The sequence below is a fragment of the Phoca vitulina genome, unplaced genomic scaffold, assembly GCF_004348235.1.
Source record: "Phoca vitulina isolate PV1807 unplaced genomic scaffold, GSC_HSeal_1.0 scaffold16, whole genome shotgun sequence".
Classification (NCBI taxonomy): Eukaryota; Metazoa; Chordata; class Mammalia; order Carnivora; family Phocidae; genus Phoca; species Phoca vitulina.
In genome coordinates, this window is record NW_022589719.1 from 15,073,458 (window position 1) to 15,360,385 (window position 286,928).

Below are 286,928 nucleotides of genomic sequence, written 5' to 3' on the forward strand. Positions count from 1 at the left end.
GAGAGGGCCTGCTTTCAGAGACAAATGAGACTGTTAAGATTTCCAGTCATTTCATATTCCATTCATTTTAAAGCGCTCCCTCTTGTGTTCTTAAAACTTCAAGTGGTTACACAGAAGTCAGGGTTTTAAAATCTCTGGGCCTGTTTGTTTTCCAGAGGAAAATCCACCGGCTTTCATTTTCTAGGAGACACAGCTCTCTAAAAAGGAACTCACTCCATCCTTACTCCCTCCTCCATCCTGCCCCCTGCAAAGGGGACTCTCCCCGCCTCTGCCTCTGAGAAGTTGGTATGAGGATAATGGAAAGAATGTGACCACTCAGAATTAGCATGAGCCAGTTTGGGATGATGAAAAGTTCCATGAATGTACTCAGTGCCACTCAACCAAACCCTTAAAAATGGTGAGAATGGTAAATTTTATGTTATGTATATATTTTACCACAATAAAAAAGCAAAAAAGAACGAGCACTGACCGAGGGCAAACCTTTGCCAGGCACTGTGCATATATATTGTATTTTACCCTCCCAAGGACTTGGCTACCGTGGTTTACCCACCACCGCCACCACCATTTTAAAGCTTTTTTTTTCTTTTTTTTTTTTTTTAAAGATTTTGTATTTATTTATTTGACAGAGAGGGAGACAGCAAGAGAGGGAACACAAGCAGGGGGAGTGGGAGAGGGAGAAGCAGTCTTCCCGCCAAGTAGGGAGCCCGATGCGGGGCTCGATCCCAGGACCCTGGGACCATGACCTGAGCCCAAGGCAGATGCTTAACGACTGAGCCACCCAGGCACCCCACGCCACCACCATTTTAAACTTGGAGGCACCCGAGGCTCCTAAGAGTGCAGTCACTTGCTTGAGCAACAGCTAGAAGTGATGGCCCCAGGATTCGACCCCTCAGCTCTGCGCTGGAGATCACAAAATAAAGAGGATATTTTCTTTTAAGCCTGAGCTCTGAAACATACACGCACACACATGAGCTCCCACCCGCTTTTTAGTTAGCTAAACTGAGAGCAGACAGAACACCAGCAACCCCCCGAGTGCCACAGCTAATTGTCTCGGGAAAAATCCCAAACTGCTTCCGTCCCTCCACTGTCTGCCGCATGCTCTGCATTTTGTTGAAGAGCTTACTGTACAGTTAATCCTTGAAACGGTGGCCTGCCAGAACATCGAAGCTTTTCACTCCTGGTTGAGTGTGACTGGAAAGAAAATGAACACAAAGCCTGGAGCTTGAGGGGGGAAGATCTTCATTTGTCGCAGATTCGGATTGTTTTGGGAATCAAGAGATGCTTATATCAGGAAAGGGGAAGAGATAGAGTGTTTCCCATTGTGTGGTTTTTTTGACTAGAGACCTATCGGTTAATTTACCTCTGAGTCAGTTTGCCATCTGGAAAATAGGAATATTATAATAATAATAATAATAATAGTGATAGCGCTTACCTTCCCAGAGTGTGCGAATACACAGATAATTTTCCCACTGAGTTGAGGCATGTAGTGAGGGCCTGCACCATCCTGCAGACCGATTGGGGATACTGTGACGAACAGAACAGGTGCACGTCTAGTAACGAGGGATTAGTAAAGCTTAGCACACGGCGGTCCCTGCTCTTGCTGTTGCATCACGGCTACGTTTTTCCTGTGGATCCATGAAAACCTCAGTGCTGCAGAGGTGGGACGGGTACGGGGGTGGCCACCAGATTTGCTCACTTGGGCTGTATTCTGATTTTTCTTCCAGCTGGGCCACAGCAGTGGGTGGTTGTGGTTCCGTCTGCAGAGACAAGGGGTCCCTAGCTCTTGACGGGGAGGGGCTACGCTGGTTTCCTGGGCCAGCCTGCACCGGGTCTTGGTTGCCAGGCATGTCCCACTGACTGGAAAGCCCCTCCCTTACCTGGGTGTTTGAAGCACGGCTTGTTAGTACACTGGGAGAGGGGGGTGTTGGCAACCTGTGGGGGTTGGACGTGTCCCAGACTTTTGCCTGAGGGCCCTGAGGAAATGCTTGCAGATTGCCTAGCGGGTCTGGTCAGGGGGTGCAGGACACAGTGTGAGGGGCAAGGCGCTGGTGTCAGACCAGTCTTTACCTCCTAACCCTGGGACCCTCACCAGGGGGCTTGGACCCTCTGAGATGCACTTTGCTCCCCTTAAAAAGAAGGTGGCAGTTACCGCACCCGATGCACGGAGTTGCTGTGAGGCAAGTAGAGGGGATAAAGCGTGTGTCTGTCTGGAACAGTACCTGCCTGGCGGGGTCCGCTGTTGTTGGAAGCGCTCTGTCACAATTCACCCACTTCATGCTCACCACAGCCCAGCGATGTGGGCACCACGACTCTCCCCGCTTTACAGATGAGGAGATTACAGCACGGAGAGGCTACCACGTTACAAGGGGCGCCTAGTACGTTCCAGACGGCACAGAGGCAGCGATCGGAACCTAGTCTGGTTCCGGAGTCCCCGATGTTCTCCTGTGCTCCGCTGGCTCTTTATCTTGGAAGCTTGGCTAGGGCCGGGCGTAAAGTAAGCACACTGCAGACATAAGGAACCTCAGACGTGTACCGACCAGTGTTCTTCACTTCTGTACACATTTCTGGTGAATTTCCAGCCCTAGGCAACCACTGACCCATTTTCCGTCTCTATAAATTTGCCTTTCCTGAACATTTCATGTAATAAGGGAATCACACAGTAGGTGGCCTTTTGTGCGTGGCTTATCTGGCTTGGCATGATGTTTTTGAGGTTCGTCCATGTTGTAACACGTATCAGTACTTTTTATGGCCAAATAATACTCCGTCGTGTGGCTGTCCCCCGTTTTGTTTAGCCATTCGCCAGTTCCTGGACCGGGGGTGGTTTTGGGCTCTCTGGCTGCTGGGAATCGGGTCGCTCCCAACACTTGCATGCACTTGCTGGGACTGAGTCTGAAGCAGGAGGATGAGCCAAAGCGGTAAGCTCTGTCCCCTTCTCTCCCCCCACCCCCGCCCGGGGTTTCTCAGAGCCAGGCAGCGGGCAGGTGTTCGTGACGTCGGAGAACCAGCTCGTGTACTACCCCAGCATCACCTACGCCATCATCGGCAGCTCGGTCATCTTCGTGCTGGTGGTGGCGCTGCTGGCGCTCGTCTTGCATCACCAGCGCAAGAGGAACAACCTCATGACGCTGCCCGTGCACCGGCTGCAGCACCCCGTGCTGCTGTCCCGCCTGGTGGTCCTGGACCACCCCCACCACTGCAACGTCACCTACAACGTCAACAACGGCATCCAGTACGTGGCCAGCCAGGCCGAGCAGAACGCCTCGGAAGTGGGCTCCCCGCCCTCCTACTCAGAGGCCCTCCTGGACCAGAGGTGCGTGCTGGACGGCGGAGGTTTGGGGCGGGGGAGGAGGTCATCGTTGGGGAAAGCGGGATGCGGGCACCCAGCTGCTGGCGGTGGCAGCAGGGCCCTGCGTGTCTTGGGTCCTGGCAGGACAATTCACACGCAACCTCTCTCTCTTTTTTTTTTTTCTTAAGATTTTTATTTATTTATTTGAGAGAGAGTGAGAGAGAGAGAGAGCGATCACGAGCAGGGGTGAGCAGCAGAGGGAGAAGGAGAAGCAGCCTCCTCGCTGAGCAGGGAGCCCGATGCAGGACTCGATCCCAGGACCCTGGGATCATGACCTGAGCTGAAGGCAGACGCTTAACCCACTGAGCCACCCAGGCACCCGTATCATCTCATTTAATCCTCTCTGCAGGTCGCTGGGGGAGTGCCTCAGTTTTTACAGATGAGGAAACTGACTCTGGGATTTTAAGCGACTTGTCCAAGGACATAGAGCTAGGATCCTGGCCACCTCAGAGCCCTGTTCCTGCCTGGTGATGCCATGCTGACCCATGTCCAGGCTGCTGGCTAGCCCAGCGCCTCACCTGCTACCACAGAACAGTGGCCAGGCTGTATTAGAGGGTTGGTTTGAATGAATGAATGAATGAATGATGGGTTCCTTGCTTGGCTCCATTTATAAAATAAAGGAGGTAGCATAGAGCACTCTCAAGCTTTTTAAAACAGTAAGACCCTCATTTCAAATGGGATTGTACCAGAAAGCGCAACAGAGAGTCAAAAGGCAGAATTCTATAGTGGAAGCAGCTGGTGGACCTGAATCCTGCCGGCTCAGCCTCCTCCTCCCTTCTTTGGTGACCTCCAGGGTATCCCAGAGAACCCATGTTGGAAGTTCGATTGGCTCTAGGTCCCCTGTGCTCTCCTCCTCTGAGCCCGGGGCTCAGCGTGTGTGGCGAGAGGCATTTTGTGGGTCATGCACCCGGGCTGACTGGGCAGCTCTTGGACCCTCTCCTGTGGCAGCTCTTGTGTTATTGAATCTTTGTTTTTCCTCCTCATAAAAGGTGGAGGTAACATTGGAGGGCAGTGTTTAAGGACATCTTTGCAAATAAGGGGAAGAGCCCAGGACCTCCCTCACCACTCAGCCTCTTCATTTGGACCAGCCAGTGTAGAGTCAAGTTAAAATTGCCGAATCCGAAGACAGAACACCTGGGTTTCGATCCCAGAGCAGCTGCTTGCTAGTTTTTTGTGATCCTACACAAGTCATTTCACGCCCCCTTACCTCCGTTCACTCCCCTGTACGATGGGCATAAAAGTAACGCGCACCGCTTAGTGTTCTCGTGAGCGTTAAGTAAGGTGGTGCAGGTAAAGCAGGTAGCGTGTGCTCGGCTCGCAGGAAGCCTGCAGGAAGGGCTGCAAAATAAACTGTCTTTTCTGCGAAGTTCCTGCACGGCAAGCCAGTGTCCCTACTATCCCCTTCGACAGAGGGGACAGGCAATCGGAAGATCCCCGCTCCCCCAAGCCCAGCCAGCCAGGAAAAGTTGGCTTTCAGTAAGAACCCCAAATTCTGTGGACCATCAGAGGTTCAGCCCGATCAGCCGGCCAGCCACTCGGCCCCAGGGCCCCTCCCTGGCTGGTGCTGTGCATCCTCCGCCCCTGGGCCGACCCGGAGGACATGGCTTGGGCACTGCCCATTCGGCACGCGCCAGCCACAGCACCCCGACCTTTCCCCGCTCCCTTGGTCTTGTTGTAGGGGTCACCCTAGTCCGCGGATAGCCGTCCTCCTCGGGGGGCACATCAGCATCCCGCGGCAGGGGCGGAGGGGGGTTTGGCTCCTAACGCGTTGTCTTCCCTCTGCTCTCCCCTGCCTCTCCCGCCCCATCCTGCTCTCTCCCTTGCAGACCCGCGTGGTACGACCTTCCGCCGCCGCCCTACTCGTCGGACACCGAGTCTCTGAACGAAGCCGCCCTGCCCCCTTACCGCTCGCGCTCCGGGAGCACCGACAGTGCGGGCTCCCAGGCGGCCAGCAGCCTGCTGAGCGCCGAAGACGGCGGCCGCAGCCCCGGGCAGGCCGGCCCTCCTCCCGAGAGCGCCGCGGGGCCCAGGGACTCCGTGCCAGGCCAGGGCGCCGCAGAAGTCTAAATCCGCCGCTTCCACGGTCCATGTGGGTCCATCTGCTCTGACTTGTTACCATCCTAACAACTTTCGCTCGTGGGAAGCTCCTCAGGGTGCCTCAAGGAGGGTGTCTCTCCGTTCCCCCTCCCACCCCCCCATCCCCGCCCCAGATTTCAGGGATGTCCTTTCGAGGGAGACCTGGCATTTTGCTGGCCTCTCGGGTGACCTGATGTATTGTGCATCTTGTCTGGGAGGTCACTCGGCCTTTGGGGCCCAGGATCATGACCTCACTTGTCATATTGTTCTTCTGTGACTGGTGGCATCTTGCTGAATAGGCAGCCTCAGTGTGCAGGCAGCAGGGTAAGGCAGGAGTTGGGGAGCCCTCGAGAACGCAGTGCTTCCATGCCATGGTGGATGTTCAGAAGGGCAGGAGACCCTGGACCACATTCTCTGTGGGCCTCTGCCTTGCAGCTCCGTGGGAGACGGGGGTTGGATGACCCTCCCAGGAGGCCGGCATGGATGGCCACCCTCGAAGAATCCGGGTGAGCGTCAAACCCCGCCTTGCACGCTCGTGCATGTTGTCCTCAGTTTGGCAGAGCAGTGGCCAGAGGAGACGTTGGCCAAGAGTTATGCCCTTTAGCTATCAGCAGGGCCATTTTGGTTCTCTGAACGACTCTGAAACTTGCCCGAGAATTCTCGTTTTGAGGGTTTTCTCTGGCAGCATCTGTCCTCAGCCTCATCCCAGGATAGGCAGGGAGCCCCTGCCATACATTCATCTGAGTTCTCAGCTCCTAAAATGCAGGCTATCTAGAGCCTGGGCCTGCCTTAGGTCCACAGTCCTTCCCTGGCTTCTGGATTGTCACCCCTCCAGCTGTGACCTGCCGGGAGCCAAGGAAGGAGGACCCAACTTGAATTGGCCAAAAATCGGATCTGGTCCTCTGTCCCTGGAAAGCACTCCCAGCCTGTCTTGCCCATTCATGCAGCTTTCCGCACTAGCTTCCCAGGTTACCTTAACCTCCAGAAGTCATTGTACCTGTGCATTTGGACTTGAGGACACTGTGGTTCCTGACACGCATGAGAACCATATTCAGTACCTCCCACCAGAGCCCCTGGCTCCCTGTGCTGCACGCGCTTCCTGCCCAAGGCCCAGAAACCAGCACCCTGATTCAGCATTCATGTCAGGGTTAGAGTCAGGCTCAGGCTTCTTCTGACCTGCCATAGTTTCTCCTCCAAAAGACTTGGTCAGTAGATAATTTGGAGTCGATATTTGCCATTCGGACTTTTTTTTTTTTTTTAATCTCTTAGAAATGCATTTGAAACAGTGTGTTTGGTTTTTCCCTTCTAGTTAAGGGATTATTTATATGTGTATAGGAAAGCTGTCTTCTTTGTTTGTTTCTCCTTGAGTGAGGTCCAAAGAAAGATGCGAAGGGAGATCACACCTTTGTCCCGCTGAGCCTCGATACCGAGTCACTCCAGACTGACCTGTGTGCCGGGCCTTTGTGCATTGTTGCACTTTGAGTTGCTATTTATCGAGTTCTTGAAGGATGCAGAAAGAGGGATGCCTTTCTCCCTCGGTTCGTAGTCTCTGTGTTTATGCCAGCTTTCCTCTTTCTCTGTGCCCAGCCAGCCACAGGGCCCACTCCCTGGAGAAATAGTGGGGAGAAATGTGGGCGTTCGTTGGCAAGAACCCACACTGATGGGGGACAAAACTGGAACCAGGTGGAGCCACTCCAGGCAGCGGTCACCCATTCAGGACTTCCTTACGTAGCAGAAGAAATGTTCAGTGACCTCGCTGATGCGAATTTCAGTGCAGCCTGCACGAGTGGGGGGACGACGTGGCATTTAATGATCCTGTTCTCGGGACTTTTTTTTTTTTTTAAACCAAATCCAAACTGTGTTACAGGAAAGCTAGCCACTTGGTGATTTCTTTCTGTCTTTTTTAAGTTAAAGAAAAGGAGCCTAGTTGCTTGCATCTTTCATTTTTTAAAATAACACGAGTTATTTTCTGCGTAAGCCAATAAAGAAAGAACTTTCAATGGGAGCCGGAGTGTGTTAGGAACTCTGGCTGAGCTTTTCATCTCCTGTGAGTCAGAATGGCTTTATTTCTTCTCCCTTTGATCGGCCTGTGCTTCTTTCTGGTATTTTGGAAGTTGTTTAGAGAAAGGGATTCTAATTTTAATTAATTGCGCAGTGAATTAATCTCACTCGCTTTTCTGCTTCCAGGCATCTTAGGAAAAACAAATGGTCTTAGTAGATAAGAAAGCCTATTAATGTTGTTGTTTTTTTTAAATACAGGGACATTTTTATTATAGATGTGATTTTTTTAATGAATCTTTTTAAAAATCTATAAATAAGACACCAAAGCTGCAGGGTTTTTTTCCTGTTTTTTTTCCCCCTACTCAAGATGGCAAATAAGTGGCCAGCAATATTTTTTAACTCATTCCATCCAGGCTATTTTTTTATACATTGCCTAATTCTACAGCCGCCTGAAAACCATCTCTGCTCTTTTTTTCTCAAATGAGACCAGCAAGTTCTTTTTATTTTCATGTTCAAATTCGCATCCCTGTAACCTATAGCTTATCCCCTGACTCAGCCCCCGCCCTCCAAAATTGACTTTTTAAAAAAAATGCAACAAAGTGGTTGACAAGTAGTGTGCGATGTTCAAAGTTGACGTAAACTGGAAAGTTTGTTGTGTGGTTGCTTTTTGTGTTTTGGTTAGGTTTTGGTTTGGGTTTTTTTTTTTTTTTTTTTTTTTTTTTAATTTTTATACTTTCAAATAAACTTGCAGTTTCATTCTTTCTATTGGTGTGAATAGTTCTTAACCCATGTTTCTCCTCTATGGCAATATGAAGAGTGAACAGTCACTCCTCGTGGCTTCTGCAGTGAATTTACACCATAATAAAATGAGAAAAAGGAAGAGTGTAGTGATGGGACCTCAAAATGTGATGGGCGTTAAGGATTCCATAGCTCGTGGGGTTGAAATACAGAAGTGAAGTCATGGACACCAGTGAGGATCATGGGACCCAGAGTGTCGGTTCAGAAGATGAACACTAATTGCCGTCACTAGCGTGCCATTTGAGGGAACAGGACAAGTGACTGTGACAGCTGAAACAGATTCTGACCACAGATTCAGGGGCACACCCCAGCTCCTGAACAGGTAGCTGATCATTAGTTTTGAACCCCACTGGCTCAGACTGGGGCTCATCACTGGCCCCACCAGTGATGGTAACATCTTTGTGCTTTCCTCAGTCTCATTTTGGAACTATATATTAATTGACGCTGCACGGATAGTTTCCACAGAAAGTCAGGATGCCCAAGAGATCACCTACGAGCCAGAGCAATAACCCTGGCCTTGGCCAAGACTGAAGTCCATATGGATTTCTAAACACAGAATGTACGGAACCAAGATTTAGGTCATGTATTTGTCCCCAGGTGTCTCAAAAAGAAGACTGGGCTATCAGAGGTGTCCCAAGTATATACCAGGCCATGTCCTGCCTCAGGTGTTCTAGAGGAGACCTTCCCAAGCAGTATCCTCCAGAGGTTTGTCAAGATATTAACTCCTTCATCTCTCTAAGTACCATTATTTACTGGGTGCCAGGATGAAGAAATGGTTGAGAAGCAGAAATCAGTAAACATTTTCTGTAAAGAGTCAGATATTAAATATTTTTGGCTCTGCAGCCATATGGTCTCTGTAGCCATGACCAAAGCGGCTGTAGACAGTAAATAAATGGGTGTGGGTGTGTGCCAATAAAACTATACGAAAATAGGCAGCTGACTGGATTTTAGCCCGTGGGCTGGGATCCCCCAACCCTTGATATAAAAGAGCATTCCTACATTGGGGTCATGAATCCATGGCTAGAGGCATTATAGAAGAGAAAGAGTATGTTAATAATGGCCTGGAATATTAGAACCCTTAAAATGGCACCAGTCTCCAAAAAAATAAAAATAAAAATAGGAGAACTTATGAGGCAAGCAATTCAAGGACCTGTGAAATTAATTTTAATTGACCCTATAAGCTCTTTTCCAGTGAATAAGAAAATACAGGATTAAGATGAGTGGAGGCTTTCCCAATGAGGTCCTAAACAGTTGTTTTGAACGCAGAGGTCCTAGTCAAAAAATTACTCTCGCTAGGGATTCTCTAACATGATAAACTGACACAACAGTCTGTCTTTCAGAGAAAGGTCCGTGGCAATGAGTGCTCTGAGAAGTATTGTCCATATTCTCCATTTAGCTTGCCACCCTGAGGCAAGGCAGTAGATTCAAAGAGAGAACTATAAAAAAGGAAGGGGCTTCAGATGACTACAGTGGAGGTGTGATAAGTGCACCCAGTGAGACCCTCAGGAAAAACGTCAGTGAGAAAATAAACTGACTCCCTTGACATCTTATAGTTAGGTAAGATCATGGGATCACCCCCAATTACCCCCAAGTGATAGAATTCCAGTTCATAACATGCTTAATTGTATTAAATTTTAGAAAAGATATATTGGCTAATGCAACTAAGACCAAGGTTGTGGAACTGTTGGTTTCAGGTTGGGCTGGATCTAGTTGCTCAATAGCTGTCATTAGGAATCTGTTTCTCCCTCTCAACTTCAGAGCCCTGCTTTGCTCAGCATTGGTGTCATGGCCTTACGTTAGGTGAAAAAGAGGGTCCCAGAAGATCTAAGTTTGCAATCTCAGAAAAAGAGATACTATTTCTTCTCCTAGAGTCTGTAGAAACTCCCTTAAATGGAGTTATGACTGATCATCCTGGGTCATACGGCCACTACCGTGGGTGGGAATCAGTCTCTTGATTTACCGTCCTGCCAGAATTACATGAAATGGGAAAGGGGTGATTCCCATATGGGAGGGGCTGGTAGTAGACAAAATACCAATATGTCTACTGTAGAGCCTCACCAAGGAATGGGACCCACAACTGGCTGGCACAATTTCTGGTACACATAAGAAAACGCATGTAACTTCAAGCTTCAGGCAGCGTAGGTCTGAAAAGAGCAGAGGCAGTGTTAACAGTGAAAATTTCAGGAGACCAGAGCCTTTCTCTAGCCTGCCTCTAGGAGGTAGGTCAGTTTCAGGCCACAGGTACATTGGGCCTGGGTTAGGTATGCTTTTATGAGATCTTCATCTGGTGTAGGTCACATGGATAAAGCCATATAGGAGGAATTCCGCCCTAAGGAAGCCTGAACTGTCTTGTGGGCTTCAGGACTGTCCCCAGACCCCTGGAAGCATAGAAATGGTGCAGTTATCCCACCAAGAGTCATCCCCAACTTGCACAGGATTTTTAAGTTGTTGGATCAAAAATACAGTCCCATTTTTCACCCTTGTTACACTATGCAAAGACTTAGACTTGATTATGCACGCTGTTAACTAAGCTTTCCAAATTAACCCTTTTATCTGCCCCCCGCCCACCTAGAACTAGGATGCATCAATATCCAGAGAACCACAGCTTGGAAATTCTGGGACAGCTGGTGTCACAGGAGCTGAGAGGTTGAATCCCCATCACAGTGGGGGCTTGAAGGCATGACCATGGGGGACTGGGATGCAGTATTGGGCAAGCTTGTTTATTTTAACATGACTGATGCTTCAGACCCAGTGTGGGTCTGTGGACTGAGCAAGGATGATTCTTGCTAAGTTCCAGTACCAGGCAGTATTTGCCATTGCTGGGCTTTTAAGTTCATCCTGATAAATCGTCCCAGTGGGCCAGCAGAGGAAAAGGTACATGGAGAAATCCTATGGACTTTTCTCTAAAATGGAGCACACACAGGCAGCATTTATGGGCCAGACCTGGAAGTGGTCACACCCTTCCATTCACATCCTTGCCCAGGGTCTGGTCAGTCTCACGGCCACACCTACTACAGGGAGGCTGGGAGGGTAGATTGGATATGTGTCCTGGAAGAACCAGAAGTGGGTTTTGGCACCAGCGACCAAATATATGTTCGTACACTTCTTTCCTCCCATAAAATACACTCGTCCCTTCCCCAAAGAAGAAACCCAACCAGATTCTGAATCTAACCAGATTCAGTGTCCAGGATCGTGAAAATTTCTGTCCAAAGCAAATGTGGCTCCCCTATTAGGACAATTTCTCAACCCCACATATCTTTTATCATTTGTCTTCTTAGATTGCCTTCCCTCAACCTAATTCTCAAAATACTTGAATAACTTTCAAGTCACTCGGAATAAAAGTCAAAATTGTGGTCTGCTAGACATTTACACCATCAGCCACCATTACCTATCCAACTTCATTTTCTACTGTTCTCCTCCCCCATCTCACTGCTCCAGCTGCCTTGGCCCCTTTGCTAGTTCTGGAACCCACCAGGCACACTCCCCACTCAGGCCCTTTGCTCCTGCTATTCCTATTACCTGGAACATCCATCTCCAGACACGTGGGATACTCTTCTCCATCAGAGAACCATCATGACCCACGTCCCTTTAGAATCTTCATATTGCCATCTTGGCGGCCTCAGCTATGGCCACTTGGAGACTCTTGGAAGAGAGAAATATCAGAGCTCACTCTTGACTAAGATCTAGTTACCACTTATATGATTTGGGGGGATTCCTAGACCAAAGTGGTACATGGGAACTTGGGAAGGAGCTTTGGGGAGTGTGTTCGAAAAGTATGGTCTGGAAATGTAATTTGGACCAATGCTAATATTATCCAAGGGTCAAGAGGTGAGCCAACTTAAGAAATACCTTGACTTTAGAGATAATACACTGGACTGTGCAGGAGAGGACCTAGGGATGGAGGTGGTACTTGAAGACAAGTCCACAGGGGGCCTGCATGACACGGGACTCTTTTGCAGAAGAACTTGAACCAGACCTTCATCCTGGAGTACGTTCTGGTGTATCAGTCTGTGAATCAGCTAAAGGGCACACTGACATGCCTGGAAACTTCCTAGGATCACCAGTCCCTGTTCGGAAATGGTGGCATCCTGGGGTCAGGGATGAGGCGCGGGCATCTAGCTCCAACAGGGAGGAGTTACAGAGTTATCATAGAAAGAAAAGAAGGAGATGGCTTCCTTCTAAGTGAAAAGGAAGCTGCTTAAATAACTCACCCCTCCCGTTGGAATCAGTTGCTGGGAAATGACTGAAAGTGAGTGTCTTGACCCCACTTGCTGGCTCGGCTTAAATCTAGTGAGTGGCTCGTTCGTGAAGATGACGTTCATGTTTGCCCGGTGTGTATCCGCCGGGATCTGTTAGAGCCCCCGCAAGCATTACAGAAATAAGGGATTGAATGTGGAAATGAGGGCTTACGCGGATGTGGCAAGAGCTGTCCGAGTGATGGCCTTACCAATGTCGCCGGCCTCATGCAGGGACGGGGAGAAACCAGAGCTTACAAGGCAGTGGAGAAGCCACGTTAACTCCAAAATGGCGCATGGCGGGAGAGCTCACAGGACTGTAAAGCCATGAGCCAGATCTCACCCCCAAAGCCCCAAGAAGAACGATGCCGTTGCCCTTCTGCCTTCCATGCCTCACACGAGCTCCCTTCATGGGCACACTGGCCCTGGAGCCGTTCGGGGAAGGGGATTCCGGGAAGCACGGTTCCCAACCTCAGGTGAGAATGGAGCCAACGGGCCCTCAGCCCACTGGGGGGACCAGGATGTCGGGCCAAGCAGTCGTTTCCAGAACAGACCCTCCATCCTCCAGGTGAGATTTCTTATTATGTAGCAAATTGGTCCAACGAGGGTTGGACCTTAAGTTCTTTGTAATTCATGAGGAAAGGGAATTTCATTTTTGACCCTTAATTTTTCTAGGTATACCCAATCGTTGGAGTCCATCGTTTTCAATGCTGGGATGATTCCATTATATTATTTGGTATAATTTCTGGTAAGCTGTTTGGACAATTTGTGTCAGGAAATAGGAAAGGCTTTGCTTTGGAGTTACTTTTACTAATAATCTGTTTTGACCCTGAACAGAACTTCCTACTGCCCACGGAGGGTCCCAAGGAAACTCAAAATGGGATAGTTGTGGGTGTTGCGTGAGCGGCTTCCTGCAGATGAGAGTAAGATCCATGCCTCCCCTGAGAGAAATGGCCGGTGGGTTGACCCTAGGTTTGGCTGTCAAGTCAAATAAGTTGGAAGCCAAAAAACGTTGGAAAGTGTAAGGCTTCTGGCCCCTTCCCCTGCTCACTAACACCTCCCAGAAGCAAATTTACTAGGTAAGAGTCAATCAGGTAAACATATCAATCGGGCCATGTCAACCAGAGAACAGATCGCTCGAAGCAGGAACAAGAGTTTAGAGATTCCAGAAGAGTCAGCCTTGAAAGGGGAATGCACATCCACTCTCTCCCACCCTTCCGCTCCTGTCCTACTTGTCCGCCTCTCTCTCTCCTCCCCTCTCCTTCCTGTCCTCCCTCCCAAGCTCCGTTCCTTGCTTACTGAGATTTAAAGATAGGTCTCTTCATGCTCCTTGGAGCAAGCGGGGTGACTCAGAGCCCTCCGAGTGTAATCTGCAGTCCTAATCCTCCCCTGGAAGATCCAAAGTTTTACATTTGGGAGATAGAATGTAACAGAAGGCTCTCCTTTGGGTCTTAGTTAATAGCCATGTTTTACTTATTGACCTTTACTGGGGAGCCTATACTTTGAAAAATTACCAGGCACTTGCATTTATTATCAAAACTTTTATCTTGGGTCCTTGCCTCTGTACCCATCACTGAGTTTGCAAACCAGAAACCCAAGGGTAGTATTCAATCCATACATATATTTTCATCGGCTTGTTGACTATTTTTTTTGTTTGAATCTGTTGCCAATGATTAAGGTTCAGGCAAATTCACATACATATCTGGATGTCTGGCTTCTTTGGAAGAACTATAAGCTAGAGCACATGGGCTCCCTTCCAACACGTCGGGCTTGCCAGCGCTGAGGAGCCCCTGGCCTGTTCGCATGGAACGTTTGCTCATCATGGCCACCGTGTCTCCCTCCCGTCTCCCATCCAGTCCACTTCACTTATTTAATTGCTTGCCTGGCCCCTGTCCAACTTGTTAGAACCTGGAGGGAGCAAGGCTGAGGAGCCGGCATCCAAATTTCCACCAGCAGTGTCTTTCTGGAAAGAGCAAGTACCGGGGACGGAGACAGTTGCCAACTTTGGCACTAATTAGTCCTGTCACTTTCTGGGCCTCCATTTCCCCTTCTGGAAAATGCAAACCTAAGTTCTGGCAATGGACGTTTGTCATGCCCAGCACCTTTACTTGTGTGTGTGGTAAGAGAATACATACCGTGTAATTTACCGTTGTAACCACTTTCATGTGTACAGTTGAGTGGCGCTCAGCACATTCACGTTGTCGTGCCACCATCACCACCATCCATCTCCAGAAAATGTCCATTACCCCAAACTGAACCTCTGTCCCCACTGAACCGTAACGCCCCCCCCCCCCCCCGTTTTCTCCGCCCTGGCACGCACTGTTCTACTTTCTGTCTCCACGAAGAGTCCAGGGACCTCATATGAGCGGAAGTGCTTTTCTGGGTCTAGTTTATTTCACTCAGCACAATGGCCTCAAGGGTCACCCGTGTGGCAGCACGTGGCAGGGTTTCCGACTTTTTAAGGCTGAATAAGATTCCGTTGTAGGTATCTCCCACAATTAGCTTATCCATTCATCCTCAGACGGGCGTGATGACTTGTTGCCACCTTTTGGCGCGTGTTTGAGGGTGTGCAGGTGGATCTTTGAGTCCATGCATTCACTTCTTCGGGGTGTATACCCACAAGGGGAGCTGGCCCCGCACCTTGGGGGGTAAGTCCCCTCCTAGGAGTCCTGCCTCCCCAAGGAAGAAGTGACTCACTTGTGCAAGCTCCTTGGGACCTAGGGCCCTGACACGTGACCGAGGCTCCGCTCCTAGGACCCTCACTTGAAGACTCCCCTTTGAAAGAGAATGAGGTGAAGAAGGAGGCACCAGGCAGATGGAATAATTGGTTCTGAGGTGGCAGAGGCACGTCCGGTTCCAGGCCGCAGCAGGGGCAAGCACCCAAAGGTGCCCAGCGTCTCTGGGGTGGCTGTGGTTCCCGTGTCAGGAGCCGCCCCACCCCCCAGCAAATATCGCTGGGGTGGTGTTCTCCTACCCAGCCCCAACCCTGATTCTCTGTTCCTCCCACAGATTCTCCAAGCCACTGACTCAGTGAATTCCTTTCCTGCTTAAACCAGCAAATTTGCATGGTAGCAGGGACGGAGCCCTGGATTTCGAGTCCACAGACCTGAGACCAAATTTCAGCCCAGTTCCCGCCCCTCCGCGTGACTTCACACACTCAGTCTAACCAAAGCTCAGTTCTTTGTCCACAAAATGGTTGTAATCGTCTCTACTTCCTCAAGCAACAGTGGGAACTCCGTGCCATCTTGCAAATGAGGTCCCTGGTGAAGGGCAATAGAAACCCTGAATGGGAGGTCTTATCAGTGTGACTTCAGCGGGGATTCAAGCTGCCTGGTTTTTGTTTGTTTGTTTGTTTTTAATCTCTGGATAGTGGATTTATTGATATTTTTGCTTTCTTTTTTTTTTTCTTTTTCCAGGGTTTTTTAAATTCAAGTAATTAACATATCATGTATTATTAGTTTCAGAGGTAGAGGTCAGTGATTCGTTAGTCGCATATAACACCCAGTGCTCATTACATCACATGCCCTCCTTAATGCCTGTCATCCCGTTACCCCATCCCCCCATTCCCCTCCACTCCAGCAACCCTCAGTGGGTTCCCTATGATTAAGAGTCTTATGGTTTGTCTCCCTTCTCTGATCTCGTCTTACTTTATTCTCCCTCCCTTTCCCCTGTGCTCCTCTGTTTTGTTTCTCAAATTCCACATATCAGTGAGATCATATGATACATGTCTTTCTCTGATTGACTTATTTCACTTAGCATAATACCCTGTAGTTCCATCCACATCATTGCAAATGGCAAGATTTCATTTTTTGATGGCTGAGTAATATTCCGTCATATATATATACCACATCTTCTTTATCCATTCATCTGTCGATGGACATCTGGGCTCTTTCCTTAGTTTGGCTATTGTGGACATGGCTGCTATAAACATCGGGGTGCACGTGCCCCTTCGGATCCCTACATTTGTATCTTTGGGGTAAATACCCAGTAGTGCAATTGCTGGGTCGTACGGTAGCTCTATTTTCAACTTTTTGAGGAACCTCCATACTGTTTTCCAGAGTGGCTGCACCAGCTTGCATTCCCACCAACAGTGTAGGAGGGTTCCCCTTTCTCCACATCCTCACCAACATCTGTCTTTTCCTGACTTGTTAATTTTAGCCATTCTGACTGGGGTGAGGTGGTATCTCATTGTGGCTTTGATTTGTATTTCCCTGATGCCGAGTGATGTTGCACATTTTTTCGTGTGTCTGTTGGCCATTTGTATGTCTTCTTTGGAGAAACGTCCTGCTAAGAGATTTGGGAAACCGCATTAAGCAGACCACTTCAGGGCAAAATCCTGAATGCATTTGCACCCAGGAGTCTGAATTAATCCACTTAAGTACCCTTTTGGAAATTGATTTAACAAGTTGGTAAAGGCAGGGAGAGGAGACAGAGATAATTAGTAGGCAGCACCTGATGATCCAAATGGCCAAATGCAGAGCAATAATGCCGATGATGATGATGATAGCAACATTTACTGGTCAGCAATTTTGTGCCAAGCACTTTTGCTATCATTTGCACTGGCTCATATAATCTCTTAATCAGGGGTTAGCACACTGTAACTCACAGGCCGAGTCTGGCCCACCATTTATTTTTGTAAATAAAGTTTTATTGGGACACACCTATGTCCATTCATTTACTATTCTTTATTATTTCTATGGCTGCTTTCAAAGCACAGTGGCAGCGTAGAGTAGCTGCAACAGTGTCCATTTGGCCCAAAAGCCTTAAAATATTCGCCATCTGGCCCTTAATGGAAAAACTTGCTGATCTTTGCTCCGAATGAAGCCTGAGAGTTGGATATTATTATTCCACCCACTTTCCAGATTGGGAAACTGAGGGCCTGAGACATAAAAGAGCTTGTTCTAAGACCTAAACATAGAAAGGCCTCAATGTCAGATTTGAGTTCAAAGGCCAGGCTGCAACCACTAAGTTTTAGACTTCCAGTCATTTTGTGGCAGTGTCCCCTCCTCTCCATTCCCCATTCCTCCAAGGAAACTGGTACGTGATAGTCACTGCCTGCCTCCTTCAAAGGATGGCAGCAGGCCTGGATCGAAATGTCCACTTCCCACCTCCGGGCTCTCAGTCAGAACTGGATGTTGCTTCTCTAGAGATCGTTTGTTGCCTTACTGCCCTCAAAATCAATCCACTCCCCAAAGGCGCGGTGCTGTCTGCTAAATGGTAGGAAGTCGGTGTTGCTTCGGGAGCTGACCCCAGGAACCCAGAGAAACACAGCTTTGTCAGCCAGGGCTGGCTGGCTGCAAAGTCTTCCTTCCAGAACGCACATAATCTGGGTTTCAGCACACGTCACTCTGGTGTCCCTACACCAACCCCGCACAGTAGGGACCCCTGAACCCCAAAGGGTGTTTGGGCATGTTGCTCTAATTCTCATCTGAATGCAAAGCTTTCCTGGGAGGAATTTGTCTCTGGCTGCAAACTGTTGATGTCCGTCACAGGCTGCTGCCCCAGAGGCGGGCTCTCAGGGCCCGGCACCCCCCACCTGCCTGTCAGCGCAGAACTGAACGAGGAAAGAGCCAGAGTGCAGCCCCGTGTGCGCACGAGCCGTCCCCACCAGGTACCTACTCATTTCAGGGGCTTCCTCACCTCTGTGCTTTCCCATCAACTTTGTCATCTCCATTCTGGGGTCTGTGTGACTCATGAAACCTTCCGGGGGGGAATAGGTGCTAGGCACGGGTCCGGAAGCCCTGGCAGGTGGATCTGCCCGGAAGGGGGTGGCCCATCAGTCTGAAGCCTGAGCTCTGCTCAGAAGCCTCTTTCAGGCAAATGAATGCTGACGGACTGATTGGGTTTTCCAAGTGAGATTCCCACGGCCCTTACTACCGCTCACAATTAGCTCATTTGTCATCCTCAGGGTGTGCCAGACAGATACTTCATCATGCACAATTCCCAAAGACCGACCAGCCCATGCTGGCGCTGGCCTCCGTGTTCCCAGGACGGTTTCCATGTTCAAGATCCTTCTCTGTGCCTCAGCAGCCCCATCTGTAACATGGGAAAGCAGCTGGCCAGCAGCCCAGGGAGAATCCCCCTTCTGGAGGGCCTCGGTCCCAGGAGACCAGGATGGGCTGTGGCAGCCCGGGCAGCAGGACGTCTGCCTCCGAGCGGGAGGGCCGGGCAGTCTGCAGACAGTCTCTCGATGGGCCTTACATCTTGAATAAATTGCACGTTGGAATTTAATTTGGAATCCCTGCTGTTTCCTTGATGAAAGCAAACCACACGGCAGTTAGGGCGATGGAGCTGGCCGCTGCCCCTCCTGCCAGACTCAGCTGTCTGCGGTGGGGGGGTACGGCCTGTTGGTGGCCCAGTGCTGGGCATGGTCTGTGCACCCCCCCCCCAAGAGAGAGGCCCTCGGGACAAGTGCTGTCTCCTCAGCTCTAGGGACAGGGTAGATGGAGAGGTTTGGGGGGACTTTCTTGGTTTGCACCCCATGGCTCATGACCCCACCGCGGTCCCCCCGGTCCCCTGTTAACGGCGGTACTGCAAACTCAGCTCGTAACCCAGGCTTCTGACTGTCCTCCCATCCCAGTATGGAGATGCCACCCAAGGCAGAGTGAGAAAGTGAACTGCTATGGCTTTTCCCCTCTTCGTACCTTCTGTCAGTGCTGCCCATTGGCCAAAACTAGCTGGAAGCCATTTGCCAGGAGGTTCTCAAAAATGTAGTTCTCTGCAGTGTGGAGCTGAGCGAGGGAAGGTGGTGGATAGATCAGAGCACAAACAGGTGTACGCAGACTAGTGCAGGGCCAGAAACACCCATGGGACAGGCCTTAGAGTGTATTATTGGAAAATTGTATTTTCTCCAGGCTAGAACTAATTAATATAAAAAAGTGTGTTTTGATTTTTATGGAATAAAATAGAAGCTGGAGTCCTGATTTCAGAGAAGGATAAAGCTAGACTAGAGGCCCTTGTATTAGTTTCTTAATGCTGTTGGGCTTAGTGGCTTATTAAGTTATACTTCTGGAGATCAGAGTCTCAGTCTCACTGAAGTGGTCTTACTAGGCTAAAATCAAGGTGATGGCAGGGCTGCATTTCTGCTCAGGGCTCTAGAGGCGGATCCATTCCTGGCCTTTTCTAGCTTCTAGAGGTTGCCACATCATCTCATGGCTACCTCACTCTGACCTCTGCTTCCATTGCCTTTGGAAGCGCCCATAACCTCTCTGTCCATCCCTGGTGAAACCAGGGGCCTGACGGGCCAGGACTGGACACGGGGAGCTCCCTAGAGACTCAAAGCATGATGGTAATGATGGCTGGGGGTGGTGATGGTGGTGATAAAAGTAATCATAGGAAGGAAGTTCTGTTATTAGCCCCATTTTACAGAGGAGGAGAATGGGACTTGGAGAAGGTGCGTGGCCTATCTCAAAGTCATAGCACTGCGAAGAGCCTAAGTTTTGCGTCCCTCTGCCTTACCACCTCCCGGAATTCACTTTCCAAGACAAGAACACCAAAAGTCAGCATGTCTCCAGGGACTGCAAAAGCCAGAGGAGGAATGTTCCAAGATCATCGATCCAAGTAATGCCACCCACGTCCAGAGTCTGCAGCAGCAACAGCCTCAGTAGGTGTTAGAATGTGCTCTGGGGAGTCAACGGGCGCACCACACACTTAGCTTTGCCTCATAGCTCATTACTCATCCCGCAATTCAAAAGCATTTATCTTGATTAGATCTAGCCCTGCCCCTGTGGTAATGGAGTTTTTAAAAAATCATGCAAATAGAGAACTACATCCTCCCTGTGGCTTCAACAGGTCAAGATCTGGAGGTCAGGGCCACTCATTCATTTAACAGATACTTATTGCGTGCGTACCGTGTGCCGGGTACTATTCTAGCGGCTGGAAATCAGCAGGGATCCAAAAAAAAAAATCCTTGTTCTCATGGACTGTATATTTATGGGAAACAAGATGTCATAATTCTAAACAAAAACAGGACCTGCTCCATAAATGGTTGTGAACGGTGGCAGCCTTTGAGAAATGCTCCCGGAAGAATGGGGAAGTGGGTCATAGCCACATGAAGAGCCCTTGTTAGCCTGCTCAGGCCCAAGTTCACGTGCGCCATGCTGGTTCCCTCCCTCGAGCCATGGTTAACCATAGAGGCGTGGGGTCCCACAGACCCGGGTCTGAGTCCTGTCCTCACTGCGCATCCGCTCTGACAGCTTGGATCCATTTCCCTCACGTGTGACACGGGGATGATCATAAGCGTCTCCACCGAAGGGTTGTGTAATGCAGGACGCCTGACCCACAGGAAGCGCTCAGTCGTGGTTGTCATGGCATCATTAACAAACAACAGAATCACCGAGGAAAAGCCCCCCTGGCTGGCGGGGGGGCTGAGACATGCTGGCATTTTCGTGGCTGCCCCTGTCCTGCCTTCGTGAGCCTTCCACATAAGCCGGTGCCCGGCTCTCTGGTGAGCAAACACACAGCTGCCTGCCCGGGGCTGCCTCGCCCGCTGAGTCGGCTTCCAGCGGGATATGACAGGGGGCACGGAGCAGGGGCCCGCTGCCAAGGCGGGGACAGCTGGGGCGGAGGGCCGGGCCCGGGCTGCCACCTGTTTGCCGCGCCGTCGCTGGAGATGCCCAGGTTTGGGCTGGGAACCAAAGAGCGTCTCAGCATCCAGCCAGCCCCTCTCCGGCACCGGTTTTGACCGGTGAGCGGATCTGATGGCCGAGTTGTCCAGTCCGAGGAGAACCCAGTGCAGGTGCCCCAAGAGGATGAAGGAGGGCACTTCCATTGACGGTGCGGGGTTTCCTTCTGGTGCTTCTGACCTCAGGGACAGGAAGAAGGACTGTGAATGAGAGTTATGAGCGGGTGACAGCGCTCATTCATTCATCTAGTAAGCGGCCGGCGCTCCTCTGGGCTCCAGAAGGACGAATTGCAGGTGGAGGGGGGAGCACAAGTGCATAGTGAGGGGTTCTCGAACTTCAAGGCGTCCCAGAATCACCTGGAGAGCTCTGATTCTGCAGGTCTGAGGGGGGCCCAAGAATCTGCGTTTCTAACATATTCCCAGGTGCTGTGGCTGCTGGTCCAGGGACCACATCTTGAGAAGCACTGACACTGGTGGATAAGGGCCCTGGAGTCATGCCGCCTGGCTTTGAGTTGAAACCAACTTATCTACTTAGCAGCTCTGGGACCTTTGATGACTTAGTCTCTCCGTGAATCGGTTTCCTCATCTGCAAGACGTGACACCGGGATGATAACAACAGCAGCGCCTCACGGAATTCACGGGGGAACCCTGTGAAGATGGGGGAGTACAAGTCATGCATTCAGAGCACTCCGAGCTGCCTGGCCTGTAGGAAGCCATTAACACGTGAGCTGTTATGATCTGTGGTGTTTAACCATTTTACACCGAGAACTATCACATGTGTGCTTTTGTAAACAAAGAGAAGGTGAGGAAGGGAAGGTCCCTGTGTATTCATGCATATGCATGTTTGCATATGATTTCGAGGGGCTCACAGACCCCAGAAAGCTCCGCCTCCTTAGTGCCCCTAGTGTAATAGGTTATAATAGCTACCAGTTTTTGAATCGCACTATGTTACATGAAGTGTGGCAGGTAATTTATAGTCTAAATTACTTCATTTGGTCCCCCAGTCACTTTGTAAGGCAATCATCCTTCCTATTTTACAGGCAAAATAATTGAGGCTCAGAAAATGTGCCAAGGGAGTGTTGGAGACAGAATTTGCACCCAGACCTATCAGACCCTCCCGCCACACGGCCACTATGCAGAGCCATTTATCACCAATTTATCTAGAAGAATATATTAAGTAGTGTCCAAGTGCTCAGCCCTGTAGGGGAGAAATTCAAGGTTGCTCTTGACCTCAGAGAGTCCACATCTAACTGAGGAATCAAGAAGAACATACCAATATGCAACATAGAACATAATTAAAGGCTGAACAGTGGGTGTGGCAGGGGGTTCCGTGGTCCACCAGATAGTCATTTGCTCTTCACATTTCCCAGCCTCCCTTGCAGTTCTGGCCAATGAGTGTGGGTGGGCTTGGTATAAGTTACCTCCAGGCTTGGCCCTTTGAAACATGTCCCATGATCACTCCTTTCTTTCTCTTGCCTTACAGCAGTGATCTAGGAAGCCACGTGTTCCAGGTGGCATAGCTCAGGATGGGGGAGGACCAACCAACTGGTATCAGATTGAGGTGGGAGGGAGAAATGAACATCTGGGAATTAAGCCACTGAAGTTTCTGGTCACTGCTGTATAATCTAGTGTCCCCTAACTAGCTCAATGGGAGAGCCATAGTTGTCTGCGGAGGAGTTCTGGGAATATTAGTGAGTCCCGAAACATGCAGGTGTTAAATCAACTGAAGGTCTCATTCTAGACCCTACTGAGCCAAAATAGTTGGGGTAAGGTCCTGGGAGTCTTTATTTTTAATAAACTGGCACTGAGGACTGGCCAATTTGGGGAGCCTCATCTGCTCAACATCCCCCAGTAAATCTCCCACCACAGAAGCATCATTAGGTGTCCACCTAGAAGGCAAGTTTTCTGGGGAGAAGGGTGTGCCTGAGAAAAATCCTTCCTCCTCCTCCTTCTAGCTGTAAGCTTTGGGCGATTAAAGTGTCTACTTCATAGAGTTGTTGTGATGCTTCAATGAGTATTAGTTATTTATTGCTGCATAACAAATTACCCCAAAACTTAGTGGCGTGAAACAACCATTTATTATCTCTCACAGTTTCCATGAATCAGGAATTCAGGGGTGTTCCACTGGGCAATTCTGGATCAAGATCTCTCCTGAGGGTGCAGTCACATGTGAACTGGCACTGCAAAATTGGGAGACCTGAGTGGGGCTGGAGGATCCATTTCCAAGATGGCGCACTCATGCAGCCAATGGCCAGAGGCCTCAGCTCCTTTCCACATAGTGATCCAGGACACCAAAGAGGAAGCTGCAGTTCCTTCACAGGCTGTCACTTCCGTCATATAATTTCCTGGTCACACAGGTCAGCCCTGATTCGCTGCGGGAGGGGACTAAACTAGGGTAAGAATATCAGGAAGTGAGGATCACTGGGGGCCATCTGTAAGACAAACAGCATTAGCATTTCAGTTAATATCTGAAAGCCTCTAAATGATGCCTGCCCTGTGAGTAGTGGGAAATAAACATTAGCTATTTTTTATTACTAACAGAATGATAAATAAGCTATAATTTGTAGCTCCAGCTCCTCTATCTTATCGTTCTTCTCTCCTTCCTCAACAGCCCTCCTGAGTGGAACCCAACTGCCTACCCATCTGTGTGGCTATTGTACCAGGCTCAGTGTTGGGCTCTGGGCTCCCAGAGGGCGGGACTCCCATCTGGGTCCCTTGGTATCCATGGGGTTGAAGTCCTGTCATAGAGACACAGAGAGATATTGGAAGCCACAAGCAAAGGGTTTGCTTAATAATGAATTATTATATGGGGTTGTCACATTTCACAAGCCTTGTTCATGTTGATTATCTTGCTTGAGAGCCATGCAGGGTGGTGGGGAAGTGCACAGAGTCTGGAGTGAGATGGCCTGGAACAAACTCTAGTTCTCATTTTTATTAGCTGTGTGACTTGGGCAAGTTACTTCATTTCCCTGGATCTCAGTTTTCTTGTCTGTTCCAATTGAGAATAATAATATTTCTTCCTTCACAGGGTGGTTGTGTGATTCTAAGCATCTAAAAGGCTCAGAATAGTGTCTGGCTGATAGTAGATGCTCAAAATTGTGAGCTGTTATTCTTCCTTCTCAAATCATCCAGGGATGGGGGTCAAGGATGAGACAAAGAGACAAGGAAATCAAGAGATGGGTGACCTGCTCAGACCCCCATCCCTGACTCTTCAACAATTCCAAAGCAAAACTGGTGTTCAAATGTCCCTTTCCTCCTGGGACTTTGCCCTTGACTCTCTAGCTCAGTAGAGTGTGCCCACCCCCCAGGGGCAAGCTTGCCTGAGCGTGTGTCCACGATGCTGTGAGCCACCAGGCCAGGGCCAGGCGCCCTCAGAGATGCCTGGCACACTCTTGGCTGACTTCTTTCGTGGCTGGGCCTCTAGTAGTGCTGTTATCCCTCCCTCCACGTTCTCTGTCTTTGTCTCTCTTTCCTCACTCTTTTTGCTCATTTCCGACAAGCTCAGGGGTTCCCCGGTGGACCTTGCCTTCCTTTGATGGGGGAGCAGCAAGCAGGTGGGGCTGGGGCTGGGGGCAGGCTGCATGGGCTGGAAGGAGAGAGGCCGGCAGGTGGAGGAAATCAAAAGACTCCACATCAAAGGAGAGAGGGGCCGATCAGCTGGAGGATTCTCCATCCTCGGAGACTGGATCTGTGCTCTAATTTGTGAATTGTAGTTAGGTTTCAGAAACCAAAACTAAGGGGCTGCTGGACCTCCTGCCTCATGAAGGTGTTTGTTGAAAGGCTCCAGGGACGTGACAAAGATACAGCTTTTGTGGAGCTCTACGGAGAAGGTAGTGCAAGTTCTAGAAAGTGGGGACACCACCGTGAACTCGACACACAAGGTTCCTACTGTCCCGGAGCGTGCCTTCCATGGGAAGGAGACAGACGGCGCCACACCAGATCTTTTCAGTGAGCTGCCCCAGGACAAGGAGGTTGGGTGGGGCCGAGCTCTGTGAGCAGGTCATGTGGATCTCTGGGAGAATGTTCTGGAGAGGGAGGAGCTGGTGCAAAGGGGGAGCACCTCTCATCAGGACTCCTCAAGTTCCCCTAGCAGGTCTCCCTGCTTCTGCGGCTGCCCCTGAAGTCCACACCTTTCCTGGTAGCCAAGTGATCCCATTAAACCCATCGGGGGGCATCACTCCTGCACATAAACTGGCCGCGGGTCTCTCCCCAACAAGGCCTCACCCAAGCCTCCCTCCTGTCCCCCTCTCTGCTTGAGGAGTCCTGATGAGAGGTGCTCTTATCCCAACTTAGCATGGATGGTGGAACTGAGGGCGAGGGCAGGTGCAGCTGTATTGTGACCTGGGGACCCGGAGAACTTGCTGGGCCCTGCAAGGGTGGGGGGTGGGTTAAGGAAAAGGACAAGTCAGATTTTGAGGTTTGGGGCTTGAGACCAGGGGACTGTCCATTTGCACAGAGCCTGTGTCTGGGATGTTCTCCGCCTTGCAAGCTAAGCAAGCAGTTGGAGCCCCAGAACTAGAGACAAGAACCTCTGCTTACAGCTCTGGGGGCCAGACCACAGAGGCCCCTGGCTCGATGGTGGTGCAAGGTGGAGCTCTGAGGAGATGGGGCTTGTGACGGCCAATCCTGCACTGTCCAGACAGAAAAGGCTTTGGGGAGAGTCCCTGCTTCCAGCCCCTTCCCCAACGCGAGCGATCTCCTCCATCCTGGGACTCAGCAGACAGCAGGTTTGGGCAGCTGGTGGCTGGCCTTTCTGGCCGAGACTCCTCTCATTAGAGTGGAGCTTTGGAAGTGAGAAGCTTTGGGAGGATGGGAGAAAAGGCATTGGATCAAGCCAGGATCCAGTGTGTCGGGGGGAACTGGAGTTTTGTGCCATTGTAGCCCCTGGGCCCCAGCAGCCCCAGCCCGGGAGAGGGTTATCCATGTGGCCTCAGCTCTTGCTCTGGATGGAGACGTGAGATGCCTTGCAGAGCCTAGTGACCAGCAGCCACGTCCAGAGGGGACAGGAGGCTGGAGGAAGTCTGAAGGAAGTGCCAGTGACCGGGGATCACCCTCCTGGCAGACCTGCCTCCTGCAGGTGGAGCAGTGGGGCGTGGGGAGGGCGCCCAAGACCACAGGAAGGTGCTGGGGAGGCAAGGTACCACCGTCCTGGTGGAGAGGGCGAGGAAGGGAAGGAGAAGGGGCCGCAGGTCTGATGCTGAGACCTCCAGAGACTTGGTTCTCCCCGGGGCAACGGTCTCCAGACTGAACCCTCCCCTCCCAGACACAAGGCTATTCACTCACTCACTCAGCAGTCCTTGAGACGCCAGCACCATAGCCAGGAGGACAAATGAGGAAAGGAGGAAAAGAAGGAGGAGTGGGAAGGGGGTGGAAAAAGGAAAAGGGCACAGGCTACCGATGGAACGTTTGCGTCCCCCAAACTCCTCCCTTGAGCATGCAGGCCCAGGTGACGGCATTAGGAGGTGGGGCCTCCTCGAGCTGCTCCATTCATGAAGGTGGGGGCCCCATGACCGGGATCAGGGCCCTCGCAGAAGAGTCCCCTTCCACCGCGTGAGGACACAGCAAAAAGACGGTGGCCTGTGAGCCAGGAGGCAGACCCTCCCCGGACATGCAAGCGGCAGGTGTCCTGATCTCGGACGCCGGGACCCCTGGGCTGTGAGAGATACGTCCCCCCGGTGACACGCCAGCCAGTCCTCGGGGCGATGATGGGGCCCCGAGCAGGTGTCTGTAACAGCACCAGGGAGGTAACCGCCTAGCTGTCCGCCTGGACAGCAGAATCGCACGTGCCCTCAGAGACGCGTGAAGCAGCTCGGAGGGATACTGGTAGAAGGAGGGCTTCGGGGTAGACGATCGAGTGAATATAACAGCAGGGTGTATCCAGGATGCCATCTTTTGATTAAATTTTGACCAAACTTTCTGTAAAGGGCCAGAGAGTTCATGTTTTAGGCTTTGCAAACCACAAGCCACCTCTGTTGCTTATTTTTCTTTGGGTTTTCTTTGTTTGTTGGTTTGGTTTGGTTTCCTTATAATCTTTTAAAACTGTAAAAAACATAATTCCTTCTCAGGTTGAGGAAAAACATGCCGTGAGCCGACCTTGGCCTTGGTGGGGAGCTGAGCTGAAGTTTGCTGACCCCTGGATTAAGGGGCTGGACGTTTGTACAGGCAAAATTTATCTCTAGAAGGATACGCGGGGAACTGCTCCTATCCATGCCGCTGGGGGGGAGACCTGGGAACTGGGGTGTGGGAGTGGGTTTTCATTGTGCACACTTTTGTTTCTTTTGATAAATTTTTATTTTATTTTATATTTTATTTTATTTTGAGAGAGAGAGAGCATGGCAGGAGGGGGGATGGGCAGAGGGAGAGGGAGAGAGAGAGAGAATCTTAAGCAGCCTCCATGCCGGGCACAGAACCCGACGTGGGGCTTGATCTCACGACCCTGAGATCATGACCTGAGCTGAAACCAAGAGTCGAGTGCTTAACCAACTGTGCCACCCAGGCGCCCCTCCTTTTGATATTTTTGATCATGTGATGTAAAGATAAAATAAAATAAAATGAACTTTGACGTTAAAATGCAACCTGTTGTCTTCACCAAGGTCCCAAAAAGCCAAGCACAGAACAGTCAATGCCGAGTACCGCTGGATTCCATGCTAACACTGGGTTTGCAAAGAAGGTGCCGCAAATGTTTTCGGGACCTACGGCTTAAAATACAGACTCTTAAAAGAGTTGGAGGGATTGTGTCCAGGCAGTTAGGAAATGGAGACAATATTTGGAGAGAGTGGTTGGCAGGCTAAGGGAACGATGGGCTGTGCCTCTAGCCCCCTCCCCCAAGCCCCGTGAGAGGCTTCAAGAAGGCCATGCCGCCTTGACCCTAGGGTCCCAGAGTGAGTCAGAGGCAGATGTGGCCACACCTGGGAAGGCCTGGGTATGGGCGAGTGTGGCTGGGAGAGGAGACTGCACAGGGGACCCGGAACCTCTGAGTCCGTTGGGGCCGAGGATATACGAAGCTCCCCTACGTGTCTCATGTGGCTGAGAGAGGGAGAGCCAGCGGGACCAGCTACCTGGAGGCTGCTGTGCCCTCAGGAGTGAACCAGGACAGCCAGGGCTGGCAGGCGTCCTGAGTGGTTGCTGGAGGAGACGGGCGCCTACTAGGGCACTCAGATGGAGGCTTCCGAGAAACCCCCCAAAGCACCCCAAATGAAAGCACCAAGCTTCCACTATCCTCCCAGAGCCAGAGAACATCCCCGCAGAGCCAGCAGCATCTCTGGGCCCTTCCCACCCTCCGGCTGGCTCCAGCCTCGCCCTCAGCTGCCTGGAATCCCACGTATCCCCCTTCCAGGAGAGCACCTGGTGTTAGGGGTCCCCCATCCCACCTCCAGCTTTCTCCTTTGTTCCCATCCTCTGTTCCCACTGGCTCCTCATATCCCAAGGTCCCTCTGTCCGCAGATCCATCTTGGGGGGCTCCCTTCTCAGCAGAGGCAGCCTGGAGCTCAGAGCTTCGGATCGCCCGTACCCCCGGGGGTGTCCTCTCCTTGTTGACTTCTCTTCGGCCGGGGATGATGCTTCTCCACACCGTAACTTCCGGTGAGCCCCATTTTTTCCAGAAACAGGACACCACTTGCCTTGGGACCAGAAGGCACTTAGCTACGTGACCTCCAGCAGACTATGTCCCTCTCGGAGCCTCCGCTTCCTGATCTGGGGCAGACCCAGGGCACACGCCTGCCGCTGTGACAACTGCTGGTGCCCAGGGCGAGAGTGAAGATGCTCCGCCCTCTTGGTAGATGGATCGCAGGGGGTTGATCAGAGACACAGATCGGTTTCTGACCTTGCTATGGAGAAGCTCCTGCTGCTTGGAAGGACTGTGGTTGGTGGAAAGGCACAGAAGATACCCTCAGCTCCTTCTGGAAATTTCACTCCCTCCCCATGGCCCACTCCCCCCATGGAGGCTGGATTTAAAGCTGTGCTCAGGGCTGTACCCAGAGCCGCAGGCCCGGGGCCCATAGGCAGGGCTCCCTAGAGGGGCTGACCCCGAGACTCAGGAACGCCTTCTGCACCCCTGGCTCAGCGGAGGAGAAACCTCGGCCCGGAGCAACTCTGCAAGGAGCCGGCCGAGATGGGTTTGATCTGCCAGATGAATGTCTCCGCATGGGGAGGGGAACAGAAGCTGGGCCACCGGGACAGCTTCACCTGGGGTGGGGCGGGGATGGATGTGGGCAGGGAGCCCCCTCCCCTGCCATGTAGAGAGGCTTCTCGTTCAGAAGGACCGCTGCCCCTGAGGGCTTCCTGTGGTCTGGCTGCTCCCCAGTTGTGACATGAGTGGGATGGGCTTTTTGGCTCCCAGGACACAAGCTTTTACTCTTCTCTGAGGACACATGTTGGGCCGAGTACAGTGCTAAGCTCTGGGGCGAGAGCAGGAGCTAGATGGGGCTCGGTCCCTGCTTTCAGATCTGCTCATTCTGAGGGCTTGCTCTCTTAAGAATTCAGATGCAGCCCAGCCGGAACAGGCTCTGGGGAGTCCCAGACCCCCACCCACCGTGGCGAGAGCTGCCCCCTCTGATCTCCGGTTGCTCCCCTGGCCTCTTGGTCCAGAGTTTAATCCTTGCTATGGTTTAAAAAAAAACAAACCTCACAGGAGTGAAGCCCTGCTCAGGATCATGAAGATCATGTGTCCCATGTCCCCCCACACTTTTTTTTTTAAACCTCCCTTGCCCAGCGCTCTTGTTTGCACCATGGCACCTGTTCTGACTTAACCCTTTCCACTTGACTGTCTCCCTGTAGGCTGTCAGGGAAGCCAGAAAAGGTAAGTGCAAGCAGGTGGTGAAGAAAACATAATAGGGCCCTGGGGAGTTTGGGGAAGCGATGATGGACTAAAGCAGGGCAGTGACACGGTGGATCCGCCATTTGTTTATTACGTTCATTTAACAAATAGTCATTGAGCACATACTCTGCGCAGGCCTGTGGTGGGCTCTGGGGATATCGAGTTGAACAAGACAGACGAGCTTCTTGCCCTCATGGTACATTCTAGTGGGGAGACAGACAATGACTGGTTAAATAAGTAAGTATACAAATAAATTCGTTCAATGAATAAGACTTAAATTGGGGAGCAAGAAGGAAAGAAACAGGATTCTGGGATGGAGATTAAAAGGAGGAATCCTCTTTAGAGAGAGTAGCCCAGGAAAGTCTCTCTAAGGAAGTGACCTTCCAGCTGAGCCCTAAAAAGATGAGAAGAAGCTGGTCTCATGAAAACCAGGGGAAGGAGTGTTCCAGGAGGGGTTGGGGGGAGCTGCAAGGGCAAAGACCCTACAGCCAGAAGAGCTTAGAGGGCTCTTGGAACCGACGGGAGGTTGGTGTGATGAGGGAAGTGGCAGAGGCTGACAGATGTCCTCGTGGGCAAGGCCTTCTGCCCAGTGACCGTGCCATGAACTGAGTTGGTGCAGAGATGAAGAGAAATGGATCAGCATGAATGTATTTCGAGACAGAGCCAAGGGCTTGCCAACGGAGGGAATGGGGCGCGGATGCATGTGGGCAGCATGGGGGAGGGAGGAGGCAGTGACGTTGCCCACGTTCCTGGTTGGAGCTGTTATTTGCTAAGATGGAGAAGCCTGGGTAAAGGGGGATCGGGTTCGGAGGATGAAACAAGATCAAATGTACTTTCTAGAAAGCGCTATGGAGCCTGGATTAGGGGAAGACAGGCCTGGGGCAAGGGAGCCGAGTGAGGGGCCCATCCAGGGCTCCAGGTGACAGATGATGATGCCCGCCACATAGGACCAGGACTGTGGGGAGGATGGGCCACCCCAAGTCCCTGCTAAGCAAGCAAAGGGCTTCCTGCTTCTCCAAACGCTATGGATTCTGTCCGCGAGGAAGCTGAGCAAGCCAACCAGAGGGAGGAGTTCTTTCTGGAGAACACTGAAGGGAAGCCACCATATGGACAAGAGCCGAGGCGGGGGGCGCGGAGAGTGGGGTCGCGGGAGGCGCCGGGCCGAGGCCGCTGGGCAGGAGAGGAAGCACGGGCCGCGCACCTGCCGCGCCAGGGAGGAGGCCGCCCGGGGAACCAGGAGCCAGCAGCCGTGCTCAGGACCGTGGCTCACCGCGGGGCAGACGCCGGGCGACCCTTTGCTGCCAGGGTGCCCTCCCCGCGAGGTGTTGGACAGAGCGTTCCGAGAGGCTGCGGGCGGGCCAGGCCCTGGGCATTGCCACCGTTCCGGCACCCCGGACACACGCTCTCCCTGGCCTCGCCGTCCCGCAGCGCTGCCCCCTCCAGCCTCGGAGGTTAGCAGACGGCTGGGCACGGGGCCGGCCTGGCAGCGGTGGGGGGATGGAGGGTATCCTCTTGCAGGCGAAAGGCCGCGGCTGGTGGACTCTGAACGGGGCTAGTCGGCCCCGGACCCGGTCAGGATTCCCACTCACTCCCTCGATCATTCGTTCGTGCCTGCCCCCTCGGACAGATGCCGGCTGACCATCTCCAGCGGCAGCCGGCGCCCCGGTGCTGGGCACGAGATGGGGAGCACGAGCCAGGCTCTGTCCGCGAGAAGGCGCGGATGGAGACCAGGGCAGTGGCCGCCAACCCCTTCACTCCTTCCCTCTCGGCCTGTCCCCGCTTCCGTTGTCGCGGCTCAGACCCGTGCAGTCGTCCTGCAGGGCCCACTCCCTCCAGCCCCCCAACCTCACGCTGTCCATCTGGGCTAAGCCCCTTTCTTTAATCTTGCTTCGTGAGGCTGACACAGCACCAGAAATCAGTTGTAAAGAGCGCTGAGCGGCGCCTGGGGCTCAGTCGGTTAAGCAGCTGCCTTTGGCTCAGGTCATGATCCCGGGGCCCTGGGATGGAGCCCCGCATCGGGCTCCCTGCTCAGCAGGGAGTCTGCTTCTCCCTCTCCCTCTGCCCTTCCCTCCTGCTCGTGTGTGCTCTCTCTCTCAAATAAATAATAAAATCTTTTAAAAAAATAATAAGGAACGCTGAATGACATTTTTCTGAGTTTGGCTTTTATTCTGAGAGCGTTTGAAAAGCCATGTAAGTATTTTAGGCAAAGGGATGGTGTTCGATTTCTATATAGAAAACACCTGCAGGGAGGAGGCAGGACGGGAGGGAAGAAGAGAGGGTGGCAGGGCTGGAGGCAGGGAGAACACGGAGAGGGGGGCCTTCGGAATAATCCAGATGAGAGACAACAGGGGCTCCTGGCCAGCCCTGCCCTACGCATCCCACCTGACCCACTCCCAGAGAAGAACGGAGTCTCCTCACCTGGCTTCTCCCCACACACGCATCTGTGCGTGTTTGAAGTTTACACCTTCATGTATAATTAATCCCCTCCAAGCTGTGTTGTCAGGAAAGATTAAACTTCATCTCTCTTTCTTAGAGATGAAGAAACTGAGACTTGGCTTCAAGCCGCCCTGAATTTGAGTTGCTGCCACGGGCCCAAGGTGTGCAGCTAGAAAGGTCCAGCACGCAAGGCCCCTGGGGGCGAGCGCTGCACCTGTGCCGTTCCTCTAACAAAACCTCAGGGTCGTATCTAACAGGCCCCATGGTGGGATTTCCGGCATCCACCAGCCTGTGCTAGAAGCAATGAAGTGGGTGCTTCTGAAGCTGGGCCTGCGAGCGCTGTGAACGGGCTCCCTGCGTGTCTCTGCACGACCCCACGTTCCTTCCCTCTTTTGTGGCCCTAGGCCCGAGAGGGACTGTTCTGTAGGGGAGGGGGCCTGGAGGCTTCCTTTGGAGGAAGTTTCTCCCCTTGCCAGGGTCCTTGGAGAGGCCTGCCCACTAGCCCACCTTCCCCACTCTTTCCCCGTCTTTGTCGGTGAGCGGAGGCCAGGGAGAGAGGATAAGGAGGGCAACTGCGCCATCTGCTGGCCATCCGGGGAAGCTCCGGCCACGCCCAGGTGAGCCGGAGGCCGGAGCTCTCCTGCTGCTGGGGCTTTTGGGGTAAGAGAGTCTTGGGTCCCCACAGTGGGCGTGACAAGGGGCAAGGGACCTCTTCTGTAGGAGTAAGCCTGGGGACAGAAAGCTCTCGGTGCCATTCTCTGTGCACTCGGGGGACGGGGACACAATGGTGAACAGTGTGTGTTGGGGGGAATATAAAGACAATTATAATTGGGTAAGAGGAAGGTTGGGGAAAAATATAGGCAGAGAAGACAGACCAGTTGAGTTGCCTCCCTAGGTCCCTGTTAGGTGCTGCTCCTGAATCCAGAAGGACGAAGAGGACTTAAACCAGGGTTAAGGGAAGACATTCCAGAGAGAGGACCGAGCAGGACCTGGGAGTCCGCTGCTGCCCCTGCTCAGGCCCAGGGCTCCCTGCTGCTTTCCTGTCCCTGCAGCAGTTGGGCAGAACTCAGCACCCTTGCTCTGCTGGCCGCTCCAAAATGGGGGTCCCTGAAAACAGTGGCCGGAGCTCAGAGGGCCAGCGGATTTCCCCCTACCCTCACCCCAGGGCTATCCCTTCCCCCCAAACGAGGGTGCTTGGGAGACTGCCCCGAGGAGGCATCTGCACGCCCACCGACCTGAGGTGGGTCAAGGCTGGAAAGCATGGTGGGAGATGGGAGAATGATCCTAGTTGGTGACTTAGGACCCGGCCACCATAGGTCCCTCTGCAGAGGAAGGAACTGAAGTAAACGGGAGCACCTGCCGAGATAGATTTCGGAAGAGCGATTCAAGGCGGCATGAATTCCATCAGTCTGCCATTCGAATCAATTGGATATAACTCAACCATCACTTGCTGATACAGGTCAAATCCTGTGCGGGTTTGTGGAAGAAGGTGGGACCCTGATGAACATTGACGGGCAGCTTACTGTGTGCTAGCTACGATGGATCCCAAGGCAAGAAGACACGGCTCACCCTCAGGAGGGACCCTCCACCCCCACCACCAACCACCCTGCACGCCCACCTAGCCCTTCTCTTCCCTTCTCTTCCTCCATGAAACCTGCTCCCGGGAAAGCAACTGATACCTGAAGCCACACTGAGCAACTGGGCAGCTGTTTGGAACTGTGCCTTGGTTGTGTCTCGCTACCCTTTCTCTCCTCCTTGCTTCTAGGAATGAGCACCAGCCACCGCGTCCTGCCCCCTCCGCCCCCAGCTCTGCTCAGACCCGTGGCCAGAGGCTGTACTTCTCAACCTACCTGGAAGCCGGGTAAGGCCACGTGATTGTGACCAGCGAAATAGGAGTGGAAACGTGTTAACAGTTGGGGTACACCCTCCTCTTCCTCTTTCCCTGTTCCTGGGGGCTGGGAGGCAAGCATGGAGTGTAGGGGTGAGCAGCAGGCTTTGCACACGGGACGAGGGCCAACACCTGGTGACTGGTGAAGCAACAAGAAGCGGGGGGGGGGGACCCCCGTCTCTGGAATAGAATTATACTACCTCCTCAAGCCTCCACCAGCCCAGACTTTCACATGCAAGAGAGAAACTCAATTCTTTCATCCGTGGAAACAGCTTTTGTTGAAGCACTCCAAAATCCACATCTGAATACGGTGATTCGCACTCCCAGAAGTTGAATAAACCAGAGGAATGCCTTGAGGAGCTTTCGCAGAGTTCCCAAAATCCTCACCAGCGGCCATCTCCCGATCCAGTATGTTTCTAACAATGACCCCAGCACACTCTGGTATCCCCGAGAATCTCTCAGTTCATTCATCGTTCCACTTGTTGGGACAGTGTCGTATTTCATTGTGTGGCATGTGTCTAAGGTCGTATGGCTAGTGCAACATTGACACCAATAGCCAAAAGAGTCCCATTCTCCAGTCAACGGGTCCGCTTCATAGTTCACTGCCAATCTGAGATGTCCTCAAACTAAGAATGGTTCTCTCTCCTTAGAGATTAAGGTTCTTTGGCACAAGCCAGGGAATAATATTAAGAAATCTTTTTTCTTTTTTCCTTTCTTAGAGTAGTTGTAAAAAGGACAATTAAGCCACTGAAATGTGAGCACTAAAGAAAACAGGAAGTTGGACAAAAGGCAGCATCATGCAGGTCAGAGGATATTTAGTAATGATTAGCATTTGGAAGTCAGCGGTAACTGGTTCAAAATCGTTCTTGTAAATGTTCAACCACTGGAAAGTCTTCAAAATGCCAGGTAGCCAATGGTTTCTAGATGAAAGTATTTTTGAAAAGGAATAAAAACTCTTTCGCTTCTGAGAGCATCTCAGCTTACTGAGCGAAATAATGAAGAGCCTTATACACCACACTGGACTCACTTCCTAGAAATTCATAAATACCAGACCACAGAGCGTGACAAATCACTGCTGGACTCGGTGCCCACTCTGTGTGTTTAGAGAACTGGCTCGTGTGGGAAAGACCTAAATGTTTGGTCCTCACGTCAGTGTCTTTGGACCCGAAAATCACCAGAAAGGGAGGCAAAGGGGGGCCCAGGTTGAAGTCGTAAGGCAGGAGCAGAGAGGCCGAGAGTGGAGAGTCGCCAGATTAAGGGGGAAGGTCAGCCATCTGTGAAGGATCCAAGTGTTCTTCTCCCAAAGTCGAAGCAGAGATGGAGACACTACTGGCTTTGAAGTTGAAAGACCCAGACTCAAGTTCTAACTCAACCCTGGGCCTCGCAAGGTGACCTCTGAGTAGAACGCACAACTAACTCCCTGATGAGTAGATGCTCCACCGACCCCAGGAGGTTAAGGGGAAGGCACTAAGGCATTTGGGAAAATGTTTCCAGTGCCGCACAGGTGATGAGGTGTATCATGAGAAAAGATACTGAGATGGCACACATGGTCTTGCTCACCACTCTTTTGTTTATAAGTGCAAATCGGCTGGAGCAGAAAAGGCATCTTTTGGTTCAGGTGATGGTGGACAGTAGTCATCAGAGCTGATCACAAAGATCCCATTTCCCTTCCTTCCTGGAGTGTGGTAGCATTGAAGTTCTCTGCCCTCTTTAGTTAGGTGTGACCATGTGACTTGCTTGTCACTCCTGGGCAGAAGCTTTAAGAGCAAGCGTGCCATCTGCCACGTCCCCTCACCCCACCTCAGTGATTGTGGAGGCATGTACTGGGACGAAGTTTCCATTGTTCTTGGTGGCTATGGTGAGGAGAACACTTACTCTCTGTCCCCAGTCTCCATTGGTTGGGAGGAAAAGTAAACTGTGAAGCTAAAAGCCACTGCAACCTTGGGATTGTGTGTGATTTCTACATAATCTCACACTTAACACATTTTATTTTCTGTATTCTTGATGCTCTGGCATTTGGGACCTTGATCCTGGAGACTCTCTTCTGTGGGGCTAATTCCTAACTCCCCTGAGAACGTGGCTTTAATACCGAGATCAATCAATCTACAGCCACACCCCAACTATGTCTTTTTTTTTTTTTAGATTTTATTTGACAGAGAGAGACACAGTGAGAGAGGGAACATGAGCAGGGGGAGTGGGAGAGGGAGAAGCAGGCTTCACCCTGAGCAAGGAGCTCGATCCCAGGACCCTGGGATCATGACCTGAGCCAAAGGCAGACGCTTAGCCGACTGAGCCACCCAGGTGCGCCTCCCAGCTATGTCTTTTATCAAACTCTCACACACCAAACAATAGTCCCCCTGCCCCAAGTCACCCCAGGACCAGGTACTGCACAACTAGGGACCCCTCGTGTAGTCAAGAGCCTGCCCAAATCATTCCAACCGGCCAATCCTGAGCTTACTCAATGTACCTATTCTGCCTTGTCCATTGCTTCCTGTGAAAACCCCAATAAAGGCTCCAGGCCACGCTATCCCCTTGCCCTCCCTGCCTCCTGACCAACCCTGGTCTTTCCCCACATGGCCTTGTGTGATGTGCCTCCTGATTCTAGGGACCTGCGTGTATAAACTGCTTGTTCCTGACAATCGTTTTCGTGTGTATCTTACCATTCCCAATAAAAACAAATCCCAGGTACATTTTTACACTAGGAAAGACTACGAGGAAGATGGATTGGCATCAGGCACACTGGATTTCCTGATCCTCTTCCCAGCCTCTGGGTTCTGCCTTGCTCTGAGCTGGCCTCTCCCCCTGCAGATGGGCTTTCTCCATGTGGCAGGAAGAACCCAAGCATCCTGGCTTCATTACCAGAGCCCAGAGGCAGGAGACGGTTTTCACTGCAGATTCCGGCAGAAAAAGTCATAGGGAAAGACTCAGACTGGCCCAATCTGGGTCATATACAATCATGAGACAATCTATAGGACATGCACGTTGATTAGCATTGAGAAATATGCTCTCCACTGTGGCCTGGTGGGTGGGAAGTGCTGGGCAGCCAGAAGCACAGGCACCAATGAGAGATCTATCATTGCCCTTTTGTGGATGGAGTCTGGACATCCACACCTTGCCATGTGCTAAGGGAAGGGCAGTTTGCAGATGGCTGTTCATTACACGAAGTACTACTGGAAAACCAGACAAGCACTGCATGAGGGAACTGGCTTTGAGATCAATAGATAGAAACTAGGATGTTTTTCTGAGATAGGATCAGGCCAACTAGAAATATGGTATGCACAAACAATCCATCCTCCCTAACAGTAGAAAACAAACCCCTTAAGTGAGCACGTGGGGTGAAGGGTAGCAAACAGTCATTGAATTTTCCGATATTTATTGAATGCCTTCTATATGTCATGCACCCAGATGGTTCTGTTCAGGTCGATCTGGCTGAAGGAATGATGTCCAACAGCCCAGACACCTATGCTGCTTCGGGTTACTTTCTTATGGATGCCCCTGGGAGGCCCAGGGAACAGGGACTTGGAGATGGGACTGTGGGTCACAGGGACTAGAAGGAAAACAAAGGGGTTGAATTCACAAGGCTATACTCAACCTGACAGTAAGACCAGGGGCTCTCATTCTGGAAACAGTGGGCTGACTTCCGGGGTCCACGAACTCTTGTCACTGAATATAAAAAATGGAATGTTCATTTCCTACAGAAAGGATAGGCAGCTTTCATAGATTATCAGTGGACACAGCCCCCAAAACGTTAAGAACTGCCATGTTAACAGAAGGTTGCTCGGCTTCCAAGAAACAGCAAAGAGGAGCTTGGGATTTTTTTTCTCGACATTCCTAGTGTCTTAGGAGTACGTTTTCTCATCTCTACTTCAGTTCCAGTATTTTCCAAATGGAGCTAAAGTCACAGAACTCCACGTCCCTTGCAGAGTCCTGTGTGGTAGAGAGAAAGCGAGAGAAATCTGGGCCCACGTCCTAATGAGGCCATTTACCAGCAGGCGACTTAACCTCAATGAGCTGATTTCTTCATCGGTAAAGAGAGGATAATGCATTCACCGTCGCACCAACCCTGCGACAGTAAGTGAAACGGTGACTGCGGAGGGCTTTCCACCTTCCTTTCCTCTAAGAATCAGAGCAAACCCGATCGAGCCTTTCTTATCCGCCCTCACGGTGCTAATAAGTGCTTTCAGGGACGCGGCAGCATTTAATCCTCACAGAAGCCCTACAGAGGAGCTACTATTATTATCCCCATTTAATCTTAAAAGAAAGGGAGGGGGAGAATTGAGAGGCAGGGTCCAGCCCCTCACCACTGAGAGGCAGAGCTGGCTTCCAGCCCTGGCAGCCCGACTGGAGCCCATCCTCTGGCCCCAGGGCTCTGCCTCCTCCGCCCACCGTCCCCTCGTCCACACACACCGCCCAGAGCCGCCAAGACAAGCGCGGCCGGCCGGCTGCGCGCCGTGGCCCTGGGGTGACGTGGACCATGAGGCAGCGCGCACGTGACAGGGACGCTCAGCTCTGCGGAGCACTGTCCCTGCAGCCCCCGTGACAAGCACTCACTGCCTGTCAGCCTAGCTTTCTCCGGCTCCACATGACAGACGAACGCCTGGACGGCGGCGAGGCCCACAAGCCTGCTTTCAGGCCACATGGTGCTCACGAGCTCAGTGGGCAATGAGAAGCTGGGGTCACCTTTCCCAATGAGAGGCGGCGCTGGCGCAAAGCAACAACTCAGGTTAAGGACAGAAGCTTCGAAAAACGTGACTGGAGTCATGAAGTTTTTAGAATGATTATTTATTTCCATCACTCCCACTTGTTTCCCCTGGCATTATATCAAGGACGGGCCCTGTGGCTTCAGGAAGGAGGAAGTTAGCACCCATTCCAGACTCCCTACGCTGGAAGGAGGGCCCGCAGGGTTGAGGGGCTCAGGAAGGCTCTGGACTTGGGCCGGCGGGGGGCCCCAGGGCTCTACAGGCCCTGGCCGGCTTCTGTGACGGAGAAGCGCCAACTGCTGGCCTCAGCCCCGTGATTCCCTCCCTGTGCTCCAGGGCTGGAAACGGGCCAATCAGACCCAGTGCTGGAAAGGAACTTCCTAGATGAGCTCCACAACGTGGGCCTGAATCTTCCAGGCAGCCACACAGAGGCACCTGACGGTGCGGACGCCCCCTCACACTGCCACAGTGGTGAGGACGTCTTCCAGAGATGGGGGCTTCTGCTCACCAGCTTCAGAAGGACGAAAGATGACGAGGGAGGAGAACAGCGCGGGGCCAGGGCCGCTTCCTCCCGGTGCAGCTGTGCCTTCCGGACGGCAGCCCCATTGCCGTCCCCCCCGGCCTGCCTGCCGACCCTGCCGGCGGCCGCAGCTGCTGCACAGGGGCGACCCGGGGGCTGGGAGGTGCACACCGCTGGCCGGCAGCTGGGGCCCGGCCGTGGGCCCGGCAGCCGGCTGGGGTCATTTGTTGGCCACGGCGGAGAGCTGGTCGCGGATGCGGCCCAGGCCGTCTAGCATAGTGTCCAGAGTTTCCTTACTCAGCTCCACAGTGACCGCTGAGATGGAGGGTTTGTCTCCACACAGGCTAGGATCTTCTTGGATCTGAAAAGAGAACAGGGCCCAAACGTCAGAGCCGTCCCTCTTCCCACCGTCCTGGAGGTGAGCCCTGGAGCTGGGAGCCGTCCCCCGTTCCGGTGAACCTCTGAAGACAGGCTTTTTGCTCAGAGCTACACAGAGTCCTAGCCCTGGCGTCATTTAGCAAATGAGGAGACGGAAGGAGATTCCCAGAGGCTTGGGGGAGCAGTGCTCAGGGTGGGTACGGGAGAAGCCAAGGCTCACTCACCCCTCGGACCCGACTCTCAGCATCCGAGTGAGGAGATACTGCAGGGGCCCGTATGGGTACTTGACGGAGGGGGCTCTAGGGCTACTGAGGATCCACCGGGACGCAGAGAAGACACTACAGCTCCTAGTTATATTTGTTTCTTTAAAAACAAAAGTCAACTCTACTAGAGTTTAAAAACTTGTTAGAGGCACCCTTACTTTTTCATCTTCTTACAGGTGCTGAGTTTCTGGGTATGTGGCTACGTAAATACGGCATCACTAAACAAGCCCTCACCATAGACAATGTGGTTTAAAAAGATCCCTGAAAAGATGTGTAGGCTGAAGGTAACACCGGGGAGGCCAGAGTGGGCGAGCAAGGAAACGGACGGGCGCGTCCCCAGCCGGCACGGGAGCTCCGGCTCAGCCGCGTCACAAACTGTGGCGGCACAGTCACCCGGACAAGCAGCTGCCCCAGGGACACCAAGATTACCGCGAAGGCAGTCTGGAATCTGACGGCACGCCCGCACCGTGAAAGCTAAACTTTCCCGTTAGTGTAGAAGGTAAACTTCAGGGAGCAGCAAACCCTTTTTAAAACTTGTGTTTTGTGTTTGTCTTATCCTTTTAAAAGTTCTACTTCCGGTGTATGATTTATTATGTCTGTAACATGTTAGTACAGTAGTGACCATGTACTTGACAAACAGAGACCGCACCTGGGAGGTGCCAAATTTTTTTCTATGGGGTCAGAGGTCCCAGAGCTTTGGAGACTGGTATTTTCGACGGCGCGCGGGGGTGCCGCGTCATTGCGGCCCCTTCTTTCCTTCTCACGGGCCTGGCAGTGGACGCACCTTCATCTGCAGCAGGCAGGTGGGGACGGCCATGCGGCTGATGCTGTCGGAGGAGGTCTTGATGTCCACTCTCCAGTCCAGGTCGACCAGGCGCGGCAGAGAGACTGTGAAGGAGACGGGCCAGCTCAGAGCCCCTGCCGCTCACCTCACCAAGCCCTTACTCTGGGACAGGCAGCCCGGAGGGCTGGTCATGCTTCTGAGCCACAGGACAAGTCTCCGAGGGAGACGAAGTCAGGGGCCTTCCTCACCACGCTCCATGCCACCTGCACTTGGCACTGATTCATGGTGGGCGCACGGCCAGGCTTCTGCCTGCACACACGGGCCTCCAGATGCCGGCACAAAATGAGAGACGAATTTGGGATGAGGTTAATGCACATTGAGTTTCGGTTACAAAGTCTGGCCGCCTGGCAGAGTTCGAGCCGGGGCCAGGAAGGAAGGGTAGGGAGGAAGGCGGGTCCTTGGTACTCACTCTGATGTGCCTGGGCTTCCGTTCGCCAAGTAGAGCTGTTTAAGAGGGAAAGATGAGGAAAAAAGAATGGAAAAGGGATGAGAATTGATCATGAGAGAGGCCTGTGGACCTGGGCCTCTACCCCTTCTGGAATCCTCGAGCCTATCATCACTCCCTGACAGGAAAGGACCACAGAAACGTCCACTGTGTGGCAGAAGCACTTTCTTGTTTGTTCTACATAGCTCAGTGATGTTAAGGCCATAAGCGCTGTTAGTTTTCATAGCTTAGGGAGCAAAAAGAAAGAAGAGGCTTAATGCATTGTGTTTTTATTGTGTTACCGTTCTCAGAGATGAAGCAGGAAAAGTCAACCAATTCTCTTTTATTGAGCATCTACTCCACAAAGTACTGCCTTTTATGCAAAACACACCCAAATAGACCCATCTAATGCTACAGCAAAGAGCGTCACAGTGAGATGCTAAGCAGAGGCAGGATAAAATGTGGTCACGTGTGAGAGAAGTTTCTAAATAAACAATAAAATCCTTGACAAGCAGGGATCATCTCTTATTACTGCCCGAGAATTCTGGTCAAGCCTGCTGCTGACCAGTAGCTAATCAGTTCTGCTTAAATTGTATGTATTCAAAGGATTTTCCAAGAAAATATCTAGCTAATTCACAAAAGAAACAAAAATGACCAATTAAACATATGAAAAAGATATCTGACATCATAGTATCAAAGATAAATAAACTGAAGTGAGGTGCATTTGCCATTTGTGAACTGGGGGAAAATGTGAAACGACTCCCGCAGGGCCAGTGAAGGTGTGGGGGGAGGGGCACGCGCACGTCCTCCTCCTGGAACCAGCTGGTGCCATCTTTCTGATGGTCAACTTGAGAACAGAAAGCAGAAGCCTCACTCTCGTCTTTAACCAGTAAGCAGATAATTAAGCATGTGAGCAACCTTTCCACAGTAAACTGAAGTGAAAACTGCCAATAGCCTAAACATCTAACAGCAGGGAATTTCTTAACTAAATGTTATGTAATGTCTCCATATAAAGAATATATTTAGCCACTAAAAAGGACACTGAAAGTATTTATTGACCTAAAATATCATTATGTGAGCATTACAAGCAACTCTCAAGAAATGAGCACTTACACGTGTTCTAGGATGATTTTCGTCAGTAGGTTTTTGAGGTTCTGGTGGAAATTTTCAGGGAAGAGAGCCAGGATCGCCTCAGCAGAGGACAGGTCACGGAACACCGCCAGCCTGGTGAGGCGGTGCAGAGCCTGGAGCAGCTGCAGGACAGGCCCGCGGTGAGAAGCAGGGCGGGGGGCAGGGCTCTCTCCCCCCGCGGCGGGGGACACGGCCTGCCGCGCGCCGCCACGTCGTCCCAGCAGTCCCATGGGTCCTGAGGCCTCGGTCCCAGATGCTGATGCCCACGTGCCCCGGCCCACCTCTAAGTTCACCTGTTGCTTTAGAAGATAGGGGTAGCTGCCTGACACAGGAACCTGTCAACGTGCCAGAAACTTCTGCTTGGGAGCAAAGGGTTAATAAATCCCCTTTCCTTGTGCACAGAATCTAACCTTCAGTTCACTTTCTAGCCTGTTCCCTGGGAACACGAGGGAAGTGAAAAGTCAGCTGTGTTACTAGGCAACGCTGCACTGGCCACTGCGCCTGGACTGGGGGTTCTGCACGAACCCCCGGGGGCCCAGAGCCGGGGGCGGCTCCCCTGAGCGGGGCCGCATGCCACCTGCCAGAGCCCGAAGCTGAGCTCACGGACCTGCCACCAGAGGTACTGGCTCGGCGGGGTCGGGGCTCTAAATCCAGGGTGTCCTTGCCCCTAGGCTGTCCCCGAGGAGGGCGAAGAAAACAAACGGATCCCGGGGGAGCCGTGCTGACTGCCCTGGGGAGGAGGAGGGCCTGGCACTGCCCTGCCCACCCTACGTCCTTCCGACAGACAGTAGCCAAGGATGGCCCGCGGCCAGCTTGTGAAGGCAACAATGCTCAGCTGAAACTACCACGACTCTCTGGAGGGAACTGCTTTAGGGCTTCCTCTGATGCCCTGGGAGGCCGCTCAGCTGCAGAGGCACAAGGTGAGAGGCGAGGGGATGTCACCCCTCCACTGATGAGGGGTGAGGTCCCAGCCTCCCTGCCCTCCAGGGTGACAGTTCTGCGGTGTGTTCCCCAGGGTTTCTTACAGGATCCCAAGTTTGAGCCCCGCTGCCCACAGCGGTGCCCGGTCATCAACACATTCTTTCTTGGCTTTGTCTCTCCTCCCTGTTCGACTGTCCCTACTCCCTCCTTTGCGCTTTCTAGACTCAGCTCCCCAGGTAATTACTTGCAACCACTCTTAGCCTCAGGGTCTACTTTTGGGGAAGCCAAACTAAATCTTCAACTCACTTCCATAATCTGGATGCTGCCTTTTACTGTTCTACAGCTGATTTCAATGAACCGAGCTCTGGTTTAAAAATAGTAATAATAATAATAACGCAGGCCTGTTTGAATGAACTCCTATTTTAGAAACATATTTGCCCTAAAAAGAGAAGGCTGTGAGTACTGCATAAACTGAGTCACCTCACTCTTCCTCTTGGCCACCAGCTGAGGTCAGGTGGGGTCCAGCAGCATGTCCCCTGAATCAGACTCAGGCCTCAGAGCTTCTACCCAGTGCCCCCAAAGAAGTCTGTCTAAGCTATCTGGCTGACAATCTATCAGCAGCGGCAAGTTAGAGGGCAAGAAAATCGCAGAAAGGTTGGCTTTTGTCCACACTGTCTAGGGAACAAGTCTGAAAAGGAAATGGATGGGACCTCTGATTCTTGGTATAGTTCACCCATCCTTGCCTCATTTATCATAAGGAAGTGAAGGTTCAAAGACAATAGCTTTTAAGTTCACTAGCATTGAAACAAAAATCTATTTTAAGTTTGTTACAATGTCAACAGACATTTCAGGGGAAAAATTTCCTTGAAATGTGGCAATGATTGGAAAGTTAAGAAAGAGACTAATGAGCTGAGAAGCCAGTGGCCAAAGGTCACTTCTGACCACACTTACTTGCTCCGCTTCCTCCGGGGTCACAGACAAGCTGGAACACGTAATATCCAAGAGCCGTTCTGAGCCAAGGGCTGAGCTGGAGAAGCTCTCTTGGCACAGCTGTCTGACAACATCTTTTGAGGAGGCCTATGAATTAATTCACAGAGGGGGAGAAAAAAAACACTCAGACTCTGAAAATACATGTTTCAGAACATGGTACTGTCTCAGTCATGGTGTGATACCTTTGAGACTCAAGATTTAAAGGTGCACAGGACATCTGCATTTCCAGGGCAGTGAAATAGATGTCGTTTGTCTTATTTTCCCTTCTCAGCACAACTGAAAGCGCTGGGCACTATGTGGAAAACAAACGTAAGACCACTCTGAGACGCAATGGGGAGAAGACAGACCTGCTGTGGGCCTCCCCCTCCAGCCCAAGAAATGACATGGTGCTGAGTCTCCTGGATTTTCTTGTTGTTCATATATCCCGGACTTCGAGCTAAAGAACAGGGCAACCCAGAACGCCAATGGGTACACAGAAACAAAACAAACAACTCCCGACAAATACCTGCTCTCTCTAGCCAAAGGACCAAGAAAGCTTAGCAAGACAGAAAACTGTTACGTGAGAACTGCTCTACGGAGCCAAACACCACAGAAAAACCTGTAGCCCCACTCCCACCTATGTTAGCAAAGGCTGAGTGGGGAATGCGGACTTCCACCCTTTTGGGGCTACAACGAGGTATCCCAACACCCCACCCGGGTGGTATCAGAGAAGGCTAAGGAGGGAGCTGAGACCTCATCCCCACCGACGGGCAGCTAGGCCCACCACCCCTTGGTATTAATAGTAACTACATGGGGGCCAGAACTTCCACCCCTGCCCAGTAGTAATGAGGAACCCCCACTTTTGCATGTCAGTAGGAACCAAGGGCAGAACCTGGACTTTCATCGCCATCTGGTAGTAATGAGGCAGAAACCCTCCAGAATCTCAGACGATAACACAAGAATGCCCAGGTTTCAACTGAAAATCATTCAGCATACCAAGAGCCAGAATGATCTCAAACTGAATGAAAAAAGACAATCATTAGATGCCAACATCGAGATAACAGATGTTAAAATTACTGGACAAAGATTTTAAAGCAGCCATGGCAAAAATGCTTCAACACCTAAATACAAACATGTTTGAAACAAATAAAAAAACCAGAAAGTCCCAACAAAGGAACAGAAGATACAAAGAAGAACAAAATGGAAATTTTAGAACTGAAAAATACAATAACCCAAATTAAAAAGTTCGGTAGATGGGCTCAGCACCAGAATGAAAGGGACAGAGGAAAGAATCAGTAAACTGGAAGACAGAGCCACTAGAAATCACCCAGTTTGCACACAGAAAACAGACTGAAAATAATGAACAGAGCCTCGGGGATCTGTGGGACTATACCAAAGAATCTAACATTCATGTCATTGGAGTCCTAGAAAGGGAGGATAAAAGAGGGCAAGGCTGAAGAAGTACTTAAAGAAATAACGGCTGAAAACTTTCCAAGTTTAGCTACAGACATAACTGTATGCATTCAAGAACCTAAGCATATTCTCAACAGGATAAATCCAAAGAAATCCATACCAAGACACACCACAATTAAACTCCAGGAAACTAAAGGCAAAGAAAAAAATCTTGAAAGTAGTGAGAGAGAAACAATATCTTATCTATAAGGGATCATTAGAATAATAGCAGATTTCGAATCAGAACTCATGGAAGCAAGAAGGAAATGGCACAATATTTCTCTGGTGTTGGAAGAAAAGAACTGTCAACCAAGAATCCTACACCCAGCAAAAAATATCCTTCAGAAAATGAAGAAGAAATCAAGACATTCTCAGATGAAAGAACACTATGAAAATATGTCACAAGACAAAAGACGTTCTCTTAACAGAAAGGAAACAATAAAAGGAACCTTGGAACATCAGGAAGAAAGACAGAACACAACAAGCAAAAATATGGGTAAATACAATAGACTTTCTTTCTCTTGAATTTCTAAATTCTGTTTAAAGGATGAAGCAAAAATTATACCACTGTCCAATGCGGCTCTAAATGTATGTAGAGTAAATATTTAAGACAATTATATTACAAATGAGGGAAGGGACATAAAGGGAAGTAAGGTTTCTATACTTCGCTCTAACTGGTAAAATGATGACACTGATAGATTGTGATGTTACATATATAAATGTAATAACTAGAGCAACCACTAAAAACATTATAAAAAGAAATGCATTTTAAAATGCTACAGATAAATCAAAAGGGAATTCCAAAAATATGTTCAAATAACCCACAGGAAGGCAAGAAAAAGTAAAAAGAAACAAAAACATAAAAGAGCAAATAAAAAAAATTAAATGGCAGACTTAAGCTCTAATATTCAATAATTACATAAGCTGTAAGTGGGAAATTAAATATGAGCTGCAAATATGACTCAATTAAATGCTGCCTATAAGAAACACTCTTCAAATATAATGATAGAGACAAAAGTAAAAGGATGGAAAAAGATATGTCATGCAAATATTAATGAAATAAAATCAAGAGTGGCTACAATAATATCAGACAACATAGACTTCACAGCATATTACCAGAAGCAGAAAGGGACATTATATAACGATGAAAGGTTCTATCTCCTAAGGAGACATCCTAACTATGTATGCACCCAGCAAGAGAGCTAGAAAACATGAGAGGTAAAAAAGAGACAGAACTGAAAGAAGAGACAGACAAGCCCACAAACATACTTGGAGACTTCAACACTGTCCTTCAACAACTGATAGAACAACTAGACAGATATTCGACAAGAACACAGAAGATTTCAACAACAGCATTGATCAATCTAATCAACGCTTATGGAACACAACCCAGTAGCAACAGAATACACATTCTTTTCAAGTGCCCACTGAACATATACCAAGATAGATGATATTCTGAGCCATAAAACAAACCTCAACAAATTTGAAAGAACTGAAATCATATTGAGTGTGTTTTTGGTGACCACAATGGAATCAAACTAGAAATCACCCACAGAGAGATGACAAGAAAATATCCAAACACTTGGAAACTTAAACACACTTCTAAATAATCCACAGATCAAAGAGGAGCCTCAAGGGAAATTTTAAAAATTATACTATAAAAATTATACTAAATACATAAAAATGAAAAAAAACCCACAAAATTTTTGGGACACAGCCATGACAGTGTTGACAGGGAAATTTACAGCATAAAACACATATATTAGAAAAGACAAAAGTTCTCAAATCAATAATCTAAATTCCCACCTCAAGAACATAGAAAAAGAAAAGCTATATAATAAACCCAAAGGAAGAAGGAAGGAAACAACAAAGAGCAGAAACCAATGAAATTGAAGATAGGGGGGAAAAAAAAGAGAGAGAGAAATCAATGAAACAAAGAACTAGTTCTTTGAAAATATCAATGAAATTGACAAACTTTTAGTAAGACTGGCAAAGTTAAGCAGAGAGGAGACACAAATAACCAATATCAGGAATGAAACAGGGCATATCACTACAGACCCTAAAGATTTCAAAAGGAAAATAAGAATAACCACAAACAACTCTATACACATAAATTTGGCAGCTTGGACAAAATAGATAAATTCCTCAAAAAACACAAACTACCACAGTTCCCCCAATATGCAACTGATAATTTGAATAGCCCTATAATGATTAAGGAAATTGAATTCATAATTTAAAACTCCCCAAAAAGAAATCTCCAGGCCCAGATGCTTTTGCTGGAGAATTCTAACAAACGTTTAATGAAAGAATTAACTAATTCTACACAATCTTTTTTAGGAAACAAAAAATGATGGAACACTTTCCAATTCATTTCATAAAGCTAGTATTACCCTAACATCAAAGGCAGACAAAGACTGTATAAAAACATAAAAAAAAACAACTGTAGTCCAATATCCCTCATAAAAATAGGTGCAAAAGCCCTTTAAAAAACATTAGCAAATAGAGTTCAGCAACATATAAGAAGAATTATTCACTATAAGCAGGTGGGATTTACTCCAGGGACGTGAGGCTGGTTCAGTATTTAAAACAAACAAACAAACAAACCTATGTAATCTACCATATTAACAGGCTCAAGAAGAAAATCACATGATATCGATCAATGCAGAAAAAGCAGTTGACAAAATTCAACATCCGTTCTTGATGAAAACTCTCATAAAATTAGGAATAGATGGGACCTTCCATAATTTTATATACAGCATCTACAAAAAACCTAGAGATAGCATTTTACTTCATAGTGAAAATCTAAAGTTAGGAACGAGGCAAGATTGTCTGCTGTTACCACTCTTATTCAACATAGTGCTGAAAATTCTAGCCACTGAAATAAGTTAAGAAAAAGGAATAAAATATATACAGATCAGGAAGGTAGAAACAAAAGCTGTCCTTATTTGCAGATAACATGATTGTCTACACAGAAAGTCTCAAGGAATGTACAAAAAAACTACTAGAATAAGTGAGTTCACCATGTTTGCAGATATGAGATACATATAAAAATTAAGTTGTATTTCTATATACTAGGAATGAACATGTAAACACTGGAATTAAAAATACATTTGTCAGGGGCACCTGGCTACCTCAGTCTGAAGAGCATGCAACTCTTGATCTCAGGATTGTGAATTCGAACCCCATATTGGGTGTAGAGATTACTAAAAAATTAATAAACTTTTAAAAAAGATTTTATTTATTTATTTGAGAGAGAGACAGCACGCACAGGGGAACTCACAAGCAGGAGAGGGACAAGCAGACTCCCTGCTGAGCGTGGAGCCCGATGTACGGCTCCATTCGGCAACCATGAGATCATAATCCAAACCAAAACCAAGAGTAGTAGGACACTCAACCAACTGAGACACCCAGGTGCCCCCAAAATAAATAAACTTTAAAAGAATAAATAAAAATTAAAATATAGGGGCGCCTGGGTGGCTCAGTCGTTGGGCGTCTGCCTTCAGCTCAGGTCATGATCCCAGGGTCCTGGGATTGAGCCCCGCATCAGGCTCCCGGCTCTGCAGGAAGCCTGCTTCTCCCTCTCCCACTCCCCCTGCTTGTGTGCCCTCTCTCGCTATGTCTTTCTCTGTCAAATAAATAAAATCTTTAAAAAAAATTAAAATATAGTATCATTTGCAATTGCTCAAAAAAAGAAAAATACTATGGTATAAATCTAGCAAAACATGTACAGGACTTGTACGCTAAAAAATTACACAACATAGATGAAAGAAATCAAAGATCTAAATAAATGGGGAGATACATCATGGATTGGAAGAGTCAACACACTAAAGATGTCAATTCTCCCCTAATTGATATACAAGTTTAACACAACTCCTATAAAAATCTCAGCAGGTTTTTTTAAACATAGACAAAATCATTCTAAAATTATATAGGAAGCAAAGAAACTAGAATAGCTAAAACAATTCTGATAAAGAATGAAGTAGGAGAAATCAGCCAATCTGATTTCAAGACTTATTACATAGCTACAGTCCTCAAGACTGTGAGGTATTATCAGAGGAATAAACAAATAGATCAATGGGACAAAACGAAGAATCCTGAAATAGACCCACATAAATTTGCCCAACTGATTCTTGACAAAGTTACAAAAGCAATTCAATGGAGGAAAGACAGCATTTTCAACAAATGGTTCTGGAACAACTGGACATTCACAGGCAAAAAAAAAAAAAAAAGAACCCCTCAAACTGTCTTACATGCATTATACAAAATTGTATCATGTACTTAAATGTAAAATGTAATGTAAATGTAAACTATACAACTTTTAGAAAAAAGAGGAGAAAATTTGGAGATCTATGGCTTGGCAAAGAGCTCTTAGACATGACACCAAAAGTACAATTCATAAAAGGAAAAATTGTTAGTAAATTGTACTTCATCAAAATTAAAACTTTTGCTCTGCAAAAGCTCCTGTAATGAGTTGAATGGTGTCCCCCTAAAATTCATATATTAAAGTCCCAATTCCCAGTACCTCAAAATGTGATCTCATTTAGAAATAGAATTGTTGCAGATGTAATTAGTTAAGATGAAGTCATAGGGTGGACCCTATTCCGATAGGACCAGTGTCCTTATTAAAAAGGGAAATGTAGAGGGGCTCCAGGGTGGCTCAGTCAGTTGGGCATTGGACTCTTGATTTCAGCTCAGGCCGTGATCTTGGGGTCATGGGATTGAGCCCCATGCCAGGCTCTGCACTCATGGACCCTGCTTGTGATTCTCTCTCTCTCTCCCTCTACCTCTTCTCACCAGCCCCCCACCCCCCAGAGGGTAAGGAGAGGGTGAGGGCAGAGGGGAGGTGGATGTGGATATAAAAGGGCAAAAGGAAGGATCCTGTAGTGATGGCAACGTTCTGTATCTTGAGTGTATCAAAGTCAATATCCTGGTTGGGATATCATACTATAGTTTTGCAAGATGCTTCTATGGGGGGAACTGGGTAAAGGGTAAATGGGACCTTTCTGTATTACTTTTTACAACTGTATGTAAATCTATGATTACCTCAAAATAAAAACTTTAAGTAATTTTTTCAATATTTTATTTATTTATTTGAGAGAAACCGAGAAAGAGAGAGAGAGACAGCAAGAGTGGGGGGAGAGGCAGAAGCAGACTCCCTGCTGAGCAGGGAGCCTGATGCAGGGCTTGATCCCAGGACCCCAAGATCACGACCTGAGCTGAAGACAGATACTTAACTGACTGAGCACCCCTAAGTAATTTTTTTAAAAAAAGAAAATACATAGAATAGGAATGAGAATGAATTAACTATTGCTACATAATAGCAAGCAAAAAAAGCCTGGAATAAAAAAAGTATATGCTGTATTATTCCATTCATGTGAAGTTCAAACATGGGCAATATTAAATTGATTTTAAAAGCAAGGATAGTGGTTACTACTGGGATGAATGAGGGAAGTAACAAAGGAACAATAGAGAGACTTCCGCAGTACTGGTAATATTTTGGTTTTGACCATAGTGATGGTTAGTTACATGGGTATGTAATAAATCATTGAGCTGTGCATTTATGATTTCTGTGCTTTTATGTGTTACACATTAATAATACTTTTTTAAAGTATTAAAAAAGTCCATACCATGAATAGGCAGGCATTGGGTGGGGAGTGGGCAGAACGGATGAGGGTGGAAAGGCCCAGGGCTGTGAGCTGAGAGCCATAGGTTTCCAATCTCAGCTTTGTTACTTCATTCATTAATTCACATAACAGCTATGTACTGAGCACATGCTATGTGCCACAAGTTGAGACACACTTGTTGGGGATACATTTGTGAATATCATAGAGTAGCTGCTTTTAGGGATGGAGAATACAAGTGAACACGGCTGGGATTGTTAAAACAAAGGAGGGACCACTGCACGAAGCAATCAATGATGATGCCGTGCCATGAATTGCTTAGTGTTATGAACTCAAACCTTTTCATCTGGAGTTAAAACCAAAAAAAGAAAAGTCCCAACTGGATCTTACATTCTGCAAGAAAGGCAGAAAACAGGCAAATAGACGCATCACGTCTACAAAGGAAGATAAAGCCGCCCCTTCTTCCATAAGGGAAATCAGAAATTAAACAAGTAATTCCAGTCCATCGTTTCATTTGGTTTTAAGAAGCCTCACAATCTTTCAAATGATTATCAGGAGAGTGTTTGGGCCTTTACACAGGTCAAAGCAAGTACAGAAAACCCGGGACTCAGGAAACAGAACGCCCACTTCACTCACGGGGCCGAAAGGAAGCAGAGGAGGGAGATTCCTCAACCATGGAGCGAAGAGGGGCTGCGGGAGGAAATGGGGAACTGGCAACGTGGATCTAGCACTGACCACCTCAACACGCCAATCCTGAACACCAGCCCCAGAGCCCTTTAGTAGGGGGCATCTGTACAGCACCTTCACGTCCGTTATCTTATCTGTGCCCCCACCATCCTGTCAGGACGGTATTAATTTCGAGCCCGCTTTCTAAAAGCTCGGAAAGGCCCAACGACGCAGTCACCCAGAGAGGCAGTAGCAGGGTCACGGCTCCAAATCAGGGTCCATTTGGTCCCAATTCCCATTCCGTCTCAAGGCCTGGGGACAAAGGCCCGCCTCACGATGTCCCCACCCCTCCAATTTACCTTCAGCAGGCTCTGGAGCGCCGCGAAATTCTCCGCTGTCAACGCGGCCATCTTCCCCAAGTCACCTGACGGCGACACGCGGAGAAGATCGTCACGTGGCTCCGAGGCCGCCGCAGGGCATGCTGGGGGCTGTAGTCCTTCGGGATGGCGATGGCTGCCCGGGTTTTGGTGCTGCGGCATGGGGAGGGGTCCATAGGACGCGATCGCTGGATGATAGCTCAGCCTGGGGACTCTAGGACAGTGGAGTCTGGAGGACGCAGGTGTAGGATAGTTTTCCCGGGTGGAAATTGGCTTGGCTTGGCTGCTGTACTTACCAAGACCGGGAAAACTGATTTTCCTTCACCTGTGTGGGTGGGCTGGCTGATTTGGGGAATGCACCTGCAGGTGGTATTCACACCCTTATGTAGTCCCCTCCCACACTGTACCAGGATTGGTCTGTGTGGCCAATATCAGGTGGCAGAAGTGATGGTATGTCACTTCTGAATTATTTATAAAAGACTGCAGTTTTGGGGTATTCTCTTTTGTCTGCTCCTTTTTTTTGAATCTCTTGCTCTGGGGAAAGTAAGCTGTCATGTTGTGAGAAGCCCTCTGGAGAGGTCCATGTGGCAAAGAACTGAATGAAGCCTCTGGCCAATAGCCAGCAAGAAACTAAAGCCTGCCAACAACCTCACTACTGAGTTTAGAAGCAGATTCAGTAGCCTCCGCAGAGCTCTGAGATGACGGTAGCCTTGGCCAACACTTTGACTACCACCTCATGAGACTTTCAGAACCAGAACCACCCAGCTAAGCCACTCCCAGATTTCTGGTCTTCAAGAACTGTATGATTATAAATGTTTGTTGTTTTAAGCCATTAAGTTTGGTAATTTGTCCACAGCAATAATAACAAATACATGGAGGCAATACAGTATAGAGACTTTAGACTTCCACCTAAGTTTGAATCCCAACTCTACATGTTATTAACTGTATCTTGAGCAAGTTCTCAAACTTCTCTGAGCCTTGGTTTCCACATCTGTAAATTGATGTCGATCACACCTACTGCAGAGAGCAGAGCTGAGTGATAGGTGATGCCCCCGGGAGGTTATTCAGCTCTCCTGGCCCTGTGGGCAGGTAGGTTATGAGGGGATCCCCCAGGATCCAGTCAGTGATGGGTAGGGCTGTGACCCTGCACTATGTCATCCCATTTGGGTAGGGCTTCCCAGACTGCCACTACCATGATACATTTGAAGGTTTGTCTATGGTCTGGGGAGCTTACAGCAATTCCTAAACCATAAATGTTTTCACAGAAAGGAACAGAATAGAATAACGGAATTTATTTCCATAATTTGGTCCCACTACCTGGTTTTTGTTAGGCCTTATCTGATTTCTTTCCAATTCTGGGTCTATGAATTTGTGCTTACTTTCATTTATTTAATAAACTTGACATGAGCCAGGCTCCTTCCCTCCTTTCTAAGCTTCTCACACTAACTGATTTACTTACTTCCTATAATAATCCTATGTGATACACACACACACACACACACACACACACACACACAATACTATTATTTTTCCCATTTACATATGAGGAAACCGAAGTACAGAGAATACAGAGAAGTTAAGTAATTTGTCCAAGGTCACACAGCTAAGTAGGCAGAGCCCAGAATCGAACTCGAGCAGTTGGGCTCCAGAGTCTGAGCTGTTAATTGCCCAGCTGTATATGTCTCCTTGTCTTCCCGTAGCTGAAGACCATGAGCTGAAAACTCATGCTTCTTCTGTCTGGATGTCTGACTCCCTTCCCAACGGGGCAAGAACAATCTGAGGGTGTTCCTGGATAATCCGCCCAGTGGTGTGATGAGAGACAAGATAACGAATGGAGGGGGTACCTTTGGAAAAAGACTCAGGTTCAATTCCTGGCTCCTGTGTGCTTCTGGCAAGTTACTTCATCTCTCTGAACCTCAGTCTCCTCATCTGTAAAATGGAAACAACAATTAAAATACCTTTTGACGATTATGGGGAGCTCAAGGATGATTTATACCCCAGAGAGAGAAGGGTTACTTATTTGGAGACTCCATCTGAGCCATTGGCAGCTCTGAAGGGCAGAGCATTCCTGTGCTATGAGAAAGGGTTGCCACTAGGTTGATAGACCATCTCGGTTTGTCCAAGAAGGAGGGATTTCCTGGGACACAACACTTGCAGGGCTAACACTGGGACAGTCCTGGGCAAACCAGCCTCGCTAGTCACCCTTGTGTGAGGAAAATCATCTTTTTAGAACACTTGTCCTGTCTTCTCCAGTGGGGCTGATGTGAAGAGAGCAGCATGAATGCAGACTTTTTAAATAGAAGGTGATTAGGGGCAGAAATCTTAGTTTGAGAGTTCTTTTGTTGTTGTTGTAGTTGTTAATAGCTTTATAGAGAGGTAATTCACATATACAATTTACCCACTTAAAGTGTACAATTCAGTGGATTTTAGTATATTCACAGATTTGTGTAACCATCACCACAATGCAAGAACATACCACCAAAAAGAACAACCATACCCATTAGCTATCTTCCCCCCTTCTCTTTCCATCACACCCCAGCCCCAGGCCACCACGAATCTCCTCTTTCTCCTCTCAATTTACCTGTTCTGGACATGGCAGACACATGGAATCAGATGCGGTTGTTTTCATCAATATTTTCCCCTTAACCTGATGTCTTCAAGGGTCATCCACGTTGGGTATCATGTATCAGGACATCATTCCTTTTTTTTTTTTTTTAAGATTTTATTTATTTATTTGACACTAACTTGTTGACAGAACTAACAAGAGCAGGAGCACGAGCAGGGGGAGTGGGGGAGGGAGAAGCAGGCTTCCCACTGAGCAGGGAGCCCGATGCGGGGCTCGATCCCAGGACCCCGGGATCATGACCTGAGCGAAGGCCGACGCTTAACTACTGAGCCACCCAGACGCCCCAAGATGTCATTTCTTTTGATGGCTGAGTAATTTCGGTTGTATGTTTATCTGTTCACCAGATGATGGATACGTGGGTCATTTCTGCCTTCTGGCTGTCATGAGTAATGCTGTTGTAAACACTCTTGAACAAGCTTTTGTGTTGATTGATATTTTCATTTCTCTTGGGGTATATATCCAGGAGCCACAGGGTAGCTCTGTGTTTAACTTTCTCAGGAGCTGCCAGACTGTTTCCCAGAGTGGCTGCGCCATTTACCTTCCCATCAGCAATGTCTGAGGGTTCCAATTTCCCCACATCCTCACCGACACTTGTTATCATCCGTCTGTCAGGTGGGTAGGTGTGAGGTGGTGTCTCGTTGCGAGCAAGCTTGCCTCAGAGTTGAACTTTGCATAGCCAGCCCATGTTGTCATTTAGGCTACCGATGTTCGTTTGAGGTGACTGATGGAGATTATGGGGGCTTAAGCGCCCAGTCTGCCCTTGGGTCCCACCACCAAGTCTGGGCTGCCTTCTTTATCAGAAGAATGCCTGCAGGAAGTGGATGAGGCCAAGGGGCCTATGGTCCTTTTGGGAGAGTCCCCTCATTTCCCTGCTTTCCCCTTTCCTCACCCCCATTTCAGGGATGGAGGTGAGGGCGGGTGTCCACAGAGAAAGGGGCTGCTTCACTGTTTTGGTCTTATACCACGTGCTCTAAGTCAAAGACTGGTTTTGAAGTGGACTGATCAGCTCATTGGAAGACTGCAGGCAAATTAGGGACAGAAGACCTGAAAATGGCAGATGCATACTGGCTTGGACATGCTGTCTATGTCCAGATCAGGCAACACAAGCTGCATGATCTGGAGTTCCCTTTGTACTAACGTTTGTCTTAGTTAATGCCGCATTTCAAAATGGGGAAATGCCACCTAAAAATCCAGATTTCTGGCTTTTCTCTAAAAATTGACGGGCCTAGCCATGCTGCTCCCACCATGCAGCAGTTGGCTGGAGCTGAGTCCTGGCTGCCCCCCTGAAGACAGGCACAGGCTCTCCAAATTCCCCACTGCTTCCTGTTATGTCACAGTTGGCCATCCCCCCATGTCACCTGCCTTATCCCTGCAGGAGGGTATTCGTTAGTGCCCAGCTTCCCTCGGGGACCTAAGGAGGTAAAGTGAGGCCATAGTTGATGGCCAGGCCGAGTTTGTATTTGAGATCCTGGGTTTCCGGTTATCTGCATCTCGTCTCACCATGAGCCTAAGCAAGCTGCAGGTGGACATCTAATTTCCCATTCATGCTTCTTAAGTGATTTATATGGCCCAAACATGGTTCTAAGAGCTTTGCATGTTTAAGTTCATTCAGTCCTCACAGTGACCCATGAAAATTCCCAGTTTACAAGTGGGAAAACGAAGGGCCGGAAAATGAACTCATAATCCATGGGTAATTAGTGGCAGACCAAGGATGTGAAGGCAGGAGCAAATGAGGTCATTTTGCGAGCTTGCTCATGATAGAGTGCCTGGTCCATTGGGGGGGGGGGGTTCAGTGGAGGCTGCCACATAATGATTCACCTGGCTTGGTAACTGCTGCTGGCATGCTACACAGCCAGGCACTCGTCCTGGCCGGGTGCCCCTCACTAAAGCCAAGGGCTGGAGTGGAAGACACCCGTGTTTGGAGAGATGATGTCTGCCATTCTTTCCAGCTCTAACTTGTGGTAAGTCTCAGAGAGGTAGCAAGAGAAGAGGGGAGGGAGAGGAGAGGGGGCATTTGTCAATTCGTGATGCCTGGAAGACTAGCAGGTACCCAGCTGGTCCCTCCAAAGGGGGTGTCCCCTGTCCCCCCATTTCAGAACCCCATGAGCTGGGAGTCCAAATTTCCTCCCCCGGCTCTGGCTAGCCTGGAGGTTATGATTAGTGAAGTCCAGAGCGCATCAGGCTGGGAGGGCAATGTGGCCTCGTTTCTCACCCTCCCGTCCCCAGGAGTAACACAGAAGTGGCTGGTAACACACGGCATTGTCCTCACACACAGGGCCTCTTTGTTTCCCTGATTCACAGAGAGGAGGCAGTAACAATGGCCTTGAATGGCACTTTGCGCTCCTTTCTCCAATGTTATACTTGTGTTTTTCAGTTCTGGGATCAGCTAGACAATTATTTCCTGCGGGAGGTACCAGCTTTTCATCTTTTCCATCTGTTTCTCTGGCAGTCCTCAGGCCCAGGGTCAGTGGGAACTGATGGAGAGCTAGGCCCGGAGACAGCAGGGCCCATCAAAATGTCACCTTCTCAGGAGGCTGGAAGGCGGTGGCCCCTCACCTCTCCCCTGCAAGGTGGGACCTGCCCTGGAGGAAGGAATCAGACCAGGTAACATGGGAGACAGGCTGAGAGCTGTTGGCGGGGAGCGGGGCCAGAGGCAAAGGCTGAGCGTCCAGCCCGAGGAGGATGGGTTTCTGTTTTCTAGATATCCTGTTTGCTGGAGAGTCACTGTCTGCTGGCAAACAAAGGAAACTGAGGTCAAGTTCAGCAGCCTCCCAATTAGGGACACACTCTGCCTCTCTGACCCTTAGTCAGTGCCTCTGATGTCTTTGGGTAACAAGAAACTTCAGGGTCCATGTGGATTGATGGAAATGACTGTTCCCTTAATCACTGCTGCCATTATTACGCTCTTCTTGTACTTACTGTATTTGGGTATGTATCACTCTATGTATCTTACCGTATCGATAGCAATTATAGCAAACACTTATACAATGTGTTTTCCATTCTTGCTTGATCCCGGGCAGTCTGGTCCTAGAATCTGTGCTTTTCATCATAGGCTTCTTACATAATGTTTTGTACAATAAATCAAGGTCATTCCAAGGTCTCACCTTGAGAGGCAGTGATGTATAATGATAACTATGTGTCCTGAGTCCTTTGCTTTGTGCCGGGCAACGTTCCCGGGGTTTAGCCTCTATGTCCTCATTTATTCCACATAATAACTCATTGGATGGATACTTTTATGGTCTCCATTTTATTGAGGAGGCAACTGAAGTGCAGGGAAGTTAAGTAACTCTCCGAGGGTCCACAGCTGTCACGTGGCAGAGGCAGGATTTGAGCTCAGGTCTCTCCGGAGTGCTGTGTGACTCTAAAGCCTACCCAGCCCTGTGGCGGGGCTGGAGTTAAGTGACCTCCTCCGGGTCATGAGGTGTAGAGGGTGGCATTCTGTCCCTGGCTTTGTAGAAAATCTACACTTACATTGCTGGCCTGGGGAATGCAGAAGGTCTGAATTGGTTTGTCTGCTGTTGTGAGCTTTTTGCCTTGCTTGATGAAGGTGGAACTGCCCGACAGTGGCAGAGAAGGAATTTGGAACGATGATAATTGCTCCCCAAAGACATCTCCTACTTGGTTGGCCAGAGACTGGGCTGAGCTGCCACCCATGTAGGAGGACGTGTGGCACATACACAGGACCATGGGGGGACATTCAGGAAGCCAATTTTACTTTGGTCTATAACCGCCCCTCAATTTTTTCCTGTGGTGTCCCCTTCTTTCCCTGCCCCAGGATGAAAATTAGGGCAGGCCCATGCCTCTCCTGGCTACCTCTCTAGTTCCAACACTGTCTCAGTTCAGTAATGGCTACGATCAGGTGTGTGGAATAACTCAGACCTTCAAACGTTGCTCCATGTGCAGACTCTCTCCCTCCTCCAGCTGGGGCCTGGAGCAGGGAAAGGGAGTCTGTGGTGGGTTTCCTGCTTCTCACCTATGCTTCCATCGGGCTCACTGAGGATTCTGAGCCCCGGCAGGGACAGGAGACGGGGAAAGAGGAGGACGCAGAGGAGCAGGGAGTTCTTACTTGGGTAATACTGTGGTTGGCTGCCTGGGCCTGGTGGGTGTTTACACCTGATTCTTTATCTCTTGGCACAATTTTATAGTTACTTCAGAGAACACCCTCCTTCCTCATTTTTGGGGATTTCTAAACTGCTGATCCCTCGAAGCTGGCTGCCTCAGACTCCTTCTTCCATCCCCCAGTGTCTGAGCAGTGCTTACTAGTTTGGAGGGGCGGCCGAAACAAAGACCACAGACTGGGTGTCTTAAACAACAGAGACTAATTTCCTTACAGTTCTGGAGGCTGGAAATCCAAGGCTTTGGCAGGCTTGGTGTCTTCTGAGGCCTCTCTCATTGGCTTGGGGTTGTCTGTTTTCTCCCTGTTCTTCACGTGGTCTTCCCTTAGCGTGTGTGCATCCCTGATATCTCTCTGTGTGTCCAAATCTCGTCTTCTTATGAAGACACCAGTTGGATTGAATGAGGGTCCACTCTAAATGCCTCATTTTAACCCGATCACCTCGTTTAAAGCCCTATCTCCAAATACAGTTACATTCGGAAGTACTGGGAGTCAGGGCTTGAACATACGAGTTTGGGGGTGGGGGGCACACAATTCAGCCAGACCAGGTGCTGTCAGCTTCTGTCTGGGGAAGGGTTTCACTCCTCCGGGTGGCCCTCTTCTGAAGGATCTACACAACTCCCTAGGTCACCTGTTGCACACCTCTGGCTAATCAGAAATACTCAACTCCTCTTTACCCTGGCAAATCCAAAGCCTGCGGGCCCCCTCACTCCAGCTGGCTGCTCCATCTGTCTTCGCTTTGGGCTTCTAAGGCATGATGCAGACATGAGTCCTTAGAGATGCTCAAGCTGCGGGGATACAGATCACTCCTGGGAGGTGGGGAGTGGACAGTTGGGACTTGGAGCACACCTATCGTTCACTCCAAAATCCCTCCTCTAGCTCCCACTGTTTCCTCAATCCAGCCCTCCTTTGCAGGCTGGGGATGGTCCAGTAAGAGGCAACTGGTTTCTTTTGCAAGTCCTGCATGATGGTGTCACAGCTCCCTTGGAATGTGTCCCCTGATGGCTTGTGTCTTCAGCACACACTGAGATTCAAATAGTCTTCCCACCTGCTACACCTACAATGCCCCATTTAATGTTCATGAGGAACCCTATGAGGAAGATGACGGTGTCCTCGTCTAGCTGAAGGAGGAGGAGCTGGAGCTTAGACGGGTTCAGGATCTCCCCCAGGGTAGATGGTGGAGCCAGTGGGGAGTGGGGAGCGGAGATCCGCTTTGACCCACTTCAGTCACTTCCCTGGGCCTTCACCACCAGGTTTCTGAGAGCTTTTGACTGCTGGCCTTTGTTCTGTGCTGGGAGGAAGTTCCTTCTTAGCAGAATGTTATGAAGGTAAAAAGGTAAAATCCCCCACCTCGTTTGAACGTTCCAGTTGGAAAGCAGGGGCGGGTGGCAGGGGTGGCAGGTCCAGCGTCAGATGGGCTCCGTGTACCGAAGGGATCTCTGTTGGAACCCTCTGCCCGTCCCCTAGCGTAACTCCACCAGCCCAGTACTGACAGGGCAGTGGAATAGCTTTCTTTGCAAAAGCACGCAAAAGCAAAATTGCATTCTGAAAATCTTATTTGAGGCAGAAGGGGCTGTATCATCTCACCCTGTATCCCCTAGGAGGTACTTGACCTAAAGAAGACTTCAAAATAGAAAGATCTTGATTTTTAAGCTGACTTTTTCTGTTTTAGATTTTTAATCATTTTCTTTAAAAAGTGCGGGCCTGCCGTTGCCCATCTTTGCACAATTTCCTAGGGACGGAAGAATGACAAATGGGTCTGGCAGCCGTTTGGAAGCCGTGTGCCGAGGCTGTGTCCAGGACCCATCTGCAAGCAGCGCTGGGCTGGGCTGGGCTGGGGTGGAGTCTGGGGCCCAGGGAATAGGACCGCAGGGATGCACTGGGGCTGCAGTGAACTTAGGCCAGGGAAGAAGGAGATATTTCTCTTTATCCACTCAGCAATCATTTAGTGAATACCTATCACGCTCAGGCCCTTTGTGGGTCCTCTGCCGGGAAGGGACGGGTCGTTGAATGGGCCCTGGGAAAAGTGAGCTCTGAGGCAGGACAGGGGTACATTGGATCATCAGAGGTGTCAAGACCCAGGGAGCTGGGCAAGGGAGGATGAAGGACCGAACCACAGCCCTGGCCTCCAGAATGGAGAGAGGAATGGGTTAGGCAGGAGACAGTGTGAGAGCTGTGTGGGGTCAACCGACAGAGGCATCTAGAATGTCCCTCTGGTTTCTGACTTGGCGCACCGAAAAGATGCTACGTCATTACCAAGGGGTGAGTGTGTGTGTGTGTGTGTGTGTGTGTGTGTGTGTGTGTGTGTGTGGAGGGGGCAGCTGGGCTGGGAGTGGAGCTGGCTGAAGACCCTTTTCAGCAGGAGGAAGTGGGGCATAGAGGTTGTTCTTTCTTTTAACAAATAGGTACTGAGGGCTTGCCATGAGCTGAGTGCTGTGGAGAAGAAAGCAGAGGGGACACATTCCATTCCTCTCAGAGCTTACAGCCCAATTCAAATGAAATGTAGCAGAAAGACTGGAGAAGGAATTGGGGAAGGGCTGGGGAAATTTGGATACAGGACAAGTATTCAGCAACATTAGAGAATGATTCATTTCTAAAAGTGTGATTATGGCATTGTATTTTAGGTAGAATACTCCTCAGCTTTCTTCCTTTTTTGGAGATGCCAGTTGAAATATTTAGGGGTGAAGGAGCATAATGTCAGTAATTTACTTGGAAACAAAATGAATACACACACACACAGAGCAAAGATGGTAAAATGTTACCCGTTGCTGGGAGTATATGAGAGTTCGTTGTACTGTTCTACTATTCTTTGGGCTTTTGGTTTCTCCGTGCAAAAACTTTCAGAATAAAAATTTAAAAATACAAAGTAGCAAGTGCATCGATGGGAAGTAAGGGCGCCATGGGAACACAAAAGGGGGTGGGGTGCCTAATTGGAATTTGATGGGTGAGAGAAGCTTTCCAAAGAAAATAGCATCTAAGAGCAGAGAGATGAACAGTCGATGGACAGGGGAAGGGGGAGGCGCTTTGGGGAGAATGTAACAGGCGGCGTGTGTGAATCCTTGGTAGCCTGTTTTGTTAGAGGAACCAAAAAAAAGACATTTAACGGGAGTGTCGAATGTGAATCAAGGAGTTACCAAGAGGTGAGAAGAGAAGGTGTCGTGTATTGAGCTGTTGGGTCTGGCAGCCGCTGTGGTAAGCTTCATCTATATTAGTTCACTTAATCCTCACTGGCTTCCAGGCATCTAGAAATCAACACTGCTGTGTTATAGATTAGGTAAACTGAGGCCCAGAACGTTGAAGTAGCGGCTCAAGGTCACAAATCTGGAGGAGCCAGGTTTGGAACCCAGGCAGCCTGGCTCCAGAACCACGTTTTTAACCCACCAGGCCACCCCCCCTCTCAGGGCCAGGCTGCTCTCTGTGGAAAAAGATCTGGGGGCAAACAGGACTCGAGGCAGGAAGACTACTTAGGAAGCAGTTGCACGAGCCCAGGTGAGTGGTGAAGGTGACTCGAACTAACTGGTAACTGTGGACATGGGGAAAGTCGACAGGACAGAGTTATTTCAGAGGGAAATCAGCAGGACTTGGTGATCAAATGGTTGTGTGTGTGTCGGGGTGGGGGGGAGTCAAAGATGGCGCCCAGTCCACACCCCACTGAGAACCTGCCCCACCTTGGCACGAGAAAGGGGGCCTGGAGCAGTCCTCTTCACCACACGCAGAGAGGGTATGAGTAGATCCCTAACGCCACCTCCGTCTGCGAGGAGCAGCCTACTCTACATCCGACTCACATTTCTCTTGTCCTGGCCCCTGCTAACCATCATTTCTGGCGCCATTTGCCATCCTCACTGTTAGAATTTCGTCACCTGCAACCGTTGTCATTTCTGTACCCTAAGTTTCCTGGCTCAGGGAGGCCACAGCCCCTGATTGCTTTCCTAATCGTCTCCCAGCCCACCCAGCACACCGTTAGCCGAAAATGCCGCCAGGTGGACACCTGTGCTGTTCCACCAGAAGCCCTTGATCCTCAGGCCCCCTTCACTGGGCTCAGCCAGGATGATGAATTAAACAGATATTGAAAAATGATAAAAAGAAAAACACGTGGCTGTGTCCTTCGAATGCTTATTGATTTTTAAGATCTTCTCAGGCATGAAAACGAGATTCATTGCCGTCATCGTGACATCGGATTCCTGTCAGCTCAAAGAGTGGCTCATCGATCAGGGTGGGGTGCCTGGCAGGGCGGGTGTGGGCCTGTGTCCTGTCTAGGTCATCAGCTCCAGAGATGGAGCGCGGCGGGGGCTGGAGGGGGTGGAGGAAGGCAGTGCTTACTTCAAGCAAGGGGCACTGTGGCCCGGGAGGGGCCCCTTGGCATCTGGGAAGCCACTGGGGCCACTTCTCAGTTCCACGCCAGTCTCTGGGGCCTTGTTTTGTTGTTGTTGTTTTCTTGCAAAAGGCCCCAAGAATTCCAGGTTATTTTATATGTGTGTGTGTCAAAAATAATGCAAATACGACATGAATTCATATGCAGAGGACCTGGGTCTGCGGAGTACAGGAGCTCCTCTGTGTATACTGCCCTCTATCTCTCTCCAAGGGAATCGTTCACTTCCCCGCAAATACTTATTTAGCTGCTACTGTGCGCAACACCCGGTTCTAGGGTGCACCGAATGAAAAATCCCTGCTCTCCTCGGAGCTTACGTTCCAGGGGACGTTGCGAGGAGCTTTGTGTGCAGCCCCCCCATCTATGCCTGTATCACGTCTATCTCTAGGCCTGGGTCTATAGGTTCATGTTGTACACGCGATTCTGTGAGTGGCTTCTTCACTAACAGTGTGTCTTGGAACCCATTCCACGTCAGCCCAAACGGACGTGCCTCGTCTTTGATAGCTGTGTAATGGTCTTCTGCAGGATAAACCCTTGCAGGTAGACATGCAGGTTCTTCTGATATTTGCCAACAACAGTGCTGCAGGAAACTTTCTTCTGCATACGCTGTTGTAGACATGGGAGTCTGCACACGTGCTGAGTGACCATGGCGAAGTTAATGAACCTCTCTGTGCCTCAGTTGCTTCATGTATAAACTGAAAGTAGGAATGGTCCCTTCCTCTATTCATCAAGGAAATGCAGACAAAGCACCATGAGGTGCCGCTTCACTCCCGCCAGGATGTCTATAATCAAAAAGACAGGTACTAACAAGTGTTGGCTGGCGAGGCTCTGACGAAATTAGAACCCTTGTATACCCTGGTGGGAATATAAAATGGTGCAGCCACTTTGGGAAAAAGTCTGGCAGCTCCTGAAAAAGGTAAAGCAGAGGATTACACCGTATGGCCCAACAACTCTACTTTGATGTAGATCCCCATAATAAATGAAAACACATGGCCACATAAAAACTTGTACGCAAAGGTTCATAGCAGCATTCTTCATATTAGCCAAAAGCTAGAAACAAGCCAAATGTCCACCACCTGATGAATGGATAAACAAAATGTGGTATATCTATGCAATGAATATTATCTGGCATTAAAAAGACATGAAGTATTGATATATGCTACAACATAAATGAGTCTTAAAAATATTATGCTAACTGAAAGAGGCCAATCACAAAGGACCACATCTTGTATATTTCACTGATATGAAATGTCCAGAATAGGCAGATCCACAGAGACAGAAAGTAGATTGGTGGTTGCCAGGAGGTTGAGGGGTTGATATAATGGGGAGTGACTCTTAATAGGTAAAGGGCTTTTTGGGGGGTGATGAAAATGTTCTAAAATTGTGATGATGATCGCACAACTCTGCAAATACACTAAAAAAGTACTGAACTGTACACTTTAAATGGGTAAATTGTATGGCATGTGAATTGTGTCTCAACAGAGGTGTTATTTAAAAATAATAATAAGACCTCCCTCCCAGGTTGTGAGGATGAACTGGGATGGCGTAAAAATGTGGAGAACAGTCCCTGGCATCTGGAAGCTCTAAGTATCTGCTGCTTTTGGTGTTGCCTCTGGAGCATGGATTCCCAGAAGCAGAAGTGTTGACCCAAAGGGGTGGTGTATTTTTTTTTAATTTTAATTTTTTAATTTTCAAAGACTGCCAAGTTGCCCTCCAAAACCATCTTCACCGGCTCACTCTCAAAAGTAGTGCAAAGGATGCCTGTTTTCCTCTTTTCTTTTCAAAGAAGCGACCACCATAAAAAGTCTGGAAGAACATTTATCACTGTTCACTGTGGTTTTCTTTCAGGTGATGGGATCATGTGTGAATTTTCTTTTCTTTTCTCATAGTGCTTATCTGAATTTTTTTCATATTTTCAAAAATAGAACATGTAGTTGCAAATGGCATGATCTCATTCTTTTTCATGGCTGAGTAATATTCTATTATCTATATATCTATAGATATAGATATCAATGGAATATATATCTATATATATATCACATCTTCTTTATCCATTCATGTATAGATGGCCACTGGGTTGCTTCCACATCTTGTCTATTGTAAATAATATTGCAATAAACACAGTGGTGTGTCTATCTTTTCAAATTAGTGTTTTCATTTTCTTTGGGTAAAAACTCAGTAGTGGAATTACTGGGTCATATGTTAATTCTGTTCTTAATTTTTTTGAGGACCCTCCATACTGTTTTCCACAGTGGCTGCACCAGTTTGCATTCCCACCAACAGTTCACAAAGGTTCCTTTTTGTCCACATCCTTGTCAACACTGTTATTTCTTGTGTTTTTTATTTTAGCTATTTTGACAGGTGTTAAGTGAGATCTCATTGTGGTTTTAATTTGCATTTACCTGATGATTAGTGATCTTTTCATGGATGGACTTAGAGGGTATGTAATGTTAAGTGAAATAAATCAATCAGAAAAAGACAAATAGCATATGATTTCACTCATACGTGGAATTTAAGAAACAAAACAAGTGAAAAAACAAAATTTTTTTTTAATAAAGATTTTATTTATTTGACAGAGAGACAGCGAGAGAAGGAACACAAGCAGCGGGGGTGGGAGAGGGAGAAGCAGGCTTCCCACCAAGCAGGGAGCCCGACATGGGGCTCGATCCCAGGACCCTGGGATCATGACCCGAGCCGAAGGCAGCCGCTTAACCGACTGAGCCACCCAGGCACCCCTGAACAAACAAATTTTAAAAGGAGGCAAAAAAACCCCAAACTCCACAGACTCTTAAATACAGCAGACGAAGGTTGCCAGAGGGGAGGTAGGTAGGGGGTTGGGTGAACTAGATAAAGAGGATTAAGAGCACACTTATCATGAGGAGTATTGAGAAATGTATAGAATTGTTGAATCACTATATTGTACACCTGAAACTACTATAACACTATACTATATACTTACATATTTATATATACTATATATATTTATATATACTATAGCATATAAATATGTTAATTATACTTGAATAAAAATATTTTTAAATTTTTAAATTTTAAAAAACCCAGAACATGTAATAATTATATAATATTTATAAGTAAAAGTATCCCCCATCGACTTTTCACCATGGGACTTTTACCCTTTGCAGGCATTACTGGTCAGGATGGGAGACCTTATACTTATCAGTCCAACCTAGAAAGACACAGATCCTTCCCATTGTGAAAGTTTTATTGCAACAGCCAGAGGACAAGAATATAGGGAAGTACAGAAATTGCAATTATGAGCTCAGGCTTGCACTTTCTTGCTCACTGGTACCAAAAAATCATACCTGTGCGTCATTTGCACCCTTACCAGACACCAGACCCCACAAGTTTGCAAATACTTCATGTGCATCGTCATTTAACCTCTGCAAGGATTCTATGTCATCAGTACTGGTGCAAAGCAGGAGCTAGAGAAATCAGGCGATTGCCCAAATGCACTGCTAGTAGGTGGCTGAGATAGATATGGCTGCAGGTGCCTTTAGCTGTGAGTCAAGAGTCACACACCAGAATCTTTTATTATCTCATTTAAAAGTAAGGACATAGGGACGCCTGGGTGGCTCAGTCGGTTTCGAGTCTGCCTTCAGCTCAGGTCATGATCCCAGGGTCCTGGGCTTGAGTCCCGCATCGGGCTCCCTGCTCAGTGGGGAGCCTGCTTCTCCCTCTGCCTGCCGCTCCCCCTGCTTGTGCTCTCTCTCTCTCCCTGACAAATAAATAAATAAAATCTTAAAAAAAAGAAACTTTTTTTTTTTTTTTTTTAAAGTACGGACATAGTTAGGGCAAGCTTTAGGGGAGAGGCTGATTCAGCAGTTCGGTGATATCCTCAGGACACCTGTCTTTTCCAACTCTTTGCTCTGCCATCTTCCTGTTGTTTCCATCTTTAGGAAGAAATGGGGCTCTAGCAGGAATATCTAGAAAGAGCAGTGTTCAGAGAAAGAGAAAGGGTCAGTTTCTTTCTGGGGCTTTCTCCTTAGAATGAAGTAACTTTTTCTAGAAGCCCTGCCACCCCCATCCTTCCACCAAACTTTTCCCATAGGCACAATTTGTTTCATAGGCTGATTCTAGGTCATTTATCTATTTATGAACCAATCATGGGCAAAAGGAATGGAATTACCTCTCGACCAATTTGGCCTGTCCCTGGGGTTTGTGTTGGAGATGGATCACTGTTCCTTGAGGAAGGGAGTTCCCTTAGCAAAATTAGGAGTGTATTTGGAAGGGAGAAGAGGAAATGGATATTGAGGAGTTGGGTGGACGAAGCAATATTATCCAACATAAGGAGGGACTCATGTTGTCAAAGTCGGGAGTGTCTATTTCTAGTTACTGGACTGTTCTGCATTTTGGCCAAGACTTCCATTGCTAGAAATTTATTTTTTAAGGTGAAGCTTATAAATCACCCACATCTGCCCCTTCTCTCTGTCTGCAGGTCCCATCCTCTATGAAAGGAAGCTTGGGAACTTGATTTAGGGCAGATCCCTGGGAGTGAAGTAGTGGGTTTTAGAAATATCCCAGTGGCAACTAGGTAATTTCCATCTTGGGGATCGCTAGTCTGGGAAACTGCCATTTCACACTCCCCTGGGGTCTCAGGAAAGGCCCCTTTGGGATGGTCTCCTCTTGGCAGCTTACAGGACCGACTTTATTATTAAGACCATATCAGTTTGTGAATCTAGAGGATTTGGGAAAGAGGTACTTGGCCTCCCTCCCTGGGAATCACTTTTTTAGCTAATGTGATAGATTGGAGTATCAGTCAGCAAATTTTCATTCACCTCCCTTGGGGCTTAGGACATAGTATATTTCTTGCCCCACTGACTTTGGGCTTGGCCACTGACATGCCAATGGAATATGAATGGATACGATTCTAGCAGAGGCTTTAAGTAGTGTGTGCACTATTTGGCTACCCGTGTGCTCACCTTGGGTAGCCATTCCCCCTTCTCTCTGGCCTCCAAGGATTAGCCATATGGAGCAGACCGAAACTCCAACTGAAGCAGATTCGCCCTCGCCAAACTGCAGACCTGTGTGCAAGAAAAATAAACGCTTATTTTCATAAGTCGCAAGGCTTTCTTCTACAGCAAAGCTGACTGCTACAAGGGATATTTCTGAGTGCTGCCCAAAGGGTCTGGATGGTGTGGCAGACACATAGGACCAGCTGTGAGAACACGTCCCATCAAAGCAGCCCCTGGAATAGCATGTGTTGAATATAGCTCAGGGAGGGAATGAACTGGAGATGTTTTGGTAAGCTTCTTGGAACGGCCCAAATTCTAAGAACTTTTTATAAACTGTTCTCTGACCCCTTCTCAACAAAACGGACTTAATGGCCAAGAAATTGCTAAACCACGTGTTTCATCATCAGTGTTCAAATGTGGTAGAATGTAGAGGAAAGAGCGCTGGACGTGGTGTGGTTTTGTACCACAGTTCAGCTCATGTCTCATCCGTAACGTAAGTCATTGAATCCTTATGAATCTCATTTTCCTCCTGTGCAAGCTGGGGGTGGTTACAAGAATAAAATGATCATGCATATATCTCTGGTTTCCAAGTTGTACTTCTAGTGGGTGAGTTTTTTTCTAACAAAATCAATATGTAAAACTAATAACTGGATACCATAGTCAGCTTAAATATTTATTTGGCACCAAGTCTTTCATTGTTGGCAGAACCTGCCAGGTTCTCAGAGCCCTTAGGGTTCCCTAAAACCCAATTTGAAAACAACTTATAGGGTAAAACCACTCTACAAATGTCCTTGGTGGTGGTACTGCTGATGGCGGTGGTGTATAATTCCAGTCTCCCAAAAGGTTTCCCTGCCCTCTCTTCCTCCCAGATTTCTCCCACTGACTAGAATCTGAAAACCAAAAGTAAATATTTGTGTGTGTGTGTGTATGTGTGTTTTTGACACACTTTGAAGCTTGAAGAGATGAAGAGACTCAACCACATTCAACAAGTCAACCATAATTACAACGAAGTCACTGCTACAGTGACTTAGTGTATGTGCAATCATCTGTGGTTATCCCTCTAGTCACATGGTTGTTCTTCAACCCTATGTCACTATTTGGGCAAAGTCATGTACCACCCTGACCTAGAAATCTGTTGCATTCTCTCAAAGGAACACATGATCATTCTGTGGCTCCATATAACGCTGGGTTTCTTTGTTCTTACATGCTGCAAATTGTACCCCATGTTACTCTGTCCCCAAGGATATTCTTAGCTTACAAGTCTGTCTGACAGTGTAATAATAAATGCAATCAGTTGTTACAAAAATACATTTTACCCTTAGATCATACTTTGTCAGCACACCTGTAGAGGGCTCCTGTGTGTCCAGCCTACTGTTTCAGAATCACTGCCTTAAGGATATTTCTTCTTTTAAACTCACTTTTCTGGGCCCTATCAGTCATTCACACTTTAGTAAGAAATAGTTCTTCAGAGTCTATCTCAGGGGCATTAGATGAGGATGGAGCAGAGTGTCTTAGTTTGGATCCCCCCCAGAAGCAGACCGTGAGACAAGGATTCACATACAAGTAGTTTACTTGGAAGGTGAGGGAAGCACTATTATAACAGTAGGGAAATGAGGTATGCAAGGCAAAGTAACCAATAATGTATGTTGTCAATCAAACTTCTGTGTGGGTGACTGAAGACAAATCCTAAGCAACTCTGAGAATTAGCATGGAACACACATCTTACAGTTATCCCACCCAAGGGGAAAAGGAGCTGGGGTATTTACACACCAACTTCCTTAGCCACAGGGTGAGAATTGCTCCCAGTGCACACATTTCCTGACTCTTCTAGCCATGTGCATGAGCAGAGTGAACCCTGGTGGCCAGAGAATGTCCTTAGGTAAAGAGATGCATCTAAATGGTAAGGCTTGAATACTGAGAGTACCCGCTACAATCCACCCCTTGTACCATTCAGATCTCCCCTTGTCCTCTTTAAGTTCTTTCTGTTCTGTCACTGAGTCTTCAAGATGATGGCCAGTCATACTTCCTTTATTTTTTTATTATGTTCAGTTAGCCAACATATAGTACATCATTAGTTTTTGATGTAGTGTTCAACGATTCATTAGTTGTGTATAACATCCAATGCTCATCACAACACATGTCATACTTCCTTTAAAGTAAACTAAAAGACTAAAAACAGAAAACTTGTGGGACAAATTCACATGCTAAGGGAACTGAGGTCCACACTCCTGCCCTTCTACCCTATTTTAATTCCCCTCACCCCCAACAGCACTCCCACTGCTTGAAGTGACTTATACATTGAGGCCACCCAGACCTCCATCCTTGAAGGATCTGAGCCTTGGATTACTGTGTCTTTGGCAAGCTGTGGTTACTGTAGCCGACCCTTCAGAATTATCACAGCACATAGGAACACTATGGATGCCCCCAGAGATTCTCTGAATTGCAGACATACTCCTCCCTGCCTTCATTAGGTTCCTTATAATAATCAAGATTGACATCTTTGCCTGGATAGTAACTCCTTTCTTTGCACCCTGGTTTACTAGCAATTAGGGATCCAAAATGACCAGGCATCAGTTAGAGTTTTAGGTTTAGTGTGTGGTTCTTATCGTGTCTCTGGTAGAAGCATTCTCTTCCCTGTGCACTAGGACCTGGCAGATCCTGAAGGTGGGAGAATGAGAAGTACAAATTCTCTACGTGGGTCACTGGGAAGGATGGCAAGAGGAACTACTCCTACTTAAACTCCTTGGTATCCAAACCCATGTAGTCCAGCCACTGGAGGCCCAGAATCATATAGTGACCGATGGTTAAAAGTTCACACTACGTCGTAAAGCACCTCACTCCACAAAGTGTCCTCTTACCTGCATCAAACCAAAGTTGCATTTTACCTGCATTTTTATGGAGTCATTCTAATCTTACCTTAGGCAAACAGCTTCTGGGTGATGTGGTATGAAGTGGGACCACTAGATCCTGTGGTTATTATAATACCTTCTTTGCTGTAAAATGAGTCCTTTGGCAAGGCAATGCTATGCAGATCCCAGGACAATAAGTCAGACGTTCTGTGAGCCCTCAGACGGTACTGCTAACTGAGGCACCGCACCCAGGAAAGGCAAACCTGTATCTGGAATACATTGTCAATCCCGGTCCCCCCAGCCCTATCAGGACTTGCTCTTCAGCGTAGGAGACTTGCTGGGGCGATGAATTCAACAGGCTTCACAACTTTGCTGCTTGCACAATCAGATCCTGCTCTTCATGTTAAACATGTCTGCTGTCTGGCTGCAGGACATGAAGCTCTTTTTAAGGGTTTCAGTAGGGACTCTCTGGCTTTTACACCATAACTTGAGCTGCTAGCTGGATGATTGGAGCCTGTCATTCTCTTTCAGTGCTCCTATTGTACTTCACCTCTAAGCAACCAACCCGCCCCCAGAGTCCTTGTAATTACCCTTAATCCTGTATCTCTCCAATGCTGGATATTGCATCCTTTCTTTTTTTTAAAAAAAAGATTTTATTTATTTATTTATTTATTTGATAGAGAGTGAGTGAGAGAGGAGACCACGAGCAAGGGGGAAGGGTAGAGGGAGAAGCACACTCCCCATTGAGCAGGGAGCCCAATGCGGGGCTCGATCCCAGGACCGTGGGATCATGACCTGAGCTGAAGGCAGATACTTAACCGACTGAGCCACCCAGGCGCCCCGGGGGATTGCATTCTTTTTCACCTGTGGCCCATCCCAATTCACTACCTGTAGTCTTAGTTCTTGTGATATTAGCAACACGTCGCTTGCCACCAGCAACTGGTCCTCGTTGCCATCTGTGATCCAACTTCCAGAGTCCCATCCTGAGGCACTGATTCTTAGGAGGGCTTCTGGTACCAAGGAGACCTGGAGACAAGGATTCCAGAGCCAATAGTCCATGGGAGGGGGGAAGTGAGACTGGCAAGGGAAGGCCAGTAAATGGCACATTATCAAGCAAGTTACCACAGTGAGCTTAATCCTGCTGGGGGGATACTGGAAAACAATATAGGATGCCATCCTTAGACTTAGCCCCCTGACTGGCAAGGGAACTGGGTTATTTATTTACACCAGCTTGGGTGAGTCATGGGTTGAAGGCTGCCAGGCAGCCATGGTGGTGGTATTAACTACTGAGCCCTTGCAGCCTGCCTCGTGCATGTATAAAATGGACTCCGGTAGCCGGAGAGAGCCCTTAGGCAAAAGATGCAGATTCTGGCCATGGAAAATCGGACCAGTGTGCCCTGAAACATTACCACCTAAGGGAATGTGAGCAGGACACCAACACCATCAACTGCAGGCTCAGGGAGATGAGGGAGATTGAGAATGCAGTGACTGAGTTTAGGGATGGCAAGGGTGTTAGGACAAATCAAAGAGCATCCAGATTGTCCTAATTCTCATTTTCTAGGGCTAGTCCTGTTCTAAGGAGGGGCTGCTTGGCACAGCTGTTTTTGGCAAAAACCTTAAAGGAATAGGAGAAGAAACATATAGCATCCCTTGGTGACAAATCTAGCATTGACAGGACATTGTCACAACTGCAGGCGTGCATTTCTGGCTGGGATGGGGGAGGGTTGGGGAAGCGAAGATCTTAGTGCAGAAGGGCTATTGCTTAGCCCCTCATGGGCCCAGTCAGGAAGGCAAAGGCCTCCCACTTGGCCTTCTCTTGAGTTGGTAGGTGAGGCTGGGTTGAATTGTATATTATCTTAATGAACGCCTTGAAATTATAGTTTAAAAAAATGCTCTCTGTATAGATTACCTAGTTCAAGATGTCACTTTTTCTCTGGGCTGAAGAGAAATGGAATATTTGGGAAAAGATAGACATGGCAGTCTCTCCTGGCATAGAAAGATCTTCTTACAGTGGGGCTTTTGCTGAGTGTGTTTTGCTTCTTTGCTCTGATCGTAGTGGTGGATAGTGTGAGAATTTGGGGATGCCCGTCAACCTCCCTCCTCACTGAATTCTAACCAATTGAGATACAGACACAAGGAGCCGAAGTACCAACTTATGAATAGCAAAATATTGGAGAAAATCTGAATGTTTATTAATAGGTGGAAGGGTAAATAAATATGGTATAACCATAAAATGGAATACTATGCAGCTAAAAAAAGGAATGAAGATGCTCTAGGTATTCACATGGAAAGAACTCTAAAAAGAATGGGAAGGAATGAGGGAGGGTAATATAAGTGTGTAGCATCCTAGGTATACATAAGTTTTGGAGGGAATCACAAGAAAATACTAAAAGGCAGAGCTTGGGGATGGGCACAGGGTAGGTAGGGGCCTGGGTGGGAGGGAGACTTTTCAGGGAATACCATTTCGGAGAAACATGTAAATCATTACCTGTATATAGTTAGACACCTAGAAAATGACTCAGGACGGGGGAGGGGGGAGACATAGATGGTATGGATTAAAATAGTTGTTACTCCTGCTCGCAAGTCACCTGATTATCTCTTGTCATGACTTTGGGGAAGGGAGAAGGAAAGAGTAGTAGGTGGAAAAATACGAGAAGGTACAAGTGAAGAACTGAGGATGAGTACTCTTTGTGAAGGTGGGGAAATACCATCTGCACCTGCTGCCTATGCCACTGGTGTGCTCCCCACATCTCCGTTCACTGGGCGTGCCTTACACTGAGTAGGTGCCCAGAAACACGACTGCTAGGGTCTGAGCTCACCAGGATTCTGAACAATCTGTTGACACAACTCTTTGCTGCCACCCACTTGGGAGGCAGTATAGGGTGATGGTTAAGAGCACGGGATCCAGCATGTTCCTGGCTCCACCACTAACTAGATGTGTGGGTGTGAGTGTCTAATTCATCCCCTCCTCACTTGTAAAACAAGAAAAATACTAGCACCCACCTCATTGTCATGAAGAGACACACAGAGTGCATGGGGCAGCACCTGGCCCATTACAGATGCTCCAGAGCGTTTGATATTTATTTTTGCTAGTTTCGCATTTATTTGTGTGGTCAGGAGCACAGATCCCGACTCTTCATGGAAGACAGAACAGAGTCTACAGTTTCTTGCCTGGGTAGGGCAACCTGGCCCTTCCCGACAGCATTGGCTGATGCAGCATCTGCACGTGACTTCCAGCATCTAAGGGCCTGGTGTGGGGCTCCCCGGAGGAGTAACTCCACTGGCAGATGTGTCCTATAGGATTCCAGAGGTGATGCCAGATGTTGGCATGCAGCTGTGCTCACAGAACACCTTATCAATGTTTATTCTCTGCATAATTGCAAAGTAAATGGCTTAATGTTATTGTGGAAGCAACTCTAAAAGTTAATGGTTCCTCTAATAGGAGAAACCTCCTCCCTCCTCCCCCCTCCCAATGGCACCAGGTCCTTAGTTCTCAGCCTTTTTCCTGTCTCATGGGAAGGAGCCATGGACCTGATGACACCCTGGGTGAGAAGTTTACTTGGAGCTCTGTTGGTGGTGATTTATCTTAGTTGGGGTGAAGAAGAAGTAAAGCAGGTGTTATTGGAGAGACCCCTTGATTAATTCTGTTATGTTTTTTACTCCGCCTTGTGAAAGAAGTTTTAAGCCACAGCAATGTTCAAGGTTCAAAGAGTTAAGTGTGTTTCAGGGTTTAAAACCGTTTAATACATCCAAGATAGTTTTGTTCTGGTCCCCAGGTTCTGGTCAGAGATAAGCTTTGCTTTGTTGTGTTGCTACATACTGACTCTGGTTGAAGCAGCAGGTGAGCTGATGACAGACAAGCCTGCCCTCAGATGTGATCGGGCAGAGTAGGCTGTGCTCAGAGTGGGATGGGGCTTGGGGACCAGATATCTGGCTTGTCAGTCCCACTTCAGCCCCAGTGTCTTTCCTGTATGACAAAGCCCAACATGTCAACATAGGTGCCCAGCAGCAGCCTAGGGCCATTGACCTTACGTACAATGCCAATTAACTCTACTTTAAGAAAGAATACTAGAGAGAGTACAGACACTGCCAACTCAGCAACCAGAGGTTGGAGGTTAGCGCCCTCAATTGCGCCCATTCTCCTCGGTGTACCATACTCCAGGCAGTGTGCCCTGGGCGGTTTAGTGTAGGGGTCCAGATCATGAGCTCTGAAATTGGTCTGCCTGAGTTCAAGTGCCTGCTGTGCTGCCTATCAGCAGCTGAGTGGTTTTGACCCAGTCACTTAACTTCTCTGTGCCTCAATTTCTCTTCTGGAAAACGGCAGTCATAATAGCGCCCCCTTCATAGGGTTGCGGTTAGGGTAAATGAGTTAATATAAGTCAAGTGCTGTTTCATAGTAAGTGATACAGAAGTTTGGTCTCAAACACCCTGTGATGAGTATCCCCTTTTATCTTCCCCCTGTTTAGTACCTGGCACTAAAGAGTACTTAATTCAGTTGAATCGTGTGGTTGGCAAGAAGGAACTAAAATAAGCTCCCCGTAAATGACTTATGGATGGATGTCAGTGGGTCCCTTGGGCTTGGGCATTTGTGTCCACAGGAATGGTCTCTGTCTTGGCCTTGCAACAATCCAGATCTTGGCGCCTCACCGAGTTATTCTAGAAGACCCTCCTTACACATCCGTGAGCAAGGCGGACTTACTGACAGTATTCTAGCGAGGTGTGAGGAGGGGTTGAGGAGAGGAATATCACAGTGCATACCCCCACACACACACACGTGTGTGCGCACCACCGCAAACAACTTTCATACCTCCTTTAGTATTTCTTCCCTCTAGAGTCCCCGCTTGGCAGCACTTGGTGCACACTTACCCTATCAAACAAATGATGGCCCAACATCTCCAACTTGATTCAGTTGATGTATCAAGATGGTGTATCAAAGCACTTTGCAGACATCTGAATGCCCAGACCCATGTTGAGTCCCTACTGCTCTGTTATTTACTAACTCCATGATGGTTGGCAAGTTACTCAACCTCTCTGAGCCCCCGGGTTCCTCATCTGAAAAATGAAGGTAATGCTAGGCCTGGAGGGGCTGTTGTGGACACAAAGTGAAATCGTGCCTGCACACACAGAACACTACCTGGTGTTTCATGGCAGCACAATCTATGTTTCTGAATAAATAATAGCCTCATCTCTCACGAAATATAAATGGGATTTCTCCCAGCAGAAAATGGGCATTCATAACTTTTTATGAGATGTGTATAAGGCACTATGGGACATAAAATAATGAACACTTAGGTCTATCTAGATGATGCTGGGAACTTTTGCAGGTTACTTAATCACTCTGCACATTAGCTTCCTCCATTGTAAAATGGGGATAATAGTAGTACCTATTAAATGGCTGTGGGGAGGATTAAATGAGATAATGCATGTAAAAACAGAGCCTGGTACAATGTAAAAGTTTAGAAAACTGTAGCTATTATTATTAAAAGCTTATGCCTTGAATTGAACTGCTAGGATAGGGATGTGCATTTGCCTCTTTTCCAGGTATAAAATTCAAATTTGCAAAGTTCAGATGCATTTAGGAAACCCCAATGCTGTTTAACTGATGGCTGTAGTCAAGACAGAAATTGATTAATTTAAGCTGATAGCTTCTACTTTAGAAATTTTAAATCACTACACAATTCATAAACTTACTAATGGCTCTCTCTTGATATTTCATTTTGGAAATCTTAAATTCTTTGTGGGCTGTTAGCTTTGTAGTAGTCTCCTTTCATCAGCCACACATTAAGAATTAATTTGGGGGATGAGTTAATAGCTCAGGACTTCTGACCAGTGTTCCCTTTGATTTTGTGTAAACTGTGAGCAACTGGCCATATTCCACGAACAACTAGTTATGAAGATGGAATATGCATGAGCAGAGTTTAGTGTTGGAATCAAATAAGGCTTGCAACAAACTTAATGTGATGTTGTAAAGGATATGAAAAATCAATATTGTGCTGTGGGTTAATTAGACATAAATGTAATTCCCACAAATGACTGTAGTTACCTTGCTCCCAGACAAGTCCTTCCAGGATTAGCTACCAGAGGAAGAGGGGTGGGGGATTTTGGAGCAGAAAGCAGCTTTGGGGCCCCTCAGAATTCTTCAGAACTCAGAGAGTCCAGATGTCTCTCCTTTGGGATAGGGCCTGGGTGACCAGGAAGCTTGTTGTTTGGAACTGAGAGATGATGAAAGCAACCTCATCCTGGTCCTTAGAAGGGTTTGGCTGCAAGGAAAGTTGATTAGGCTAAGCCAGGGGTCAGCAAACTTTTTCTCTAAAGAGCCGGATAACAAATACTTAGGCACTGAAGGCCATATGGTCTGTGTTGCAATGACTCGACTCTGCCATTGTAGGCCAGAAACAGCCATAGTCTATACATAGACTCATGGATCTGGCTATGTTTCAATAAAACTTTAAAGAAACAGGTGGGGCACGTGGGTGGTTCAGCCGATTAAGCCTCCAACTCTTGGTTTCGGCTCAGGTCATGATCTAGGGGTCATGAGATCAAGCCCCGCATCGAGCTCTGTGTTTAGCATGGAATCTGCTTGTCCTGTCCCCTCTGCTCTTCCCCTGTCTTGTGCACTCTCTCTCTCTAAAATAAATAAATAAAATCTTTGAAAGAAAGAAAGAAGGAAGAAGGAAGGAAGGAAGGAGGGAGGGAGGAAGGAAGGAAGAAAGAGAGGAAGGAAGGAAGGAAGAAGGAAGAAAGAGAGAGAGGAAGGAAGGAAGGAAGGAAGGAAGGAAGGAAGGAAGGAAGGAAGGAAGGAGGGAAGAAAAAGAAAGAAAGGAAGGAAAGAAGGAAGGAAGAAAGAAACGGCTGGATTAAGCCTATAGGCTGTAGTTCATGGACTCCTGGTCTAGGTTAAGGCTCTCAATGGGAAACTGGAGAAGAGAATCCAAACCAACACTTTCCTGAGGCAGGCTAACATCTGGATTGATGGATGAAATAGGGGTGTGGGAAGTTGGGGTGGGGGGAGACTTCAAAATTCATTTTCTCTTCCCCTCCTTTATAGGGCTTGCCTATTCTAATGAAGGCAACCACCTAGAAAGGTGGTACAGAATGGGTCAGAGTGTGGAGACTGACTGGGATCAGGTTTAAACCCTAGCACTGTCATCATTTAGCTGTGTGACCGTGGGCAAGTGATTTTACCCCTCTGAGGCCATCTGTAAAATTGGGGTGTTAGAACTTGTCTCATGGAGTTATGAGGATTAAACAAACTGTGTTTTGTAAAGACAACATAGTGTGTCTGAATACTGTCTTTTACAGGCAATTTAAGGAAGCTTCAAGAGTAATTTTGCCTTTTGGGGATTTTTTTTCCCCATCTTTCCTACAAACTTTAGAATACAACTTCCCCTGAGTTGGATCTATGTTCAGAGTTATTTTATTAGTTCCATGATATACCCAGGAGTGGAACTGTTGGGTCATAAGTTGTGCACGTTCAGCTTTAGTAGATATCAAACTGCTTAGTTGGCATTAAGTCGTTTTCCAAAATGGCTATACCTATTTATATTCCCATGAGCCTTGTTATAAGAGCTCCAATTGTTGATCATTCTGGTTTCTGGTGGTTTTCACTGGCGTCTTCCAAGTAAGTAATGTGTTTGTGCACTTGACATATACTTATTAGTCATTTGAATATCCTCTTCCATTTAAGTGCCTGTTTGAGTGCCAAGTTTTCTTATTGATTTGTAACAGTTCTTTCTGTTGCAGATGTTTGCTGACAAACAGAAATCTCCGATTTTAATATAGCGCTATTTATCAACCTTTGTTTTACTATCTTAAGTTCAATGACTTAAGTAAATTACTGAGTGCTATTTTTATGCCCTTGCTTGTTACTTCACACAGCTGATCAGTACACACCAGTTAGAACCATTGGATGAGCTAATTTCTTTTTAATCCTGAGATTTGATGAATCCATGAAACCCAGCCAGTAGGTATTCATTTGGGTTCATTTTCAACACACCTGAAAAGGGTGGATATAGATGCATGGAGCTACTGTCAGCTATGAATCATTAGGTACAAAGAGGATGGGAAGGCTGCACTAGGACAGGATTTCAGGGGTGAGGTGAAGTGATATAGGGAAATGGAAGTTTGAGCATCCATGCAGTGTAGCCAGGGGAATGTCCTGGATATCTGGAAAACTGAAAAGGAATTGAGATGTGGTGGGTCACAGGATAGATGGGAGGGAAGAGAGATGAAAGGAAAAGACAGAAATTTGGTAGCAAATGTCAGAAACTCAAATAGAACAAAAGAAGGTGTTTATGGGAGGTGGTTTTCTTAAATTTTCCCAATTTTTTTACTAGGAGGTCCTAAAAGTACAAATCACATAGTAATGACTTTCTTTTCCTTCCCTTCTCTTCCCTTCCCTTCCCTTTCTGAATTTCCTTCCTTTCCTTCTTTCATTTCTTCTTTCTTTCTTTTTCTTTCTTTCTTTCTTTCTCTTTCTTCTCTCTCTTTCTTTCTTTATACTGGAGGCACTTCATACCCACCAGTTTTTTTTTTCTTTCCTGATGGGAAGTAAAATGGGTTATTAACTTTTCAATAGGTGCTGTATAAAATAAAAGTTATAAAGGAAATTTAGAAGTGGAAGCCAGCACTGTGAAGAATATATGTCCCATGTCAAGATTATACAACTAGTCCACCTAAAATAAATCCTTCCTTTTCTTTTGAGGGTTCTGTGTAGATCGTATTGGGAGGCCCAGTCTATCAGAAAGAACTCTTGTTTGCAAGTAAGTGACTAAAAACGCAACTTGAAGTCTTCAACGATAAAAGGAAATTGTTGACTCTCATATGGGAAAAGTCTAGAGTGGGTGCTGGGCCTCGGGTGAGGCTTTAACCAGCAGCTCAAATGACGTCACCAAGGATTGGGATTTTCTCCATAACTTCGCTCTATGTTCATTACAGCTGACTTCATCCTTCCCTTATATGCATGGTCACTCCCACCCCTGGGTACCCTCTCACTCCCTCCTCATGAGAGCAAAATAACTAAGGCAGTTGGAGCCCTCACCCTACACCGAACACAGAAAGACAAGGAATCTCTTCTACTCTCTTTACTGAAGACCTGGGATTCACAACCTCTCATTGGCCCACAACGGGTCACGTGCCCTCACCTCATCCAATCACGCGGCCAACAGACAAAGGCTGGCTATCTTTATTAGACAGGATCCAACCTGGTCCCGCCCAAACTGCAGGGTTGAGCACAGGGGACAAGGGAATTCTCCAGTAACAGGTAGAAATCTGACGCCGCGGAGGCATCAAACAAGGGCCATTATACCTAGCGAGGGAACTTGGAGCTTCGAGAAGCTTTGTAAACAAAGAACATACATGTGATTTAGGAGCTAAAAAAGCAAACAAAGCAGCGTAACTTCCTGAAGTGACTGCCGGAGTCAGGAGACCTGGCTGGATTGTGATTCCGATGCTTAATAATTAGGTTTCCGAGTCTCAGATTCCTTATCTGTCCAGTGTGAAAAGGATTCCAGTCCTCTTGTTGTTGGGGAGTAAATGAGAGAATATCTTCCGAAAGGCTTTGAACAATATAAAAACAAACACGCGGATATGAATGTATGGTGTTTTTACTACTAAAAGACCCTAGCGGGAAAAAACAAATCCCAAATGCAGCATTTCCATTTAAAATTTGACTTGTGAAGCTAATATTCGTACAAAGTAAAATTTTGGTTGGGCCATCATTAATAATGATCAGGATCATTGTGTTGATTATGATAAAAGTACTAACCACCATTATCTATTGAGGGCTTACTATGTGCCTGGCATTTTTCTTTCTTTTTTTTTTTTTTAAGATTTTATTTATTTATTTGAGAGAGAGAGCACACAAGCAGGGGGAGCAGCAGAGGGAGAGGGAGAAGCAGGCTCTCTGCTGAGCAGGGAGCCCAATACGGGGCTCGATCCCAGGAGCCTGGGATCCTGACCTGAGCCGAAGGCAGACGTTTAACCGACTGAGCCACTCAGGCAACTCTAAGCATTTTTCATATATTATTTCATTTAATCTTCAAATAACCTTATGAGTTAAGTATCATCCCCACTTTACAGATGAGGAAAATAAGCTGCAGAGAGATTAAGCAACTTGCCAAACATTCCCAGATAGCTGGTAGAGCTGAGATTCAGGTCCATGTTCCTGGAATCTGAATTCTGAACCACTATTTTATCCATAGCTAAGGGTGTTGAAATCTACCACTTAGTGGAGCCAAATTTACCAACACCTTTCTGTGCACTAACATAGCTAGTTAATACAAAACACATTAATAATAGACTCATTAGCTGTGAAAGTAAAACCTAAATAGAAGCATTTTTTATGTGGGTATTTTTTCTTGTGGTGACTTGATTCTTAACCTTTGACCTGCGGGTGTGTGGTCACATCCCGAGATGAAAGCATGTTATTTGTGGGATTATGGCTTGTAGACTAGAAAGAGTTTGGAATTAAAAGACTAGAATGACAGGCACAGCTCAGTTTCTAGCAATAACCACTACACAATTCTTATTTTCTCATTTATAAAGTAGAGATGGTGTCTTCTCCAGAGAGTGAGCATGGGGCCAAAATCAGGCAGTGCATAGGACTGTCCTTTGAAAGCTGACGTCAAGCACTATACTTAAGACATTTATTACTTATTAATAATGCTTCCAGAGATCACGTGTGCTATCAATGAACTGGGTTCCATGGGAATGGCATCTAATACTTACCCATTTTTCCATGGTATTGTGCTTTTAAATTTCTCTGGAGTCTGGCCCTCCTAAATGGTCTGATTTCTTTCTATGGAGCTGTCTGAATCAGCCAGCAGTATGATGTAAAGTGTTATATTACCTACTTTGGGGGCTCACCTGAAGTCAGCATAAACCGATGCTTTATGGAGGTCCTTGAGGGATAATGGGCAGTCCGTATAAACACACAGATCTCTAGCCTCTTCTGCTTACCACCACCATTGGATTCACCTACTGGTATAAATATTTTGTTTCCTTAAAACCACATGCTATTTCCCATCTTACCTGGTTTATCAGTTAGTGTTCCATAGTGAATACTTGTGGGGGGTTTTGTTCATTTGTTTTATTTACCATCTATTATCTATTTATTTTTATCCTGGTAAAAGAAGTCCTCATAATGGTTTGGGTGAGTTTAACCCGATGCTGTGCCAGAGCTGGTGAATAAGAGCTGACTGTTAAGGATAAGCCAGTTGTCAAACATGGTCATTAGTAAAAATTAAATTATATAAATGCACAGTTAAATAGCATACGGAGAGCAAAAGTAATAAATGCTCAAAGTTTACCACTTCCTAATTATTTTGCTACATTTTGTATTATCTGTGCCTTTGAGAATATTTGTCTATTTTATCTATGGTGGAAATACACCTACCAGTGTGCAACTATGCATCTCTTCCCAGCATTGCATTCAGTGACAAGTGATGGCTTGAAGTCAGCCATGGTAGGAGTATTTACACTCAGGAATTCAAAGTGTAGCAAATCAGGGCATTCTCCCCCAGAATCCTGGTTTACCCCACTCGTGGCTTCAGGGGATGAATCCTGATTGACTTAAACCAATCACGTCACTCTGAACGCAGAAGAAGGCTGATAGGGGCTGATGAGTGTCTGAGGGAAGACTTTTATTTGCGTGTGGAGGGGATGAAGCTGTTGTCCCTGCGTGGGCTGTAACCACAGGGGAGAGTCAGTCCAAGAATCCCGCTCACACATGGAGGAAAGCAGCCGGAAGTTGAGATGGAAGGCCTGGCTTTTAAAAATGTCATTGAGCCCCTGGATCAAGCCACACCTGATTTGCTTCTAAGTCAGGGATCAGCAGACATTTCCTGGAAGGGGACAGATAATAAAGGTTTGGGGCTTTTTTTTGGTCACAGGTATTCATCACAGGTATTGCAGCATAAAAGCTATAGATAATAACAAACCAATGGGCATAGCTATGTCCCAATTAAACTATTACAAAGGCAGGTGGTGGGCAGAATTTGGCCCAAGAACGATAGTTTGCAGATCCCTCATCTAAGGCACTAAATCCCCTTTTTTGCTTAAGCACATTTGGCTTGGGTTTTCTAATACTTGTAACTGAAAAAACTTTAACTGATCCAGGTTCTTGGGTTGTGGACACTAGAAACTGACTCTGAACTCCTTAAGGAAAAACAGATTTATTATCAAAAAAAGGGTAGCCAAAATTCAAAGGTCACATGATCATGGGAAGGCCATTTACCTGTCCTTCTAAGGCCAAATGCAGTAAGGAAGGGGGTGTTTCTGTAGGGAAAATTAGGGGGCTATTATCAGAAGAACCAGCACTGGGGGTTGACTCTACTCCATTAAGACAGGAAAAGGGGGTGCCTGGGTGCTCAGTCGGTTAAGCATCTGCCTTCTGCTCAGGTCATGATCTCCAGGTCCTGGGATCGAGCCCCCGCTGAGCAGGGAGTCTGCCTCTCCCTCTGCCTCTCCCTCTGCCCCTCCCCCTGCGCTCTCTCTCTCTCTCTCTCAAATAAATAAAAATCTTAAAAAAAAAAAAGGCAGGAAAAGATTCCAAAATCAAACATATTCAGCAAGCATCCTATACATGAAGCTCATCAAAGGTAGTTTTGTGTGCTAGAAAAAAGCTCTCCTTGACAGAAGACCTGGATCCTAGCTGTACTCTGCCACTAACATGCTATGTTGCCTTGGGCAAGATACGAAACTTCTCTGGGCCTTAATTCAAGTATAAAAAGAAGGTGATGAAATGAGGATCTTTAAGGCCCGTTTGAGTGCTAAGGTTTGGTGGTTCCTTCCATATATCAATTATCTTGCCTGTTGGTCTCTAAGATTTAATACTCCTTGCCCTGTGGTTCACCTGTTTGCATAATCACTAGCTGGGGGAGCTCCCTCATGTTACTGAACTTCTGTGAGTATGAATTTCCTCATCTGTTATTGGCTCTACCTGGAAAGGGTGTTAGGATTAGGATTATGTATGCCACATGCTTAGAGAAGTAGTGTGTGTGTTCTTTCAAAGTCCCGGCTTCAGAGTTATAGATTAGCAGGACTCAATCCTTGTTTAGCCTTTGTCTTGCTATAACATTGAGCAGATTATTTAAACTTTTGGAACCTTTGTTTTGTCATCTGTAAAATGGGGATACTTATAGGACCCTCTTCATGCAATCGTTGTGTAGATTCAGTGAGATACTGCATATACATAGTAGATAATCTGGAAAGGGTAATTGTTTATTATAGTTGCTTGTAACAATTTTATTTGGTTTTTAGAAATAGGTTCCTGCTAGCAAATTCCTACCATTTTTTTTTTACTGTTCTTATTATGCAATTTTTCAAAAGTAATTCTTTGAGTTTCAGTGCTGTTGGTTGCTTTTAGTTACTTCTCTAAAACTGTAAAGGTAAAACAGGCCTATTAAAAAAAAACATATTTGAACTTCTAACCATTAGTGTAGGATGCTTTCAGTTAAAGTAACAGATTTATATAAGAAAGGGCATTTATTGTCCCATGTCATCACAAAGTCCTCTATGGCTTAATACAACACTCAAAAATGTCCTCAAAGATTATTTTCTTCCTCTCTCTACATTCTGCCTTCTTTGGGGATCATGAAATGGTAAAACATTCTCAATCCGTGGCCAGAGATGGGTGCAAATAGATCTAGGGGCTCCCTGCATCCTCTTCCACATCCTAGAGAAAGAGAAAAGATCTCTCCACGTGGCTCTCAGAAGAGCAAGAAAGTTTCTTTCCCATAAGCCTCTAACAAAAGTCCTTTCAAGCCTCATTTGCCCAGATGAGGTCATGAACTCATTCTTGAAAGAAATTGTGCCCATTGAGGTTGGGCATCACTAATGTGCTTAACCTAGTCCAGGCGCACCTGTGGAGCTGCCTGGCTGGCCACCCAGCAACCCCCGAGAGCGCAGGAGAGGCATGCCCCGGGGAACCTCCACCGTGACCATGACCGCATGGTAGGAGCAGAGCATCCACTCCTCTCCTCCACCTGGTTTAATCCTCTGTGTGGTTTGTCAGTTCCCACACTCGTCTGCTAGGGCTGTTGTAACGAAATGTCACAGACTGGGTGTGGCTTAAACAACAGAAATTTCTTTACTCACAGTTCTGGAAGCTAAAAATCCAAGAGCAAGGTGTTGGCAGGTTTGGTTTCTTCTGAGGCCTCCCTCTTTGGCTTGCAGATGGCTGCCTTCTTGCTTCTTCCTCACCTGCTCTTCCCTCTGGGTGTGTTTGTCCTAATCTCCTCTTCTTATAAGGACACCCATTGTATTGGATTACGGCCCATCCTAAAAACCTTACCTTAATAACCTTTTGAAGGCTCTATCTCCAAATTTAGTCACATTCGGAGGTACTGGGGGTTAGGACCTCAGCATATGAGTGTCGGGGGACACAGTTCAGCCCATAACAGTTCACAACCTCCAAGACTACTCCTCAGAATAACGTTCTTAATGGTTTGGTACATATCTATACTTTATAATTGTTCCAAAAACATTATTTGAAATGAACCTACATTGATATTGCCTCAGAAATTAAGGCAACCATTTTATCCATGAGATTCTCTCAACAGTCAGGAAATCTTTCATCTGCCTGACAGTTTTACCTTAGAAAAGTTTTAAGGCGGGTGTTACCAGTAATTCAAATACCTATTTTTAGAAAGTATCTCAGTAAAATGCCCACACCAATACACTCAACATAAATACTTGGTGAACCTCTCAAAATGAATTGGTAATACATATAACTCTAGAAAATGGAATGATTTAACCTACTAGTTGACAGTGAACTGTGGTGGCTATTATTTTCCATCTGCCTAGCACACTTTGGTCATACCATTTCTTTTGGGTTCTTTGGGGGAATTCCTTCTCTATTCCAAGTGACTTTTGGGTATTAAACTGTCAAATCACTGCCCACTATCACTACTACTCTGGCCTCATCACAGGGTTAAACATGGGGTTGTATCCTTGGGACACGGTGATTAACTGAAGGACTGAACACATGGCCTGAGTCAGGATTTATCTGAATGTTAAGAATGGGTAATGGTTACCTGGGTGTGGACATATGAAAAAAAAAGTCATCAAGTTGGGCACTTGAAATTAGTGAGCTTTACTGCAGGTGTGTTATCACTCCAAAATTTCTAGGAAAAATATACTGATTTTTGAGTCTATAAAACATGGTTATTTAACATTAAAGCTCTTTTTAACCTATTCTTTTCTTAATTTACCTGAAAGCAAATACATATTCCTTGTTAGAATTTTAGAAAATGCAAAGAAGCAGAAAATAAGTCATTCACATTCCCACTACTTACAAAATATCATTGTTGACGTTTGAGATCTATCTTTCCATTCTCTTTTTTTTTAATTATTATTATGTTCGACTAGCCAGCATTTAGTACATCATTAGTTTTTGACGTAGCGTTCAATGATTCATTAGTTGTGTAAGACACCCAGTGCTCACCTCTTTTAAGCCAAGGAAAAATCTGATCATAGGGTACCGATTGTTTTGTTACTTTTTTTTTTAGCCTATTGTAAACATTTTTTATGTCGGTAAGTATTCTCCAACAGCACCATTTTCAAGAAGGCCTAATATACCAACACATTCCTTCGCCATAAATTCTTTAACTCATTTTAAAATTTTTATTGTTTTTAATTTTTTAACTTGTTTTTTATTGATAGTCATTAGGACTGTTTTCCTTGTTCTGATATAATAACCCCCTCTGGAACACACATCCTCTCAGTGATCTTTACACATATCTGGGATTATTTCCTTAGGATGCGTGCCCATGAGTCCATTGTTGAAGTCTGCAAAAATGCTGAGGTTTTCTTTTAAGAGGTAAACATCTTTAGTACTTTTGATGTGAATTCCAAATTGCCTTCCAAAAAATTTGTATTTATTTACACTAGCAGCAATGATGTGTGCTGTCTTATTTTACTTTTGCTTATTTGAAATCTCGAACATGTAAAATTAGAGAGTGTCCCGTGAACTCCCATGTCTTTATTTCCCAGCTTCACTAATCATCATTTGGCTGTTCTTGGTTAATCTCTTGTGCTCTTCTCCACCCATCTGAATCCCAACAGACCCTTCTTTATAATCCTTCTGCTTTGGGAGTGACGTTCCAAAACACAGGAAGCATCACTTCGTATAAGCTGTGTGACCTTGGGCAAGGCACTTAATCTCTCTGAGTCTTAGTTTCCCTTATCTGTAAAGTGCAGAAAAACACAGGATTATTATAAGAATGAAATAAAAATTATCCACCCAGAGCTCCTAGTTTAGTTTTTGGCTTCCGGTGGGATTATACATATTCAAGTCCTTTGATTTCTTGCCACCATGGAATTGGAGTTAAAAGAGGAGATACACACAGAAATCAATATTAATAATAATAATTTTATAAGTATTAACAAAAATAGTAACAATATTACCAAAAATCTTCATGAATGCCAACATCAGCATCCTCCTCCTACATCCTCCTACATCCATCCATCCTACATCCTCCTCCTTTCTGTCCAAAACATTCTCCTCTGCATCAAAACAAAGACACAAACAACTCAACCAGCAAAAACCAGAGACTGGCCACAGTGGAAGCTGGAGCACTTGCTGGTTTCTCCTTCATATGATTTTGACATCTAGCGGGCAAAGAGAGCGGTGGTTGGGAATATCCTCTGGCATTAAATGAGCTTGGATCTGAGACCCAGCTCCTCGGCTGTGTAACCCAAGTGATTTTCTTAACCCTCCATACCTAATCCATACCTAATTTTCTGATCCTAAGTTCGTTATTTCCTAATTGCCTCATCAGTTTATCTATTTCTCTCCATCCCCACTGCCCTCCCCTACTTGGATCCACCACCATATCTTGTCTGAACCCTGGGAGTCTCCTAACTGGTCTTCCTCCTTCCAGCCTTGCTTTCTGCAATCCATAGCAGTAGCTTTGGCTGAGAGTAACAGAAAATCCAAAATAACATGGCTTAAACACAACAAAGATGGTAATTTTCTTTTCTCATATAAAAATCTAGGTAGCCCAACTGCACACCCATTAGAATATCTAAACTTTTAAAGACTGACAATATCAAGTATTGGCAAGGATGTGGAGCAACCAGCCTTCTCATTCATTGCTCATGAAAATGTAAAATGCTATACCCACTTTGAAAAAATTGGCTATTTCTCCTTTTGTTAAAGAGACATAGATAGCATATGATGAAGCCATTCCACTCCTGGGTATTTACCCAGAGAAATGAATCCTGTGTCTACACAAAGATTTATACATAGATGTTCATAGAAGCTTTTTCACAAGAGCCCCAAACAGTAAACAACCCAAATGTCTATCAGTTGGTGAATGGATTAAACAAACTGTTACATCTATACAATAAAATACTACTCAGCAGGACAAAGGAAGGAATTATTGATACGACATGGATGAATCTCAAAATAATTATGGGGAATGAAAGACGTCAGACAAAAAAGAGTATACACTATATGATTTCATTATATAAAGTTCTAGAAAATGAAAGCTAGTCTATAGCGGCAGAAAGCAGATCAGTGGTTGTCTCATGCTGGGAATAGAGGGATGGGTAAATTGCAAAGGGGCATGGAACAATCTTTTTGGGGGGAGGGGCTGGCTGGCTCAGTTGGTAAAGCATGTGACTCTTGATTTCAGGGTTTTGAGTTTGAGCCCCATGTTCGGTGTAGAGATTACTTAAACATAAAAAAAATCTTTAAAAAAATCTTTTAGGGATGATAGAAATATTCTCCATCTTGGTCATTACATGGATGTATACAACTGTCAGATATACCAAATTATATGCTTCAAATGGATGCAGGAGTTTTTTGTGTATAAAAACTGTATATACGTTATACCTCAATAAATTAAAAAGCTGAAGGAGCAGTCTGAGGCTGGTAAGCTCTCCACAATGTCGGGAATCCAGCATCTTTCTTCTCATTGCTTCTCCCTACATGGCTTTTTTCTCATAGTCCAAGAGGACAGCATCCGATCTCCAAGCTGCAGGATGGAGGAAGGGACAAAGAGGAAGGCAAAGAGCACATGCAGTTTGCCTCTTAAAAGGGGGTCTTAGAAGCCCCTCCTTCCTGACAATTCTGCTTATTTGCCATTGGCCATAATTTAGTCACATGCACATACTTAGTTGCAGAGGAGGCTGGGAAATGTAGTCTTTATCTCACATGGCCACATGTATATGGAGGAAGGGGAAAATAGAAATAGAGGGACAGTTAGCAGACTTAGTTTTTTACAAGGCTGCTTGTATCTTGTCTTCAAAATGTGCATGTGATCATAGAACCCTCTCTGCTTAAAGCTCTTCAAGTGGCTTTCCACTGGTCTCAGAATCAAGGCCAAACTCCTTGCATGGCCTCCCCAAGCCTACTGGATTCTGGTCCCTGCCTACTTTTGTGCCTTACTCTCTTGGGTTGAAGAGCTCCACCCAGTACTTACTGCCTTTAGCCACTCTAGCACATCAGGGCTTCATTTACCGTTTCCTTCTGTTTGGAACACCTGTCCCTCACTCTTTGCCTAGTTAACCACCCTATCCTTAAGCTCTCCGTTCACCCTGACTCTTCCGCTTAGGGCAAATTCCTTGTTTGTTTTACACATACCGTTCCTAAAAGGTGCCTCTCACAGTTTGTAATCTTGTATTTGTGTGACAGTAGGATCACTCTTCCTCACACACTAGACTGGAAGCTCCTTTCTGGTCGCCTCAGTATGCCAGGGTCTAAGCCAGTACGTGACAAGGCGGAAGGAGCTAAATACACTGTTATTGAGTATGTGAATGAATGAATGCACTTTATCCAGGACTGGTGACCGAAGTGAGGTGACTACGGAGAAGTTTTGTAGTTCCACTGAGCCCTGATTACCTTTGTTAGGTGTCAGTTTTGAAAGACTTAGTAGTTTTTTATTGGGTCACTTGCTCTGTATACCTCCACCCTAAATGGGCATTTCAGTCACCATCTATGTTTTGAGGGGCAATCTTTCTATAAATATTGTCTGCTTGGGTGGCAGGGTGTATGTGTATGTGGGGAGGTGTGTGTGAAATGAGTAAAGTTTGTGGAAATAAAAGTTACTATACAGTTCACTACCTCCCGTCTCCCTGGGGGGGAATTGGAATTATTGAGCGTGGGAACAGGAGTGGTGTGCAGAGGGCTGGGGGGTGGGCAGCAACGTGTTTATGTTGTTCATTTAACTGGGGAGTGAGGCTCCGTTCATCTACTTGAGGGACAAATTATTCTCAGGTACATGGTGTTTATTTAGAATGCAGAAACACTATGGCCTGCTTAAGTGGGAGCTTTGACAGGATAATTACAGGATATTAATAGATTCAGAAAAACAGGTTCTTTATGGTGCAACTCCTGGTTAGCCAACTATATAATAAGCAAAAGTGGAAATCACTTCTCTTTATAAATATTTTCTTATTCAATTTATAAAGTTTTGCCACAGTTAATCTGATTAGTGGGTTTTCTTAAATTTCTTATTCTACTCTTATTCTTGCATACACCCCAGAGCGTAGTCAAAGAAATAAACCAAAGACTTGAGATATAAAGAGAGGATGAGGGGCACCTGGGTGGCTCAGTTGGTTAAGAGACTGTCTTCGGCTCAGGTCATGATCCCAGGGTCCTGGGATCGAGCCCCGCATCGGGCTCCCTGCTCAGCGGGAAGCCTGCTTCTCCCTCTCCCACTCCCCCTGCTTGTGTTCCCTCTCATGCTGTCTCTGTCTCTGTCTCTCTCTGTCAATTAAATAAATAAATAAAATCTTTAAAAAAAAAGAGAGAGAGGATGAGCAGGAAGCTGGGAGTTGGGGGCATGGCCATGTGCTTCTTGGGGCGAGCACCAGTCTGGAAACTCCTTCCCGTGGGTGCTAACTGAGCTACACTGGGCCCAGCGTGTCCCAGGCCTGGTTCATTCTGTACCACTGTCACCATTTTTGCTTTATCTGCCTACGCACAAGGCATGGCTTACTGCATAAGATGGATTCTATTTTCCAAACTTAAATTGACTTAGAAAGGACAACTAAATTAATTGTAAACAAAATGTCTAATGTCAGCTCAGGTAGGTCCGGGATTCTTCTGTCTTGCTCTCCACTGTCCCCTCATTGGCAAATATAGTACCTGGTAGGTTCTCAAAGAGTGTTTGTTGAATGAATAAATGTCATCATCAATAGAGAGACCAGTATTTCTCTAAGATACGTTATCAGTATTTGGCTATTACAAACAACTAAAACTGTTCATTTGCTTCCCATGTAAACCCTCTTGCATGTCACTAGCAGTGTATACTATGCGCCATACTTTTCTTTTTTCTTCTTTTTTAATTTAAATTCAATTAGCCAACATAGAGTACATGTCCAGTTTCAGATGTAGTGTTCAATGATTCATCAGCTGCGTATAACACCCAGTGCTCATCACATCACATGCCCTCCTTAATGCCCATCACCCAGTTATTCCATCCCCCAACCACCTCCCCCTCCGCGACCCTCGGTTTGTTTCCCAGAGTCAAGAGTCTCTCATGGTTTGTGTCCCTCTCTGATTTCTTCCCATTCAGTTTTCCCTCCCTTCCCCTATGATCCTTCGCGTTATTTCTTATATTTGCACCATACTTTTCTAAGCAATTGTCACTGGAGAAGTGATCTCATTTCATCATTCACTTACTGTCTTCCTCACTAGCTAGGCAACCCCCTTCTTCTTAACGGTTTTGTCCACCTCTGTATCCTGGCGCCAAGCCTGGTATGAAGCACATAACAGGTATAATAAAATAAACAGCCGTGAACGAAAGAGCGGCTGACCTGATTTGACTCTCACAGCAACACTAGTACATAAACTGTTATCCCCACTGTCCTACAGATGGAGAAGAAACCAAGGCACAGAGGTGTTCAGTAACTTGCCCAAGGCTACAGAGCTGGTAACTGAAGGAGCAAGGATCTGATCTCAGGCAGTTAACTCAGGAGCCCTTCTTTTTATTTTTTATTTTATTTTTATTTTTATTTTTTTTAAAGATTTTATTTATTTATTTGACAGAGAGAGACATAGCGAGAGAGGGAACACAAGCAGGGGGAGTAGGAGAGGGAGAAGCAGGCCTCCCCGTGGTGCAGGGAGCCCGATGTGGGGCTCGATTCCAGGACCCTGGGATCACGACCTGAGCCGAAGGCAGATGCTTAACCAGGCGCCCCGGGAGCCCTTCTTTTTAAATAGTACAGTAGATTATTTGATTTTCTCTGGTCCATCTGAGCTACCAAGCCTGTCGATTTTAGTTAGACCCATCAAGAAGGATGTATAGTTTTAATGTTTTTATGCCAATTCTTAGGATGATTTTCCCTCTAAACAGTTTTTAGCACATACTCATTTGTGATGGTTGATTTATGCATCAACTTGTCTGGGCCACTGGGTGCCCAGACATTTGATCAAACACTATTCTGTGTGTGTCTATGAGGGTGTTTTCTTGAATGAGATTAACATTTGAATTGGTAGACTGAGTAAAGCAGATTGCCCTCCCATATGTGGGTGGGCCTCATCCAATCAGTCAAAGGCCTGCATTTAAAAAAAAGGGCTGAGTAAGAGAGAATTCACTCTCTCTACCTGACTGTCTTCAGCTAGGAAATTGGTCTCCTCTTCCTTTTTTTTTTTTCTTCTGAGAGAAAAAGAGAGCGAGAGCAAGAGCGAGAGAGAGAGAGAGAAGAAAGAGAGAGTGGGGGGGGGGGTGAGGGAGGGGTAGCAGGAGAGGGAGAAAAAATCTTAAGCAGGCTCCATGCTAGCACAGAACCCAATGCAGGGCTCAATCTCACAACCATGAAATCATGACCTGAGCCAAAATCAAGTGCGATGTGTAACTGACTGGCCACCCAGGTGCCCAGTCTTCTTTTACTTTGGACTCACACTGGAACTGTACCATTGGCTCTCCTTATTGATTACAGATACTGGGATTTCTCAGCCTCCATAACTGCATGAGCCAATTAATATATGTGTGTGTGTATGAATATATATGAATATATAAACGTAAATATGAATAATATATATGTATATATTCATTTGCCTGCTCATAAACTTCCAGTGTTTGCCTCTTATCCCAGGATAAAGTATGAAGTCTTTGGCTTGTGCATCAGTTAGGATTAGGTCTGCCTGCATGTTAAAATAGACACCAAATAGTAGTGGCTTAAACAGTACAGTTTATTTCTCTCTTGTGTGACCATTACTTCTGAAACTGGTGGAGTCATGAGGGACCCTGGCTCCTTCCTTCCTCTTCTATCAACCTTAGCAGTCTGCCTCATGATCTAAGATGGCTGCTAAAGCTCCAGCCATTGTGCCCACATTCCAAAATTTGCAAGCAGGACTATACCTTAAGTCCTAACTAAATCAGAACTTGGTCTTAACTGAATCATAACTTAGTCACATGGTTGCATCCAGCTAACAGTGAGGTTAAGGAGTATAGTGCATTCTGGGCAAATAAATTTGATGTTTTATTAAAAAGGAAGGGGTGATATCTAGTAAGCTTTACCTTAGCTTGGCATTAAAAGCCTTTTTGAACCCAGTTTTCCAGATTTCCTTCACTTACTAGCTCTTTGGAACATTCTGTCCCCATCAAATTCCTTTGCTTACTGTCTGTGAAACACACCTAGTACTTTATCACCCTGTCTCTGTTTACTCAGCTCTCTTGGAATGCCTTTTTGGTTCATATCCAAGCCACACCTTTGTCACCATGAGACCTCCCCCTTTCTGCTTGAATCTGAGGCGATTTCTTTGGAAGCTGAGCTCTTCCAGCAATGAGTATGTATTTAAATTGTTCAGATATCCACACACTTCTACTGCAGACTGCTCTTCTTTTGATGACTTGAACAGCATAAATTTTTCACTGTTAATTTTTTATACATTCAGGTCTTGTCTCCCGCCCTCATCCCTCATTCCAGGTTCCTTGAGGACAGCTGCCCGTTACTCAATGAACATTCATTGGCCTCCTCCCTTACATTTGGCATGGTGCTCAGTGTCGGGGATTTAGTAGTGAATAAGGCATGGGGCCTGTCTTCCATGTCCTAATATTTCCCATGGAGTCTTATTAAAAACTTACAAATGCAGGGGCTCCCGGGTGGCTCAGTTGGTTGAGCGTCTGACTCTTGATTTCAGCTCAGGTCCTGATCTCAGCTCAGGTCTTGATCTCAGGGTCTTGAGTTCAAAGCCCTGTGTTGGGTGTGAAGCCTACTTTAAAAACAAACGAACCAACAAACAAACAAAAAACTACTTGCAAATGTAGGGGTGCCTGGCGGGCTCAGTTGAAAGAGCGTGCGACTCTTGATCTCTGGGTCATGAGTTCAAGCCCCCCATTGGTGTGGAGATTACTAAAAAAAATAATAATAATAAATTTAAAAATAAACTTAAAAAAATAAAAACTTGCACACGTTAAGTACTTCACAAATTTCCATTGCATTGCTGAGCAATAAGAGCTGGCATTCACTTAAATGATCATTACTTATGCTCAAAATAACATTTATAGAGTAATTACTATGTGCTAGGCCCTTCACATGCATTCACTTCATTTCTTTATTACAATAGCTATGAGATAGACCCTACTAATGTTTACAAATAAAAATGAAGCACAGAGAGGTTAGGTCACTTATTCGAAGTCACACAGCTGGTAAGGGGTGGAGCTAGGATTTCATCCAGGCAGCTTGATTCCCAAGCCCAGGCTCTGAGTCACCATGTTAAGAAGGTAGCTAGAAAGTAAGGGTGATCTCATGATTTGAAGATTTAGTGGCCTTATTGAAACTACCCATCCACAGTTGGGACTTCTCCTGTCACCTTGTCCCAACCAGAAGCTTTCCTCAGCTGGGATGGCCTTTCCTTGAGGTGTGCCCCCCAGGCAGGGCACTGTAACTTCCCCATGCCCCTTCTGAGCCTCAACTGCACATCCCCCGCCCCCGCCATGTCCTTTCTCTTCCCTTTTGATGATCAAATCCCACTTTGATTTGATCATCAAAAGACAATTCATCACCTTTGTATTTCGCGGTCCCCACAGAGTTTCGCTCCCACCTGGTCTGCCTTGACGGGACCGACGGGAGCAGGAAGTCTCCAGCAGGAATCAGACCCCCTGACTTGTTTCGTTTTGTGCAGCCTAGTGTTTAATAACCCTTTTTAAATTTGTTGTCAGTATTTACGAATTGGAAGATGTCATGCAAAACTCTGGATCTTTGGCTTCTTTTGAAAAACTGGAAGATTTCAGGAAGAGTGGGTCTGTCTGCCCACGGGCCCAGGTTGCCAGGCTCCATGGGGGCTGTTCCTTCTGAACTGGCACGGCATCCTCCTCCCTGTTAGCCAGACACCTACGGCCACCTTCGTGTTTCTGACCCATCGGCAGCGAATACTACTCATCACACAAAGTGCGCGTGTATATACGCTCCGTGTCAGCCACTGGGCTACGTGCTCTACTTTCCATCGCTTCAGCCAGCTTTGGAAGAGGTACTGTTCCTGTCCCCGCTTTACAGATGAGGAAATGAGGGCCCACGCTAATCGTCGTGGACGGGCTGGGACTCACCCAGGCATTCCGGCTCCGGTCTTTGCGTTTAAGCCCTCCACTGCTCTGAAGGGACAGCAAAGCAGGAGGGGACCTGTCCCTGCCCCACATTAAAAACACAGCCCCACAGAGCTGATGTCCGATCCTAATAACAGGCAAGCAGAGAAAGGCTCTGAACTGAGCTGAACCTGCAGCAGAGGAAATTAGGGCCCTAAAGGGAAGCCGGGTGAGCACCTGCAGCGTCTTTGGGGCCATCTCAGGGCCAACTGTGGTGGACGGCTTTCCCTTGACTCCGATTCCATCCCTCTAGGAAAAGAGAATTCATTGATTCTATTAAGCCTCCCTCCCACCGTCACTTGAAACGTTAGCCCGTAAACAAGCGTACTTCATCTCAGTCCCAGGTGGGTGCAGGTGATGCTGGCCCGAGCACGCGTCTCAGCCTTCACACTAGCTGGCGCCCTCCGTGGTCCCCAGCCTGCCCGAGCCCCCCCTGGGCTGGGGAATGGGTCCACAGGGGGATGAATGGAGCCTGCGGCACAGAGAGGGATGGCTTGGGTCAGGTCACCTGCCTGTCAGCCTCGGAAAACTGAGCCCTCTTCAAGCACTCTGAGGCAGAGGCGGGGGGGAGTATGGCTGCTTCCGGTGGGTGACGGCTGTCCCAAGACCCACCAGGGACAAGCCTCTGAAGCTGTGGATGCAGAGATGAATGAGCCTATGGCATAGTTAGGGTGATCGTAAGATTCCAGACCAGAGCACTCTGGAGAGTGAAGCACACAGGCTTAAAGTGGGCCGATCTGGGCTCACTGGGACATGTGGTCACAGCAAACAGAGCCTTTAAGACTCCTCATGGCTCTGGACAATTGATACGGGCAAGTTCACCTCTGAGCCTGTTTCTTGCTGTGTACAGGGGGATGATAACCATCCTGAGTTCTTACCTCTCGAGAATGTTGCGAGGATTATATCAGATAATGTGGTTGGAATGTGCTGAGAGATCCCTCCCCATGAGGACAGGGCTTGAGGCCAAGTAGTTGGGCTCTGGGGACTGAGGTGGCTTTGTAAGCTGAGATGCCAGTGGGCTTTGCAAGGTGAGCCCTAGAGCTTAATGGCTCTGGAATATCAAGGGAATTAATAGAGGCTGAGGGCAGGGAAGAGAAAGAGGAGAAACGAAGAGACAACTGGAAGAGGAAAGAAATTTGGGTGTGGGAGCAGGCGACAACGAATGGAAAACTGTCTAAGTTACCGCTGTGCAGTGTGCGCTGTGTTTCCAAGCCGGTGGGCCCATCTCTACATGAGGTCTTCAGTGGAAGAGCCATTGCTCATGAATCCTTGATGAGGCAGATTTTTGGGAGGATGCAGCAGACTCAAGGCGGGTGGGTGGTGAGAGCTGAGACCACCCACTCCTGAAGGCCCTCTCCTTTGGAGTTCCCAAATTCCAAGTGCTCAGCCTGTGCAGATCACAGGGAAGGTGCCATAAATGTGACCTCGTGCTCTTCTTACTGTGATTGTTCTTATGAAGGCCACGTTCAGTCTATCAACACCAACCTGGAAACACAAAGCTGAAAACCGGGGCGGTGGGGAGAACACAGGAGAACAAAATTGCCCCATGAGGACGAGGTGGGGGGAGGGTTGTACTCTAACTCACCACTCCTCGGAAAGCCTAGTGTGCAGCAGAACCAGCCTCAGGAAATCCCCCGCCAGCCTCGGGCAGCTCCAAGACTGCCCCAGTCCTACCTCGGCAAGACTGGAGGGGCACTCCTCCCAGAGGGGTTGTTTGCAGAATGAGAAGAATGTTAATGAATCCTGTTATCTGAGCTGAATGCTTTCTGGTTTAATTTCTCTGATAAAACCACCCTGAATGGAGAGCTCTCAGAATACCAAAGGAGGCCTTTTTATGGGATTCCTGAGGTGCAGTGAGACCTGGAAGGGGAGGGGGTGGGGTGGGAATCACCTTTCTGCCCTGGGAACCTTGGATTCAGCATTGACTCATTCAGTATTCTGACTGGGGACCCTTAACATACAGCCTACCTCCCCATTAACCGTGGCCACACTTCAGAAAGGAATGGGGAGAAAGAATTCATTAGAAGAAAAGAAAGGAAGGAAGGGAGGAAGGAAGGAAGGAAGGAAGAGAGAGGGCGGGCGGGAAGGAGGGAGGAAAGGGGTAAGGAAGGAGGGAGGGAAGAAGGAAAGAATCCCTAGTTCATAATCTGTAAGGGAGTACATGTAGGAAATGCAAAATTCAGAATATAGTGGTACCTAGAATTTTTGCACCAGATTTAATAATCAGTAATTGCTGTGTGCGGACACGTGTCAGGGACTAGCGGTGTTGTTTACAGGTGCTATGTCTGTAATTCACTCTGAATCATGGCAGCATAGAGCTCGTGATACTTATGTGTATTATCTAAGGTGACACCTGGGGCAGCTACCACTCCGATCAGGTGTCCATGCTCCCGAGCGGTCAGCTAGCATTATGTCAGAAAAGTCTAATTCCAGAAGGGGCCATTTGAAGGGCTATCTATACCTCTGAGAGACACCAAATGTTTTGCCAATTAGCTAGCTAAGTGTCAGAAATGGGTTTGCCTTGGTGAAATTAGCAACATGTTGATGGGAATAATGGAGGTCAGAAAGAGGGTCTCAGTTATTATCAGGGAGTGTTACTCAAGGTCTGTAGATAGGCTAAAATATTTTATTACTGATACCCCCACCTTTGTGTGAAAAGTATGTAAGAATTCAAGTCTTGACCCTTAAATGGCCCTCTATCTATTTCAAGAATTTCTTGGTTGCCTGAGGTTGACTAAAAGAGTTCCACGATCCTGCCTCTGAAATACTGAAGCCTCTTTCCCAAAATGGAGATCCTACCCCCTTCCCCAAACCAAGACTCTCCCAGAAATGGAATCCTAAACAAGTCAATCAGAAATCTGGTCAGCACTGGTGCTCTGCCTGATAGGTCCTTGCCATCCCCTAAGGGAAAGTAACCTTGCAATAGCCAACCCCCCTCTTTTTTTCCTAGTATAATTTCCTTATTCCTGCTTCCTTCTGCCTATAAAAATTTTCATTTCATAGAGTTCCTTGGAACCCTTATCTTTCTGCTGGATTAGATGCTGCCTGATTTGAGTTGATTTTGCTCAAGTAAACTTAATGTTTTTAATATGCTTCACTTTATCTTTTAACACATGCAAAGTGGTTGGTCTAAACAGCCAAAAAAGACAACAAGAAGGGACTTTAACTGAGCATATAGTGCAGGTTGGAGGAACTACATGATTCCTGCTCCCTACTAAGAGTTTAGCAAATGTGGGTAGTGTAGGGGAGGAAAACATTTTCTTCTATCTTATTAGGTTTAGTATATGGGGACTGTGAATTAAACTGATAAAAGACAGGTGAACAGGAAAAAAAGGTTTATTTTGTATGGGGGGGAGGCTCACAGAAAAGAAGTGAAAACCCCCCAAAGTGGTTAAGCCTGGGAGTTTATACACCATTTTTTAGAAAGGGTGATGAACTGTGGGAAAATGGTAGACAAAGGGAAGAGGGCTTGAGCTTCTCGAGGTGGCAAATTGTGCAAAGGTAAATATATGGGGGGAATGAATGGAAGACAATGATTGTTCAGGAAGTTTTGCAATGCATACTCAAGTCTTAACACTAGTTCTCTGGTGCAGGCACTATTAAGACCTCCACTTACTGCTGAGAAAACAGGTCTGTAGAGATCGAGTCACTCATCCAAGGACACAGAGTCAGGATACAAATTGGGGTCATTTGATTCTCAATGCACTCAATGATTCTCTGTGTACTTTTCACCACGCAAAAATAAGATGTATGGTTTTTTTCTTGATTTTGCAAATATCACATGCTCACAGGAAAACAGGGAAACATATGAGTATATAAGACAGTCTAATTGCACTACTTAGGCACATTTAGCTGAGACTGTACAAGGGCTCATGGTTTTGTGTCTTGCTTATTTAACATAAATATTTCTTCATATCATTGACATCATTTTTAAGGCAAACATAATATTCCATCCTATGCCTGTGTCATGTCACCTGTTGTCAGACGTTTAACTTCCTTCTGATTCTTTACACCACCGATAACAAGACGGCCCTCTTTGGAGGTAATCTCTTGTTTGCACCTCTTACTATGTTTTTGGGGCAGATTCCTGGGAAGGAAATTTCTGGGTCAAAGGGCAAGAGCAGTTAATGGGCATTATGAGGTATTAAAATAGACCACAGGGCACTCCGTCTTTGTAAATAAGGGAGATCAGCATTACTTTCTAAGCATTACTTTCTAAGACTCCGTTTAAAAATCAAGATAGACCAGTGAGCATTTTGACCAAGAATGGACTGACCAGCAGGCAGGTTTATTTGGCGCTACTTTTCTAACCAGTAGGGGGCAGCACAAACAAATGGAGAGCCCCCTTGGCCAATGAATTTGACATTTTTGTCGTATTTTTTGCCAAACCTCCTTTGTTAAAATTAGGAACAACAAAGCCACCAAATTTACAGGCAAGAGCCAGAAAGGAAAATCTAGTTTACTTGAAAGATTTACGGCTTTCAGGAATGTTCTGGAAGACTGATCCAGATGGCAAAAATCTGGAGGGAAAAGGCTCTTTCCAGTGTAGGCGCACACTAGAGGCTAGGAAAGCAGGTCAGGGTGAGAGAAGCAGGAAGAATGGTGCTTGTCGGTGGGGTTGGTCAGTGGGCATTTCGTGCCAGGCAGGAGGTGCCTGAGGGCTGGGAAATGAGTTTCTCTTGCCCAACAGGATAGCCAGAGGAAGAAGGAGGCATGTGACAGCCCGCCTTTGGAACAGCAGGCACAAGGTCAGTGATGCAAGGAAGGAAGAGTTAATGAATCACAGAGAAATTTGCTGTGTCAAAGTGATGGCAAGGGGTGGGTAAGCCTCAATAAGGAACGTGACTGCCGTGAACCGGGGGCAGGGGTCGTTAACCTAAGGGTTGGATGCCATGGATAGCATCTTCAGGAATTCTGTGCATGCTCTGAATTTATGCTGAATTCATACAGAAAAAATACACAGGTTTTTCTGGGGTGGAGGGGGGTGGAGATCTTTAGCTTTCAGGCAACTACAACCACAAAAATATTAGGAACAAGTGATCTGTGTGGATTCCTTCCATTTCTAGGATCCAAGGCACTCTGTGCCCAGAGCCAAACTCCTTCTGCCCTGTTCCAAAGGCACAAATACCCTGCCTGGATGGAGGGGTGGGGTACCGTCCATGGTACTACGGCTGTATGTAAAATGTGAGCTTCTGACAAATGTGTGGATTTTCCACACCAAACAATTCCCTAGTGCTCTGTGGACACTGACTGGGTGTCCTACGAATCAGTTTAATTGTGACACTGATTACCCAGAGTTAGCCCAGACCCCAGAGGGTAAGAGCCCCCTCCCAAAAGACGGCCTGCCTCACTTCAGATGCCCCTCACAAGTAGTGGGTTCTCAGGTTACTCATACTTCTGTCTGACCTGGTTACAAATTGGGGGTTCCCGTGACACCCTCCTCAGGTTTGATAACTTGCTATAAGGGCTCACAGAGTCCAGGGAAACACTTTTCTTGCTATTGCCAGTTTATTGTAAACAATATTATAAAGGATGCAAGTAAACAGCCAGATAAAGAAGTATATAGGGCAAGGTCTGGGGGGATCCTGAACACAGGAGTTTCTGTGTCTGTGGAGTTTGGGGGGCACCGCCCTCCCAGCACATCGATGCGCTTAGCGTCTCAGATAGTCACTGAACTCCTTCATATAGGGTTTTTATGGAGGTTCCATGACAGTTGATTAAATCATTGGCCATTGGTGATTCATTCAGTTTCCAGCCCCCCTCCCCTCCCTGGAGGTAGGGAGGGGTATGGGAGCAGGGTTGAAAGTTTCAGGCTTCCAATCACATGGTTGGTTCCTCTGGCAACCAGCCCCCCCCCCCCCCGCCCCCATCCTGAAATTCTCTAGGGGCCCATCAAGTGTCACCTCATTAGCATAAACTCAAGTATGTTTGGAAAGAGCTTTGTAATGAATAATAAAAATGCTCCTCTCAGCCCATTACTCAGGAAATTCCAAGGGTTTTAGAAGCTCTGTGCCAGGAACCAGAGAGGAAGACAAAATTTACATTTCTTATTGTATCCCAAGATCACAAATAGAGAAGTTAGAGAATAAATTGTAGTTCATCTGTATTATGAAATATTAGATAGCTTTTAAAAAGAATGTTAGATCTATATGCAGTGACTTGAGAGGTGTTCATGATACTGTCTTAAGTGAAAGGTTGGAGTGTAGTACATAGGACAGAAAGGAACAAACATTTTTTGTAAAGGGCCAAATGTCAAATATTTCAGGTCCTGCCATTGCAGTGCAAAAGCAGCTATAGACAATATGTAAACAAATAGACTTGGGTGTGTTTCAATAAAACTTTATTTATAAAAGTAGGCAGTGGGCCAGATTAGTCTGCAGGTCATGGTTTGCTGACACCTGGCATAGGATGTAATCTTTTCGAAGAGAACCCTTGTATGTTGTGTGTATGTTTTGTAAAGGTAGGCTCCAAACTTAATATTGGTTACATTGGAGAGAAAAGGGGTGATATGGGGAGCAGGAAGATCATTCACTTTTCCTTTACTCAATTCTCTGTTGTTTGATTTAAAATGAAACACCGTGTATTGCTTTTGAAATTTCTTCTTCGAGTTCCTAAAATGACATCACTAAGCATCTGGATTTTTCAGCTGTATCAGAGTGCATTTGCCCATAGAGTTTTGGAAAAGCTTTGATTGATTGAAAGAGGTTTGTTTGACCACAAGCTCCAGACAAATCAGCAATTTCTTAAGACCTAGAGTAGTTTGAGACCATGAAAGTGAAAGGGTGATTTTTTGATAAATAAAGGAGAGGGTCCCAATGTTTTTGTACCAGTCAAATCACATGCAGTGCTTTCTTTTGAGTTTGGGGTGCCGGGTTGTAAGGCAGGCATGGGCAACCTAGATTATCTCCAGAGACAGACCCTGGGAAGGTGAGGGGTGTGGAAGTTCCGAGAAGAGGAGCATGGTTAACCTGCAGAGAGGGTGGGCATGGAGGATGCTAGAGTCCTCACATGGTGGAGAAGTGCAAAGGAGCTGCTCACACAAGCTCCAGAGTCTGTGCCTGAACCACTGTGACCCATCATCTCTTGTCAGGCAGAGGATGGTCCAGCCATGAGAGTTATTGGATGAGAGCAGGCTAGATGTTCCTTACAGGGCCCCTTTCTAAAATACTCCAGAACATGCTGGTCTCCGCAGGACCCAGGAGGCAGCTGCTGTGGTGGTTCAGTGCCCGAGCTTTGGGGTAGACAGACCTGGGTTTGCAGTTGACCTTGTCAGTTCAGAGCCCAGCAACCTCGGGGAAAGTTTCTGAACCTCTCTACGCCTCCGCTTTTCCTATGTAAAGGGAAGAAAGTTAAAAATAATAGTAATAATACCACCTATTTCATAGAGTTACCATGAGAACCAAATGAGTCTATACACAACATTTTCCATGATCCCCCACACAACAAGTAAGTGCTTAGTAACGGTTAATAGTTTGTTGTCATCGTCCGTACTACTCAGGTTGTTACTATGACAACTGCCCGATTACTCTCTGCGCCTCCCCCTGAAGTTGTGTGTGACCGGCCCACCCCCTTGACCTTACAACTGTCTACCCCGTGGTCTTCTTTGACAAAACCAAGCTGATCGTGGCTTGGTGGCATGGCTTTCTGTGGGTCTCAGTTTTCTCATCTAGAACACAGATTTCGTCGTAGCTCTTGCGCCTCTCCAGTAAGGCAGGTGATGCATGAAAGATGCCAGGGATGCGGCCCGGGAGAGCACAGTGCGGGGGACGAGTGGAAAGTGACAGGACACCCCAAGCCTGGAGCTCCCCACCTCACCCATCTGCACACGCGAGTCCTGCTCTTCTGATCACGTGGGGATCTCCCTCCACAGAATGTTCGGGCACTTCCGTCCCTGTGCCCATCCGGGCTGGTAATGCTCCACCGTCCTGCCCTGTGTCATACGTGTGTCATTTCCTGTCTATGTGTCACGGCCCCAGCTGAAAGAGAGATCTCGGAGAGCTGGACTCTGTCCTAGGTATGCTCAAGTGCTAACTATTAATAAGAGATTCATGAAAAACTAAGGATCGACGGGGAACTCAAGGAGATTGCTGCGTGTCAGCTGTGGTACTAGAGGCCTTCACACGGAATTAAAATTTACGACTGTCCCAACATCCCTGCAAGACAGCGGTATCAATGTTCCCACTTTATTGATGAAAAACAGGGTGCAGGAAAGTCATTAAGCAGCTTCAGTAATTAAGTACCAGCCACGCAGCTGAAGAGACCGACCCTTTCCTTCCCTCCCTGAGCCAAGCAGGGTATCAGCACACAGTAGGCGCAGGGGAAACAGGAAGAAAAATGCCTTTCGTGCTCCCTGTCTGATGAATAGGAGATTTGAGAAATTGCTATTCCTAAAAGCATCTGAGTTAAAGTTAAACACACACACACACACACACATGCACACGCACACTGTCTTGAGTTTGCACTTGGCCTCTTCTGGCATCTGTTTTCCAAACACGCAGAGAGCTCACCTGGAACTGACCCAGGGCGCCGAGGGAGGGGAAGCAGGAGGCCCTAGTAGGGTCCAGGTTTCCTGCGGGGAAATCCAGGGGCTGAGCGTCCCTGCTTCCTTCTGGTCAATTGTTCGTGGGAAGGAAGGCGAGGGGCCTTCTGTTCTTTCTCCGGAATCCCATGATGCCCACTCTTTAAGCAAGCTGGAATAATGCACACGCCCGCCCCAGAGCACACACATCTTCCCCTCCTTCTTGGGAAGCGGGGTGGTGGGAATGGGGGTGCAGTCTCCTTCATTGCTTCCTTAATGGCAAGGACGGGAAGGTTTAGCTTATCACTTTTCTTAACAACTCATCATCTTCTGAACCCTACCGTACCTAAGGCGTCCTGCGGTGGTCCAGATGTAACTGGGCTCACTCTTTCCTCCAATAACCAGAAAAAAAACTGCTCTGAGACCTGCCCATCCCCACAGAGGACTCAGCAAAGGAGAGAGACCAGCACCATCTCGGACTTCCTGCTGTTGGCATTTCTCCATCCCACCAGTCCCCTCCTCACTGACACTGGGGCTACTTTCAGCTACCCGCACACTTAGCCCCTGGGGCAAGGGAGTATATTTAGTTCTCTCTCAGTTTTACTTCCCATATTCTTCTGAACTAACAGAATTACATCACAGAGCAAGCACACTCACGTGCAATACCAGTAAAGCAGTGAAAAGCACAGATCTTCACTTCAGATTACCCAGGTTTCAGATCCCAGCTGTGTCTCCTACCAGCTGGGTGGTGTTAGGCAAGTCACTTAACTTCTCTGTGTCTCAGTGTCCTTATTTGTAAAATGGAGGTAACAACACCAATGGGATTGTTGTGGGGATTAAATGACCTGATACTTGTAAGGGGCTCAGAACTGTGTCTGGTGCATAGAAAGCACTAGATAATGTTATTGAATAACTGCCATAGCATCTAAGAGGTCTCTGACTTTGCCCTAGTCCGGCTCTGTGTTGCTGGGGCCTGTGTGGGCCCTGACCCTGAGGGGCAACTGCTTTCATTTTCTTTCCCTATAGAACTCCTGGGCCTCTCGGATATGTGTATGGCCCAGGTTGCAAGGGGAAAGAGAATTCTTATTACTTAATTACAGAGAACACTTTCCGCTTCCTTTATTTCTGCTTCCTCATTCTGGTCTGAGCCAGGGAACCTTCCATACCTAAGGGCTCATCACCATGTTCTTCTAAACAAAAGATCAGTCCACTCCTCCCCCACTCTCCCACCACTGGGACAATAGAGAATATCCCTAACTGTGCACGTAATGCAGAAACAGCTGTGGCTGGTAGTTGTTTCATAATACTTTTGCCTTTGTAGCGGAGGGAAAACTTTTCCTCTACCCTCTTAGGTTCTGAGACTCAGGACTGTGAATTAAGCTGACAAATGACAGAGTGACAGGAGAAAAGCACACACATTTTACTCGATGTTACATGGCATGAGGAGCTTCATAGAAAAGAAATGAAAATCTCCAAGAAGCAGTTTGATTAGGGGGCTTGGATGCCATTTAACAAAGGGTGATAAATTGTGGAAAAGTAGTTGGACGAGGGAGAGGGCTTTGGGCTTCTGGGGGTGGCTGAGTGTGGGACCGTGACTAGGAAACATATGGGGGAAACTAAGGCAAGATAAGGGCTATTTACAGTGCAGGCTCATCTCAGTATCAGCTCCCCATCTTAGGTAATAAGAATGTTCTTTTCTTCCTGGTACCAGAAGGGCATCTTTCACAGGGGAATTTATGTCCTGCTTTTAGACAGAGAGGGCTACTAGAGTGTGAATGAAGAAGAGGCCCTTCTGCTGACTTTGGGGAAATTTCCATGAAGAAGGATTCTGAAGCTGCCCTCCAGGGAGGGTGGAGAGCAAGAAGAGGAGAGAGAATATGACTCAGGTCACAGATGAGGGGCTGCTGGGAATCCAGGTCAAGCTCCCGATTTTGAGGATTTACTCTGGAGAAAGGGAGGTCGATTCAAAACAGCATCCTGTAATCCAGGTGGTGACAGTGGGGGCCTAGGTGGAGGAATCATAGGTATGTGTGTAGGGGTGGTGGGGATGGACAGGAATGAAAAGAGGCAATTGCAAGAGGATCTTAAAAGTGAACATAAAGCTTGACTTGAGATTGGATGTGAATCAGGGGGATAAGTTTAAAAAAGAAGTTCAACCTTCAGAATTTGTTAAAACTAGAGAATTTTAGAGCTAGAAGGGCTCTCCACTCCACACGCTGCATGCACACATGTACATTTTACAGATGAGAAGTTGGACCCACCAGTTCACCTAGAGTAACACATCATGGTAATTCCAGGTGTCAGGGCTGGAAGTTAGACCTCTGGATCCTCAAGCTGGATCCCTAATTTTTCCCTGTTCCTTCCATTCAAACAAAAGGCCACTTTTGTTTTCCCTGTTCCTTCCATTCAAACAAAAGGCCAATGCCAACCTGGGTTTCAGCACTGGGCACTCAGATAAACAGAAGGGCTTTTGCATTCCTAACCCATCTCGGCCACCAGGACACCAGTTTTCGGAAGACAAACCATTACACCAGGCTTCCCAACATCAGCACGATTGATATTTTGAGTCTGAAAATTCTTTGTTGTGGGTGACTGCCCTGCATTCTGTAGGGCCTTGCCATTAGATGCCACCAGCATCCTCACCCCTTCTCCCCACCCCCAGTCATGAGAATTAAACATGTTCCTAGACATTGCTGAATGTCCCAGGCAGGAGGGTTTGAGGGTAAAAAATCCCTCCTGGTAGAGAACCCATGCCTTGTATCGATATGCTTACAGTGAGTTCCATCCCTGCATGGGCCCCAAACCACAAAATCTTAAACGTTGAAGCTCTTAGATCATTCACCGAGAATGAAATGTTTCATATTTTCCAAATAATCGTTAGGCAGGTGATTTGTTCATTCATTCCACAAATACGTATTGTTTATGTGCCGTGTGCCGGGAGCTGTGGAAGTCTTTAGGGAGATGGGGTGCGTGAGATGGCTTTAAAGAGTTTTCTAGGCAAGATCAGGGATACCATGAAAATAAACGCTCACCTCTAGGACTGAAAGAGTCCCATAGGGAGTAGGAGAAGGGAGAGAAGCCAGGGGAGACAATGGACAGTCCAGTGTGGATGGACGACAGGGAGAACATTCTGCTGCACAAATCAACCTAGAGACTGAGCCCTTGAGAGCCTGGGCTTTGAAGTCAGATGCACCTGTGACTGAACCTCAGCTTAGTATGACTTGGGCAAATTATTTTCTTAACCTCAGTTTCCTTATCTGTAAAATGGAGATAATAACAATACTCAGCTCATGGTTTTTTTGAAGATTCCGTAAGATAACGTACGTGAAGCTCTTTGCACAGAGCTCGGGACCTGGTAAGCACTCAGACTAGTGCTGTAGAAGCTTCTCCAATCATTGCTCAGCTTATCCTGTTTTATAATTAAGAACAAAGTCACGCTCTAGGTAAAAGCACATCCACCACCACCAAAGAGGAGTAAGTCACCGGGGCAGTTTTTCAGCTTCGGCCACCTGATTGTCCCTTATTTATGGCTTCTGGGTTGTATGTGTGCTTGGTTTTGAGGTATCTTACAACTACTACTAAATCCTTCATTTCCTATACGCACAAAAGCAGTGAGATTGTTGAACGTGCCGCTTTAGAGAGAGATCTGCTCATAATGGAAATGAGAGCACAGGTCATTTTTTAAAAGTTGGAAGTGAGAAAATGCAGAGTTCTGCATGTGCATTTGAAGGAACGCATCGGAAAGTGGGGACAATGATACATACAAAGTGCTTAGAAACAACCTTTGCACCTAGTAAGCACTCTAGAAATATCTTCCACCACCCACCACCACCATCATCATCATTATCATTATGTAGAACAAGGAAGGAATCATACAGTACCTGAAATATTTTTGAGCTCATGCACTCTGCACTTATCAGCCAGAGGCAAGGAAAAGTGAACAGCAAATTGGAAAAAAATCTCAAGTAGATGGCTACAGCTGAACGTCAGTCTTGGAAACCTCATGGAAATTTAGGAGCCGCCTGGGGATTGGAGAATGCAAGGGCTTAGCTTGCGGGAAGTGGAAAGTGCCACTTGGAGATGCTTGTTGCCAGCCATGGGTGTCCCATGAATTTAAGGTTCATTTGAATTTGTTCTTCATTGAAGCGAATCTTGGGTGATCAGAGTATAGATCCCATAGGTCCCTGAGACACTTAAGGAGACCATCTGGGGAGGAAGTGTCATTCGCCTCAACAGATTTCCAAATGGATCTATTTTAAAGAAATATGCCCAAGAGAGGGATGTATGAGAGCAGCCAGGAGGAACATAAACTTCAGAGCATAAACAAGCACTTCGATTTGGTGGCTATGTGAATGGGTACTGCAAACGTAAACTCTTAGTCACCTTAGATTTATGAATTTTACATCAACAACAACTCACTATCATTGAGCATGTACTATGTGCCAGGCTGTGTTCTAAGCACATGTCGTGGACTTTCACCAAGATTCTATGAGCTAGGTATTGCTGTGTTCCCATTTCACAGATCCGGAAGCTGAAGGCACAACTTGCTTAAGGGATCCAGCCAGTCAATTTTGCGAGCAAGAGGTGAACCAGGTGGTCTGGCTCCAAAGCCCATGCTTTTAACTACTGAACTTACAAATGGCCTTTTAACCCCTGACCTATGTTTAAGTATAAAACCTTCTAAATTATGATGACAACTATCGCTATTAGGGAAGCATGGTTACTGATGGCAAGGAGAAAGCATTTGATTTAGAAACAAGCACATCATTGACCTTTGAGTGGGTGGTTTCTGTAAAGCGCTGGGATGGCAGCCAGACTGCAAAGGCTTACGGGCATCCAGGGAGGTGAGAAAAGGGAGACCTTCCATGTATATATCACTTCCAGGAGTTTGGCAGTAAGAGGCGAGACAGAAATAGAATTGCAGCTACTTGGAGCAGCCCACCATGTGAAGGCTTGTTTTTTCTTCTCCCCAAGGTGATGAATACACACTGTAAAGAGGGAAATGGTGAGAGTGGAGGGGAAGAGGATGAAGATGCTGAAGACGGAGGAAAGATATTTCAAATAAACATCTGGGAAGGGATGTTGCTCTCGGGGCACAAGCGGAGGGTTTGAAGTCCAGCTGGATTCAGAAGAGATGTTTTTGGCTTTACTTGTTAATGATCCCCTGATGAATCAGTGGTGAAATGTTCAGTAATCTAGACTCACCCTGTCCTGAAAGCCCACATTCTCCTGGTGTGGATGGTCCATTATCTAATTGTTCGGAGAAGTGGGTGTGTACCCCAGAGCTGCCACTAGATAGCTGTGTGTTCTTGGACAGATAAGTCACTTTTTTTTTTTTAAGATTTTATTTATTTATTTGAGAGAGAGAGAGAGCACAAGCAGGGGGAGGGGTAGAGGGAGAGAGAGAAGCAGGCTTCCTGCTGAGCAGGGAGCCCAACACGGGACTCGATTCCAGGACCCTGGGACCATGACCTGAGCCGAAGGCAGACGCTTAACTGACTGAGCCACCCAGGCACCCCAAATAAGTCACTTCTTGTCTCTGAGCCTCAATTTCCCCATCTGTAAAGTGGCAGAGTTGAACTACAGATCCTGCGTCCTTGCACCTGCAGCAGGATGAACTTCTAATATGAATAGAAAAATGTCCCGCCGTTTTAAGTAACAGAGTAATTCCCTTATCGTGTGACTTTTGTTTGAGTGGGAGAGTGGCCGCAGTCGCTTCTCTCTGTGCCAGAGAGAGAGGTGATTTGACCAGAATCATAAATGGGTCTGCATGATATTTGTAAATGTGTATACTGTTCATTAAAATGGATTAATTTGTTACCAGAATTCTAAGGGCATCATTCTAAATGCTACAAAAACATATGTCCTTGGGGCGCCTGGGTGGCTCAGTCGGTTGAGTGTCCGACTCTTGATCTCAGCTCAGGTCTTGATCTCAGGGTCATGAGTTCAAGCCCTGCGTTGGGCTCCATGCTGGGTGTGGAGCCTACTTAAATAACAACAACAACAACAATGTATGTCCTTTACCAGCCATATACATGTGTGAGCCTCAGGCCCCTCAGGGCATCACCAGCTAGCTCACTGCTGGAGAGCAGCTTTGTCACTTGAAGACACTAGCCGAGGCATTGATAGTGGGATTGCAGATCCCCCTAAGAGCCCCGTTGTCAGGAAGGAGGACCAAAGGGTGTATTTGTGTGGCCAGCCATCTGTTGGTGACAGCGTTTAACAAGTAGAATTTGCCCCAGCCACGAGAACTGTACCTCAGGAGACGCACAGAGTACCTACTATGTGTCAGGCACCAAACAGGAAAATGAGGACTGTACATATATCAGTTTTGCTGATCAAAGCCCATAACCACAATAAAAACACAAAACAGGAAACCATGTCAAGTATCTGACTCTCTGGTGTGCAGCCACTTGGAACACAAGGGGTGCGGTGCCTCAGCTCGAGGTGTGTGTGTGTGTGTGGTCAGTATGGAATAAGAGGCTGAATAGGGTAGAAGTTTCTGCAGGCAGCCAGGGAAAAACCTGCACAATGACACCTTTCTCTCGTTATTGCTCAAGAACACTTAGATCTAGTGATCCAGCAGCTTAGATGCACACACACACGCACACTCCCACCTCTGAGCACCTCGGTGTACACTGTGGCCCTAAGCCAGCCCTCTGATTCAAGATGTAAACAGTATTGTACAGTAGCCGTTCTCAAAGTGTGGTCTGGGGACCTGTGAAGTTGCCCGCGGAACCCGTGCTCAGAGGGCCCTGTGCTCTGTGTAATGCTCTGCTGCGGCTATCTTGAATTTCTTAATACCTTCTGGACAAGGGACCCCACATTTTAAGTTGCACTGCAAATTATGTAGCCGGTCTTATTTATCCGACACTCTTAGTTGTTTGAGAACCCTTTCATGGGGTTCATGAGCTCAAAACTATTCTAATACTAATACATTGATGATACAGTGTGCCATTATTTGCCTTTTCCCATTCCCATAGAACACAGTGGAGTTTTCCAGCAGCTATAGGACATGGCTATTACAACAGACTGAATGCAGAAGCAGATATGAGAATCTGGTTATTTTCTCTTAAGCCAGGCACTAAAGAGATCGGCAGAAATGAAAAACAATGCCACTCTTCTCACTGCATATAGTTTGCTTTTGGAAACTATAGTCAGTCTTCATAAAAATGTTATTTATGTTAACAAGATGGGTAAATCCCAGTCTGAGTCTGATGGAGAAGCAGGAGCACCAACGTCCAAGGGCAGGAGAAGATGCATGCCCCAGCTCAGGCAGAGAGCAGATTCACCCTGCCTTTGCCTGTCGTTCTATGCACACTTTTCAAGGGCTTGGGTGAGGCCCACCCACATTGGTGAGGATGACCTTCTCTACTGAGTGTACCAATTCAAAGGCTAATCCCTTCCAGAACACCCTGACAGACACACCCAGAAACATTTTACCAGCCATGGGCACCCCTTAGCCCAGTCAAGTTGGCACACAAAATTAACCATTGCACTTAGTCATTTATGTAGGCAAATCTATGTCTATCAAAAAATGAGGCAAAGACACTATCCATTCCTTACCGTTGACCTTCGGCAGAATTCTCAAAGCGGCATCCGACACACATCACTTGCTTTACTTGTTTTTCCTCGTTCATTAAAGTTTCAGGCTGGCTAATTCCGGGTCATACCTAGCCACTGGAGTGTCCCGAAATGGAATGGCTGCTTCAAGAGGCAGTGAACATCTCTTCCATCTCTTCCCTCCAAGGGTCCACGCAGAAGCCAATTGTTCGCCTCTGGAGGGGTGGCTGCCCCCTTCCTGTGGGTGCTGGAGAGGGGCCGGCATGAGGCAGAGAGTAGGATATAGTGAACTCTGAGGTCTCTTGCACTTCTGGAATGGCAGATGAGAGAGTCCAAACTCACCAATGGGTCCCTGTCTCAAAAGGAAAGAGAGAGAGAAGGGACATTCTGTTAGCACCAAAGCAGTGGAATGGTCACCGGAGATTCCAATCTTGCTTATGAGATTGGGGTACCGGCTGGAGCCCAAAGAGAACTTTCTCCCAGGGGTGTGCACCAGGGAGAACCGGCACAGGGGGGCTGGGGGGTGGCGGGCAGAGTGGGAATGGGAATCCTGTGTTCTCATTCTTATGACTGACTCACTGAGATTGATATTTTTTTTAAGTCACTGGTATCTCCCTTTCCTTTTTGGGGGCCTCTTTCCTTCACTTTTAGCACCAAAGTCCTGACAGCCTTTTCTGCCACTTGTCTTTTGAAAATCCATCTTATAAATGAATGTTGAGGTGCTTGGCTGTTAATAGTTGAACACATTACCCTTGGAAAAGAAACAAGGAGATCCTGGAGACAATATCTTTTTTTTTCTTTTTTTAAAGATTTATTTATTTATTTATTTTGACACAGAGAGAGAGAGCACAAGCAGGGGGAGTGGCAGGGAGAGGGAGAAGCAGGCTCATCAAGCAGGGAGCCCACCGCGGGGCTCAATCCCAGGACCCTGGGATCATGACCTGAGCCGAAGGCAGACGCTTAATGACTGAGCCACCCAGGCGCCCCCTGGAGACACTATCTTTACCCCGAGGAACAAATCTCCTGAGCAGCAAATGTTAGAGGCTGGGCAAGCTGTGCAGACATTTGCGGGAAAGGACATTTTCCTAGTACTTCTCAAAGCATGCCTGTGGTTTTAAAGGGGTAATCAATTATGCAAGTATGCCTGTCCTCCCTTCCTCCCTGCATCTGTCTTTCCTTCTTCATTCCCACTTTTCCTCTTCCGTAAAAGCCTCTGTGATATCTCAGGAATCGCCTAGGTGTTGGGATTTGGAGATACCTAACATGGGGTCGTTGGTTGCGTAACTGGTGAGTGGAGACAAGTGACCTATCACAGTGACACACGGAGGCAAGGCTCTAAGGGAGGGTGTGCTAAGTGCTAGGGCAGCCTGCCTGGGATGCAGGGGAAGGATAAGCCCTTGACCTGGCTCGTGGAGGGGGAAGTCAGTGTTTATCAGGGGGAGCAAGAGAGCAGGTTGCTCTGGGCCCAGGGAAGTTAAGTAAACTGCCCAAGTTCACACCGGTATGTTGCTGGACCAGCGCTGAAACCTGGCTCACCTCCTTAGCCTGCACCCTTGACCTGTATGCGGTACTGCCTTTTCCCAGACCACCAGCAGCTCCTGAGACCCAGCATAGGGTGAGGTGGGGGCAAAGAGTGGCTGGGAATGAGGTCCATGGTTCAGGCTTCATTTAGCATCCCTTTAGTCACAGGGGTAAACAGAAAAGGGAGGCAAATATTTATGGGCCAGAGAAAAGTAAGGTCCAACTCTTTGAGGTGCTATGAACATATTCATGTCCCAAGATATTTAACATATATTCACTGAGCACCTGTCCTGCCCCTGGACCGATATCACTCCCACCCTCTGGAGCTCACGTCTGCCCTCTTCACAGCGTAGCTGGGGACAGTCTTGCAGAGCTAAGCAGGATTCACTGTGGCTGGCTCTGTCCCTCCCACCGATGCTGTGGGTGCAGCTCCTCATCACTGCCTTAGAAATGTCCCTTCTAACAAATAACTGGACTCATCTTTTCTTTCCTCCCTCCATCCTCCTGCTCCCTCCATGACAAGAGCTGTGAACTGAGCCCAGGGCAGGTTTCCTGCCGCGGAGAGAACAGGGCCCAGCTCCTAGACCAGCCGAGTAAGCAGGAGTTGGTCCATCTCTGCCACAGGGATTTGGTCCTCTTTACCTGCCTGACGCTGGTGGAGAGCTTACTTTTCCATGGCTAGCAGCCCGACGAGGATGGCCCACCCCTCCCACAAGAATGCAAAGAAACAATCAGCTATTAATTTCCAGTGGGACTAACAGGAACCCATTCAGCCAGGAAATCTAAATTGAACAGTGGTTAAGTCATTCAAGCTCCCTGGCCCCTTAACTTCCAGGATGATTCTGTGTTCCTGTTTGCGGCCATCCTCCCCCCCTGCTAGTGGGAGGGTATCTCTTTTTTTCTTTTTAAAGATTTTATTTATTTATTTGACAGAGACACAGCGAGAGAGGGAACACAAGCAGGGGGAGTGGGAGAGGGAGAAGCAGGCTTCCTGCAGAGCAGGAGGAAGGAAGAAGGAAGGAAGAGATTTAGGAAAAGAGGCTAAGAGCAGGGATTTGAGAGTTAAACAGCCTCAGTTCAGATCCTCCTTCCACCACTTAATTAGGGGTGGTCACCTAGTTTCTCCGCTCCTCAGTTTCCTCATCTGTAAAGCGGGGGTTATAATTGCACCGATTTCCCGGGATGGTCATGGAAATGAGTTGTGTCAAGTTCTTAGTGTTGTGCCCGGTACATAGTAAGTGCTCAACAAGTTTTAGCTGTTATTATCAGGCAGCCCCCCAAAAGTGCCCTATCAATGCACCAATTTCGATTGCACCAGCTATAATAATGCCAAAGCTGATGCTCTGAGCAAGTGTGGCTGGAGCCTCAAGCCGGCTCCTCAGGGCTGGTCGTGTGCTGGTTAACAAAGATGCGGCAGCTCAGTGAGGTGTGGAAGAACCCAGCCATGCTGCCTCCGAGTCCTGACTCTCCTGCTTGCAAGAGGTGTGATGTTGGGGGCACCTGGGTGGCTCAGATAGTTAAGCATCTGCCTTCCGCTCAGGTCATGATCCCAGGGTCTTGGGATCGAGCCCCACAAGCAGGGAGCCTGCTTCTCCCTCTCCCTCTACTGTTCCCCCTGCTTGTGCTCTCTCACTCTCTCTGTCAAATAAATATATAAAATCTTTAAAAAAAAAAAAAGAGGTGTGACGTTGGGTAAGTTAACATCTACAAACCTCAATCTGTTTCCTTCCTCCCTCCCTTCCTTCCGTTAATAAATATTTATTGAGTGTCTCTTCAGCAGAGACACGGTGCTGGGTTCTGGGTATTCAGTGCTAGGTTCTGGGTATTCCCGCAGTGCATCAGAGGCAGACTGGAGGGAGGAAATGAGTGCCTGTCTGCTGAGGGCTCAGTGAGGGGTCTGCTACCCAGTGTGTTCCCAACAGACACAGCTGCTTGTGCTAATTTACTAGCAGAGGTCCTTAGTTCACATCTCTCTCTGGTCTCGTCATCCTTTCTTAGGAAGAAGGTGACTGCTTCTTCACTCTTTTCTCCAGCCCAGATGAGGTACTTGGGCAGGTCAGGGGAATGATTGTTCAAGGTTACTCAGTTTGTTTCTGCAGTGGAAAGTGAAGCAGGGATATTTTTTTCCCTGTAAATTTAAGATACTATCAGTAGATTAGTCATCCAAGAAATTAAAAATCAGAAGGCAGAGTCTACTGAGTAGACTCAATTAAGATCCTGCCTTGATCTTATTTAATCCCGGGCCCTCTTCAAAGCAAATTTGACTGGCATTCAATTCTGCCTAGGACAGCATCTCCCCACTCACGTTCTGAGGAGCACCATACCCTCAAACTGTTGATAGTATTCCATGAAAAGCAATGAAATGATTGAGTTTCTTTCCTGCAGACCACCTCCAAATTCTTTTTTTTTTTTTTCACTTCTAAGTTCTTGATTGCATAACTTGTGAGTGGAGACAAGTGACCTATCACAGTGACACACGGAGGCGAGGCTCTAAGGGAGGGTGTGCTAAGTGCTAGGGCAGCCTGCCCGGGATGCAGGGGAAGGATACTGATGCGTGTTATGCTATTGTATGTAGTACTTCCCAAAATTATTTAGCTAAGGAGCCTTTCTCCAGTAATAGTAGCTGTGTCTCGTGGTATCACCCTTCCTCAGAGAACAGTCTGAGACACCCATCCTCGAGATCTAAGCTAGACTTCGTTGATGGAAACCATGCCGAAACACCCAAACTCCAATAAATGAATATCGTACTTAGGAGGAGAAATAGAATAGACGGTGAGTAGTGGGCTGGTCTGTGTTCCTATCAGTCCAGAACTGCCCCACTTAATGCTAGAGAATGAACAGAGAGTTCTTTGTGAAGGGCGGCCATCCACTCGCTGGCTTGGCTCACCTTGACTGCAGGAGACATTCAAGCACCGCTGGGTACTGCGGTCCTAGGGGACAGGGCATCTTTCCTCCATTTGCTTTCTGCTACTGCAGAATTCTCCTTATTTCCCATGTCCAGCACAAAACTTCCCTGCAGTTGGTGGTTTGGATGAGAATATTTATCTTCCCCAAACAGCTATGCAACTTCCTCGCCCTCGTTTTGGAGGTCAAGTTGACTAAGGGGAGGGAAGCTCTTACAGTGGGAAATAAAACCTTGGGGTTATTTTTACTTCTGACAAGTGTGTGACCTTGAGAAAGGACTAAACCACCCACATGAGACTGGATTTCTTCATCTGTAAAATGGGAGTAATCATAGCACCCATGTCATAGTGTTGTCTGAGATGGGAGATACTGCGTTCAGCACACCTGGCACGGTGTCAGTACATCACACCTTTATGTCAGTTGTAATTGTTGTTATTATTGATTCCATATTTGTGTTTTCCTGTGTGTGTGTGAGAGAGAGATGGGGGGAAGAAGAAGAAGAAGAAGGAGGAGAAGAAGAAGAAGAAGAAGGAGAAGAAGAAGGAGAAGGAGAAGAAGAAGAAGAAGAAGAAGAAGAAGAAGAAGAAGAAGAAGAAGGAGGAGGAGGAGGAGGAGGAGGAGGAGGAGGAGAAGGAGAAGGAGAGGAGAAGGAGAAGAAGAAGGAGAAGAAGAAGGAGAAGAAGAAGAAGAAGAGGGAGGGGGAAGAGGAGGAGGAGAAGAAGGGGAAGAGAAGGAGAAGAGAAGGAGGAGGAGGGTAAACAGGAAGAGGTAGAAGGGAAGGAAGAGGAAAGAATGTGCAATGCTTTGGGTATAAAGGGGATTCCATCTTGCAAAGGAAGATTTATATTAAAATGGAAAATGAATAAATTTCCTACTAATGCTGACTCACCTGAAGAGATCATTTACCAATGTGATTCTAGGAAGAGTCCTAGAAACCAATATTACTGACTATAGATTAACTAGTATCTTAGTTTATACATTAGGCTCTGGAGAATCTAGTTAGTATGAGTCAATCCCAAAAAGCTTACTTTGCACAGGATGCACCTTGGGGGCATATCATGGTACCCAGGACACCATACTCATGGGTAGGATTGCGTGGGGGGTTCCGACTCTGAGGAACATGGCCTAGATTGTCCCAAGGAATTTTTCATCAGGCCTCTTGACCATAGCCTAGATGAACTATCCTGGCCAGGACGCTTTCCCTGTCTTTCTCTCTCTATCTCCTTCTTTCTCCCATTCCTGTCCACCCCCCCCCCCCCCCACTTCCCCTGCTGCTCTCACCTCCCCCTCAGACAGGAATGAATAAGCATAAACACATTCTTGCTTATTCCATTTGCCTCTGTACATATCCAACACAGACTGCGATCTTACATCATTATATTAATGTGATTATGCTCCTTATTTTTATTTTACCTGTTTTCGACGTGGGGAGGGTCTAAATGTCATGTTTTAAGATTGCCATTTTATTTCCATGTTCTTGGTTGAAGTCTCCCTTACATTCAACGGTATTTTTTAACACAACGGTATGTTTGTGTTGTGGTAATACAATAAATATTCCAGTATAAAGAAAGGCTAAAGGGGCACCTGGGTGGCTCAGTCGGTTAAGCGGCTGCCTTTGGCTCAGGTCATGATCCCAGGGTCCTGGGATCGAGCCCCACGTCGGGCTCCCTGCTCGGTGGAGAGTCTGCTTCTCCCTCTCCCTCTGCCTGCCTCTCTGCCTACTTGTGCTCTCTCTCTATCTCTCTGTCAAATAAATAAATAAGATCTTTAAAAAAAAAAAAAAAAAAAAAGAAAGGCTAAAACATATGTAAACCAAATTGGGAACTGAAGACAATCCTAGGCTTTATGATAAAGGAATTGGGATTATTTATCTAGAGAAACAAACATTAATGGACAAAAAACACACAATGTTTGAATGTGGTGCTTCATTACTTTTCTATCAGATCGTACAAGTGTGGCAAGCACTATATACATTTTTCACATAACTCTCATAAATCTCATTTAGACCTTATAAAATCCCTGAAAACCAACTTGTGTTTGCACCTGGGATTCCAATAGATTAAGGAACTGCTCCCAAAAGTACCAAAATGTAGGCTTCTTCCCCACAAAGAGACATTTCTTGACTGCAAGGTTTGGCTTATAGTAAGATGACTGTCTTGATCAAGACATGTGTTGCAAAGGACAGCCTCACCCGCGCCCCGTATCCTGCACCCCACTATCTCAAATGAAAGGGCCGGGGCCTCTCAGGGAAACAAGGACAAGCTGGGTTTCAAGGGAGCTGGGGCCAGGAAGAGGATTCCCACCACCCCTCCCCATCTCCCTCTATCTGTGTGTGTCTCTGTGTGCATATGCTCACGCTGGTGCAACTCTTCTGTTGTGAGGTCCTCACGATCTGAGGACTCGTTCGTTCATTCCTTCAACAAGTATTTATTGAACTCCCATGTGACGTGGAGATCATGGACAACCTTGACAGTGGTTTCCTCAGAACGGAGAGGATGAAAGCCTGACAGGAGAGGGTCAAAGAAAGAAAAAGAGAAGGAATAGTAAGGACAATGAATATGGGAAACTCTTTCAAGGTGTTTTGCTCTACATAAACCAAGATGGTGGGAGTGGTGGAGGATCATCCCACATTCCCTCCGAAAAGATGAGGAGTGTGGGGGACGGGGTCTGGTTCACAATGGAGGTTGGCCTCAGATTCAGCACCAGCAGCTCGGTCTCCAGCAATAGGCGGGAGGCAGAGCACGGCAGCTGACTCTGACAGGCAGATGGGTGAGGCTGTGGCAACATAGGTATGTTCGTCAGCTCGGGCTGCTATAACGAATAGGCCGGGAACCTAAACAACAGACATCATTTTCTCACATGTATGGGGGCTGGGAGGTCCCAGATCAAGGTACTGGCAGATTTGGTTCTTGGTGAGGACCCTTTCCACGGCTTGCAGATGCCCACTCACATGACTTTTCCTTGGTTGAGAGAGACAGAGAGAGAGAGATTAACGATCTCGTGTCTCTTTCTCTTTTGGTAAGGGCACTAATGCCATCATGAGTGCCCTATCCTCATGACCTCATCTAACCCTAATCGCCTCGAAAAGGGCCCCCCTCCAAATACCATCGCACTGGGGACAAGGGGTTCAACATATGAATTTGGGGGGAGACAGACCTTCAGGCCATAGCATTATAGAAATTATGTTCCTATGTTCTTTTTTTTTTTTTTTTAAAGATTTTATTTATTTATTTGACAGAGAGACAGCGAGAGCAGGAACACAAGCGGGGGAGTGGGAGAGGGAGAAGCAGGCTTCCCACTGAGCAGGGACCCCGATGCAGGGCTTGATCCCAGGACCCTGGGATCATGACCTGAGCCGAAGGCAGACGCTTAACGACTGAGCCACCCAGGCGCCCATGTTCCTATGTTCTTGATCAAAGAAGGAACAAAGGTTCTCAGATGAGAGTGAGGATGTGTGAGAAAATTTGGGAATGTTGGAGACAGCGGGACAGTGACTACACTAGAGACAACTGGTGTGGGTGCTGAGTGGCATTAGAACCCAGGAGGGTGGTGAGTGTGGATTTAAAGTGAAATCCGGCAGCGTGTTTGGGTGTGTTTCTCCAGGCACGCTTAAACTGATGCAGGCACCAAGGAGGAGGAGAATCAGACTGGACAACCTTGACCTAGCAAAGCAAACACAATGAAGTGAGAAATGGCAAGGGAGTGTAGGATGCATTCAAGGAAGTTAATATCATAATAAAATCTAATCTGGGTGAGGAGGGAAGTGAGGGATGATAGGCCTTTCAGGGAGTTGCAGAACTATGGGAGTCAGGGTACTGGAGGGGTGAACTGGAAAGTTAGTGGGAGAGGGTGGCAAGAGGAAATGACAAAGTCAAGGTTGACCATTAGAGTGAGTGACTGCAGTAGACTGGGGAAAAAGGTCACTAGAGCAGAGGTCAAGGAACCGAGCTGCCAGGACATTAGAAGGATTTTGTCTATGAATATTGAAATCATCAGGAATCACAACAGGAGCAGTAGCGATGGCAGTGACCATGAATGGGGACTTAAAGCTTCCAGGGAAGAGGGGAAAAACCTGGGAGCCTGCAATGACCATAACAAGGAAGGGAAGTGAGTAGACTCATCTGATAGTTTGATGGGGAGTTTTAAGAAGGGAATATAGTCTCGAAAGTGGCATAAGAAGCAAGGAAAGCAAGCACTCTCCTTCACAGTCCAGGGATAGAAGGATTGGTGGAGAGAACCCACCACCATTTGAGAGGATTTTGGGGGAGGGAAGGTCCTCAGGGGAGAACGAGGGCTCAGTTAGAACAGTGATTCTCAAAGTGTAGTTCAGGAACCTCAGGGAGTCTCTGAGATCCTGTCAGACATCCATAAATCAAAAACTATTTTCATAGCAAGACTATGATATTATTTGCCTTTTCACTCTCATTCTCTCACAAATGCACAGTGGAATTTTCCAGAGGCCACGCATGTGATGTGTGATAACCCCACAGATTGAATGCAGAAGTGGATAGGAGAGTCCAGCTGTCTTCTATTAAGCCAGAAGTTAAAGAGCTTTGCAGAAATGTAGAACAACGCCATTCTTCCCTTGCCTTAAAAAAAGTGGTTTTCATAAAATATTTGGTTTTATCAGTTATTTTAAAGTTAATAAGTTAATTTCCCTGTTTAATTTCAAATCCAGTATGTATTGATGGATATGACCCACACAAACAAAAGTTCTTTGGGGTCCTCAATGATTTCTAAGAGTGTTGACTGCAGGTTCCAGAGCACACAACAGAAGGTTCTGGGGAATGGGGAAGGGCTGGGAGACAGGTCAGAAATGGGAATGGAAATGGCCATACGGTGATGACAGTCTGGAGGATTAAGGGTAACCTTGAGCCCTGGCTTCTTGCATTGATGGGCAGAGACAGGGATGAAGGCCCTAGGGAGGCCAGTCCTGAGTACTTGAAGGCAGAGGGTAGTGATGAATCTGAGTGCTGCCAGGAAGCCAGGAGCACACCGAGCCAGCTTCTGCTGGGGGAGACATGATGCCAGGAGACTAGCCATTTTACATAGTATCTGAATCCTTAAAGGGTAGTCTGACTGGTGCTCTTCACCTGCTCTTCTGTCAGGTGCCCCCTCCCAAGACCAGTCACCTGTCATAAGTCGTAGGATGATTCACTGCCCCATCCTGCAAAATCTGGGAGAGAGGGTATGTTCCTGGGGAAGAGGGTAAGGTGTGGGCAGGCATTCCCAAAAGCCTGCTCCAATGACTAAGGAAATGAAAGAACTTTTTGGGGAACACCTTTGAGTATTTATTTGGAATGTTTCCCATTCAGTCTTGCCTGAAGGTGCAGAGCCGGATTGAGCATGTGCTGGTCTTACATTGTGACACAAAAAATTGGGGAACATGGTTTGCTATGAATGTCTTCCATTGCCTCTGGATGCAAAAGGCCTTCTTAGAGGTGGATCAGGCAATACAATGTCGGCATCTTTGGAGGTGGCAGTGATGAGTGGGTTGATGTATACAGCCAGATTCCTACATCAGTGGAGAAAGTCTGGACCTGGATCTGCACCCGTGGTTGGTTGGCAGAGGAGCTAGCCCAAAGAATCTTTAACTCAAGCCTGCCATTTTGCCTGATTGCAGAAGACACCGTTCACACTGTAATTCTAGCGACCGATGTCCCTCACAGTGTGTGATGCAGAAGCCCTGACACGAGAACTTTCCCTGTGCATATCAAAATCTTACTTGGGCAGTGTTGACCCTAACATCTGATCATAGTCTCAACATGTGAATATATTACATTTTAAAATGTTTAAATCTTCCAACCAGATCAACACAATTCCATAATCCCAGAAAAGTAAAAGAGCTTGCAAATATAAACATTCAGTGAATAAAAAATAAAAAATGTAAAAGTGTGTTTAAAGGTGCCACATTTGGGGAATGCACTCAAAAGAGCATTTACTTCTCCTACCCCATCCCACCGAACTGTGAGTAGGGACATAAATCAATTTCCCTCTCCATTGGATAATTCCCATCAGCCTTCAAAACATGCCTTACTGGTTATCACCCATTTAAAAGTAATCAAACCATCAAATCAACAGACTTTCTCTTGACTTTTTACCCCCCTCCAGGTACAGCCCCATTTCTCTACTGCCCTTCATGGCAGAACTCTTTGAAAGAGTTTAGTATTCTCTGTCTCCTCTCCAACTCTTTCTCCCCTCAGCCCACTCTGATGGGATTTCCTCCCACACCACTCCACCGAAAGGACCCTTATCAAGGTCACCAATATGGCTTTGTCGAATAAAAGTTAATTCTCTGTTCTCATTTCACTTTTTGACAGCATTGGACATCCTTGACCGACTCTTCCTTCCTGGTACATCTTCTCTAGGGCTCTGTACCACACTCCCTTGGACTTCCCCATCTCATTAGCAACTCATTGTTTTTCATTCCTCTGCTGGTTGCTCTTCTTTTATTAGACTCCTCTATTCTTCCTGGCTTCTCCTCTCTGTCCATACTCACTCCCCAAAGCATCGCATGCAGTCTTTTGGTTTTCAATACCATTTATATACACTGAGAGGTCTCAAATTTATCCCTCAAATTTATCCATCCCTCACCACCATCTCATATATTCAAATGTCTATTGGACATCTCTGCCTGGCTCTCACCCAGGCTTTTCAAACTCTACCGAGCTACCACAGAACTATGGATTCTCCTTCTGACTGCACTCTCCATTCTGTCTTTCCCATCTCAGTGAATGGCACCACTATCCACCCTGTTGCTCAAACAAAAAACCGAAGCCTCACCCATGATGCCTATCCTTCCTCATGCGGCCAATCCGTCAGAAAGTTCCATCATCTCCAAGTCCATGTTTGACAAATATAATTGCTTCACACTGAATCCAAACATCGTCATCTCTTCTTGGTCTACTGAGGCCACCTCCTCAAAAGGGCTGCCCTCCCTCTTGCCTTTCTTCTAGTTCATCTGCCACCCATCAGCCAGATCATGTTACTTCTTCTCTAAACCCCTCTGATGACATCCCACTGTAGCCAAACTCTCACCCTGACTTATCAGGTCCTATGGGATCTGACCCCGATCTATTTCGTAGTCCTCCTCTTGTTCCCCTTTCCTCCTGGTTTCTATGCTTCCACCATAATGGATTTCTTCTCATCCCTGTCACTTGCCAAGCTTCTTCCTGATTCAAGGTCTCTGTACTGGCCATGTCTTCTGTTTGGAACATCCCTCTGTTGCTATGGATTCTTTTTTTCATCATTTAAATCACAGGGCCAAAGCTACCCTGGCTGAGAGGCCATCCCTGATGACCCTGGATAAAGCACTTCTCTTCCCTGTGGTCACTCCAGCACTCCTTAGCCTCCTCACAGCAAAGGCCAGTCCTTGAAATTATCTCCTTTGTGTGTTCATTTGTATGTTTATTGTTTGTTTGCTGCCCCTCGATGGTAGAGACTTTGTCTTATTCACTGGAAACCCCAGTATTGGTACTACTAGGTGACCAGTCAGTATCTGGCAACTAACTGACTGACTTGGAATTGTGGGAAGGAATAGTTGAAATCTGGATTACCCGGGGAAAAATTCGGGTAGGATTATTAAATTCTTTTTACTTTTAAGATGTGCTCATTCAAGTCATTCTCAAATACAATCTCAAAATAATTGCCAGCCCCTTTCGAGTAGAGGCCAGATACTTCCCCATACCAAAAGTCAAAGAGACCAACAACCAACATCCCAGAAACACTCCATTTTTCCCAAGGAAAGGATGATAACTCTTTGTTTGTATCATCCAAAATTCTTCAAAGAACAAACTTCAGGTTCCTCAGTTTGTGTGCTGTGGAAGTTAAAAAGAGGACAGGAGGGCAAGCTTTTTTTTCAACTGTGCATGAAGCCTTCCTGCTGTACCAGAGGTCACTGATTTTACATCCTGGTGTTAGATCAGATGCTGAGCTTATTTCTCAAATGGTCATGTTTTTATGGATGGTGCAGAGCTGTGGACGTATTCTGAGCGCTTACGCAAGTTCTGTATCTAGATTGGCATTTATCATGAGTAACTACATTAACTTATTTTAGGACTGGAGCTCTGAGAACCTGAAACACTGTATGTTCTAAAGCTGCCCGCGCCTGGGGGACCTGCCTGTGCTCCTCACAAACTCTGTGCAAAGGATCTTGGATTTTCAGGACCTCCAGTTTTCGATCTGCAAAAAGGAGAAAACGTATGAAAGAATATGATGCTTTTCTTCATTGGAATGCCTTTAAGACATTGTATGAGACATTGGAGTATTATGGAAGGAGGTCCAAACTTGAATGCCCAAGGTTAGCCCATATTTATTTTACACCTATTGCATACTACAGATCCTTGAGGCATTCAATACTATGATTTTGGAAATTCAAGTGATTTTAATTATCATTCATAGACAGACACACTTAATCCTACCAAGAAGGAGTATCGTGTAGTACAAAGAGGGCTGAATTGGTATCAGGAATCCCTGCGTTATCCTTTTTTTTTTTTTACCTTGTGTATAACTTTGGACAAGTCACCTCGCCCTTTCTGAACTTGGTCTGGCTAGGCTCTGGGGGACAGAAATGAGTAATGAAGATGGGGTGGGCAGGCATTGTTATGGGAACAAAGGAAAAGGAGAACAATACACCTCTAGAAGAACAGAAACTGGAGGGTGGTTTTGATCCCAAAGCAGCCCCAAGGAGCGCCTCTGCTTCTCCCTGTCTTTATGCCCACTTGCCTCCATATCTATTCCAGAGTTTCCTTTATTTCAGTAGTGTGCACGTCATGCCTTGTCAAGCAAGGTTTTGTTAAAAGGAAAGGTTCTCTTGCTGGGGACAAAAATGATCTGAACCCATGCCATTCTCTTGCATTATGTCTGCTTCCTCAAAGCTCTGGCTCCTCCTAACAGCATCCCATCTCTAGCTGTACCAGGGATGGCAGGGAAGTGGATGAAGCAGGTTGGGGTCAAGAAGTGGTTGAGACTGCGGCAATCTGAATCTTGCCTGCCCTGTCTAGAGGGAGATGGGCTCTAACACTAGCTCATTGCGGCTGTGCGAGTTCGCAGCATGAACAGCGCCAGGCCTTTCAGATTTGTCAAGGCAAGCTGAAAATCCACAATTTTGCATGAAGTGTTCTGATTCTTACATATTGGTAAGTAATTTAAAAAATGTTGACACCGTGGGGTTAAGAAAATATGCTACCTGTAATCTACATCTAGCTGGTCCACAGAGGATGCAGCTTCTAGAACTGAGAGTTTAGATAAAGTCATGACCTCTCAGCTTTTGTTCTGGATACTAGCTGTGTGTGTGTGTGTGTGTGTGTGTGTGCTCACACGTGTGCACCTGTGTGTGTTGCATTCCTGAAATGGAATCTGATCGGCCCAGTGTACCCTTTCTGGTCACAGAGGTTTGTAACAGAGTTTGGCTGCATTTGGGTTAGGTACCTGCCCTTGATCTTAAAGGGGATGCCTAAGGCCGGCCTTTTCAGCAGGGACCTTGGTTCAGCCACCTTCCATTCCAGAGGCTGTGACCATGGCAAGCTGCATACCTGATACATCTAACAAAGACCTACAGTTTTCATCTCCATAAATCAATGTGTAAATAGAATGATCTGTATTGGTTTCTCCTAGCAAAATTCTGTTTCTTAAGAAACGGCAATGTTCCATTGGCATTTAGATAGAATTTTGGTAAAAACGTGGGTGGTGACAAGTAGAAGATACTGGTAGTAATAGTTATTAGAGAGAAGATCTAATTTGATTTACACCAAATGTTGGCTACTTCTCATTTTAAGAAAACTCAGGTTACAAAATTTGCAACTCTTAGGTTTAGAAGAGACTTTAACCTCTTTAAACCTCCCTTCCGGTCCTTGAATACTCTTTTATGGCTTCCCCACCAAGGTAGCATCGCCTACATCTCGGGTACTTCTCTTTACTAGGGAGCACACTTCTTCCAGAGGGAGCCTCTTTTATCCTTGAATAGGCCTAGTGATTAAGTTTTTTTTTTCTTATTGAGTAGTGCCCAACCCATCTTACAGCATGGTATCAATTTGCTGAATGAATCCATTCATGGATTTTTCCATTCGTGGATATTTACTCGGTGCATACTATGTGCCAGGCACTGTTCTAGGATCTTGAACCGTATCAGTGAACAGAACAAATCCATGTTCCTGTAGAGCTGATGTTCTGGCCTGGAAGTAGGAGGTGGTGGGAGAGAGATACATTTTCTAAAAAAAATAAATTCTGTAATACCTTACAAGGTGATAGATGCAATGGACAAAAGGAAAAATAGAAATAGAATAGGGTGGGCCTCCCTGAGCAAAGACTTGAAGGAGATGAAGGAGTTAGAATGTAGAATGAGTTTGCCCAACCAGGGCTTCCTGCAAGCCTGTAGAAATAGCTCCTTTTTCACTTTCCTGACCTGTGAGATAATAATAGTAATAATGATGGCTTAATTTCTGTTGAAATGGGCAGAGACTCTAAGCGCTTTCTCCTTATGAATTCATTACATCCTCATAGCAACCCTGAGATCACTACTACTTTGATCCCCATTTTCATAGGAGGAAATTGAGGTGTAGCACAGCTAAATAACTTGGCTAATACCCTGCAGCTAGTAACAGGAGGAGGTGGGATACAAGCTTTGACCTTCGGGCTCTAGGCTTTGGCTCTTCAGACCTCAGCACAGCTGCCTTGAGGACATCCCTCAAGTCCCTGCCCCTCATGCTTTCCTTTCCCAGGCCCGTGCCCAGAGCCTGGAGCTTCTCCATGTGTGTGATTCCTGGGATGAGATTTAAGGTCTCTTCACCCCCCTGGGGTTTGTATTGAGAATCCTTTACTATCATTGGACAAGTGGGGCTGGGGAAGCTTCATCAAACCCCCTCAAGCCTCCTCCCTTGGGCAAACCCTGACCAGCAACCCTCGCTTACACAGGTCTTGTAAGGGTACAGTGATCAAAATAAACACTTATTTTTTCCTCAGTTTTGACATAAACAGGCACATCTTTTCTTCAGCAAATGTCAACTGTGGTTTCAAAGCCCAAGTGTGATGTTTGAGCAGGCAGCATTTTAAAAGTATTTCCTGCTCAGCCATAGGGTGAAATTATACAAGCCAGTCCCTCCTGAAGACAACGGCCTCAAATTCTTACCACCTGCAAAAAGAAAAAAAAAGAAAGAAAGAAAAAGAAAATAATTTTACACTGTTTTTAATTTTGAGATGGGCTGGTTTTCTGTTGTTTCAAACTCTGAGGGTCCCTCCAATTCACTAAACCTTCAGCTGGAAAGAGAATTTGGGAGCTTTAAAAGGGTTTTGCAAATCTAAGGGAGAGACTTCACTGGAATTATATTTTCATTAATGCACTTAAAACAACTGTTCCTGGAATCGGCCTGGGGACTGTTCCTTGAAACAACAGCGAAAGTCCCAGGCTCTCGGGGACTGTACTGAGCCTTAGAAACAATCCCATGGCTTCTTGGTAGAGTTTCCCTTGGTAGGGGGTTGCGGCGGAGATCCCACGGTGGAGGTTTGCGGGGGATCTCCTCTTGTGTGAGCTCTCTCGACCTGTTGCATCCTCCCAGGCTTTTCAAGTTAAGAGTTGGATTTCCTGAAATTGTTGATCTGGATGAAAGTGCAGGCGCCTCCTCCCCCTCGCCCCTCCCCAGCCGGGTGAGAATCGCTGCAGGGGAGGAGGAGTAGGAGGGGTTGAAGTGGGGTGGGGTGGGGTGGGGGCGCAGGAGAGAAACTAAAGCGATGAGCACAGGACAGGAAAAGTGGGAGGAGGAGGAGGAGGAGGAGGAGAAGAAGGAGGGGGAGGAGGCGGCCTTGAGAGGAGAGAAGAGGGAAACGTGTCACCCGCCGGGCTCGGGGAGCTCCGCGGCCGCGGCGTTCGTGGACCCGCGCTGGCGGACGGGAGGCTGGACGCGACCCCGCAGAGGCCAGCGCTGCGCCGGGAGGGAGGAGGGAGAGCTGGGCAGAGCGCGGCGGCAGAGCTATCCAGGTCCCTCGTCGCTCTTCGGTGAGAAAACTTTCTCGGGAAGACCGGAAACTTTGTCCTGGGCGCGCAGAGTCTCGGGCGGAGGCGAGCTGCGGGTGTGCGCAACTCGAGGTGACTCAGCCCCGGGACCCCAAGGGGGTGAGTGGGGAAGTCCCGGGGAGGGGCTGGAGTTGTCCGCTCAGCGACCGCACAGGATTGAGCACGAAATCGCCGTGCACTCTGGGCATAGACTGGCGGGGCACGGGCCGGGGGGGGGGGGGCGGCTTGGGGAAAAAGTCACATTTGGGGGCAACCGGATGGGGACCCCAGCACGGTGCAGGATCTTCAGATCCCACGCAGTAGGAGGACGGAGGGGGCCGGACTGGCGACACCCCGGTTGGGGCCGGGGGGGGGGGGGGGGAAGCCGTGCGGCTTAGCGTGGGATGGGGGGATGCCGCCGACCGCGGGACCCGGGCTGTGCCAGGAGATCGAAAAAGAAAGTTTGCTTGTTTGCCTCTCTCGTTCTCCCTCGGCCTGAGGCGGCAAATCTAAAGAGCTGCCCCGGCTGGGGCGCGGGCGATCGGGCGCCCCGAGACAGCCCATCTTTTCCTGCCGGCCCCCTTTTGCAGAGGCAGGCGTGGGAGGGAGGGCAGGGAGGCCAGCCGCTTTGTCCCGCGCTCCGCTGGGCTCCGCCGACTGGGGCGGGCCGGGGCGCAGCCCGCGAAGACACCCGGCTGGGGCGGGCGGCTGTAGGCGCCGGCGGCACCCCCGTTCCGCGCCGGCTTTCCCGCCAGCCCTCCATTTGGCGAGGCTGTCCTCTGCACGCCTACCGTGCTCACGCTGGGGGCCCCCCGCGCGCTGGGGGCGCTCCGGAGCCCCGGGCCCCCCCGCGGCCGAGACCCTCCCTTCCCGGCCCTCGGCCTCTGTTCCCGAGGGCGGGCGCCCCGGGTCACATCAGGCTGTGTGCTTGCAAACTGTGCTTCAGGAATCGGCGCTGGGGTGCGTCCCTGGTAGGCAACAGGGTTTTTTCCCTGCCCCTGCCCTCGGTCACATGCCGCCGCCTCTTCCTCCGCGGTGCCGGGAGCCCGCGTTTTGTTTGTCAGCAGTAAGGCGGTGAGTATTTATAGACGCCGCTGCAGTCCTGCGGTGGGTAAGGTTTCAATTAGTGCGATGCGCCCCACAAGACGGAAGGGTCCCGCGCGGCCGCTCAGACGCACGTTTGCTCCCGAGACCCGCATGTTAAAAGCTCTGGGCCGGTCTCCCGGCATCCCTGCTGGGGCGGAGTTCTGGAACCTGTTGTCCACGGGATCCGTGCAAATTCAAATGGCCCACGCGAAAGATCAAATTGCTCAAGGGCGCTAACGGTCCACTGTGCCCCTCCAAAGGGTGCTCGTTGATCAAGCCACGAATACAGTCCTTTTTTGACCTCTCTTTGGTGAGCCTGACCACCGTTGTGTTGCTGTCCTGACATTTCATTGGCCTACACGCTGCAAAATGTCCCGGTGCTGAGCTCTGGTAAATTGCTCTCTGGTGGAAGGCGCTGTTCTTGACACCACGAAGCAGCAAGTGGGTCGGGGGGGGGGGGGGGGGGGCGGGGAATGGAGCTTGCAGAGGCTAATTTAGCCACAATTTAAATGTAAGCCCTTGCTGAGGTTCCCTGTATGATCAAGAAAGATGCGGTGGTGGAACCTGGCTGCAATGTTGAGCTGTTCTTTTTTTTTTTTTTTTGGTAAGATTTTATTTGATAGAACACAAGCAGGGGGAGTGGGAGAGGGAGAAGCAGGCTCTCCACTGAGCAAGGAGCCCGATGAGGGGCTCGATATCGGGACCCTGAGATCATGACCCAAGCCGAAAGCAGCCGCTTAACCAACTGAGCCACGCAGGCGCCCCTGCAGTATTGAGCTGTTCTAACGCATGTAAGAGTGCCGCCGTTGAGAGCCTATTCTGTAGGCAACCAGCAGATAAAGGAAACCATGCTTGATCAGTCCACAAAATTGTTTTGTTTTTCCAAACCCAACCATTGTCCTTTTGGTATCTTATTGATGCTTCTAACAGCCAGAACCATGAATAGGGTAAAAAAGAAAGACGTTAGAAATGAGCTAGTAGTCCAGCTGGCTTATTTCTCCAGGGCTTGGTTTAGACTCCCTTGTTTCTAAATGAGGAGACCTCATTTCTTTCAGATCCGGAGGCTCGTGGGTATTTATTTCAGGGGGTGAGATTTCAATAATGATTGTTACTTGAACATTATAAAAATGTTCCCTTTATTTAGAAAAGGAGGAAGGGGGGCAAACAGTTCTTGAGTTTTTATTATGTCTTAAACTTTGCCCTAAGAGACATTGATAATATTATATAATCTGCACCAAAACAGTGATGAGGTAGGTACTGTTATATCCCCATCACAGTAATGATGAGCCCACTGAGGCTTTGGACAAACTAAGTGGTTTGTCCCAAGTCACACACACAGGGGTAGAGCCGAGGATGGGGTCTGGGTCTGTTACTCCAGGCCTCTAGTGGGAGCCGGTACTGGGGATCTTTCCCTTCAGTTTGGTGTTCCTCAGTTGATGACTAGATCGGCTTATAGTTGAGTAACTTGGTGGCTTCTTCTTTCTTATTTTTTCTCTATGTCACATAGTACCACAGAATGGCTCAATTATTGAAGGAAAAAAATCCTAATCTTGTGTTTAGAAAACTGTTACTCTGGTACCTGAAAATTTCATGCTGGTAGTCCAGACCTAAATGTCATCATCTTCAGTTTGCTCACTGACTGTGTATGTGCAAGATTTAAGCCATTTATCTGTAGAAAATGGAATTATTAGGACTTTGTGGATTTCTTAATTATTTTTCTACCTTATTACTTCCTGTGGTCATTCCTTTTGTAGAGCCCTTGTACCAGGTCAAGTGTACTGAAATCTTTCTTGAATTGCAGCCTTTTTCCTTCTCATGGTGTTTGCAGAGCTAGGCCAATACAGAATTGATTTGAGAAGTAGGGTGTGAGCCCCTCTGAGAGATCCCTACTCTGTTTAATGTTCCTCATTAGAAGTTCGTTCCCTAGAGCTGCCTCTGTATGCAAATGTTAAAAGTAATGCTTACAGACCGGATCATTTGTTAACAAGTCAGTGTGAATATCTCAATTGCTGAAGGTTGAGAATACAATATTTTGGGGATTTTGTGCTGGGTTAGGAATTTGGGAACAGAGAGAGTGATATCCTGATAAGCAGAAGGCAAGGGAAGATTCCACTTTGGAGCCAGGAAGGAGGTTGGGAGTGTAAATGATGCAAAGCGATGATGAGACATCAGAGGTGAACTTGAGTTAATGAACATTTTTCTCAGCAACTGGGGATCCAAGGTTTACTTTGAAACTTGTACAGTTAAAACAAACAAGCCAACGTATTTCTTGGGCAGCTCTTATGAGCCAGCTGCAGCCATGGTGATGTCATTTGAGCCTCTCACCACCTGAGCAGGTGAATATTCTTTTCCTTATTTTAAGATGTAAAAACAGAAGCTCAGAGAGGTTAATTCCTTTCCTGACGGAACAGCCATTAACTTAAGCGCCTTGTGCTTTCCAGTATGTTTTGATATCTACCCTTGAAGGCCTTCGGTGAAGAATCCAGGGTGCCAAGTACTCAACAAAGTCCTGGTGGTTCACATGGAAGTTTCTGGATCAGAAGTGGGTACCCGAGCAGTGTGGGAGCTCTAAAAATGAGGGGATAGGAGGTAGCTGAGCAGTGGATGAGCTGAAGGGACCGTCTGGATAATTTTGATAATTCATGGAAGAGGGAGAGAGGCCCTGCAGATACTTTGAGTATAGAGAATTACCAGCCTTGGTCTGGCAGGGGATGGCTGTCATACTGTAAAGCAAGACCTCGCAATTGGGAGGCCACACGAGGTGCCTAGAGGGGGCCAGCGGGGAAGGAAGGACCCCCACCGTCCTCAGCATACCTTCTGTTGTGATGATGCCTGGTTAGAATCCCCAGTTTATAGGCAATATAAATTAGGGAGCTCGTGAGACCTGTTTCCATTTTAATTGGACTTGGCCTTTAGTGGTAATAGTCACCTAATCTCTGTCTTTAAAATATTCTTTTTTTATGCTTTGCCAGTTTATGGCCTTTGTAGATCAATCCTTGGATTTCATTTAGAGGAGAGAGAGGGAGGGGAAAAAAAAACCAGCAAAGGTTAGTGATTACCTAAATTGGATTAAGTTCTGTCTAGCAGCGTTTAAAGAAATGTTGCTTGCTCTCTAATTACCATCAACCAGGAATTTAAACGGTCTATTAAATTTAAGCTGACTTTTTTTTTTTAATACACGATAGTTCTAGTTCTAACATATTCTGGGATTTGGGAGGCTTTTTTATATTCTTTAAATGTGTAGAGGGTGTTCTCCTCCTCCCCACCTTTTTAAAAATACTACATTTCTCTAGCAGGATAATAAATGATGTTATTATATACCGGCTTCTTTGCGAAGCAGAAGCTCCCAGCCAGGGACATACGGCTCAGTCAGCCTCCTGAAGAAGGCAAGCCGGTGAACGGAGTTCTTTGTCGGAAATTTAGGGACACCTACGTGAAGCTTTCTGGATGGAGTATGATGTGGTCCTTTACCTCTGTAGTAAAAGGATAGGCCTGTAATGAAAATCAGCCATCTTTACCCTGTGCTTCAGAGGCACGGAGGGTGTAACCACGGAGGGCATGACCTTGAGAGACGGTGCCTCACTTGCCCGGTCCTCTTCGGGGCCCTGGTGTGCTGATGGATGACCTGTGCCCAGAGAGTTTCAGAGAGTGGTAGAACTCACCAAAAGTTCTCTCCTTTTTTTTTTTTTTTTTTAAGATTTTTATTTATTTATTTGACAGAGAGAGACACAGCGAGAGAGGGAACACAAGCAGGGGGAGTGGGAGAGGGAGAAGCAGGCTTCCCGCGGAGCAGGGAGCCCAATGCGGGGCTCGATCCCAGGACCCTGGGATCATGACCTGAGCCGAAGGCAGACGCTTAATGACTGAGCCACCCAGGTGCCCCTCTCCTTCTTTTGACCGTGGCCCATGGGAAAATATGGTCGGCATTTACCCCTGCCACTGCCCAAAGAACCCATCATGCGTGTTTGTACAATTTATTTTGCATATAATGATATGCTACCTAAAAGCACATATTTACCTCTCTGGGCTTTCATTCTCTTTCCTTCTCCTCAATTTTGGGGTACAAATATATGAGTTTTCTAATGCATTCATCAGCGTCCTGGTTTCGCCTTAGCTGGTTGCCGCATGCCAACAGCACCCCCACTTTCTCCCTCCTCCTTCCCTGTTACAGGACTTTCTCTGGCTTGGCTGGTTCTTTCTGACCCGGGCTGAGTTCTGTGTTTTGTTGAAGGCATCTGTGACAACAGTTCGGTTTTTAGGTTTTTAGCAAATACTTGGATTGAGGGACCACTTTGGGCTCCCTCGTTCAGGAACTAGAGTATATGTCAGCTTGAGCTGAGCCTGGGAGAATACCTGAAAGGAGCGTTTGTTTTTGTCTTCCTCCCAAGGACTGGGGGCAGGAATCCAGCCCGGGCTGTGATGTGTGTGTGTGTGTGTGTGTGTGTGTGTGTGTGTATTTATTCTGAACTGAGCTGCCTCAGACCCTGTTACAACCTGCTCGTGACCTCAGCTGCATAAATCCTCAGTGGAAACCCATTAATGCTTGCTGTCTCATTCCACATACTCCTTTGGAACTAGTTCACTGTCGTTCTCCAGATGTCTTTGGGGGACACCACGTCAACTGGCGCCGTCATTTCGGGGAATTCTGCTGCAGCGTGCCAGGTGCCGGGTCCCCCACTGTGGAGCTGTGTGACCCCTTTCACTGTAAAGTATCTGGAGGCAAAATTGGGGGGCAAACAAAGTAATCCTTTGCAGTGTTCTGAGAAAAGTTTTAAAAAATTCTTGACCAACAGGACAATTGATTACTTTCAAGACACCCCGAAAGGTGTCGGTATCAACTTTGCAGAGAGGGGAGCTGTTGAAAGAGTCCCTGCGTTGGTCCTAACGGGCATCTTGGAGACAACACGGGTCAAGGAATTGAGATCTGGAATCTGATCTCAACTCTGCCGCGGGCGAGCTGTATGACCGTGGGCAAGTTGCTCCGTTGCTCTGGGCCTCAGTTTTCCTAACTACAAAATAATGGGATTGGTCCACCGCTGTTTAAAATATAAAAATTAGGAGACTTGATATCTAAATTTCAGGTTCCCAGCTTTAAAAAAAAAAAAAAAAAACAATAACAAAAAGACTGGATTCTCTTAACACCGTGGTGTTCCCTGCCTCGGCCCCGATGAGAACCGAGTTTGCCATCCCGGCTTCAGGCCTTCTTGTCTTTGTCTTTAATCATGATCAAATTCTTCTTCTCTCTCTCTTCTTGTTTCTTTGCTACTGGTAGGACTACATTTGGCTCATCTTTGTGTTCAGGTTAGTAGGTGCTCCCGAAATATTTGTTGAAATGTGATTTTTTCATCCTTTCCTTGTCCATCACAAATGAAAAAAGGATACTCAAGCTTCTGAAAGGCTTACCTATGAAAGCTTGTTTCCTTCCCCGCATTTCCTTTCTAGGCTCCAGCGTCCATGTTCTTTAGAGTAACTGGCAAGAAAATGGAGAACCTGTATTTTTCACTTGGTCTCTTAATAGCTTTGCGTTTTTTTTTTTAAGATTTTTAATTTATTTGTCAGAGAGAAAGAGCACAAGCAGGGAGAGCAGCAGAAGCAGAGGGAGAAGCAGGCTCCCCGCTGAGCAAGGAGCCCGATGTAGGACTCGATCCCAGGGTCCTGGGATCATGATCTGAGCTTAACTGACTGAGCCACCCAGGTGTTCCTTAATAGCTTTGCCTTATAACTAGAGAAGGTGACTTACCCTTCCACCTCAATCTTGTCTCCACTGCACGTCTTCAATTATAGTTGTCAACGTGCATTTATAACATGACTTCTGAATGTTTCTGGCAAGACCCTGAGCCCCATGGAAGCAGGGAGTTTATTCTTCCTTACCCTCTATGCTTCCTCTTCTCAGATCCTGGCACACGCTGGACCTCTTAACGTTTGGTTGTTGAATGAACTTGAAGTAACCCCATGACCTCTGTGAAGTGATGAGATCCCAGGAGCCTCTTTAGTTTTCTGAGTCTTTATTCAGTGCTCCCTATACTTGGCTACAGTAGGACATGGAGAAGTTTCCTTTCCCTTGATTCCATTTTTTCATGAAAAAGCATGTCACCCTGTTCTTGCAGTGGGAGGGTGAAGCTCGTTTTTAACAAATAGCACAAGTTAATCTGGAGCACATTTCCCCACCCTGAAAATTCTTATTGTCTGCCAGACAGTAGCTTTGGACCGCTGTGTCACCCACCAGGGTTTTAGATGGTACATGTCAGAAGTGTAATTGCTCACGTAATGGTCAGCCTCAGCGACCGCTTCTGTCTAGACGTTCCGGTTGATCATCTGGTAGGCCCCTCAGAATCACTCTGGATGGCATTTATGGGCCACACCTTCACAATTTGCACTGCAAACAACTCGATCCTTCAAGTGGGGCTCACAGATGAGTAAATAAGATGTGTGGTTATTCCCCACAGTTTTGCTTGACTTGTACCAAAGGAGGGGATTTTTTCTGGTGATTACACAGTAGTTGGCAGGCCAGGGTGAGGGCGATAGTCTGATGAAATAATTACTGCTAGCTGGATCCGAATCGTCAGTGCTTTGAGTCCTCTGGGCATTGAGAAAGCCTGGCTAAGCAGAGATAAGCACTTGAGCTTGCATCCTGTTTGCGCTAATATTTACTGTTGCCTAAATTCACATTCTCGAGACTCTTCTGTCTGCATCGGTTTCCAGTGGAGCGCTGAGAAAGTTCTCTCATTCTTCCCGTGGAGCCTTTTCCATAGTCCGAACTTGACCCTTCACATTTTCTTGTTTGTGCAGTGTCTATCCCTCGGCTGGCTTTTGTCTCCTAAGAGTTGCGAAGTTTGGTCCTTAATCAGAACAAAGGCGTGGCTCTGCAGCAGGCTTCTCTCCTGGGCCCCATCTGTAGGCTCCACACACCCGCACACAGACCCAGTGTTCCCGGTCCACACGGCCACGGTCCACGTTTCCGTGGACAGTCATACTTAGGCGGACGGATCCCAGTTCAGTCATCCGGGGAGAACTTTTCTGGTCCCTCAATAACGGGAAGGTTGCTCTGCCGGTGGCCTGGAAGTCCACGCGTCATTCCATCATTCAGAGATGTTTACCTCGTACGTGCCCCGCGCCGTGCTCACAGCAGGACACGGCAGGGGACGAGACAGGTCAGGTCTCAGACTTTGAGGAACTTAACATGCCATCGGGGCTCGTCAGTGAACAAGTAAACAAACGCGATGACCTCACAAGCTGGTAAGGGCCCTGAGAAAACAAAGCCTCCTTCCTGTGAGAGACAGAGTGCGCTTGCTGCCCAGGCCAGGCAAGAAGCTGTCGATGGTGTGCGTGAAGGGGAGCCATGGGTGGTGGTCACCTCTCACCTCTGCGTGTGGCAGACACGAGTGTTGCTTAAACCACAGCGGTTAGGAGCTCAGGCCCTGGAATCAGGTGGGATCTGTTGCTCAGGTCCCTCTTAACTAATCTTCTGACTTCCGGATAAGTTAATCCCTGTCCGTCAGTTTCTTCATCGGCAACACGGGAAGATTAAACCTGCCTTGTTAGTTTCGAGTGGAGATGACCTGAGACGCTAGATGCATACAGAGGTGTGGCACCATCCTGATTATCTTGGCCGGCCCCTGATGAAAGCTAGTATATTCTTTTCAGTGATAAATAGAGTAAAATAGTCATGGTAGGGGATTTGCAGAATGGTCTCGGCACTCTTGAATACCCACTTCTGGCTTGGTTTCCATCTAGTGGGCTGGGGTGGGGTGTGTGGGGGTCAGATCTAGTTTCCTGGGTCGGTTTGGTGTGTCCTGTTTGCTGTGGGTTTCTTTTCGAGATCCCCCACATGCTGCTGGCTTGTCCCATTGGAAGAGTGTGTGTGCGTGGCTCTGTAATATGAAGGCGAGCCCGCGGTTCCAGTGCAGAGTCAGTGATGGGGTAGGACTGAGATAAGACAGCTGGTAGTTAAGAGGCTGGTCAGCTAGATGATGTGGTAGGTGGCGGCTAGTTCTGGGTTTGTGCCATGTTGGGGGTCATCTGCTGCCTCCTCTCTCAGAGGTGCTCAGGTCTGTAGGGCAGTCAGGGTAGGGGCTGAACGGAGAGCTGGCGATGCTGAGGGGCTCATGGCCACCAGCTAGGCCGGACTCTTCATCAACTGATAAGCCAACAGACCTCAGGAAGGGAAGTGACTTGCTCAAGCCCACGGTGGCTGGTTTGTGGGGGCTTACGTCACACCTGATGGAGGCCCCAGGGAAGGGTGAGAGAAGGCTGGTGATCCTAGCTGTGATGGGATAAAAGAAAGGTCCCAAACCTCTAGTTGGGGCCCTAAAGTGCGAGTCAGCTTGGTGAATTCGTGGCCAACATTTATAAATCACACAATTTCACGTTTGAAAAAACCTGGATTTTTGGCATCTCTTGGAAAGTTCGGATCTGGCAAAACTGAGCTTGTGTCCTGAGGTGGCAAAAACCAGATGGGATTAAGGAGTGACTGCCTCCTATAGCCCAGGCAGGTCCTGCCCACTCTTTGTGAGGTTCCACAAAGTGTGGCAAGTATGCGACGTGTGGTGCAAAAAGGGAAAGAAATCGGTCTTCCTTTCGTTTTCTTTTTTTTTCCCCAGGGCTTGTTTTTCTGACCTGTGTGTCCTGTACAAGGCAGCTCCTCTTGTAGAATAAGTGCTGAAGAAATAAATTTGTGTCGAATGAATGAATGAATGAACTATAATTGATCACTTGTTTGGGATCAGAAGCCAAGTTCAAAACCTCACTTCTTCCAAGCAGCTGAGTGACTTTGAATGAATCAATAACCTTTATGTTTTTGCCTTTTCTTTTGTGGGGGTGAGAGAGGCCTCACTGTTGTTTTTACTTATTTATTTGAATATGTTGTACATTTTCATGTTTCAAAATTCAAAGGTGCAAAAAAGTTTGCAGAGAAAAGTCTTCCCTACCGTGTCCCTGTCACTCAGCCCTTTTCTTTGGGGGAAACAGGTGTTCTCAATTTCTGGTTTGTCCTTCCAGAGGTACTTTATGCAGTGCAATGGAATATGTACATGCTCTTTTCATCTTCTTTTACTTAGATGGTAGCATAATACATACACGATTCCATGTTTAGCACACTTTCATTCGGATGGGAGGGCACACCGGTCAGTACTTAAGAGTTTTCCCGTTCATTCTTGGAGCTGCATAGGATTCTAGCATGTGGGACCCCCAAGTTTCCATAGCCAGTCCTCTGTTGCTGGGCATCTAGGTTATTTCCAATCAGCTGCTGTCGTAAAGAAGGCGGTGGTAAAAACCCTGGTTATGTAAGTCCCTTGACATGCCTAGAGTAAAATTTCTGGAAGTAGAATTGCTAGGTCAGAGAGCACAGCCCTTGTCAAATTTCCGTTCCTAGCAGCTGCCCCACCTGCTCTCCTTCCAGCGAGGTGTGCGAGTACCTGCCGCCCCAAACCCTGGTCATAGGTCATCTCTTGGAACCTGCGACGGTTTTGTGAAGAACACAGAGTTATGAAAATATTAACATGAGCTTTAATTTGGGGGGGCCCCTTGGATGGGCCAAAGCTAAGATCTCAGTTATCTCATGGAGATGCATATGCCACTCTTTTGAAGCTGAGGAAGCTTTGTTGTTGTTGTTTTTTTTTAAGATTTTATTCATTTATTTGAGAGAGAGAGAGCACACAAGCTGGGGGGAGGGGCAGGGGGAGAGGGAGAAGCAGGCTTCCCGAGCTGCAGGGAGCCTGATGTGGGGCTCAATCCCAGGACCCTGGGATCATGACCTGAGCCGAAGGCAGATGCTTAACCGATTGAGCCACCAGGTGCCCCTGAAGATGAGGAAACTGAGTCATCAACTCAGGTCACCCAGCTAATCAATTGCAGAGGTTGGATTCGAATCCAGATTTCTTAGATTTCAATACCAGGTTATTTCATGTGGTAAAGCCTTGTGTAATTTGGGGTGCTGGTATTCTCAGCTGACAGCTACGCACAGTTCCCTTGTCTCCTGGAAGTAGTGCTTCTCATGTGGCTGGTTCATTTGCTCCTTCCTCAAGTGCCTGCAGAATTCCTGCACTGTACTAAGCACCTGGGAACAAGGTAGACATAGTCCTTGCCTTTACGGACCTCACAAAACAATAACTAACTCCGTAGGCATTTATTGAGTGACAAGACAACAAAAGGGGTGAGGAGGGTGTTCTTTGGGGTCATGTGACCTAATCAGGAGTGAGGGGAAAGAGAGGTCTCTGAGCAAGTGAAAGACGGGTGATAAAGGGTCTGTGGGTTTGAACCTGGAGAAGTGGATGGGAATATTTCACACAGAGGGCATAGTGTATGCGAAGGTCCTGAGGCAGGGAAGAACAGGTAATGTTGGAGGAAATTAAGGAAGACCAATGAGCTGGGGTACAGAGTGGCAAGAAGGAGGTGAGGGTATGAGGATGGGGTTTGGGGATTTATTCTGAGAGCTATGGGAAATCTTTGAGGGCATGGAAGCAACAAAGTGACATGGGCACCAAGGGCCCCGGGCTGTGGGGTTCTTGTCATAAGCTCTATGACCTTAGACTAGTTAAACATTGGGCACATCCATTTCCTCCTCTGTAAGGTGGGGATGGTAACAGCACACAGAGGCTTTCAAACATTTTGACTGTGACATACAGTGTGAAATAGGCATTTCGTTTAGACTCCATGCATACGAGCACACGTGTAATATACACGCGTCCCCAAGATGTGACGCACTCTGATGCTTCTGTCCGAATCTATTAAAGGTTTTGGCCGAGACCCCCTAAGTTCATTTTGGAAATACTGAGAGAATATGTCAAGTGCATGTGTCATGGCGGGCCCTCGGTAAGTGGCGCTGTCACCCTCCTCATGGGCGTTATCATCAAGATGACTCTGGCTGCGACCTGAGCAGACGGGTCAAATCCCGACAGTGCTGAAGGACACTGGCCCTTCGTCTCTGTGTTCAGGTCCCAGGGAAGGAGCTGCACCGGGGGCCTCCTGACTGCAGGAGCTCCTGAGGGGGACATATAAATTGGGCCGTCTCTACGGTCTCTCCGGTTTCCCTGGAAACTGGCCTCTCCTCGTTTTCTGGGCGGTCACACCCGACTGTGTTTTCTCAGTTTTCTTTGACTTCTTTGTTATTTACTCTCAGAATGGCTTTTTCCTGGAAGCCTCAGAGTCATTATAAGCCACTCACTTCTTTATTTTAAGTTGTGCCGTGGTTCTACTTCCCTTTTCAGAGTTCAGGGTTGGAGGCTGAGTGGAATTGATTTGCATTTCCCACTAAGTGCGCTACGTTCTTCGGCCCGCTGGGCCGGCCTGCAGGCCTGTGCCCTCCTCCCCGGGCGCTGGCTCTGGCCGCTGGGAGGAGAACGCGAGACACCACGTTTTCTTTCCTCCAAGAAACCAACCTTGGATCCTGTGTGTGGAGGTTTTCAAAGAAATCCCTGTGCAGTGAGCTGGGGGAGCAAGGCCGGGGAGGATACCCAGTAACCCTGTAACCACCACAGCCCTTCATGTGTCCAGGATCCCAGCTTTCCAGATAACTTAAGCACCCACAATTTATTTAAATCATTTTAGAAGCACATGTCTCTAAATGTTAACTGCGTTGCTCCTTCACAGGAGAGCATCTACCAAAACTCCGAGACATTGGGCAAGGAACTTTTCGTGGTGATGATGATGATGGTGGTGATGGTGATGATGATGATGGTGGTGGTGGTGGTGGTGGCTGAATTGTGTGCCCCCCAGCTTTGTATGTTCAGAACCTAGCTCCCGGTGTATTTGAATGTGACTGCATTTGGAGGTTGGGCCTTTAAAGAGGTGATGAGGGGCGCCTGGGTGGCTCAGTCGGTTAAGCATCTGCCTTCAGCTCAGGTCATGGTCCTGGGGTCCTGGAATCGAGTCCTGCGTCGGGCTCCCTGCTCAGTGGGGAGCCTGCTTCTCCCTCTCCCTCTGCCATTCCACCCCCCCCCACCCCCACCCGCTTGTGCTCTCTGGCTCTATCTCTCTGTCAAATAAATAAAATCTTAAAAAATATAAAAATAAAAATAACGAGGTAATAAAGTTAAAGTGAACCTGTTTGGTGGGCCCTAATCCAGTCTGACTGGTGTCCTTATACAAAGAGAAAATTTGGACATACAGAGAGAGATGAACGTACATAGAGGGAGGGCCATGTGAGGACACAGCCGGAAGGTGGTGATCTATAAGCCAAGGAGAGGGGCCTCAGGAGAAACCAGCCCTGACAACACCTTGATCTTGAGCTTCTAGCTTCCAGAACTATGAGGAAATTTGTTTCTGTTGTTTATGTCATGCAGTCTGTGGTCTTTGGTTACAACAGCCTGAGCAGGCTAACCCAGAGGCGGTGGTGGTAATAAAAATAAGCCATAGGTAGCATTTATCAAGCACTTACTGTATACTGGGACTAATTTAAGGCTTCCCTGAGACATCTCTTTCACCCCTCATAGCTAAGTCAGCTGCAGGTCACACAGGACGCGAGAGCGCTCAGCCCGGCTCTGGCACCTTTGCTCAGAGCCTTCCCTGCACCTGTGTGTCGAGCCCCTCGTAGTTCCTGGATGCCTGCCAGGCACTTCACAGCTCCTCTTTCTCATCGCCACAGCTCTCCAAAGTAACTCTTCCTGTTCCCCCTTCTTTCCGACGTAGAGAGTGCAGTCAGCGCGGTCCGAGGCCACACCATGAGTACATTCATTTCTCGTGGCTGCGATAAGAAATCACCAGTCTCGGTGGCTTAAAACAGCGTCCACGCGTTCTGTCGTAGTTCTGGAGGTCAGAAGTCCAGAAGCAAGGTGTCACCGGGCCGGGCCTCCGCCAGAGGCGCCTTGGGAGAATCTACGCCTTTCCCCTTTCAGCTGCTGCTCATGCTGCTCACATCTTAGCGTTCGTGTCACAGGGATACATGTGATGGTATTTATGGCCCATGTGGAAAATCCAGGATGAACTCCTTCTCTCTCAAGATCCTTAACGGAATCACATCATTTGCCATCTAACCTAATATTCACAGCTTCTGGGGACTAAGAAGTGAGTGTATCTCTGGGGCACTGGGTTTTCTGCCTGTCACCGTCAGTGAGGAATCAGGAATCAGGGCTTGCCTGATTCCAGAGCCATCGTGGCCACTCATCCTTGGGAGCTACGGCCATGAGACCTCCCAACTCCCTTCCTGCCTTGCTATTTCTGGCTATTGCGGCAGTGGGTGTTCGAGGCACAGGGTCCCCAAGACTGGCGGATATGCTCATTCTTTGCAGGAACAAAAAACTGGAAACTCCGAAAATACCCATCCACTGGGGACTGGTTACATCAAGTATGGTATCCCCTAAATGGAAGAGACCATTAAAAATAGTAAAGTAGATCAGTATACGGGGATATGGGAAGAAAGCCATGATGTCTTAAGAGGAAAGAAAAGATTACCCATTTTTATTCAAATGTTGTGTGGACACATGTGTATGGCATTAAAAATTACACTAAAATAAAATTCACTTCCTCAGCCACATTAGCCACGTTGGAAGTGCTCACTGACCACATGGCTAGCAGCTACCACCTTGGACAGCACAGATCTAGGACATTTCCGTCCTCTCAACAAGTTCTGGGCAGAAAGCTTCTGGACACTAAGTGTCCAGAGTGAAGCCTTTTTCACTTTGTATGTTATAGATTTATGTGCATGTTTACTTTTTTTTATGATAAACAAGTAGGTGTGCTATTATCAGAAAAATAGGAACACAGGGGGTTTCTAAGCTAACGTCCTCTTTCTTAAGCAGGTGGAAGTTTATCATTGTTTACGATACATATATTTGTGTGTGTGTATAAACTCTTTTCTACATACATTGCATAATGCAAATATTTTAACATATATAGGGGAAGAATGTCCTGGCAGTGCAGGCTTGAGGTGGGAAGACTCGGGGCCAGATCTAGGTTCCCTGCCCTAACCGCCTCCCAGCCGTGGCCAAATCACGTAGCCTCAGTTTCCTGACCTGACAGGATCCCTACTCGACCTGCCTTGCAGGGTTAGGGTAAGATTTACGAGTGTGGTGATGTGTGGAAACACTCTGAAACTCAGGGACGGCCACACAGAGGTGAAGGGTCAGTAAATAAGTGTGTTGCCCAAGGCGTGAGGGGGCAAGGCCTCAGCAATCTGTGACCACCATGGCAGCTTGGAGACCTTGCGTTCTTCCGAGCGGAGAGTTTTCCAGATGTCAGTAAGGTTGCCAGAAACGGGGAAGTGTTGCTTTGTTTCCACTGCTGTCATTACTTGGAGATTTAGAAATGACAAGTTATCTTATTTATTTAACAAGCACTTACCTAGCTGTTTGCTGTTTGCCATGGGCTGTCCTCTCTAAGTGCTTTACAAATATGTACTTATTTTATCCCCCTACAGGGCTGAGGTAGTCACCATTAGCATGCTCATTTCACGCAGAAGGATGTCAAGGCTCAGAGAAGTCAAGTAACTTACACAAGGTCACACAGCTGATGAGGAATGGGGTGTCTAAGGCAGCCCACACTTTCTCCTTTCTTCCCTTCTCCTCACGGCTCCTCTTGCCCTTGTAAAATGTGGTCGTAGAGTTCCTTATGTCCGTTTATCTGTCTCAGGGGCATGAGATTTAAACTTGGATATGAAATCTCAGGAGTGGGTGTTCTTGACTGACTTGGTAGCTTCTGGTTCCTGGCTGAGTTTGGTAGCATGACAAAGTGGGGATAGGCTATAGAGTTAGGTCAGTCTGGACACCAGTCAACAATCTGCCACCTCACTTTGTGACTTCCAGCAGATAACTTTGGTCTTGAAGTGGGGTTTTGTGAGGTTTGTAAGTTCACCTGCTGTGACAGGCAGGCCGTCGGCACCTCATGAGTTCCCATCCTTCCTTCATCTGTGTCTTGGGCAGTGAATTTAGGCTTGAGGAGACAGAGACGGAGACGAGGAAGTGCCCGTGCCTCTCTAAGGAGGTTATAGAATGGCCTAGGTGGGGCCTGAGGAACTTTCTAGATCGGGAGTCGGGGAACCTAAGTTCTAGCCAGTGCTGGCTCTCCTACCTCAGAGACACTGGACAAGCTGCTGTGCTCCTCTGGGCTTCACTTTGTTCATCTGTACACGGGGGCCGCATCGGGCTTGTCGTTTTCTCATTTGTCGTGGTTAGGTCAGGACCAGCTTGTGCCCGAGGGGCCAGCGTGGTGCAAGCAGGTGGATACGGGGGCGCCCACTTTTCCCTTCAGGCTGCTCCTGTCCGCGCTGCCAGGGCCCCCTCTCCACAGTGCTCTGGGGAGGCCTCCTCACTCCCTCTGGAAGCAGGAATGATGGAAACAAAGGCCGCTTCCGACGGTCTTCGGCCAGTCGGGGTCTGAGGGTGGCAGGTCTTGCAGGTGAGAATGGATTTGGAGGCAGCTGCTTGTTGTGTGTCACTGGGCAGCCAGTGACAAGGTTGTGGGGCTGTGCTCATCGTTCTTTGGGCTGAAATTTACCCTTGTTTAAAAGGGGCCGCGGGTGGATGGGGCTGCCCACCTGTGTGCCTTGCTGGATACGCACACGGCCTGGAGTGCGAGGCCTGGGGCTGCTGACTGAGCCGTGGAGGGAGACAGGAGCCAGCCCCGTGGTCCTCTGTGTCGCACAGCCTCCTGGGGAAGTGGCGGTTTCAGCAGGAAGCCGGGAAGTAAACACCTGGATGACCCATTCAGCTCACCTTTCTGCTTCCCTGTTCAAGTGCCCCTGAGTGGGAGGCAGCTCCATCACCTCAAGTCTCAGGTCCTCGTAAAAGGAGGTAATATCCTGTAATTGCACAGACGTATTGCCCTTAGCAGGCCCATTTAAAGAAGGGCAGCGAAATGGATCCTCTTTTAATGGTGTGACCTTTACTGGGCAAGTGAAATCCCAAAGCCAGCCCGCGGAAGGATTCTGAAGGGGCTCCGTGGTTTTATTTCTTCTTTGCCTCGTTGGATGATTCGCAAAGATCTTGCCAAATTCCAGGGGCACTTGTGTAGTCGTTGAGACTCGGAAGTGGAGCAGGCCTATTTTGATTTCTGTGGTACGTATTGATAAATTTTAGTCACCGTGGGTTCATCCTGAGAAGCAGGTGGAGGGGCAGAAGACTACAGGGAAATGGTACACAAGTCGGCTTTCCTTTAAAAAAAAGACATAGCACCAGTCATTTCTTTTTTGCAAGTTCATCGTCAATGTGCCCGCGGTCTGCAGACAATGTCTGGCACGTCTCAAGCCCTCTCGATGGATTGCCTGGATGCCCGTCTCCAAGCCCCAGTCCTTTGCCCGTAGGAGCCGTGTCGTTTCCCTCTCCTGCTTCCCCTGCATGTGCTCTTGCTCTCTCTCTCTCTCTCTCTCTCCCTCAAATAAATAAATAAATCTTAAAAAAATAAAAGAGAGAGTCTGAGACTGAAATGACAGGAGCAGAGGTGCTGCGGAAAGCGAGCTTCAGGTGTGCCGTTCTGCTGGGCACGTCACATGATCTCGTGTCTCCTCTCTTCAGTCCTGTGCGGTTGGCACTGCTAATAACCTTGGACTCTTGGAGTCCATGTGCCCCAGATCATGCAGCTGGGGAGGGGCCTGGTTAAGCCTTGAACCCAGGTTCACTCCAGAGCCATTGCTCTTAACTGTAAAGCCATAAAGTCCTGGGAACTGCTCAGGGGACAGTATCCTTGAACCCAGCCCTGCAGGGTAAGTTAGATTTAGATAAGCAGAGAGGAAAAGGAAGGGAATTCTGGGCAAGGGAAGCAGTAAAAGTAGTCAGAAGCTAGGGAGAGGGACGAAGCATGGCGTGGAAGCACGCCTACCGGTTGTAAGCTCCACAGGGCAGTGACCATGTTGTCCAGAGCCACCACTATATGCCCAGTACCTGGGTGAGTGATGGGTGCATAGTGTGCAGTCAATAAATATTTCTTGAAATAGAACCACCCTATAATCCAGCAATCGCACTACTGGATATTTACTCCAAAAATACAAAAACGCTAATTCAGAGGGATACATGCACTCTTATGTTTATAGCAGCATTATCTACAAGAGCCAAATTACGGAAGCAGCCCAAGTGTCCCATCGACTGATGAATGGATAAAGAAGATGTGGTATCTAAAGACAAGGGAATATTACTCAGCCATCAAAAAGAATGAAATTTTGCCATTTGCAACGACATGGATGGAACTAGAGTGTATTATGCTAAGTGAAATAAGTCAATCAGAGAAAGACAAATAACATGATTTCACTCATATGTGGAATTTAAGAAACAGAACAAATGAGCAAAGGAAAAATAAAAGAGAGGGAAGCAAACGAAGAAACGGATTCTTAACTATAGAGAACAAACTGATGGTGACCAGAGGGGAGGTGGGGGGGGGATGGGGGAAACAGATACGGGGATTAGGGGGTGCACTTGTCATGAAGAGCCCTGGGCGATGTGTGGAAGTGTTGAATCACTATATTGTACAGCTGAAACTAACACTGTATGCTAACTATACTGGAATTAAAATTTATAAAAAAAAAAAACCAAAAAATAAAATCAGGAAAAAAATATTTGTTGTGCGTACGAATACACAGAAAGTTCTCTTCTCAGTAGACCTTGAGCCTTTTGAGGGCAGGGATTATGTTTTAGAAATCTTTGGATGCTCCACAGCTCCCAGTGGTTAATAAATAATGAACACTCAGCAAATATGTTCTGATGGAAGGAATGAATGAACAGCAGGTAAGGGATGGGGAGATGTGCCTGAGTGAAGAGGCATTGATGCTTTGGGAAATACTGAGCAATACACATGAGCTGGCATGCTAAATGCAGATCATGGAAGGTCTTTAGTGCCAGGAGAAGGAGCTCCTGTGTTCTTTTTGAGGCATTTTGTAAAAAGCCATCTCTTAATGCACAACGATGCAGGGTCTACAGAAACCCAGCCAGTGCCCAAACTTTGACTGGTATTTATAGGAACCACAGTGAAGCACAGCTGAGAAATCACCTTTCTGTAAGATTGCCTTAACCTATGCCCATTGTTGCTGCCTTCCCACCTTGGGGTAAGCACAGTGTTACAGTCAAAAGTGGGAATGGGAGCCGGTGGGGTATGGATGTTATTGCAGGGTCCTGGAGTCTTCTTTAAAAAAGTGTGGCTGGAAAATCCCAGCCAACCTCCTCTAAGAAATGATCTGCTCAACCTGGGAGTTTTCAATAAACACTGCCCTCTCTTTTCAGATGTTGGCTAAATTTGTGGTTTTAAGAAAGCCTGACGGCCGGAGGGCAGCTCTGGGAGAAGCCCTTCCCTGGGGCACTTGGAACCTTCTGGTCCAGAGGAGAAGGCATCCCCTCACCTGGACTTATGACCCGCGGCTTCGCTCCCAGTCTACCCACTGAGTTCCACAAGATGGGCTCCTTCCGCAGGCCCAGGCCGCGCTTCATGAGCTCCCCGGTGCTCAGCGATCTGCCCCGATTCCAAGCAGCCCGGCAGGCTCTGCAGCTGAGCTCCAACTCGGCCTGGAACAGGTAATGGTTGCGGCGGGGGGGCCGATAGTCGTGGAGTGGAGGGCTGCCAAGGGCCAGAGCAGGGCTTGGGGACAGGCTTAGCTTCTGCTCCTTCGGAGAGCTCTGTTCCAGAAGGTCGTGATTATACATCTAGGCCGTTGATGAAGACAGCATGTTTCCCTGTGGACAATGTATTCGCTGGCTTCCCTTGTTTGAGGAGAGAGGAGGGGGGTCCCTGGGGGCCTCTGGGCTGCCAGAATCAGTTAACCGGATTGGAATTTACAGTTACTATTCATGTTCCTTAGTCACACCCCAGACTATTTGAGTACCAAGGGGTGGGGCCGTGTAAGTAACCTCAAGTCACCTATTACTTGTCTGGGAAGATAAGACACATATCTGTGGAAAGCCAAATGAGTGGTATAAACTGGGGACTCTCGGTACCTGTGAGCCACAGGTGGATGGGAAAGGGGACACCGTGCTTTTATGTGGTGTCTGGCCAACGTTTTGTAGGCCAAGCATTGAGTAGAGACTGAATCAACACTATGTTTTGAATCCCTGTGGGCTGCTCTTTTTCATATCTAGCAGTTACTCTTTGGATGAATTAAATGCATCATTATTTTAAAGCATTACTGGATTCTTTGTACTTTGAATCATCTTGGATTGTCTCATTTTTGCACAACTCTTATTATGATGGGGGTGAAGAGGGGCTCTGACATGTTTTGCTGTGAATGGATCTGTGTTCTTTTAAAAAAAAGACCTGGGATCCTTGATAAAGACGAGATTATAATCTGCTCCTTGCTGAAATATTGGGCTGGTGCCCCAGAGCACGTGGTGTCAAGATTTAACTGTGGCCCCTCCAGGGACTAGCCCCCTACTGCCCCTGCGCCTCACAGGAGGGGAACGGAAGGGGCAAGAGAGGCTAGCCTCAATGAAACTCTTACAAGGTAACCCTACCAAAAAGGCAAGGAATTAGCATTTCATATCGGCCCCAGGCATGCAGGCTGTCCTGTGAGGACAGGGACCTCCCAAGTGAAGGAACCCTGGGCACCGCTGGCATCTGCTTGCTGCAGGTGCCATTTTGGATCCCTCCAGGCCCAGTGTCCTGAGAGCAGATCCCACCACCTGCCACTCATGAACGCCGCTTGCCATCAGGGCTGCCAGCGAGGCCAGTGAGGAACACCAGCTCGCCTTTGAGAACGTTGGGGGAGAGGGGCTGCTTTGGGATCCTCTTGGCCTCAGTCTTCTTTTCTCTCTGAGGACCCTGGGAAGGAAATGATGCATTTCCAGGGATGGAAAATGGGCCATGTTTGTGCCATGGGCTCTCTGGCCCTTGCATCTGCCTTTAGCCCTGAGCTGCTTATTGAGGTTTCCCTTGGCAGGCAGATCCTCTAACGAGGGCCCGCTTCTGTTTCCTCTGTAGTGTCCAGACTGCCGTGATCAATGTCTTCAAAGGGGGCGGCTTGCAAAGCAATGAGCTCTATGCACTGAACGAAAACATCAGGTATGTAGATGGCTCGGTTAGGGACCATTTCCCACCGTGGGTCTGAGCTGGGGCAGTGGGGGCCACCCCACTGGAAGCCTTAGCTTAAAGTTTTTGTCTGCTTGGTTCTTGTTGTTTCTGTCGACTTTTACTGGTTCATATGGCTACTAAGTTCTGAGACCCTTATCTGTCTAGACTTCCGGTCCACAAAGGGTTCATACGTTTATTCCTGTGTATAGTGTCTGTAGGGGGGGCCTCTGCAGGGGGCGGGTTGACATAGGGCAGATGTCACATACTCTGTAAATATGGAGTGTGCCCTGCTTAACCATTAGGTGCCACATTCGGCAAGATGGCCTCGTGGTTGGAACCAGACTGCTTGGGATTCTGCTGCCCTTGTTGCTTTTACCGACTTAAGTGACTTACCAACTTCTTTGTGCCCCAGTTTCCTCTTACATGAAACACGGATGGGAAATATGCCTACTTCCACAGGATTCTTGTGAAGATTTAAGTTGGGTTATTGTAAAATTGACCTGTTAGGACAGGGTCAGAGCTCACTCGATACTGGGGGCTCTTATGACTGTGCGTGTTGTGGCTGTCATTACGGTTTTGGTGATACAACCCTCAATAAGATGTGGTCCTTGAGGGGTTTCTTGTCTTCCAGAATCTTCCCAGTTGTGTCAGCTTTTCATAGATTTATTCACTCCTTCAACAAATATTTGAGTGCCTCCTTATTGGCCAGGCACCGGAGAGACAACACTGAGCAAAGACCGAGGTGGACCCTGCTGTCCTGGGATTTATATTAAGTCAGGGAGATCCTCGTTGGTCAACTAACCATACCTGTAAAACGTAGAAGTGTGGCTTCGACAGCTGCTGTGAGGAAAGCACGTCTGTATGACTTGATCTTGCCGAGGCCACGAGTGATGTCCTACTCGTGCTCTCTTCTGGAGGACCAGTGGGAATTCACCAGGTGAAACTGCAGGTGCAAAGGTCCTGTGGTGGCATTGAGCAAGAATCCAAGAAAAGACCCATGAGCAGAGAATACCAGAAGTTGGGGGATGGGTGGTATGGTTGGATTTGTGTTTTGGACAGAGAGGCAGGCACAGCCCAGAGCGCCAGGATCTCCTGGGGACGGGAGGTTGTGCATCAGGCCTTTTAATGCCCTGATGTTCTTTCCTGTCTGGTGTGTTAAGTGCAGAACACCAAGGCTAAAGACCCAACCCTGGAATGGGCAGAACAATAAACAAAGCCCTTATTTGGGTCCTGTTTACATTTAGTGAAGACCTGTGTTAAGGGTCAGTGAGGTGTTTTAAGAACTCTGCTTTCATTAAAACCATTAGGGCTCAGAAGTAAACTGAGGTGTGTTGAATTTCTACCCAGGAGCTTGAATTTCACATAGTAATTACACAAGTATGGGAAGAGACAATAGAGCTTGTCTAGCCCAAGGCCTCCTTTTACAGAGAAGGCAGCTGAGGCCCCACGAAGTCAAGTGACAGGGACAAAGCTGGGTCAGCCAACCCCTGGGTTGCAAGAATTCTATTTTACTCCAAAAACTAAGATCCTGGCCTCTTCGGGAGGGTTCTTTAGCTCACAGTGGAAGTATAAATAAATAAAACAGTGACTCAGGAACGTGCTAATTGTTCCTCACTTTGGGAGACTGATCCTGAAATTGTACTTAAAATCTTTGTGGGCAGCTAGGAAAAGTACTGGGCCCGGCAGATTCCACCAGCCCTTTTATCCCCAGGGGGTTGCTAACTCAGAAGCCTTCAGGTTTCCAGCACGTCTTCTGAAGGCGGGAGGCTGGCCTGGATGCAGGGAGGTGAGAGTTCACCCTCTGTTGAAAGGGGATTGCGGATCTCCCTGGCAGGACGTGGGGCCAGTGACATGTCAACTTCTTTCTCAACCGGAAATTAAGACTTTTATGTGAAATTTCCTGGCTTTTAAATGTTGATAAATAATCTGAATTTCCCCCAAACATTAGTACAGGTCAAATAAAACATATTTGTGGGCTGAATGGGACCGGGAGGCCATCCATTGACAAGAGGAGCCCCAGCGTGCATGAAGGCGTTGCTGATGGGGGTGGGGGGCTGTCCTAGCACTAAGGCCGCATGAGTGGGGGAAGGGAGCTAGTCTGGAAAAGCTCGGAGCACCTCTCAGCCCGCCCGACCCTCCTCACAGCCCCGTGAGGCGACCACTGTTTCGTGGTTTATCCATAAACTTGTGGATAAGAAAAATAAACTCTCGTCCAAGGTCACCCAGCTATAGAAAGGGTGGAGTCAGGATTTGAACCCCTGTCTCAGACACCTGTGTTAGTTTGCTCAGGCTGCCATAACCAATGCCACAGGCTGGGGGGGCTTCTACCGTAAATATTTACTTCTCACCGTTCTGGAAGCTGGGAATTCTGAGGTCAAGGGGCCAGCACATTCGGTTCCTGGTGAGAGCCTGGTTCCTGGCTGCCTGCTCGCTGTGTCCTCATAGGGCCTCTCCTTTGTGTTCAGCAGGCTCTCCGGTTTCTTCTAAGGTCACTAATCCCATCTCGAGGGCCCCACCCTCATGACCTCATCGAAACCTGATGACCTCCCGAAGGCTCCATCTCCAAATAACCAGCACCCGGGGAGGGGAGGGCTTCAACATAGGAGTTTGACAGGGACACAGTTCAGTCCAGAGCAATACCTGTGTTCTTTGCACCATATTGTAGAGTCAGGGGTTTCAGACTGGAAGAAAGGTTAAGCAGATGTTCTTGGCCTTCTGCTTTCCTTTCACGAGGCCTTTGGGACCCCATCTTTCATCATGTGCTGAGATTCTTAACACCCCTCTGAGAAGCATGACATCCCCCCCAACACTCCCTTCCAATGTTGGGTCTAAGGGGTGGGGGGGCAGCGGCTGGCTGTTACTTCCTATGTTTTGAGCAATTTTCAGGCTGGTGAGAGATACGCGTGGGGTTTGACACTGATTGCCCGGATGTGGCTCAAGTCCAGGAGATGTCAAAGCTGTCAAAAACCAGAGTTGCAGCTACCGATGTTCTGGACCTTCTCTCCCCTGGCCTTCTCCAGGAGAGTGGTTAGAATGGAGATGGGTTTTCACATCACAGACACTCAGAGTCTGACTGAGCACGTGCAAGGCATGCCAGGCGTAGTGTGACCCGGTCCCAAGTGGAGTCAGGTGAGCCAGCCTGCGCGCATGCCCATGTCTGCAGGTGCCTGCATGGGAATGAACACAACTGTCCCTCATTTCAGCAATGAAAACGCCAGAACAGACCTGCCCCTCTCTGGTTCACCTTCGTGGAGACATTTGGGTTTTGATTTTCCTCTTTCTTTTCTCTTTTGGAAGCAGGTCCATAAACCCGACAGGGTTGAAGCATGCCTGGTACGGAGGGTGTGTGTATGGGGGGGCGGGGGCAGAAGGGCAATAGGAATGTAGGGAAGAGAATGTGGAAGGAGAGAGGACCAGTGATTCTCAAGCCCACTTTGGCAGTCAGTTGTGATAGGTCTTTGTGCCAGAAGATCTGTGCCAGGTCCAGTAGAATTTTTTAGCTTGTTAGGAGAGTCGTGTCTGGAGTCAGAGAGACTGGGAATCAAGACTAGACTAGCTGTGTGACCTTGGGCAAGTAAGTTACTTTGTTTTTCTTGGTCTCTGTTTTTTCTTCTATAAAATGGGGATAATAATAGCACCAACCTCACGGTGGTTGGGAGGACTAGATAATGCTAAACACGCCATGAGTACAGGGTCCAATGCATAATAAATGTTAGGCGTTATTACTCCTATCCTTGTGAAATGTTAGCAATAATAAAGTGATAAAGGATGGACCAGGTATGAGAGCGCAGGGCAGTGTGGTGACTCACCACACGGACGGTATTGTGTAAAGATTCTTCTAGCAGTTTGGATGTGGTGACCTCACTTCGAAATAGAGAGGTCCAGGACGGGCTCCTCCAAGAATGTGCTGGACTTGAAGTTTGGGTGAGGCTGAGTTCTCACAAGGGGCCAGCTGTTTGTCCTTTCCACAGAGAAAAGAACGAGAGGAAATGACTCTCTCAGTTCTCCATTCTACTCAAGCCAAACGGTAATAAACTTTGATGGATTGTCCAAATCCAGAATCAAAGCTGAAATCAGTGTCCCCAGGTCACCCTGGCCAGCCCTGGCCTTCTTTCTAACGGTGGGGTTCGTACGTGCCTGGGAAGCATGAGTTCATTTAAACGTGGGTGGATGCAAAGGGTGACCGGGAAGATAGAGGTTTTATGTAAGTAGGTTTTATAATGCAGTCATTACGAACACCTGGTCTTTCGGTCATCAAAAGTGAGTTCCAGTTTAAATTTTAGCAGGTAGACTTTGGAGTAGCCATGAGGAAGAATCTTGGTAACAATGGGCAAGTTCTAAAACACGTTATTATTAGATCAAGGGAAGGATGTGGAGACCTCTTAACAAATTCGTCAGGAGTGTCACACCTCAATAAAGCAGCACATTTTCCCCAAACAAGTCAGGGCATATGGTCAGTCAGTATGAAGACCGTAGATCAGAATTGCCTTAGAAAGCAGGACTTGCATGTTGTCATATCCCAAAAGGCAAGAAGATGACCCTTTAGAATAGACCTATTCTAGTGAGATCCCGGGTCCTCACAGTCTACGACTCTGCCTGCCCTAAAATTCCATCTGCCCTGACTGGAGCTGGTCCTGGATGTCCTCTTGGTTTAAATTCTCCGTGGGACATTGATGTGGTTTGTAATACTGTCCCCGGCCTCATTGCTGATGGGGCTGCAGTTTGGTAGTGGGGACGCCTCTGGGTCTGAGGTTTGGGTTTCGTGAGCTCTCCCAGGAACAAGAGTGGCCAAACTCCCTGACACACCAGAGCACGTTCTTCCTGAACATTCTTGTCAGCCAATGACTCTACCGATGGTGTGTGACCACAAAGGGTTAGCAGAGTGTGAGAAACCTATGATTTTCATTGACTGGTTCTTATAAGAACCCATGCAGGTGCTTTCACTTTTTGCTTGGTGGGGGGTTGTGTGGAGGGAGAAGTCAGAGGTCACTGGTTCTTTTATTCCTGTCATCAATGGATGTTTGTGGATGCTGTGCTGGATACTGGGCCAGGTTTGGGGGAGGCTGTTGAAGTAGGTGGTTCTAGCTCTTGGGGAGCTGCCTGCAGAGTGAGAACAGGGCCCTGCAAGGCGGTGATGGTACCGTGTTCTTAAGTGGGGTGCTAGCAGAATCCAGAGTGCCAGGGAGTGCAGAGGATGGGCTCGTAATTATTTGGGGGAAGCTGAAATCTGGAGTTGAAATCTGGAGGATGAGCAGGTAAGGGTCAGGCAGAAAGGGCAACTGAGGATATAACCTCCTTGTTAATATTGTCTCCATGCCCCCCCCACCCCTGCTCCTCCCCAGGATTTTTTTTCCTCTGCAGAGATGAATGCTCAGAGGCGAGGTTTCCGGAAGCCAGAGATGAGTTATCTGCAGCAGGCCTGAGGCAGGAAACTCACTTCTTCCTTCTTTCTCCAACCACCCTGTTTCTGTTCTTGTTGGGAGGGAGGCGGCGTGGAGGAAACCCCAGAGATTTTCAAGGAAAGAGGAGGTTCCAAGAACTGTGCTTGATCTTTGACGGGTCTGAGTTGAAACGCCCTCCTTCTGAGTCATTTGGGCTGCCTGAGCCCCCTCACCCCCGAAGGGAAATGCACCTCAGGTTTTCCCATCTCCGTGAGGGAGTCTGTTGACGGTCGTGGGACCCGCAGCTGCCGGGGGGGCGGGGAGAGCTGGGAAGGAGCAGAGTCTGGATGAGGCCCACAGGCTGGCAGAGTCTGAGGCGAGGCTCCCCGAGGTGATGCTGATAGCAGACATTTGTGTAGTGTTTAGCATGTGCCAGGCTCGATTCTGCGTGCTTTAAATATGTCTGTTCTTCTAAAACTCAGCACAGCTCTATGAGGCGGGTACTGTATCCCTGTCTTACAGAGACGCAGCGAGCTGGGACACCTTGCCCAGAGTTGCATAGCCGGTCCGTAGCCACGCTGGGATTTGAACCCGAGCCCCCGTGTTCTTAAACACCTAGTAAGCAGGCCGCAAGAGGCACGCAGAGCCTGCCCTGTCCAGACCAAGGCCTGACGTCCCCGGGGAAAGATTCTTTACCAGATCCTGAGGTAGGCCGGACATTGTCTTCTGAGGACCCTGCTTTGGGAGGGCTTAAGGTGGAGTCTCTTTTCGGCTCCGGTGGCTCTGCCCGAGTATATGTGTTGTCCCTGTGTCTGCTCTGGTTGACTTTGGGGGCGGGAAGAGTGGTGAGAGGGAAGTGACAAATCGGAAACCTCTGGGGCTGACCCATGTGGTGGTTGTTGGCCCATATGGTGTTTAGAAATGTGGGTATCTCCCCTAAAAATCCAGGCCTCTCTGGAAAGTTCACATCGGGTAACACTGGACGTGTAGTCTGGCCTGGGACTGGTCAGGGGGAGCCAAGGCCTGGCTGCTGGCTTTCGAGGAGCATGCTGCAGCCCCCACTGTTCATGCCTGCCCACGTCCCTCACCCACCTTACCCACCTGCCCCTGTGAGCATGCGGGGTACCATGGGCTGACTTTGAGGTCGGCCTCATTTGGGGTGAGGATTTACCTATATGGCCCCGGGCAAGGCTCTGAGCATCAGCCTCCCCATCTGCAAGATGAGGATAAATTCCTACCACAGAGGCACTAGAGGATTAGCAATGCTGCGTGCCAACTGCCTAGCATCGTGCATGTGACATGATTAGCCAGCTCAGTCCGTAGAGTGTGCAACTCTTGATCTCGGGGTTGTAAGTTCAAGCCCCACCTTGGGTATAGAGATGACACAAAAATAAAATCTTAAAAAATAAAGAAAAAAAGGAAGGCCAATGGAAGCTCTTTGTTGGTGGTCTCCCATCTTTTTTTACTGTCCCCACTGCCACCCACTAGGGTGCAGGAAAGCAAGAGGTATGGGAGTCTTCACATTTTACCTGAGTCATGGACACCCCCTCCAGTGGGCCCCAGTAAAATGGACCCAAGGAGGAAAGGGGCATTTGCATGTCAGTGCATAAAGAGGCCACCTCCTTAAAATATGTCCTGTTGCAGAACTGAGGGCGGTGATCTTCGGGGGAGTTAGCAGTCAGGTTGGGGGGTGCTGACCAGCTACAGTATCAGGAGCAGGGCCTGGATCATGAGGAGGTCGGGTTGGATCCTGCTAAGGAGCCAGGTTGGAGGGCCTGAGTACTTGGGGCAGCCCCTAGTAGCCAGATGACACGGAAATATTGAACAGCTCATCTGGCCGTCCTGACAGATGCCTGGGAGCCATGAGCCCCGTGACTCCTGTCTCCAAACTGCTGCCTCCTCCCCTGGGGTTTTGCTGCTCTGGGTCTTTCCCCGTGTGCCAGGGACATGGTGGCTCGTACCCGAGGCGGTTTCTCTCCGTCCTCTGGGCCGCTCCTGCGCCGCCTGCCCCCCGGGGTCCTCGTGCCTCTCCACCAGCCAGGATCCGGCTCCGGCCCAGCCTTGTTTACCCTTCAAGCCCACAGAAGTGGGAAGTTGAGTTGACAAGACAGTGAGGGGCAAGTTGGCGGGTCTGTGTAATAACAGGAAATCGTGTCATCTGGGGTGGTGTCTAGCCCAGTCAGCCTTAGGCGGGGAGAAGGGGGTGACATAATACAGGCCAGTGAGTGGTTCCCCATTTTTTCCCTCTTGTGGCCTTTCTGGCTTCTGACTGAACTTCGTGCCCCGTTTCCCTTTTGGGTTGGATCCACGTGAGCGTTCCTTTGCCATTACTCCCAGGTCCCCACTTCCTTCTTCCAGCTCCGTGGCTGCTGCTGCTGGTGGTTAGCGGCAGGATTCTGTGTGCCTGGAAGCCACATACGTGACACAGGCAAAGCTGGAGCGCTGTGAGCTGGGACGTCACTTCCATCTTAGTCAAGCCACCTTTTCCCCCCAAGTTTGGCCCCACCATCCTACCTTTGTTACCCTTTGTTCATTCAGTGAGGTCTGGCCCTAGTGTCCGGCCCCCTTCGTGAGTTTCACCTGGGTCCCTCATGCCAGGCTGGGGAATGGGCTGGTCCGGCTGTACTTTTAAGATGCTGAGAAGCTGTTGGATCAAGTTCTTGGGAGTGTGGGTGTCAGGGTCTGCATCCCTGGGCAGCATGCACCTGCCCAGCCTTATGCACGCCAGGCCTGTTCTGGGAACTAACTGGTCCAGGATGAACTCTTTAACCCTTGCGGTAATCCGCAGAGTGGTGTCCTTGTTACCCCTGAACTCTGGCTGGGGAACGGGTACAAGGGACTGACCAGTGATGTTGACTTGCAAAGGTGATCGCTGACAACAGGCCTCGGTCCAGGTCCTCACACTCCACGAGGCCTCTCTCATCTCTGTCCTGTGCTTGCTGTCCACCCTCCGTACTGACCTCTGAGGGTTGTTTTCCTTGTGTTTAAAAAGCGGAGGTATTACTACGACCTTATGGCTTTGTTTTTGGCTTAAAGGAGGAAACAGGTGTTGTGTATGTTGTGGACTGCAATGCCTGGGACCTAGTAAGTGCTTAGTGAACTTCAGTTGCGGGGGGGGGGGGGGGATCATCCAGCTCCATCCTAGGAGCAATCTAGTTCTTATTCCTTATTTTTATTTATTTGTTCCAGTAAGGAATTACATTCCTGTTTTCAGGGAAAACACCCTAGGAGAGGGTGGAGAAAGTGGAGGGGGGCTGCCGGGTTCTCAGCCCCTGTGCCGTAGCCAGAACATGCATCCTAGGGATCGGCGATGAGAGTTTTCATCTCTTTTGCATCTAGGGAACCACAAACCATAGGCCCGTTAATTCTGTTGTCGTTCCTCCTGCTTTGCTCTCCTTTCTTGTGCTTTGCAAACTAAACTGGCAAAGCTAGTGAGGAAGGTTAGGGGGTGAGTTGACCTCTGAATTTAGGTCTGTGCCCCTCTAACCCCTTGACACTTGTACTGTTTTTGAGGAAGATGGCGCTCCTGTGCCTGCCGAGACCGTGGCCCCGGTGGGAAGAAATCTCTGTCCAGGCTCCGTTCATCCCTTCTCCTAGCAGCTAGCACCATGTCTGACACAGAGCAGGTGTTCAGAAAATGGCTGTGATTTGGCGAATGAATCTGTGGATCTCTGTTCTCTCTCTGGAGGGAAGCTCCTGCCGAGATCCCCCTGGAGATGGAGTATCAAGATAGAGGGGTGGAAAATCCCTCTTTCTCTCAGTTCAGCTAAGATCATGTTTTTCAGAAGTACTCTTTCCTTGTAAACCAAGTGCAAACAGAATAAACGCCAAGTATAGAAACCGGTTGGAGATTTTGCAGTATGACTCAGCGGCAATCTACTCTCCGATGGCTGGGCCAGCTCTGGCCTCCTCCCCACTTTTCTCTCTGGGTGGAATTCTCAGGCTGCCAGGCTGAGTTTGGGTTTGGGTTGGCAGGTTCTCTGGCCTTGTGGGATTCTCCGATCCCTGGGAGCACCTGCTTCCTGACATTGCAACCTTGATGGGAACTCCCTCCCAGAATTTCTTCTAGGCTGCAAGCCATTTGGTAGTAACCCTGGTGGTGAATTTTGTTAATTAAATTAAAAAACTTTTTTTTTTTAATGTTTTTTTCATAGGATTCACAGGGTACAAAAATTTTAAATATATAATGAGTTATACCATAAAGAATCTCCGTCTCTTGTACCCCAGAAACCCAGTTCTCATTCAACACCCCCCCCAAAGAGAATTATTATAACAGCAGTTTATCGGACATTCTTCCAGACCTTCTTTATGCATATGGAAGGAACATATATATGGAAAAGCAGCCGGGGACACTCAGCAATTTGTAGGAGGTCCACAGACTGGGGTCTGTATCTCCTCGTAACTTTAGGGAATAAAGTTTGCTAAAGTGTTTTGTTGCCCTACTTAATTTCCAGCAACAGCTTCAATTTTCTCCAGCTCCTTACTTGGGGAGATGGATAGGAGGGGACAAAGCCCAGTGCATTTATATGTAATTTTTAAAATGCATTCGTGCTTCGCCTGCTTGAAAATCAAGGTGCTATCTATTTCAGTTCAAAGGGCCTGTTGGAAACCAAATCACATCGCTGTTCCAGAGCAGTTAAGTTCAAAGAACAGATGTGACAACTGAGTTAATTGGTATTCTGTAAATAAAAATACATATTCTTATTTTTCTCTTATCTTTTCACAAGGTAGCGTATTATACACACTGTTCAGCATCTTGCATTATTTAAGACTTAATATAACCTAGATCTTTATGTACCATTAGAATTTTTCTCTCTTTTTTAACAATTGCATAAAATTCCATTGTAAGAATGATACAATTTTTTACAAGTGCTTTATTGGTGCCCATTTGTGTTGATTCCTTTATTTTGCTGCTGCAGAAACTCTGTACATATACGCGGTGACCTTGTCTAACACAAAACACGCTCCGAAGTAGGACAGGTTTTGTAAGGGACAGAACCACTTAGTGATTGGCACCCCTCGCCCCCAGGACAACAGAACATTGACTTAACTGATCCCATGGGGTCTATTCTGTTCGGCTAAGTCTATATAACAAGACCTAGCGGACAGGGTTTTGAACTCAGGATTGAGGAAAGGACACACGTCTGCTTCTCTTACCATACCCGGTCAGAAATAGTCCATGAATTAGGCTGAAAGTACAGAAGGCGGATCGTTGTGCAGATTCCCGTGTCTGGTTCCTCCTCAGTAAAGGACCGAGGATCCGAGTTCTCAGTGTGGTAGAAGCACATATATATGGAAAAGCAGCCGGGGACACTCAGCAATAGTAGGAGGTCCTCGCCTTGCGCTGCTCATTCTCCATCACCATCTCACTGCTCCTGGTATGGCTGCTTCTAGCTTCAGTCCTAGAAGTTCCAGTCTTTCCGCTGTGCCTTTGTCTTGGCGGCCGTGTCAAGTTCCCTCCTTAGCCTCTGCTCCTTTATCAGCCGGTTTCTCCCGCAAGCTTTGTCTCCCTGTAATGCTCTGCAGAATTCAGGCCGTGGCCACGGCTGGTGGCAGCCCTGGCAGGACCGGAAGGTGCTGTACCTTCCCCTCACTGTGAGCTGTAGCCTTTCTGCCTCCCCTGATCGGTCGGGAACCGTGCCTCTCGGATTCCTCAGTTGGGTAGTGTGGTGATGCTCCCAAGTCCTGCCCTGAAAAGTCCCTGGGCAGTAATCACCTGTTAACCACGTCCAGCCTTGATTAACGATGCTCACATTTACATGGATCCCTCCTCCACTGTGCTCCGGGAGGGTTTCCCGTAGCAGTTGACCTTGAAGGACTACCCTTCCCACAGACCTCTTTCTCCTTGCACTTTACCCGAAGCATCTTCACGAGCACAGTTTCCCAGCATGGATTCCTCAGGGACACCAATTCCATAACCCATTCTTTGGTCTCAGAGCCATGTCCGTCCCTCAGCATCATGAGTACCCAAGAAGTGCTTGGGAAACTCTGTTTGGGGCAGCCCGTTGTTATTAGGACGTGTTTTTCCACCTTTTGAGGAAGCTTGGTTTCTTCGCCTGTGGTTCCGAGGCTTCCCAGTGGCCATGAAGACCTTGCTCGGGGGTGCCTCCCCTCTAGCAGTCAGAAACGGCCTCCCTGACTCTTCCTGTTTGAAAGCCTCCACCTGGGGCTGCCCACTAGGTTTCTGTTTCTGCCTGAGAGAAGCCTCTAGCCTCCCAGAGCGGTGATGAGCGCCCAGCCCGTGGCCTGCTGACTGATGAAGGTTCCCCCGCCTCTTGTCAGACCTGCCCACATCTGGGAGAGCTGCTGGGTTGTGTTTGTGGGGTGACCTTCCGGGAGCCCGCCGTGATACTGGATTTCAAAATGCAGTATCCACCACACGCACATTGTCGGTCGTGGGGAAAAGAAGGTATTTTCCTAGCTCAGCACATGTTTGCAGCTTTCCAGGGGTCTTTCTGGTATGAGAATTTAGATTATGGAGGTCTCCCTCTTTTTCTTTTGCAGTCCTGTTGCGTCTATGGTCTGCGCCTAATGATACCTCGCTGTAACTTCCTGTTTCTCCTCCAGCGACATGTGGGGAACACGTTCTTGGGGGGGGGAGTGGATAGCAGCAGCTGTTGTCAGAAGCCTGAGCACTTGCCCCTTCATGACCATGACTGGTGGGATGGGTCAGTGCACTCATTTGAAGTGGTGAAGAGCGTACCCCCCAGGGAACTCAGCGGCTCTGGGGAGCCATAGCAGTGGGGCCAGTCCCATGATTTGTCGCAGGGAGAAGGGGTCTGCTGCCAATACCTCTATATTTAAAATTCGTGGGCGCCTGGGTGGCTCAGTTGGTTGAGCGACTGCCTTCGGCTCAGGTCATGATCCTGGAGTCCCGGGATCGAGTCCCGCATCGGGCTCCCTGCTCGGCAGGGAGTCTGCTTCTCCCTCTGACCCTCCCCACTCTCATGTACTCGCTCTCTCTCATTCTCTCTCTCTCAAATAAATAAATAAAATCTTTAAAAAAAAAATAAAAAAAAATAAAAAATAAAAAAATAAAATTCGTTTGAGCTCTCAGGACTCTGAAATCGTCTTGCGAGTGTATTTATGAGCATGCTCTCCATCCGCAGCACCGAGACCTCCTCTGGGTGTGCACTTCTGCATACCTGGTGCTGGCACAATGTCTGGCACATGAAGGACAGCTCAAGAAATGTTTGTGGCTGGATGAGTAAAGTCTCTTTGCCCAGTTGTTGCCCCCTTTGGAGGCTTCCTCAGTCGCTCGGGGATGGGCGAAGACCAGCCCAACCGTGGCACCAAGTTGAATGTCCTGGTGGATTTGGAGGAGAGACAGGGTGGGATTATGGGGAAAGATGTTGAATTTGCAGAAGGCTTGGGTTTGAATCTTAACTCTGCCACCGGCTTATTCCGAGGACCTCTCTGAGCCTCCGTTTCTTTATCTGCATGGGTGGGGTAATGATTGCTCTCCTCTCGCACATATTTCACAATCTTGGGTTGAAGAATGTATGGCAAATGTGTTTTAAACCATAAAGTCTGCAGATATGGAGGATTCCAAAATTATAGTCTTTCTCCTCTTTGCTTTTTTTTTTCCTTCCCCCCCTTCACATGAAGCCAGGTGCCTTGTCTTGCCTGTACCAACACTGCTGGACTCCCCTGTGCTTGGGGCATGATCTCAGGGTCGTGAGATCGAGCCCTGTGTTGGGCTCCGCGCTGGGTGTGGAGCCTGCTTAGGATTCTCTCTCTCCCTCTGTCTGTCCTTCCCCCTCCTCTCTCTCTCTCTTTCTCTCTCTCTAAAAAAAAAAAAAAAGAATCTTCCGTGGCAGCCTGGATCCCCCTGTAGGATTTCCATTGCCTGGATTCCCTAATAACTCTTGTGCAGAGGTATTACTGAGCCTAGCACACTCCCTTCTTAGACCTCGCCTTGGCCCCTGTACCCCTGGCGAGCACTCCGTCATTGTCACGTATCTATGAACTAGACACCAAGAGCTGTACCATCAAGGGCTGCTTGACGGTGTTTCTCTCTCCCCAGGAGGCTGCTGAAGAGTGAGCTTGGATCCTTCATTACAGACTATTTCCAGGTAAGCTGCGTGGGTCTGAGCATCTGTCATCATAGTGTACGTGGATGCATGTACCATTCCTTCAACATCCAGAATTACGGACACTGGGTCCCTGATATAGGCAGGGCCAGTGGGGTCCCTCCTTTTATGGAGATGATGATCTTGGGCAGCAGCTCTCAGGCTTTTTTAGTCTCAGGACTCCTTTGTGCTCTTAAAAATGACCACTTATTTGGGTTATCTCTGTCTGAATCACCATATTGGAAATGAAACCTGAGAAACTTTAAGATACTTAATTAGAATTATTACACATTAGCCTAAACAGCATTTTTATGAAAGATGGCTTTTTCAGAAAAAAACAAAACAAAAAACAAAACAGAAGAGTGGCATTGTTTTATGCTTGCAAATCTCTGCACCGTCTGGCTCCAGAGGAGGTAGCTGGATCCTCATATCTGTTTCCCATGCAGTCTCTTGCGGTACTGCACATCATGTAGGCGCTGGAAAATCGCACGGTACACCCATGGAGGAGGCAAGGAAAAGGGCAAATTGTGGCTTCGGGCTACTGAGGAAATAGTTTTGACCATGTGGAAAAGGTCTAAGGATCTCTCGTGGGACCCCAAACCACACTTAGAGAATTGCTGCTTTAGTGACCTTCCGTCCCACCCCCATGGATGGCATCTAAATCACTGTAACTATGGGTACCCTTCAGCCAAGTTGTTTCTGGTCGCTAAGCCTCCCGGTCTGTCCTGTTAAAGACGATTGGATCAGGGGATCTGACGTCCCTCCTGCCAAAACCCTGTTTTTACGGGGCTATTGAATTCAAGGTTCCAGTGTCACTTGGAAGATGGTCTCTAATCCACTGATACAGGTGGTTTTCCTGATTCTAACCACAGGCACATGGGGACGGGGGACGGCATGGGGACGTGTTGTTTGACTGAGTAACTCACTGGGTGACACTTCGGTGAAGTCAGAGTTCCTGCTTTTCACTTATTAGTTGAGTGGTCTCGGGCAAGATGCCTTGTTTTCCCCATCTGTAAAATGGGAATAAAAATATGACCTACCTTAGAGGTCATTGTATGGTTTACATGAAATGACGTCCGTAAAGTACTCGGCACATAGTGTGTGGGGAGGGAAGTGGGGGGACAGAGTGGGGGAGTGGTCAAGATCATGCCCCCTAAAGCCAGACTACCTGGGTTCAGTGCCCAGCATAGCCACGTACTAGCTGTGTGACCTTGAGCAATTTGCTTTACCTTTCTGTGTTTTAGTTTTCTGTTCTATAAAAACAAGGGTAATAGGACCAAACCTTATAAGGTTGTTGTGAGGACTGACTAGATTATTATTTGTTAAGTGTCAGGAACGGTGACGAGCACAGAGGAAGACAGAGTAATGTGGTCGTTAAATTTATATGTATGCATATTTGTTATTCTAAGGGGTCATCCATCCCTTTTAATGGGAAAGTAACATAAAAATAGAAAACATCTCGGTTTCAGGTTGGTGATGTTATTCCATATCCAAGGAGAACATACTTTTAAGACCGTTTAAAGAGTTTTTAGGTCTTAAAAACAACACAGGCATTCTTTTTTTTTCTTACCAAGATTCAGGAAGCTTAAACTTTTATGTGCACTTTTATTTTTTTTAAGATTTATTTATTTATTTATTTGACAGCGCACACAAGCAGGGAAAGCAGCAGGGGGAGGGAGAGGGAGAAGCAGGCTTCCCGCTGAGCAGGGAGCCTGATGCGGGGCTCGATCCCAGGACCCTGGGATCATGACCTGAGCAGAAGGCAGATGCTTAACCTACTGAGCCACCCAGGCGCCCCTTATGTGCACTTTTAAAGAATGACAGATGTCAGTCCTTTAAAACACGCACACACACACACGTGTGCATGCACCTGCACGCACGCGCACGCACGCGCATGCACACACGCACAGAGCAGAAAATGGCCGCTATAAATCTGGACAAAGCAAGACTCAACGGAACCCTGGAATTCAGTTGGCTCAGATGTCTCAGCTGCTCGAAAGAAGGCCCGGGTCCAGGGAGAGACAAACGTAAAGATTAAGAAAGAGGTAATTAGTTACAAATGTGAATCATCTCTGTTGCCCTTGACTCAAAGGTCAGTCTTGTCCTCAGCCTCTCCTCTTGCTGTCTGTAGGGATTGATTTTTAAATCCAACTCCAGAGAAGTGGTTTTTCAATCAGTCCTGGAGGAACCTGCCCAGCCGGCCGCCTTCCTCGTTGACATTTAAAATAGACAGCGTTTGGTGTGGTTTCAATCGGGTTTTAAATGTCAGTTGTCTTTTGGCATGGGGGGCTTACCCCTAGGATGGGTGGGGAAGGGCATTTGGGTGGGGACTTGTTTATCTGGGAAGCCCTGAGGTTTTTGGGGGCGGTTAATGCTGCTTACAAAGTATGCCAAACACTTAACTAATAACCACACGTCATTTTTTTTTTCTATCGAGAGCTTAATCAGACAAACTGCTTGGTGAATAGTGAGTCTGACAGTGTGGGGTAGGAACTGGTTTTCACAGTTTTGAATCTGGTTTTTCCTTAGTGTAAGGTGCTAGACGGGAGAGAGAGCTAGCCTGGACGCTGTCGAGCTGTCTGCTTAAATGTAGGTTTTAAGTCTCATGTAAGGAGCAGAGCCCTTTTTAAAAACGGTGTCTGGTTCCCCAGTCCCTGGAAGGTACCTGGCATAGAGTAGATGCTCAGTAAAGTTTCTTGCGGGAGAGGGAGGTAGATGATTTTAGGTGGTAGAGGCAGGGGCGTTAAATAACATTCGCCTTCGAGGCTGGAAATTATTTCCCTTCTTTTTCCTTTAGCACTGCTGATTGTGCCAGAGAGAGTCTCGGTTTGCGCTAGTGTCTTTGACACTCGTGGGACTTGGCGATCGTGTTTCAGGAAGACAGAGCGGGCCTCAAGTGTAGAGCCTTCAGCTAGGGACACTAATTAGGAATTTCATAACCTTTTTTTTTTTTTTTGCATTGAGTTGATGGTTGAGTTACATTCTATTTATGGCAACTGATGTTACTATAGTTTCATTTTTAGACATATGTATGTTTTAAAAGCGGATGGATTTAAGAAAAATAGTCTGCAAAGAGTAACAGTTTAGGCGGCCCTGGCTATGGCCAAATGCTGAAGGTGGTTCAAGAGAGACTCGGGTTTGGAGAGCCCCGTGCTAGGCACCTCTTGAAAATGGGCTGGTCCCAAAGCCATGCCAAGTAGAACTCTCCATGAGGGAGGATGGAGGGGAGGAGGCGCATCCAGGAGGGAGGGTTCTAGAGGCCAGCCTCCACATTCCACTGGCAGATGGAAAGTCTGAATGGGCTCCAGGAAGAACATTCCTCCAGCAAGGAGGAGGGCAGAAGGTCTGGGGACAAATAAGGAACAGAACCCAGGGGTGGACAGGGAAGACCCCAACACCATGGATGTGGCTGTTGGTGAAGATGATGAATGGGCTCCTTGGGCACTGGGCTTCTCTATGTGGAGGATCCCATGGCTCCCTCCTGGGCATCTGCATTCAGCAGTGGACTCCCATCTCCTGGGACCCAGACCCCCAACCCAGACATCTCTACTTACAGAGCCTTCTTTGTGACGCTGCTTCTGAAAGTGAACATTCTCACTTTGTAGCTTTAAAGAAAGAGTCACAAAAGAATATTTTCAGCGAAGAATAATGAAAATGACCTGAGGTGAAGGCAGAGGGGAAGCAGGTGGAAAAACAGTGCTTATCTTGTGTCTACACACACACAGGAGACAGGCCGTCTGAGCCACAGAAGCACAGATAGATTTCCAGAAGACACTGATCCCCCCAAAATCTGACATTTCCAGTATTTTCCTTTTCCTTCTGTTTTGCATTGCGCCTGGAGGGAGGGTTGGGGTTTCCCAGGGGAACTCTGTATCATAGAGACAGCTCTGTGGGATAATTCATTCCTTATCACTTTGGAAACCAATGAAAGCTGTGCATTTTTGTATCACCTACTTAGTGGTTGACCACCTTGGGGGTGCGGGGCACGGGGATGCGAGGAGCTGCAGGCAGCGTTTTCTGTGTTCCTGGATCTGCTGGCATGGCTGTGGCTGCTGCGAGCTTTCCCCTAAGCCCAGAAAGTTAATTCCTTTTGGTTTTGCTTGATTCAGAAACTCTGGGGCACCTGGGTGGCTCAGCCGTTAAGCGTCAGCCTTCGGCTCAGGTCATGGTCCCAGGGTCCTGGGATCGAGCCCTGCATCAGGCTCCCTGCTCCGCGGGAAGCCTGCTTCTCCCTCTCCCACTCCCCCTGCTTGTGTTCCTGCTCTCGCTGACTCTGTCAAATAAATAAATAAATAAATAAAATCTTAAAAAAAAAAAAAAATGAAGCTCTGTCTATCGTCAGTGGCTCTGAACGAGATAGTACCTAGGAAAGGGGGAAATTTAGTCACCCTAATGCCTAAAGGTGATGGATGACCTGGTAGCGTTTGATACAAATACCTCCCCTCTACTACCCATATCTGTGAGTCCCAGGAGGCCAATTTCCTCCTTAGCTCTTCATTATCAGGGAAAATTCATTGAGGGTTTATGGCAGAGCCGAAGGAGGAAACATCGAAGCATCTTGGCCACTGTGGAGTTGGAGATTGCAGACTGAACAGGGATGTAGATGCATCCATGCAGATGCATACCACACTGTGTCGTCTTAACTGAAAACCCGAATGGATGGTAAGGGCTTCCAAAGAGGCCCAGAATAAGTAGATTTTGTAGGGGGCAAAGATGGGACTGGTTAGAATCCACAGCTAGCTGGGTGGAGAGATGATAAAAAGTGGGGAAAATCACTTGTGTGTGATTTTTTTTTTTCCCCAAACCCAAATGGAATAGAGGAGAAAAGTTTCAGCTCCTCTTTGGTCAGCCTGGGAAGTCTTCTCCAACCGATGGGATTCCCCAAATGGAAAAAGATGATCAGGTGGACAGAGGGTAGCAAGGGATGGAGTGTTGAACAAGTGGGCTGAGCTCCAGCGAAAAGACAAGGAAGAGGGGAGGGGATGATGCCTTTAGGTGAGAACATTGTTACAGGTTGTGTTTCGGATTTGGCCAATACTTGGAAGAAAGCCATTGTGGAGTTCGTAAATATGTGGGGCGGGGGGTGCCTGGAAGCTTTCCTTGGCTGCTGTGAGGGGAGAAAATAGGGTGGTACCCTGTCTGGGGGCTTTGAGAAAGACCCCTGGATGTTTCAGGCTACTCTCGTGGGGGGCCGCCTGACAGACCGCCCTGTTACCTCTCAGCAGCTCTGCCATACTTCATCCCTTCGACAATTACCTGAATTCTCTGCAATTATTTGAGTATTTTTATTGGACTTTTCTCAAATTTTATGAAGGTAAGTGGAAAGGATGGGTCTGGTGAAATTGATAACCGTAAGTCTTCATATAATTGAGATCAAGATGAAACTCAACGGGCACGCCGACATGGCAGGTCTTTAGCTTCACTGGCCTTAGGGTAGTGCACATTCAGTTGCGAAAGAAGGAACACGTAGGTGCGAAACGCTGGAAGTATATCATCCGCAGATGAGGTGTAATTAATTAGGGATTTTATAATCCCTCTTAGCTCTACGGGAACAGAACTCCTCCTTATATCATGTAAGAGTCTCGTTCCACACGAGGACTTGTGTTCAGGAAACCGTTATGTATGAAATTGGGTGATTTCCCATAGAGCCGGCAGGAGCCGGGCTCAAGGGCACTGATGGAGGAGGGGCGGCAGGTGTGTGTGTGGGGGAAAGGGGGTGCTGGAAATGCACGCGGTGTTCAGAGACAGGGACACGTGCAGAGGTTCAGTGGCCCACGAGGAGTAACGACTGAGTTGGAAGGGCTGAGAAATACTTGTTAGGCGTGGAAAGCAACAGGGCAACTTTTTCTGAGGCTGGCGAAGATCTATAAGGAGGACCAAAGCGATGACCGTCATGACGGCTAACACTTTGTCGCATTTATGCACCAGGCACTGTCTTAAGCTGCTGGCTCTCAGGAGCGTGGTCCCCGGACCGGCATCTTCATCGCCATCTGCGAGCGTGTTGGAAAAGCAAATTTTCAGGCCCCGCCTCAGACTCAGAGAATCAGAGTGTCCGTGATTCTGATGCCCACGCAAGTCTGAGAAATGCACTAAGCCTTTTCCCCAGGCCACGTTACTTATTCCTCCTGACAGCTGATGAGGAAGATTTTGCTCTTACCGTTTTACGGATCCTGCAACTGAAGTCCAGAGGAGGGAGGTTACCCGAGATCGCACAGCTAGGAAAAGGGAGAGCAGGTATCAAACCCAGGCCATCTGGCCACAGGAGAAAAATCTGGGTTCTACTTTAAATGTTAAAGGATGCCCTTATGGCATCCTATGAAAAACCCCAGGGAAAAAAAATTTCAGTGTTTTTAAATTTTATTTGTTTAGGTGTCCAGTGAAACAGACATGGACTGTTTTTAGGCTTCCTTGTTAAACAACTTTTTTATAAAAAAGATTTTATTTATTTACTTGAGAGAGAGAGCGCAGAAGCAGGGGGAGGGGCAGAGGGAGAAGCAGGCTCCCCGCTGAGCGGGGAGCCCGATGTGGGACTCGATCCCCAGACCCTGGGACCATGACCTGAGCTGAAGGCAGACGCGCAACCGACTGAGCCACCCAGGCGTCCCTAAAACAACTTTGTTAAAAGCCCCAATTCACCCTCTTAATGACCACTGAAATGGTATGGATGAAGAATTAGCATTTGTAACAAGTTTTAAATCTTCACACTCCATCTGGGGATTTCTGTCTGGTCTCAGACACACCCCAGAACTGGTTTATTAGGAACTCTCTGGACTTGGGGGTGAGTCGTGTTTATGAGCCTTCTTGTTGCTTATCTAGGAAGGTATCCAGCTTCACAGGAAATGCAGACATCCTTAGAGACGATGACTGAACTTTCAAAGTCGCAGAGGGGAAAAAAGGAGGTGGCCCACCATTTCCATCACTGGCTGGGTGCCAACGCCAGGAACCTTTGTAGACCTTGGTATCACTGGAAACATGCCTGAAGTAGAATTGTTGGTTAACACAAGCTCTCAGGAGGCAGAGAGGGGCATGCTTCTAGACGCCTCTGGGGTCGGAAAGAATGTCGCGTTTGGGAATGGAATCCGCTTGCGAGCCAGGTGTTTGCCTTGCTAGACAGTGAGTAGATCGCAGAGAGGGAAGCCCTGAGAAAGTATTTTTGGAGAGGCAGAATTTGGGACACTGGTTGCAGGGTCGGGCAGCAGGAATGACCCAGCTGGATGGAGGCTTTGTGGTGGAACTGAGTGACATCCCCGGAGATTGCTCCCAGTTCATGTGAACTGGGAATGGATCCCCTCTACTTTCCCCTGTGGGCAAGGACGTAAGCAGTCTCTCCAGGTGACAGGGCAGGAGAGCATGAGGGCTGAAAGCACCAGCCCTTCTGCCAGGTACATCTGGATCCCGGTCCCTGCTGGAACCCTTACTGGCTGGGTGACTGCGGGCATGTCACTTAACCTCTCTGAGCCTGGTTTTCTGAGTGGTAAGCTAGTTGTGATCATGATGCCTACTTCAAAAGGTGGTTGTGGTTCCTAGAGGAGATGTTCTATATGCAAAGTGCTTGGTACAGAGGGAACAGTCAGCATACGGTAATTTGTATCTTTGTATTTTTTATTATCATTGCTAAAATAGACCAGGGGCATAGAATGGGAGAAAGACCTGGGTTTGGATTCAGACCAACCTGGGTGCCGGTTCTGGTCTCACATTTGCTGGTTGCTTCTCTGAGCCTCGATTTCTTCATCTGTAAAATGGGCATAGTTTGTGGCAAAGGTATCATGAGCTAGTGCATGCAGAGGGTTTAATACAGTGCCTGACAAGAGTAAAAATCAGTAACTCTCCTGTCCTTCCATCATCATCATCGTCGTCACTGCTAAATCAGTAGAAGAGCGGGTGGCCAGTGGCCTTAACATTTACAGAATTCCTGCTGTATGGAAAGTTCTTTCCCCTGGGAAGATGGGGGCCGTGTCCTTCTCCCCACCCCCAAGCCTAATGGGTTCCCTGTTTTCCTGAGTCCCTCCGGTGGGGGCGGGGAGGTGCCTGCCTGACAGGAGGTGCACACTGGTGACAAGCCCACCTTCTCCTCACCTCCCCTGCCTCTTCCTGCCTGACCTCCCGTGATCACCTCAGTGGGATGAGCTGAATCTGTCCTGCCCGCTCAAGGTTGGGTGGTTTGGGTGCCTTTCCCCAGACAGCCTTGTGTTTTGCATTTTTCCTAGCTGAACCTCACTTTTCTATGGGCAGCCTGTTTTGGGGATGTCTTAGAAAAAATAGACATGTCAGCTGTTTCTCACGTCTAGGCTCCTCTGCCCCTTCATTGAAATGCTGTGTATTCCACCGCTAAGTTCATTTCCAGGGTGGGGGCGAGGCACTAAGTAACCACGGGCCTCATTCCAAGTCCCAAATCATTTCCTAGGAGCTGCTATTTCACGTAAGTGTTTTTTTAGCTTGAAGCCTTAGGCCTGGGGAGGTGGGGGGGTGGGGTGGCTGCTGCCATGGGGCAGGGAGTGGAACCAGAGAAAAGTCAGGTTCTTTCCAGCTCTGGCCCCCCACGGCTCCATCACCACTGCCCACAGCGAGCAGGTACTCGGGACCTTCCGGAGTCAGGCACTTGTCAAGGGCTGGGAATGCTGTGCCGTGAGTTCTAGGGAGAACAGGTGCCTAGAAAGAAAGACCACGCATGATGGATGCCCGATTCAAGGGTGGTTCTTCTCTCTCCTTTTTTTTTTCCTCCCCACCTCTTTTAGGTCTCAGCAGCCTTAAGCTCCACAGATGTCCAGGTGGAGATGTCTTAGGTGAAGTGACCAGCCGACAAGGCGGGCTTCATAATTTATAGGGCCCAGTGCAAAATAAAAATTTGGCCATGACCAGGGTGGGGAAATCAGTCTCCCCTTCCCGTGGGCCTGCAGCTGCAACCCATGGTGGACAGGCGACCCCCCAAGAGATTGTAACCTTTGCACCCTCAGTACACAGATCAGGGGTGGCCAAGAGCCCCCCTCTGGCAGCTGGGCGGGGCGGGCTGCCACCAGGCCCCTCCCCGGGATGCTGCAGGGCATGCACCCAGCCTTACCCTCCCTGCACCTGTGCCTGGGCCCCCACCGACAGGACCCTTTTCACCATCTGGGGAATAGGAGGATAGTGGGAGGTGGGCAGGGTGAGGGAGACCCTGCAGCGGGGCCAGGCACCAGGGGGTGGGGAGCAAGTGTGGAATACCCCTCCTGGGGAGGTGGTAGGGGGCAGGACCACGAGGGAGCTGAGACCCCAAGCACTTGGTACGTCCTCCATGGCCCCAATTTCACTTACATAACACAAGTTCAAAGATTAAAATGATAAGAATTGAAACAGTAACTGCAGAGCATTAAGCCCAAGTGGGAGGCCCTTCGGACCATGAAGCCTGCAGTCACACAGGACCCTAACCTCCGCAGGGTCCTGCCTGACTTCAGATTCCCAGGAGAGAAGACCATTGGCTCAGTTTGGGGCCTGGGTCAGGGGGTGGGGTCGGAACCAGGCCAGTCGCCTAAGCTGACAGTGCAGCCTGGGGTCAAGGGGTTTGAGCTTGCACAGTGGGGCAGAGGTCCCTTAAGTGGATGACAGGTGCTTCTCCAGAAGGGGTGGGGGGGCTGTGGGCTAGGCTGGCCCCAAAGGTCCTTCTTCTGTGCACACGTGCCGAATAAAATCTAGAGACTCATTTCCTGGAAAAGGAGTCCACCCAAATACCATCAAAACTGTGTGTGACCAGTGGATTTTGACCGCAGGGCTGGGGAGATGGCAGTATGGCTAGATGCTCCCTCCAGTCCCTTCCTGAGCCCAAGTTTTTGTTGCTCTTATTTGGTCTAAGTTAAGGATTGCCATGCTGTTGTATCATGAGAATTTTAAAAAGAATATTTTCTTTTCCATTTCTCTCTAATCCACAAGTAATTTATTTTTCTTAAAAAAGAACAAAATGTTTTGGTTTTTTTTTCCAAATGTCTCCTTGAAGGGGGAAGATCTAGGAGAGAGAAGGAAGGAGAACCCGGGCCATCTCTTAAAGTTTATCCTTTAAGATCCAGACAAAGTGATTTTTACCGAGTGAAGAAATGTCAACAAATTTAGCGATGCTGTTTTTCTCTTTCTCCCCTCTTATACACATTCTGTCTTATCTTGATTTCTTAAAAGTTCAAAATGGTCTTTAGCACCAAAACAGGCAACATACACACTCAGCAAATGTTTATTAGCATCTGCCGTGTTTGGGGCACTGTTCTCAGAGCCTCGGGCACTAAACTAAGAAATGGTCCTTACCCCCTAAGGACCTAACACATAGGATATAGGGTTTGAATTCATTTCTTTGATTAACTCAGGATCTGACCTGGACCTAGCACATGCAGACCCAGTGCATTTTCTCTCTCCATCTCCCAGTAAACTTCTGGTTCTCCCCCCGCCCCGCCATTGGAAGTGTAGATAACCGCAGTCATGGAACACACTCAGGAAAGTTGCATTAAGAGGGAGGCTTGATCACATTTGCAGGCACATCGCAGAGACATGAGCTTTCGGAGGGTCGTGAAGCCGTTTTGGAAGAAGCCTGGGACACCCGTGCTGGTATTAGAAGTGGTGACAGAGTCATGGCATCAGGAGCCCTCCCACAGAGCACCCAGGGATGTTCTGAGAACCTCACGGGGGGGGGGGGGGGGGAGTAAGGGACCCATGCAGGGACCTAAGGCCCCAGTTGTTCAGAAACATGCCGATAGAGTGACTGCCACGTGGAAGCACCTCTGTAATCTTTCCCGTCCGCCACGTGGAAGCACCTCTGTAATCTTTCCCGTCTGGCTCAGCTGCTGCAAAGCCTTGCTTCTGAGAGTCTAAATTGGGTGCCATGCTGGTTGCTTGCTTTCTGACCCAGAAGCTGCTGGGATTCGTTTGCTAGGCTGGAAGGGAGAGGACACAGTTGGGGTTTCACCTTAATTACCTGTTTGTTCTGGTTCTTTGTAAAGGAATTGATTTTTTTTCTTCCTTTAACAGAGTTGGTGTTCTCCCGTGAGATGTCATTCTAACTTGGATTTGGGGTTCCATCTTGAAACTAAACAGTGGCCGACTACTTTTCGAAGTTAGGTCATATCTTGTGAGGTTTTTTTTTTTTTTTAAGGTTTTATTTATTTATTTGTGAGAGAGAAAGCATGAGCAGGAGGAAAGGGTAGAGGGAGAAGCAGACTCCCCGCTGAGCAGGGAGCCCGATGCAGGGCTTGATCCCAGGGCCCTGGGATCATGACCTGAGCTGAAGGTAGACGCTTAACGACTGAGCCACCCAGGCGCCCATATCTTGTGAGTTTTAATAGGTTCTGTGAAATTTGGTTCATCTGTATGTGTCACAGAAATGTGGTAGTTCTTTTGTTAAAATATTTTAATATATTTGATGTAGGCTCATTTGTTACAGACTCTCTCTACCTCCCACTCCTTTTGTGAAGATAGATGAGAGAGCAGCTATGATCATCACTGCCCATCGCCACTGAGTACTAAGGACATAAAATACCGTGTGTATGTGTATTTACAATGACTAATTCTTACATGAACTCTATGATATTGCTGGTATGGTCCATTTTACAGATGAGGAACTCAAGAATCAGGGAAAGTAAGGCCAAGATCACACAGCTAGAATGTGGCCGAGCTGGGACTTGAACCCGTCTGATATCCAAGTTTTTTCCACTCTGCTGTGCATGCTCTTATCATCGTTGCAACAGGGTTGTAGGGTTTTGTAAAGGAGAATACTAAGAAATGCCTTAGGTTTTTTGTGTAGGATACATATCCCCATGGGCCCCCTACCCCGTAAGCATAGGCCTTTGATAATCTGATATTGTGAGGCGAGGTGGAGGGGCACCAGCACATCCTTGCTCTTGGAGCTTCTGTGACCTCTGGAGAGGCTGCGCTGCTTCTTACGGGACCCGCTGTAGCCCTTCAAGGGAAGGAAGGGGTCTGGGTGGGAGGACTTGCTGGAAGGCAGCAAAGCGGAGCGGAGAGAACATGGCTCCTGGCTGCAGGAAGACCTGCCCTGTCTCCTGTAGGCAGTGTCTTCCCTGACCGTCAGTCAAGTACGTGTAGCGGCACCAACGGGATGGGACTGTCGGGAGGGTTGGAATTAGGTGAAATGAAGGATATAAAGCCTCTGACACACACAGAACACTCAACAGTTGTTAGGTGCAATTGCAAAAGGACTTAACCTTTTTCTCTCTTTCCACAACTTTCCACGCACACGCTCACTGACGGACACATACCTGTGGCTTCTTAAAGTTTTACGCATAGTCTCTTGCATGTTAGCATGAGAAACCCTGAATTTATCTTTTTTAAAAAAATATTATTTCTGCCTAATTTCCCATTACCTCAGTGCTCCCTCTTCTGAGTTCAGATTAAGGGCTTGAAGGACGTTGCGTGTCAGCCCTAGGCCTGCCATAGCAGCCAGCCAAGAGCGAGGCATGCCTCCTTCTGCTTGAAGGGATGGGATGGCGGTTGGGTGTGGCTCTTGTCTCCCTCTTTTGCTGACTTCTCCCCAAGCCTGATCCTCCAGGACAAAAGTCTCCTCAGACTTGGAGGCATGACTAGCCTACAAGTGCCTAGAACCCCGCGCCCTCAGCCATGGGAAGTGGAAGGAGGTTTTGTCACTCTCTGAAGTGGCCCAACCCTTGTGTTCTTTGTTCTCTCTTCACAGAACCAGCTTCTTGCAAAAGGCCTGTTGTTTGTGGAGGAGAAGATTAAGCTGTGTGAAGGCAAGTACAAGGCGCGCTCGTACAGTGGGCTCTGTGACTCAGCCTCTGATGTTCGGACAGCTGAAATGCTTCTGTCCAAAAGTGGCGGGCTCCAAGTGAGTGAGTCACCCCGCCCGTTTCTCCTCCAGCTAGGCGGCAGCACTTCCCTTGGAGCCGGCCACTCGTGGTGGTGCGTGTCAGATCTGTATTTTGAGAAGTCAGGTGGAATCGGGGTGGTCTTCTCAGAGACCTCGTTGAGGGTTCTCGCAGGATGCGTGCTGGTGGTCTCCTGTGAAGGGATCAGTTATACTACAGATCCTGTCATGCCGTTCTCTCGGGTCTGATCCAGGCTATTCCTAATTGGCCTTTTTCATATTTCTCGAGGTCCTATATGACAGGAGGCCTCTACCCATTTGGGGGACATTATACTAAGCAGGTACCTGCTGAGTGAGATATGATTTGATAGGCAAAGGAAGATTTCCTGACCTTAAAATGTTTTAGAGCCCACGGGACAGGATGGAAAGGCACCGAATGGAGATGGGACCAAGGCAAGAATTGGCCAACCCCATGACTCTACCAAGGGCTACTCTCAGCTGCCACCAAGGTGGATCCTGATCTTAGCTTACCACCTATTGCTTGGGTGACTTTTGGCAAGTTTCTAGTTTCTTGGTTTTTTTTTTTTTTCTATCATTTTTAAAATGATACGAGTTTAAAAGGGAGTATAGGGAGCGTAATTGGCGTAGCACCATTATCCGGCACGCAGTAGTTCCACAGACTGATTCCTTCTTTTTTTTTTTTTTTCCTACTCTAGTTTAGAAACTTCTACCTGGAGGTCAAATTTACTACTACAGATTTACTACTAGACACAGACGTGGCAGGCAGGAGAGCGTGCCTTCCCCCCCATCCCCCCCACCCCGGGAAAGACACTCTCGGCCAGTGTTGTATAAAGACGAAATAGGAGACGAATGGGAACTGGTGCTGGAAGGGTCTGGTGCCTGGCGCACAGTACGAGCTCGGCAGACCTTTGGGGGAATAGAGGCTAGAAACTAACCTCTGTGTATCTGAGAGCTGACTGAGCCTGTAACCTTGTTTTCCCTCAGTACAACCGTACTCAGGCTTTTTTAACCTTATAAATGCCCCCTAGCCTAAGGCCTTACTTATTTTTATTTTTTGAGAGCGAGCGTGCGTGCGTGCGTGCAAGCAGGAGGGAGGGCCAGAGGGAGAGGGAGAGAGAGAATCCTAAGCAGGCCCCACACCCAGTGCCAAGCTTGATGCGGGGCTCGGTCTCACAGCCCCGAGATCATGACCTGAGCTGAAATCAGGAGTCAGACACTCAACCCACGGAGCCCCCCAGGCGCCCCCCAGGGCCTTATTTTTGAGTGAACTGGCTTTGACAAGAAGTTTGTGCCCCTTTTGCATGTTGGGGTCAGGCTACTACACAAGCGTGGAAGGTGACAGCCTCAGAAAGGGAGGGAAGAGAAGCACAGTCTGTGATCATGGTATTTGCCTGGAAGTCATCTGGGGAGTTATCACAAGCTCCTGGAAACATGGAAAACCAGCTTCATGAAAAAGATGCCGAGCAAAACCAGAGATTTAAGTGCTTTCAAGGGGAGGTTCAGTGCCTCTCATTCGAGTGACCCTCGACGTAAATACTCTGGAGTGAAAGCTCAGGAATGGAGCTACGCTAACCCGGGCAAACGAAGGTCCTCCGAGGTTCTCTGCTCAGCCCCCAAAGTGCGCTACAAGGGCACCGGATCGGGTGTTCTCCCTGGGGTCCACTCTCGTCCTGGTGTCTGAGCGGCCCTTCTGCTCAGCAAAGGGGCCCGTGGAAAACCTGTAAGGGCCTTTCCTGTCTTCCAAACATCCCCACTTTTTATGTTATGTACTACAGCTCCAAGAGAGATTTTATTTGGCTAAAAGGATCCTCTTGCTCTAAAACAGTTCAGGAGCCACGGACAGGATCCATCCTTTCACCGAAAGAACCTCGGTGTTTATGCACGAGCACCCCGCCTCCCGGCCACAGACCCAGCCCCCACAGCTCTTACCCAGGTGCTGCTCTTCTGCGGGCAGGATCTGTCATGATAATTCCAGTAATTTCCCAGAGCTTTAGCAACCTTGACCCTGAGGAGCTTCTCATTCCCCTTCTATAGACATGCGGCGATCTAAACTCCCGTGGCACATTAAGAGGACAATTTCTGTAGGGTGTTCATCTAGACCCTTCCATCCAGCTGCCCTTCATCTTGGCAGGGAGCGAAGTCCTCTGGGCTGTTTTCTGAAGGTGAAGTCACGTCCCTGTAACTCTCTCTTCCCCGGGGCTCCCCTGTTTTGTTAGCCTGTGTCTGTCTGATGTTCTCCTCTGAACGCTTTCCAAAACATCCATTACTCTGTGAAGTGTGAAGCCAGCAATTAGACACAGGTTCCCAGGAGAGGTGCCTTCCCACTGCCGGGTCGAAGGATTACCTCATGTGCCGACGAGCATTCCATTGGCGGCGCAGGGGAATAAGCACTGACCTGCACGAGTCTCCTTCCTTTCTTCCATGTCAGGAAGGCCTCTGCTTGTCTTCCTCGTGGAAGGCTTAGGATACAGGCCATCAGTAAAGGAGCTGGAAGAGCCCTTTCTCCTGTGAAGGACGTTATCCAGCTGCTGGGGTCACCTTGGTTTTGGGTACCAGGATGAGAGCTAACGTTTCAGATGTTCCTTCTGACCTCCCCGGCTCCTCCCTGCCGTGAACTAGCATAGCCTGCATTTGAAAAGACTTGTACATTCAGACATTGATTGGAGGTCAACTATGTACCAGGTGCTTTGCTAGGTGCTGGGGACACAGTGGTGAACAAAGCCATCCTAGGATTCCCAGGCCCTCGTGGAGCTCACAGCCACTGGTGGAGATAGATATTAATCAAATCATCATCAAATATAAAACTGTAATTGCAACAGGTATTAAGGCTACAATCCGTAGAAGCGGCATTTGACCAGTGGGGAGACTTTGCTATAGAGGTGGTGCTGGAGCTAAAACTAGAAGGACAGACAGATAGGTGTAAGTTAGGCAAAGAGAGGGGGAAAGAACAGTCTAGGCAAAGGGACTAGCACATGCAAAAGCCCTGTGGTGTGAAGGATCATGGTGAACATGAGGGGCTGAGGTAAAATCCACATAGTTGGGGCCCAAAGGTTGAAGGGAAAGGTCAAGTTCAAGGGTAAGGTTACAGAAGAAGGAAACAGACTCCCCCCTCCCCGCCCCCGGCAACCAGAGTGCCTATATTGTGGAGGTTTCCTTGATCTAAGAGCAAAGGAAAATGTTGGAGCTAATTATTAAGTCCTGTTCTGTCCTGTCCCATATTTGGATTAAATGGTAACTTCCTTCCACTCACCGGCCTTAGCATCTGTGAAAACCTGCACACTTGATACTTGCCATTCATTCATTCAAAGATTTCTAAAAATGGATTTATTGATCTGTCTGGCCTCGTGCTAAGCACTAGAAATAATAACGGTGAGCAGGACAGACAGGGCTTACGTGCTTACTCCCGTTCTAGTGGAGGAGACAAGAGAAGTCAGTAAGTGATTCCAGCCAAGTGTAATTAGCGCTCCGGGAGGGAAATGAGAGGGTGCTATGGATTTGCATTTTCCCCGAGTGTGTTTCTCTCTGACCTTTCAAAATCTGCACGTCTTCGGCCCTGCTCGCTGCTCGTTACGTCCGTGCTCTGCTCTCTCTCTCGCAGCCACTGCTTTTATTGTCCATTAAATTAATAGGCGGAAGATGCTAAATGAATCTTTCAAGATCTGCTCAGTGAACTGGCAGTGTTTTGCCAGACATCTCTCTCAGTGTCTAATCTTGGCTGACCCAGTTTCTCTGCCTCAGATGAGCAAAGACAGTACTCAGTCAGTTGTGTCACCTAGGTCATTAACATGCAGGCACCGTGGGGGTCCCTCCCTGCCCGTGCCCGCCTTCCTGCAGGTGCAGAGTTCCTGGCGCAGCCTTCCGGTGGCATTGGGTGCCCCATGTACAGGCAGCCTGGGGTCAGCCTTCTGGGTCCCAGGGGTGAGAGTAGGCCCAGCATCAGGAGGTGGGTCCTGTGTTTTGCAGGTGACCACTGCAGAGCATGCTGTCCACCTCCCACCCGCCACCCGGCCTCTGGTTATTGCAAACCAGTGGGTGGAAGTGACAGTCTCTAGGCCCTTCTTTCCCCCTCCCTGTACTGACAGCTCGAATCCAGAATGAAACAAAAACAAAACAAAAAAGCAGTGTTGTCATGATTAGAAAATCAAAACAATAACTATGCACGTGATCCTCCCAGATTAAATCTGTCAAGAGCATGGGTTCTGGAATTCCAGCTCTGCCTTCTAGCTGTGTGACGTTGAGCTAGACCCTCAGCCTCTCTGAGCCTGTAAAATGAGGTCATAGAGTTTACTCATGAAATGGCCTGTAGATAAGTAGTTTAGCACAGTGCCTGAGAATGTTGTAACCATTCTTGTGATGGCACCCATTGTCATGTCATTTCCAAACTTCAGCTCCTGTTTCTGGAGTGGGGGATAGAAGGCATATTTGCCTATTTTTGGTTAAGTCTTCCCATCCAATCGCACATTGACTTGTAGTAATGCCTCCGAGAGCAAACGTAGGTCATGTCCCCCTGTCCCCCTGTCCCCATGCTGCATTTGACCTGGGACTGTCTCTAGCCTCTCCTGCAAGTAATGACAAATTCTTTTCTTTCTTCCTCCCCTCCCATCTTCTCGTCCTCGTGTAGGTGAAAATCGCATTGAGGTTCTGGCTGAAGTGTGGGACCACTTCTTCACTGAGACTCTCCCCACCCTGCAGGCAATATTTTATCCAGTTCAGGTCAGTCTCACTGAGGAACGACCTCCTGCCGGCCTCGGCACTCTGTCTCCTTCCTTGGCCTTTGGCCAGCTGGGACCTCCTGGTGAAGGGGGGAGAGGCAGGACATTGGGCGCCTGAGTTGGCCAAGGACCACGGCGCTCTTTGGAGGGCTCTCTGGTCTATGTTTAGCATCTAACCTCAAGCCAAGAGAGAGTGCCTGCATAACTAGCAATTTGTAGGCTTTTGTCACCCTCTTGGTTTTGAGTATTCCCGTATATTCTTGGCGTGGTTTGTTTCTCCCCTTTTCAGAAGTAGAGAAGATGGGGCAGGGAGACTTTTCTTTCCTCTTTTTCTTCCCCCTCCCTTTCTTGGAAGCCCGATTTTAAAGCAAGATGCCTGTTGCCCCAGATTGTGGGAAGGGAATCATGTCTCTTGCCTTCTGTGAGGGATGCCTGAAGACAAGTAGCCACGTGAGGGAGCAGAAAGAACACTGGACTCCATCAGTCGTTGGGCTTAGGCAAACTCATTTCACTTCTCTGAAATGTTTCATCTGCAAAATGTGGGCTTTCGAGCAAAAAATGAGCAGCATCTCCTTAGTATTCTTATTCTGTGATGAGAGCTTATTCTAACACTTGAGATGCTTTCCTTCTACCTTCCTGCAGAGGCTAATAGCAGGACTGGTCACTGCCAGGTCAGAACAGACACCCCTGCAGGCAGGTTGACCGATGGATCTTCCTCTCCAAGATTCACATCTCCATCCTCCGCTTACCCCACCCCCGCTCCGCCCACTGGGGTGAAGGCGCATATCTAATGGGGCTTTGTTGAAGTGCGGGTGTGGGGCCCAGCAACAGCACAGCCCTTAGCGATGCTGTGTGCCAGACACAAGGGCCCACAGGCTTTGTTTGCTCTGAATGGTGTTGTATGGGAACTTGGAATTCCTTTAAATATATATCAATACCTAAAAATTGGGAGGTTACGCCTACTGAGTCCATTTCCCATTTCTGGCCTGCCCCTCACAGTTCCAGTAGAAGCTCTGGCCTACAGCTCACTGCTCTCTTCATCCCATCCTTAGCCCCATCCTCTACCACCGTGAGAGGATTTGCAGCATTTTTGGGGTCAGTTCAGCTCCCATACCCACAAACGTCTCCCCTCCCTGTAATGGTCACTCCTAGGCCAGCGCTGGGTCCTAAGAAGACAGACATGGGAGGTAGAGTTGCCAGAGTTAGCAAATAAAATTATAGAATGCTGGGTTAAATTTGAATTTCAAATAAACAATGAATAATGCAATATCTAGAACATACTTCTACTAAAAAATTATTCACGTTCAACTGGACATTCTCTGTTTCATTTGGCAACCCTACTGGAGGGGCTGTGTAGACCTGGGTCTCTGTCTTAGGACCCCGTGGGCATGGAATTCCAAGGTGGGGGTGTCCAGATGGGTTAGAATGGGAGTGTGGCATCTGAGTGGGCATGGCCCTGGTACAGTCATCGGATGGCCAAGAAGGGCCCTCGTTGGCATATATCCAGGCAGGAAACCAGTTGTGCGGGTCTGAGGATGTTACGCATCCTGCCTCTCTTGAAGAATCGCAAGCTCCGGTGATAGTTGATATTGCCCCAATCCACCCCCTTCCCCACACACAGTTTCCCAAGTGCTGCTGCTGATCCAGACACCCCACCTTGAGAAGCCCGGAGTTAGGGGTTTTCACTACCGGTAGTAACACGCCGAGGTGTCTGTCAGTCCAGCTCCGTCCACCTCAGAGCCCCGTCTGTATGGGTGTCTGTGTGAGCCCTACTTCCTCGGTGGACAGATGTGTTTTTGAGTACTTACTGTGTGCAAGGGGGCGGAAGCTTGCCTTCATTTTCCTACCTTAGAAGGCGAAAGGGACCTGGGAGATGAAATGAGGGCATAGCTAGCTACGAGGTTGGAGGTCATTGCGGACTGTAGCGTCTTGGAAAAGGCAAAGTTGGCGGAGGGGGGCCTGCTGCCACTGGAGGCGGGCCGGGAAGGCAGTTGAGGAAGGGGGTGGTTGACCCGAGCCTGGAAGGCGCCAGTTGGCGGTTGTATGCATCTCTGGGGACTGGGAGGGGAGAGGGGTAGGGGCATGCGGAGATGGCAAAACCACTCTTGCCTGCATTTCTGTGAAACCCTAAGGACTTCTAGGAAATGTAAAACTTCCTTAAGCCTTGGCAGACGTGAGGGATGAAAAGCGACATCCTGTTTGGCAGGTACCTTCATGATCTCTTTGGCTCCACCAAGAGCAGCCCATTTTTGGTGTGTGCCGTGTGTATACGTGCAAAGGAGAGTCTAGGAGAGAGGCCCTCCTTTCTTTCTGCTTTGGGAAACTTTGGGAGCCCTAAAATCAAATAGTTAAGGTTTGAGACCCAGCTCTACCCGGGGGATAGAACCGTAACTCTAGGCTCTAGGTGTTTCCTCTGTGAAGTAGGTTTAATAACAGTACCTGTCTCAAAGGGTGGGATTAATCGTGTTAGTTCCATCAAAAATATTGAGAGTCATGCCTAGCACCTGGAGCTTAGTAAGTGTAGCTCTTAGGATTAGGAGTTCCTTTCACCCTCCGCCCACACCGTGCATGGTCAGGCTTGTCCCTGTGGTTTCCTTCTTGGCCTGGCGCGAGCTAGGTGCTCACATACTGAACAGGGTTGAGGAAGCAGCCTTGAAAGTGGGGGTGGGGGGTGGGGGTCGGGGGTGTTGATCTTTTCTCTCATTTCCCCCCCCCTTTCCCCCCCCTTTTTCCGTCCTCTCCCCCCCCCCCCCCCCCGCCCTCATGACAGCATGGCCCCCATTGATGTGTCTTGTATCATCTTGGGTCACTTAGGCAGGTTGAGTCACACCTTATCTTAAACGAAGCTTTCATTGGGAAGGACTGGGGCCAAGTCTTTGACTCTTTGGCAGCCCCCCCGCCCGCCCCGAGTTCTGCAGACACCTCGTCCTGTCCCATCCTAGTGTTCTGTCCACACTGGTTGTCCTGGACCCCGTGTGGCCGGCAGCATATCCAGCGGGCTCTCACCTCCCGGCCCTGCCCCCTCTCTCCTCTCCAGGGCCAGGAGCTGACCATCCGCCAGATCTCCCTGCTGGGCTTCCGTGACCTGGTCCTGCTGAAGGTGAAGCTGGGTGATTTGCTGCTGCTGGCCCAGTCCCAGCCACCCTCATCCATTGTCCAGATGTTGCTCATCCTGCAGGTGGGTGAGACCCCACTGGAGACGTCGCCACCAGGCCGGGGGAGGAAGAGACCCTGTGGGACGGGGGAGGGACCAAACGACCTGAGCACCTTAGCTCAGCTAGTATGCTTCAGTGTCGTCGTTCCTGTTCCTTAGTGCGTTTGTTCATTTGCTGTACCTCCGAGCCCCTGCGAGGCCCCTGGCGCTGTGCTGCATGCTGGGATCCCAGTGGGGGGTGGGGGGCGAGAGAGGCACAGTCCTGTCCTTCAGGGAGCGGACACCCTCCCTCCTTGCCCGGGAGCCTCAAGTAGCATGTGACGGCAAGAGCCTCCTGCAGGTGAGCTCGAGCCAGACCAGGAGCTCACTGGAAGGTTCCCGGGGCAGGAGGGCATCCTAAGAGACTACAACCAGAAGCGAGACCATGTCAGGCCCCAAAGCAGCCAGCCTGTCGCCACTTGCTGGTCTTTCCTTGTCTCTCTCTGATTCCGCCTCTGTTGGCCCTGCCCGCTGTCTCTTGGACTGGGTGTCTCTGTCTTTCCCCCTCCCTCTGCAGACTTGTGCTCAGTACTGTGGTTTGCACCTGACCAAACGTGGCATCACGCACACAGCTCATGCGTTTCCACCAAGTGGTGACCCGGACGGTCGCCTCTTCATCCCCATTCCGAATCAACAGTAGGAAGACAAGCTAACACTCCCAGTTCCTGGCTGTGTACCTGGTGCAGGCCGAGGACTTTGTGTGGTGTTTTCTGAATCAGATCATCCAAATGACCACTTCGTGAAGTAGATAGTATTGTTATTCCCATTTTCCAGGCAAAGAAATGGAAACCCAGGAAGTGTGTGCTTGTCCAAGGTCCCTCAGCAAGTGGTAGTAGGATTCAGAGCTGTGGACACTCAGGGGAAAGAGTTGGGTTGGTCTAGCCCCGGCTACACGACTCTCCTTTGCCAATCAGCCATGACCTTGGGTCAAGTACCATAAATATGGCCTCAGGGAGCCCAATCCTATGGATAGGGGTGCACAATTCCCATGAAACAGAGATGTGGCCAGGGACACCCCCAAAAGAGGGCTCCTGTGCCTCCACCTTTGTAATAAGTTCAGATCCCACAGCATCGGGTCTGAGCTGTTCTCCAAGGCAGCTGGTATCATCCTTGCTCAGGCTGGCGGTGACCCCACTGCCCTCCAGCAGGCTTGGGGCCTTGGTCTCCCCCTCCCCCAGCTGCTGTTCTCTTCCAGCTCTCTGAGCTGGGCCATGCTTCTGGACCTTCTCCGCCTTTCCTGAACTCTGAGAGGAGCAAGAGTTACCTAATAGGATAAGGGTGCTCTTCATTGACTGGAAAAGCAGGTCAGGTGTTTTTCGGGCAGGAAGGAGAAGGAGGGGGGTTCGGAAAGTGTGGGGGGGGGGGGCTCGTGTCTGAGAAGCATGAAGTAGAGCTTGCATCCCAAGTGAGGAGTCTAGAAAATGACCCCTTTGGGGTTCAGATGGGAAGACTGGGAAAGAAAAGTTGGGCTTTCTCCCTCTTATTTCCATTTATGATATTTTAAGGATGAGAGCTAATTCTTTTGTTGTTGGTGTTGTTTGTTTTTGTTCCTTGGAGGGAGAATTGGGGTGAGGGCCCCCGCCTGCTGATAGTAGCCCAGGAAGGCCTCTGTCTGTGCTAATGAAAAACATGTTCCCATGTTGGACAACCCAACAGCCATATCAGACGGCTGCCATCATTCCCTTGCCAGCCCCTGGGGGGTTAGCCTGCTTCTCTAGGAGACACTTCCTTCATCCTCCGTAGCCTCCAGCCCACGTTGCTCTCCATGGGGTTCCCGGTGATCTTAGGAGAATGGCCTGATCTGTACTCCGGCCTCCGGTCCTCCCACCTCCCCAGCCTCACCTGGAGCCTCTGGTCACACTGATCACCTTTGCCTCTCCCTGGGGCAAAACAGTCTTTGCACCTGGGTTCCCTTTGTGGAGAACACGGTCTCCCGGGACCCACAGCCCCCTTCCGGTCAAGGCAGGTCTGCCCACGTTCTCCTCCCTCTTGTACCTTCAGCACCCATCGCATGGTAGACACGCGGTAGGTGTCAACTAAACATGTGCCCAGTGAGTGACGGCACAGCTAGCAAGGGCCTGAGCGGGACCAACCCCAGGTCTCTGGCCTCCAGTCCTCTGATGGTGATCATCATGCAGGGATTTATTTCTTGGCAGAGGGAAAGAAGTACAGTCAGAGAAGCTCTGTGGTTGTGACAGATGGTTGGGAAGTTGAGCAAGGGAACAGTCCCTGTTGTCCTATTTTCGCAGAGGCGGTGGAGGTTCAGAAGAGTTGGCCAAGCAGCTTAAGGTCACATACTAATTTGTAAGAGAGTGGGTCTGTCACCCATTCCTCAGCCCTTGCTCTTTCTACCTGACCAGCCAGCCTTGCTCAGATACCACGGCCTCCCTCCTGCAGCGCCCCAGGGCCCTGGGAGAGATTGCATAAGCTTCTAAGATGGTCCACTTTCATGCGGGCATTTGGCGCTGTTTCCTGGAGGGTCTCGTGGGGCGAGTTCTGGCCCCTGTTCTTCCTTACTCTGGGAGCCGTAAAGCTGGGAATGTGACAGGGATGAATAGGGGTTTTTGGCCCATCCTCATCTATCTTCTTGAGTAGCAGGGCGCAGCTGCTGGATCTCAATGCCCCTGGACCATGTCCACTGCAGGAAATCAGGACCCCAGTTAGAATTGCTCCCTTCTCCCCCCAGGCCCTCACTTGCCCCAGTGCCACGAGATCTGGGGCAGATTTCTCCTGGCCTGACTCTCATACAGCGAAAAGAGCCATTCCTCAGGCCTTCGTGTCTCCCTTTTTTGGTGCTCTTCCAAAATGTCCCCGAACAAACCCCTCCCTCCCCGACATGTGCAAGGGTCTCCAAGTTCCCTGTTCTGGTTGTATGCTTCTGTCCCCAGGCTGCCCCAGGGAGAGGCTGAGCCAGAGATTTTGACCATCATAGAGATCTGGTTCCTCCTGGCAGGTGCAGCCAGGTCCTGAGATCATCCTGGGACAGTGCCTTCTGAGGGGCCCCCGTGCAGTCACCCAGGGTCCCGTGCCAAGCAGGGTCCTGTGCTTGGTTTATTCTCTCCTGTCGCCATCTTGAAATGCTTAGTAATCTTTGAACAAGGGAACCCCGCCCACATTTTCATTTTGCCCTGAGCCTTGCAAAGAGGTGGCCAGTCCGGCAGCCAGGCTGAGGGCTGTCAGGTTGTCTGTCGGCCGCTGCCCTGGGAGAAACCCATCCAGCTTCAAAGCATGCGCATGTTACCCATTTTCACCCCACCTCTTGCCTCTTCTTCTTTCTCTGTTGTCCCTCTCTGTTGAGTGGGGGGAAGGCTTGGGGCGAGAAGGCAGACAAGAAATATCAAGGAGGAAAATATTGAATTAAAAAAAAAAAAGTTTCCTTAGCTCTGAACACCAGTCGAGGTGGTTTTGGGGCTGAAACTGCCCTGCTCTTGAGGCCTGAGTGGTTTCCGGGGAGCCCGAGGAAGGCTCCCCTCTCCCTTCTGCGGCCTTGAGGATTCCCTTCCTGGCTGAAGCACCCCCAGGGCTTTCCCCCTTTATTTCCACTGCTAGATTGTCCAGTGCTTCAGCCCAGGTTGAGGACTAGGTATCAGAGCCCAGGGGGCAGGAAAAACCCTCCTGCCTTCCCCCCGGGCAGCCCTCACTGCGGTACTATACCGTGGGTCGGAGGCCCACTCCTGTTCATTCTGCATGTCCTCCCTTCTGACCCCTTCCCAGCCCCAACCCCAAGTCTTCTGCCCCGGAACCCCCTTCCCCAGCCTCCTTTGTGTTTCCTTAAGCCAAACCCCTCCCTTCCACCGCCCCCAGCCAGCCCTGTCTTTGTGGGATGGCGTTGACAAGGGGCCAAGTCAGCTTGGGTACAAGGGAGCCCCCGCCTCGCCCAGCCATCCCCGGCCTGTGTGACGGGCCCTTCTCGCTTCCCTCCCCCACCATGTTTTCCTCCAATCCCCCCAAACTCCAGCACAGTGGGGAGTTTCTACTTTTTAAGTGAAGGTGATGTAACCTCTCTTCCGCTCTCAGAATTTGGTGGGACACCCTGTTGGGCTGAGCACAGCTCTGCCCCCCTGCAGCCCCTCAACACAGAGCAAGGCTTCAAGTCCTTTCCAGCGAGAAATTGGAGTCCCTAAGAGTCTGCTGGTCTTCTAGAGAACCTGGGTCACTTTTGGTCTCCTTTTTAAAGGTGTTTGAGCGTTGTCATTTGTGTTAGTTGGTGTTTGCTCAGGCTTAGCCCTGAGGACGCCTGTCATGTTGGGCTGTTGAACTAACTCTTCATCTTGGGGTGAATGTATGTCTAGCTCCACAGGACTCTCTCTTCTACTGTTCTGGATTTTTCCATATTCTGTCCCCCTTTCTTTTCTAGCCTCCTTAACAAGTGGCAGTAAGATGGGCTCAGAGCCGAAACAGCCTGCATTCCAGTCCTGGGTTACATGAGCCCTCTGGGTCTTAACTTTCTTATCTGTAGAAGGGGGATGATGAGGGCACCTGGCTCCTCGGGCTGTTGAGAGGCCTCCGTGCTTTGGTCCATGTAAAGTGCTTAGGGAAGTGCCTGCATGCCAAGTATGAAGCAGCCACTCTGAGGGTGGGCTGGGATTACTGTGGTTGGGACCCGTCAGACCTCAACCCTGGAGCTGGCGTGAGGACAGTCCCGCCTGCTCCGAGTGGCTGGGGCCCGATGGGAGAAGCCGCCGCGGGGCACAGTTCTGATCACTGTGACCTATGGCAAGTGACTGGGGCTTCGGGCCTCAGATTCCTTCATTCCAGCCACGAGGATGCTGTCTGCAGGTATCACGGCTCTGAATGTAGCGGGAGGGCCGGCGGGATTTGCTCGCTGAGTGCCAAGCTGGCCCTGGCCTCTTTTGACTGACCTTTGTCTCTCTTGGATGTTTATTTCCAGAGTGTTCACGAGCCCACAGGCCCCAGTGAGGGTTACTTGCAGCTGGAGGAACTGGTGAAGCAAGTGGTGTCTCCTTTCCTGGGCATCAGTGAGGACCGCGGCGTCTCGGGTCCCATGTCCATGTCAGGTAAGGGGCGAGGCTCTCAGGCTGCGGGGGCCTCGGGGAGAATGCTGCCCGCGATGTTTTCCTGAGCCTGGGTTGTGTAGCAAGCGCTTTGCTTCTCATGTGGGTCCCGGCTAATCTGTGCATGTTAATCACCCGTGCTTCCCGCTGGCCTGCGTCGGGGTAACCTCCCCGCTTGACGAGTTCTCCCCAGGGACTGATACTGCGCCTCTGTGGTCTTGCTTGTCTGATCTGCCTCTCTGACTAGTGGCTTTGATCTTTTCCGTGTTCCTGCAGTGTTCATTTTCCCATATCTGATAGCCAGAAACTGGGCCTGATTGCAACGCCCCCCACACACTTGAGTGGAAAAACCACCTGTGGTAGATTTTCCCTTGAAAGCAGCTTGAAATGGGAAGACAACTCGTTTGGTGTACGGCCAGATGAAATGGAGCTGCTGTTGTCCCCCCCTCGCCAGCCCCTCCTTGTCCATAGGTACCGCCAGGGCCTGCACGCCAGGGAAAGGCGCTTCTGGACTGGGGACAAGTCCGGCTGGTGGCTCTAAAACTAGCATCAGTGTCAGGGTCTGCACTTGGCACCCCGGAGAATCTAGAGGTGAATTGCATCTGTTCCTTCTCTCCGTGAACCCGCAGTCCAGATGGGGAAATAGCCATATAATAGGCTTATCATAAGAGACATTCCTCAGTTACCTTTTGAAATGAGAGCCCCCCCAAATGCAGGAATGTCCCTATCTCCAGCAGCCTTAATGGGACGCATATAGATGTGGTCCGCGTATAGTAGGTACTCCAAAACATATCTGTAGCTGGATGACAGTCAGTTGTACCCCAAGGGAGGGCTGACCAGCGCCTGTACAGGGGCGCAGGGGCGGAAAGGGATTCCCTGAAATTGGAATCTTTTGCCCTGCTCTCCTTGCTTCAGTGGAATTGTAGCTGAGCGTCAGAGAAAAGGGCAGAGGCACAGTGTCCAGTGAGGTTCTGCCCCTTCCTGGGCCTCACCGCTGCAGGAAAAGCAGGGCGGCTGGGAGGTTTCCTGGCCGCTTCATGTGTCTCTGGAGACACCGGCGTAGCCACGGCCGCCACACATCTGGGGTGCTGGCCCCAGCCCGCCTGCCGGGTCCTTCCCCCCCGCCCTTCCTTCCTGCCTCGCTCACTCACTCATGCCCCCCAGGAGCTGGTACAAGCCAGAGCGAGTAACGGTGCCTGCTGAAGGACAGCCGGCAGCCGTGAGCGGGGGGCCACGTGCTCTGCCCTCCCCGGAGCCCGCCTTCTGGCTTCGGCCCACCAGCTCCCCAAGCTTGGGCGGGACGATCCAGGCAGATGTCAGGACACAAGCAGGTGAGCTGGGCCGTGGCGGGGACCTGGCCATCGGCCGGGCCTGGAGCCGGGAGTAAGGATAGATTTGGAAGTTTGTTCAGGGAGTACTTCCTCTAAGAGGGGATGCCTTTGGCTTTCCGGTTAAGCTCAGAATAATACATACTTTTGGCAAATTATAAAGTAAAGGCCCGAGATTTTCTTATACCAAGGACAAGCCTCGCCTCCAGGCTGTTGTCTCAGGAGGGGCAGAAAATGACTTTTTTTTAATAGTTTTTTATTATTATTGTTATTATTATTATTATTATTTTAGCAAATGTGTCCTGAGCCCCCCCCAGGTACCTTGTGAGGTGAGGTGCTGCAGGGATACCCATGACTAAATGGACCCGTCTCTGCCCTGTGGTGCACACGGGCCAGTGAGGAAGTCACAGACAAGAGATCACAATGACTCATTAGTGTGCACGGACTCTGATCGGGGGAAGCGCATCAGCCATGGGGCCCACGGCAGGGGCCCTTCCCCCGGACTGGGAAATCAGGGGAGGCTCCCCGAAGGAAGTGATACCTGAGATGCGTCCTGTAGGATGAATTTGAATTAGTCCCTGTTTGCTTCCCTGTTTGCTCAGCTATCCCAAGCAAAGGGAAGGATCTTTGGGAGGGCTCTGGGGTAGGAGGAAGGGAACAGGAGGTTGGAGCCTTTGAGGAACTGAAAGACCTTCAGAGTTACAAAGTGGTTGGTGGCAAGGGAAGGCACAGGCCACAGACTACATCTTGGGCAGGCACTCTGCCGGGCGGGCTGGATACCGTACCACAGAGTGGGCACCACTGTACCCATTTCACAGGTGAGGCAAATGAGGATTAAGGTCACTCAGCTATTGGAGCTGGGATTTCAAAGCCCCAGGTTGGTTGCACCCTCACCCCAGCCTCCCCCTGTCAGTTTCCAGAAGGTGATTGTGATTTTACTGAGGGGCAGCTGAGGAGGTGTTCTTCCCCCTCATTCCTTAGCCCAACAGAGTTCCGGGGCCAGACATTTCACCCCAAACCTCTGCATACTAAACAGCTCAAATGGTCACAATGGAGCCCTTCCCTGCTGAGGACACCCCTTTGCCAGATAAAGTGAGGACTCTCTGGGCATTAGTCTTCCCCTCAGTAGAACAGAGGCCATAACTTACGTCTGTCCCGCCTGAAGGAGAGGAGTGTGGAGATCACCAACCGAAGTGTAAAGCCACAGGAGGGCTTTGCCATGGTCCACTCAGGGCCCACCCAGGGCTGGGAGTGGCCAAGGGCAGTGGGAGGGCTCATCTCGGAAGCCCGCTCTTCTGCCTGTCCTGTTGCAGGTGCTGCCCAGACGCTGGTCTTCCTGGTACGGCCTGCTGAGGGGTGGCTGCTGTGCTGACCTGTCTCAGACTCAGGAAGAAACCTCCTAGGGGAGGTAACCAGAGCCAGAGAAGTGGTTTCTCTGGGGGGGAGGCGCACCTGCCCAGGCCTGTCTGACCCCATGGGGATTCTTGGGAAGAGTCTCTTCCTCTGAGCCAGGCCGATGGGCTTGAGAAGTGAGCCTCACCCACTGACGTGCAAGGCTTGGAGGAGAGAGAGAGGAGTCTGAGGCTCGTGTTGGAGGACGGCGTACGATGGATGGCTCTGTTCCAGAGCAGTCACTTTCCTGGGGCGGTGGGGATGTGGAGGTGGGAGGAAGAGTGAAAGCTTTAAAAAAAAAAACCAAAAAGATTGGTCAGAGGCTGGGCCCACATCCTACCTTTCTAGTTCCCAAAGCTTCCAGACTACTGCCCTGGCTGCTTCCAGGGCCCTCGGAGCAAACACGCAGAACACTCAGCATGCTGTGTTCTCCCACACAAAAGCCCCGGCCTCCCACAGATCGTCCTCCATTGTGTTTCCAGGGGGAGGGCCCTTTTCCTCAAGATACTGTAACTTCTCCTCGTGACAAGTAGGCTTTCATGGGCTTTCAGGTGCCTGGGCCTGGAGAGAGATGCCCACAATGGGCTTGGTGTGCGGAGGTCACAATACCCACATTATGGCGGCCACTCCTGCGAGCCTGGGAGATCAAAGGCCTGGGAACCAAGTCCCCCACAAAGGGGCTGAGGACCGCCTCATCCAGGCTCTGCTTCTCTGGGGGTTTGAAAGGAGCTGCCATTGCTCGCTCGGGTGCAAGGGGATGAATGCCAGAGCTCAGTGGGGCGCCTGGGGAGTGAGGAAGGAATAAAGGCCCCCCGGCCCCACCCCGTGTGAAAGGCAGAAGGAGGCGGGCCGGAGGTGGGTGCTAGCCGTGGTGGCAGGACCCGGCGCCTCTCCCAGCTCAGAGAGCACCACTACAAGGAAAGGACCCATTTCAGCCCCCAGGAGGTGCCCACAGCTTCATCAGTCTCTTTAAGGGAGAGTTCCTTCTCTGAGTGGCAGGGCCTGGCTTTCCCTGGTACAAATAAGAAGGAGGCGGGGAAGGTAGCGGGCAGCACCAGTGTGGGTAGCTGTCTCAGCTCCCAGCCCAGTATGTGGCCTGACCCCACTGGGGACGCAGCTGACGTGCTTGTCTGAGGTTGGCTCTGGAGTCTGGTGGGAGCTTATCGAGGGAACACTGTCTGCCCAGGGGACTCAACATAGCCCAGCGGCCCCTGTGGTCTCCGTTCTGCCCACACCCAGTCCTGGGAACCAGAACGTTCCACCCAGAAGGCAGAAGAGTCCTAGGCCGCTCCTGTGAGTCATGAGCAGGGAAGAGCCATCAGGAGAGAGGCAGGGCCGGCCGCAGAAGGAACAGGGCCTTGAAACCACAAGGGCCTGGCTTCAGCTGTGTGGCCTGGAGTAAGTTACTTGATGTCTCTGAGCTGCAGAGGGCTGAGCACAGAGAAGGAAGAAGGGGCCCTGTCTGAGCACAGGACCCAGGCAGAGCTGCTCCCTGCTGTGTTACGGGCCCCAGCTAGAGGGTGGCCTGGCCTCCTTGGAATCACTCCAGATGAAAAATTGTGCCTCTCCCTGGGAGCCCAGACCACATCCTGGTGCTTGCCGTGCTGGGTGGTCCTGCCTGATAATTTGTCCGTCTCCCCCGTAGACTGTCAGCTCGCTGGGGGCAGGGAACATGTGGGGACCCTCGTACCCCAGGCCCTAGCACAGTTCTCGGCTCTGAGGGAGTGAGTGAGTGAATGTCTGGGTTCCGTCCGTCAGTCGCTCTGGAGCAGGCCCCTCCGAAATGACTGCTCTTTAGGACTTTTCCTCCTGGCTCCCCAGCGAGTTCCTGCCTTTACCTCCACCCTGTCATTTGTTGACCTTGTCTTTTTTTAATTCCATTATAGTTACCATACAGCGTTGTATTAGTTTCAGGTGTACAATAGAGTGATTCGGTAACTCCGTACTTGTTGACCTTGTTCTAACAGATCTCTGTGTGCAGGCTTCCCAGGGGGCAGAAGCGGGGGCTCCACCGTCAGCCCTCGGCTTGAATCCTGCTTCCATCGCTAACTGGCTGCAAGGTTAATTAGCATCTTGACTTCAGGTTCCTTTTCTGCAAAATGGTCAGAAGACGAGCATGGCAGTGAAGCACCTCCTTTTTTGACACAGTACCTCGCCCACAGTAGATGCTCAGCTAGTGATTGCTCCCAAGACCCTACCCCCCACCCCATACAGGCACACACGTACACGCACGCGCGCTGGGCTCGGGCCCCTGTGGCGGGTCCCGTGACAGGTTCGCATTTCTCCCTCTCAGCAGTGACCGCAGTGTTTTGCAGGTCGCAGCTCAGAGTGTTTGTTGAAGGAGGAGGCAGGTGTCGTGGGACCCCTCCCCACTGTGTTTCCAGCTCTCAGCAGCAGCTGAAGGGGCCTCTCTTGTTTTTGCTCCCTGTTAACACCCCCAAGGACTTTGGGCCTCTGGGCTAACTCAGTGTGAGAGACAGACGGATAACGGCAGGCACCCATCTGAAACACCTTTCCTGGCTCATTCTGCCGGGCTGGGGCCCCTGGAAATCATCAAACAGATCGTCATTTCCTCTAGAGATGCTGCGTGGGTCCACCATCTATCCTCCAGGCCCTCAGCTTACCCTGTGTCCTGGGCCCAGCCTTAGCTCCAGCTCGCTTCTCTTCCTGGGTCTGCGTGTGAGAAAGGCTCACCGAACCGTCTAGTCCAGTCTCCGGCCCAGCTGGTTGAGGGTTTGGGCCACAACAGATTTTGCAACTGCCAATCATAGGTGCTTGCTTCTAATGGCTAGCAGGAGACAAATGAATTGTTTTCAAGGGCATTATTTTTAAGGATGGTTCTTTAATGGGACCCCGGCTTCTTTGAACCCTTCTGGTGCCTCTGTCTTATAGTTATCGATTTTTGTGATCATAAAAGTAATACATGGTTATTGTAACACTGTGGGAACATTATAGAAACGTTGAGGGTATGAGCCCCCATTCTCCCGAGAGAACCTCGGCCAATGCTTGGCATGGATTCTTCCTTCTCGGTTGCTCCTGGCCATTTTGTCTCCTATTCGTTCTTCCCCAAAGAGAAGAGCCACTGACCCAGCCCTCCTGGCCAATACCAGCCTCTTGTTCAGCACCTCCTGGGGGGTAGCGTTTGCTGTTCATGGCGTCCGAGAGGAATGTGTCTTCCGAGGGCATCCGTGGAGCCCTGAGACAAAGTATTATGCAGTGGGGAAGGTCTGGGCACTGCCGTTCAGAGCCTAAGAGATTGGGCTGAGCCTCAGTCTTCCTCATCTGAACAATGGGAAGAGTGAGGAGAGCCCTGGTGTTTCAAAGGGAGATAGGGACTCAGCAGTGAGAAAATGGATGGGAACACTCAGGAAAATTCTACATATTATTCTTTGGTTTTGAGAAGTAATTATTATTACCTGTCAGCTCCCTTGGGGCTCAGAGCCAACAGACTTGGTGACTCAGTCCTAAGACTTAGGATTTTATCCTCTCGCCATTGGATGTGCATCTGTGCGTATATGTGGACCTATAAAACTGTCAAGTGACAGGAACCACTGAGAGCCTTGCAGATGGCCATGGCAGGTCTCACTGCAATGCCCATCTAGGAGCATGAGCTCTGGAAGTGACGACGGAGTGTGTCCGGGCCCTCCAGACTCACAGGAAGAGCCAAGAGTAAACTAAAGCAGAGTGGGCCATGTGTCCCCAAGGACGGTCTCTGAGCCGCATGGTTTGCTTTCTCTTTAGAAACTAGGTCTTCCCCTGGGATCCTGTCCATGTGCAGGAACACCACCCCGTCATGCTTCTCCCCTCCTGCCCACTGCCTCCCCCTGCTGAGAAAGGGATGGGTTTCTTTTGGGGTCTTCAGGGTCTCAGGGACGTGGGAGCCGTGGAAAGCGGGGCCAGATGAGATGCGGTAGGCGGCTGGCCAGCTGGGAGAGGTATGCACTGGTAGAAAGAGGGACGTGTAACAGAACCCACTTGGTCCTCGGCCCTCCATTCTCACTGGGGTCCTCCAGCCAGCTCATGATACAGATGCAGTGCCGATGTGGGGGAAGAGGTGCGGTGCCTCTTAAGGAGCAGCGGGAGGTAACCGGCCCGAGACCGAGAGGATGTAGGCTTGTCGTGGCCCTGGCTTTCCTTACTTCTGGCCCCTCAGGCTCCAACCCTGCGTAGCTCCTGCCAAGTGCATCTTCCTGGAGCATAACCCCCAACCTGCCCCGTCCCCCCACGGCTTGTCTGATCACAGAAGGTTCCATCTGGCTTTCAAGGGCCCTCCTGTGATCAAGGGCCCTCCTGCCTGTTTGTGCACATCTCCACTGTTTCATGTCTTCCATGTTCCAGCCAGGCTGTGGCCGGATGGTGCACCTGGCTCAGCACCAGAGATGCTGTGTGTGTCCAGCATCTGGAATGATGCTGTCCCTCCCCCCAGCTCCAGTGTACGTCCTCCCTGACACATGGATCCGCTTTTTCCTGCCTCGAAACCCCTTGTCCTTCCCTGGAGATACTCAGCCTATTCTAGTTCTGTGTGCTTCGTGTGGGGGTGTCTAGGAAGAGCAGGGTCTGCAGTGGGACCTCACTTCACTCCCAGCTGCACTGTGGCCTAGCTGTGTGCACGTAGGTCAATTATCACCGCTCTGATACTCCGTTTTCTCATCTGTAAAGTGGGAGCTAATAGCATATCATGACTTAAGGTCAGTTTTTAGGAGGAGTCAAAAGATGATTGCATGTCAAGGCTTAGCGTAGTTTCTGGAATGTGCGGAGTGCTCAGGCAGCAGTGGTTTTCCAATAATTTGTGGCCAGGCCTCGTCTTCAGGGTCTGCCTCCACGGGGCCATCTGCGGAGTCTCGCCCATCCCTTGATGGTGCCAAAGGCTGCTGGAATCGCATATGACTTGAACAGAACGCAGGTCACAGCCCCTTGACCTGGTGGGAGGGGCACTGTGGTCCCGGTCAGGATGATTTGGAGGATGTCCCACGGCCCTCGCTTTGACAGCTGAGGTCCCCTAAGCTGGACTTAGGCTTGAGGGGCTAAGTCATCTGCTGTCACCGGGGAGGCCCCTACTTCCTGCTGAACAGAGCCAGAGCGTGTCTTCTAGAAGCTGGTCCAGCCAGTGCCCAGGCCTTTAGAGGAGACTGGTTGAAAGGAAATGTAGGGCGAATGCAGTGAAGCTCAGGCGGCAGCTGGGAAAGAGAACCTGACGCACCCTGGGAAGCCCTCTGGGGCACCCCCGCTCTGTCCCCGCGTGTCCACGCTTCAGGTTCCTCCCCTGCCTTTCCGCACGTCTGTACCTCAAGACCTAGTTTCTAAAGAGTACCTCAAGCTGTTCCTGGGCATGGAGCCACCACGTCCCTGCTGCCCCAAACACAGGAGCAGGTTTTGCCCCCCCTCCCCAGTGACAGTCTTTGCTGGTTTTTCTCTTGCAGCCAGACGCCACTCCAGGGTCCGGCCCAAGGTCGCGGTCCTGAGCTACGCCTGCCCGACCCCCGCCCTCAGCCGGCCCCTGAATGAGACGGCTCTGACCCCCCTGGCGGAGCAGGAGGGGGAGGCCTACCTGGAGAAGTGCGGCGGCGTCCGGCGGCACACAGTGGCCAACGCCCACTCGGACATCCAGCTGCTGGCAATGGCCACCATGATGCACTCGGGCCTGGGTGAGGAGCCTGGTGGGGAGGACAAGGGCCTGCTCCTGCCGCCCAGCTTCTTGCCCCCGCACCGGCAGTGCTCCAGCGAGCCCAACATCACCGACAGCCCCGATGCCCTGCAGCAGGGGGCCGCGGGCAGCCAGGGGGACTCCGAGCTGAACTGTGCTTCCCTCGGCTGAATGCCCACCCCCAGGACCTCCCAGCCCCGGCCTGACCACCAGCGTGAGCAGGCTCCATCCCCCGGGGCAGGGGCGGGCGGGGCGGAGCTCCCCAAGGGGCTCCTCCTGGAGGCCTAGTCCAAGTGTCCCGGTTGTGAACCTCTCTGTTTTCGTGACTGTGACCCCCCTCTTGGCAGCCACACAGACCTGACTGCCTGATGCTCATTTTCTGCTTGCCTGACTCCGGATCCTCCTCTGCGGGCCCTGCCCCCAGATCAGTGCTGTCGACGCTCCCGACCATATCGCCCAGGGCCGCTGGCTTGAGGATAGCGGGAGGTCGGCTAAGCCACACACGAAGCCCGCAAGGATGCATTGGCCTCCGGAGATCCCCTGTAGGTTCTTGTGATGCGGGGCTGCCAGGAGAAAAGAGGTGGTAGAGCGGTACCTCTCCTGCCCTGTTCTGGGTGGAGCGAAAGCAGGCAGCAGTCCCTGCCAAGCACGACGCTGGGAGCGTGCCTTCCTGTTTTACTTTCAGAATTCCTGGAAAAGAGTTGTCCCTCTGGTGGGTGAGGATCATTCTCCTCAGTATCCAGATCCTACATGCCGCCTTTGACTTTTGGCCCCGGGGGGCCACCCGGCTGGAGAAACGTCCTCTTTGATGAAGCCTCGGCACTCCCCTCTCTGGCCTCCTTCCAAGCTCAAGGAACTAACCTCCCTGGTGGAGTAGCTGGTGCCTTTGTTCCGCTCTCATTTCAGAAACTGACCATTTTCCTGTTGTGGGTGCGGGGCCAGTGGATGTCAACCAAGTAGTCTGTTCCTGGATTTGACTTGAATTTTTTTAATGCGCATTTCAAAAAAAAAAAAATTGTTTGCAAATATTTGCACGTAGGTTCTTGCATTGCTCATTTCCAAGGGCATGTGTCTTCAAACTAGAAAATAAACAACCCCCCCCCCCCCACCTTAGGAAAAGAGCCTGGAAGTGGTTCAGGGTGCAGGTGATCCGTGGTGGGCAGGGCTCATCAGCCGCAGAGTGCTGGAAGCAGCTGGACTTAAATCCAGAATGGCCTGTGTTTGTGAGCATCATGGTCCGTAGCACTGAGTTAGGGAGGCTCCGTTTGCCTCAAGAGCAGAGGGTCGTAGCAAATGCAATGTCTCGGTGCTTTATAGTAGGGGCAGATGGGGGGAGATGTGGGCAGGACCTTTTGGAGAGAGGTTTGTTCCCTGTGATTAAAGAAGTGCCTGGAATTTCTAACATCTGAGCTCTCAAAATGCTGTTTGGGGCAGCGGGCTTTGGTACTGTGCTGAATCCTTGACACTGCTCCCTCTGGGTCTGGGCTTTTTATCCACCTAGAAGCCCTCTTCTCTTTGTATTTGCCTGTTGGCCCCACCAATAACAGCTCCAGAAAAAAGAGAAGGCTTTCCTGAGTCCTTCTGGTACCTTCTAGGTGTCCTGTTAGTCTTTGGAAACTGTTAATGAGACATGAGCCAGCTTGGCTTCCAATATGGCAGGAGGTGGCTGGGAGAGGACGAGGACAGTGTGAGCTGCCAGCAGGGAAGGCGGCCTTCTAAGCATATCTAAGCCTTGACGGCACATCCCTTCTGGGTGAAGAGCTGGAATATGACCAGAGTCATGCTTTGGATGGCTTGTACTTTTGGAAAGTTAGTTTAAAACGTTGTCTCATTTTTATTCTTCTAAGAGAATGTGGAAGAGAAATGTCCAAAGGAGACCTTCTGAGAATTTCAAACAAAAAATAAGCTCTGTGTATGTGTTGGATGAAGTCCACAAATTGACTAATGTGCATTAGCAAAAGAACATCAGTAAGTAACAACATGATGATTTACTTGACTGCTGGTGTCTGTGCTTACTGGCACTCGGGACTAGTATTTATCGATCCAGGCGAAGTCATTAATCATGCTTGGGTATGCTTTTTTAGTTTCCAACGTTAATGATACACACGCTTGTAAATGCCTTGTCCTTATACTAAACGCCCCTGATGAGGCCAGCAACCATCGGTTAAACACGTGAGCGCTCAGGCTGGGAACGGGAGTGTCAGTGTAGACCCAGTGTACTTAATTGCTGACTGTGAGCCAGTTTACAACTTCACCTTTGATGTCTGTGCCTGATCCTGTGCCGTGGATATTTCAGACTGTACAGAGACACTTTTGTTGATGTTGATGGGCATTTTAGCCATCAGACCTGTCGCGAGCGCGACGGCGGGGGTGCTGGCAAGCACTTTTTCTCCCCTTTATGAGACGAAGCTAGGATCTTCTGGTGGCTGCGTTTTAATGACAGGAAGCTATCACGACTCCAAGCTCTGGGTGAGCTCACAAACCAAAAACCTTTCATGTTGTCTGTTTCCAAAATAGATTCAATAAACATCATTTTGTACACGTCATCCTGTCCCCGTGCTGTGTGGCTTAACTGGATCTGCAAGCGCCGTAGTCCCCGGGCTCTTTATGCATCCTGTCCTCACGCTCTCTGCTGGCCTTTCCTGCCTCCACGTCCCTTTTCCTGTTGCCTCCGCTCCAGGATTCGGCAGCAGCCTTACCTCGGCCGGTGTCCCCTGGGTTTTGTTTGCCATCCTCAGCTGGACTGGCAGGTCATTTCCTGGACAAGCAGCTTGTCTGCAGAGCTTGAAAAACACCGAACACAGTCTGGGAAGGCCAGTCCTCTTCTAAAGCCAGCTTGGGCTCTTCCCGAGCGTTTGACCCAGAGGGGACACTTACCGTGACTCCTCATGGACTCTCTCTTCATATACTCCCCTCCGATTCTGTTTGGCAGATGGAAACTTTATAATCTGCTACTCTCTGCCTAGGTTTTCCTAGGACTGCTGGAGCAGAGTTGACCTGAGATTGAAGGCTTATTAGTAAGAGCATTCAACGCGGTGTGACCCAAACTGATTGGGAATCCTGGGGGATGCAAAGTGGGGCATGTCCATTCGTGTTGAGCCTTCTGAGGCCATAAGGTGGGAGAGAGCTGTGCTTCGGCAGATTTCACCTCATCGGTGCACTGTCACATCGACTCCTACATCTGCTCAGCTACCCACCGAGTATGTGTGGAGCTGCCATCGCGTTGCAGGCCCTTCTAGTGCTGGGGATGCAGCAACGGACAGCCAGGCAAGGGGCCTGCCTGCTCTCCTGGAGACCATCCAACGGGGGAAGGCTGGTGATCAGGTCAACAGATACATTTCAAATAATGACCAACACTGGGGGACATCAAATGACAGAATGCAGTGGCGGGGGGAGAGGAGAGGGCGGCCCTGGGTCGGGTGGCTAGAGAAGTTCTCTCTGCAGTTGACTCGAGCCAGCCTTACGATCGGCTTCTGTTGCCTGTCCCTGACATCCCAAGTGACCACAGATGGTAATGGCATTGAGTGGTTTAAAACCACACACACTCATTATCACAGTTCTGTAGGCTGCAGTCTGACGTGGGTCTCATGGGGCTAAGATCAAGGTGTCGGCAGGGCTGTGCCCCTGGCTGGAGGCTTGGGGAGAATGCATTCCCTCCCCTTTGCCAGCTTCTGGAGGCCACCTGTATGCTGGGCTTCTGGGCCACCTGCTCCAGCATCAAAGCCAGCAACGGTGGGGGGAGCCCCTCTCAAATCAAGTGCATCGCAGCAGCTTACATTCTGTCTCCCCCTCCCATGTTTAAGGCCCTGTGATTCCATTGGGCCCACCCAGACAGCACAGCATGATCTCCATCTGGACTGCTAGCATCTCTCCTGGGAGGAGAAAAGCCACCTTAGGGGGTGCCCAGGGCCCTGCGGAGATGAAACTGCAGTGGGCAGGTGGGTGCTGGTCTTGGTGTCCAGGGGCCTTCAAGCCAGACCTCCACCCACCCTGGCCCGGACTCCCACACTCACTAGGATTCTGGAGTTTCTTGCTCAGATCTTTCTCCGATTTCTAATCTCATATGCTTGTCAGGCCCGCATCCTCCCGTCTGGACTTCTGCCACTGGGTACTCCCTGTGTTTGCCTCCAGATTCCATCTCTCCCCATGGGCGGCCCCAGCGGATCTTTCTAAAATAGTTAGAACTTCTCCCAGGTTTCCAAAAACATCCACACACCTGAACGTGACTTCAAGGTCCTTTCCAAGCTGACCCCAGCTGCCTTTCTAGCCTCCTTTGCTGCTCTGTGACTCCCTGTGAACAGGTGTCAGGCTCACTGGATGGTTCGGTGTCCTGGAAGCTGCCCCCTCTCCCTGCAGGCCCTGCCGACCGCTTCTCCAGGTAGGAGATGTTTCTGCCTCCACACGTGTGCAGGTGCTATCCCAGGAAGGCAACAGTATGTGGGATTTGTGTTTGCCTGCCTAGGGCTTAGCAATGCAGAGGAAGTTCTAAGTCAGGTGCATTGGACGAATTAATGGGACGGCGGTAATTCTGACTGCTACTCCTTCCCTCCCACCTATTTGTACAAAAGACCTCTACCCCCTTTCCTTTCTCCGCAGGCAGAGGCCTTCCCCATGCTGCTCTCTAAGCATGTTCCAGCTGAGGCTACGTGGCCCAGTGACCTGGGAACACGGATGGGGGCCAGGTCTCAGCCGTTCCCTGCAGCAGCCCCCCCTTCCTACTCCAGCCCGAGGCTGCCAGTCCTTGTGCAGCGCTAACCTGTGCACAGGGCTGGTGCTTTGCTCCCGAGCTGGCTGCTTCCTTCCTGGCCTGATTCCTTCAGGGCCCGGAACATGTGCCTGTTGTTGGCACGAGGCCAGGTCTTTGAAGAAGTTCTCCTGCCAAGAAGTAAGCGGGAGTATTCCTGGCCAGTGTGCTCAGGCAAGAACCTCCTGGCCCTAACCCAGGAAAGATCCAGCAAAAGGGAGCTTCAAACTCTGCCCTGGTGTGCCAAGCACTACACGGACCCTCACAACAACTGTGCAAGGCAGGTATCACCCTCATTTTGCAGATGGGGAAACTGAGGTTTGGGTTCTTTTACCCCATGTCCAGTGACCATCCTTCCTCTCTTCCATGAGGTGTCCTGGCTTGGTAGAGGATGAGGAAGCAGAACAACTAAGCCAGGGGCATATCCTCCTCAGCTTGCTACATGGTGAGATGGTTTCAGGGTTTCCAGAGAGTGGAGAAGCAAAGCTGCCTCTCTTGCTCTTCTCCAGCCACTTCTAAAAAAACCTCATGAGGGAAGGGAGTGAGGGTGGGGAGAGTCTGCTGTCCTGAATGGCTGATTTCCTATGCAGAAAAGATTTCAGTGGGTCTTTTTCTTGAAAAATTTAGTTAAGTTTAAATTTGGATTTAAAAATAGTATTTTAATAAGTTTAATAATTAGTATTCATTTAATAAATAATTCAGTTAATAATGTCTTTAGAATCAATATTCAATTTAAGATACAAATTTAAGAGCCTTTCTTTGGCTTTTAAGTTCAACTCACAAATTTTATTATTCTATTTATAAGTCTAGCAGATTCTAGCATTAATTTTGGAGAATTCTTTAAATAACGCTTGGTCCTATTTACAAGCTTAGCTCAGCACTTCAAACACTTTTAAATACATTTATAAATTTAATATTTCTTTTTTAAGTACTTCAGTTTTTCTGACAGTATATAAAATCTTCCCCTTCTAACTTCTTATAGAAACTAATAAATTAAGCTTATAAATAAGGAACACTTTAAATGTTTTTACACTCTACTTAAGCTTAGATGACACCATAAAAAATCACAAGTCTTAATTAATTACTCAATTATACATTTTAAAATGGATTATAAAACTGTCACCGATCAGGGCCTTATTCTCTTAAATACCACATGTGTCTAAAGTACCAACTATGCATAGATTCCTTCCTTACATAAAAGTCTTAGTGCTCTAGTTTGTTTCTTTTAAATCTTCCCACACTTGAGTCTAAAATTCCTGGCGTGCTGGTTGTGAAGCTGTTGTCTCTCAGCTTCAGGCCTTTTCCGCATTTTGGGATGCTGGGGCTGGAAGTCTAAAACCAGTTGTGCTGGGGCTGGAAGTCCGAAACCCCAGTTCCGCTTTGTGGGGCTCCGCCTGTAGGAGGCACTGGAGGGCGGCTGGGAGGCTGGGGTGGGGGTGGGGGTAGTGAGAAGAGACTGCTCATCCCTGTTTCCTGCCTTTGTCAACATCCTGGGGCAGGACAGGTGGGCCCAGTGGCAGCACCTGGGATCAGTTTGCAGCTTTTCCTCCCACAGGCAGCCTCAGGACATCTCCCCTCAGAGCCAGCAGCACCAGCCGGCCTGGGCCCTCCTCCAAGCCCTTTCGAAGTCAACCATCCCCAACTGGGGCTTTTGTTTCCCTCCTTCTAAGGGTGGTACCTGCTTCCTGCACTCTCCACTTCTGAGATTCCTCCATGTCTCCTCTTTGCCAGCTGACTTGTCCAATACCTGATTAACAATTCTGTATGTTAAATTCTCTGTTCCATTGGTAGATGCGGCTTTTGCCCCCTGACTAGACCCTGGCTGATAAACCACTCACTAAAGAAGGCACTGACCTTCTCCGTTCACCCAGGTTACTAACGACCAGAAATTTCCTTTGGGTATGCGACCCAGAGCTGTAGACATGCACAGCGATTCTTCTCACCCTGACCTAAGGACACCAAAACATCTTTTCAAGTAATTTTGGCGAGTGTTCCTCACATTCCTGAGTTTACTGGTGAAGCGTATTTGACTCTTGTCAGAATCCCCAGAGACACTGGATGCTGTTTATGATTGCTTACTCATTAACTTCATAACCTAAGAGACGTGACCTTGTAGGCAATTGTCTTATCCAATTGCCTCGTTCTTCAGTCTCCCTTCAGAAGTATGCCCCTCTCACCAAGTCACACATTAAATTGGTTCTTATTTTCCATGGTCTTTTGGCCTAGGTCTGGGCCTCTGAGAAGAATCCGAAGCACTGTAAATAGAGGCTTCTAAATTCTTGCAGGTTCTCGGGGCCACATAACTTTTAACAAATGCCTAAACTTCAGTCTGATATCAATTAAATATCTCAGCTTTGTCTGGGCGCCAACTTTTTTTTTAAAGATTTATTTTTTGGAGAGAGAAAGCATGAGCGGGGGTGGGGGAGGATCAGAGGGAGAGGGACAAGCAGACTCCACACTAAGTGCAACACGGGGCTCGATCCCACAACCCTGAGGTCATGACCTGAGCTGAAACCAAGAGCTGGACACTTAACGGACTGAGCCACCAAAGCGCCCCTGGGGGCCAACTTATAAGGTCATTCCTCTCCCTGTTGACTGAACTAGGATCAAGTCAGTCGCCTGCCAACAGAAACTTTTGATGCCCACTCTAAGGCAGTTTTGAGAAGGGCTCAATAAATGGAAGTAGTGTAACACTTCTGCTTCTAGCCAGAGGGGAATGGCTTGTATCAGATTAATCTTCCTGCCAAGATAATGATAAAAGCTGGACACAATATATAGGGCAACTATTTGAAGGAGCTGGAGAGCACTCAGCACAAGTCTGAATGGCTGTGATCCCTAAGAGAGGCGAAATGTACAGTCATCTTGGTTTTTCCCGAAGGCATTTTCCCAAATCACGGGTTGGGTGGGGGTGGGAGGAGTGGATGAGAGCAGAAAGCTGCCGTCTTACTGGGCTGAGATCAGAGGTGAAGGCTGCTGGAGTAGCTGGAACTCAAAGGGAGGATGATGGAGAGGACCGCATGAGAAATCTGCATACGTGTTTCCCTCCAGTTGTTGGCTGACTCCTAAGCTGAGCACAGCAGAGAACAACAGCTGGGGAGCCAAAGAGCTAAATAGATTTCAGCTGCTGCATCATGCCGAGGAGCCAGAGGTTTGAGTCCTGCAGAGGGGGGGAGAAGCTTTGGCAAACCTCCTGGGCTTTTGGATGAGACCCCAGAAAGGCCAACCCAGTAGCAAGATGGTAGACAAGCACGATAGCAGTCATTATGTTAAATGTAAATGGGCTAAACACTCCAACAAAAAGACCAAGACGGTCACATCAGGTGAAGAAATAACAATATGCTGTCTATAAGTGATACAACTTTAAATACTGGGACACAGATTGAAAATTAAAAGTATAAACATATACTGTGTAAATACTAGCAAAAGAAATTTGGTGCTGCTAATTTAGAGCCATCATATTTCATAATGATAAAAGGTCTATTCAAAAGGAAGGTAGAAATTATAATACTTAAATTATCACTTACTGGTCATCAACTATATGTCAAGCACCACCCTGAGGATTTCATTCATTATGTTGTGTAATCATCTGAGCGCTTTTTTGAAGTCAACTGTATCATCCCCCTTAGACGAGGAAATTGAAGCTCAGAGAGACTGAACAATTTGCCTGAGGTCACACAACTAAGAAAATGATAGAGAAGATTCAAACCTAGTTCTGTCTGACCTCTTGCCAATGAGCTTAATCACAGCTTTGCTGCCTGTGGTGTGCTTTTTTAAACCAGTTGGAGAGGGCCCCTGAGGGCACAATAGTACGTTTTAGCCCAAAGGGAGGACATTTTGTGGGTACTGCTGGGACTCTGGACTGGAAACGCTTCAAGAGCTAAGACCCTAAGATTGTCTGTCTGTCTCTCACACACTCACACTTCTGTATAAATGCTCTGCTCTTCTATATACCTGATCCCCAAGAGGTACAGAGAACTTCCTATTAATGGACTACTGCAGCCCGATTCTTTGAATTTTTCGGTCTAAATTCTCAAGAATATGGTCAAGTTCAGGAATCATGAAACCACTCCTGATTCAATCAGCCGGCTTGCTGCTAAGGAGTGCCATCTTACCCAGTTTCAGATTTAGCTCTGCTAAGTCCTTCCATTGGAATTGAAGGGGATGGCTCAGCAGTTCTAGAAGAGACTCACCCACTCCAGACTGAATCCATGCATATGTGGGTGGGTGGGAACCAGAGCAGAAAACCCCCAGAGAAGCCTTCCCAAGCCACTGCTAGCTCTGGTCTTCACCTAAAACACAAGCTGTCTGGAGGCGGAAGACAGGCAGCAGGCTCAGCAGAAGAGGTGGGGAAGCCCCAGGAGAGAGCGGGGAACAGACAGGCTCGTCAGGGTGGCAGGGGAAGCTGGAGGAAACCATGAAATGAAGTGTTCTCTGAAGTGGACAGTCTGGGCGGGAGCCCTCTCTGCCCATGAGCTACCAGGGGGACACTTTCTCTCAGGGACAATGGTCATCAACTGCCACTCCTCTTACTACTTGGGCAGGCACCACTGGAAAAGCCTACAGACTGAAGTTTGGGGCATAATGTGCTGTGCTCATGGACAGCCAAGAGGACGCAGGGGCCCTGTGTGTCTTCTTAGCTTCTGGAACTCCAAGGATAATTCTGTAGCAAGTAACTACACTAACCACATTCAATACTTATTCAGGGTCTGCTATGGCCAGGTGCTGGTGTAGTCTTTGCTCTCTATCATCTCATTGAACCCTTATAACAACCCAGTGAGGTAGATGCCATTATTATTCACATTTTACACATAAAGAAGCTGAAGCACAGAGAGGGTAAATAACTTGCCCCGAGGCCACAGAACTAAGTGGCAACACCAGAATGCGAACTCACGTAGTCCAGCTCCAGAGGCCTTGCTTTTAACCACTGTGGTAAACTCTTCCCCTACCCTTGGAAAATGTAATCTAAATTACCAAGCAGAATTACAGTCACTGGGAAAAGCAGGAGCTTGCTGGGCGGCCCCTTGGAGCCCCTGGTTTCCCATAGAGAAGTGGTTCTACTTGAGGGAAATGCCCTCTGTGAGGATCCCCGCCAGTGAGGCTAGGTCCCCAAAACCTGCCGCCTGAGAGCCTGTGAGCGCATGGTAGGGGGCCAACTCCACTGAGAACCCAGAGGTCGCTAGTGATTAAACCTCTTTCTCCTCTGTCACCCCTGTCACTGCGGACAGTCAGACCTTTGTCCATGCCCAGCAAAACTAGCTGGGTGACTTTTCACGAGTTATTTAACCTCTCTTTTCTTCTGTGAAATGCAGCTAATTTTGCCTGCCTTGCAGGATTAGAGAGAAAAAAAACCTATACACACACACACACACACACACACCCCCATATATACACACATACTTACACACATATATGTAAGCATACATATGGCATAGAAAAGGTTTAAGCTGTCTCTGGGTTAGGTAAAATCATGACTGTTCTTGGTAGCATTATGTGTAATAACCAAAAACTAGAAACAACCTAAACATCTATCTATTGACGAATGCGGTAGACAAAACCAGGTATATCCACACAGTGAAGTTCTATCTGGCAATAAACAAGGAACATATTATAGACACATGCTACATCACGGACAGACTTCAAAAATGTTATGCTAAATGAAAGAAACCACCACAATTTGTGTGATTCCATATATACACACGAAATGTCCAGAAAAAGCAAATTTATAGAGAGAGAAGGTAGATTAGTGGTCGCTTCAGGGGTGGGGTAGGAATGGGGATTGACTGTAGATGGGTGTCAGGGATCTTACTGCAGGGATGAGAATTACCTAAAACTGATTAATGATGATGTTCCATCACTTCGTAAAGTTACTAAAAGGAACTTAACCTGTACATCTGAAATTGCAGTTTTTTCTTTTTTCTTGTGGCAAAATATACATAAAATTTGCCATTCTAATCATTTTTAGGTGTACAGTTCGGTGGCATTAAGTACATTCCCATTGTTGTGCAAACCATCGCTACCATTCATCCCTGGAATGTTTTCATCTTCCCAAACTGAAACTCTATCCCGGGCAAGCAGAGGCTCTCCTCCCCCGCTCCCCACGGCCCCTGCAGCAGCCATTTTACTTTCGCCCTCTTCGAATGGGACTATTCTAGGTAATTCGGGTGAGTGGAATCATACAATATTCGTCCTTTTGTGACTGAATCATTTTGCTTAGAATGATGTCTTCAGGGTTCATCTATGTTGTAGCATGTGTCAAAATTTCCTTCCTTTTTTTTTTTTAAAGATTTTATATATTCATTTGTGAGAGAGACAGAGAGAGAACAAGCAGGGGGAGAGGCAGAGGGAGAGGGAGAAGCAGACTCCCTGCTGAGCAGGGAGCCCGATGTGGGACTCGATCCCAGGACCCTGGGATCATGACCTGAGCCGAAGGCAGACGCTTAACCATCTGAGCCACCCAGGCGCCCAAAATTTCCTTCCTTTTTGAGGCTGAATAATATTCCTCTGTATACAGACCACATTTTGTTTATCCAGTCATCCAGTGAAGAACATTTGGGTTTTTCCACCTTTTGCTTAGTGTGAATAAGACTGCTATGAATATCAGTGTATAAATATCTTGAAATGGGTGGATGTTATGATATGTGGAACATATCTCAATAAAGTTATTTTAAAATAAAACTTCAATTATTTTGTCAAAACTTAGCCAATACATGGTAGATGCTGTTATTATCAATAACTCATAGAATGGCAAATTTGATCAGTAAAGTGAGTTTTAAGAGAATAATAAAAAAAGGAAAAATACAAAAAAAGTACAAAGAAGAGAGATCTGTCATCTCACAGAAAACCCCTGAAAGATTACTTCACAAAAACAACTAAATTTTAATTTTACCTGAAATTCATAGAAGGAACTGAAATGAAGACACTGCTGAACTTCAGATGTTTATTCCCAACACTGATATACTCATTCCTAAGCTATCCCTCTAAAGGCAAAAGAAGTTATGAAAAAATATGGAGGTTGAGTTGGGACACACAGTATTTCTATTTCAGTTCATGTTTCATGAAGCTCAAAGTTTAATCCCTGAGGTGCACAATTGTTTCATAAAAATTAGAGGATATTTCTGATGTTTAAACAAAGTGTCTGAATTTTTAGATTAAACACAAAAGAACAAAGCTGAAAACCTTAGCAGCCGATTCAGTTAAACTTCTAAGAGAAATTATTAGGGAATGACGAGTTTGTAAGTCAGATAACTAGAAAGAGGACAAAACACTTACTTGCAAAAGGAAGAGGAAGTGATTATGGCTAGTGTCTGAAATAAATCCGAGGAGGTTATACGTGACTTCTGACAGTTTTCTCCTCCCTCTGAATCAAGTAGTTCTTGTGTTTGAATATATGCTCTAGCCTGAATTGTTTCACCCAGAGGAGCAGGGTCCACACGCTTAATGTTCTACTATCTTCGCTCACTGTAGAAAAGAATTATTTAAAACTTGGAAATAAGGCAAAATGTTGGGCTGTATGTCCTTTCAAAGTCATACTGGGGAATTATTTAATGAAGTCACCCAAGGATTATTTAATTTTCTAGCTGAATGTATCTGTGTTTGACTTTGCTATTTATTGTTTGATGATAGCCAGATACTGCGAAGTTATGTGTTAATTTGTATTTTTCTATCTGGTAGGAAAGATAACCCCAAAGGTTATGGTTGTATTAGCCTGGAGGATATTAACTAGCTTCTTATTTAACCCAGCGATCTTATTCTAAGATTCTTTTTTGTTTGTTTTGAAATGCTTTTCCTATTGGCTTATATAAATTATTTTTCCTCAAATGCTCTTGGAATCAGCTTTACCACCTAATGGTTCTGTCATAAATTTATGAGCTGAACAAAACCTTTGACACATGTCTATTCTATATTTGAATGAGAGCCATGATTTTACCATTTTAACAGTTATACTTTGATATACCTGACAGACCTCAGCTCATAGTCTCGCCTATCTCCTGGGATTACCTACTCTCTTGTTTTGCTGAAGAGTTACCTGGGAGCCTATTTAGAATGCAGATTCCCCGGCCCACTGCTCAGCCATCTAATTCTGGGGCTCTAGCATGGGGCCTAATGATATGCATTTTCACAAGCACCCCAGGAGACTCTGAGGCTAGTGGTCCTCAGATCAGACCCCTTGAGAAAGCCCCCCAGTGAAGTGGGTGGGGTGATGGTCGTAATGCCATCTTGGTTTTCACTGTTCCGAGTGGCCAGAATAGGCTGGGATTACACATCTAGGCCTTGGGGTGGATTGGAGTCCAACAGTCCATTTTCTTGAACTTCAACCTGAAGATGGTAGTTGATCTCAGATGTTCATCTACCCATTGGCTCTATCAGAGTGGGGGCGACCAGGAATCTATATATGTAAGTTGAAATGGCAGTTTCGTATGGTTCAACCTAATAATTCCTCAGGTGTTTCTAATTTGAAGCTAATTTGGCAATATGACAATTAGGACACGGAATTTCCAATACTTGGGGAAAGTGCTTTGTAGTTTCATCAGACTTAAAGCCAAAAAAGAAAAAAAAAGACTCCTCCCAGAAAAATGTACAAAGTAAAACTTTTTGCATACAATCTCAGGGGGGATTTATGGACTCAGTCCATGGACTCCAGGTCAATCCTACTTTACAAATTTCTTTTTTGAGTGTGCATTCTTTAGGGATGGAGCTTTGCTGCCCCCTACTGCCACATGGTTCTTAAGCTGAGTTTGCTCTACTCCTGACTTGTCTTCCAGTTTGGAGCTTTTTAAGGGCTAGAACAAGCTGTCACCCCACACCAGCTGTCAGAGTAGTCCAGTTCTAGGCAGGAATGGGTATTTTGTGCTTTGATGGAACACTACATTATCTTGTCTGGAGCACAGCCTTCAGGGTTATCAGATTCTGACCCTAAGGAAGCTATTTTTCAGCTCTGTCCTGTAGGTAACTTCGAGAAATGCAAAATAATTCTTGTTTTTAGAAATGCAAATCGTATCCTGTGGGGAGAGGTTCACCTGACATCCCTCCCCTACAGAGGAAGAAGCTATTTTTGCTTCCATTTGGACATTCATTTAAATATTCTTGGCCTGTGTCTGTTCTTTGGATTCTCCTTTGAATGGGTTAAAACATCCACCTGGTTCCCTCATTAAGAATTAAATAAAATCTTTAACTTGTGTTCATTTGATATCTGTATGAGAGTCATAGTTTGACTCTCTTTTGAGAAGACCAGAATCATATTAGATATCTCACATTCCCGACTGAGATATAGAAAGGTTGGCCCTTTCCTTGAAAGCTCATAGTCTGATGAAGGAGACACTCAGTGTTGCCAATAACTGAGATATCAGGAAGAAATCTGCCTCTCCACTTTCCACCCTCCCTCCTGCCCCTCTGCATTCAAACAGGTAGCACCCTACGAGAGAGAGAGAGAGAGAGAGAGAGAGAGAGAGAGAGAGAGAGAGAAAGAATGTGAATTTGGCCTCCAGCCTTCTGGGCTATTTTCAATCCTCAGATCTTGACTCAAGAGACAAGTTGTATTCTGATGAACTCATATGGGTTCTGGGGCTACATTTAAAAAAGAACAGAAAATACCAGAACGCATCAAGATGTAATAAAAGCAAGTTTTTCAAACACCTTTTGTTGCAGCTGAGTCAGTGTACATATTATTTATTCATTTATCTCTATCATCTTTCTATATTTATCTATGTATCTATATAATTTACTGTGGGTCACGAACAAAAACAACAACAAAAACTACCACAATAAAAAAAAAAACCTTCGCAAAACACTGACTGCACAGGTACAGTCAATTCAGGTCTGTTAGCCCAGTTGTCTTCAGAAAACCTGCTTGCCTTCTTCTTTCACAGTGGCTCCAGGAGAATATCAGATTAGGTTTGAAATAAATTTCACTTTCGGGCTCCTAACTATTCTAAAGGAAATGACAGGTTAGCTTTAGTTTTCTCAAGCACTTCTGGTGGGGCTTTGTCTGCTTTATGTAGACACTTCAAGTTAAAGGACTGGCCAATCAGAAAGGATGAATACCCACCATTTGCACTGACATGGATGGGGCTGGAGGGGATTATGCTAAGTGTAATAAGTCAAGCAGAGAAAGACAATTATATGGTTTCACTCATATGTGAAACAAGGAATAGCGTGGGAGGGGAAGGAATAGGGGAGGGGAGGGAAAACTGAAGGGGAAGAAATCAGAGAGGGAGACAAACCATGAAAGACTCTTGATTCTGGGAAACTGAGGGTTGCAGGAGGGGGGAAGTGGGGGGATGGGGTAACCAGGTGATGGGTATTAAGGAGGGCACGTGATGTGATGAGCATTGGGTGTTATATGAAACTGATGAATCACTGAACACTACATCTGAAACTAATGATGTACTATATGTTGGCTAACTGAACATAATAAAAAAAATAAAAAATACATACAAAAATAAAAAATAAAGGACTGGCCAGAGGGAAACAGCTGGGATTAAGAAGCTAGACCTTCTCACACAGGGTTTGTTTTTTGTTTTTTTGTCGTTGTTGTTTTTAAATCAACCTCTCTCTGCCAATCAGGGTGGAGCGGCCCATGAGAAGGTCCAGGGTAATGGATTATTAAATAAGGATATTTATTTAATATACTATATATTAAAAAAGGATTTATATATTTATACTTATATAAATATATATTTTTATATATAAAAGATTATTTTTCAGGATTTAGGAATCTAAATCTCAGTGTGGTTTTATTACTTAGTTTTCAAAAGTATAAATTCTGTGAAGCTCAGACTTGCTGACTCGTTTTTATATTAAAATGTGCAAATCCCTACCCAGACCAAGCAAAAATTATTGTGATTATGCATCATTTCCTGACAAGATTACAACTGTCACTTCATAAAGTAATCATGCCCCTGCTGGTCCCCATACAAAAGTTAATTTTAAAATATGACAAGTGTAACAAGACATCCACAAGAATGGACTGGTCAAGAAACTAACCCAAATTAGAGGTGGAGTTTAAAAAAATTTTTTATGGCTTATTCTGGGATTAATAACAATATTTCACTTTTGGAACTTTCCAAGAATTAAGGTGGCATTTTGTAGAACACGTGCATGCTTGACAAACTTGTACGTCCCACTTAGGGAAACTGAGTCTACTTTAGAAGAGATGGGGCTGACCCACAGAAAGCTTCCTAAAAATGCTTTTTTGCCACACGACAGAGGCAGCCATCACTTAAAACAAGTGTCTGGGGGGTTTGCTAACGATGGAGCGGCTGGGATAGCCTCGGCCCTGGAGTTGAAGCTTCTCATGCATCTGTTGGGACTAAGTTCATGCTGTTTCTGGCTTCGTACTTTCTGTTTACCTGGTTTTCTCACTGGGCCTAAAATGGCTGTGCAAACGTTTCTTTCTCTTTGGGCCCAATTTTATTTTGCAAAATACAGTTTTAAGAGTCCAAGGAAGAAACCACAGCTTAAACCAAGGTCTAGAATAAATCATTTACCATTTCCTGGAGGAGCAAAATATTAACTGTATTTCATGTGTAAACCAGTGGCTGGGATCATTCTTTCCTCCCAATACAGTGAGTTACAGTCTCCAAAATAAAACAAAGATAAAGCAAATATCAAAGCAGTGTAGTTATTTTATTAAAACAAACACCCGGGATACCAGTTATATTTTAATATGTATATTTCATTTTAAGTAAGTACTTCTTTGGTAAAGCCATCGGTGCTATATACAGGCTGAGAAGAGACTATGCACAACAGATGGGAGTGGGTAGGCCGTGTCAGTCCAGCATTTGTTTTCATGTACACTAACATTCAATAAGGTGCCATTCAAGAAACACTTTTGGTCACACTCTTTTAACCACTACTAAGACAGGATTTAATGTAAAATCTCCAAGTGCCTTTGTGACTTAAATGTATATCTATATGCATAACCTAAGGTTGGAAAGAACAGGTCACACTTATCTACTAAATGGAGTGGAGACCCTGTTGATCCCTCTGCCAGTCCTGCAATCCAGTTGTATTGACCTGATGGAGACCATGGGGGGTGGTGGGGGGGAGGTTCTCTGTGTTGTGCGTGGTGATGGGGGCGGTTGGAGGGGGGCAGTGAAGGGTGTGTGGCAGTGAATCTGGGTAATGCCTTTAAGCCCTCCCTTTCACGCATCCTGCTCTTCCGATGAACACTGATTTTTGGTCTTTCTGTGATGAGCCACCCCCTCCCATCTTTGCATTCACTCCCTCTCACAAAACACATTATTTTGAGTCCAGATGGATTAGGAAAACTGCTCACAACTTCTGTAGCAACAGTAAATTCTTAGCAACAGCAGGCTTTTTGATGACACTTTCACCATTCCATGTGCTTCAATTTTTCACGTTTTCACCCCATAGCTTGTCATACAGTTACAGAACTTTAATAGCCTCCTTGGGTTCATAAAGCGTCTTGCTTAATAGATCCAAGCATTAATAAACATTACCCATTACTTAATAGTATCTAAATTTCAGATTCTATCCCACTCTTTACAGGTAGATAAACGGACACAAAGACAAAGAGAACTGATTTGCCCATGGTCAGTCAGGAGTAAAACCTAAGTCTCTTAGCTTCTAATTTAGTGGTATATATGCTAAATTACACTGCCTCTTCAGCCCTCTGGGAACATAATCCTGGAACTTTGTGTAAGCAAAATGGGCCCAAAATTACATTCTCACCAGAGAAATTAATTGGATAATTTATCAAGTGTGAAAATAACATTAGAATATTCTGCACAACTGATTAAGGACTTTCAAATAAATCCATTATAAAAAGCATCCCTTCAGGCAAAATAAATAAGATTAAAATTCAGCATAATAGATTTACAAGTTGAAAACTAGCTCAAAGTGAGGACCACAATTCCAGCTACAACTCAAATATCACAAGTTTCCCCGAAGAGATGACTCAACTGAAGCTAATTATCTTAGCAAAATTTTTAAAGAGAAACCAAACTTGAAGAAGTCTCATTAAAATTAACATGTACTAATGTTACAAAATGTTACTTGTAGATTCTAGGTGGTGGTTGTTCACTATACAATTCGTCCAACATCTTTGCATGTTTGAGAAATTTCATAAAGAAAGTGCTGGGGGAAAAAAAACAACAAAAAACAAAACAAACTCATCTATAACATTCCACCTAAAACTTACATGACAAACTACCAGAAATTGGTCAGTTTTAACCAGTATTTTCATTAACAGATCATTACTAAATATATGAGTGTGTATCCTGTGCCAGGCACCGTGCTGAAACATGAACCGAACACTGTCCCTGTCCCTCAATTTTCATTCTCCTTCGGACTGCAGTAAAACTGTCGTTACGTGCTTCTAAGACTGGCATTTCTTTCTTGGAATACAGGAATCCATATGCTCTTCTTTCCATTGGCCCTTTAGCTTCTACCCTGAAATCTACCTGCAACTTTGGGATAAATGCAGTCAGCTGGCAGAGGAGCTCTGACAGGAGGCTCTCCTCTCCAGAAACCACAGCTGGGAAGCAGCATTGTGGCTGTGCTCTGGTGACCTTCCAGGTGGGCATTCAGAGCTGTAAGCCTTGAGGGAGCACAGGAGTCGGCCTCTCCTTCCCTCTTGTCCTAAAGGCAGGGCTAGCGTCCGGCTGAGAAAGCACTTTGAGAGGAAAAAAAAATAGCAGCACATCTTCTCATTCCACAACATGCTTGCCCCATCTAGAATGATTTTTCAGTATTTTATAACTTTATAATAACAATTTTGGGAGAGGAAAAAGCTTTAAAACATTAAAGGCTTAGGTGACATTTAGAGAAACGAGTAGGCTTCTCTTTACAGGCATGTGACTAAAAGTGAAGGCTGTAATTGAATATTACAATCTGTAGAGATCCATCTAATTTGATTTCATCAAATCAACTTTCTGGAGACTGGCAATTCAGGAGTGTCAACTCCATTCTGTAGAATGCAATGGTATCAACTGTGAAACTTACTATAGCTTATCGTGTGAATCTGGAAAATTTAGAAAAAAATGTATTTCAAAAGAAAAGTACAAATGACTATTGTCCATTTTTCATTTTTTTAAGGCATTGCAGTGCTTAGGCTCTGTGGAACTAGGCATCACAAAAGAGACCTAATGGTATTTTATATAAATGATGAGCATAATTCATAATTTAAATGAGGCAAACCAAAAAAAGAGCTGGAGTAACAGTGCTTTCAAGTCTTAAGTTAGAAAAACCTCTCTCCTAATTAAAAGTGTTTTCTGGTCACCAGAGATTAGAGGGTTCCCTGGATAAAGGAATGACAAGCAACTGCTCCTCTTTAAGGAGAATGTATTCTAATTGCATGCATAATTCCTAATTCCTAATTCCTGCTTAGTTTATCTAAGACTTTACTAGTACAGAAACAGTTAATGGAGAACTTAATTTTATACCTGTCACAAAAACTGTCAGATGTCATCCAACATCTCTATATTAGCCCATCATTAGAGGAAAAAACTCACCTTTCATTCTATCTCCCCTGACTCGGCCCCACAGTAGCAGCTGAATCATACTGTAGTATAGACAAAGCTTCACTGCTGCCCTGGCCTAAGGACGGTAAAAACTCCCAAACTACAAATCAACATCCTGACTTGTTTTCCCACAGCCAAATACATGACTTGCAGCCAGTTGCCTCCAACACTGGGTTGGACCTCTCTGGGAAAAGAGGAAACAATTTTGCTACATTTGAGAATGATGTCAGAAGATCAACATGTTCAAAAGTTAATAAAATAAGAATGCAGGGCGCAAACACTTGAAAGCCGGTTGAGTGAAGCCAGCATGTTTGAGTCCAGCAGATTGGAAAAATGTAAGACACCAGATTTTCCACCTCAGGCTTGATTCTGAGGTGAGGTCTGAACAAAAGTTTCTATTTGGAATGACAGCTTGACCATTACTTTTATTCTATATTCACAGTGAATGACCAGTATAAAATAAGTGCCTGGTTTCTTACAAAATACCACATGTTTGGGGGTGAAAACAAATGCTTATTTGAATTAAGATGAGACCCAGCTGATGGGATACTACATTTGAAGTATTATGTCAGCAGAAAATAAGGCAGAGCAATTTCCTACTGGCACAATCCTTTAATAAGTATTGTCAACACTCTGCTAGTTAGGACTTAATTTCTTAAAACAGAATTTTATGGTTGGAGTGGACCTTAGAAACATCTAAAGCAACTAACTCCTTATTCTACAGATGAGAACCTTGAAGCTAGAAGTTGAAATTAGGAAAAAACCCTGTTTTTGTTTGGATTAAGCAGAGTGAGTAGAAAAAAAATAAACTAACCAAAGCAGGAAATGACTGGCTTCAGTACCTAAAGTACAGCCACGCTTTTAATAGAAATTTGACCAGGAAGCTTTTAAATAGTATTTCCTTTTTTGGTGGGGTTGAATGTTTTGTGGCAACATTTTTTTTCCCTCTGATAAAAATATATGGTTTACTGTAGAAAATGTAAAACATATTAAGAAAGCACAAAGAATATAAGTCATCAAAAATAGTTCAGTACATTTCCTTCAGGCTTTTCTATGCAACAAAAAAAGTTTACCATGTACTTGTTAAATGGAACTCAACAATTATTCACTGAAAAACAGTCATAAGAACAGCAGTAGTGCGGGGCTCCCAACCTGGAGGGTGGTGCTGCCATGATTCTGAGGAGCTAGTTGGAAGGCACAGCAGCTAAGGGACACCAACTGCCAGGAAGTGAACTGGGAACCAGCGATGAGCAGCTGGTAACGGTTGGTAACTCTGGGGAACAGGATCTCCGCATGACCCTTCTTTTTACTGTGGAACATAAACGCATCAGAGCAGGAGCCTCAATGCGGCAGAGAGGAAGGGCAGAAACACAAGTAAAGGGAAAGGTCAAAGTGACACTTGCTGGGTCTGCCTGGAACCAAAACCATTCTTCTCCACAGACAAGGTCTCTTGGCTTCCTCTTGAAATTAAGGCTCATCTTCAATGCTGGTCAGGGAGCTCTGATCTGGCCCCTCTAAAGATATAATTCCATCTCTCATGACCAGACAGCATTAAACAATCTTGTGTGTGTACAGCAAGGAGTATGGGTCCTCTCAGATTCTTCTAAGAGCCTCTACTAGCTCTGGGACTCGCTGAGAAAAAGATTTCACCATATTTAGTATCTATAGGCCTTAACAAATCAACGGCACAAAAATCATCTCTCCCTATTAGGAACATTTAGCCACTTCAATACATTCCAGATGACCCTCCTCAACTATGTATTGTTGTTGACCAAAGCAACCTACTCAGGCTAAGTCCTGACAGAACCACTATGACTGCCCACCTTGGTTTGATGACCTCTCTGGTTATCTCCAGTGATCTCCCAAGTATTAAGAAATTCTGTTTTTAGGAAGTCAGTTTTGTTCCATTTAACAACTATCGGAGGTGTTCAAAAGAGCTGAAAATTTCTGGCTCAGATAGCTCCCGTCACCACCAGTGAGATGCCATGTTGGCTGACTGATGAGACACATTTTTTCTGTTGGTGCTTATATGTGTGCATCTCCCTGTCCTACAAGCATTAAGCCACAGAGAACATATGTAAAGCTGTGGAATTCACTCTGCACTGAACGGACAGAAAGGGATTTATAGCATAACACTGGGCAGTTGGTACCCACATGGTTCTCAACAGTCTCAACTCTGGAGAAGATGCTACTTGTAGCCTCAAGGAAATAATGTAAGCCAGATAAGTGTTTATACTAAATAAGTAAGGTTATATTTAGGGTTTAAACTAGTTTCTGAACATCCTTAGTAACACCCTATGGGGGTTGGGGGGTTGGAGTGAATGAGAACTTAAGCTGTCCAAGGATTAAGGTTCAAATCCTCTGAAATCCGTACAATGTCAAATAAAATGAGAACTCAGCTCCAGAGTAATAATTCTTGCTGGCACCAGCACGAGGCAGTAGTGATTCTCAAGTTTAATATATTACATATAATATAAAAATAAGCTGAAGTTTTAAGGAATGTCCATTATTACTAAAAGGTTTGAGCTTTCCTAGTCCAACCATGGGCTTTCTGACAATCAAACACACTGGAGCAAAAGCCCATGGAAGTACAACAAAGAGGTATACTAAATGACAAAAGAGCTTCTGCAATATGCCACAGGCACTTCGGTTTTTGAGAAAGCACAGAATGTGCAGATTTCCAAGGAAGAAAATAAAACTGCTTCAGAGATTTGTAACAGGAAGAAGTGGTAAGTGACCTGTCTAATAACATTCACTGGTGAGTACTACAGCCTTCCCACTTCTTTTGTGGTTTGCATATTATCGAGAACAAGGCAAAGACACTGCTTTCTCCAGAGGGCTTTTTGTTTTTGAACAAATGCAGGGATGCTATGTCCCTGAATCAGTACTTCGTGGCTGAAAACCCTCCCTCCGGAGACTGCCCATGTCAAAGCGGGTAGAGACCTCACAGCGTACTAACAAAGTATCATCCTTAATGAAGGTTCTTTGTCTTAGGGCTTCCAGGTGCATAAAAGTCACATAGCCAAAACCTTTTGGGTTCCGTGGGATTGTGGGTCTCTGGAAGGCAAGCAGCTCTGGTTTGGCATCCATGATCTCTTCGTGGTTTTGCCTTACAGGCGCTTCAGACTGATCAAGAATTGCAAGGCGTATTGTACCCTGGAAGGGCCAAGGCAGGTGGCTGTCATACTCTCCCTGCATTGTGTGGACAAAGAGGGATATATAATTAGCACAGCGCTGAGCAGTTGGTAACTGGAGGTGCAGGCGCATGCACAGTTTGTAGCCAGGTTTGCCCGTGTAGAATCCAGGGCTGTGAATGACAACAGGTTTCTCCTCTTCCTGAGATTTCAAATGCATCCCAAAGTTGCCAATCTTCCAGATGTAGATCCCGTTGCACTGCTGCGCTTCTATTTCAGCAACTTTGTCTTCAAGGGTTCGAATGGTTCGTTTGAGCTCATTTACATACATGCTCTGCGTTTCCATTTTAGCAGTTAGCTCTCGGATTTGATGGTCTTGTCTTACAAGGCGACCCTCTAACTGCTGAATGGTTTCTTGGAAATTATGGACCTCGGGGTGACACGGAGTGGAGACCCGGGACACAGAGGAAGAATCGTATGGCACCATATCACGCTGAGGTACAGGAGCTAAAGCAAGGCTTAAACCCTGAACGGCCTGAGCCAACATTCTCATGTGCGACTGGGTATTCTCTTGTAGGTGGCGTGCCAAGTGATTCCTCTGCATCTAAAAACCAAGCATAAGCCTTAGGCTGGGACTAGATACTGTGAGGACTAGGAAAGGGACCTAGCCAAGCCAAATAAAAGGTTTTTAAGTAATGTCATCATTTCCCTCCATCCCCTAACAGCCTTCTGTCTTCATCAAATTCTTGATCCAGTGAGACGATCTTGTCTCTTTAGTCAGTGAAAAAGTGAGGCTATGTGCTGAATACTTTTCACTCAGATAAATCTCCCTCCCACCTATAAAAGTATTAGGATCTATACCCATCCTTCGCTTCTGACTCAGAGATGACTCTCCGCTTGTCCAACATTAATGCTTCACCTGGGCTCTCATTGGCACCCACCTTTTCAAGACCTCAGAGGTTTTGCTCAGTTATACCCCTTCTCCTTTATCTGCATTCCCTCCCCTTAACCCTTTCCCTCAGAATATATTACAGCTTTCCTGTTGAAAAAAAGGGTACATCTCTCTATTGATCTCATGTCTCTCTTTAGCTAATACCATTTTCTCTCTCTTCCTTTTACAACCAAGAGTACTCCATCTGCGCTGTCTCCAATTTGTTTTCCAAAGTGCTGCAAAGTATAATCTTTCTTGTCTCCACACTCTTCTCATGTCATCAAGAACAGCTTAATTGTTATATGAGAAAGTATTTATAACTTTTATTACAAAAGTAATTCACGTATATTATCGAAAAACAGAAAATACAGATGACTGAAAATAAAATGAGTTACTTATGATCTCACCTAACTACCATTAACATTTTTTTTAAAAGATTTTATTTATTTATTTGAGAGAGAGAGAGAGACAAAGATAGTGAGAGAGAGCGGGGAGGAGAGGGAGAAGCAGACTCCCTGCGGAACAGGGAGCCTGACTTAGGGGCACGATACCAGCACCCCAGGATCATGACCTGAGCTGAAGGCAGACACTTAACCAACTGAGCCACCCAGGCGCCCCCCATTAACATTTTGATACATTTCCTTCAAGTCTTTTTCTCTATGCAGACAATACAGAATCTTCCCATAAAATGTAATCATAATATATACCATTTCTTCACTTTATTCTTAAAATTACTAAATGCGTGCTTATTGTAAAAAAAGTCAGGTTAAAAAGCATAATGGAAAAGCAAAAGTATAGCTGGACTCTCCAGAAAGAATGACTTATCATTAATAACCATCGATCTCTGGGGTGCCTGGACAGTGCAGTCAGTTAAGTGGCTGACTCTTGGTTTCAGCTCAGGTCATGTTCTCAGGGTTGTGAGACTGAGCCCCACGGTTGGGGTGGGCTCTGTGCTCAGTGGGGAGTCTGCTTAAGACTCACTCTCTCTTTGCCCCTTCCCCTGCGTGCGTGCGCTCTTTCTCTCTCAAATAAATCTTTAAAAAAATAACCATCAATCTCAAATATGTGACACAACTGATCACGAGCCTTGAAGCTAATTATGGAGAGCATAACAATACCACCTTTTCCTTGCCTGATTCACCAATTTCTAATACAGTCTGTTCATGACTCCTTTGATGGTCTGCTTCTCCTTCCTGTACAGACTCACTCTATCAACTTTCCATTATCATCACAAATCACTTCCCCAAATCAATATTCCGAGTCCCAATTTCTCTTTGGAGCTCAAAAGTTATACACTGCATGTCAGCCATATCCCCTTCCACTGGTATTCTCAACTTCACTACAGAATTTTCTTTGATATTCAAGAATTAACAAAAGAAAGAAAAAACCCTTACCTTTACATGGCAACCAAAAGTACTGAATGTGCATGGAATTGGGGCTGTCGGACAGTCTAGATCATAGTGATTAGGCATCTGAAAACCAAAACAAAGGTTGAAAAATGGTTCTCCCTGCATATCATGTTCTAGTTTAATGATCACGTTTGAAATAAAGATTTACATTTCATCTAAACAGTATCATGTATTGTCTATGGATGCTTTTGCACAATGCAGAGTTGAGAAGCTGCAACAGGAACCATGTAGCCCACAAAGATCAAAATAATATTTATTTCCAAAAGTCACAGAGAAAGGCTAGAGCAACATCTTTTACCATCCCTCCAAATCACTCAAATGCCCAGAAAATGAATGTTTCTATTGCTAGGAACTAACCCCCTCTAGTGGCACTTTAGAGAAAAAGCACCTTCTGATGGCAACTAAAACTGCAAACTCAAGACTCACTGTGGTCCAGACCATTTAACAGGGACCAGTTAACTGCATACACTGAAACCACTGGCTGCGGCCATTATTTCCCTCATGACCGGCTCTCATAAATCTTACTTTCTTTTAACTAGGGCATGTTTTGGTTACTATGGGGAGATGCAGATGCAGATGTCAGAAGGTATTTTAAGCACATTAATCAAAGTTCTAAAGAAAGTCTCAGCCTTTGATTTGGGGATTCTAAACACATTCTTTAAGTTGAGATCCATTATGCAGAATCATGTTCTTTGAAAGTGGTGCCAAATTCCCTTTAGAAATTTAGTTTGGCTATATTCATAGATACTTCAAGCAGAAATGACTATAGAAACTACTTAGTCCAATTCTTCATTTTGCATCATCTGGAACAGCAGTCTGCAGAATTTTTTGTAAAAGGACAGACAGAAAGTTTTTTCAGCTTTGTAGGCCTTATGGTCTCTGTCCCAAGTAGTCAACTCTTACTATTGTGGTACACTAGCCATGTACAACACACAGACATGTGGACATGGCTGTTTTCCAATAAAATGTATTTACAAAAACAAGCAGTGGGCCAGATTGGCTGGTGGGCTGGTCTGCTGATTCCTGATCTAGAATGTCAGCTTTCTTGTCAGAGATCAGTGGGCAAGTTAGGGGCACAGCCAAAATCAAAACCTAGGTTTTCTCTTAACCTAGAGTTTTTTCCTACATTATTTTATTTTTGCTGGGTTTAATATGTGATACACGGTTTCCTTCAAATATTAAAACAGAGCAAAAAAGAAAACTAAGGAGGTGAGACTTCAAAAGCAAAAAGAAGTTTAACACCTTCGAATTAAGGCTTTGTTGGGGAAAAAAACCTAAAAGACTTTGTTAAAAGACAAATGGAAAAGTTTAGTCAAGTGACGGGTTTTGCTTGCTGCTACTTATTAACGTACTCAATTATGATCTTGGGGTTTGCAGATTTCATGGGTGTATAAATATTTAGTGACTAATATTCATATTTTGTGGGTAAACTCCCCAAATGTCAAAAGATAGCAATCAGATGGAATTTTCCTTTCTCTATTAATACAAATGTACAGTTTTCTATTATTATTACTACTTTTGATGATGTCCATTAGCAGGCTACGGCACAAATGAACAGAGGCACTACAGATCTTGGAAATCTCAAAATGTCCCACTATGTCTCAGGGGCGACAGCTACAAATAATGCTCTGCTACTGAACAGACTTGCTTTCATCTGTTTCATAGTTCTCTCACTTTCAGCTGGTCTCTGGACACCTAAGAACCCTGTTCCACAGTGTGCAAATATGTATTTCTCAAAGTTTTTCTTTCTTTAAATGGAGATTTTTTTTTATTATTTTTATCTTAAAATGACCCGGGTTTGGTAGGAATTTTTATGAATATACACAAACACGGGTATTATGTTAATGACTTAGGAATTTTAAGTACTTAGAGCTGAATACTTTGTTCTTTCTAAAAGTACTATAATAATTTACATGAAAGCTTTTCAGTTTTAATACTTCTTCAATCTGTATTTTGACTTATTGATTTAAATTTCCCATTAAAAACCTAACTCATTTCTTTAATCTATTAATGGAAATATTAACTTACAAAAGGGAATCATTATACCTGTTCTCTGATGAGCATAGTATTGCAGTATTCACAGATGACATTTGCCAAAGGACAGTTCTGGTCATGGATCTAAATTTTATTAAAAAAATATAAAAAAAGCATGAGAAAATCTGAAAAAGTAACAATCTATTTTTATAAAAAGTAATTCACTATAAAAAAATTAAAGACCTCAATTTGTGCAAAACAAAAATGTAAAAATAATGTACAAAGGTTATTTTCTCTCCAAAGGGAGCCAGTGTAGTAATGAGAGGTTCATCTCACTTTCTAGCTCTTTAAAAGAATATTAGTACACAAGAGAATCTTTTAAATCATTTCTTTTGAACTTCTGCGACGAGTTTGGACAAAATTTACCAATAATATAATTCTCCAAAGGCCCTCTTCCAAAAATTTCCAGCAACAGCATGACGACTTAAGGTTAAAAGAATAGAAGTATTATTAGAGCAAGAACCTTTGGTGCCCAGGTTCTCATATGCCCCAGGAAAGTGAGCTTTGTGTTCCAGAATACAATGAATTTAGTTTAGTTGATATGCTGAGAAGTAATTAAGCTTCCAGGTTAAGTCCACTTAACTTACTGAAGTTTAGGAAGACATCAATTTGCTCTAATTATGCCTCAGACTTCTCTACATGTTTAGCAAGTTAGCAGACTTCTTTAATATTTCATCAACTTAATGAATATGCTTGACCTTCTAAGAAAGTAGGAAAAAATTACCAAAATGAATTTATAAGAAATAAAGTTTAAAGAAGTATTTTCATAGCAATAAAAAACATAAATTATACATAGGTTATTTTAGTAAAGAGGACATAGGATGGAGATCCTGGACTAGATCTTAGTGCTAGCTTTGCCACTGACTATATTAACATAAAATTACTTAACCTCTCCACATCTCAGTTTCTGAATGGAAAACTGCTCTATCACTATGATGCTGTCAAGCACATGACACTTCTTTTTAAAGATAAACGTTTTAATTGAAGTATAACATATGCACAAAAAAGTGAATTCATTACATGGGTATAGCTCAATAAATTATCATCAAAGGAACACATTTTGTGGTTTTTAATTTATTCTCCATAAAAGTTTTATCTACCCATTCTCTTTTTCAAAGAGAAAAGTGTAAGTCTGATAAAGTAATCATTCTACTTGTTTGTCTCTAATCCAAAATTGGTCATTAAAATATCACATAGAAAAGGAGACCAGCATATGTCTTTCCTAGAAGCTTGTTACTTGCAGATCTACTATAGTGGTTAAGTAGTATAAACAATGTTTTCTAAGAAAGATATACAAGTATAAACTCTACACTTACTTACTAAACGGTTTATTGACCCCTCTTTCTTAAAAGTCAATCTTCCCACCACTGATAATATAGACTCAGATTTGGAGTAACATCTTCTTCTATACCCTCAAATATACATTAAAACTTTTTTTTTTTAAGATTTTATTTATTTGAGAGAGAGAGAATGAGAGGCAGAGATCATGAGAGGGAGGAGGGTCAGAGGAAGAAGCAGGCTCCCTGCTGAGACTCGAACCCGGGACTCCAGGATCATGACCTAAGCCGAAGGCAGCCGCTTAACCAACTGAGGCACCCAGGCGCCCCTGAAACTTTTATTTTTTTAAAGAAGTAGTGAAATTAACAAATCCAAGTAAGTACATGCCTCTTTATCTTCAAATGCCATCAACGCAGCACAGTTCACGCAAGAAACCTGTCTCCTTGGACACTCCTTAAGAATGTGAATATTAAGTTGGCATTTTTGGAAGGGACGTTGGCACTGGGGACAATTCATGAGAGCAAACTCACAATGTACTTGGTGATCCTGTAATGAGGAAAATGTAATTGATCAGTATTTGCCAATCCCTATGAAATTTCCTAAGAAATAATCTACAAATGTACTGTTCCCTTTTATAGAACTGGCTACTGAACCTACTTTGTCTAGCACATACCATATGAAGGTCTTACTGAATTTATTTTTTATTTATTTTAGAGATAGAGAGTGAGCGAGTGGGAGGAGCAGAGGGAGAGGGACAAGCATATTTCGCACTGAGCGCAGAGCCTGACGTGGGGCTCTATCCCACGACCCTGAGATCATGACCTGAGCCAAAATCAAGAGTCAGATGCTTAACAGACTAAGCCACCCAGGTGCCCTTGGCCTTACTGAATTTAAATAATGGTTGTGAATTACAAGTTTATACAAAGAATGTGAATTCTCAAGTTCATGTATCCAATTAGGGAAAGATGTCAGATTTTCTGATTATCAATTTAGTCTCAAAAGGACCATTCCTTCAAAAGAAGCTAAGTAAAGGTGGGCATGCTGCAAATACATTTTATTTTATTTTTTTAAAGATGTAATTGGCTTCCCATTGTTAAACCAGGTATTTTTTAAGATTTTATTTATTTGAGAGAGAGAGAGAGAGCAAGCACAAGCAGGGGGAGCAGCAAAGGGAGAGGGAGAAGCAGGCTCCCCACTGAGCAGGGAGCCCGACATGGGGCTCAATCCCAGGACCCTGGGATCGTGACCTGAGCCGAAGGCAGACACTTAACCAACTGAGCCACCCAGGTGCCCCGCAAATACATTTTAAACACTTAATTTCAAATACAACATAAGCAATATTTAATTCTTGTAAAACAACCAAACTAAGAATTGTTTTTATTTAATTTAAAAGCAAATGCTTTTAGCTGATTACTTCAGCTAATCTCAAGCTGTAGGAGGACTCCATTTAGCTCTTAATAAAATGTACAATTTAGAAAAACAAAAAAAGTATGGTTAGGATACTAAGATGACGGACGACTACATAGAGTTTGCTGCTTATTTCAAAACGAGAGAAACAAAATTAAGAGATTAACATGTGACATTTATATTTGAAATGCTCCTCAGTTGTTTTTTTTTAAAGATTTTATTTATTTATTTGACAGAGACACAGCGAGAGAGGGAACACAAGCAGGGGGAGTGGGAGAGGGAGAAGCAGGCCTCCCGCTGAGCAGGGAGCCAGATGCGGGGCTCGATTCAGGACCCTGGGACCATGTCCTGAGCCGAAGACAGACGCTTAACGACTAAGCCACCCAGGTGCCCCACAATGCTCCTCAGTTTTATTGCAGATAATGTTCACCTAAAAAATTTGTAGTAGAATACGGATTTCTTTCTTATTATCACTGGGGCAAAGCCAGAGTATATGGATTAGAAATATATAGTTTCTACTCATATTTATATTCAATTATGAAAGAATTGGTATTAATTCAGCAATAATTTATTAACCAATTATTATATGCTAGGCACAGATGGGACACAGCAAAGTGCGTATCCTCTAGGAATTGCCTTGCATATATGCTAACAGCTAGAAAATAATTTTAATACCTCAAGATGCCTCAGTTCCATCTTGTGCAAACAACCTTCATTTGGACACTTCACCATCAAAGAAAGAATCTCTCGTTTTGCAAAATTATCAGGAAATAGTTGATTTTCCAGCAATATTTCATTGTCAACTGGACATTTGTGACCAGCATCCCTAAAAGAAACAAGATACATACACTTAGTAGATTTAAACAAATGTTAACGTTAGAACACACAAAACTTTTAGTCACTTCATATAAATTCTCCATTGATTATTTCCTATGGAAAGTAATTTAACAGCATATCACCAAAATAAACTGTTCTTCTGTGGACAGTTTAACAAGCATTCTTTACTGAAATGAATACAACTAGTACCATTTGGTTACCTATCAAAAACTATGTTGCATTTTAGATTTGGGGATAGATTTAAAGCAAAAAATGAGAAAAACTGAGTAAAATCGTATTTCGATTGGCATGAAGTGAAATGAAAGTTAAGGGTGGGAATTGTGGCAGTCTGGCAGGCTTCTGTTCTGTGAGCAGCCGTACAGTGTCCTAGTGAGATGGAACTAGATGGGCTGCTCGTGTGCCAACAACATCTAGTTGTAGTGTGCTGCTTGGCTGTAAGGAAAAATTAAACCAATTAGCAGTAACCCTACGAGGTCACATTTTTAGGTTTACTCTGAACAGTCATTACAATACTCTGGCTCACAGGCAACAGAAGGTTTCCTTTATGTTTAAGGTACAGTGTAGTAGGGAGTACAGCACCTCTATGTCCTGATTCCCAGTGGTTTATTCCATCTTATGATGGAAAAACCATCCCTAGGAAGCTTGGGTGTCTGTCACCCCCCTTTAACTTTTTGGGATGTCTCAATCTTCACTGAAAAGTGAAGGTCAGGTAGGCTACTCAATCACTCAAATATTTGTTGAGCACTTCCTATGTGTAAACCAACAGTGCTAATTGCTGCTGCAGGTAAAAAGCTGCTGAAAAATGGGGTCTGCTGTCAAAGGTCTTAGAAATAATAAAGGTGAGAGACATGGTCTTTATTGATGCCTCTCTCAGAATGCATGTTATTACTACATTGTCAAAAACTTTCTGAGAAGCATAGAAATAGATGCCCAAAATCTAAGTGATGGATGACTAAGAGAAAATAAGAACAACCTTACAGAGTAAACTGGAAACCACTGTCCATAGCATTAGCAATCACTCCAAAAGAAAATGGAATTGAATTGAGATAGATTTTGATTCCTTGAATGACTATAAGAAATGAAAAATTCCAGAGCTGTTCCTTTAAGAACTTCAGAGTTAAAGCTAAATGGTCAATTCTAACTTAAAGGGAGACAGGAAAAAGAAAAAAAAAAGCTCAGACTTCCTTTTGTGGGTTTTACTTCCTTTTCAGAACATGTCCCACTACTTGCATGAACTTTGCTATTAAAAAAGTGCTAAAGATTAGCTACCTTCCTGGGATGTGTGACCACTTGGTAAAATACTATATATTTTTACCCACAGGAAAACCAACAATCCACTTTCATTGCCTACATAACAATATAAACAAACATCATTATAAACAACAACAAAAAAAATTGAGCCTTTAACATCATTCTCATGTATATTCTAAACCAGTGGTCTCAACCAGGGCAATTCTGTCCCCCATGGGACATTTGGCAATGTCTGGAGACCACTCTGGGAGTTGGGGGTGGGGGGGATGACAGCATCCACGAACAGAGGTCAGGGATGCTGCTAATCATCCTACAATAATTTCCCACAACAAAAAATTATCTGGGCCAAAACGCCATGTGAGGAGGGTGAGAAAATCTACCCTCAACAGATCGTACCAATTCAACAGTGGGTAACACAGTTTTTTCAAGAATTGACACAAGTCACATGTTCCCTTGTTACTTAAATCAAGCCAAGTCCCAAGTGTGGATGTAGTTACCCTAAACTCAAGTTTTATGTTAAAGTTAATTTAAAAGTTCAAAGAGAAAAACTTGTAAGACTAGTGAATAGCCAGCTTAACCTACTTAAGAATGATTTTACTGAGGAACATAAACTCCTCCCCCACCTTCTTCCGTTATTTTTGTTCAGGACAGAACCCTTTAGTCACCTAAAAAGACTCCCATCTACTTCTGAATTATAGTAAAATGTATCTATTTCTTAGGAGATGATTTTGAATCACATGTGGAAATCCCATCTACCTTCATTTGGTTAAAGCAGCCATGATTTACTGAGCACCAACTGTGTGTCAGGCACTGTTCTTGGCACTTAGGAAATAGTGGCACTCAAGAAATAAAAGAGATGTCAACGTCTGCTCTGAAGGAGCTAATCTTCCAGTCAAACAAGCAGACAATAAATAAATTATCTGGTATTTCAGAAGATGAAAAGTGCTAAGGAAGAAAGGAAAGTAGGTTAAGGGAGACTGAGAGTGTGGGGGGAGGTAGTCATGCTGTGGTATAAATAGGGTGGCCCGGTTACCCATGAGAAAGTGAGATGTGAGCCACACTGGGGGAAGGAAAGAGTATTAGCTGAGCAATTAGCTGAAGTAAGAGTGCTCCAAGCAGAGAGAGCAGTTAAAGCCAACTCCCCAGGCAAGAGCATGCTTGACATGTTCAAGAAACAGGAGAATGAACCGGTGGAAGGAAGGGGAGTGTAGTAGAAAGGCAGTCAGAAAACAGACTATGAGCCTATTATACAGGGCTTTACAAGGACTTTGGCTTGTATTCTCAGATGACCTGCTGCAATGTTCTGAGCAGTGATATCATATTACTTATTTTACCAGGTTGTACTGAAAACAGTCTGGAAGAAGGCAAGGGTAGAAGCAGGAGGCCTGTGAGGGCTGATGGTGAATCAGATGGCGGTAGCAAGTGGAGGCAGTGAGAAAGAATTTGATTTTGGGTATATTATGAAGGTAGAGCCGTCAACTATTACTTCCTTTAAAAATACTGGTTATTTTACAGTTGTCGATAGAAACCAGGTTTAACAGAATTTAACACAGCTAAAATAAGAATAACTGATCACTTAAAAGCCAGCATTCTTTGTATGGCTGAGATTATCAGATTCTAACAGCATCATCATTTAAGGTACATTTTTTTAAATTTGATTTTTAAGTAATCTCTATACCCAACATGGGCTCAAACCCACAACCCTGAGATCAAGAGTTGCATACTCCTCCCGACTGAACAAGCCAGGTACCCCTAAGGCACATTTATACTATATTATTTTCTTAAAGCATAGAGACTCACCCCTTAGTCTGCAACAGAACTGCTTTAAGTAGAAATAGCTAATTTACCTATTTATTTATCTAAGGGACAGGAGGGGACAGGACAGTAGTTACCTTTCATACCACAGCAGAAGCGAGTAAGAATCTAAATTTCTCAATTTTTTGTCCAGTGTGCTTTTCCCTAAGTAACTTTTTACGTATAAGACTACTCTCGGGGGGTGCTCTATGTAATAATGTTCTCTATATTTGGTTCTGTTGCTGGATACAGTTCTTATGCTCACGTACCTTATTTTTTTTTTCAAGAGTTATTTATTTATTTGAGAGAGAGAGAGAGAATACATGCAAGCACGGGGGAGAGGCAGAGACAGTCTTAACCAGACTCTGAGCTGAGTGCAGACCCTGACTCGGGGCTCGACCTCATGACCCTGAGATCACCACCTGAGCTGAAACCAAGAGTCGGATGGTCAACCAAATGGGCCACCCAGGCACCCTGCTCACGTACCTTATTGATTTGATGATGCAAGCTTTGCAGAACCTGTGGCCACATGGTGTTTGCACTGCTTCCCTTAACGCCATCAAGCAGATGGGGCATTCATACTTGCTTTCCAGGGGTGGGTCAAACTCCACATCATACCCCTGGATCTCTTCCATAAAGGAGCTGGACAGGTTCCCCGGGCCGGCGGTTCCACCCACACTGTCATCTTTTGCTGCAGCGCTACACGGGCCGGCCATAGCGCCACAGCAGTCACCCTCGGACTGGCCGGATCCACAGCTGTTCTCACAGTTTAGCAGACTCATAGTAATGTGATTATCAACTGCTCTGTAGAAATAGTGAGGAAAAAATGCCTTCACACACATCTACACACACACACATAGACGTCATAGCTTATCTAGGCAAGTCACTATTTAGTTGATATATGTTAGCCCTGTTAATAATATTATTTACAGAAAATGTTTCAAGTTCTTTGGGCTTTGCTTCATGGCTACGATTTTTGACTTGTGGAGTTTATGATCTAGGAGAAAGAGAGAATATAAGATTAAAAGAAGAAAAGCACCTCAACTGTAACACTTAGTTATATCTTAATTATCTGCTTATATGTCTGTTTCCTGTGACTGAAGTCAAGAATTTTCATATCTTCAGTACTTAGCACAAGATCTTTCATATAACAGGTGCTCATTAAGCATATGCTGAAGAACTGAATTATGCTACTGAAGTTCCTTCAGTATCGTAAGGTGAAGAGCACAGTAAGACCAGCAAGCAGCGCAAGGAAGAGCGATGCACAAGGAATCAGGTGATCACGTGCAACACTAGATGTATGACTTTGGGCAACCTAACAATTTGGCTCTTGGTTTCTTCTTCTAGATTTGAAATTCTACAAGTACTTCTAAATGTTCAGTGTGGGGATTTCTATTATGTAGAAAGAATGGAATTGAAAATATATATGTGTATGTCCTTTTGCCTTCAGTCAGGTCAAGTGACTATGTCTCATTAATGACTGGAAAAACACGTGAGGTTTCATTGGCCTATGGAAAACTATTGCTTTCATGGGTAGGTGGGATGCTTTCAAATTCTAAACCACCATAGTATTTATGAATTAGAAGCTAATGTCTAAAAGCAATTCACAGCCTATGTAACCAAGTCTCTGTTGCAGATAATTACACCTGAGGAAAATTCCTAATACGTGCCAGATATAGTTCTAGAAACAGAATGTAAGCCTCTAGTCAATATGGTAGACATTTATCCTCCTGTCTCATTTTCATATGAAAATCCTGGCTGCCACCAGGCCAAATAGTGGGTTAAGACAGTAATCCTGTATCTTTTACTTCCATACTTTCTTCTTTTACAGACACCTTCTTCTTCCCAAAAAGATCTACAAAGGAAGAGGCACTGTTTTGGCTGGATAGACAGTACATGAAGCTTAAGTGCTGGAATTTGATGATAGGGGTTTATTTCTTTTCTCCATTATTTGGGGTAGGACCCGGACGAGTTAGGTAACCTTCTATCCGTCAGTTTCCTCATGTATAAAGAGAGATAATCATGAAACCCAGCTCAGAATTACTGAGGATTAAATGTGTTAATATGTGCAAAGCACTTAGAACTGCCTCTGGAAGAATGAGTTATTATTATGTGTAGTAAATTAATTGAACAATTTCATTGTCCCCATTTTATCAGGGTGGAAACTATGGAGCATAAAAGGGTTAAGTAACTTGCTGGAAATCATAGGCAAAACCTGAAGTGTCCCCCAAGGTTGATACAAAGTAACCACTGACCAATTCCCTATCACTTAAAAAAATTCTAATATTATACTCAATCACTCTGAAGAATAAACAGTCACAGCCTTCTCAGTATGTAAGCTGCATTACAACAATATCCCTGAGCCTCATTCCACGTTTTGGTTCACCTGCTCCTGGTTTGCAAAGAATTTTTTGGTGTGTACAATAAAGTTTTACCAACTACTACTTCAGTGATTCACTGGCTTTTACTTCTCTTATTTTTGAACTTCGACAAAGCACAGCCTTAATTAAATATTGTGGGGTGTAACCGCTGATGACTTATTTAGACTGCAAAATGAATAAATATTGTCAAAAATCATGGCTTGTCATATATCATGGCTTAAATCCAAATATTAGTATCTGGGTCAAAGAGTACATCGTTAAATATCTTAGGGAAGGGAGGAGTATGGTGATGCACAAAAATGTGCTCCTCTAAGATCAACAGATGCTAATGAGAGAAAGGTTCTAAGCTAAAGAAATCAACAAGGTATGTCTTGAATCGGTCAATTTTAAGTCAACGGAAAATTCATTCATAGCAAAACACAGAACTCCTATAAAGTAAAACGATATAAAACAAAATACTGAGAAAGTACCTTTATTCTTCTATTAGCTTTAGAAACAACTATTCACCAACTCTTTAAAATCTATTCCTGAAACGCAAAGACCTGTAAATGTGCTGCAACGGCCAAGAAGTGCTGCAAAATAGTCAACTGTTAGATCTTAATTTTGAATACAAATTCAAGAGGCATTCCCCTTCCTAGGCACTATTTGTTTTCCTCCTGGCGGCAAGGATTTGAACAACTTCTTTTAAAATTGCAGCCAAAACTGTATCAGCATCACATATCCCAACTTATCACAGAAAAGGTCTGGCCTTTACAATTCTGAAATATTGAGAAGTATATAGTACATGCAGGTTGAAACTCGGCTCATCACATGGGCAACAAGTGCCTGAATGAAACACATTCCTTCCTTGAGTCACAAAAAGGCCACACTGTCCTTAGCCCACCCCAACCTCAAAATCAGAAAAACCCCTTCTAACTTCCCAAGTAATCACAGAGGAGTGGATAATATGGCAGTGGTTGGGTTCACAAGGCCAACACTTAGATATTCTTTACAAGTTTTTCTCGTTTCTACCCCTGTGTAGCAAGACATTAGTAACCTGTTCTCCCGAGAAACAGAGAAACACGCAAATACTATACATTTAAGCTACTAATACTTTAGGTGCTTTCTGTTCATATTCAAGACAGTCCTAACTCTCAACTGGAGTTCCCCTAAAGCCAAATACTAGGAACAGCTTTATCAACCCAGCGTCTGGAACAATCTCTACAACTACCGAATGCAGGGGCGGGGGAGGAAACATTCATGTCATCTGAACCTTTTTTTTTTTTTTTTTTTTTAAATTGCTGCCTGGGACCTCTATTGAGTTCAACAGGGAACCCCAAAATAGCTTTCCCATGACGGTGACAGAGAGCGACGGGAACTTACAAGGTTTGGGTTTTGTTTTGTTTTTCCTTTTTTATAAAAAGCTGGTAACAGCTCCGAGGGACGGGAAAATCCCGGAGGCAATTTCCTTTTCTGGAAAGGGGAATACGCGGGGTGAAGGGAGGTAGGGCTAAGGAAGGGGGCGCGGGATTCCCGCTGGCAGACGGAGTGAGGGGAGGGGAGGAGGTGCCCGCAGGCAGGGGGAGCAGAGGTGAGGGGAGAGGGGGCGGCGTCCCCAGCCTCTGGGAAGCGAGGGGACGAGAGGCGGCGACCCCAACCTGTGAGGAACCAGAGAGGAGGGGGCGGCGTTCCCAACCTCGGGGATGAGGCCGCGGCCGCCGGGAGGAGACGTCCGAAGACTCACCGCTCTCGTCCGCTGGGCCGCCGACGCCAGCCGGCAGCACGACTCGGCTCCGCCAAGGCTCCTCACTCCGAGTTGAGGCGGCCTGGACGCCAATCTGCCGACCCGAAGGCCGCTTCAGCTGCGACCCCGGGCCGCCCGGAGCCCGCGCCCCAGCCGCGGACACCCCTACTTCCGCCTTCTCTGCTCTCTCTGGGCAGCGAGGGGGCGGGGATCGGGCGGGGCGGAGACCGAGCGGCGGAGCCGGGCCCGGGTGCCCCCTGGCGGCGGTCCTCCACGGGCCCGCAGGCTTCGGCGCAGGCGCGGGGCAGGTCCCGCTGTCAAACCCGCGCACGCCGGCGGGGCTTCCTTTTCGGCTCGGAGAGATAACCGACCTGGGAATTCCTGACCCCGCAGTCCTGAACTGGTGTATGTGGGTGTGGGTGGGTGTGTGGTTGGGTGGGTGGTGCGTTTTTATAGCTTCCCTATCCAAGCAGGAAAAAACCCCAACTGGGTTAGATCACTTGACCTTCGGGAATTCTTAAATCCCTCCCCAACTCCACCCTCCTTGCCAAGGAAGTTTCCACAGTACTTAGAACCCTCTGTTATCACCTGGTCCTTCTCCTCCGACCAGTCCGAGGGAGTCAAGCCCATATATTAAGAATTTCTTTGAGACTGCTGCCAATGACACCACCCTCTTTTCTGTCACTGTCATGAGAAAGCTATTTTGAATTCCCTGTTTAACTGGAAGCAAACCAAAGGAATGTAACAGGCACTTTGCAGGAGATACACAAAAGATTTTCATCCACCTCTGCAAAGGTGGTTCATGTTCACCTATTATAGGGTAAAGGTTACACAGTTTTAAAATCACTTTTAAGGGACATGTGAGAGGGAATAAAAGAAGACTACTAAGGTAGAGAGTGGTAAGAGACGGAAACAGAAGGGCAGGCAAGGGCTAGATCATGCAGGGTCTTGTAATCCATGCAAAGGAGATTTATAAGGAGGGAAGAGGTGTGATGTTATGCATGGGAATCACTCTGGCGGCTGTGTGAAGAATAAGGACAAGGATGGAAGCAAGGGCAAAGGTGAAGAGAAGATTGCAGTGCTCCAGGAAAGACAGTGACTTGAACTGGTGGGTAGCAGTGGATGTGATTAGAAGTGGGCAGATTCTGGGTGCATTTTGGAGGGAGAGCCCCATGTCATAGGTCTTGCTGATTGGGGGTGAGCTGGTGATAACAAGGGACTGTGATATATTTTTTTACGATTTTATTTATTTATTTGAGAGAGAGAGAGAGCACGAGTGGGGTGGGAGGGGCAGAGGGAGAGGGAGAAGCAGGCTCCCCGCTGAGCAGACACCCCAGGATCATGACCCAACCCAAAGGCAGATGCTTAACTGACTGAGCCACCCAGGTGCCCCAGGACTCTGATATTTTTGATGAGCAACTGAGTGGATGGAGAAGATTGAGAGAGGACCAGGTTGGGAGAGAAAAGAATCAGGAGTTCTATGTTCCAACCTGCCAAGGCTTGAATTGCTTACTAGTATACAGTTAGAGACCTTTAGTTAGCTGTGGAAGTAAGGCCTCTGACGCTTAAGGGAGAGATCAGACCTGGAGTTGTAAATTTGTGAGCAACTGCCATATAAACGGTGTTTAGAATCACCTGAATGATATCACCTAGTGAGACTGTATTTAGGGAAGAGATGCAATCTGGTATCTGCAGTGTGGACAAAAGCATCTTAGAGTCAGAATCTTTCTCATGCCAGAAGCAAGAAGAACAAGAAAAAAGATATGCTAATCTTTGATAAAGTTATAGATCAAGAAAGAATGAGTCAATCAGAAGAGGAATTAGATGTGATGGAATCTAGAAAAAGGTCAGAGATCCAGTATGGCATTTCCCATGTACATTCTGTTTTGGGGAGGAGGTGCCCTGGATCAAACTCTCCCCCTAGCTGTCTATTTTCAAAGGCAGGAGTTTTGGAAATGGTCTGATGTTATTAATCTTTGAGCTGTAGAAGCAATTGCTAACAGGGGCCAAACAAAGCCAAAGGAACACATGAAGGAATGTTTTCCAATAGAAGATTCTGGCCTCGGAATATATATCGAGTGTAATAAGTTTCAGGACAGCCCCTATCATTTCTCCCTCCCTGCCCCCCACTCCCCATTCCAAAATCAGAGCAGGGATGGGAGTAGATAATGAGGAGTGAAGGTGGGTGGTTGGGGGAGCTCAGAGGGAAGGTGAGTGAGGTGTGTGGACAGGTAGATGTGTACAGGAAGGCTCCGGGGGGAAACTTCAGACAGTAATAATAGGCTTTGGGGCTATGCACTTGGTTCAGTCTCCTGTCCAGGTTGAGAGCAGACTCTGACCCACTAGGAGGCAGAAGTTTAGTTTTGAATCTGCTTTGCAGTTTATAGAAGCTCCCAAAATTGTCTATGACAGGCGGGTCTGGCTGACTCATTCGGAGGAGTGTGTGACTATTGATCTCGGGGTTTGGGGTTCAAGCCCCGCGTTGGGTGTAGAGATTACTAAGAAATATAAATAAACTTTAAATAAATTGTCTAGGGCAATGAGTTTTCTTTGGTAAAGTCGGTTTCCTAGCAAGAACTTAAAAATAACTTGCCCTTCTCTACCCTCTTCCCAAATCCCAGTCAAGAACCTAGACTTTTTGTGGGTACCCTCATTTTTCCTGCTCCTGGAGAAGGGAGGGGATCTCTTTTTTTTCTTCATTTGGGGGAATGGGAGATGGTGGGTAGATGTCCAGTGCATTGTGACTGGTTTATTTCTTGTTCACTGCTCATCAAGCAATGTTGAGATGATAAGTTGACCCAATTTACTGCTTTCCTTGAGGGAAAGAATGTACCAGCCAGAGGAGGTGAGTATCTGATGTATTTGTGAGTTGTATTTTTAATGTAAATGGATTGCTTTTGTCTGATGTGTGTATTTGTTTCCCATGAGCTGCGTTAATGGAGAGGCACACTGGGTGGGAAAAATCAGTTTTTGAACTCACAGAGCTAAGGGTCAGGATAATTAATCAGGGTAAATAACACCCTATGACTTCTCTTGGTACATTCTATCTGGACACATTTTTAAAAATTACTATCAAGAAAAATAATCCAAAACTTGAAATAAAGCAAAAGAAGGCTAGTATCCTTTCAGTGTCATTTTTAAACACGTTTGCCTAATAATTCTTTAATTATCGATGTCTGAGAATTCACCTATATTTGATTTTACTGTTTATTATTTGATTAGAAACCAGACACTGAAGTTACATGGTAACTTACAGATTTCTGTCCAGTTAAAAAATACAAACCCAGAGATCAATGCACAATATGATATTAACCAATTATGTATCTAGGAACCCCATAAATTCATTTCAGCATTCCTTTGACCGACCATATAAAATCTGCTTCTCCAAGTCTCCTTTGAACCAGCTTTGTCATCTTAACAATTCCCTCATTAATCGTTTGAATAAAATCTTAGACATGCGTTCATTCTATATTTATCTGGTAGCCTTTTGTGTAATTTTTTGAAAATTCTACTTTAACATTATGACATTCCTACTCGACTCTGCTTCTTTTCAATGTTTACAAATGGAATAAATTGCTCAGTCAGATTTTTGCATGTTTGATGGTTAACCTTTTGAATGGGATAATGTCAAACCTCTTAGGACATCAGGATGCTTATAGAAAACTTTAATCATGGCACTATAACACAAAATCACAAATGTATCTATAAGCTTTTGGCTTATCCATAATTTGGAACACATGGAGGCTTATCATTTAGGAAGTTTCTGAGTTCAAAAGCCTGATTTGTATATGTTCCTATTGGAATCCTAGGTGTGGAGATTCTCCACACCAGCAGAGGAGACCAGAATGTCTGAGACAGAACAGTAACAAGAATCTGTGGCTTGAATTTGCTTGGTGGGAAGAAGAGGAAAACTATTTCCAGTGTTCCCGATTAGAATTTATAATATAATTTTCCCAAAAGGCAATTAAATAAGTAATGATTAGTTTCTTTGAATTGCCCACAATGTAGTTGAAATAATGTCTTTTATGCAACAGAATTATTTTCAGTAATTGTATCTTTTAACTGCCAACATATTTCAGATACAGTATGAGTCAAATAGCCTTTTGTGGGGCAGACTGGGGAACTAGTCCCAATTTATAACATTGTTTTGTTTTTTTATAGAAAACATGTGTTTGGTTCCAAACAACAAAATAAAAATGCTTTGGGGAGAATATATAGATATAGAATATATAGAATTATAGATTGGGAACAGCCTACAATAAGGTTTATTACAATGATAAAATTAAGCAAATTAAAAGCTGTTTTACTAAAAGGGAATAAAGAGAAAGTGTGTGTGTGCGTGTTTTGTTAATGCTATCACACCTTTTAGTTTTTTATCACACAAAGTAGGACATATTCCAGGTTCCTGAAACCTTTGCCCACGTTTGCCTTTTTCATATGGTGCTATTGTTAATACCTCGTGATTGTTACAAACAAAATAATTTTCAATTTCAAATTAAACTTTCAGCATTTCATCCACCAAAATGTCATACTTTCACCCCAATTTCTGCCAAAACAGAGCAGGTTTCTTTCTGGATTTTCTAAGTAGAACATTGCATTAATGAATAATGAGACTGACCACTTCCTTATAACGAAGCAATTGTAGTGTTCTGAATAACAGCTAATACTCTATTTCTTTCCTGAAGGGGATTCAGCAGGGGATCCAGCATTCTAATAATTATGGTAAATTAATAATAATCTTTGAAGATTTGACATACGCACGTTAGAAGATTTCCAAAATTTTTTGAGGGTGGTAGTGATGGTAAGTTTTTCTTAAGGCATTTATTAAAAGTAATTTACATTTTTTGTTTTCTGCATCGGTGAACTAGGGATATAAACGGTCAATGCCAGCAATCAATGAACAAGAGATCATTTTAGCCATGACCAGAGAGGCATGTTTTCTTTTCTTTTTTTTTTTTTTTTAAGATTTTATTTATTTATTTGACAGAGAGAGAGAGACAGCGAAAGAGGGAACACAAGCAGGGGGAGTGGGAGAGGGAGAAACAGGCTTCCCGCTGAGCAGGGAGCCCGATGCGGGGCTCGATCCCAGGACCCTGGGATCATGACCTGAGCCGCAGGCAGACGCTTAACCGACTGAGCAACCCAGGTGCCCTGAGAGGCATGTTTTCTGATGGGAAATCCCTCAGAGCTAAATTGGGAAAGTGCCGAATACCATATTCCAGAGAGGAAATAAAGTGTTAGAAATTGGAACAAAACTGGAAACTAAAATGATTCATCAGCTTTAGTTCCGTTGCTCTTAAAATAGTTTATATTTATTTCACTTCTTATATCAAGCATTTCCTATGTAATTAAAATGCCTCAAAGTAACATTAAAGAATGTACAGTTTCCTGTGTATGGCTATGCCTATAGTAAGTGAACTATTCCTCAAGGTTATTTTTACTATATTTGCTTTTATAATGTGTCAATGAACTTTTGTGCATGAATCTGCCATATTTTACATTATGCCTTTAAGATGGATACCTTCAATGGAAATTGGTAGGTCAAAGGCTATGAATAATTGTTGCTTCTGTTACAAGTGACTTTACAGAAATATTGTCAATTTCTTTTCCATCTGTTTCTTGATGTGTATTTTGCTTATTTTCCCTAGGATTCTAGGACTGACTATTATTTTAAAAAACAAATGAACACCTCCTCCCCCGCCTGCATGCAAACCTACCGCTCCCCAGACACACCCCAGTAACATAAAAAAATTAAAATTCACATACAAGATAATGTAGTCATGCTGATGTAGGAAACACGTTAGGGTTTGAAGCCAACCGCCAAGAAAGAATTCTTGAGATGTCTTCAGTGCAAAAAGATGGTTTTATTAAAGCACAGGGACAGGACCCATGGGCAGGAAGAGCTGCACTGGGGTCATGAAAGTGGCCTATTACATACTTTCAAGCTGGGAGGGGGTTAGGGACAGCGTAAGTCTCTAAGGAATTTGAGAGCAAGGTTTCCAGGACCTTGAGGGGGCTAGCTATTGTTGGGAAAGGGTCATCTATTACTGTCTAATAAAACCTGGGTCATGAGACCCTTCAGATGTATATCGGTGGGCCATATGCTTGGCGGATGATTGCCAACATGTATCTTGGGGGGTGTAGAGATAAAGGAAGTTTCCAAAAGAATTTTTATATGTTAAAGTAGGCTTACAGGATCCTGGGATGGGGGGGTCAGGCTAGGATTGCCTTTTGCCCTTAACAAAGCGTCAACATTGAAGCAGTTGAATCCCTGGAGGAATGTCACTCTGGCTGTTTCAAGGACTTGTCAATGGGCTGTAGGTAGTAAGGAAATTTAATAATTTTTCTTCTGCCTTTGTTTCCCCCATCAATGCTATAGAAGGGTAAAAACTGAAAGGTGATTTTCCCCCTTATATTTTTGAAACTCAGTTCTACTTTCTTCAAGTAACCATTGTGATAAAAAATATATATAACCAACTTAACATTTGAAAACCAGGCATTGCTATTTACATAACCTACATTTGGGAAGGAGGGGAGTGTGACCTGCTAGGGGTTCAAGGCCACTCAACCAGGACCCCTGCATTCATTGAGGTCACAACACTTTTGACACAAGTGTCATCTCTAACCACCTCTAAGAATTGCCTGTGGTTTTTTGCTGACATTCCAGTGGGGAAGATGAGACCCCAGCATGTCCCGACAGGGAGGGAGGTGGACTTTGGAGCCATAAATTGGCAAAGTTGAAAATGACGATTTAGAGGTATTGATAACACGCATTTGAAAAAGATTACAGTATCTCCTCAGTAAAACACAGAAGGCTTATAAAAAACTTACAGCATTTATCCAAGAGAAATGGAAAGGAGCCACTGTCTAGGCAAGTAAAACATTAAAGATTCCTAGTATGGGCCAAACTTCATAACTATTGATTATTGGGCCTGTTTTCTTCATCACTACTCTTTAGAGTGTCCTGCCTATTTGCTTATCTTTCAGAAATGTTCCATGTTGGTGCTCACTCTCCCTCTTCTTCCCTCCCTCTGCCCTCTTCAAATTATTGGAGAGGTGTTTTGTTTTGTTTTGTTTTGTTTTTTTAATTGAGAGTTAGGTGCAGACATTGTTCTATGTTATCCCTAAATACTTAAGTATACTAAGAATGAGGACAGTTATATAGTCTCCTTTATAAGTACCATACTATTCTCACACTCAAAAATGTACTGTATACATCAAATACTATCCAATACACACCCGTATCTAAATTTCTGTCAATTGTACCCCGAAACAATCCTTTAGGCCTATTTTCCCATTCAATCCAATCCAAGTTGGCAATTGCGTTTGCTTGTGATTATATCATCTTCTTTAAATTAAACTTTAATTTTGAGATAATTATAGATTTCCATGTAATTGTAAGAACGAATACAGAGAAATCCCATTTACCATTTACCCAGTGTCCACAAATGATAACATCTTGCAAAACTATGACCTGGTATCACAATGGCCTGACATGGACACCCAATACCATCAAATACCTAATATTTCCATCACCAAAAGGATCTGCCATCTTGCCTTATTATAGCCACCCCCACTTACCTCCTTCTGCCTCTACTCTCCCTAACCTGGAAACCACTCATCTCTTTTCCATTTCTATAATTTTGTCATTTTAAGAACATTACATGAATGGAATCATATAACATGGAAACTTTTGGATTGGAATTGGCTGTAAACATTCCTATACAGGTTTTTTGTGTGAACATAAATTTTTATTTCTCTGGGTCATATATTCAGGAGTGTAATCATGAAGTCATATGGTATTTGCATTTTATTTTATTTTATTTTATTTTTATTTTTAAGGATTTTATTATTTATTTGGCAGAGAGAGAGAGAGAGCACAAGCAGGGGGAGTGAGAGAAGGAGAAACAGGCTTCCCGCGGAGCAAGGAGCCTGATGTGGGGCTCGATCCCAGGACCCTGAAGGCAGACGCTTAACCAACTGAACCACCTAGGTGCCCCAAGGTATTTCCATTTTAGCTTTTTAAGAAAATGCCACATGTTCTTCCAGAGTGACTGTACCGTTATATATTCCCACCAGCGATGTAGGTGTGATTCAGGTTTAGAGCAGTTATAAATACCTCTTACTAAAGTTATTTTTAGGTATTTCATATTTTCCTTTTTTTGATATTTTGCATTTGTTAATGAGATATTCTCCTCAAATATATATTCTTTGAAGTTTCTTTAAATATTGTTTTATTAAAAAATCAGCAGAAATATCAGAAAATGCTGGGAAGTACAGAGAAAACACTCAAAGTTATTTTTAGTTCTCTGACCTAGAGATCCTATGTATTAATATTTGTATGTCTATGTCATTCTAGTCTGTCAGGAATATTTTTATGTGTTTTGTGTGGGATACTGTGTGTGTTAGTATTTTTATGTGTATCCTTTTATTTTTAAGAAGATTTTATTCGTTTATTTGAGAGAGAGTGAGAGCATGAGGGGGGAGCAGAGGGAGAGGGACAAGCAGACTCCACACTGAGCATGGAGCCTGACACGGGGCTCCATCCAATGACGCGGGGCTCCATCCCACGACCCTGAGATCACAACCTGAGCAGAAATTAATAGTCCAATGCTTAACCGCTTGAGCCACCCAGGCGCCCCTGTGTGTATCCTTTTAAAACACAGATATTTATATGTATATTTTACAAAAATGCTATCATGTTGTTACATAGCCTACTCTCTTCACATAACAATAATTCTAAACATTTTTCTTTTTCATTCAACCGTATAATTTTAATAGTTTCACCTGTGAAAAATGCTCCCCAGAGATTTGTTTCCTTTGTTGTGAACATCCTCTGTTGTGAATCCAGGAAAGTTATCACACTCCAGGGCAGTCATTTCATATGTAGTCCCTTCACTAAACTTTTAATAATTCTTATACTTTTGCAATTTATTCACTGAATTTTCTAAAGAGGCAACCACAGTGAAGAGAAATAATTTTGTCTTTCAGTTTTTAGTTGCATTTCATATTGGATTATCTTAGTTAAAATTTTGAGAAAATGGGGTGCCTGGGTGGTTCAGTCGGTTAAGCGTCGAACTCTTGGTTTTGGCTCAGGTCCATGATCTCGGGGTCCTGAAATTGAGCCCCACGTTGGGCTTTGCGCTCAGTGAGGTGTCAGCTTGGGATTCTCTCTCTCTTTCCCTCTGCCCCTCCTGCTCATGCTCTCTCTCTCTCTAAAATGGGTAAATGAGGGACGCCTGGGTGGCTCAGTCGGTTAAGCGTCTGCCTTCGGCCCAGGTCATGATCCCAGGGTTCTGGGATCGAGTCCCACATCGGGCTCCTTGCTCAGCAGGGAGCCTGCTTCTCCCTCTCTCTCCCTCTGCTTGTACTCTCTCTGTCAAATAAATAAAAAAAATTAAAAAAAAATAAAATGGGTAAATGAATCTTTAAAAAAAAATTTTTTTTTTTCAGAAAATGTAAAATAATGGTGACGGGTGTTTTGCATTTTGTTGCTTTCTCCGTCCTCTGGTTTTTAAATAAGGATGTGTCTACTGTCATTGTGGAGAAGCGTGTTGGTTGGTGGTTTGATCTGGGATAGGAATCTATATTATTGTTAATGAGATAAGCATTACTTTTGACTGAGGTGATCACAAGTATGATACAAAGTATATTTAATTACTAATCGATTCCTAATATCCAACAATCCAGGGAAAAATTCCGCTTAAGCAGGTGGAATAATTCTAATAATGCAGTGCTGAATTTGATTTGCTTATATTTTATTTATTTGCTCATATTACTTTCTGTCACGTCGTGATAAAAGGCTTATGCCTGATTCATGAATGTATTTCTAGCTTTTTAAATAATCTGAATCAAATGTATATAGCACTATAATTAGCTCTTCCTTAGAATTTTGAAAGAATTCATTAGCTAAAAAAAAATCACTGATTCCTTAAGAGTTTTTGGAGGTGATTTTTAAATATTTATGCTTCCATAACTGCTCTCTACAGATATTCTACTTCTGAAGCAATTTATGGTTCAAATGATATTCTCCAAAAACTTTCCACAGTAGTAAGATTTTCAAATTCATTATCAAATAATCTTGCATGACATAATAATTTATATTTTAAAACCTCCCTTGAGGCAAAGAACATCCTAAGAGCGAGGGATACAGCAGGAACAAACAAGCAAGAGCCTTGCCTTCATGGAACTAATGCTCCTAGTGGAGGGGGTAAAAACTATTTAACAAACAAACAAATCAGATGATGTCAGATCATAATAAACCTAATTTGCTCACAAAAAATGTCTGGTTTTCCTTCTGGCCACAGAGTAGGGTTGTACTGCTCTGCCCCCTGGAGTTATATATGGCCGTGTGATTGCTTTCCCAGTAAAATGTGGCCAGAAGTCATGTGTCACTTCAGGATCTATAATGTGCCGTACGGACTCTTTCCCTCTGTCCTGGCAGTCGCTACTTCTGCTGCAATTTATTGACCACAGTAAGTCACAAGGCCCCAGCTGGTATAAAGGTTTGGGGGAATCGATTCTCCTTCATCTTGAAAGGAGTTGCAAAGTCCCATTGCAAAAGGTGTAGATTCAGGTAAGGGTGAAAAATTGTGAGCATTTTGCAATCAATAGACCACCATTATTTTCTGCTTGGATTTTAAAAATTTCCTTTTTTAAAATCTCTCTCTCTTTTTTTTTAACTTTTTAAAATTTTTCAGTCAAGTACCGATTTCAGTTGTATTTAAAACAAAAACAAAAACAAAAACAAAAACTTTAGTACTACTATTTTGATCTGTTTCTATCCACAGAACACTCCTGACGCCAAGTGTGTGGAGTTTTATTTCCTCATACCAACCAATTCTGCCGCTTTCTGGGCACCCACTGGATGGACTACAATTTAATTCAATTCTGACACTAACTACTCAGAGTTACTGAGCACAGACCCCACAGTACTACAAGATGGCCCCCACTCCAGATGTCAGTCCCAAGTCTGGGCAACTCTACTTCTGACTTACCAGCCATGAAGTTGGGGGTTTCCCATGACCCCTGCCTCATATAATTGGCTAAAATGGCTCACGGAACTCTGAGAATCATTTTACTTAATATTACTGATTTTTTATAAAGGAATACAACTCAGGAACAGCTGGATGGAAGAGATGGATAAGGCAAGGTATGTGCAAAGGGCCTAGAAACTTCCATGCCTTCTCTAGGCATGCTGTCCTCCCAGAACCTCCATGTGTTCACCAGCTCAGAAGCTTTTGAGCCCTGGTGGGGGTAGTGCTGAAAGTTTCAACCCTCTTATCACATGGTTGGTTCCTCTGGCAACAAGCCCGCATCCCAAAGCTAAACAGGGGCCCACCAAGAGTAGCCTTATTTGCATAAACGCAGATATAGTTGAAAGGGGCTTATAATGAATAATAAAAGCTGCTACCCTTAACCCTATCACTCAGGAAATTCTAAGCATTTTAAGAGCTTTGTGCCAGGAACCAGGGACAAAGATCAAATATATTTGTCTATCACAAATACATTTAGACCTACACATTCCCATTTGAGTAAGGCTTCGGGTATTCTACCAGTTACCACATGTTAACATGTGGTGGTCTTCTTTTTTTCTTACCCTGTAAATAGTCTAAAGTTGTAGTTCTACTTTCCTTTTTGATCTAATAGCCATGTAAGGTTATGTTTTAAAATGTTCAAATCATCAGGATTTTCTCTTTATCTTTAACTAATAACTAATAACTATCGTTATTAGTGACTCCATTATATTACATTTTGATTGGAGGATATGTCTCAGATAATTGTGTTGCATCAAGGTCTATTATTATATGGGCAATCTTCGAAAAGGTTTCATGGGTGCCTGAAAAGAAGTTGTGGACATTTTTAAATTGTATGTAAAATTTGAGATAGATCTGTATGTAAGTTCAAATACATTAATTAGAATACATGAAGTCTTGAAGTACACACACATATAATTTATCACAGACAGAGTAGAATGTTAAATATCCTCTTACAAGCAAGTTTCCGTCCATTTATCCTCTTTTTTTTTGTTTTAAATATTTCAATGCTTTGTCATTAATATATGAAAGATAATTATTAGTTCATCATTTTAGATTATGTATAATTTAATTTCTGGTCTTTATCAGGCATTCATTTAGATCTGCCTGACTACAGTGAATCCCTATCAAGCTCCTTTATTCTGTGTCAGGAGCAAGAATTCCCATCCCCTTCAAGGCCCTTCTAGCTAGAATAAGAATCAAATTGACATGAGACTGATTAACAGGGGAAAATCAAATTTAATAGCATTCATCTATGTGGACAAGGAAATTCCAAAGACAGGCAAAATGAGGTATATGTCATTCTGAACTAAGGAGAAGGTGGTTGGGGTCTGGGACTTCAAAGGGAAGGAATGTAATTTATAGGAAGAGGAAAAACAGTAACGGTTTGGTGGACAAGTGTTTGCTGGGCCACTGGGAAACAATGGGGCATAGAGGACTTTGGCCAATAGGTGTTGCTAGGTTCCTCCCTATCATACCTAGTTCATATAATAATGTAGTTATCTATGGTGATAGCGTCCTTCCTGCAGTAGGGTCCTCTCTCTCTCTCAGTTCTTTTTAGGGGGCTCCTGGCTGGCTCAGTCGGTAGAGCATGAGACTCTTGATCTTCAAGTCATGAATTCAAGAGCTGCATTGGGTGTGGAGCCTAGTTTAAAAAAAAAATCTTTTTAGGCAGTTGAGAGGGAGGTAAAGAACTTTTCCTGAATCTACTGAGTTTTTGTTACTTTTAAACTTAAAATTATCTTCATGCTGAAGTGGCCCAATTTGGTGCGGCCTACCCTTGGCCCCTACATCTGATATAGAGTTAATGGTTAAGTGATCTTTTCTTTCACATCTTGGGGAAACGATGATAAGAAAAAAGTAGAAACAAGTGTATTGTTTGTCATAATCAATGTGGATGGGTGAAACTCACCTGTTAAAAGGGAAGGACTGGATTAAAATACTAAATCCAATTATATACTATTTACAAAAATCTCAGTTCAAATGAAATACTGTTAGTCAAAACAAGAAACAACTCAAATGGCCACCAACAGTAAATGCGTAAGTAAATTGTGGTATATTCATACAATAGAATACTTTATAGCAATGAAATGGAAGCAGAGCTCACTGTATCTTCAAACATTAAGATGAATAAAAAATGTCAGACAGAAAAAAAATTTTATTACTATTTAATTTATACAGATTTCAAAAACTTGTACTTAGGGATGTATTCCCAGATAGGAAAAGCATAAACCAAAAACAGAAAGCGTTTGCTTTAAGGGATGAACAAGAAGGGACATAAAAGGACATTTAAGGCTGGCAATATACTATTTCTTAATTTGAGTTGTAGCTCTGTATAAGCACTCATCAAATACGTAATTTTTTATTTTTTATTTTATTTTTTTGCACATTTATTTATTTTTTTTATTTTTTATTTTTTTTAAAGATTTTATTTATTTATTTGAGAGAGAGAGAATGAGAGACAGAGAGCATGAGAGGGAGGAGGGTCAGAGGGAGAAGCAGACTCCCTGACGAGCAGGGAGCCCGACGCGGGACTCGATCCCGGGACTCCAGGATCATGACCTGAGCCGAAGGCAGTCGCTTAACCAACTGAGCCACCCAGGCGCCCCTGCACATTTATTTTTTAACACATGAATAGAGCATTTTATCAGTTTCCTGTGGTGCTTAATAAATTATCACATATGTAGCAGCTTAAAACAACATCCATTTATTATCTCACTGTTTCTTTCAAAAATTATTTTATTTTTAATTTTTTCCCCAGCTTTATTGAAATATAATTGACATGCAACACTGTGTAAGTTTAAGGTGTAAAACCCATTGGTTTGATATATTTTACATTTTGCAAAATGATTACCACCATAGCATTAGCTAACACCTCTTTCCCAGTGCATAATTTTTTAACATAAAATTTACCGTCGTAACCACTTTTAAGCGTACAGTTCGGTGGCCCTAAGTACATTCCCATTGTTGTGCACCCGTCACCACCATCCATCCCTGGAGCATTCTCATCTTCCCAAACTGAAACTCTGTCCCCATTAAACAACTCCTCATCTTCCCCATCCCTCCAGGCCTGGCAACCACCATTATACTTTCTGTCTCCATGGGTTTAACTCTTCTAAGCACCTCATAGAAGTGGAATCCTACGTTATTTGTCTCCGTTTTCTTGGTGGCTGTTAGCCAGGGGCCTGCTCTCACTTATGAGGTGGGCTGCCTACCTTTCCCTATCTTTTCCTTCCCTGCTTCTTCAAAGCAGCAAGGGAGAAAGGTCTCTCTCCTGGCTACCAAGATAGGGTCTTAGGACGTAACATAGTCAAAGGTGTGGTTGCCACCTTCACCGAGTTCCCTCGCTTAAAGCAAGTCACAGGTTCTATCTGAATTCAAGAGGAAGAGATTTGCACATAAATGATTTTATGCACTCTTCTGTATGAGGAATGTATTAATAGCACATTTTAAAAAAATGAATAAATTAAAAGGATAAAATGGCATGGATAGGTAAGAAGATCTATCTATCTATCTATGAATTACCTATAGTAAATTGAAAACAAAAACAAAAACAAAAAAAAAAACAATGCAAACAGCAAGGGTTATCCTAACCATAGTGGAAATGAAAGAAAAAGCATCAAATAGAATAATGAAGGTCATTTTATATTGATCATACTTGATAATTTTTTAAAAAGAGTTTATTTATTTATTTGAGAGAGAGATAACGAGAGAGCACAAGCAGTGAGGAGAGGGAGAAGTAGACTCCCCGCTGAGCAGGGAGCCCGATGCCGGGCTGGATCCCAGGACCCCAGGATCATGACCTGAGTCAAAGGCAGACGCTTAACTGACTGAGCCAACCAGGTGCCCCCATAATTTTTGTTTTTTAAAGGTAATTTTTTCCATGAATGGATATTTTCAAGATTCTTTATTATTCTTTAAACTTCAAAATGTTAAAAGCCTGTGTCTTGGAAGAGATCTCTGCTCATTATCTTTATCAGAATATGGTGATGATCTTCCCCTCTTTGTTTAGTGCTGGAAAACTGACTTCAGTTCTATCTGGAGTAAGGCTTTTATTCCATTTGGTTTAACTGGATTCAATTAACTTTGGGGGAACACCACCATTTTTGGGAGTTCACATCACCATTTCGTTTGTCCCGGAGTATCTATCCCTATCTTTTTTTATCTTTTTATTTTCATCTCTTTATTCATGTCCTGTGTGATCAGAGAGTGTTTCTCCAGTTTGTCTTCTGTACCACCAATTTGAAAATTGGTCTTTTATAGCATCCAGTGTATTTGTCTTATGTCTTCTCCCTGGGTGTTAGTTTCATTGCCCTTCCTTCTTATCTTGGCTTATCTCCTCATCGAGGCTCCTTCTTGTTCAATCGAGGCGATTCTTTCTAGGGACAAAAGTAAATAAATATTTTCCCATTTTTCTTCTGATTCAGAGAAAGCATTTCCCACTGAATTATTTGGTCATCAGAACAGTGTTACTTTGTGCTATAAAATTTCTTCATAGATCTCATATTGATTGAGTTCTATTATTCATCCTAGAAAGAGGAGAATTCTATGTAGAGCTGATGTTAAAGAATACTTATGCCTACTTCAATCGGAACACTCAGATCTGCCCTCCCCGGGGCTTCCTGAAGTTCCAGCTTGAGTTTAAGGCTGGACCTACCTTGGTGGGAAAAACAATGCTGGCTTTCTCACCAAATGTAAAACTCTTCAATGCAAATGCAAAGAGACTCACATTGGGATAGTTCTTACTTGATTCAACAGGTTCTTATTTGGCAGAATAAGAAGGCCAATAAGGAGAGGCACCTGACCTATTGTATATTTGCAGACCCCTTTTAGTTTCATGACATTTTTTTTTTTATGTGGTAAAATAAATCCATAGTCATTGAACTCAGAATAAATCTTAGGTGCATCTAAAGCTGCAGTTCCAAAGAGGCAGAGAGGATTTTAGGGGGGCTTTTGAGAGGCTCTTTAACCTTGCCCTCAGCCTGTTTTTCTGGTTAGTGCAGTACTGCTTGCCTGGAATGGATTTGTATTCTTTCCTTTGGAGCCAGCTTCCCAGATACTTGAACAGCTGCTTGTCTGAGGCAGATTCTTCTGCTCCACGCTCCAAGGCCTTTCTACTTTGAGCAACCGTGCTCATCAGGGCAGCCTCCCTTCCCATCTTCAAGTTGGAAGGTATCCCTGGGGCCTCACTTCTATCATCAATGGGCTTTCTCTTTTCTCCTCCTCGCCCCCCTTCCTTTCCCTCTACCTCCTTCATTTTGCTTTCCTGTTTTCCTTCCAGCCTATTTTCTCTGAAAAAATTGAAGAGTGGATGGGGACCCTGTTATGGCCTCAGTTGTGTCCCTTAAAATTCATATGTTGGATCCCTAACACCCAATGTGACTGTATTTGGAGACAGGGCCTTAAAAGGGGCCATTAAGGCTAAATGATACCATATGAATGGTTTCTAATCCAATAGGACTGGTGTCTTTCCATGCAGAGGAACAGGCAGCAGGGACACGTGAGCACAGAGGAACGACCCAGTGGGAACACAGCAAGAAGGCGGCCATCTGCGAGGCTGCAGGAGAAACCATACCTACTGACCCTTTGGCCTTGGACTTCCCACCTCCGGAACTGTCAGAAATAGTTTGTGTTTAAGCCACCCTGTCTGTGGTATTTTGTTACAAGAACCCAAGCAGACTAATACACACCTCATCTTACCCATCATTCTGCTAATCTGTAGGGATTCCTCCTGGGGATCCTGGCATATGTCTCATTTTTATCCCTAATACCTGATCCTGCTGAATTTTTCTTGCATTTTAGATGTTTTATAGGCTTTTTAATGGGCACTGGAAAAGAAGGGTCTGCTTGGGTTTCCCTTAATCTCTGAAACTTCACATTTTTTATGGTCTCTAGCATGTAATTTAGCAGTTATATCCTATCTTGTTCCATTCATTAATAGCAACAGCTTTAATATCATCTGCCCAATTAACCTATAGCTTGCAAGCAGCAGGTTATTATGTTCTGTAATTCCTGTCTAACACCATGCTACGCTTAAAAATGCTGGAGGGTTGGTTGATTGATTTAAAACCTTGAATTGGATTCAGGGCACAGGGATCTTCTTGATTCTTTCTGTTTCCTAGGTTCAGATGGTGAATTCAGATTCCATGAGGAGTGAGGATGGGGGGCTGGGCCTTCTGCCAACAAATGTGAGTATTTTGGAGCCCCCAGTTCTGGTTTCCACACGAAATGATGTGCTGGTCTGTCGTTTTCCTTGGGGACCTAGAGGCAGATGTAGACAAACAGCAGGTGAGGAGGAAGGGCAGTTGGAGCGGGCTGAGGCTGTAAACAACCCGAGCTATATTAAGGTCTTGCTTGGGCAGCACTGGTCTCAATGCTGCCACCCACTGGGCATTTCCTGAATTGACTTTCCACAGTCTGGGCAGGGACAGGTGTGGAATGATTTGTAACACAAAGGAGTCTTGGAGTTGGGAGGAGTCTTACCCATCATATCCTTTGGTGTTTTACAAAGCCCTGTGGTGGTACGTGAAATGATTTTAGGTGGGATACCAGATGATTTTAGGTGGAGATATACTCACGTGGGATGTGCATTAACAGCGAATTGCTTTTCCAATGTTCTTTGAGTCCTTTTGATACTGGAAAGGAGAAAGTATCTGTCTGATGCCGGTAGACCTTGGCACTCGGTAACCTTCCTTTCTAACAGAGAAAGCGTTTTCCCTCCTAGATTGTTTTTCTGTTACTACCATTAGATAACATATGAAAATCTTTCCTCACGTGAACAAGGTGACTTCCTTTAGAGGCAAATATTAAATAATAGTGCAGGTGGTTTGAATAGGGCGAAACTTGTGAAGGTGGCACACAGTGAAATTGTGGGCATCCCCTCCCTCCCCTTTGCTTCTTTTGTAATCTTTCACTGAGAGGCTGACTTGGGATTTGGGATCATCAGTTAGTGGCATCTGTTAAGAGAAGGATGCCCATAAAAAAGGAGAGGCTCCCCAGAAGTAACCAGATCTTGGCATCTGGATGGACTTCCACAACGGCAATGCTTGACACCCCGAGAAGGTCTCTTAGCAGCCACCCTTCCACTGGTCACCAGAGGAAACAGAGAAGAGCAGTGCTGGGAGAAAGAATATTAAAATTTGGGAGTGTAGTCTCTGTGGCATTAAAAGACATGAGAAACTGGGGGACTTTCAGTCATATCAAAGGGGCATATGAGCTGGCAGGGCTGTGCAGAGGTGACAAAGCTAGGTGTCAATAGTTGTTGATCTTGGGGTCTTAAATCACATTTTGGATTATTTTCAATAATCAAATAATTATGGTTACATGTTATATACTTCAATATATAAAAATATGAAAAAATAGAAACTATATATAAAAATTATATAAAAACTATATATAATATATAAATGTTAAAGTATATATTTTAATATATAAAATATATAAAAATATAAAATAAAAATGTATAAATAAAAATTATGTAAAATATATAAAATAAAAAATGCATAAAACTATAAAAATACATAAAAACTATAAAATATATATTAAAAACTATATATACAAATAGAAACTATCTATAAAATCCATATGCAGAGCAATTACATATCTCGGTTGTGGAAGTAAGTGAATTTCTTTATTTTCAGAAGCCAACTGAGTCACCATTAGGAACTCCCATTCAATCTGAAGACAGACAAATTAATCTAAACAGTGCCTCATTTTCCCAATCATTTTAGATGAAACCAATCACTCCTGTATTTTCTCTCCTGTCCTCTATCCTTCTTCCTTGGTGGCACCGACATTTCTGACATTATGGTTTGGAGATGGAAGGTGGGAGCCTGGCTGACATATGCTTAGGGGCTTGGATGTGGACTTCATCACATCCCAGTATCTGTGGACATAACTCTTTTTCATCACTGGTCATCTGACTTTAGTTCTGCTTCCTCCTCTCTCCACTGCCTGTGTCCTTTTCAGACTCCAGCCTCAGAGAACCCATGGCCTTGTCTCTGACCTCTGATCCCCTGCACCCCCACACAGTGTCATCAGCTCTGTTGCTGGGCCTCATAAAGGCGTCCTTCAGTACAACTGTGAGATTTTGCTCATTTTTCCAGGTTAAACCCAGGAAGTCAGATACTCTGTGCTCTCAGATTCCCCAAACGTGTTGGGACATGGCTATTGTTACCTCCCCTTCTCCCAACTTTGTTCAAGCTGGGCTGAGCCCAGGGTCCCTTCTTGGGGGCTCTCATCAGCATCTCTATCTTGCTCGGTCTGTCTCCTCTCCTCCACCTCTGCTTCCAAAACCCCTTCTCCTCCCCAGGATATTGATCACATCTGGAAATGGGATGGCCTAGAACTTGGTCCAAATCTATTGGAATCTCTTGGAAGGTTAAGAATTGTCTTTGTTCTCCCTCCCAAGATAGTGGCAGTGGCCTGCCTGAGTTCCTCTTGCTGAAAAAGGGAATGCATTGATTCATGATTCAAAGTCTATCTAGCAGTGTACATAATACTAGAAAGAATGTATACATATATAGGCTTTCAAAAACGTTTTCCCCTTCACTTTTGAATTTAAATAAAATATGTTGCTTTTTTCCCTTAAGATTTAGAAACATTTTTATTCAATATCACTTAAAAAATTAAACTTATTTTGAAGTTAACAGATTTACATGGAGTTGTAAGAAATAATAAAGATTCTATGTACTCTTTACTGTGTCCCTGGATGGTAACATTTTGCAACAGTATAGTACAATATCACAAGCAGCAGACTGACCTTAATGCAGTCAAGATATAGGAGTTTGCAGCACTACTAGCATCTCTTACATTGTCTCTCCACAGCCATACTCACTTCGTTCCCACCCCTACACCCTCCTTAACCCTTGGCCACCACGAACCTGTTCTCCATTTCTAAAAGTTTGTCATTTCAGGAATGTTACATAAATGGGATCATATAGTGTGTAAACTTTTGGAGTTAGGGTTTTTTTTTCTTACTTAGCATAATCTCTGGAGATTCATCCAAGTTGTATATCACTAGTTTGTTCCTTTTCATTGCTGAGTACTACAGTATTGACAGACCACAATTTGTTTAACTATTCACCTGTTAAAGGACATCTGGATTATTTCTATTTTTTAGCTATTGCAAATGAAGCTGCTGTGAACATTTGTGTACAAGTGTTTGGGTGAACATAATTTTTATTTCTCTGGGATAAATACTCAGGAGTGCAGTTCTTGGGTCATATGGTAGTTGCATGTTTAGTTTTCTTAAATAGGCTTTTTAAAAGATTTATTTATTGGGGCACCTGGGTTGCTCAGTCGGTTAGTGTCTGCCTTCAGCTCAGGTCATGATCCCAGGGTCCTGGGATCAAGCCCCATGAGCCCCACGTCAGGCTCCCTGTTTCTCCCTCTCCTCCCCACTGCTGCTTTGGAGACTAGATGAAGCAAGGAACCAATTCTTCAGCTCTTCCCTAGAACCTTCCAAAATTCAAAAGTTACTGGAAGAATCCAGAAGCTTCTCTCCAGTACAGTTCCCCTTTCTGAAGGCAGCCAGTGTTACTACTTTCTTGCTCATCTTTCCAGAGTTATTTGATGCATATACAAGCAAAATATGTTTGCACATATTTCCCCCCTCTTTTTAGCTGTGCAATAGCATGTACATTGTTCTGTTCCCTGCTTTTCCCCCACTAACAAGAACTCTTAGAGATTGTTCCATATAAATACAGTTTCTTTTTTCCTTTTTATGTGTTCATTATATTCCATTGAAAAGATAGTGACAATGTTAGTTCTCAGTGTTTTATTACTGCAAACAGGTCTTAATTAATTTTGTACATGTATCATTTTGTTTGCATTCAAGTATATTTGAATGTCCCTAGGATAAGTTAGTAGATGTGGAATTTCTAGGTCAAAGTATTGGTGCATGTTATGGACTGACCTGTGTTGTCCCCAGATTCATCTTGAAGCTTTAATCCTCAATGTGACCATATTTGGAGATAGTGCATTTAAAGAGGTAATTAAGGATAGATGAGGTCACAAGGTTAAAGTTCTAATCCAGTAGAACTGATGTCCTTATAAGAAGAGGAAGATACACCAGAATTCACACACAAAGAGAAAAGACCATGTGAAGACACAGCAAGAAGGCAGCCATCTTCAAACCAAGGAAACCAGCCTCGCCAGGAACCAACCCTACCACAACCCTTGATCTTGGACTTCTAGTCTTGAGAACCATGAGAAAATAAATTTCTGTTTTTTATGCCACCCAGTCTGTGGTATCGTTATGGCAGCCCATGCAAACTACTACAGTGCATAAGTAATTTTGACAATGATTGCCAAATTTGCTGTCCGTGAAGACTGGACTGATTTGTATTTCTCCCAGTCTCTGCTCTTCTGCTAATGGACATTTACATTATTTTTAATGTTCATAAAAACACAGTGCTGCAATGAACATCTTTTTAATTGGTTTTTTAAGAAAGACTTTAAAAAGTAGTTTATTTGACTTTCTGATTAATAATTGTACACCTGATCAAAAGATAGTCAGATACTTGCTTAAATCAGAAACCCAAATTTGACCCAATTAAGCAAAATAAATAAATAAATAAAGGAGCTATTGGCTTTTATAACTCAGGAAAGTTTTCAATTTTTGCCTCGCTCACCAGTATTAAGACAGGCTCTAAAGTTTCAAACGTTTCACTCATTAAATTAAGCTTATGATGTTATCCCAAATTTCCAGGAAGCCATGGTTTCTTAGAAGATTCACAATGGCAGAAGAAAAGATCTGCATGTATGCTAGTCAGGACTTGTTATGGTTTTGTGGGACAGAAATCCAAATCAGCCTAGCTTAAGGAGAAAATGGAATTTCTTGGCTTTTATCATGGAGAAGCCTCTGAGGTTCAGGCCCAGTTGGATCCAAGAGTTTAAATGATGTCATCAGTTCTTCCTTACTGCCTCTCTCCTTCTCCTGCCTACTTGGATTTCATTCCCATGTAGATTTTGTCATAAGGTGAGATGATGGCCTTGGCAGCTACAGACTTATAAAATCCTTTGGGTCCACAACCTTGGAGAGAGGAGGGTGGTCCCCCTCTCTCAATTGTTCAGAAAGACTCTGCCTGTGAGGGTCATGTGACTAACTCTGGCCAATTCTAAGGAATTGGGAAATTTGATTGGAGCTGCCCTTGGTTCAGTGGGGAAGGCAGGGCTGTGAGACTGATCACCCTGGTAGAGTCACTATAAGTGGGGGAGGGGCTGGCCTCAGTTCGACAGACAGAAAAGAACTGATATCAACTTTCTTTTTTTAAAACTTTTTTTTATTAACATATAATGTATTATTTGTTTCAGGGGTACAGGTCTGTGATTCATCAGTCTTACACAATTCACAGCGCTCACCATAGCACATACCCTCCCCAATGTCCATCACCCAGCCACCCCATCCCTCCCACCTCCCTCCACTCCAGCAACCTTCAGTTTGTTTCCTGAGATTAAGAGTCTCTTATGGTTTGTCTCCCTCTCCGGTTTCATCTTGTTTCACTTTTCCCTCCCTTCCCCTATGGTCCTCTGTCTTGTTTCTCAAACTTCTCATATCAGTGAGATCATATGATACTGTCTTTCTCTGATTGACTTATTTCGCTTAGCATAATACCCTCTAATTCCATCCACCTCATTGCAGATGGCAAGATTTCATTTTTGATGGCTGCATAATATTCCATTGTATATATGATATCAACTTTCTTATAGAAAATCAAATTATAGTCAAAATGTTGCTTGCTGAAAATCCAACCAAAGCAAAAGGATTTAGTTGGGTGATTCAAAAGCGTAATGATTTCAGGCAATGATAGCTTGAGGAGTTCTTCAACCCGTACACACCCCAATGATAGGAAGATGGCATTTTTGGGGTTGACAGCCCCCTTTCTTTGGTGAATATATGTGTATATCTGTAGGTCTTTCTGACTTCAACTTTCTAAGTTTCCATTCATGACTACATTAATTTTCTAGGGCTACCATAGCAAAGCACTATGGACTGAGTGGCTTAAACACCAGAATTTATTGTCTCACAGTTCTAGAAGCTTGAGGTCTGAGATCAAAGTGTCAGCAGGGTTGGTTTCTTCTGAGTCTGGTTTGCTCTCTCCTTGTCTGTAGATGGCCATCTTCTCCCTTGCCTTCACATAGTCTTTCTTCTGTGTGTGTCTGTGTCCTCATCTTTTCTTATAAGGACACCAGTGCTTTTGGATTATGACCTTATTTTAATTTAATTATCTCTTTAAAGACTCTATCTTCAAATACAGTCAATTCTGAGGTACTAGGCATTAGGAATTCAACATATGAATTTTGAGGTGACACAATTCAGCTCATAACAATAACCAACCACCTCACTTTGGTTAATAAATTCTTTTCATATTTTAATATCTGTCCTCAAGTTTTGTTTGGCCTGGAAACTATTGTATTTTCTCCTCTTGAGGTGACTTTTCACATCTTTGTTCTGATTTGTTGTGGATTGATTTTATAGTATAACTCTAAGAAGGCAAACTTAATTCAAAAATTTTTAGGGGGTGGATATTTCTCCAGTATACCCATTTAGCACCTAATGTTTATTAAATGCCTACATAGCATCAGACTCTGAGCCAGGCATTTTCCTCTAATTATTTAATCCTCGTAAGGATTCTAGAAAGTAGGTGCTACCCATTTTTACATAAGGCTAAACTGAGAAAATCATCACTCCAGTGTGGTTACATGAATGATTCAAGGTCACAGAGCTACATAGTGACAGAGCAGAAAATACATCTCATATCTCTCGACTCTTGATTCATAATCTCACTATCTCTCTCTACCCTACCAACTACCCCAGATTTGTTTATTGTAATTCCACGTTAGACTGCATGTTCCTAGAAGTCAGAGGCAGCTGTGATGGTTACTTTTATGTGTCAACTTGACTGGATCCAAAGTGTTCAGATATTTGGCTAACCACTATTTCTAGCTGTGTCTGTGAGGATGTTTCTGGATGATATTAGCATTTCAATCAGTAGACTGAGTGAAGCAGTTTGTCCTCTTCAGTGTGGATAGGCATCATCTAATCTGTTTAGGGCCTAAATAGATCAAAAATGTGGTGGAAGGGAGAATTCTCTCTCTCTCTGTCTCTCTTTGCCTGACTGTTCCAGCTGGGACATCAGTCTTCTCCTGCCCTTAGACTGGGTCTTACACCACTAGCTGGCCTGGGTCCTAGCTTACAAATGGGACTGCTCAGCCTCCATAATCATATGAGCTACTTCCTCATAATAAATTCCTCTCCTAGGTCTCTAGAATAGAGATATCTCCTATTGGTCGTGTTTCTCTGGAGAACCCTGTCTAATACGGCAGTGTCTAATGTAATATTTTAGGCAGAGAGGATAGCAAGCAGAGGTGTATATGGACTTTTTGGGGACCAGCACAAGGGTCAGTGTGGCTGTAGTAAGTGGGTGGAAAAAGTAATGCTCCTTGTTTGTCCTTGTGAAGTCTTTGGCTTTTACTCTAACCAAGATGGGGAGCCACAGGAGGGTTTTGATCAGAGAAGTAAAATAATCTGACTTATCATTTTAACAGGACTAGAATTTGTTGACTGATTTGATGTGAGGATTTAGAGAAAGATAAATGAAGGATGACTTTAGGAGTTTACCTTAAACTAAGGAGTTAGTTGCCTTTAAAGAAGGTGAAAAGACTGTGAGGAGAGAGGGTTTTGGGGGAGGATGGGGAGCTCTTGAGGCAACGTTGTGTTTAACTGAGTGCTAAGCATCTGAAGTGTATTAGCTCATTTAATTCTCCTAAGAACATTACCAGGTAATACTATTTTTTAAAAATAATATTTATTTATTTATTTGAGGGAGAGAGAGAACAGAGGGAGAGTGAGAGGGAAAAGCAGATTCCCCACTGAGCAGAGAGACCACTGTGGGACTTGATCCCAGGACCCTGAGATCATGACCTGAGCCGAAGGCAGATGCTTAACCAACTGAGCCACCCAGGTGCCCCACCAGGAACTACTATGACTCCCATTTTCAAATAAGGAAATAGAGTCAGAGAGGTTAAGAAATGTGCCCAAGATCCCACAGCTTGCAAGAGTTGGGGCTAGAATTTAAACTCAGGTTTGTTTCAGCCCAAAGCCTGCAGTACCCAGGACCACAGCCCAACACCATGCAGATAATAGTGGCCATGATAGCCATATGTGCTCATGAAGACTGAGGCCTAATGAGCATCCTCAGATTTGACCACCTAAAGAGCTTCCTCCTCCTTGGTAGGTGGATAAGGGAAGTGTCCAGGAGGAGAGATTTGATCCATACAGTAATAGTCTGCTTGGGCTGCCATAACCAAATACCACAGAGTGGGTGGTTTAAACAACAGAAATTTATTTTCTCACAGGTCTGGAAGCTAGAGGTCAGAGGTCAAGATGTCTCAGGTTTGGTTTCTTTGGCTTGTTGTTGGCCCCTTCTCTTTGTGTCCTCATGTGGTCTTCTGTGCTTGTGCATCTCTAGATGTGACCTCATTTCTTCTTGAAAGGACGTCAGTCAGATTGGATTAGGGCCCACCCCAAAGACTTCATTTTATCTTCATCACCTCTTTAAAGGCTCTCTCTCTAAATACAGTTACATGGGGGTTATGATTTCATCATGTGAATTTTGGGAGACACAGTTCACCCTGTAACACTCACCTTCAGGTCAACGGGCATAAACCACAAATTATTTTAACACTATACTATGTTACTGTTTGTTACCAAGGAGAAGTAACTTTGTTGGAGAAAGGGAGTCATGAGTCCAGGCTGCCAAAAGGCCATTGAACCTGGAGTTGATTCCTGGTATCTTACACATAGTTTCTACATAATGGTTTGTGGGTGATGAGAAAAAGAGAAGCCACAAAAAGACCTAGGAGGTCTCAGAACACTTCATGATGTCATGTTGCTGAGAACATTTTTTTTTTTTTGGTCTAATATATGTAATGCATGCTAGTGAAAGATAATCATGGGTTTTTGTTATGGTTGGTGATTTTTTGGAGGGGTGAGGGGTACTGAAGAGATTGGAAATGTTGAGGGATGTTGGAGGAGAATGATGGTATATTCTTTTTTGCTAGAAGTACAAAGGACGGCAAATCTCAACTAAAGCTCAACTCAGCTAGTTCCCCCCTTCTTATCACAAAACAAAGATATTTTTTAAGATTGACATGAAGACAGGAAAGAGTAGAATCCAGATTGGTCTTTATAGAATTTTTTAAAAGATTTTATTTATTTATTTGACAGAGAGAGACACAGCGAGGGAGGGAACACAAGCAGGGGCAGTGGGAGAGGGAGAAGCCAGCTTCCCACTGAGCGGGGAGCCTAATGCAGGGCTCGATCCCAGGACCCTGGGTTCATGACCTGAGCCAAAGGCAGACGCTTAATGACTGAGCCACCCAGGCGCCCCGGTCTTTATAGAAACTTATATAATGAAGTAAATTATTACTACTAATAGCCATCCCTAGATGTGGAAATAAAGATACAAACATTTCTCTTTTCTGTAATAATAATGGCAAAGTGAGGTTTTACTTGCATTTGGAAATTGTGCTCTTTGTTTGAGTGGGAGGAATGTCCCAGGAAAAATATATAAAAGATAAACATTTAAATCACATAGTAAATTATAAACTATTTTTTTAGAAACATATTACAGAAAATTCAATGGCAGATTTTTGCATGAAAATAATTAGGAGTTGATTCTACCTTTCCATCTCTCTCTAGAACCACTATTCATAAGTTGAAAAGAGCATAGTTTTTCATTAACATTTATTAAAAATATAGCAATTGTTCTCATTATATAGAAAATCAAGCCACATAGTAACTATTGACAGAAACACAGTTAAATTAAATCAAATTGCAGTTAAAGTCCCTTTGTTTAAAAGTATCATTTTCTCACCCTCCCAAAATTATTGTGAAATTTTGGGAACCCCCAAATTGTAGAGCTTTTTGTTGCCTAGTGTGGCTTTTTGTAAAATTGTCTTTTGCTGTCCTGCAAGTACTCATTTCAGGCTATTATGTTTACCCTAGGCTGAGAAAGCTCATTCCTCAAACTTGAATTCTAGCTTTAAGAAATTTCGATCAAATTCATCCTACACTGATGTTTGAACTCATTCTTAGACCCTTACAGCTAAATAGGACAAGGAAGAAAGACACAACTTCCTGTATTTGGGGCTTGAAGATGGGATGGGTGCCTGCAAATTAGAAAGGATGTGTAGTAGAGTCCTAAACACTGGACAACACTTCTCAATTCCTCAGACTCCCTCATGAAGACACAGTCTTCATGTCTTCACTTGTTTGAGGAGTTTGAGGAGTGAGGAGAAGGTATTTGTTACATACTTTCTGGGGCCAGTTAGCAGTGGCGAGTTTCATGTTGGACCCTTGACTTCAGTGGAAGACTGCAGTTAACTAGGTGTGGGGTCTTGAGCAAGTTGCTTGGATTGCCCCAGCTTTTGGCATTGTTTCTTCGTCTATAGGAATTATGGGGGATTCCTACAGAGGTAGGTGATGGTGGAGGGGAAGGTTAGGGAGGATAGAAGCTGGGATAAGGGGAGGATAGAAGTTGGGATAAGGAGAGGAGAGAAGAGAACCAAACTTAATGACTCCTGAAACCAGTTGGGATCCAACTTCATGAGACTTTTTAGTCTCATGAATGGCTTTTCCTGAGAGACTTTTTTGCCCACATGATGGCAGTAATTGTATAGAAACAGCCTCGCTAACATCAGAAAGCCCGCTGCGGCACTCCTGAATTTGTGGAGAATGAGCTGCAGCTGACGTTTAGAGCAATTAATAACACATTAGAAAATTTACTAACAGGGATAATCCACATTGAGTTAATTAGAAAGCAATTTCAAGACTGGGGAAGTGGGGGAGGAATGAGCACGTAGAGATGCTGGCTCTCTTCTCCCAGTGCTGGGGCAAGTTTGCATGATCACTGAAGGCTCTCATCTAGCAGTGACCTATTAAGGTTCTGCTTCTTTGCCAACTCAAGTTCCTTTCCAGGCTGAGGGAAGCCAGATGGCATGGGGGCGGGAGAGGGAGGGATGCTCCCTTTCCAGCGTAGTGGAATGAATCTTGTCCTGGGATCCTAGAGACTTGGTTTGTAATGCTGTTTCTGCTACTAATTCCCTCCTGTGACATTGAGCAGGATACTGCCCTTCGGGGACTGTTTCTCACCTGGAAGATGTGTTCATCGGGTCAGATAACCTCCAAGTTCCCTTTTAGCTCTGGCATTCAGGTTGGTGATGTTAGGAGGCAGGGGTTTTGCAAGCTGGAGATACATAGATACAAGCTTATATATGTAATCACGATGTCAGTAAATAGCATCTGCTGGATTATGATAAGAGCACAAAATGCCACGTTCACACACTCAGACCACGGCTGCAGGAGTAGATTTTGATTGATATCAGCACCTGGAGCTCATGGCTCTCTGGGAAGAAATTGAATTTGAAAAGTTCTCTTAAAAGGGCCTGCAGAGAGCCAAGGGGAATAAGTGTAGGCAACTTGCTAAGGAGAGTTGGGGGCTCCGAAGCAGAGGCTGGGGAAAGGAGGGACAGCCTGCCAGGTGTGAATGCCCAGAGGGAGCCAGGTCAGTGCAGGGCCTGTGGACACTTCCAGGATTAACCGCAGCTAATCACTCAGCTGGGAGTGCTGCCCTCAAGGCTGGAAACTGGCATCGAATCGTCCAAACGCTGGTTTGGCCTTTTCATACTTTTCCTCCTGCTAAATTTGGCCAGGATCTGTCAGCAGTGCTTTATTTTTAATTTGCTTGGAACAACGTGGCATCCTAGGCAGCTCTGACTTCGCTGTTTTATGATGGAAGTGCAAGTTTGCTCCAGGTGGGGTTTGTCACGTGGGAAAGATCTGGAGCAAGAATGTTGGGTAGAATTTTAGTGGCCAGGAAAAGGGACAGAATTCATGGCTCAGCTTCTTTTTCCAGATGATCCACGGGAGGTCTTAATTCTCTGCAGAGGGCAGGTGACAGTCACACGTTTTCAACATGGACAGGAAAAAGGCCCCGGCTGTCATGGGGAAGAACAAGGAAATATTGGAAATCCTGCCCTTGAAGAATCTGATATATACAAATCCAGACTTTTATAAAAAAAATTAGAAGAGTATATCTTCATACGCACCCAATATTTTATTTTGCCTCATTTAAAATTCATTAATAGTACTTCTACTTATTTGTAAATCTCATGGGTTTTTTTTTTTTCTATTTTAAAGGTAACACATGACTGATAAAAAATTAGACAATACAAAAATCTATGATAAATATGGTAAAAAAAAAAAAAAAAAAAAGACCAAGCTCTCTCGCTAACTGACCCTCTGCCCCTGTCCCCTCTGGCCTGGTGTATATTCTTTGATGAGTCTCTGTGAACATCTAACTTCCCTAAGAAAAATTGAAAAGGATTCCATTTATGAATTTTTGAGCTTAGAGAAATTTTCCAACTCTGGTTTGGGCTTGAAGGGTGACCCACTGACACTGTTTGCTTGGACTTCAGGAAAGTTCCAGAAAAGTGGGATGGTTGGCCACCTTAGTTTCACTTAACTTCTAGGTGAGTGTTTAGAACTGAAGGCTGCCTGATCCTTGAGGGCTGGGACTCACTGCTTTTTCTAATTCCGGGAGATATTTCCTGTTTCCTTCAACATGAAGCAAGAACATCTGGCCCTTTCTCTTTCTGTGAGTCCAGTAAAGATGCAGGGTTTTGGAGTATGGGAGGATGGATGGGAAGGGCATCTTCTTCCATGTCCGCTGTGTTGTGTCTCCTCTTTACCTGACCCCACTGAATGAAGAGGGCCATAAAGCCCACCCATCCTGGAGGCCCTACTTCCTGCTGATCCGAACATGGACACCGTCTTTAGAAAATTCTCAGCTCCCACCTGCCTGGTCTTACAGTGTCATATGAACCTCAGGTGAGGGGTCTAACCCCTTGGACACAAACACACCGAAGCGCCTAGAAGCCACAGGCCATCTCTCCCAATGTGATTGCAATGGCTTCTGTTCTGTTGTTAGCTTAGTGAGCAGGAGCTGTGTCCTTAGGACTGTTGTGCTGTTAAATAGGCCCAAGTGCAAAATAGCGGAAATATAAGAGGAATGTTTATGAGGGCAGCACAGCGCAGAGAAATCCTTGCACCTGCCTCTTTGACAGTTTTTGCTAAGAATCAAATGAGAACAAGAGGATCCCTCACATATTATAATGCTGGACAGAGAGGAACTTTGGGGATAAAGCTGACCTAAGAACTATGAATGGGGTTTGAAACAGAGATGGTACTAAGTATACAGAAGGACATTCTTGCGTCGTCTCCCACTACGACTACAAGTTGGCTTTCAATATTCTTTTACAGTGGAGTGGCGTGGTTAAGGGCCCCCACATTTACCAGTTAGTGGCTGTGTGACCACGGATAAGTTCTCCATTGCTCTGAACTTGTATTGCTTCTCTTTAGAGATAATAATGTCAAATGTATAGATTGTTGGGATGATTAAATAATATGTAAGGCACTTAGAGGCCTGGCCTATTGCTCGGGGCTAAAATGATCAATTTATAGATGAGGAGATTCTGGCTCCCAAAGTTTAAGTAACGTATTGAAGACCTGAGGCAAGATTCAAATCCAAGTCAAATCTGTTGACTTCAAAACACTAGTCATGTTTGAAACCCAGTGTTGTTGCAAGGAGCGCAACCTTCCCTGACTGAGAATTGACCCGGTAGGAGGATTCTGGGACGGGTTTGGATCTTATTTCAAAATAATAATAAAAATTATCGCAGAGTCAGTATTTGATGAGTTTCTCCTAAGGGCAGACACTGTCCCCGTTATTTTCCTGGGATAACTCTCACCGTATAATCTCACTGACTCTGAGGTATATGCTATTAGTATTTCTTACAGATGAGGAAACTGAGGCACAGAGCTATCGAATCTTTTGGCAGAAGCCAGAGCTTCTGTTGACAAGTTCATGTCCAACCCAAACAGTCTTGGGGAGTGAGCTGGCAGCTCTGGCCATTCTCCAGCACACACCCGGGACACCCGGGACACCCGGGTCCCCGGCTAAGCTCCCTGAAGAGCCAGGTGCCAGCTGGAGCTGGGGGCTCCTGGCCTGTGATTGGCTGCTGGCTTGTGTGGTTAGCCATCTGTGGTGGGGGAGGCTGGGAAGGACAGTGGAAGCTGATAAATAATGCCGCAGTCTGCTCTGGGGGACCAGAGAGCAAAGAGGGGGAGGAGAACACACTTTGCCTTCTCTTCGGTATCAAGTAATATCAACCGAATTACAGACATCCCAACACTTTGGCCAGGCAGCCTGCTGAGCAAGGTAACACTCGTAGCTTTCATGCCCTGAGCCACAATATTTATTACATTTTTATGTTTCTCATCAGAAGGACTTGGGCTTTTTTTTCCTTGCAGAGGACGAGGGGAAGGATCAAGGGAAGCTAACAACGATTTGATTTTTCTTTTTCTAATGTATAAAAATTGGAAAGGAGTAAGAAGCTAAGTTTCGAAGACAATGTAGATTCACAGAGAAGATACAGACATCCAAATTGCTGTAAATGAATACTGTGGGCAGAGGAAACCTTTAAGGAGTGCTTCTCGAATGGATGAGTAAATAAATGATCAGAAGGAAAGGTGACTCTTGGAAAGAAATGGTGTGCTTGTCTAGGCATGATAAATAAATCAGCAAACGAATTCCATGGTGGGAGGAAATGTAGTTTCCCAGGTATTCCCGGGTATTGCCAGCAATTTCCTGAATTCAATTCGAGTAGGTAGGACACCAGCTTTTCTCAAAGTGTGACCGTGGGCTACCCATAGCAGGATCCCTGAAATGCTTAACAAATGCAATTTCTGGACTCCATCCTAGATAAACTGAGTGAGACTCTCTGGAACCTGATGATCTGCAGTTTTTTGTTTTTTTTTTTAAACACAAGCTTCCCAGTGATTCTAATATATAATGATTTTTGAGAATTGCCACTGTAGAGACCCTACACAGAGATTATGTTCTTGAACTGGGATTCCAGACCAGGGGTTGGGACAGTGCCCTTCTCTTTCTGAAGTAGTTTAAGCAAGAAGTTGCCTGGAGGAAGGGAAAGAATCTTTGGGTCATTTTGTGGATGCCTAAGACTTATAGAAAGGCTGCTGATGCTGTCAACTTTTTGATGACAGTGTTTGGCAGAAAGTAGAGAATAACATTTATGGAGTGAATGGATGGATGCATGGGTGGGATAGGTGCGACAACGAGGGGTCACACTTGGGCACGCAGTGCTCACTTGGACATTGTATACAGATCAAGTTGAAGATGTGGAGAGGGGAGATTGTGGGCCAAGGGCTAGGACGTCGGTGTGTGTAGGGTGTGTAGGGTGTGTCGGGTGGGAGGTGGTGCCGCTGCTGTGATTCAGCCTCCTGAAGTAACTAGTAGATGCCACCTGGGCCAAGCCATCCCAGCCTGGTTCGTCCAGATGCATCTGTGCCCTGTGTTGATGAAGACCCCACAGCTGTGATGGCAGGTGATGGCCACACTGAGGTGGCCGTGCCTCCTGGGGACAGGGCTGAGCCGGCGAGTGAGGCTGGTCTGCTGCTGAGACCTTTTGTTAGCAGAAAGATCGGGCATTTGTAAGATTCCCGAGTGTCGAACAATGACCACATGATAACTCTTACTTAATCCCAACTTCGTGCTCTGTAGAGGTCCATATTTTAGTTCCCTTTCTACACGTTTACCAAAAAAGAAAAATGAGGTTGCTGATCAGATTTGAGGCTTAGCCAGGTCTTAAAACTTTTGGGAAGGTGGGGGGAGGGCGGATTTAGGAAGTAATAAAGAGAAGTAACAATGGGTACATATAAATCTAGTCTTTAAAACATTTTTTCCCTAAAGTAAATTGATCACAAAATTAAAAAAAATAATACGTGTTTGTGGTGAAAAATTAAAATGATGTAAGAATGAATAAATAGAAAATTAAAGAGACCTTCTTACCAGTGTCTATTCTATTTTTGGAGAGTAAACATTGTTAAGATTTTAGTGCGTATGCTCCCAGAATGTGTGTACTTGTAGGTGTGGGCAAATGTACATGAATGGAATCCTAATAGCTATTGTTGTCCTGTCTTCTGCTTTGTCATGTGGGTATCTTTCAGCATCATTGATGCATATAGAAATTGCACATATGCATTAATGCTTATGGAAATGTTAAATGTCTCTGTTGTTTTCCATTGTATATCTGGACCCATAGTTTTTTAATAATGCCCTCTTAGTGATTATTTATGCTATTTCCTGTTTTTTTAAAGGAACAAAGAATTTTTTTAAAACAAATCTCTTTCTGTGTCTTGGTCTCTCTCCATGAAATATTCACTGTGGGAATAACCTGTGGAATGTTTATTCCCACACAAGAAATAACCTGTAGGAATGTTTCTATAGAATAACTTCCTAAAAGCAAGTTGATTGCACCAAAAATAAGATATAGTTAAACTTTTAAAGAACATTGCTAAATTGTTCGCTAGAGATATTATACCAATTTATACTCCTCCCAAGAATGTATGAAGATACTTGCATTTCCCCATACCTTCATTAATGCTGAGTAATAATATTTTTAATCTTTGTTAACCAGATAGATAAAACATACCTCATTAGATCTAGTTATTAAAAGTTCTACCTTTCGGGGCGCCTGGGTGGCTCAGTCGTTAGGCGTCTGCCTTCAGCTCAGGTCATGATAAAAGGGTCCTGGGATCGAGCCCTGCATCAGGCTCTCTGCTCTGCAGGAAGCCTGCTTCTCCCTCTCCCACTCCCCCTGCTTGTGTTCCCTCTCTCACTGTGTCTCTCTCTGTCAAATAAATAAAATCTTAAAAAAATAAATAAATAAAAGTTCTACCTTCTAAAAGTAATACATGTTTATTTCAGAAAAAGTAGAAATCATAGGTAAGGATGAAAAATATAAAACATCCATAGCTGGGGTACCTGGCTGGCTCAGTTGGTAGAGCATGTGACTCTTAATCTCGGGGTTGTGAGTTCGAGCCCCATTTTGGGTGTAGAGATTACTTAAAAAATAAAATATTTTTTTTAAAAGAAAATAAAACATCTGTAGCGTCCACAGATAACCATGATTAGCATCTTGGTGTGTATTCCCCTCAAAGCAAGAATAATAACACAGCCCTTCTAACCCCTTCTTGCTTCTAGTTTGGATAAAGTTTTAGCAGTTGAATTGAAAACAAAACAACAAATACATTTGATTTGGATGCCAATGGCTAATAACTGGTTGGTGATGTTCTGCTTTCTCTGGGAGTATTTAAACAAATGTGTTTTGGCAGATTTTGACATAACATTTCAGGCCAGTGGGAGTCAGGAGGGGAGTGGGTAGGGAGGGGAGGTAGTTCTAGAGATCCCTCCAACATGCCTGTGGTTGACTTACTCATTGTGAAAGTTCATTATTTAGCTCTGGAGATGGTGATGCAGTTTTTAAAAATAAAAACGCAAAATATCTTGGAAATCAGAGAGCAAGCATGCTAGGAAAAGACTGGGTCGGAAAAGTCTAATGGAATGAAAAGGCATTTGGGAAGGAGTTCCAGCCAATGGGGCAGGGGAGACCTGGGAGGCCTTCACACCTGCCGCAGGATAGAATTTAGGAACGTAACTAAACCCTAAGCAATGTTGAGGTGTTTGCTGGGCTGCAGTTGAAATACTTTTGAGGTTAATGAGACCTTTGAGATGGTTGAAATTGTTTAGATCTCACACTGTCCTGCACATAGAACAATTTAACAGGATTTCCTTTTTAACCATGTCTTGGAAACTGGCTTTTAGTTTTCATGAAGAACATCAGCCTCTGAAGCCTAGAGCATGCAAGATGGAACAACCTTCAGTAGTTTAAAGGGATGACTTAAAAAGAACTTTGGGGGACGCCTGGGTGGCTCAGTCATTAAGCGTCTGCCTTTGGCTCAGGTCATGGTCCCAGGGTCCTGGAATCGAGCCCCGCATCGGGCTCCCTGCTCAGCGGGAAGCCCGATTCTCCCTCTCCCACTCCCCCTGCTTGTGTTCCTGCTCGTGCTCTCTCTCTGTGTCAAATAAATAAATAAAATCTTAAAAAAAAAAAAAAAGAAAAGAAGAACTTTGGTAGCAGCCATCAGGATTGGCCGTTGCACCTCCTTCCCCCCAGGCCCCACCCCACCTTGGCTATTCATCTGAGGATTAGTCTCCATGACCACACGACTATATAAAAATATCATCAAGCTGGTTCGTTCATTTTTTAAAAATATTTTATTTATTTGTGTATTTAGAGAGAGAAAGAGAGAACATGAGCTGGGTTGTGGGGGGAGGGAGGTGCAGAGGGAGAGAGAGAATCTCAAGCAGATGCCCCACTGAGCACGAAGCCTGATATGGGGCTCAGTCCCACGACCCTGAGATCATGACCTGAGCCGAAATCAGGAGTCGGACGCCCAACCGACTGTGTCATTCCAGGCGCCCCAATCTGGTTAGTTAATTAATTGAGGGGGAAAAAGTTTTGCTTGACATAGTTTGTGGGTCAAGAGTGTTAACCCTGGCAAATTTGGGAGAGATAGATGATGAGTTGAAACACAGCTGCTGTTTTCCCAGTGATGTGTACTCAGGAATTTTGAAAATATTGGGCTAATTGTATCTAGAGAGGACTCAAATGGCATTTGCAGATTTTTCTCTGCAGCACTACTCAGATTGGTAGGGTTTCCTGGCATATGCAATTGCTAATATTTTTTTATCAAAAGAAAAATATTACTCCTGCCTCTTCTTATTACAAACTATAAAGCTAATGACCATTGTCCAGTAATGACTTCCAGGATGGCCTGTGTGATTTTTACCTGAAACGACTTGAATTTTTCATCTTAAAAGTCCTTTGGACTCTTTGTATGTTCACACTATGGTTTGTTGCAGGTTTCTATGGTGTTTTGTTTCTAATGTAGACACAGCTTTATAATTTACAGCAGTGTTCACTAATTAAAATTGTAAGCATAATTACTATCCATGATACTTATTATTAGTTAGCATTCATAAAGCCTCAAAATTTACTTCATCCTTTCAAGTAGTGAGTAATTGGTTTCTTTGGGTTTGTAGCTTTATCATCCCTTTATGACCTGCTTGGAAGAAATAAACAACCAACCTCCCAGGAGACGGCTTTAAAAAGCTGGAAATATATTGTCCAGCTAGTGCAATGAGGCTAATACAATGCAGAAAATATGACTTTTCTGTAGTTTTACTAGCCTGTTTTTCCTTGTATTTATTCAGCAAATAACTATTCAGCCCTAATGTGTACTAGGAATGTCGGAGAGATAGAGATGAATCACTCCAAAATTTTGTCCTCAAAGACCTTAAGGTTTTGGTGGAAAGAAAATAAGATCATACATATATACTTTTATGAACCGTAGTGGTGCATGTTGGTATAGATGACCATGTACACGGTTGAAGCGGGGAATGACTGTTCTCTGCTGTGTGCTCAGCACCTAACAGAGTGTATTAAAATAGGAGGTTTAATAAGTAACTTTTTGGATCAATGAATGAATGAATAATTGAATGTATTAATATGTATTCCTTCCAAGATGCATCCGTGGGATATTGAACGTTTTTCTTAATCTGACTTGTTTTCATTGTTCTCAGGCATCTCATTCAGCATGGCTGTCTCTTTGCCACCCACCCTGGGCCTCATTTCTGCCCCAGAGGAAATTCAGCACCCACATATTAAATTTTCGGAATGGAAATTTAAACTGTTCAGGGTACGATCTTTTGAAAAGGCACCCGAAGAAGCTCAAGTAGAAAAGAAAGTTTCCTCTGAGGGGAAACCCTCTCTGGAGCAATCTCCAGCCATCCCGGACAAGGCTGATGGTCAGAAGCCAGCTCTGAGTCAACCAGCATTAAACGCTCACCCTAAGTTTCTGAAGAAATCCCATGATGATGGGAAAGCAAGAGACACAGCAATCCACCAAGCCAACCTTCGACATCTCTGCCGTATCTGTGGGAATTCTTTTAAAACTGATGGCCACAATAGGAGATATCCAGTCCACGGGCCTGTGGATGGTAAAACCCAAGTCCTTTTACGAAAGAAGGAAAAGAGAGCCACCTCCTGGCCAGACCTCATTGCCAAGGTCTTCCGGATCGATGTGAAAGCAGATGTTGACTCGATCCACCCCACCGAGTTCTGCCATAACTGCTGGCGCATCCTGTACAGGAAGTTTAGCAGTGCCCCACGTGAGGTTTACTTCCCAAGGAATGCAACCATGGAGTGGCACCCCCACACACCATCCTGTGACATCTGCCACACTGCCCGCCAGGGACTCAAGAGGAAGAGTCATCAGCCAAACGGGCAGCTCAGCAAAAAACTCAAAACCGTGGTTGACCGAGCGAGAAGAGCCCGTCGGCACAAGAGAAGAGCTCAGGCAAAGATTAGCAGCAAGGAAGTGATGCAGAAGATTTCCAACTGCAGTAATATACATCTCAGTACCAAGCTTCTTGCAGTGGACTTCCCGGCACACTTTGTGAAATCCATCTCCTGCCAGATTTGCAAACACATTCTGGCTGACCCTGTGGAGACCACCTGTAAGCATGTATTTTGCAGGATCTGCATTCTCAGATGCCTCAAAGTCATGGGCAGCAACTGTCCCTGTTGCCAATATCCCTGCTTCCCTGCCGACCTGGAGAGTCCAGTGAAGTCCTTTCTGAGCATCTTGAATTCCCTGATGGTGAAATGTCCAGCCAAAGAGTGCAACGAGGAGGTCAGCCTGGAAAAATATAATCACCACGTCTCAAGCCACAAGGAATCCAAAGAGACTTTTGTGCATATTAACAAAGGGGGTCGGCCCCGTCAGCATCTCCTGTCCTTGACCCGAAGGGCTCAGAAGCACCGCCTGAGGGAGCTCAAGCTGCAAGTCAAGGCTTTCGCCGACAGAGAAGAAGGTGGAGATGTGAAATCCGTGTGTCTGACCTTGTTCCTGCTGGCGCTGAGGGCAAGGAATGAGCACAGACAAGCGGACGAGCTGGAGGCCATCATGCAGGGACGGGGCTCTGGCCTGCAGCCAGCTGTGTGCTTGGCCATCCGTGTCAACACCTTCCTCAGCTGCAGTCAGTACCACAAGATGTACAGGACTGTGAAAGCCATCACTGGGAGGCAGATTTTTCAGCCTTTGCATGCCCTTCGGAATGCTGAGAAGGTCCTCCTGCCAGGCTACCACCCCTTTGAGTGGCAGCCCCCTCTGAAGAACGTGTCCTCCAGCACTGACGTGGGCATTATCGACGGCCTGTCCGGCTTGTCCTCCTCGGTGGATGACTACCCCGTGGACACCATTGCGAAGCGCTTCCGCTATGATTCGGCTTTGGTATCTGCTCTGATGGACATGGAAGAAGACATCCTGGAAGGCATGAGAGCCCGAGACCTTGATGACTACCTGAATGGCCCCTTCACTGTCGTGGTGAAGGAGTCTTGTGACGGAATGGGAGATGTGAGCGAGAAGCACGGGAGTGGGCCAGCAGTTCCAGAAAAGGCAGTTCGGTTTTCGTTCACGGTCATGAAAATTACTGTAGCCCATGGCTCAGAAAACGTGAAGGTGTTTGAAGAAGTCAAACCCAACTCCGAACTGTGTTGTAAGCCCCTGTGTCTCATGCTGGCAGATGAGTCTGACCACGAGACCCTGACGGCCATCCTGAGCCCTCTCATTGCCGAGAGGGAGGCCATGAAGAGCAGCCAATTAATGCTTGAGATGGGAGGCATCCTTCGGACTTTCAAGTTCATCTTCAGGGGCACTGGATATGATGAGAAACTCGTCCGGGAAGTCGAAGGCCTTGAGGCTTCTGGCTCAGTCTACATTTGTACCCTTTGTGACGCCACCCGCCTGGAAGCCTCTCAGAATCTTGTCTTCCACTCCATCACCAGAAGCCACTCTGAGAACCTGGAGCGCTATGAGGTCTGGCGTTCCAACCCATACCACGAGTCGGTGGAAGAACTGCGGGATCGGGTGAAAGGGGTCTCATCGAAACCTTTCATCGAGACTGTCCCTTCCATAGATGCACTCCACTGTGACATTGGCAATGCGGCTGAGTTCTACAAGATTTTCCAGCTAGAGATAGGGGAGGTGTATAAGAATCCCAATGCTTCCAAAGAGGAAAGGAAAAGATGGCAGGCTACATTGGACAAGCATCTCCGGAAGAAGATGAACCTGAAACCCATCATGAGGATGAATGGCAACTTTGCCAGGAAGCTCATGACCAAAGAGACAGTTGAAGCAGTTTGTGAATTAATTCCCTCTGAGGAGAGGCACGAAGCTCTGAGGGAGCTGATGGACCTTTACCTGAAGATGAAGCCTGTATGGCGATCATCGTGTCCTGCAAAAGAGTGCCCAGAATCCCTCTGCCAGTATAGCTTCAATTCACAGCGTTTTGCTGAGCTCCTCTCTACCAAGTTCAAGTATAGATATGAGGGCAAAATCACCAATTATTTTCACAAAACCCTGGCACACGTCCCTGAAATTATTGAGAGAGATGGCTCCATTGGGGCATGGGCGAGCGAGGGAAATGAGTCTGGCAACAAACTGTTCAGGCGCTTCCGAAAAATGAACGCCAGACAATCCAAATGCTATGAGATAGAAGATGTCTTGAAACACCATTGGTTGTATACCTCCAAATACCTGCAGAAGTTTATGAATGCTCATAATGCGTATAAAAACTCTGGGTTTACCTTAAGCTCACAGTCAGGTGTAGGGGACCCATTAGGCCTGGAGGACTCTCTGGAAACTCAAGATTCAATGGAATTTTAAGGAGGGCAGCTGTTTTTGAGCTGGTTTTGCAAATCAGTTTTCCTCTGGGTTGCACTGAAGCCTTCTCCTCGCACCCTTCACTCCTGTGTGTGGGGTTTCGCCACCCAAGCAGCGGTAGATGGGAGAGGCCCACGGTGCTGAATCCATGTCAGGAATGGATAACTGATGAGCTGATTGCTGGAGCCATTTAGGGAGTTCAGAAAAGCAACAGGAGAAATCAGTTATTTGAAAGCTCAATAACTCAGAACAGGAGTAACTGCAGGGGACCAGAGATGAAGAAAGATGTGCATTGTGTGTGACTGAGTGACATGGAAAATCAAAGCCAAGGTTGTCAAAGAACAGCCCGGGAAGCCAGGAAAGGAATTTGTCTTGTGGTTTTCATTCCCCACCCCTTCAATTTATTATACTTTGTATTGAGATATACATGTTTTTTATACCATTTCTGTAGAATTCTTTATTTTATAAATTTCACAGATCTGGGCTCATGCCATAAGATTCAAAAATCTTTAAAAGCTTTTCAGATTTCTCTAATAATAACATCTTACACGCTTGTATGGCATGATGACCTTCACAGAGTGCTCTCAATGCATTTTCTCACTTGGTACATTTATGCAGAAATACCCTACATCCAGGAAAATTTTGGAAAATCAGCCCTCTTCTGTGTTTCAATGATGTCACCATGGAGTGACCTTAAGAATTTAGGAGGTCATCTGCGACTATGAATTTTTCAGTGATAAAGTTAGAAGAATAAAACTGTTATCTACAGTTATTTATTAAGTCTTCTGATAATACATTTTTACTTAGCTATCAGTAGCCAAGTATGATTTTTATTTTTACTTTTTAATTTCAATTAATTTAGCGTCTCCAGTGCTTTTCTATAGAATCTTGAAGCCACAGAGGCTTTTAAGATCTGGGTTTACTCACTGTGTAAAAACAGATTTAATGTCTTACTGAAAATTTCTGTAAGATTTTCTCCATATGAAACCTGGGTCAATTTTACTAAATCCAGATTTCATGGAGTCTTTCTCTCTGCAAGATGTTACTCTTTCTATTAAGATCAGTTTATTTTCAGTGTTTTCAGATTTTTTTTGTAGCAGGATACCTTTGTACTTTTCTCACCTGCTAAGTTTAGATGAAGCCTGTTCATAGTGCAGAAGAAGAGTTAACATTTGTAGAGTGTTTTTTTCCCCCATTTTAAAATATTTTCACATTCATTTTGCCTCATTTCTCCTCACAACAACTCTGTGAGGGTAGACGTTCTTACCATTCCCACTTGATGGAGGGTTAAACAATCTGCCCAAAGTTACAGTGATAATAAATGTCTAATCTGGAATTCAAACTCAGGTCTTTTGTCTCCAAATTCCATATTCTTTCTACCAAAAAAATTAACCACCATCTTTTTTTTTATAAGGCAGTATCATAATTTGTTTAGAATCCCAAACTAATCACTGCAGTTTATAATTCTTGGGAGCAGGCATGGGTGGGTTTTGTAAGTCATTATTGTGTTTTGGGCCCTTTGATAGAAGAAAGTAATGGTAAAGCTCCCAAGAGCCCCCCAGAATCTCTGGTGGCTCCAGTTATTTGGAAACTATTGTCTTCATCTTTAGGAATTTGGGAATTGCCAGTTGCTGGCAATTTAGAGCAGGCGTAGGATTTTATATGCTAGTGAGTCATAATGATATGTTAGTGTTAATTAGTTTTTTTTCTTTCTTTGATTTTATTGGCCATAATTGCCACTGTTCATACACAGTGTATCAAAGAGCTGTGTAATTTAGTTGTCAAACGTGTCAGTGACATTATCCTAAATGATATGCCTTTGGTGCTTTTGCAGGGATTGAGCCCCATATTTTCCATTAAAAAAATAGCAGTTTTTCTTTGCTTTTTATATACAACATATATAGAAATTACAAAGACATTTGTAATTTAGTTGTCAAAAATATATACACATTTTAATTGTATTTTTTTCTTGGAAATGTCGAGTTTTGTATTTTGTAAACTAATGGGCTTCTGCATCATCCCTTCCCTTCCTTTCATTTAATCCTTACAGCATGCCTCCACACCAATAAACAGCTAAATTCATATAATCATTCATTTCCAGAAACATGTTGGTGCTGGTTATTTGTAGATTTCCCTCCCCCTCCACCCCCCCCCCATTTCCACTCTGTTACTCGATTGGTGGCACTGTAAATACTTTCCAATATTAAATTCTCCTTTTCTAGGATTGTAGGAACTATTTTGAATGCATGTGACAAACAGCATGATTTATAACACAACCTTCCCAATAATCTCTTAATCAGATCACATTTTGATAAGCCCCAGGAACATCTGGCTGCAGACGTTTCAGAATGTAGAAATGCTGCCCATGGTTATGTTGGCCCTCATTGTTGAGATTGCAATATCCAAGGCCTGGTTTTATTCTCAAGTTTTATTTTTGACAATGCCCATTGTGAATATGGTCACATACTCCAGGGAAATTCACCACACTGCATGGATCTTTTTTTTTTTTTTTTTTTTTGGAGTATAGACTTCAGAAGGGCAATGCATTTTCCTCCCGTGAAACCTGATTCTACAAGTTTTCCTGCCAACCCACGGACGCACACCGCATGGACCAGTGATAATAGTGGTGAAAACTTAGGAATTGGCTAGGGGAGGTCAAAAAGTGCTTTGGGATTCATAAACATGCACTGAGAAACAAGAGCAGGAGAAAAGATGTCTTTTCCTTCCAGGTGAGCTGGAATTTAGTTTTGCCTCAATTTGTTTTCACAAAATATAGATGAAGATAAAGATTTTGTTGGTTGAGTATGTAGGTCTCGTATTACATCAAACAGAATTCAAATTCTACACAACCAGGAGGCAGGATTTGTAAGCACCAGTGGTGTTTGGGAGGAACAAATCATCATGTGATGCAAATAATTTTTGAGTGCAGATTTGTATGTGTCTTTAGTTTTTGTATGAGAGATGCTCCATTCTTTTAATGTTAAGAGATTTTAAGTAAGGGTGGATATTTTGTTCTATTTTATTTTCTTCTCTTGAACTATAGTAATCTACATAAATAAACCCTGGAAATCATTTTTGGTAAGATTTTTGTGCAGAACTGCACTTCACTTTGTTTTCTTAACAAATAATCATAAAGTTTGTTAATGGCTCCCAAGAGCCTTATTTTTTGTGTTTTAGGGAATGTTAGGTGCCAGGATGCAATGGAATTTATTTGATGAGGGTGACCTGTGTTTCCACATCCAATGTTTTGAGATGAAACAAAGTATGTGTTTCAGTACTTACTTTTATATTTTAATATTTTCACTTCTTATTAATATTGTGGTTATTGTTAACAACTTTATGTTAAAGTATTTGAAATAAAAGTTTAAAATTTGGAAAAGAACATGTGTGATTATTGTGATAATACTATTGAGTGCAACATTTGAAAAAATGAAGTAACACATATTTCTTGAGGGAAATACAGAATAAATTTGGTGGCCTTTAGAATAAAGGGCAACAGAATAGTGATTAATAGGTGTCATTTACCCTAATATCAGCTGAGACCATTTGTTTCTGGATATTTGAAGTGAATAGTAAGCCTTTTGAAAATGTAGAATTTGAAAATCAGTAGTTTTTTGTTTTGTTTTGTTTTTAAAGATTTTATTTATTGGGGCACCTGGGTGGCTCAGTTGGTTAAGCGTCTGCCTTCGGCTCAGGTCATGATCCCAGGGTCCTGGGATCGAGTCCCGCATGGGACTCCTTGCTCAGCGGGGAGCCTGCTTCTCCCTCTGCCTGCCACTCCCCCACTTGTGCTCTCTCTCTCTTTCTGACAAATAAATAAATAAAATCTTAAAAAAAAAAAAAAATCCTAGGATCATGACCTGAGCCGAAGACAGACGCTTAACTGACTGAACTACCCAGACACCTGAAAATCAGTAGTTTTTGACTCTTTTTGAGAATCTGATAAAAATACAGACCTGTTCCCCAGAAAATTCACATTTTCATATACTCAAAATTTTGATTGGAGTGGTTGACTTGTCCATGGTCACAGAGATAATGGCAGCACTGAGCTGGATCCCAGGTTCTCTTGTTTAGGGCAGTTCCTGATGGTGATGATGACGGTGATGATAGTATTACTACTAAACCAGCAATACCTGCCGCTTAGCGAACAGGGTGGAAGGAACTGCCCATGGCTTTCTCATCGGGTCCTGTTGGAGCGGGTACCGCTGTTACCTCCGTGTTGCGCGCCTGGTCACTGAAGCTTAGCTCAGCCTGCAAAGGGCAGAGGCACCGCTCCACAATTTCCGCATCCGGTCCTCACACGACTGGGTGGCCTCCTTTTCATCCATGAATTTTCAAGCATCTGAGCACCACCTTTGCTAGAGAGCTCTCAGCTCCCTTCTGCTCAGAACAGAGATTCAGCCTGGTGCTTCTGTGCAACCGTACCGTTTTTAAAATACTGAAATATGTTTGTACTTGTAGGCAAATAGCTTGTGTCCTGAAGGCCCCAGGACCCTTCCCATTCTGGCAGCCTGCCCCATCCTCCAGGAACTCATGATCCAGCAAGCAGCAGGTTAATCCCAGCACCTCAGGGAGCCTTAAGGACTGCCCCCACACCATTGGTTTGATTTCTTTTTTAACTGTTACCCTACCTTGTTTTACTGTTTTCCAGCTTCACTGAGATATAATTGACAAACAATTGTATATCAAGTGTACCACATAATGATTTGATATACATTGTAAAATATTCACCATAATCCAATTAATACATCCATCATCTCACATCCTTACCTTTTATTTTGGTGTGGTGAAGGTGTTTAAGATCTACTCTCTTAAATTTCAAGTATACATAATACAGTATTATCAGCTGTCAATATGTAACAACATAGTCTATGCTGTTCTTTAGATCCTCAGAACTTACTCGTCTTATCACTGACAGTTTGTACCCTTTGATCAAGTATTTGAATATTACCCCCGCATTTGAGAAGGAGGCATCTCTTTACCCTTTAAGGCCCAGCTAAGTTCTATGTTGTTTCTGATACCCTTTCTAACTACTTCAGCCTTTATTTTATTTTTATTTTTTTAGAGAGAGAGAGTGTGTGTGTGAGTGGGGGGTAGGGCAGAAGGGGAGAGAGTGAGAGAGAGAATCTCAAGCAGGCTCCATGCCCAGTGCAGAGTTGGACACTGAGCTCAATCTCATGACCCTGAGATCATGATCTGAGCTTATATCAAGAGTCAGACACTTAATCAACTGAGCCACCCAGGCGCCACGGGGCCTCTCAGCCTATATTTTAAAGAAATATGTATAGGATGCCTTCTATGAACAGGCAGTGTGTGCTTGGCACTAGACATAGAGTTTCTGCTCACAAAGAGCTAGGTGGAAGTAGACATTAAAACAACAGTAAGCCTAATAAATGCATCGCCACACACTCTAGCAGGTGTTATGAAGAAAAAGTACCAAGTGCAATCTGAGTATGGGAGGGCAATGGAATTTAAACTGGGGGATCAGAGAAAGTGTCTAGGAAGAAGGAAACTTTAAGGAGGGATGGGTAGATGGAGTGAGGTGAGGGCAGGTGAGGACGGATGGTCCTGCAGCAGACGTAGCCTGTGGGAAGACTGAGGTGGAGATTGATTGGTGGAATCTAGGAACAGAAGGAAGGTCCCTCTGGCGGAACAGACTGAGTGAAATCAGGAAGGGGGTTGTGTGTGTCTGGAGAATCAGGCAGAGGCCTCATTATGCAGGACATGGTGGGCTGGGTAAAGACTTTAAGCCCTACCCCAGTGCAAATGGAAATTTTTGAAGAGTTTTAAGCAGACCATGGATGCCATCCATGCCAAGTCAGGGGTGGGACACGAGTGAAATACTTTCAGAAGGTATAAATGTGAGGGGATTTGTTCAAGATAGAGAAGGGTCACGCATATATATTTAAATGACAGAGTAGCAATTTCAAGTATTTTTTGATGTCAGTTATATAGGGCCTACTAATTCACGTCTCACTCCCTCAGACAACTGTGGCCAAGCCTAGGCAGGAGGACAGGAAGGGAGGTTCGGCCATAGCATCATCTTCTCATAAATTTAGCATTTTTTCCCATGAAAAAGTTTCCCTTCTTTCTCATGGGAAGTTCCTTTTCTCCTTGGCTTCTATATAATCATTTTTTCCCCTCCTGATAGTGACAGTATATCTCTCAAATAAATAAATAAAATCTTTAAAAACAAAAAAAGAACAAAAGACTCTCCTATCACCCTTATCACTCAAGAAACGCTGAGTTACTTGCAGGCCAAGTATGTGTATTTTTATCCTGAGGTCTGATCAAGGTCTAAATAAATACCAAGCGCTCTGTTAGGCATCTTTCCATTTTTGTCTTCAAGAAGTTCATTGATAAGGTTTTCCCCACAGTGATCAATTCTCCAATTCTCTAATATCAACTGGATGTCCCATAAGTCCATTCAATTCTGACATTAACTATTCAAAGTTAGCCCAGACTCCACAAGTGAATGGCTCAGTCCCATAAGACTCCCCCCACCCCAACACCAGCCATAAATGAGGTGCCCAAGCTGCCCACACTTCTGCCTGGTTGGCTACAAATCTGGGGGTCCCACAACCCTCGTTCCCAAGGTTGATAATTCACGGGAATGGCCCGCAGAACACAGGAAGTCACTTTTCTTACATTTACTGGTTTATTATAAGGGATGCAAATAAACAGCCAGATGAGAAGGTGTGGAGGTGTCTTGAGTGTGGCAGCTGCTGTCCCCATGGAATTGGGGTGCGCTATCCTCCCACTCCAGAAGCTCTCTGAACCCTGTTGTTTAGGGAATTTTGTGGAAGTTTCATTATGTAGGCATGATTTATTAAATCACTGGCAGAAGTTGGGAAATTTGGGGGGTGGGGCTGAAAGTCTGAAGCTTCTCATCAAGGCTTGGTCTTTCTGATGACCAGCCCCCACCCTGAAGCCATCTAGGGCTGTCAAGGGTGGCCTCCTTAGAACAAAAGACTCTCGGGGTGCCTGGGTGGCTCAGTCAGTTAAGTGTCTACCTTTGGCTCAGATCATGATCCTGGGGTTCTGGGATGGAGCCCCACATAGGGCTCCCTGCTCAGCGGGGAGTCTGTTTCTCCCTCTCCTTCTGCCCTTCCCTCTGTTCCTGCTCTCTCTCTCTCTCAAATAAATAAATAAAATCTTTAAAAACAAAAAAAGAACAAAAGACTCTCCTATCACCCTTATCACTCAAGAAATTCCAAGAGTTTGGAGGGTATTTTTTTTTTTTTTTAAAGATTTTATTTATTTATTTGACACAGAGAGAGAGAGAGAGAGAGAGGAATCACAAGCAGGCAGAGTGGCAGGGAGAGGCAGAGGGAGAAGCAGGCTTCCCGCGGAGCAGGGAGCCCGATGTGGGACTCCATCCCAGGACCCTGGGATCGTGACCTGAGCCGAAGGCAGACGCTTAACGACTGAGCCACCCAGGCGCCCCAGAGTTTGGAGGGTATTATGCTGAGTGAAATAAGTCAATCAGGGAAAGACATGTATCATATGACCTCACTGATATGAGGAATTCTTAATCTCAGGAAACTAATTGAGGGTTGCTGGAGTGGGGGGTGGGGTGGGAGGGATGGGGTGGCTGGGTGATAGACATTGGGGAGGGTAAGTGCTACGGTGAGTGCTGTGAATTGTGTAAGACTGTTGAATCACAGACCTGTACCTCTGAAACAAATAATACATTATATAATAAAAAAAAAAAGAAGATAGCAGGAAGGGAAAAATGAAGGGGGGGAATTCGGAGGGGGAGACAAACCATGAAAGATGATGGACTCTGAAAAACAAACTGAGGGTTGCTGGAGTGGTGGGGGGTGGGCGGGATGGGGTGGCTGGGTGATAGACATTGGGAGGGTAAGTGCTATGGTGAGCGCTGTGAATTGTGTAAGACTGATGAATCACAGACCGGTACCTGTGAAACAAATAATACATTATATGTTAAAAAAAAAAAGAAGAAGAAGAAGAAGAAGATAGCAGGAGGGGAAGGATGAAGGGGGGGAAATCGGAGGGGGAGACAAACCATGAGAGACGATGGACTCTGAGAAACAAACTGAGGGTTTTAGAGGGGAGCGGGGTGGGGGGATGGGTTAGCCTGGTGATGGGTATTAAGGAGGGCACATTCTGCACGGAGCGCTGGGTGTTATACGCAAACAATGAATCATGGAACACTAAATCAAAAACTAATGATGTAATGTATGGTGATTAACATAACATAATAATAAAAAAAAAATTCCAAGAGTTTTAGGAGCTTTGGTATGCCAGAACCAGGGACAAAGTCCAAATATCTTTCTCTGACACCACATTCATATTTTTTAATGGTTCAAAACTGGTGATCTGGTCATCTTTTACATATACACCCAAACCCCTCCTCTTTTGAGTTATCACTATATATTTTGCATGGCACTTCAAGCCATCTTTTTTACATTTTACAGTTGTCTTGGACACAACATCTCTTCAGCAAACGTCAGTATAATGAAGGAGACTTAGAGATATTTTAGTCCAATTTCTTAATTTTACCAATATCTTCCAGGTTAAAATAAGAAAAGTAAACTGTTATTGCAGGGATAGCTTACACTACTATTTCAAATTTGTCACCAACTGCTTTAAGTGTACGATTTCACTTTCTGTAACTCTCCTGCCCTGACCCTGGCTCCATTCCACAGTAAGACAGTAAGTTCCCCAAAGATGGAGCTCTTCTTTGTTCTTTTTCAGGTCCCATAATATTTATTGTGGATCTTGGACTTTCAGTCAATGTTTACTGATGGGTACCCTGAAGAGGCCCACTAATAGAGGAAGTAAGCCAGAGATTTGAGGGATCTTTATCCTTAAGCTATAATTACTCAACAGCCTTTTTTTTTTTTTTTTTTAAGATTTTATTTAGATAGTGTGAGAGACAGTACAAGCAGGGCGGAGGAGACGAGGGAAAGGGAGAAGCACACTCCCCGCGGAGCAGGGATCCTGATGCGGGGCTCGGGCTCGATCCTGCGACTCCAGGATCATAACCTGAGCCGAAGGCAGACACTTAACCAACTGAGCCACCCAGGTGCCCCTCATCAGCCTTTTAAAAGGAGGGTTATTATTAAAAAAAAAATAAAATAAAAAAAATAAAAGGAGGGTTATTGACAACTTTCCTTCTTAGTCTAAAAATTATAATGTAAATGAATACACATTTACTGGATTAATATCTAGAGACAGAATGAGGTATTAGCTCTCTTAGTAATAAATGTGCTTTATTAGATGTTTTCTGACAGAACTAGGTTTGGGGAAATATGATATCATTTACGGTAAATTCCAAGTCAAAAGGCAATATTCTATGCTAGAGTGGAATTTGGTGGCATATACATAATGTGGAATTCTTGTCCCTGTAGATTAGAATGGCTGCTTATTCAATCTAAATTTACCATGAAATGCTCAAGAGTGGTACAGAAACAGACAAGTTGTAGGTGGCCTCACAGAGGGAACTGTGGCTACGTTCGGAGCGGAAGGGGCCGAATGATCTCCTCCTTTTCATGTGAGCCCACTAGGGACCCAAAAGCAGCTGAGAGAGAGCCGGATCTAATGATGTCTTGTGGTTAAGGCTGAGATACAACTCAGGAGTCATTAAGCTGATAACCTCAGGCCCCGTGGGAGTGTGGATGTTGTAGCAGAAGCTAGTGAGAAGGGATGATGACCTTAAGAACCAGACGCTTCACCCCCACTCACTCCTACTCCTGGCAACTCAGCATTATGTTTCTCCCTGGAACTTGGATAAAAAATTGGGTGAAGAGGGAGGACCCTAAATTTATTGAAATTAAATTTCCAACACACAGTAAAAAGGATGCATTATACAATGTGAGTTACAGAAAAATACAGTTTTGTTTCTTGTACTTCTGAGTATATAAGCAGAGATTTGTAAGTGCTATAGCCATCAAGGAGGTGGTGGGGTTCAGAGCAGTCTTCCCGGGGGGAGCAGGTATCTGAACTGAGATGTAGAGTGGATAGGAATGGGCCAGATGGACTAGAATATTAGCAAGAGGGATAAAGCACAAGAGGAAAGGTATGCCCAGCCAGCAGAAAGGATGGGTTCATCAAAAGCCCTGAGTACTGAGACAACTAGGGGTTCTCACTAGAAATATTATCAGTTTAGCGTTTCTAGAGATTGAGCACAAAGTGTGAAAGGAGTAGTGAAACAGGCGCTAGAGGGGACAGGGCAAATAGTATGAATAAAGTTGTATGTGACTTTGTTTTACTAATGAAAACCACGTGGCGCTGGCCCCTGCTTATCTCTTTAGGCTCCTGACATTCCATACTCCCCTTGTTTACTATGTTTTAGCCAGATTACCTTTCAGTTCCTCAAAGGTGATAAGCTTAATCTCACCCCAGGGCCTTTAGACTATTCCTTTTCCTTACACTTCCCTTCCTCTTGACACATTAAATTCACTTGTACTTATAGACTAAAATGATCACCCTAAAATGATCACCTTGGAAAGCCATATACTTATTTATTGATATTATTCTGTGTAAACAGTTTCCAGACTTATCTTTAGAACCTACTTATGAGCCCTATCAGAAAGCCCATCTTGTAGCTTGTACTCAGACTTCCTTTTTTTACCTAAGTGGTAATATAACACTGAGCGTTATACCCTACTAGGCTTTGGATGATGTTTGTCTGTTTCCAGAAACCAACTCTATCTCTAATGGTGGAAGAGGGACAGTTGTTAAGTTTCTTCAAAGAAATGAACCATAGGCCTTGAAGGTGACTGAAATGTGAGCCATAGAAACATTTTAAGCATGGAGCACCTGGGTGGCTCAGTTGGTTAAGCTCAACTTGGTTGAACTTGGTTGAACTCTTGGTTTTGGCTCAGGTCATGATCTCATGGCAGTTGTGGGATCGAGCCCCGCATTGGGCTCTGCGCTCAGTGTGGACTCTGCTTCAGATTCTTTCTCTCTCCCCTCTGCCCCTCCCACTCACTCTCACTCGCGCTCTCTCTCTCTCTCTCAAAGAAATAAATAAAATCCTAAAAAAAAAAGAGAAATGTTTTAAGCAAAAGCGGTATATCATTGGAGTGAGTATTCTTCTAATGTGGTTCATTTGAATGTTTGCATATGCTTATTAGAACAGAAGCCTCATTATCTTTAATGTCACATCTGATGGACTCACTGGTGAGGTGACTTAAAAAGACCTATTTACTCAAATATGTGGTAAGCAAAACCAAAATACTTGCTTTTGTAACACACACTCATATACCACACACACGCACACACCACAAAAGTAGCTATGCTGGTGGGATTCGAGTTTAACTATAGAATCCAGTGAGTTCAGAATTAAATCACTTAGATTATCATATCTTAATCTCACTGACTACAAGACAAATGTGGTAATAATTCTTTAGCCATTCAGTCACTATAAACAAGTAAAGATAAGGGAATGTATCTACCTCTTGAGGAAATAACTCTTTTGAATTCTATGAAGGATATTTCAGTTTTAACGTATACCACTTCCTATTAACAGAAAAAAAGAAATCAAAGTAAAATGAGCCTGAGCAAATTAAATAGTAAAATTTTGTCCCTAATTGGGGCAATTAATAATTGGAGGAAATCAATATCAATGGAAGACATTTTAATGTTTTATTAGTTTTACATAGGTGACAAAAACAACAGAGCAATGGTACAGTAAAAGGTTCAAAAGGAATATTCATTAAGCAACATTACTGAAATGAACTGAACATGCTTTAATTTATCCAAGTTACTTTTAGTATCTAAGACATAGAACTGGTGCAGACGAACTTGTGTTCCAGGGTTTTATCTCCTGTATGGTCACATTTGCCCTAAATTTGGCCATAGTACTTCACACACTGTGGACTCTCAGGAAGACTGATGGATAAGAAGCTATGGCTTAAGCTCTTAGGATAAGGCGAGATGCTTTGCCAGAAAAATACTCCAAAAGGAAAGACATTTCTCTAAGGTCATCTGATTATCAGTTGATGTCTTAAAGCCTCAAAATGAACAGTATTTTTAACTTTCTTTCTAGAAAGTATCTAAATGAACCTTTGCAATCTCATTGATTTTATAATTTTCATTGGCAGCAAACTCCACATATCAACTAGACGCATACACACACAAATTTATTTTTCCCCATTTAAAATCTTCTACCTATTAACTTTAGAAAATCCTTTGAACTTTTTTTATCTGGGGGAAATAATACTATTTTTCTTTATGAGATTTAATCGGTGGTCCTTTCTTAGTGTGCTCTCACTTATCCTCTTTCTCCAGAATGCTAAGTAGCAGTGGACTTCAGTTTTCATTAAATCTCTCAAAGAACTGGTTCAAGTGAGTGGACTTGGTTCATCATCCATGCACCAGATGGTGGGGGAATCCTCTGAAGAAAGTTCATGCAGGTAACTTGATAAAATATAACAAACTTGATGTAGATTCCTTTTCTTTTCCTTCATGTCAATGGAGACTGTCTTATGGTTTAAATAAGCTATAGGGAAATTTTTCTGTTTACAGGCATAACCAAGAGGCCAGTTTAGAGTTAGAGGTGTACAAAGAGCACTAGCATGGGATACAAGTGATTTTGGTTTTAATTTTTGGCCAACCACCAAGTTGTTATATTGTGCAAAAATAATTCATTCAATTCCTTTGGGTGTTAGTTTCTTTATCAGTTTAACTTTGTCTTAAGTAGCTTATTTGTAACCAAAAATCATATAAGGGATATAAGTATATCTTGATTATTTTTACTGCTTCTGTATTTAAGATTCCTTGAATGAAAAAATTCAGGTCAGAAATT

At 46.3% G+C, this 286,928-nt stretch overlaps 5 protein-coding genes across 14 annotated transcripts in view; 3 read left to right on the plus strand and 2 right to left on the minus strand.

Moving 5' to 3' along the window:
• Positions 1 to 8,117, plus strand: part of LDLRAD3 (low density lipoprotein receptor class A domain containing 3) — a 236,660-nt gene extending 228,543 nt beyond the window's left edge. For all 7 annotated transcript variants that reach the window (XM_032413911.1, XM_032413909.1, XM_032413913.1 and 4 more), the window contains 2 exons: positions 2,965 to 3,310; positions 5,173 to 8,117. In XM_032413911.1, the coding sequence (XP_032269802.1) occupies positions 2,965 to 3,310; positions 5,173 to 5,413 (587 nt within the window). In that variant the 3' untranslated portion in view covers positions 5,414 to 8,117. The remainder of the gene's footprint in view (positions 1 to 2,964; positions 3,311 to 5,172) is intronic.
• Positions 8,118 to 38,986: 30,869 nt separating this feature from the next.
• COMMD9 (COMM domain containing 9) lies at positions 38,987 to 52,534 on the minus strand. The gene is made up of 6 exons (XM_032414896.1): positions 52,467 to 52,534; positions 44,351 to 44,476; positions 42,461 to 42,600; positions 41,333 to 41,367; positions 40,864 to 40,967; positions 38,987 to 39,799 (listed from the first exon to the last, which is right to left on the minus strand). Exons 1-6 carry the CDS (start codon positions 52,515 to 52,517, stop codon positions 39,659 to 39,661), a joined length of 597 nt encoding a protein of 198 aa, XP_032270787.1. The 5' UTR covers positions 52,518 to 52,534; the 3' UTR covers positions 38,987 to 39,658.
• Positions 52,535 to 57,491: 4,957 nt separating this feature from the next.
• On the plus strand, positions 57,492 to 200,318 carry PRR5L (proline rich 5 like). Its single transcript, XM_032413917.1, has 9 exons — positions 57,492 to 57,714; positions 147,667 to 147,954; positions 149,354 to 149,434; positions 162,851 to 162,899; positions 175,558 to 175,615; positions 180,332 to 180,423; positions 183,460 to 183,600; positions 188,507 to 188,633; positions 196,771 to 200,318. The coding sequence occupies exons 2-9, from the start codon at positions 147,791 to 147,793 to the stop codon at positions 197,163 to 197,165; spliced, it is 1,107 nt and encodes a 368-aa protein (XP_032269808.1). The 5' UTR covers positions 57,492 to 57,714; positions 147,667 to 147,790; the 3' UTR covers positions 197,166 to 200,318.
• Positions 200,319 to 216,088: 15,770 nt separating this feature from the next.
• On the minus strand, positions 216,089 to 234,588 carry TRAF6 (TNF receptor associated factor 6). 3 transcript variants are annotated; one of them, XM_032413916.1, is made up of 7 exons: positions 234,401 to 234,588; positions 230,783 to 231,095; positions 227,090 to 227,240; positions 225,395 to 225,553; positions 223,742 to 223,813; positions 221,681 to 221,758; positions 216,089 to 219,959 (listed from the first exon to the last, which is right to left on the minus strand). In XM_032413916.1, exons 2-7 carry the CDS (start codon positions 231,076 to 231,078, stop codon positions 219,090 to 219,092), a joined length of 1,626 nt encoding a protein of 541 aa, XP_032269807.1. In that variant the 5' UTR covers positions 231,079 to 231,095; positions 234,401 to 234,588; the 3' UTR covers positions 216,089 to 219,089. The 3 variants fall into 3 exon arrangements, with proteins under 3 accessions (XP_032269807.1, XP_032269806.1, XP_032269805.1); XM_032413915.1 differs by having other exon boundaries at positions 230,783 to 231,100; XM_032413914.1 differs by lacking the exon at positions 234,401 to 234,588 and having other exon boundaries at positions 230,783 to 234,029.
• Positions 234,589 to 242,369: 7,781 nt separating this feature from the next.
• Positions 242,370 to 274,508, plus strand: RAG1 (recombination activating 1). 2 transcript variants are annotated; one of them, XM_032414458.1, is made up of 3 exons: positions 242,370 to 242,403; positions 245,191 to 245,552; positions 271,008 to 274,508. In XM_032414458.1, exon 3 carries the CDS (start codon positions 271,022 to 271,024, stop codon positions 274,151 to 274,153), a length of 3,132 nt encoding a protein of 1,043 aa, XP_032270349.1. In that variant the 5' UTR covers positions 242,370 to 242,403; positions 245,191 to 245,552; positions 271,008 to 271,021; the 3' UTR covers positions 274,154 to 274,508. The 2 variants fall into 2 exon arrangements, with proteins under 2 accessions (XP_032270349.1, XP_032270350.1); XM_032414459.1 differs by lacking the exons at positions 242,370 to 242,403; positions 245,191 to 245,552 and adding an exon at positions 251,603 to 251,624.
• Positions 274,509 to 286,928: the final 12,420 nt, after the last annotated feature.

Coding starts and splice junctions, on each gene's coding strand:
- COMMD9 (XM_032414896.1), bottom strand. CDS start 52,517: ATGGCCGCGTTGACAGCGGAGAATTTCGCGGCGCTCCAGAGCCTGCTG. Junction 41,368..42,460: donor AAAATCATCCTAGAACACGT/GTAAGTGCTCAT, acceptor CCTCTTAAACAG/CTCTACTTGGCGAACGGAAG. Junction 39,800..40,863: donor CCTGCCTGCTGCAGATGAAG/GTGCGTCCACTG, acceptor TTCTCTTTTCAG/ATCCAAGAAGATCCTAGCCT.
- PRR5L (XM_032413917.1), top strand. CDS start 147,791: ATGACCCGCGGCTTCGCTCCCAGTCTACCCACTGAGTTCCACAAGATG. Junction 149,435..162,850: donor GCACTGAACGAAAACATCAG/GTATGTAGATGG, acceptor CTCTCTCCCCAG/GAGGCTGCTGAAGAGTGAGC. Junction 175,616..180,331: donor GAAGATTAAGCTGTGTGAAG/GCAAGTACAAGG, acceptor GTCCTCGTGTAG/GTGAAAATCGCATTGAGGTT.
- TRAF6 (XM_032413914.1), bottom strand. CDS start 231,138: ATGTGTGTGAAGGCATTTTTTCCTCACTATTTCTACAGAGCAGTTGAT. Junction 227,241..230,782: donor TGCATCATCAAATCAATAAG/GTACGTGAGCAG, acceptor TGTTTCTTTTAG/GGATGCTGGTCACAAATGTC. Junction 221,759..223,741: donor CTATGCTCATCAGAGAACAG/GTATAATGATTC, acceptor TTTGGTTTTCAG/ATGCCTAATCACTATGATCT.
- RAG1 (XM_032414458.1), top strand. CDS start 271,022: ATGGCTGTCTCTTTGCCACCCACCCTGGGCCTCATTTCTGCCCCAGAG.